The sequence below is a fragment of the Salmo salar genome, chromosome ssa15 (assembly GCF_905237065.1).
Source record: "Salmo salar chromosome ssa15, Ssal_v3.1, whole genome shotgun sequence".
NCBI lineage: Eukaryota > Metazoa > Chordata > Actinopteri > Salmoniformes > Salmonidae > Salmo > Salmo salar.
In genome coordinates, this window is record NC_059456.1 from 35602583 (window position 1) to 35890940 (window position 288358).

The 288358-nt window shown below is 43.0% G+C and overlaps 10 protein-coding genes and 2 pseudogenes across 28 annotated transcripts; 4 read left to right on the plus strand and 8 right to left on the minus strand.

Moving 5' to 3' along the window:
- Positions 1-867: 867 nt before the first annotated feature.
- Positions 868-55434, plus strand: cdk19 (cyclin dependent kinase 19). Of its 4 annotated transcripts, XR_001320907.2 has the most exons (14): positions 868-1135; positions 6699-6774; positions 25706-25816; positions 26032-26172; positions 37517-37574; positions 43256-43387; positions 44822-44965; positions 45237-45306; positions 45486-45558; positions 46032-46129; positions 48113-48200; positions 50264-50485; positions 52489-52694; positions 53253-55434. XR_001320907.2 is itself a non-coding variant. In XM_014144231.2 (13 exons), the coding sequence occupies exons 1-13, from the start codon at positions 1008-1010 to the stop codon at positions 52603-52605; spliced, it is 1458 nt and encodes a 485-aa protein (XP_013999706.1). In that variant the 5' UTR covers positions 868-1007; the 3' UTR covers positions 52606-55434. The 4 variants fall into 4 exon arrangements, 3 of the variants coding, with proteins under 3 accessions (XP_013999706.1, XP_013999708.1, XP_013999707.1); XM_014144231.2 differs by having other exon boundaries at positions 52489-55434; XM_014144233.2 differs by lacking the exon at positions 48113-48200.
- A 15397-nt stretch (positions 55435-70831) lies between these two features.
- Positions 70832-141095, plus strand: LOC106571309 (TGF-beta-activated kinase 1 and MAP3K7-binding protein 2). 8 transcript variants are annotated; one of them, XM_014144225.2, is made up of 9 exons: positions 70832-71146; positions 82144-82188; positions 125076-125274; positions 125385-127116; positions 131712-131872; positions 132769-132862; positions 133648-133743; positions 134123-134224; positions 138896-141095. In XM_014144225.2, the coding sequence occupies exons 3-9, from the start codon at positions 125173-125175 to the stop codon at positions 139033-139035; spliced, it is 2427 nt and encodes an 808-aa protein (XP_013999700.1). In that variant the 5' UTR covers positions 70832-71146; positions 82144-82188; positions 125076-125172; the 3' UTR covers positions 139036-141095. The 8 variants fall into 8 exon arrangements, with proteins under 8 accessions (XP_013999700.1, XP_013999699.1, XP_013999705.1 ...); XM_014144224.2 differs by lacking the exon at positions 82144-82188 and having other exon boundaries at positions 125079-125274; XM_045695648.1 differs by lacking the exon at positions 82144-82188 and having other exon boundaries at positions 70833-71146.
- A 182-nt stretch (positions 141096-141277) lies between these two features.
- On the minus strand, positions 141278-149331 carry LOC106571305 (endoribonuclease ZC3H12A). Of its 4 annotated transcripts, XM_014144221.2 has the most exons (6): positions 145172-145304; positions 144249-144379; positions 144001-144140; positions 143538-143772; positions 143156-143262; positions 141278-142612 (listed from the first exon to the last, which is right to left on the minus strand). In XM_014144221.2, exons 2-6 carry the CDS (start codon positions 144260-144262, stop codon positions 141603-141605), a joined length of 1506 nt encoding a protein of 501 aa, XP_013999696.1. In that variant the 5' UTR covers positions 144263-144379; positions 145172-145304; the 3' UTR covers positions 141278-141602. The 4 variants fall into 4 exon arrangements, with proteins under 4 accessions (XP_013999696.1, XP_013999695.1, XP_045551607.1 ...); XM_014144220.2 differs by lacking the exon at positions 144249-144379 and having other exon boundaries at positions 145172-149331; XM_045695651.1 differs by having other exon boundaries at positions 144001-144379; positions 145172-145297.
- Positions 149332-157152: 7821 nt separating this feature from the next.
- On the minus strand, positions 157153-161461 carry LOC106571337 (peptidyl-prolyl cis-trans isomerase-like 4; annotated as a pseudogene).
- Positions 161462-166079: 4618 nt separating this feature from the next.
- On the plus strand, positions 166080-171806 carry LOC106571306 (glycoprotein integral membrane protein 1). 2 transcript variants are annotated; one of them, XM_045695655.1, is made up of 8 exons: positions 166080-166235; positions 168712-168783; positions 168880-168979; positions 169071-169225; positions 169357-169516; positions 169649-169869; positions 169955-170118; positions 170296-171806. In XM_045695655.1, the coding sequence occupies exons 1-8, from the start codon at positions 166095-166097 to the stop codon at positions 170417-170419; spliced, it is 1137 nt and encodes a 378-aa protein (XP_045551611.1). In that variant the 5' UTR covers positions 166080-166094; the 3' UTR covers positions 170420-171806. The 2 variants fall into 2 exon arrangements, with proteins under 2 accessions (XP_045551611.1, XP_013999697.1); XM_014144222.2 differs by lacking the exon at positions 166080-166235 and adding an exon at positions 167718-168192.
- Positions 171807-171860: 54 nt separating this feature from the next.
- LOC106571307 (katanin p60 ATPase-containing subunit A1-like) lies at positions 171861-178162 on the minus strand (annotated as a pseudogene).
- A 245-nt stretch (positions 178163-178407) lies between these two features.
- LOC106571304 (serine/threonine-protein kinase LATS1) lies at positions 178408-186778 on the minus strand. Of its 3 annotated transcripts, none has more exons than XM_014144215.2 (8): positions 186577-186778; positions 185599-186066; positions 184127-184277; positions 182344-183818; positions 180949-181531; positions 180628-180813; positions 180357-180463; positions 178408-180250 (listed from the first exon to the last, which is right to left on the minus strand). In XM_014144215.2, exons 2-8 carry the CDS (start codon positions 185950-185952, stop codon positions 179717-179719), a joined length of 3390 nt encoding a protein of 1129 aa, XP_013999690.1. In that variant the 5' UTR covers positions 185953-186066; positions 186577-186778; the 3' UTR covers positions 178408-179716. The 3 variants fall into 3 exon arrangements, 2 of the variants coding, with proteins under 2 accessions (XP_013999690.1, XP_013999692.1); XM_014144217.2 differs by having other exon boundaries at positions 185599-186009; positions 186577-186769; XR_001320906.2 differs by lacking the exons at positions 178408-180250; positions 180357-180463; positions 180628-180813 and adding an exon at positions 181918-181987 and having other exon boundaries at positions 181352-181531.
- A 179-nt stretch (positions 186779-186957) lies between these two features.
- LOC106571302 (nucleoporin Nup43) lies at positions 186958-189582 on the minus strand. The gene is made up of 8 exons (XM_014144212.2): positions 189308-189582; positions 188928-189050; positions 188746-188823; positions 188452-188614; positions 188119-188254; positions 187867-188018; positions 187665-187781; positions 186958-187506 (listed from the first exon to the last, which is right to left on the minus strand). The coding sequence occupies exons 1-8, from the start codon at positions 189428-189430 to the stop codon at positions 187277-187279; spliced, it is 1122 nt and encodes a 373-aa protein (XP_013999687.1). The 5' UTR covers positions 189431-189582; the 3' UTR covers positions 186958-187276.
- Positions 189583-189636: 54 nt separating this feature from the next.
- On the plus strand, positions 189637-200943 carry LOC106571303 (protein-L-isoaspartate(D-aspartate) O-methyltransferase). Of its 2 annotated transcripts, none has more exons than XM_014144214.2 (8): positions 189637-189941; positions 193433-193537; positions 193645-193676; positions 193821-193925; positions 194082-194202; positions 195105-195190; positions 197884-198109; positions 199426-200943. In XM_014144214.2, the coding sequence occupies exons 1-7, from the start codon at positions 189779-189781 to the stop codon at positions 198061-198063; spliced, it is 792 nt and encodes a 263-aa protein (XP_013999689.1). In that variant the 5' UTR covers positions 189637-189778; the 3' UTR covers positions 198064-198109; positions 199426-200943. The 2 variants fall into 2 exon arrangements, with proteins under 2 accessions (XP_013999689.1, XP_013999688.1); XM_014144213.2 differs by having other exon boundaries at positions 197884-198053.
- A 5065-nt stretch (positions 200944-206008) lies between these two features.
- LOC100286587 (low density lipoprotein receptor-related protein 11) lies at positions 206009-211366 on the minus strand. Its single transcript, NM_001146526.1, is given in 2 exon segments — positions 206009-206120; positions 210318-211366. Coding segments are annotated over 2 exon segments (540 nt in total). The 5' UTR covers positions 210753-211366; the 3' UTR covers positions 206009-206015.
- Positions 211367-212633: 1267 nt separating this feature from the next.
- Positions 212634-271856, minus strand: LOC106571336 (mitogen-activated protein kinase kinase kinase 5). Of its 2 annotated transcripts, none has more exons than XR_006759161.1 (30): positions 270816-271856; positions 257561-257700; positions 253432-253455; positions 248237-248430; positions 247025-247193; positions 246350-246456; positions 244345-244515; positions 243585-243697; positions 242341-242500; positions 241939-242092; positions 236766-236873; positions 236495-236547; positions 235705-235800; positions 235277-235358; positions 234524-234657; positions 231598-231725; positions 231186-231322; positions 230568-230673; positions 227075-227232; positions 217723-217900; positions 217536-217556; positions 217157-217334; positions 216596-216764; positions 216149-216340; positions 215162-215267; positions 214543-214786; positions 214111-214223; positions 213743-213902; positions 213408-213484; positions 212634-213289 (listed from the first exon to the last, which is right to left on the minus strand). XR_006759161.1 is itself a non-coding variant. In XM_045695654.1 (30 exons), the coding sequence occupies exons 1-30, from the start codon at positions 271228-271230 to the stop codon at positions 213229-213231; spliced, it is 4101 nt and encodes a 1366-aa protein (XP_045551610.1). In that variant the 5' UTR covers positions 271231-271856; the 3' UTR covers positions 212634-213228. The 2 variants fall into 2 exon arrangements, 1 of the variants encoding a protein (XP_045551610.1); XM_045695654.1 differs by having other exon boundaries at positions 213790-213902.
- Positions 271857-282900: 11044 nt separating this feature from the next.
- LOC106597308 (CCN family member 2) lies at positions 282901-285782 on the minus strand. The gene is made up of 5 exons (XM_045695656.1): positions 285467-285782; positions 284993-285209; positions 284613-284867; positions 284286-284497; positions 282901-284159 (listed from the first exon to the last, which is right to left on the minus strand). The coding sequence occupies exons 1-5, from the start codon at positions 285524-285526 to the stop codon at positions 283863-283865; spliced, it is 1041 nt and encodes a 346-aa protein (XP_045551612.1). The 5' UTR covers positions 285527-285782; the 3' UTR covers positions 282901-283862.
- Between the last annotated feature and the right edge of the window lie 2576 nt (positions 285783-288358).

The following is a 288358-nucleotide window of genomic DNA, read 5'->3' on the forward strand; positions in this document are numbered from 1 at the left end:
TGTAATTTCAATACGTGCGTTACCTGGGCTATGTACAATATTTTTTTTTTTTATATTTATTTTGTATAGGTATATTACATGTTATATCCAATAGCAATGTGATTCTATTGGCATTGTTTTGACTTCTGTGTTGAAATAAGTTTCTCTGTCCTGATCTCTGTTTTTTTTAATGTATGATGTATTTCTGTTTTTCTGTTTTGTATATAATGTTTCCATGTCTAGATGTTCACCGATGTCTAGACGTTTTAGGGACTACAGCTGGAAATGAGCTATTAGCTAAATCTGGTGCGACACGTTTTCTCAGTGCTCTGGGACGTTTTTGTTGTCCATTGTCCCTGCCAAATAAACGTAATAAATACAATTAATAAAAGTATCTAGGCCTACTTCTGTTCTTCATAAACGAGTTATGGTGGATGTCATAATAGTGTAATATGATTGCATATGCATATTTTATTTTACAGATTACAAATTATATGCAGATTTGCTACATGTAGCCTACCTTTCTCGTGTAAAAGCAAAAGGCTAAAACGAATAAATGTCACAGGTGGGATTGTATGGTACAGCCTATCCCTCCAGTTGAGGCTACTTCAATATACCTATTTTCTATTCAAACACATATTGGAGACCTGCACATGTTCGGTCAAACTTCAAAAGGATTACACATTTGTTGTATACAAATCATGAAATGTTACAACTGATCCACACATTTTCTGAGCGCGTTCATGAGTACGCAAGTGCAGTAACTGCAGCGCGAAATGCGGAGTGTAGTTTCACAGACCTTTTACTTCCATGTTGATGAGGCAGGCTAAGGCTTTTGTAAACTACGGTCCCCAGAAAGCTTTGCGTGTCAATTAGAAACGTCAACGAGCCAGTGAACATTAAGCGGAGCAGACCAAAATCCCAAACAAGGAAATGGTGGGGGAATAAAACGACCATATTATTTAATTAATGCATGTTATAATTAATATTTTATTTCATTGTAAATTAAGAAATATTTATGGGTTAAAATGGATTACGACTTCAAAACAAAGCTCGCAGCCGAACGAGAGAAGGTAGAAGATCTGTTCGAATATGAAGGTTGCAAAGTGGGTCGAGGCACCTACGGGCACGTTTATAAAGCTAAGCGCAAAGACGGGTAAGATTCAGATAACGTTATTGTGTACTCAATAAACTGATTGCAGAATACCTTATCAAGACTAGGCTATATCTCCTTGCACGTTGGACAAAGCAAAGGATAGATTTTAACTACCCTGAGCGCTGCCCGTGTCTGTGTTTTTGTTTTCATGTACACACTCACTCAACGGTCCTCCCCCACAACAACACAGTGATGATGTTTATTATTTGACACACTTCATGGAAGCGCAGGCTACTTTCAACATGAGTTATTTTCCTAATATCACCAGTAGGAATGTGTAGGCGTAATGATATTCTCTGATCTTGTTCAACTTGGCTTAGTCTAAAATAATCATCCTATTATTGCCAAGCTCTCTCAAGAGCACTTGCATAGTCGAACTCGATGTAACGCTAAACTCCCTTTGGTGCTTCAATGCAAAACAAATAAGTGTGCATATATATATATATATATATATTTTAATATTATTTTATGATTAAAAAAAACAAACAATTTGGACATATTGACACTATGAAACCGGTTTCAAGTCAAACTCCTCGTTAAGGCCAAGAGAAGAGTGTGTTGAGCCTGTGGATCCAGAAAGATTCCCTTTGAAGAAGTTTCCTGTCAATGTCCTCTCCCCTGCATGACATCTTGACTGTTTCTATTCCAATGTATCTCAGAGAACTAATAGGATGTCCAGCTTGTACAAAAGGAACAGAAACCAGATTTTTTTGTCTCACCTGTCCGTATATTGATGCGGTGCTCACTGATCCATGTCTTAAGCCTTCTATGGGTTTTCCCAATGTAAGACAGACCACCAAGGACATTTCAACATGTAAATAACATTGGTGGACATGCAGGTAATCAGGCCCTTGATCTTAAATCTTTGTCCTGTGCGGGGGTGGGTAAATTAGTAGCATTTGTACGTGAAGCTGCGTTGAGCACATTGTCCACCCTCCAGAACTTTGTCTAAGAAAGTTTCCCTTTTCTCCGGTGGGTAATATTGTGAAACTATGTTATATATTTTTTACCTCCTGTTTCAGGAAGTGATGTCACTGAGTACTGCCCCTATATATAGGACCTTCCACCCCCACCTGGGATATGGATACCTGATTGTTATAAATAAATATCGCCTCGGAGCATGAGCAGCAGTTTGATTGCGCAATTTGAATGGCAATCAAACAGTTGAGGGTAATTTTTCTCTTTAGAGCCAACTGGTGATTTGTCATAGGACCTTCTGGAGTGAAAGGGCCTTCTGGTGTTCCGTTCCTTGCATTTCCTGCGCCTTCGTACAGGTAGCTTCACCTGTTATTCGAGTAATCTGACAATACAGTCGTTTTTTTCTCTCACAGTTTGCGTATTCATTCATGTCATTTGTAGGCTTCAACAATGGAGGCTACTAGGCTATTGATAGCATTGCCCACTCTATTTAGTTAGTAGTAAACATCCTGGATAGTGTCTCTCAGTGGTGTAGTGGAGGGTATACGCAGGAATATGTATTTTTTTTTTTAGCGGCCATTGCTTATACTCACTTCTTAATCTCAACAATGCTTATCAAAGTAGTGTAGTGGTGGTATACGCCATAACAATAAAAACATTTATTGAACATTTTTATTTCACCTTTATTTGACCAGGTAGGCCAGTTGAGAACAAGTTCTCATTTACAACTGCTGCCTGGCCAAGATAAAGCAAAGCAGTGCGTCAAAAACAACAACACAGTTACACATGGGATAAACAAACGTACAGTCAATAACACAAGAAAAAAAACACAATAGAAAAATCTATGTACAGTGTGTGCAAATGTAGTAAGATTAGGGAGGTAAGGCAATAAATTGGCCATAGTGGCGAAATAACTACAATTTAGCATTAATACTGGAGTGATAGATGTGCAGATGATGATGTGCAAGTAGAGATAATGGGGTGCAAAAATAAATAACAATTTGGGGAATGAGGTAGTTGGGTGGGCTATTTACAGATGGCTGTGTACAGGTGCAGTGATCGGTAAGCTGCTCTGACAGCTGATGCTTAAAGTTAGTGAGGGAGATATAAGTCTCCAGCTTCAAACCCACAACCCTGGCGTTGCAAACACCATGCTCTACCAATGCTCTACCAACTGAGCCACACGGGACCGGCAGTCAATGCAGGCTTGTTATCATAAAGGCACTGCTAAGGTTTTAATATTAGTTTCATGTGCACCACATAAGACATGAAGAATGATCCATCCTTGCTGGTCAAGAATATAAAACACTCTTCATGCAAAGTTTGGCCAAGTAGATGTAAAAAATTTGTCGTATAGAACTGTCAGTGGAACACATTGAGACAATTTAGTTTTTGTTGGTTTTTCCACAAGGTTTCCCCACTGTCTGCAATAAATAGCAGAAGTAGCACTTTGATGAGGTGTGAAGACAAGCTTTCTCTCTGTAAACAGAGAAGAGGGAGTGTCTCTATTGTCATATATGTGATTGGGAACATGAATCAGGCTTGTGGCCAGATGACTGTAGGGGCCATGCAGGCTTGTTGAGAAACCCAATATGCAGCCTTTGGACTGTGCGACAGCCCTACCCACTCTGGCTCCCTGCCAGCTCCTCCAGGAATCTCTGGACACTAATCGAATGTGAATGCCCAGAACAGCTGTAATTCACCATCCCCGTTGTGTGGTGGAGCTTATTATGAAAAAGATGTTTGGTGTAAATGGTAAAAAAAGAAGACAAATAAATGCCATTGTACCCCTCTACCCCCTCCAACTCACATTGTGTTCCTGTGTTTGTCTGTGCATTAGCACTTTTTGGACTTGGCAGTCCTCTGTGTTGTGTGTTGTTCATGATAATAAAGTGCTATGTTTATAGGGCATGAGAAATTAGAGTGGTTGTTTGTCTGTCTTTTGTGTCCATTGCTTAATTAATCAGAAGGTGGAGATTGCTACAGTAAATTCATATTCATGAGCAATCAAGGCTGTTTTATCACAGACCTAAACGTCCATTAAAACAGTGTTGAAGGAAGCTCAGTCAAAATCAGATGCGAGAGAGTAGTGCCTGAAACCTCCAGCCTGAAACCACCACTATTGAATGCCCATTACCCATTCTTAAGTAGGCCAGTTGGTGATGTCATGTTTGATGTAGGTACACACACACACACACACATACAGACACAGATTCTCATTAAACAAATCAGCTTTTTTTGTAGATATTTGGTCTTCATTCTTTTTTTTACCTTTTCACAAATCTTCTGCAAGAAGTAAGCTATACAACAGGCCATGTTTGTAATGGCTCAATAATACACTGCTCAAAAAAATAAAGGGAACACTTAAACAACATAATGTAACTCCAAGTCAATCACATTTCTGTGAAATCAAACTGTCCACTTAGGAAGCAACACTGATTGACAATACATTTCACATGCTGTTGTGCAAATGGAATAGACAACAGGTGGAAATTATAGGCAATTAGCAAGACACCCCCAATAATGGAGTGGTTCTGCAGGTGGGGCCACAGACCACTTCTCAGTTCCTATGCTTCCTGGCTGATGTTTTGGTCACTTTTGAATGCTGGCGGTGCTTTCACTCTAGTGGTAGCATGAGACGGAGTCTACAACCCACACAAGTGGCTCAGGTAGTGCAGCTCATCCAGGATGGCACATCAATGCGAGCTGTGGCAAGAAGGTTTGCTGTGTCTGTCAGCATAGTGTCCAGAGCATGGAGGCGCTACCAGGAGACAGGCCAGTACATCAGGAGACGTGGAGGAGGCCGTAGGAGGGCAACAACCCAGCAGCACGACCGCTACCTCCGCCTTTGTGCAAGGAGGAGCAGGAGAAGCACTGCCAGAGCCCTGCAAAATGACCTCCAGCAGGCCACAAATGTCCATGTGTCTGCTCAAACGGTCAGAAACAGACTCCATGAGGGTGGTATGAGGGCCCGACGTCCACAGGTGTGGGTTGTGCTTACAGCCCAACACCGTGCAGGACGTTTGGCATTTGCCAGAGAACACCAAGATTGGCAAATTAGCCACTGGCGCCCTGTGCTCTTCACAGATGAAAGCAGGTTCACACTGAGCACATGACAGACGTGACAGAGTGTGGAGACGCCGTGGAGAACGTTCTGCTGCCTGCAACATCCTCCAGCCTGACCGGTTTGGCGGTGGGTCAGTCATGGTGTGGGGTGGCATTTCTTTGGGGGGCCGCACAGCCCTCCATGTGCTCGCCAGAGGTAGCCTGACTGCCATTAGGTACCGAGATGAGATCCTCAGACCCCTTGTGAGACCATATGCTGGTGCGGTTGGCCCTGGGTTCCTCCTAATGCAAGACAATGCTAGACCTCATGTGGCTTGAGTGTGTCAGCAGTTCCTGCAAGAGGAAGGCATTGATGTTATGGACTGGCCCGCCCGTTCCCCAGACCTGAATCCAATTGAGCACATCTGGGACATCATGTCTCGCTCCATCCACCAACGCCACGTTGCACCACAGACTGTCCAGGAGTTGGCGGATGCTTTAGTCCAGGTCTGGGAGGAGATCCCTCAGCAGACCATCCGCCACCTCATCAGGAGCATGCCCAGGCATTGTAGGGAGGTCATACAGGCACGTGGAGGCCACACACACTACTGAGCCTCATTTTGACTTGTTTTAAGGACATTACATCAAAGTTGGATCAGCCTGTAGTGTGGTTTTCCACTTTAATTTTGAGTGTGACTCCAAATCCAGACATCCATGGGTTGATAAATTGGATTTCCATTGATGATTTTTGTGTAATTTTGTTGTCAGCACATTCAACTATGTAAAGAAAAAAGTATTTAATAAGATTATTTCTTTCATTCAGATCTAGGATGTGTTGTTTAAGTGTTCCCTTCATTTTTTTGAGCAGTATATTTTCTGGTGAGTCAATGTTGGGGTAAGTTCCCTTTCTAGGAGGATACTGCTTATCTCAGATAATCCATAGTTCCCTACCTCACAGTGTGCTGCTGTACGTGTGCACACCACAATACGTCTAACATTTCTTAATTGTCAGCTTCATGCCTTCAATGCCTTTTTCCACCACCAACAGATTTTTACAAGGGCACATAAGTACCCTCAGAATGTCAAGAAAAAAAGCCCTGGGATTTGTCCTGACACTGCATTTATTAAATAAAATCCTATTTAAAATCCATTCTGATTCTGCACTGTGTGTGTTATGAGAAGGAACAACGCCCAGCTCGGTGTGAAGGCTATGATGAAGCCAGAGCATGTGTTTGCATTGAGGGGGGTGGTGAAATGCAGGGTGGATAGATAATTATGCTTGCTCTGGGGAGAGGCTGCACTCAACAACAGAGCATGCCCGTGGAGAGGGAATAGCTGTCTTCTTCAGCCAGAGGATGTTGATAATGGCAGGGATTCTACTGTTCCATAAGAACAAGTCAAGCAAGAGCAGTCCATCTCCATCATTTTCATATCCCATGTTCTATCTTACTGTTGCTCATAAACACACGACCTTCAATACCTGGAACTCTATTTCACTAATCTATGTTGTTTAAGAACGTGGGTTTACGGTGTTGTTACATACTTTCCAAATAAATAAAGTGATGTGCTGATTTTTCCCCTTGTGTCTCTTTCTTTGCAGGGAAGATGAGAAGGAATATGCACTGAAACAAATTGAAGGCACTGGAATATCGATGTCTGCTTGCAGGGAAATCGCTGTAAGTTAAGATACTGGTTAAAGGCGCTGTTTTGTCCTTTATTTTGTCCTTTCTCCTATCAATGTTATTTTCCTTTCTACTGTGCTTTCTGTCTCCTACAATAAGGTCTTATGTGTAGGAGCACCATGCCATCACTTGGCTCTAGCCTCAGCTGATGCTATATAAACGAGTAGAAACCTAAGAACTGTTCTAAGAACTGTTCTACTTTGACTGTAGAGTGTAATCCTGCACCGCTGTGCTTCCAGGATTGTAATAGCCCAAGAGTTGTATCTGCATGGTGCAGTGTTCCTAATGGCTGAGGCAGAAGCAATAGAGACATCACCATGGCCATGTAAACATGATATATACCAGTACTCAAGTGCTTGGCAAGATACACACTGTAGGAGAACAATAAAGGTCTGCACATTTTATGGCTCCCACATATCTGTTGTATAGAGTTCAGGCCTTCAATATGTTAACCAATATGATCTCTCTGCAAATAGATAAACACACACAAACAAGTGTCCTTGTGAATAGGCCATCCACCCAGCTACTCTTTGCTTACACTCAGCTGTCACTTTTCATTTTTTCACATGCTCTTTAGGTTATTCCTAACCCAGTGTTAACCCTTTACACTTGTGGGAATTGGCCCATATGGATAGGGCTAAACTGAAATGTTTCTTAAATAAGAAATATGAAAAGCATATGCATAACCATGGTATCAATTTAAAGGGCACAGTTTTGAGATTATGGGAAAATTATAATACCAAAGTTGAGGACACAACAGTTCACAAGACTGAATCCAAACATTACACTGGTGATTTTATGTGCATTTTACATTCACTGTACTTTTCACCGCATTTGTTGATAACGAAATCTGAAAATACTCTGGATATATATTCAGTAACATGATAAGACTATTCCTGGAAAATGTGGAGTCGGAGCAAGATAAGACAAAAGAAGGACTTGAGTGAAGACCAACTGGTCTCCATGTGGTCACACACCTCTCCACAATGTGCACAGTTCCTAAGCAATTTTAATGCACTTTTCAATTATAAGGTGCTTTTTTTTAGCTCTCCTAGCTGTGCCATTGAGGAACTAGAGCAAGCACACTTGTAGTTATTTTGTTTGGAACAACAACGGCCCATCATAAATCACAATCTGGATCAGGTGGGCATCATTTCAAAGCTTGTTCTTTTGCCAACATGACTAGCTAAGTTATAAAATACGATCTTACAGTGGTAGACTTTCACAGGGCAATTCAGAGAAACAGATGGTAATTTTGGTGTGCATAGAAAGGAGTCATGCGTGCATTCAGGTGAGTGCATTCAGGTGATTGCATTCAGGTGCGTGTTCCACGGCAAATTTTCTTCACAATAAACAAACGGGCTCATTCTGTTCAGAACAACCCAGTATGACGCCATGTCATCTTGTAACTGTACATCAAACATAGTGATAATAAACGTTGACACTGTATATGACAATACTTTCATGATTTGGAGATGTGAAGTACACATTTGGATTCAAGGGTGTCTGGCTTGTATGACATCAAAGCATATTTATTATAATCCTCAACATCTCATCTTTCAAAATACATCGAATCCTCTTAAATTAAAGCATTTCCCTCACTCAGACAACAAAACACCTGTACAGCGCTGTGAAGTGCAGGGCTTGTGCTCTGATGTCATGTATAGCATGTTACTGTACAGTCACTACGTTCCAATTTAGGCGCTTATCAGTGGCCAAATCTGCCATTTTCAACCCGTATATAGGTACGAGTGTAAAGGGTTAAGCAATAAGCAGTCCAAGAACACATACTGCGTTGGTTTACTTTCAGCGCTAGGGTCGCCTTATCTAAAAACAGGAAGGCAGATACTCTTTAAGTGTACATGGGGATTATTGCTAACACATAATACTGTAGGAGTGTTATTAGGCTATTTATGCTGAGAGGTGAGTGTCATCTGAAGCCATATCTGTGTGTCATTCATCTAGTTCTCTGTGAGGAACAGCAGATGGTCAGAATGTGGTCCTTGTGACATGTGAGCTGACTGGGTTATTTAATGTTACTGTATGTACATCAGTTTTCCACCTACCAACTTCTCTGGGAATGTGCTATATGATCCACACATTGTCAGAATGTTGTATTGTGGTACACTAGTTAGTTGTTGTGATGACAAACCTGCTGTGTTTCTACCCACAATACAGCCAAACTTACTCAGTGGGTGATGATTGACTGACTACCCACTGTGAAAGTAGATAGAAGGTGTGCATTATTGTTTGGCTGACTAATCTTAAAGAATAAATGGTTCTTGGTAGGGCGGGACACACACACACACACACACACACACACACACACACACACATTATTCGTGTTCTATAGACTGTCAACAGAATAGTTAATTTCATCTCCATTTGGAGGTAAGGTAAATAAGGAGTCTTAATTTGTACAGAGGTGCGGGCGTGTGTTGGTTACAAACCACTGCCTCAGCTCTGGCTGCACAGTACTGCAGAAATGGACTGAATGACTGGATGAGGTCCATCTGGCCCTGTCTACAAAAAATAAATATGGGTGTTTAGTTGGTGATCTGACCCAGTATTGGTCATCTAGCTAGCGTGTCTGTTCTGTTTCCATAACACACCTATCCCTGTCTCTCTCCACGGTGGATCCAATCATCCTGGGCTATGATCATGTGTAACTGACTCGGTTACTGCTCTGCTGTTCTCTCTCTCCTGGCGCCGTCCTCTAGTTTGTGCTACAGGAGACTGAACTGTCAGAGAGCACAGAGTTCTGACCCCACAGACAATTACTCCTTTATGTGATCTCTGATTCTTATTCATTGTACTATAAACTGTTGGATTAGTCAGCCCTGTGTCACCACTAGCTGGCTTCCCCTCATGGAAAGGTGACTCATGACTTTCATAACTTGTAATGGTGTTTATGCTTTTCACACCTTGCTGTAAAATTGCCCACAGGTCAATTCATGAATTTCAATTGCTTACCTTTTATTTTTTGGCATTGCCATGGGATTGACCCAGACCCCGTGGATGCCCTCAGCCAGAGGGGAATGGAGGAAAGCAGTGGCTCTGTATCAGAAAACAAGTGTTTCCAGGTAGCTATGGCTCTGTATCAGAAAACAAGTGTTTCCAGGTTGCTGTGCAAACTCAACTCTGTCAATACATCTCTACGGAGTTGAGTTGAGACAGGTGTTGAGTTGAGACAGGCTAGAAAGGTAACTCCAAACACATTTGCACTAAGAGCGGCTGTTTAGCTGGTTAAACAAAGGTTAGCCATGTGTTGGCAAAGATGTATGTCCAAGTCAAGACATCTTATCAGCAGCTAGCGGCACTTGCCACACTGCTAGCCTATTCGCCGGTGCTTTTTCAAAGCCCATGTCAGATATTCCAGTGAGTGTAATTGGCTCCAATGAGTGTAATTTGCTCAAAATTAGGAGTTGAGAAATGAAGTTCACATAATTAGAAAGAAGATATTCTCTTCTTTTCTACTGTAGGTATGTAGTTCAAAATGTTTATTCTGTTGTTGATAGCGATATATATACTTTTTTGTTGTTGACATTTTCACCTAAACAAAAGGAATATCTATGTAAGAATACTGTTCATGGACTACAGCTCACATTCAATACTATAGTCCCTTCCAAGCTCAGGACCCTTGGACTGAACACTTTTCTCTACAACTGGATCCTGGACTTCCTGACGGGCCGCCCGCTGGCGGTGAGGGTAGGCAACAACACATCTACCACGCTAACCATCAACACAGGGGCCCCTCAGGGGTGTGTGCTTAGTCCCCTCCTGTACTCCCTGTTCACCCATGACTGCGTGGCCGTGCACGACTCCAACACCATCATCAAGTTTGCTGACGATACGACGCTGGTAGGCCGGATCACCGACGACGATGAGACAGCTTATAGGGAGGAGGTCAGAGACCTGGCAGTGTGATGCCAGGACAACAATCGCTCCCTCAATGTCAGCAAGACAAAGGAACTGATCGTGGACTACAGGAAACAGAGGAGCGAGCACGCCCCCATCCACATCGATGGGGCTGTAATGGAGTGGGTCGAGAGCTTCAAGTACATTGGTGGAATTACTAAGTAATTACATGTCTACGGAGTTGATTTGAGGAATTAACATGGGCCACACACACCCACACAGTTGTGAAGAGGGCACGACAGCAACTCTTCCCCCTTAGGAGGCTGAAAAGATTTGGCATGGACCCTCCGATCCTCAAGAAGTTCTACAGCTGCACCATTGAGAGTATCTTGACTGGCTGCATCGCTGCTTGGTACGTCAACTTCAAGGCACCTGACTGCAATGCGCTACAGAGTGTGGTGAATATGGCCCAGTACATCATTGGGGCCGAGCTCCCTGCCATCCAGGACTTATATATCAGGCAGTGTCAGAGAAAGGTCCAAATTCAAAGACTCCAGCCACCCAAGCCATAGACTGCTCTCTCTGCTACCGCACGGGAAGCAGGACCAGTGCACCAAGTCTGGAACCAACAGGACCTTGAATAGCTTCTACCCACAAGCCATAAGACTGCTAGACAAGACTGCTAGATATCAAATGGCTACCCAGACTACCTACATTGACCCTTTTGCACTAACTGTCTTGCATTGACTCTATGCACACACACTGGATTCTACCCACACACTCACACATACTTACACACACACACACACACACACACACACACACACACACACACACACACACACACACACACACACACACACACACACACACACACACACACACTACATATGACCACACACACATGCGCACACATGTATACTGAGGACACGCACACACTCTCTCACACACACTTTCACACTCACCACATACGCTGCAGCTACCGTCTATTATCTATTCTGTTGCCTAGTCACATTTCCCGTACCTACAGTGCCTTCAGAAAGTATTCACAACCCTTGACTTTTTTTTGGTGTGTATGCCAGTGACAAGAAATACATTTAATCCATTTTAAATTCAGGCTGTAACACAATAAAATATGGAAAAATTCAAGGGGTGTGAATACTTCCTCAAGGCACTGTATATGTGCACTGAACAAAAATATAAATGCAACAGGTAAAGTGTTTTTCCTATGTTTCATGAGCTGAAACAATTTTACATATGCACAAAAAGCTTATTTCTGTCAAATTTTGTGCACAAATTTGTTTACATCCCTGTTAGTGAGCATTTCTCCTTTGCCAAGATAATCCACCTGACAGGTGTGGCATATCAAGAAGCTGATTAAACAGCATGGTCATTACAAAGGTGCACCTTGTGCTGGGGACAATAAAAGGACACTCTAAAATGTGCAGTTTTGTTACACAACACAATGCCACAGATGTCTCAAGTTTTGAGGGACCATGCTGACTGCAAGAATATCCACCAGAGCGGTTGCCAGATAATTTAATGTTAATTTCTACCATAAGCCGCATACAACAACTTCTCAGTACATCCAACTGGCCTCACAACCGCAGAGCACATGTAACCTCGCCAGCCCAGGACCTCCACATACTGCTTTTTCACCTGCGCGATCACATAACCAAAGAATTTCTGCACAAACTGTCAGAAACCTTCTCAGGGAAGCTCATCTGCGTGCTCGTCATCCTCACCAGGGTCTTGACCTGACTGCAGCTCGACATCGTAACTGACTTCATTGGGCAAATGCTCACCTTTGATGGCCACAGGTGAAGCCGGATGTGAGCAGTGCAACAGGAGGCTCTCATCATCAGACCAAAACACCTTGAGGGTCGCCAGCTGAAGTTAAGAGCCACAAGAAATGGATTTTGCTCAAAGTCTCTCAAACCAGCTTCGCTTAAACAGAACAATAGACTCTTTGTGTCACCAACAACCCCCCGGTCCCCCATAAACACTAACTGTGCTAGAGTTTAATGTTTGGCATGCCACATTCACGACTGACTTGAGGGAGGTTTTGCTGCCATGTGTTATTGGTTTTGTGCATTCAAATGGCTTGAGGATCTTTTTTACTTTTTACGTGTTGGTATGTCCCTTCAGAAGTTGTGGAAAAATCATTACGTGCAAAATAGTTTAAGAACTGAATGTACTGTACCTTTTTTGAAATTGATCAATCTTTCGAGTTAATTCATTCAGGCTTTTACATAATGTGTTGGGTAATGTTTCCTCACCTGTAGTTGTTTTGGGGTAATGTGTCTGACATGAAACCAGATTACATGCATATTCATTGTATTGAATTAGGCAGGGTCCTGCAACTCATCTGGATCAAAGGACCCACATGTCACCATTGCACTGTGCACTGCCATTGAGCTGGTTGTTGAAAGAGAGCTTAAAGCAGCTGGTTGCGTAATGTATTCTAGACCAGTCAGGGAGGATTCAAGTTCAACCTCGCTCACCCCTTAAACCACTAACAAAGCAGACCATGTTTAGATAAAAGTACTCAGAAAATATACTGACCTGTGGAGGCATGTACTAAATGAAGGCCTCAGTGTTGTGAGCCTTCCTAAAGAACAAATGCTCACTTTCACTCAGGTCAGTCAGTGAGTGTATCATTTTTACATTTGAGTAATTTATCTTATCCAGAGCGGCTTACAGTAGTGAGTGCATACATTATCCGTACTGGTCCCCCGAGGGAATCGAACCCACAACCTTGGCGTTGCAAGCACCATAATCTACCAATTGAGCCATATGGGACCTTTGTCTATGTAGTTGATGGGGTTTCTCAGTGAGTTCTCAGGCCTTTTTCACTCACAACTTTTACTAGATACAGTAGTAGCATTGTATTAAACATATCTTTAGATGTGTCATTCTCTGTTCTCTCTCAAACTCAGTCAGTGTTGGAAGATTCTCAGAATCAGGAGGGAATAAGCAGGACGTCCGGAATCCTCCAACCAGGATTTCTGGAAAACCAAGGAATTTATTGAAAGTTCCCAGAATTTTGCCTAGTCAAATCAAATCAAATTGTATTCATCAAATGCTTTGTAAACAACAGGTGTGGACTAACAGTGAAATGCTTACTTACGGGCCTTTCCCAACAATGAAGAGAGAGAGAAATATTAGAAAAGTAAAACACGTAATAATAAAAGTAATAATAGAAACACAATACATAACTATAACTTGGTTATATACAAGGGGTATCAGTACCGAGTCCATGTGCAGGGGTACGAGGTAACTGAGGTAGATATGTACAGTGCCTTCAGAAAATATTCACACCCCTTGACTTTTTCCCCAAAAAAATTGTGATACAAAGTGGATACAAATGGATTTAATTGTCATTTTTTGTTAACGATTGATACAAAATACTCTAATATCAAAGTGGAAGAAAAACATTTGTAAAACATTTATGAAAAATAAAACACTAATATATCTTCATTACATAAGCATTCAACGCCCTGTGTCAATACTTGTTAGAATCATTTTTAGCAACGATTGCAGCTGTGAGCCTTAGTTCCTAAAAGCTTTCCACACCTGGATTGTGCAACATTTGTCATGATTCTTTTCAAAATTATTCAAGCTCTTTTCAGGTCTTGCCATAGATTTTCAAGTAGATTTAAGTCAAAACTGTAACTCAGCAACTCAGGAATATTCACTGTCTTCTTGGTAACAACTCCAGGGTAGGTTTGGCCTTGTGTTTTAGGTTATTGACCTGCTGAAATGTGGATTCATCTCCCAGTGTCTGGTGGAAAGCAGACTGAACCAGGTTTTCCTCTAGGATTTTGCCTGTGCTTAGCTCCAATCAGTTTTTTTTTATACTTAAAACTCCCCAGTCCTTAACGATTACAAGCATACACATAATATCATGCAACCACCACTATGCTTGAAAATATGGAGTGGGGTACTCAGTAATGTGTTGTATTGGATTTGCCCCAAACATAACACTTTGTATTCAGGACAAGAAGTTAATTACTTTGCCACATTTTATGCAGTATTACTTTAGTGCATTGTTGCAAACAGGATGCATGTTTTGGAATATTTTTATTCTGTACAGGCTTACCTTCTTTTCACTCTGTCAATTAGGTTAATATTGTGGAGTAACTACAATGTTGTTGATCCATCCTCAGTTTTCTCCTGTCACAGCCATTAAACTGTTTTAAAGTCACCATTGGCCTCATGATGAAATCCCTGAGCGGGTTCCTTCCTCTCTGGCAACTGAGTTAGGAAGGACGCCTGTATCTCTGTAGTGACTGGGTGTAGTGATACACCATCCAAAGCCTAAATAATAACTTCGCCATGCTCAAAGGGATATTCAATGTCAGCTTTTTTTTATTCTTTTTTTACCCATCTACCAATAGGTGCCCTTCTTTGCGAGGCATTGGAAAACCTCTCTGGTCTTTGTGGTTGAATATGTGTTTGAAATTCACGGCTCAACTGAGGGACCTTACAATTATCTGTATGTGTGGAGTACAGAGATGAGGTAGTCATTCAGAAATCATGTTAAACTCTATTATTGCACACAGAGTGAGTCCATGCAACTTGTTATGTGACTTGTTAAGCAAATGCTATAACAAAGGGCATGAATACTTATTGACTCAAGCCCTTTCAATTTTAACATGCGGTATTGTGTGTAGGCCAGTAACAAAACATTTCAATTTAATCCATTTTAATTTCAGGATGTAACACAACAAAATGTTGAAAAAGTATAGGGGTCTGAATACTTTCTGGAAGCACTGTACATGTAAAGTGACAGATAGTAAACCGTAGCAGCAGCATGTGTCAAAAAGGTCAAAAAGGTTAGTGCAAAAATGGTCAATGCAGATAGTTAACCAAATAGCTACCCAGACTATTTAACTTACTATTTAGCAGTCTTATGGCTTGGGGATAGAAGCTATTCAGGGTCCTGTTGGTTCCAGACTTCATGCATCGGTACTGCTTGCCATGCAGTAGCAGAGAGAACAGTCTATGACTTGGGTGGCAGGAGTCTTTGACAATTTTTAGGGCCTTCCTATTCCACCTTCTGGTATAGAGGTCCTGGGTGGCAGGGAGCTCAGCCCCAGTGATGTACTGGGCCATACCCACTACCCTCTGTAGCGCCTTGTGGTCGGATTCCAAGCAGTTGCCATACCAAGCGGTTATGCAGCCAGTCAAGATGCTCTCAATGGTACAGCTGTATAACTTTTTGAGGATCTGAGGACCCATGCCAAATCTTTTCAGCCTCCTGAGGGGGAAGAGGTGATGTCGTGTGGTTGTGTTTTGGACCATGATACATTATACAGTGAATTTGGAAAGTATTCCAACCCCTTCCCTTTTTCCACATTTTGTTACTTTACAGCCTTATTCTAAAATTTGAAACAATTATTTTTTTTCCTCATCAATCTACACACAGTACCCATAATGACAAAGCGAAAACAGTTTTTTTTTACATTTCTGCTAATTTATAAAAATGCAAAAGTTAATGAAATACCTTTATTTACATAAGTATTCAGACCCTTTGCTATGAGGCTCGAAATTGAGCTCAGGTGCATCCTGTTTCCATTGATCATCCTTTAGATGTTTCTATAACTTTATTGGAGTCCACCTGTGGTACATTCAATTGATTGGACATGATTTGGAAAGGCACAATCCTGTCTACATAAGATCCCACAGTTGACAGTGCATGGTCAGAGCAAAAACCAAGCCATGAGGTCGAAGTAATTGTCTGTAGAGCTCCGAGACGGGATTGTGTCGAGGTACAGATCTGGGGAAGGGTACAAAAAAAATTCTGCAGCATTGAAGGTCCCCAAGAACACAGTGGCCTCCATCATTCTTAAATGGAAGAAGTTTGGAACAACCAAGACTCTTCCTAGAGCTGGCCGCCCAGACCAAACTGAGCAATGGGGGAGAAGGGCCTTGGTCAGGGAGGTGACCAAGAACTTCGGTGGTCACTCTGACAGAGCTCCAGAGTTCCTCTGTGGAGATGGGAGAACCTTCCCGAAGGACAAACATCTCTGCAGCAGTCCACCAATCAGGCTTTTATGGTAGTGGCTAGACGGAAGACACTCCTCGGTAAAAGGCACATGACAGCCCGCTTGGAGTTTGCCAAAAGGCACCTTAAGACTCTCAGACCATGAGAAACAAGATTCTCTGGTCTGATGAAACCAAGATTGAACTCTTTGGCCTGAATGCCAAGCGTCACATCTGGAGGATACCTGGCACCATCCCTACGGTGGAGCATGGTGGTGGCAGCATCATGCTGTGGGGATGTTTTTCAGCGGCAGGGACTGGGAGACAGGATCGAGGGAAAGATGAACTGAGCAAAGTACAGAGAGATCATTGATGAAAACCAGGACCTCAGACTGGGGTGAAGGTTCACCTTCCAACAGGACAACAACCCTAAGCACACAGCCAAGACAACGCAGGACTGACTTTGGGACAAGTCTCTGAATGTCCTTGAGTGGCCCAGCCTGAGCCCGTACTTGAACCCGATCAAACATCTCTGGAGAGACCTTAAAATAACTGTGCAGCGAAGCTCCTCATCCAACCTGACAGAGCTTGAGAGGATCTGCAGAGAAGAATGAGAGAAACTCCCCAAATACAGGTGTGCCAAGCTTGTAGTGTTGTTATACCCAATAACACTTGAGGCTGTAATCACTGCCAAAGTGCTTTAACAAAGTGTAACTGAGTCAGGTTTGTAGGCCTCCTTACTCACACACGTTTTTTCAGTTCTGCCCACAAATTTTCTATGGGATTGAGGTCAGGGCTTTGTGATGGCCACTCCAATACCTTGTCTTTGTTGTCCTTAAGCCATTTTGCGACAATTTTGGAAGTATGCTTGGGGTCATTGTCCATTTGGAAGACCCATTTGTGACCAAGCTTTAACTTCCTGACTGATGCCTGGAGATGTTGCTTCAATATATCCACATCATTTTCCATCCTCATGATGCCATCTATTTTGTGAAGTGCACCCATCCCTCCTGCAGCAAAGCACCCCCACAACATGATGCTGCCACCCCAATGCTTCACGGTTGGGATGGTGTTTTTCGGCTTGCAAACCTCCCCCTTTTTCCTCCAAACATCACGATGGTCATTATGGCCAAACAGTTATATTATTCTTTCATCAGACCAGAGGACATTTCTCCAAAAAGTACAATCTTTGTCCCCATGTGCAGTTGCAAACCGTAGTCTGGCTTTTTTATGGTGGTTTTGGAGAAATGGCTTCTTCCTTGCTGAGCAGCCTTTCAAGTTATGTCGATATAGGACTAATTTTACTGTGGATATAGATACTTTTGTACCTGTTTCCGCCAGCATCTTCACAAGGTCCTTTGCTGCTGTTCTGGGATTGATTTGCACTGTTCGCACCAAAGTAGGTTCATCTCTAGGAGACAGAACGCGTCTCCTTCCTGAGCGGTATGACGGCTGTGTGGTCCCATGGTGTTTATACTTGCGTACTGTTGTTTGTACAAATGACTGTGGTACCTTCAGGTGTTTGGAAATGGCTCCCAAGGATGAACCAGACTTATTTATGGAGGTCTGCAATTGTTTTTCTGAGGTCTTGGCTGATTTTCTTTAGATTTTCCCATGATGTCAAGCAAAGAGGCACTGAGTTTGAAGGTAAGCCTTGAAATACATCCACAGGTACACTTCCAATTGACTCAAATGATGTCAATTAGCCTATCAGAAGCTTCTAAAGCCATGACATCATTTTCTGGAATTTTCCAAGTTGTTTAAAAGCACAGTCAACGTAGTGTATGTAATCTTCTGACCCACTGGAATTGTGATGCAGTGAATTATAAGTGAAATAATCTGTCTGTAAACAATTGTTTGAACAATTACTTGTGTCATGCACAAAGTAGATGTCCTAACCGACTTGCCAAAACTATAGTTTGTTAACAAGACATTTGTGGAGTGGTTGAAGAACGAGTATTAATGATTCCAACCTAAGTGTATGTAAACTTCCCACTTCAACTGTAGATGTATATTATCAATGTCCATGTTCAGCCAAGTTTCCGAGAGACAGGATAATACAGTTCTTCAGATCCCGTTGATAGGATAGTCTCGAACAGAGCTTGTCCAGTTTGTTCTCTAGTGTTTGTACATTCGTCAATAGAACAGAGGGTGGAGGCGGTTAATTTATTTGCCGTTTCAGTTTCATCAGGGTGCCCACAATTCAGCCTCTATATTGTCGTCTCTTTATGTTCCAAGTGTCAGGGTTTAGGGCCTGGTCCGGGTTGAGCAGTATGTCCTGCGCCACTGACTCATTGAAGTAGAGATCTTCATCAAAATTCGAGGTTAGTGATCACTGTTCTGATGTCCAGAAGCGCTTTTCGGTCATAGGAACCGATGGCGGAAACATTTTGTACAAAAAAGTTAAGATCAGCACAAATCAACACAGAATAGCAGAATTGGTTGAATTATTTATTTTTTATTTGGTGTTTGGTGATAGGCCTACTTCCCATAAGTGGGCTATTACCGCTGTGGTGTGTCCTGAGGTTTGCCGGTGCTTATTATTTTGTCTGTGACTCATGCAGAAAATCTGAGCAATGTATTGGCAATGAAACACCAAACAAGACTGTTATTGTGCAATTCTGGCATCCATTTCACCCAATCTATTTTGAGGATCTAAACTACCAGGTTTAGATTGTTGTTGTTGTTGTTGTTGTTGTTGTTGTTGGTCTAGTTTAGATTGACCATCAGGGGTTGATACTGTGTTTGATAATGCAGCGTGTTGCGTGCTCATAATTATATTTTAATGAAAACGAACACTTATACAAAAGAAACAAAACAACAGTCAACAGTTCTGTCAGGTTACATGAACGAAACAGAAAACAACTACCCACAAAACACAATAGAAAAACCCCCAACTTAAATATGATCTCCAATTAGAGACAACGCGAACCAGCTGCCTCTAATTGGAGATCATCCCAAAAACCTCCAACATAGAAATAGAATAATAGAACTAAACATAGAAACATACAATGCCCACCCATATCACACCCTGACCTAACTAAACAGAGAAAAAACAGCTCTCTTAGGTCAGAGTGTGACAAGTTTGTTATCACCAAATGGCTTTTGTTTAAATACAATCAAGGAGACCAGGGTAAATGTCCTTCAGACAAAAACAATGACAACAGTGATTTGCACAACATTTATTTTTATCCACGAAAACAAGAGGGAGGGTAAAGAAGGAATTGAGTGAGTGATTAATGAAAGATGAAGAGGTTACCCAACCATCTTCTTTATGTTGTAAAATTTAAAAAAATTACTAGGGGACAGGGAAAACGTGTGCCTCAGTACACTGAAACACCTGATACTGAATGTTCTGTGAATCCTATGGTCGTCCGATGAATTAAGTCTGGGACCTGCCTTGGCTCAGTCTACGAGTAGTTCAGCTATTCACTCTGTCAGCCAGCCAATGTCAGCTATTCTTTCCGACCATTCTGATCACTGTGTAAACATTACTATATTTTAGTTGTGTTTGCAGAGGGAGTGGGTTAGCAGGCACTCTCACTTGGTTGCCATGGATGAAATGACAGCCAGAAGCTAGGTTTCCATCCAAATTTTCATGTGAATATTCTAAAATCCGCATAAAAACAATATGCACATTTTCCCACCAGAGATGTGCTACCATCAAATTGACTTGTTGCAGATAAAGGGCTGTGCGCGATGACGTAGTGAACATAAAATACCTTTTGTGTTTAAATACCCATGTATCGAATAAAAAATACAAGTTAAATGGGTTTCCGTCACATTTTCAACTCCGCTGATGGTTTTATCACAAAAAAAAAGTGTTATATTGCGAGTGTGCACTCTCTGGTATTGGCACGGCAGAGAGCCAACAGCACTGTCTGCCGAGCCAGTTCCCAGACTTAATTCATTTGTTAATTTTTATTTGTCAAACAGCAGCCAAGCATCGATTATCATGTCACCAGAATAAGACAATCGATATTTATTGGAAAGGAGCATCAAGCTCATCTCCTTGCACTTTCACCACCCTTTGAAGTTAATTATAATTGATTTAATCTGTAACCTAATAAACTGCATGCTTTCCCGACTAGTCGTAGTGGGAGGACCACACAACATGTCATCTAGTGACTCCAAGTGATGGTTATTATATCAATATTTACGCATAAAAGCATTTAAACTGACATTTTTCACATCATTCGTTTTACCGTCACAAAAGAGCCCACCTTGTCTAGTGTATTTAGTTTTGTCCACATTTGTAAAGTTTACCGAATTTTTTTGTTTGTTTCCATCAGGCCTGTCATGACATATGCTTTAGGTTAGTGACAGTGTGTCCATGCAGGGGAAGATCCTTAGTACTGTAAATAGATAAGGAAGACAGTTGTATAATTAAGCAATAACGCCCGAGGAGGTGTGGTATATGGCCAATATACCGCGGATAAGGGCTGTATCCAGGCATTCCGCAACACCACAAACCACAAAGCCCTTATTGCTATTATAAACTGGTTACCAATGTAGTTAGATGTTTTGTCATACCCGTGGTATATGGTCTGATATACCATGTGTGTCAACCAATCAGCATTCAGGGCTCTAACCACCCAGTTTATAAATGGAATTTTGTTTCATAAGAAGTTAATAAAGGAAAAAATAGAGAAGCTATTTTAATGATGATATATAAAAGCAAAGGAGATTCAAATTGTATCGCGCTCTGCTTCAGTATATAACACACATAATCCACAACATGCATTCTTCAATGGCATTCTAATACGTGCCATTGAAGAATGCATGTGGGTATCCATGTGGGTATCCATTCTGTCAGAGAATATGCTGCTAGTAGCTACACTAATCTTCCCTGCGCCACAGACCATGGTTACTCAACGACACAGCTTCTAACAGAGTCAGCATGTTCTCTCAACACAGAATAACAAGAGCAAATGTCTGGCGGCAGCTGAGCAGAGAGAGCAGAATGCTTGCCTTGCCTTTGTTCAGTCTCAGGGAAAAGCTTGGCATGCACATTTCCACACACAGAGCCGTAGTGTTTCACTTGGACCTGTAGTGGTTCTCGGTCCAAAACACACAGCAGCAGCCCGCCTGCTCTGGATTTATCAACCCAGTGCGCTGTAGCCGCATGAAGGAAGCCAGCTCGTTAGTCAGTCCCTAGCTGCATCCCAAATGGCACCCATAGGGCTTTGGTCAAAAATGTGTGCGCTACAGGGAACGGTGTGCCATTTTGGAGACACAGCTTTCTCCAGGCCCAACTCAGGGAGACACGGTTTTCTTGTGGTTCCTCTCACTCTCTTATCCCCAGATTTGTGTCTTGTTTTGACTCGTGCTCGTTGAGTGTAATACAAAACCCACATTGATCTAAAACCCTAAATGTGTATAATGTGGTAATGACTGCCAAGGCTTAAATGCCCATAGAAATAGACTGAATTGCAAGCTATTTAAGTTTCCAAATGTTATGTGGGGTTATATATATGAGCCAGTGGTGGTTAGTGAACTGAAAGCCGAGGCCTCGTGGATCCAGGTTCATGTGGCCTCTTTAAAGGTGTATTGGCTGTCCTGACAACAGAGGCTGTGCTAACATTTGGCCCACATCCAGCCAGAGCTTTCCGTGTGAAGCTGTTGAAAAACATGACCCATTTTTCCCAGAACAGGCCACGGACAACTGCACTGTTCTTATATTCTTGCCACACATTCACAATGAGGGTTCTGTGCAATGGTAAAGGCCACATTATTTTTAATGTCTTTTCTTTTAATGTCTTTTCTTTTGACATCTCTTTGGCTGTTTCTGATTTTGACAGACAAACAGGTTTGATAAGTAGATTTGAAACAGGAAATGTGTACATTGGGATGTACAGCACTTTCACAGAATATTGATTGCACAAAACTTTTATGTTTCATGGATCTAGCAGATTGTGTGTGTAACCTTTATTTAACAAGGCAAGTCACTTAAGAACAAATTCTTTTTTACAATGAAGGTAGTCCATAAATCGTGACCTTTTGATGGTAATTGCTGCAGTCGTTAATTGACACACTGTGTGTTATGTGGAGCAGAAAACCAGAATCTACATAGATATAATCTCATCTTGATCCCATAAAGTGGCTGAGTCAGAGTTTTTATTTACTCAGTCCAGTAAAATGTCCCCTAGGGCAGCTGCCATCTTGCTTCCTGTGGACCAGAGAGAGAGAGTGGATTAAGGGCATCTGATTACGGCAGTGAGGTTTGACTGAGGTGATGCCCCCTGTAAAGGAACATAGGCACTGACAGACAGAGACTGTCCTGATGACATGCTGTCTGTTGCACTACACTGGCTTTGCTCCTCTTCTCTGCTCTCAAATTCATTTGAGAGTGGAGTGATTCTAAAAAGGTTCAGTCCCCTGTGATGGATTTACTGCAATAAGCTCATTGATTCTGTGTCAATGTGGAAGGAGTATTATACTGAAATGCTAAGCTGAAACAACAACACTGTTATTTTCAGTACTCTACTGTACAGTATAATAGATCATATATGCCATTTAGCAAACACTTTTATTCAAACTACTTACAATCATGCATGCATACATTTAACATATGGATGGTCCCAGGAATCAAACTCACTATCCTGGTGTTGCAAGCACCATGCTCTACCTACTGAGCTACATAGTCTGGCCTTCCCCCTGGATAAATACAATGTGCATCTTTGCATTTGGCATAACGAAATTACCTCTATACCTTTTGTAGAAGTCATGTGACTGCACAGGATCCCTGTTTGTTAGTTTAGCTGATTATAAAGAGTGCATACTGTTGAGCGCCGACCGTTGCGGGGTACTACGAGAAAGCAGTTATACCAGAATTGGTCTGGTGTGGGTGGCTAGTCCTTGTGGCTCTGTGAGTCCAGTCAGTGTGGCCAGCGTCACAGAGGCAGGGGTCTGCCTGTAGTATGCCTGTAAGCCCAGGGCTTATTAGCACAATGCCGTGTCATAGCCCAGGGATTAGCTTGTTATTAAACACTAACCTCAATAACCCCCTCCTCATTTCCCCCATCCAAAGCCCAAATCAAACTTACGGCATATACAATCACAGCATTATTCCCCCTGCTCTGTCTCTGCCCCTCCCCCTCCCCCTCACTTTTCAAGCTTATTACTCCAGTACTAGCCCGCCTTGCGGGTCGATCCGAGGGGGGAGACAGGCTGTGTGTGTGCATGGTTGCGTGCGTGTGATATAGTACATTGTCAATGCAGAGAGCCACTCCCCCCTGGCTGTAACCCTGTCTGTCCTTGTCGGCGGACACTCTGAAATTACAGCCAACTGTGCCCTAGCTCGAGCCAACGCCCTGGCTGCATGTTTAGTGTACGGTGTCGTCAGGATCGCAGGGAGGGACACTCACAGGGAGGGACACTCACAGGGAGGGACACTCACAGGGAGGGACACTCACAGAGCGGTATTCTTCCATGGGATTTCAGGTCAGGTGACACTATGGGTGTATAATTAATTACGGCCCGTTTCAGCTCTTTCCTAACAAAGCCACACACACACACACACACAACCCCCCTATTGAGATCGTAGTCTATCTAAAGGGCTCGATTGATTATGGATTCAGTTGTGCCTCCGCTGACAAAACAAGCTGGGAGAGGATGAACATGAAGAGAAATGGCTGATTGTGTGGGAGTATAATGTCTTTATCTTTGTGCAGTAATACAGAGTCCTTAGTGTGTAGGAATATAATGTATTGATGTTAATACAGTATAGTGAAGGGAGACTGTAGTGGTGTGTCTCTCAGCCTCAGCTGTGCAGGGGCTGTGTGTTGCCTGCCACAGTGATGTTGGAACATCTGCTTTGGGCCCATTAGTAAGACACACAAGGTTTCAGTGGAGAAACTAAAGCATTCAGCGCAGGTGGGAGCATCTCTCTTATGTAATAAATCCATGGACACACAGCTGGGCTGGCTGCATAGCCTGATGTTCCATCTGTCTGCTGGTGCAGAGGGTTGGAGTGAGATGGAGAGTTCACTACAACAACAACACGAGTTCCCACTTCATGTGATTAGAGTAGTGTGGAAATCCCTCATGAGTTGTGAGTAAACTAGTATGGGCATGGATAATCCAATATCTAGATATCCGAATGGAGGTTAATATTTGATTACTTGAGTGAGTGTTCATTTTTGGAGGTCTTTTTTAACAATGGAAAAGCTTTGTCTAAATTAAATTAAATGATCATTGTGACATTTTAACCTATATATCATGATATTTAAAATTCTTGATTTTATTTTTTATTTTTTTATTTTATGTACCTGTAGTTCTTATAACGGTGCGTTGAGCTACTTCTGTGCATTTAGCCATCAAAGGCTGCCCTGACGTCGGTATGCTATTTCCCCCACTTAAAATGGCAGTTACTGGTGCTCACCTAATGGAGTTTCCACAATACCTGACATAGATCAGTGCAAAGCTCGCACCAGAAAATGTTTTTGTAACAGAATCAGTTCTATCATGGTGAAAAACAGACTTCTCTTTAGCTGTTGTTGCTGTTAGCCAAACTACCGGAGAAAAGTAACATGTCGGCTGTAAGGCATGTACATTTGCGTCATTCTGATTGGTCAAATGAATAGTGGTATTTTAAAACAAAAATGTAATTTAGACTATCCTGATGTTTCATGACATTATTCAAATAGTACAATTATTTCAAATGCCCATCCCTAGAGGAAACAATTCCACTCTTCCTTTTACATTTTTATTTTTAGTCATTTAGCAGACGCTCTTATCCAGAGCGACTTACAGTAGTGAATGCATACATTTCAAACATTTCATACATTTTTTTCCCTCCCCGTACTGGTTTCATTTTCCATATGCTGCCAATCTTTATCTGACATGTTGATGTGAGGATAAGACATGAGAGATGTGAGGCACATAGCCTCCAGTACAGCATGTAGAAAACCTGTTATATTTAATACAGTGTAATTTTTTCCAAGTTCGTGTCAGAATTCTGCAAATAAACTGAATGACTCTTGTCCCAGTTCAGTAATTCAGAAGGTGTTAATAAATTGCATTGAAAGAGGTGTTTTTGCTGTTAGAGATTTATGGAAGCTCTTGCTGTGTGTTACAGCTGTTACGAGAACTAAAACACCCCAACGTGATCGCCCTGCAGAAAGTGTTCCTGTCTCACAGTGACAGAAAGGTGTGGCTCCTCTTTGACTATGCTGAGCACGACCTCTGGGTAAGTGTTTCATCACAACTGCTAGTTTTTGGTTTTTGTTTGGATGTTTCATCAACCTGCTCTTTTAGTTGTTTCATCTTTGTTCTTGACGTTTTCCTGTCCGTAAAGGACCGTGTATGGTACATGATGTAATGGTATGTATGTTGTGGAAACTAGCTGTTTGATTCCCTTGCTTGATCAATTTCTCAATGCCACTTCCTCTGGTCTCCTTTCAGCACATCATCAAGTTCCACCGAGCCTCCAAGGCCAATAAGAAGCCCATGCAGCTGCCGAGAGGCATGGTCAAGTCTCTCCTGTATCAGATTCTGGACGGGATCCATTACCTCCATGCCAACTGGGTGCTTCACAGGGATCTGGTGAGTAGAGTGTACTGTAGTTCCAGTGTCCCTTTACAATGCTGCTACACATGCTCACTGACACCTCATCTACTGATCTGTCCTTTTCCTATTGGTCACTGATATGAACTGCTTTTAACCAATAGGGTGCATGCAAATAAGTTACTTGTTTGCATATCGAGATGCAGCAATGAATGGTGTTCACTGCAAAAAGGATCATTAAAGCAACCCTCTTGCCTGCTGACTGAGTCCTGTGTTGTCTGGCACAAGTGCTGTAATATCCTTGTACTGTTTATTATTATGATTCTAAGGCCCTTGGCTGTGGAGCAAAGTGTCTTGGCTTGGTGAATGTTGTCAATTCTGCCCCCCTACCCTCACCCCCACCACCACCAGCCTGTACTCTAGCACCCCTGTGAGACTTTCTCCCCCATACCTTTCCCACAGTGTTTTCCTGGAAGGTCGGGCTGTTCACCTGACTCTGCTGGGCTCATTGTAGCGGAAGGTCAGCCCTGGGCCCAGCTGGAACGAGGTCACAGGATTGTTCTCTCTCTTATCTGGCTGTAGAAACCTCCTCTCCTCAAGGCCCCTCTCAACACAAGAGCACTCTCTCTCTCTCTCTCTCTCTCTCTCTCTCTCTCTCTCTCTCTCTTATCTCTTTCTGCAGTTCCTTTCAGAAATAAGATTTTATTTTGCTTGAGAAGCTTTTTTATCTTCTCTTCTCTTCAGCTGATTATGGTGCAAAATGGACATTCCATGATAAGGGCTATATTACACTGTTATAACACTACATTACCCTTATAACAGTATATTACACTTTTATAACACTATATTACAGTGACACAACACCTATGGCTGGGAATTGCCAGAGACCTGACGATACGATATTATCACAATACGATATGTATTACGATTCTCACAATTTTATATGTGTTGCAATTCGATACTGTGATTTTATTGACATTCGATGTTCCAAACGTTCACCATATGTCTGCTACAGAGGAACGAGAGAGAGCCACGAGAACGAGTTTTGATCAGTCATGGAAATAGAAGTGCTGAAAACAAATTGGCTCCTTATTTAAAAAGAAGAAGGAGAACAAGCAATACCTGCACAAAAATACTGGAGTTTTGGTGCAGGTACAGCCAACTAGCGCAAAAATGATATTGCAATATTGTCAAAACGATACGATATATCGTAAAAAATAATATCCCAATATGTAACTGTATCAATTTTCCCCCATCACTAATAATAGTATATAACAGAGGCATAACAATTACCAACTAGCTGATAGTTTATGTCCTGCCAGCCAGTGGGAAGTCAGCTGCTCTTAGAGGACACCAGCTGTGTCATTATACTGACATTCTTCAAGCTGTAAACACAGGAGATGATTGCAATGAGTAGAAGACTGTTGTAAAGATATTTTCCTGATAACACACTCATCAAAGTGTTAAAACAGATAAAAATACACCTTATGGAACAGCGAGGACTACGAAAAGTCACACACACATAGCATACACACTATACACACACGTACGGTCCCTCTTTTGATGAGTGTGTATTATAATGCATATTACTTCCTTAATTTTTTATGGACCCCAGGAAGAGTAGCTGCTGCGATAATAAATACAAATGTCCATGGGTGGATGAATGGGTAGTAGGAAATCTATTCTATTCTAACTCATAGGTGTCCAGATGTTTGGTGTTTACTACCAGCACACTAATTGAGTCGGCACAGTTCAGAGCATAAGTCAGTCAGTTGATGTGACTTCCGTTCCGTCACTGGAGACTAAGGCAGAGTAGAATGAATCTGCAAGTCCTACAGCTCCAGCATTCTTATCAGGCCTTCATCGGGCCATCCCCTCTCATGTAATCTCTCTCAGCTCTCCCAGATGGCAGCATGGTGCGATGAGGACCAACGCTAACTCCCGTTATATAAATACACAGGGATCTATCAGTCAGGGCCTCAGCCTTACTAACTCGGCATATACCACAACAGCCAAGGTGGAGTAATGCAGGGATGAAGACATACTACTGCACTGCCATGCCATTGATGGTCCCTTGTTCACCATGTGTCCCTTGTAGGGGTTATTTTGGAGGTGAAACCCGAGTTGATTGATAACTTTGCGAGGATAGTGGATCACGTTGTCGTTGATGATGGTGGTTGCTGAGCAGTTTATGACATGGTATTACTTGTTGAGAGTGTGTCATCAATAGCGTATTTCTTTAATTCTGCTTAGAGATTCTATAGGATTAAGCAGGTCTTTAATGCCTGGTCAATAGTTAATGAATCACCCAGGATACAACAGAAGGGACAATGGTATTGTGTTTTTGATTTCATGTGTCTGACCTCAACACTAATAGGGTATGTGCGGCCGTAGCTGCCTTCCTGTTGCACAAGCAAGCCTGTATCTAAGCAGGGGTCTCTGTCAGTACTACTGTACATGGTCAGCACATAGCTAGCTACTGCTGGAATTAAAACACACTGGCACAGTAGCTAGCGTTGTTTTTCTCTCTTATCTTGACACCAATTCTTCCGGCTCTTAATAAATATTTTCTTTGCCGCAGGGTGAATTTCTCTGTTGTCGCTTTCTCCGTGTCTGATTCCAGATAAAGGTTGATGTTTTGCAGTTTTCTCAAAGCAAGCACTTCCTGCTATTGTGGAAATTCCACTCTCAAGCTGGTGGTGTTCGGAATTGGGATACGTGGGTATGTGTAGTCTGTTTTGCACAGGGAGTTTGTTGGCCATTCCATTGTGAAATTGTCCTGAATATGAAAGAGTCAACTCCCTTTGTCTACCACTTTATAGCCGTGTACCTCAGATTTAGCTAGTCAATGGAAAATGCCACGTTCCACCCCATCTGGACATTTTCCTCCCGAGTCATTTTTGGGGGAGGTGTGTTAGATTTAGGCTAAAGGGTGAGTAATGCAAACAGCATTCCTAATCTCCTCGGGGGCTAGTTACTCCAGCGACTCAGTGCTTTATCAACAGCCACAGGGGTAGGGCAATTGCATGTCTTTCATGGCTCCCTACACCACTCTGTCTATTATGCAACACTCAACCTTGTGCTGCAGCTGGGCACTGTACCGCTGTTGAGAAACCAGCCTCCCCTCACCACTGTACCCATCCTCAGTCTCCAGTGAGACAGGCAGCACCTCCCCATCCTCAGACAGGCAGCACCTCCCCATCCTCAGTCTCCAGCGAGACAGGCAGCACCTCCCCATCCTCAGTCTCCAGTGAAACAGGCAGCACCTCCCCATCTTCAGTCTCCAGCGAGATGGCAGCACTTCCCCATCCTCAGTCTCCAGCGAACCAGGCAGCACCTCCCCATCCTCAGTCTCCAGCGAGACAGGCAGCACCTCCCCATCCTCAGTCTCCAGTGAGACAGGCAGCACCTCCCCATCCTCAGTCTCCAGCGAGACAGGCAGCACCTTCCCATCCTCAGTCTCCAGCGAGACAGGCAGCACCTCCCCATCCTCAGTCTCCAGCGAGACAGGCAGCACCTTCCCATCCTCAGTCTCCAGCGAGACAGGCAGCACCTCCCCATCCTCAGTCTCCAGTGAGACAGGCAGCACCTCCCCATCCTCAGTCTCCAGCGAACCAGGCAGCACCTCCCCATCCTCAGTCTCCAGTGAGACAGGCAGCACCTTCCCATCCTCAGTCTCCATTGAGACAGGCAGCACCTCCCCATCCTCAGTCTCCAGCGAACCAGGCCACACCTCCCCATCCTCAGTCTCCAGCGAACCAGGCAGCACCTCCCCATCCTCAGTCTCCAGTGAGACAGGCAGCACCTTCCCATCCTCAGTCTCCAGTGAGACAGGCAGCACCTTCCCATCCTCAGTCTCCAGTGAGACAGGCAGCACCTTCCCATCCTCAGTCTCCAGTGAGACAGGCAGCACGTCCCCATCCTCAGTCTCCAGCGAGACAGGCAGCACCTCCCCATCCTCAGTCTCCAGTGAGACAGGCAGCACCTCCCCATCCTCAGTCTCCAGCGAGATGGCAGCACTTCCCCATCCTCAGTCTCCAGCGAACCAGGCAGCACCTCCCCATCCTCAGTCTCCAGCGAACCAGGCAGCACCTCGACCTCCTCAGTCTCCAGTGAGACAGGCAGCACCTCCCCATCCTCAGTCTCCAGCGAGACAGGCAGCACCTCCCCATCCTCAGTCTCCAGTGAGACAGGCAGCACCTTCCCATCCTCAGTCTCCATTGAGACAGGCAGCACTTCCCCATCCTCAGTCTCCAGCGAGACAGGCAGCACCTCCCCATCCTCAGTCTCCAGCGAGACAGGCAGCACCTCCCCATCCTCAGTCTCCTGCGAGACAGGCAGCACCTCCCCATCCTCAGTCTCCAGCGAGACAGGCAGCACCTCCCCATCCTCAGTCTCCAGCGAGACAGGTAGCACCTCCCCATCCTCAGTCTCCAGCGAGACAGGCAGCACCTCCCCATCCTCAGTCTCCAGCGAGACAGGCAGCACCTTCCCATCCTCAGTCTCCAGCGAGACAGGCAGCACCTTCCCATCCTCAGTCTCCAGCGAGACAGGCAGCACCTCCCCATCCTCAGTCTCCAGCGAACCAGGCAGCACCTCCCCATCCTCAGTCTCCAGCGAACCAGGCAGCACCTCCCCATCCTCAGTCTCCAGTGAGACAGGCAGCACCTCCCCGTCCTCAGTCTCCAGTGAGACAGGCAGCACCTCCCCATTCTGAGTCTCCAGCTAACCAGGCAGTCCTGCCCCATCCTCCTGCCTAAGTTATATAACCCACACCAGCCACCAGCCGCTAGCCAGCACAGTTAGATCCCAGATCGCAGGTCCCACTCCCCCACTGAAAGTCAATATGTCCAGGCTTTCAGATTTCAGCTGCAGCATATAGCTAGGTTGCACTCTCTCACCTGCCGGCCAATGGTGGGTTGTTGTCATGATTGATTACTAAGGACATGCCCTTATCTCTGACGTAATGGAATATTGTTCAAAGCTGGAGTAATCCCAGGCTACCCGCAGTCACATGCCACGTCCGCCACAAGAAAATGTCTAGGAAAATAGCATCCACACCAACTGTCCTTTGTGTGAATATGTATGTGCCCTGCCTAGGTCTATATCCTGTGTGCAGTGGGCTGTGGCAGGCCTGCACTGCTATAACATGGTTCTGACAGTAGTGGTTAACACCTGTGTGCCGAGAAAAACAGGGTCATTACTTAATCTGAAAAAAAGACGACTACAGAGAAAAGCAAGGAGAAAGCCTCTGAATTAATAATGGCACTGTTGTATGGTTCCCAGTACATGTAAAGCTAGTGTTAGCCTCTGGCCTTTCCTGGCCTGAAAATAGGGCTATTTTTGACTCAACATGGGGTATGTTTTTTTGTGAAAGAGAGGTACCTCCTTAGGGATTGCGTTTTCTGTCCATGGAGGATTTACAGCAGTGTTTCCCAAACTCGGTCCTCGGGACCCCCAATTAATCATCAAGCTTTGAATCAGCTGTGTAGTGTTAGGGCAAAAACCAAAACCTGCACCCTTGGGGTCCCGAGGACCAAGTTTGGGAAACGCAGACTTAGGGATCTGTTTACCACTCCTGACCCACTGCACAAAGTCTCCTAACTTTTCTGGGAAGCTAAGCATATGTTAGAGTCCATAAAATCCAAACTTTTGCAGAAAAATTGTATCAGACAGCAACATTACAACCTCATTAACATGCTCATTTTACTTTTTAATTGCCCGTTCATCCAGTCTCTGTTTTATGAGTGTTTTCATAGTTGTTTACCTGTATGAAAATATGATCTCTTTCAACATTGGGCCAATGAAAATGAATGTGTTTGGATTGAATCCATTAGCCCAGTTTAGAATTTCAAAGAGGAGCCGGTGCCAGTCATTTGGGCTTGAAAAGAAACCCTCCTCATGTGAGTCGTCATAGTGTTTGCCGATAGCAGTGTTTTGTTGTGTGTTTGAATAATAGAGCTCATTATAAGTGGCATCCCTATGGCAAACCCTGTTTGCTATAGGAACCTGTTTGTTGAACAGATTGAATCCTATGAGATTTAAGATTCACACAGATTCAGGGAACTAACAGACAATGGGAGGATTTGGAGTGGAGATCAAGATTATAAATTGCTTGGCTGATGAGACAGTGGATTGCGCAGTCAGATGGAACACAGTAAATAGGCATTTTAACGTCACAGATTTAGCCGGCTGGAATGCGGTTTTAACCAATCAGCATTCAGGATTAGACCCACCCGTTTTATAAGATGAAATAAATAGTGGGTTGCCTACTAGTTGAATATAGTCATTGGAAATGTTATTGTGTACTGTAAACATCTGGCACTGTGATGTCTTTAATGTGCAGCATGGATAGTGGATGGGTAGGAGATGAAGCAGAGTTAGACTATTTTTCTTTGGGCATAAATCTTTGGATAAAGTGAAAGTGAAAGTGAAAACAGTGGTGGTTATGTGCTGGACACACCATGGCAAACTGTGTTCTTTGATTGACATATAATGCAAATTTGTTTTCTGCGAGATGAGTTCTTGGAACACAGGCTGACTGGCTGGTTTCTCCATGTGTCCGGGTTTGAATTGGCTAGGTCAAATCAAATCAAATCAAATTTCTTTATATAGCCCTTCGTACATCAGCTGATATCTCAAAGTGCTGTACAGAAACCCAGCCTAAAACCCCAAACAGCAAGCAATGCATGTGAAAGAAACACGGTGGCTAGGAAAAACTCCCTAGGAAAAACTCCCTAGAAAGGCCAAAAACCTAGGAAGAAACCTAGAGAGGAACCAGGCTATGAGGGGTGGCCAGTCCTCTTCTGGCTGTGCCGGGTGGATATTATAACAGAACATGGTCAAGATGTTAAAATGTTCATAAATGACCAGCATGGTCAAATAATAATAATCATAGTAGTTGTCGAGGGTGCAACAAGCACGTCCGGTGAACAGGTCAGGGTTCCATAGCCGCAGGCAGAACAGTTGAAACTGGAGCAGCAGCACTGCCAGGTGGACTGGGGACAGCAAGGAGTCATCATGCCAGGTAGTCCTGAGGCATGGTCCTAGGGCTTAGGTCCTACGAGAGAAAGAAAGAAAGAGAGAAAGAAAGAGAGAATTAGAGAGAGCATATTTAAATTCACACAGGACACCGGATAAGACAAGAGAAATACTCCAGATGTAACAGACTGACCCTAGCCCCCCGACACCTAAACTACTGCAGCATAAATACTGGAGGCTGAGACAGGAGGGATCAGAAGACACTGTGGCCCCATCCGATGATACCCCCAGACAGGGCCAAACAGGCAGGATATAACCCCACCCACTTTGCCAAAGCACAGCCCCCACACCACTAGAGGGATGTCTCCAACCACCAACTTACTGTCCTAAGACAAGGCCGAGTATAGCCCACAAAGCTCTCCGCCACGGCACAACCCAAGGGGGGGGGGGGCGCCAACCCAAACAGGAAGACCACGTCAGTGACTCAACCCACTCAAGTGACGCACCCCTCCCATGGACGGCATGGAAGAACACCAGTAAGCCAGTGACTCAGCCCCTGTAATAGGGTTAGAGGCAGAGAATCCCAGTGGAGAGAGGGGAACCGGCAAGGTAGAGACAGCAAGGGCGGTTCGTTGCTCCAGCCTTTCCGTTCACCTTCACACTCCTGGGCCAGACTATACTTAATCATAGGACCTACTGAAGAGATAAGTCTTCAGTAAAGACTTAAAGGTTGAGACTGAGTCTGCGTCTCTCACATGGGTAGGCAGACCATTCCATAAAAATGGAGCTCTATAGGAGAAAGCCCTACCTCCAGCCGTTTGCTTAAAAATTCTAGGGACAATTAGGAGGCCTGCGTCTTGTGACCATAGCGTACATGTAGGTATGTACGGCAGGACCAAATCGGAAAGATAGGTAGGAGCAAGCCCATGTAATGCTTTGTAGGTTAGCAGTAAAACCTTGAAATCAGCCCTTGCCTTAACAGGAAGCCAGTGTAGGGAGGCTAGCACTGGAGTAATATGATCAAATTTTTTGGTTCTAGTCAGGATTCTAGCAGCCGTATTTAGCACTAACTGAAGTTTGTTTAGTGCTTTATCCGGGTAGCCGGAAAGTAGAGCATTGCAGTAGTCCAGCCTAGAAGTAACAAAAGCATGGATTAATTTTTCTGCATCATTTTTGGACAGAAAGTTTCTGATTTTTGCAATGTTACGTAGATGGAAAAAATCTGTCCTTGAAACAGTCTTGATATGTTCTTCAAAAGAGAGATCAGGGTCCAGAGTAACGCCGAGGTCCTTCACAGTTTTATTTGAGACGACTGTACAACCATCCAGATTAATTGTCAGATTCAACAGAAGATCTCTTTGTTTCTTGGGACCTAGAACAAGCATCTCTGTTTTGTCCGAGTTTAAAAGTAGAAAGTTTGCAGCCATCCACTTCTTTATGTCTGAAACACAGGCTTCTAGCAAGGGCAATTTTGGGGCTTCACCATGTTTCATTGAAATGTACAGCTGTGTGTCGTCCGCATAGCAGTGAAATTTAACATTATGTTTTCGAATGACATCCCCAAGAGGTAAAATATATAGTGAAAACAATAGTGGTCCTAAAACGGAACCTTGAGGAACACCGAAATGTACAATTGATTTGTCAGAGGACAAACCATTCACAGAGACAAACTGATATCTTTCCGACAGATAAGATCTAAACCAGGCCAGAACTTGTCCATGTTGACCAATTTGGGTTTCCAATCTCTCCAAAAGAATGTGGTGATCGATGGTATCAAAAGCAGCACTAAGATCTAGGAGTACGAGGACAGATGCAGAGCCTCGGTCTGACGTCATTAAAAGGTCATTTACCACCTTCACAAGTGCAGTGTCAGTGCTATGATGGGGTCTAAAACCAGACTGAAGCGTTTCGTATACATTGTTTGTCTTCAGGAAGGCAGTGAGTTGCTGTGCAACAGCTTTTTCTAAAATGTTTGAGAGGAATGGAAGATTCGATATAGGCCGATTAGTTTTTTATAATTTCTGGGTCAAGATTCGGCTTTTTCAAGAGAGGCTTTATTACTGCCACTTTTAGTGAGCTTGGTACACATCCGGTGGATAGAGAGCCGTTTATTATGTCCAACATAGGAGGGCCAAGCACAGGAAGCAGCTCTTTCAGTAGTTTAGTTGGAATAGGGTCCAGTATGCAGCTTGAGGGTTTGGAGGCCATGATTATTTTCATCATTGTGTCAAGAGATATAGTACTAAAACACTTTAGTATCTCCCTTGATCCTAGGTCCTGGCAGAGTTGTGCAGACTCAGGACAATGGAGCTTTGGAGGAATACGCAGATTTAAAGAGGAGTCCGTAATTTGCTTTCTAATGATCATGATCTTTTCCTCAAAGAAGTTCATACATTTATTACTGCTGAAGTGAAAGCCATCCTCCATTTGCGAATGCTGCTTTTTAGTTAGCTTTGCGACAGTATCAAAAATAAATTTTGGATTGTTCTTATTTTCCTCAATTAAGTTGGAAAAATAGGATGATCGAGCAGCAGTGAGGGCTCTTCGATACTGCACGGTACTGTCTTTCCAAGCTAGTCGGAAGACTTCCAGTTTGGTGTGGCGCCATTTCCGTTCCAATTTTCTGGAAGCTTGCTTCAGAGCTCCTCGGTTAGGTGGTTAACTGATTTTTGTCCTCTGACGTCCTTGGGTAGGCAGAGGGAGTCTGGAAGGGCATCAAGGAATCTTTGGGTTGTCTGAGAATTTATAGCACGACTTTTAATGCTCCTTGGTTGGGGTCTGAGCAGATTATTTGTTGCAATTGCAAACGCAATAAAATGGTGGTCCGATAATCCAGGATTATGAGGAAAAACATTAAGATCCACAACATTTATTCCATGGGACAAAACTAGGTCCAGAGTATGACTGTGGCAGTGAGAAGGTCCGGAGGCATGTTGGACAAAACCCACTGAGTCAATGATGACTCCGAAAGCCTTTTGGAGTGGGTCTGTGGACACTTTCCATGTGAATGTTAAAGTCACCAAAAATTTGAATATTATCTGCTATGACTACAAGATCCGATAGGAATTCAGGGAACTCAGTGAGGAACACTGCATATGGCCCAGGAGGCCTGTAAACAGTAGCTATAAAAAGTGATTGAGTAGGCTGCATAGATTTCATGACTAGAAGCTCAAAAGACGATGCCGACACATCTTTCTAGCTGATTTACACGCTGAAGCTATGTTGCGCTTGGTGACCTCTGACTGTTTCATCCTAACATCGTTGGTGCCGACGTGGATAACAATATCTCTATACTCTCTACACTCGCCAGTTTTAGCCTCAGCCAGCACCGTCTTTAGATTAGCCTTAACGTCGGTAGCCCTGCCCCCTGGTAAACAGTGTATGATCGCTGGATGATTCGTTTTAAGTCTAATACTGCGGGTAATGGAGTCGCCAATGACTAGGGTTTTCAATTTGTCAGAGCTAATGGTGGGAGCCTTCGGCGTCTCAGACCCCACAACAGGAGGAGTAGAGACCAGAGAAGTTTCGGCCTCCGACTCCGACTCGCTTAATGGGGAGGTTGGTTCTGGTGTCATGCAGGAAACCACAGAACTATACTGGGCATCATAATATAATTCCTCCCCAAAACCCTAAAACACAGACTAAGTAAGATATTATTGTGTGGTTGGAATCAGTGTCCCAAAGGAACAGGCATGATTCACAACCATGGCAGACCTTGATATCAATGATCAGTACAATCATTGACAGAGCAATCTTTCACAGAAGTTTTATAGAAGTTTGACCTCTTTTCTTTGTCTTTGGCAGTATGGAGGTCAATAGCATAATTCACTTTCCATTTGGCATGCTCTGCCTCTGTTATTTGTATGTTACACTGATATTACCAAAACTTCCCTCCAAAAAGACATTGGAAATGCATGGCATTTTTGTCTATTTAAGCAATAAGGCTTGAGGAGGTGTGGTATATGGCCAATATACCACGACTACGAGATGTTCTTATGCACGACGCAACACGGAGTGCTTGGATACAGCCCTTAGCCGTGGTATATTGGCCATATACCACAAACCCCCGAGGTGCCTTATTGCTATTATAAACTGGTTACCAACGTAATTCGAGTAGTACAAATACGTTTTGTCATACCCGTGGTATTGGCTTTCAGCTAATCAGCATTCAGGGCTTGAACCACACAATTTAGAATGTCTGAAATACCACAGCTTTCAGCCAATCAGCATCCAGGAGCAAAACTACCCAGTTTATAATATGTGATACACCTGTGAAGTGAGTGTAACCTCATTTCTATGTTGTGTTGTCTTACTTGGTATTGGAGCCTCTGAGGCTTCCCTAATGGCTGAAACGCACACAGAACAAGATGGTTAACTGTTTGTCTGTCTTTCTCTCCTCTAGAAACCAGCCAACATTCTGGTTATGGGGGAGGGCTCAGAACGAGGGCGAGTGAAAATCGGTAAGATGGGCTAAATGTACACACTGAAGTCAATACACTGTAGATGATTGATGGAGCGGGCTGCTGATTCAGTTATTTAAAGCTTAAAACTCTGTCAGTAGGTTGATTATACATCATATTATTTGTATTCACATTTGAAACTTGAATGTGAGCAAAACAGCTTAATAATGTGACCATTATTTCTATAGCAGATACAGTTAGTCGGAAGTTTAAATACACCTTAGCCAAATACATTTAAACTCAGTTTTTCACAATTCCTGACTTTAATCCGAGTAAAAATTCCCTGTCTTAGGTTAGTTAGGATCACCACTTTATTTTAAGAATGTGAAATGTCAGAATAATAGTAGAGAGAAGGATTTATTTCAGCTTTTATTTCTTTCATCACATTCCCAGTGGGTCAGAAGTTTACATACACTCAATTAGTATTTGGTAGCATTGCCTTTTAAATTGTTTTACTTGGGTCAAACGTTTCGGGTAGCCTTCCACAAGCTTCCCACAATAAGTTGGGTGAATTTTGGCACATTCCTCCTGACAGAGCTGGTGTAACTGAGTCAGGTTTGTAGGCCTCCTGGCTCGCACACACTTTTTCAGTTCTGCCCACAAATGTTCTATGGGATTGAGGTCAGGGCTTTGTGATGGCCACTCCAACACCTTGACTTTGTTGTTCTTAATGTCACGACTTTCGCCGAAGTCGGTCCCTCTCCTTGTTCGGGCGGCGTTCGGCGGTCGACGTCACTGGCCTTCTAGCCATCGCCGATCCACTTTTCATTTTCCATTTGTTTTGTCTTTGTTTTACACACCTGGTTTCAATTCCTCAATTACATGTTCATTATTTAACCCTCTGTTTTCCCCATGGTTTTTGTGTGTGTTTGTTTTATGTATTTCGGGCCTTATGTGTGGGCTTGCTATTTACTACGTGTATTTGGTAATTTTGAGTAAAGTTACTTTTATTACTCATCTCTGATGTCCTGCACCTGACTCCTCTGCACCAGCTACATCCAGACCTTTACACTTAAGCCATTTTGCCTCAACTTTGAAAGTATGCTTGGGGTCATTGTCCATTTGGAAGACCCATTTGCAACCAAGCTTTAACTTCCTGACCGATGTCTTGATATGTTGCTTCAATATATCCACATAATTTTCCTTCCTCATGATCTATTGATTTATTTTGTGAAGTGCACCAGTCCCTCCTGCAGCAAAGCACCCCCACAACATGATGCTGCCACCCCGTGCTTCACGGTTGGGATGGTATTCTTCGGCTTGCAAGCTTCCCCTTTTTTCCTCCAAACATAACGATGGTCATTATGGCCAAACAGTTCTATATTTCTTTCATCAGACCAGAGGACATTTCTACAAAAGGTACGATCTTTGTCCCCATGTGCAGTTGCAAACCGTAGTCTGGATTTTTTTATGGCGGTCTTTCCTTGCTGAGCGGCCTTTCAAGTTATGACGATATAGGACTCGTTTTACTGTGGATATAGATACTTTTGTATCTGTTTCCTCCAGCATCTTCACAAGGTCCTTTGCTGTTGTTCTGGGATTGATTTTCACTTTTCACACCAAAGTACATTCATCTCTAGGAGACAGAACGCGTCTTCTTCCTGAGCGGTATGATGGCTGCATGGTCCCATGGTGTTTATACTTGCGTACTATTGTTTGTACAGATGAATGTGGGATGAACGTGGTACCTTCAGGCGTTTGGAAATTGCTCCCAAGGATGAACCAGACTTGTGGAGGTCTACAATTTTTTTTCTGAGGTCTTGGCTGATTTTCTTTTGATTTTCCCATGATGTCAAGCAAAGAGGCACTGAGTTTGAAGGTAGGCCTTGAAATACATCCACAGGTACACCTCCAATTGACTCAAATGATGTCAATTTGCCTATCAGAAGCTTCTAAAGCCATGACATAATTTTGGGGAATTTTCCAAGCTATTTAAAGGCACAGTCACCTTAGTGTATGTAAACTTCTGACCCACTGGAATTGTGATACAGTAAATTATAAGTGAAATAATCTGTCTGTAAACAATTGTTGGAAAAAGTACTTGTGTCATGCATGAAGTAGATGTCCTAACCGACTTGCCAAAAATATAGTTTGTTAACAAGAAATGTGTGGAGTGGTTGAAAAACAAGTTTTAATGACTGCAACCTAAGTGTATGTAAACTTCTGACTTCAACTGTACATCAATGAGGTTGTTTACTTGACAATGGCTGCAGCTTTAACCTTCAACCAGCCTCTGAGAGGGTCTCTGAACACAGGGACACAGGACCAGGCAGAGAGCCTTAAAATGGCCACATCACACAGATCACACTATTGCATAACCCACTCCCCAGCATGGCACTGTTCTGGGATGATGTCACAGGTCTGCAGTGCCGGCCGGACTCTATTTATACCCTAACCCTGAGAGTCTAGCATTAGTGCTAAGTTATTGTTTTAGAGTCACTGAACCCCCATGATAACTGCTGCTCAGGGATGCCTGGGTGTCAATGGCAGTGTGGGTGTCACACTGCCATTGACACCCAGGCATCCCTGAGCAGTGTGACACCCAGGCATCAATGGCAGTGTGACACCCAGCATACCAGACCAGACCACCAAACTTCACTTCAAGTGCTGCACAGACACAGAAGACCTTCCCATAAGAATACAAACAGAAGCTCTTCCCATAAGACTACAAACAGAAGCTCTTCCCATAAGACTACAAACAGAATCACTTCCCATAAGACTACAAACAGAAGACCTTCCCATAAGACTACAAACAGAAGACCTTCCAAAAAGACTACAAACAGAGAACCTTCCCATAAGACTACAAACAGAGGACCTTCCCATAAGACTACAATCAGAAGACCTTCCCTTAACACTACAATCAGAAGACCTTCCCATAAGACTACAAACAGAAGACCTTCCCATAAGACTACAAACAGAAGACCTTCCAAAAAGACTACAGACAGAAAACCCTCCCATAAGACTACAGACAGAAAACCCTCCCATAAGACTACAGACAGAAGACCTTCCCATAAGACTACAGATAGAAGACCTTCCCATAAAACACACTGGCAGTGTGGTGCCAGGACAACAACCTCCCCCTCAATGTGAGCAAGACAAAGGAGCTGATCGTGGATTACAGGAAAAGGCGGGCCAAACTGGCCATTAACATCAACATGGCTGTAGTGGAGCGGGTCGAGAGTGTCCACATCACCAACGATCTATCATGGTCCAAACACACCAAGACAGTCATGAGGGCACGACAAAACTTTTTTCCCCCTCAGGAGACTGAAAAGATTTGGCATGGGTCCCCAGATCCTCAAAAAGTTCTACAGCTGCACCATCGAGAGCATCCTGACTGGTTGCATTACCGCCTGGTATGGCAACTGCTCGGCATCTGACCGAGGGCACTACAGAGGCTAGTGCATACGGCCCAGTACATCAATGGGGCCAAGCTTCCTGCAATTCAGGACTTATATAATAGGTGGTGTCCGAGGAATGTCCATAAAATTGTCAGAGATTCCAGTCACCCAAGTCATAGACTGTTTTCTCTGCTACCGCACGGCAAGTGGTACCGGAGCGCCAAGTCTAGGACCAAAAGGCTCCTTATTAACAGCTTCTACCCCCAAGCCATAAGACTGTTGAACAATTAATCAAATGGCCGCTGGACTATTACATTGAACCCCCTCCCCATTTGTTTAACCTGTACCCCCGGTACCCCCTATATATAGCCTCGTTATTGTTATGTTATTGTGTTACTTTTTATTATTTTTTAATTTAGTTTAATTGGTAAATATTTTCTTAACTCTTCTTGAACTGCACTGTTGGTTAAGGGCTTGTAAGTAAGCATTTCACGGTAAGGTCAACACTTGTTGTATTCGGCCCATGTGACAAATAAAGTTTGATTTGACTCCAGTGCTATGCAGACCTGGCCCATAAGATGACTTACTGACAGCATTGACATAAACACCAGCCATAAAGCATTGTATATTTTGATTTCAGAGAGAGAGAGAGAGAGGCAGGCAGGCAGGCAGGCAGTGGAATTCAAGCATGGTGGCTTTGACAAGCTATACATTAATCATGGTACAGATGTAGGATCTTAGTTTGATCAACCTGTTTCAGGAGAACATTCCATTTCAAATTGTAAAACTTGTAGTGTATTTGAGGTTAAAAAAGTCTTCGGAAGTTTGTAATTTCCACTTGAAAATTCAGACTTTTCTTTGTATTGACTTTACTTTGTTTAAAAGCTTTTTTGCGTTCCATTGGCTGTAGCCTGGAATAAAGTGGGCAGCCAGCGTCTTCTCCAGCCAGGGGATACCCATGGTGACGGGTTCTTGCCTTCCTCTCTTGCCTTCCTCTCCACTCTGGTAAAGGGCAAATATGATTTTGCCGGTTCCCTTGCCATTAGTTGTTCATCCCAGGAGCCTCCTGCATACCTATCCAGCGAGGGCATGGCAGGAGCTATAGGTTCCGCCACTTTGCATCGCTGAGCCAGAGGCCCGCCCACCATCATGTCAGTATCTCTGACTTGACCGAGCCCCCTCGATAATTCCTGGGAAGTCGGAGCGTAGGGAAGTTGGCAGAGCGGACGATTGTCCCGAAGGAGAGGTCGGAGAACTCTTCCCTCTCCTCGGTGTCACTGCTACACTTAGCCTCCCCGGGGGAGGGGAGGCCGTGAGCTTGGGTCAGTGGAGTCGGCCCTTTGAAAATCTTGTCCTCCATATCCCCAATGTCGTCAGTTTCATCATCTCCAGAAGAGCCCTGAGAGTGCGGAGATAACACCAATTGTTCCCGCCACATCTTGGAGGATAACAGGATGCAGCTGACGCATTCCGGGGGTCCTGGATGCCGTCCCTGGCGTGCTTTGGGCCCAAGCAAACGAAGCAAGTCGTGTGAGTCCAGAGCCGCCGAGAGAGAGGAACAGAAGCATTGAGCTCTTAAAAGATTTTGGGGGTGGCAGGACCGTCTTGAGGCTTATCTTGTCATGTAATTCTTCAGACCAATCTTCAGTCTCGCTGAAGGAAAAGTAATCCACATGATAATTCACATTTGCTGTTGCTGCAGGATTATTTTCCTGCTGTGACAAACTGGCTCAATTTAAGATCCTACATCTGTATGGCTTGCTCAACAGAGCCTGAGATCCTTCCTGAAACCGAACACTACCTCCCTCACTGAAATCAAATCAAAGTTTATTCATCATGTACACAGTTTACAGCAGGTACAAACGGTGCAGAGGCTTACTTGCCAGCTCCCTCAACAGTACAGTACAGTACAAATAACAATAATAATCAATATCAATAGTAGCATTGGGTTCAGGCCGCCCTGTGTTTCATTGTCATTTATTCACGTTGATACTATTATGTTTCCCCCACTATCTTATTCACGTTGATACTATGTTATGTTTCCCCCACTATCTTATATACGTTGATACTATGTTATGTTTCCCCCACTATCTTATATACGTTGATACTATGTTATGTTTCCCCCACTATCTTATATACGTTGATACTATTTATGTTTCCCCCACTATCTTATTCACGTTGATACTATGTTATGTTTCCCCCACTATCTTATATACGTTGATACTATGTTATGTTTCCCCCACTATCTTATATACGTTGATACTATGTTATGTTTCCCCCACTATCTTATATACATTGATACTCTGTTGTGTTTCCCCCACTATCTTATTCATGTTTTAGCTGACATGGGCTTCGCCAGACTCTTCAACTCTCCTCTCAAACCCCTGGCAGACCTTGACCCCGTCGTGGTGACATTCTGGTACAGGGCCCCTGAGCTTCTTCTAGGGGCCAGACATTACACCAAAGCAATCGGTGAGTCATTAGCCTTAAGGCAAGAGGTACATACATCAAAATACCTTCCATAGAAGTTATTATGTAGCCTGAATTATTTTCATACTAAAGGTACATACGTTGAAAGACATTTCAGAGAAGTTATTGTGATATTCATACCTAACACATGCTTCCTATTTTGTAACCAAAGCGTGGAGATTAGATGGAAATGAATTGAAAACCGACCAGCACAGACAGGCCAGTAGAACTTTGCTCCTTGATTGTTTACTTAAACAGTTTTTGCATTTACTCTTGTTACTCTATGCCAGCCTCAGAGCCATGTTTGGTCCTGTGTGGCTCAGTTGGTACAGCATGGCGCTTGCAACGCCGGAGTTGTGGTTTCGATTCCCACGGGGGACCAGTACGAAAAAGGACGAAAAATGTATGCACTCACTATTGTAAGTCGCTCTGGATAAGAGCGTCTGCTAAATGAATAAAATCTAAAATATACAGCTCTGGTCAGACTCAGTATATGTGGACATTCACAGATACCTCGTGGGTGTCATTGACAGCAAGGGCCTGACAAGCAGTGTGATGCGTGGTCTTTATCTGTATGAGGGGTATGTCTTGTGTATAATTAGCTAGATGACATCCCTAGCAAGGAAGCATGTTGTTTTACTGATTCATTGTATTATTTCACACACACCACACACATGCCTGCCTAACACAAACACACACACACGCACACACACACACACACACACACACACACACACACACACACACACACACACACACACACACACACACACACACACACACACACACACACACACACACACACACACACACACACACACACCTACTGTTTGTTTGCTGTTGTATTTGTACTGTTGCCAGTGTCTTCTGTCTGTGTTGTCCATTTTGTCTTAAATGGCATTTGTTCTTGACTTGCCTGGTTAAATAAAGGTTACATAAAATAAATCCCTGGAATACTTGCCTGGGAATGTCAAGTATAAATGACATGTATTACTCAATCGAGCCCTCCAGGCCAAACCCAACAAGCCCTCCAGGGTGTCATCACAGATACATACAGTGTAGCAGATCTACACACTTAAAGTCCCTAGGCATCCATTACAGCCTGTGACTGTTGAAAGGAGTTTAGAGGAGTTTAGTTTGTGTCTCATAATACACAGAGTACCCATTGTTTTCTGTGTCCTGTAGTGGAGAAACAGAGGGAAGAATAAAGACAGTCTCACTGACAGATATTTGAATCCTTCACTCTGTTTCTCCACAATGGGACATGTAATATAATGGGTACAAAAGGCTAGTTTCCAAACAGAGTGAAGGATGAAGACATTGTCACAGACAGATAGCCCTTGGTGGCTGATGTCTTTGTGTCTGTCCCTGCTAAGGTCAAAGGTATAGGCCCAGACCACTGAGTCTAATTGCTAGCTGCTTGTCTGTCCGATGCAGACATTTGGGCGATTGGCTGCATCTTTGCGGAGCTGCTGACATCGGAGCCCATCTTCCACTGTCGCCAGGAGGACATTAAGACCAGTAACCCCTTCCACCACGACCAGCTGGACAGGATATTCAGTGTCATGGGCTTCCCAGCAGGTCTGACCCACACACACACACACACGCACACGCACACGCACACACACGATAAAACCATGTGAAGAACACAGTAAAAGTCCAGTTACATTCTCACGGTCATGAAAGTCATGACGTATACTATGTCATCATCAACCTTGACCTTCTCATGTGCTTGTTGTCATAGCTACAATATGTACAGTAGATAACATTATCCTCTGGAGGTAGCATGTGCTTAGTCCAAGTATAAGAATTGGGTTAAAGTGACTGAAGTCTTTCTGTTTGAATTGGCCAGATAAAGATTGGGAAGACATCAGGAAGATGCCAGAGTACCCAACCCTTCAGAAAGACTTCAGGAGAACGACGTGAGTGGCTTGACATTCTGACCATACCTGGGCTTTCTCGGCTGTCAAATGATACCTGAACCTTTTACACACATCTTACATTATGTTTCAACCTTTCTCTCAAGGAGACAGCATGTTGAGACTATTCCCCTGCTTTAAGATGTCGGTTTTTGTCTTTGCTGTGTTTCACCCATTCTCAGGTATGCAAATAGCAGTCTAATCAAATACATGGAGAAGCATAAAGTCAAACCTGACAGCAAGGTTTTCCTGTTGGTAAGCACACCTTCTAGTAACCATTAGATGCTTGAACATAGGTGCCAGTTTATGGAGGGCATGCTAACGTATCTACTCAACCACACCGTAGGGTGATTTATACTTAAGCAATAAGTCACGAGGGGTTGTGGTATATGACAAATATACCACGGCTCAGGGTTGTTCTTATGCACGACACAACGCGAAGGTATATTGGCCATATACCACAAACCCCTGAGGAGCCTTATTGCTATTATAAACTGGTTACCAATGTAATTAGAGCAGTACAAAATGTTGTCATACCTATGGTATACGGTCTGATATACCACGGCTGTCAGCCAATCAGCATTCAGGGCTCGAACCACCCAATTTTATAATGGAGAATTTAAGATAAGGCCCAATCTAGATATTAGTGCTGTAAAACCAATACGCCTGGGCTTGCTGATCGGGTTTGCTTGGCACCACTAACCCAGTGTTCATTAACCACCTTTCAGCTCCAGAAACTCCTTACAATGGACCCCACTAAAAGGATTACGTCTGAACAGGCACTACAGGACCCATATTTCCTGGAGGATCCCTTACCAACCTCAGAGTGAGAGCTACTAAACTTCATTTTCCAAACACAGTCTAGATCGTAGTCATCCTCTCCACATATTAACACAGTTACATCTTCACCATGATACATCTGTCTGATAAACTAACAATGGAGATTGTTGATTAAGTGAACTAAAAGCAGCCCACTTCCAATTTGATTTCATAGTCATAGTCTGGTATTTGAATTTGATAGTTTCCTGTTTTTATCTTGAGTGGCCTGGTTGTGTGTGTGTGTTTTTTTTTTAACATAGATACAGTACCTTGCAAAAGTATTCATCCCCCTTGGCGTTTTTCCTATTTTGTTGCATTACAACCTGTAATATACATTCATTTGTATTTGGATTTCATGTAATGGACATACACAAAATAGTCCAATTTGGAGAAGTGAAATGAAAAAAATTACTTGTTTCAAAGAATTCTAAAAAATAAAAAATGGAAAAGTGGTGCGTGCATATGTATTCACCCCCTTTGCTATGAAGCCCCTAAATAAGATCTGGTGCAACCAATTACCTTCAGAAGTCACATAATTAGTTAGATTGCACACAGGTGTACTTTATTTAAGTGTCACATGATCTGTCACATGATCTCAGTATATATTACACCTGTTCTGAAAGGCCCAGAGTCTGCAACAACACTAAGCGAGGGGCACCACCAAGCAAGTGGCACCATGAAGACCAAGGATCTCTCCGAACAGGTCAGGGACAAAGTTGTGGAGAAGTACAGATCAGGGTTGGGTTATAAAAAAAGATCAGAAACTTTGAACATCCCACGGAGCACCATTCAATCCATTATAATAAAAAAAAAATTAAGAATATGGCACCACAACAAACCTGCCAAGAGAGGGCCGCCCACCAAAACTCACGGACCAGGCAAGGAGGGCATTCATCAGAGAGGCAACAAAGAGACCAAAGATAACCCTGAAGGAGCTGCAAAGCTCCACAGCAGAGATTGGAGTATCTGTCCATAGGACCACTTTAAGCCTTACACTCCAAGGAGCTGGGCTTTACAGAAGAGTGGCCAGAAGAAAGCCATTGCTTAAAGAATAAAATAAGCAAACACGTTCGGTGTTCGCCAAAAAGCATGTGGGAGACTCCCCAAACATATGGAAGAAGATACTCTGGTCAGATGAGACTAAAATTGATATTTTTGGCCATTAAGGAAAATGCTGTGTCTGGCGCAAACCCAATACCTCTCATCACCCCGAGAACACCATCCTCACAGTGAAGCATGGTGGTGGCAGCATCGTGCTGTGGGGATGTTTTTCATCGGCAGGGACTGGGACACTGGTCAGAATTGAAGGAATGATGGCGCTAAATACAATGATATTCTTGAGGGAAACCTGTTTCAGTCTACCAGAGATTTGAGACTGGGATGGAGGTTCACGTTCCAGCAGGACAATGACCCTAAGCATACTGCTAAAGCAACACTCGAGTGGTATAAGGGGAAACATTTAAATGTCTTGGAATGGCCTAATCAAAGCCCAGACCTCAATCCAATTGAGAATCTGTGGTATGACTTAAAGATTGCTGTACACCAGCGGAACCCATCCAACTTGAAGGAGCTGGAGCAGTTTTGCCTTGAAGAATGGGCAAAAATCCCAGTGGCTAGATATGCCAAGCTTATAGAGACCCCAAGAGACTTGCAGCTGTAATTGCTGCAAAAGGTGGCTCTACAAAGTATTGACTTAGAGGGGGTGAATAGTTATGCACGGTCAAGTTTTTTGTCTTATTTCTTGTTTGTTTCACAATAAAAAGAAATTGCATCTTCAAAGCAGTAGGCATGTTGTGTAAATAAAATTATACAAACCCTCAAAAAATCTATTTTAATTCCAGGTTGTAAGGCAACAAAATAGGAAAAATGCCCAGGGTGGTGAATACTTTCGCAAGCCACTGTATATCAAGAATAATTGGTCTTTGTACGCATAGCACCCAGCTAGTCTGTTTCTGATTATCTGTATCCCTCGTCTCATTCTCTCCTGTAGTGTATTTGCCGGATGTCAGATACCTTACCCAAAACGAGAGTTTCTAAACGAAGATGAGCCAGATGAGAAAACAGAGAAGAAAATAGAGGTGAAATGCTTTGGGCTATAGACTAAAAGTGTAATACTGGGATATGCATCAAGAACCCCCCACAATTCTGAGCCTTCTTTGTCCATATGCTTTTATTAACAACTGTCATCGTGCTGTCTGAATAGACCCAAAACACCTTACTAAATAGACCCAAAACACCTTACTAAATAGACCCAAAACACCTTAATAAAAAGACCCAAAACACCTTAGTAAAAAGACCCAAAACACCTTAATAAAAAGACCCAAAACACCTTAGTAAAAAGACCCAAATCACCTTAGTAAAAAGACCCAAAACACCTTAGTAAAAAGACCCAAAACACCTTAATAAAAAGACCCAAAACACCTTAATAAAAAGACCCAAAATACCTTAATAGAAACAGTAATGGAATGTCAGCCCAGCAGTAGGGGTTTCATAAGGTTATTGAAAGTGCAGGGTAAGGGTCCATTGAAAATGAGCAGTCTGGGGCCTAGGGTGATTTAGTGTTCTGAGCCGCTGCCTCCGGACCACATATACCACTGCAGCAGCATGGATTTGATTCCGGATCCATCTTTACTGTATACCTCTGTCCTATCCAATAAACAGAAAATATGGGAGGAGTGGGACTGCCTTAAAATAAGGGAAGAGAGAAAGACATACCATGGGATATGTAGGATTAAGGACAAGCTGCACAACAGCAGCAGCTTCAGCCAGCACCACAGGAGAAGGGTTGGTCCAATCACCTCTGGAGGTGAACGTCACTCCAGTTAGCCCGTCCCCTGATAACACATCGGCTAAACAAAGATGAGAAATCAGAAGGCAAAACTCTGAAGTATGTCAGGTGGTTGCCTTTAGTTCATGGGATACAGGTGGATGAGTGAGATATGAATCAAGAGGGAACCCCAGGCCTTCTCTCTCATACACTTTTTCTATGCGTATCTCGCTAAGCTCTCGAAAGCGTATCTCGCTAAGCTCTCGAAAGCTAAGCTCTCGAAAGCGTATCTCGCTAAGCTCTCGAAAGCGTATCTCGCTAAGCTCTCGAAAGCGTATCTCGCTAAGCTCTCGAAAGCTAAGCTCTCGAAAGCGTATCTCGCTAAGCTCTCGAAAGCGTATCTCGCTAAGCTCTCGAAAGCTAAGCTCTCGAAAGCGTATCTCGCTAAGCTCTCGAAAGCGTATCTCGCTAAGCTCTCGAACGCTAAGCTCTCGAAAGCGTATCTCGCTAAGCTCTCGAAAGCGTATCTCGCTAAGCTCTCGATTCATATCTTACTTGAGGTAAAGGTCACTGATGTGGAGCTGTTCCCCTGATAGCAGATAGGCTACAGGAGGCTTTACTTGGACCATAGTGTTACTGATAATGTACTGTTGGCTGGCTGGTATCAAACACCATGTTGTGAATATACCAGACCCTATAGAAAGCAGGTGCTTGTATGATGCCCAAGCCAAATCAGTGTGTTTGAGGTGAAGGGGAGTGTATGCATGTGCTACAGCCAGAGAAATACCAGTCCCCTTCCCACTGAGCGGTTTCTGCGAATCCCCGGCCCTGCATCACATTGGCAGCTGTTGTCAAGTAGGCAACACCTGATACAAGTGTTGCCTCAGAGCAGCTGTCAGGAAGGCTGCAGGGCCTCTGTGCCAACCAGGGCCCAGAGGGTATGAGAGGGACTCATTGTTTTAGCTGACCCAAACTTTCACGTGTCTCAGCCTCGTGGTCGTGGAGCTGTTGAGAAGTGATAAGCTGGACTGAAGGCTCGGAGCGTAATTCTTGTAAATCATTTCAGCCCACTGTTTACCAGGCCCAAACAAACACTGCAATACTGGGAACATACTTCCCAGTTCCCAAATACTGTAAACAGTGACCATGATTGATCAGTGAGCGATTTGTACATTTGGCTCTTGTTGAACAGTAATGTTGTCTTGATACCATTTATTGAGTTAGCAGACCTTATTTACTATGTGCATGTATGGAATATGTTTTGTATGGATAGGAAACTGTGAGTGTGTTGGTGCACAATGGAATATTATTGCAGTCTCCATCTGTTACTCTGTATCTGTCCAACTGAACATTAATGTGTTTGTCCTCCATCAGAACCCGGTCCAACAGCACCAGCAGACGACAGCCCAGGCCCAGCAGCAGAGTGGCACCCAGCAGGCTTCTAACCAGCAGAGCTCCACCCAGACCAACGGCAATGCAGGGGGCACTGGAGCCAACGCCGGGGGAGGCCTCCAGCACGGCCAGGATCAGGGGCCCCCCAACAAGAAATCTCGCACCGGGCCTTCAGGAGCCTCCTCAGGCACTGGGATCCACCAGGTTTGAGTTTTTACAGCCTTACATACATCCATAGTATTACTGTTCGTTTTTTAATTGAAAGGAGATGGAAGGCGATGACAGTCACCAACGGTTTATAACCTACGGCATGTTTGTTATCTAGGGTTGACTTATTCAAATTTGCTTAATCCAAATAGGCCCTTGGAGTACCCAGAACTTGTGCCATCAACAGTGTTCCTTTATTAATGATTAATTTGACTATGGAGTAAAAATTAATGCCTGTGAACTTTTCCCCAAAGAGCCCTCAAGGTTTAAAACACGTACAGACGCGTACAGCAGAGTATGTCAGGGACGTGCAAAACACGTGTTGTGCTCGGTTAGTGAACAGACACAACCCCTTCAACTCAGACCAGAGTGGAGTATTGTGCTAGCTAGTAGGATTGCAGGTCATGTTATATCAGAATGATAATGTCATTCCTCCAGTTCAGACTAGCCTGTTGATAAAGGTGACAGCAAAATAAGCTGCCCTCATTGTTGTTCCCCCTCTTGGCGCCTGCTCTATCTTTGACTGAGCCCCTATCAGGGAGGGAGGGAGGGAGGGGAGGAAGGGAGGGAGAGAGAGAGACTGTAGTTAGAGCAAGAGTGAGTTAGTAAGTGAGACTGTAGTTAGAGCAAGAGTGAGTTAGTAAGTGAGAAAGAGAGGGACTATGAGCAAGAGTGACAGAGTGGAGGTCATGGTACAGAGGAAGGTAGAGGGTATTACATATGAGAAAGGTAAGATAAAGGTGATCTCCCTGTTGTCCGGATCTCAATGGTGTTCTGTTCAGAGGTGTCTCCTCCTGGCTTGGCCCGGACCCTGTGGGGTTCTGGACTGACTGACTGACTGACGAGGTGCTAGGCTATATTTAGCAGGGGGCTGAGGCTGCATGTGGACAGCTGCTGGACTCTTCAAAGTCAAGCCTTAGCAGAACATATGTATTAATATCCCCTTGCTTTCTGGATGGGCAGACAGAGCTAGCTTGCTGTGGCGTCACATTCAACGCCCTACTTTCCCCCTCATTGATCACTTTCCCCAAGGCTATAGTATCCTAATGTGCACAACTCACTCCTCCTTTCTGCCTGTGAGTGTAGATAGATAGATAGACTGCTAGACAGGCGGCGACTGGAATTAGTTTGGCCGATGTCTCCGTACTTCAGGGGTTTCAGCCATTTTCTTCTCCTATTCCCTCAGCCCTCCATCCAAGCCCTCTTGGTCCCTGTCCAGCTGTAGCTCCTCAGGGCCTAAGAAATGTTTATCATCTAAAGACCAGGGACTTCTGCCTTTTCTTGCCTCTTTAAGAGGACATTTGGCCTTGGGCCCGGTCTGAGTTGGTTAGCGTGAGTCACGGTCAGTAATTAGTCATTGATTCAGAGCTTTCTTCATAGCTGTAGTGTAAGGTGTTTAGTTAGCCCTTCTGTTGACGTCTATTGATGTGTGGCTCAGTCCCCTTTTAACCCAGATCAGTAATTCATTCAGACCCCCAGGTCTTCGGCATCAGCCACTTTTGATTTTATTTTACTCCGTTGTGTGATATACAGTATACTTTTTAGGATATAGAATTGTAGGTCATGGTACTGTAAATAGCTTGGAATTGGGTCGGTAGTCTCTGGCTAAATATGTTGAGAAATCCATGAGAAGTAGTCCACATCTTTAGATGCCAAGTAAACAACAGTGGAAAGCTGTGGCGGTATGTTGATAAGCACTACAGATCTATGGCTGTGTGCATCATGCTTTTCTATTTGACTCGTTCTTGACCTAGAACTTATTCCGCCATTTTTACAATTGCAAACATTGCCAACAAAAGTAATTTCCCTCCAACAAGGTCTCCTAAGGTAAAGTTATGGAATAATTTATGTTGTATAGGTTTTATTTTCAAACCCCATGCAAGGTCAAAATAAACAATGGTATTTTTCCAGTGGTGTTGACCGATAAATAATGAATGACAAATGTGGTCTCTAGCTGTCAACGGTTTACTATTTCCTCTCCATTCTTCTCTCCACTTCAGCACTCCAGCTCCCGCCTTGGTTACCAAAGCAACGTCCAAGGTTCCACTCAGTCCCAGGGATACTCGTCGTCATCCCAGCAGAGCTCACAGTACTCACACCAGTCACACCGCTACTGAGGCTCTTAGAACAGGCCAGGGGCCTCTCCCAAACCAACCCTCGACCAAAAACAAACCTTAGCATAACCTCTCACCTCCCTCTGGCCAAGGTATTACTGACTCCTCCTCCTGATCAGACCTCATTATGTGTCAGATAATTCCAACAACACAACAGTCACTCATTATCCGCCTTCATGTCAGCCCTACTACACTGACTGACCCTGGCCTCACTTCCACCCAATGTCCTCACACTTACCCACCCGAGGGCACTGCAATATGAAGGCCAACTCAACATAGGAACCAAAAACAAACCCTGCCTCCTTGAGGGGTAGGACAAGATTTTTGTTTTATCATCAAGTGACAAAATCGATTGATACTAGATTATAAGAAGGAAACACGTCAGGTTCAACTGACTACACACGCCTACTACACAAAGACTGTGAACCATGACACTTACAAAAAACATGTTCTTCAAGAAGAAGAATTGCAGCTCTGTTCATATATAAATATATACTATGTAGTACATTTTTTACATTTGTTTAACAAGAGACTTGTTTTTGCTCGTTTGCTCTGTAGAGTTTGTTTACTTTGATTGTGGATGTTTTTGTAAATATTTAATGTTTCATTATTGTCCTTTACATGTTCAGTTTGTATTTCCTCTTATTCAGTCAAAGGACTGCACTGCTGAACGGATCTGCAAAGACCTGGAACAAATATGCCTCTTCAACTCCACACCCCTGGAATTAACCCAGGTAGAAAAATGGTTTCTTATAGTACTTATCCTGTGAACTAGTTGACTGGATCTGCACTGTGCGTGCGTGCGTTCGTGCGTGCGTCCGTCCGTTCGTCCGTCCCCAAACATACAGAGACTGAAGCTGGACATGGGATAAGACAGCCACTTCAGCTTCTTCTGTGACTAGGGAAGGGATGTGGAAACATTGACATCTTGTGGCTATTGACAGAACGGGACCTCTTGTTCAGTGATGGTGAACATGTATTGTGTTCAGTATATGTTACAAGGATCAAGGCAATCTTTATCAAGACCGTGCATTACGATTCTTTAAACTGCCTTTTGTGATGTTCAGAAACACAAGTCGTGTTCAACTGGCATATGTTGACGATGATGATCATCAACACTGTCTTTTTGTAGCCAAAGGAGAGAGACTCTTATTTTGTTTTCTATAGTAAGAAAACATTCACAGCAACAATACAAGGTACTAACATGTATTGAACAACTGATAGACTGCTCTCTGTGAAGCTGTTTGCTTCTGACAGTGATACTTCACAGTTCTTCAGCGTTTGATTTGTCTGTGATCTCTGGCTCATTCAAACAGGTGCATTTAGAGAGCCCCTCGTATTGAGAGATCTGCTGTTGATCATCATCTGTCTGTCTGTCCGTCTGTCTCCTCTCTCCTCACAGACCAGATTTCTTTCTCAGCACTCCCAGGTTACTGAAGTACAGTATGTCTTATGTGTGTTGAGGTGAATGCCAAAACACTAGATGAACAAGAGGGACTGCTCCCTCCTTGTTCAAGATGAGTTCCTAACAGTCGCCCAGAATGTTTTGCTTATCGGACTGGCTCTCTATTTGATGCTGATACATTGTAACTGTATTGGTTTGGGTTTGAGTTTCTCTTCTATTTTCCGTATGATCTGGCAGGCACACAGGCCCAGTGGATTAATAACAGCCTTCCCAGAACAGTGGTGTTTACTCGGGAACAAAACCAGCAACTATTGAACGTTTTTTTCTCTTTTATTCTATTGGCGCATATCTGAAGTATAGTTGAAGAGCATTGAGGATACATTAGATACTGTTTCTCAATTTATCTCTACACAAGCGAGGTATCAAAAGTATTATTCATTGTGCGGCTCCAACAAGTGATAGTGGGGCAAATAACTGTTAAACAGTTCCTATGCAAAATCACAGAGAAAGGTGCAATGCTTCAATTTTACTATGAGAGCATGAGAGTTTTCTTAAGGTTTTTAAAATGATTGGGATATCCATTTCCACATCGTAATTCTAATGTTGAACATCATAATTGAAGAAGGCATTCACTTGTTTCTTACAGCATTGTTAATTGTACTCTAAATGAAATATTGTAAAGAAATATAAACTATATGGATGGTATATGGGTCGTTCCATGAGTGCCTTTTGCGTCCCTGTGATATTTTAAGTAGAAATTGTGCACCAATTTTGAATTTTAAAAGCCTGCTATATTAAATGAAGTGCCCTTTTTAATATAGACCACATGTAGAATTCAATCCAATCTGATTATTATATGAATAAAGGCTTTCTAAAGTGCGAAAATCCTGTATTTTGACATGCCCCCCAGTTAACCCTGTGTCACTGAAAGGATGATTTCAACCCACTTAATCCAAACATTTCTCCAAGTTTCACCATTATTGTAAAGACCTAGTTATTTTGTTGCTTTGACAAAGTCATTTCTGGAGATTATTATTTATTTCATGTGATTAGTTATTAATTTACGTCTGTCCCTCATTTTAAGGTCAACCCTGTTATGTGAACTCAACTCTATTTTTAATATGGTGAAACTATTCCTTCTCAAAACAAATATTGAACATCTAATAGTCAAATCATAGTGTAAAATCAGGTGAGCTGGTTCTACTCTTTTTGGCCATTTTCTGTTGTTTTGTGGTGGAAAAATGAGCTGTTGCGCATAAAACGTCAACCTTGTTACCCGTAGATATACAGGCTAGAAATGTTTTAGCAATTTCTTATTTTTTTGTGAAGCTTGCGTTTAATTGCCACTCCACATGCACACAACATGATTCCATTCCCCCTGTCACGATAGGATTTATGGGTGATTTAAGATTAAATTGTCAACCATGTTACGGTTAACTGTGTTACTTTATTTGGCACTTATTAGGCACTTGCTATAGTAATTATTTTTGAATTTAACCTCTTGAGATGGGAAAACATATTTTTTATGAAGGTGAACATGTGCTCTCTATGACAGAATGTTAAAATTAGGTGAAATCCCCCCAGAATTTGGACCAAGTTACACTTCTCAAATGGCACCGAGTTGGTGGAACAACCCATACATTATACAATCATACAGTTGAAGTCGGAAGTTTACATACACTTAGGTTGGAGTCATTGGATGTAGTTCAAGGCCTACCTTCAAACTCAGTGCCACTTTGCTTGACATCATGGGAAAATCAAAAGAAATCTGCCAAGACCTCAGAAAAAAAATTGTAGACCTCCACAAGTCTGGTTCATCCTTGGGAGCAATTTCCAAACGCCTGAAGGTACCACGTTCATCTGTACAAACAATAGTATGCAAGTATAAACACCATGGGACCACATAGCCATCATACCGCTCAGGAAGGAGACGCGCTCTGTCTCCTAGAGATGAACGTACTTTGGTGCGAAAAGTGCAAATCAATCCCAGAACAACAGCAAAGGACCTTGTGAAGATGCTGGAGGAAACGGATACAAAAGTATCTATATCCACAGTAAAACGAGTCCTATATCGACATAACCTGAAAGGCCGCTCAGCAAGGAAGAAGCCACTGCTCCAAAACCTCCATAAAAAAATCCAGACTACGGTTTGCAACTGCACATGGGGACAAAGATCATACTTTTTGTAGAAATGTCCTCTGGTCTGATGAAACAAAAATAGAACTGTTTGGCCATAATGACCATTGTTATGTTTGGAGGAAAAAGGGGGACGCTTGCAAGCCGAAGAACACCATCCCAACCGTGAAGCATGGGGGTGGCAGCATCATGTTGTGGGGGTGCTTTGCTGCAGGAGGGACTGGTGCACTTCACAAAATAGATGACATTATGAGGAAGGAAAATTATGTGGATATATTGAAGCAACATCTCAAGACATCAGCTGTCTGATTTGGCTGATTTCTTTTGATTTTCCCATGATGTCAAGCAAAGAGGCACTGAGTTTGAATGTAGGCCTTGAAATACATCCACGGGTACACCTTCAATTGACTCAAATGATGTCAATTAGCCTATCAGAAGCTTCTAAAGCCATGACATAATTTTCGGGAATTTTCCAAGCTGTTTAAAGGCACAGTCAACTTAGTGTATGTAAACTTCTGACCCACTGGAATTGTGATACAGTGAATTATAAGTGAAATAATCTGTCTGTAAACAATTGTTGGAAAAATTACTTTTGTCATGCATAAAGGAAATGTCCTAACTGACTTGCCAAAACTATAGTTTGTTAACAAGAAATTTGTGGAGTGGTTAAAAAACGAGTTTTAATGACTCCAACCTAAGTGTATGTAAACTTCCGACTTCAACTGTATACAGTACCAGTCAAAAATTTGGACACACCTACTCATTCAAGGGTTTTCTTTATTTTTTACTATTTTCTACATTGTAGAATAATAGTGAAGACATAAACTATGAAATAGAACATATGTAATCATGTAGTAACCAAAAAAAGTGTTAAACAAATCAAAATATAATTTAGATTTTAGATTCTTCAAAGTAGCCACCCTTTGCCTTGATGACAGCTTTGCATACTCTTGGCTTTCTCTCAACCAGCTTCATAATGAATGCTTTTCCCACAGTCTTGAAGGCGTTCCAACATATGCCGAGCACTTGTTGGCATTCCAGGTGAAGCTGGTTGAGAGAATGCCAAAAGTGTGCAAAGCTGTCATCAAGCCAAAGGGTGGCTATTTTGAAGAATCTAAAATATATTTTGATTTGTTTAACACTTTTTTTGGATATTAGATTATTCCATATGTGTTATTTCATAGTTTTGATGTCTTCACTATTATTCTACAATGTAGAAAACAGTACAAATAAAGAAAAACCATTGAATGAGTAGATGTGTCCAAACTTTTGAATGGTACTATATATCTATGTCTGTATATATATATATCTATGTCTGTATATATATCTACGCATATATATATGTACACGACATGACCAAAAGTATGTGGACACATGCTTGTTGATCATCTCATTCCAAAATCATGGGTATTAATATGGAGTTGGTCCCTCCTTTGCTACTATAACAGCCTCCACTCTTCTGGGAAGGCTTTCCTCTCGATGTTGGAACATTGCTGCGGGGACCTTCTTCCATTCAGCCACAAGAGCATTAGTGAGGTTGGGCACTGATGTTGGGTGATTAGGCCTGGTTCGCAGTCGGCGTTCCAATTCATCCCTAAGGTCTTTGATGGGGCTGAGGTTGGAAGCACAGAATCGTCTAGAATGTCATTGTATGCTGTAGCGTTAAGATTTCCCTTCACTGGAACTAAGGGCCCTAGCCCAAACCATGAAAAACAGCCCCAGACCATTATTCCTCCTGCACCAAACTTTACAGTTGGCACTATGCATTGGGGCAGGTAGCGTTCTCCTGGCATCCACCAAACCTGGTTTTGTCCGTCTGACTGCCAGATGGTGAAGCGTGATTCATCACTCCAGAGAATGCGTTTCCACTGCTCCAAAGTCCAATGGCAGCGAGCTCTACACCACTCCAGCTGATGCTTGGCATTGCGCATGGTGATCGCAGGCTTGTCTGCGGCTGCTCGGCCATGATAACCCATTTCATGAAGCTCCCGATGAACAGTTCTTGTGCTGACGTTGTTTCCAGAGGCAGTTTGGAACTCGGTAGTGAGTGTTGCAACCGAGGACAGGCTATTTTTACGTTCTATGTGCTTCAGCGGTCCTGTTCTGTGAGCTTGTGTGGCCTACCACTTCAAATCAAAGTTTATTTGTCACGTGTGCCGACAGTGAAATGCTTACTTACATGCCCTAACCAACAGTGCGATTTTAAAGTAAAAAATAGTATTAGGTGAACAATAGATAAGTAAAGAAATAAAAACAACAGTGAAAAATAACAGTAGCGAGGCTATATACAGTAGCAAGGCTATATACAGGCACCGGTTAGTCAGTAATTGAGGTAGTATGTACATATAGGTATGGTTAAAGTGACTATACATATATGATAAACAGAGAGTAGCAGTAGCGTAAAAGAGGGGTTGGCGGGTGGTGGGTGGCGGGACACAATGCTAGTCGGGCTAATTGAGATAGTATGTACATGAATGTATAGTTAAAGTGACTATGCATATATGATAAACAGAATAGCAGCAGCGTAAAAGAGGGGTTGGGGGGAGCGGGACAATGCAAATAGTCTGGGTAGCCATTTGATTACTTGTTCAGGAGTGTTATGGCTTGGGGGTAAAAACTGTTGAGAAGCCTTTTGGTCCTAGACTTGGCGCTCCGGTACCGCTTGTCATGCGGTAGTAGAAAGAACATTCTATGACTGGGGTGGCTGGGGTCTTTGACAATTTTTAGGGCCTTCCTCTGACACCGCCTGGTGTATAGGTCCTGGATGGCAGGCAGCTTAGCCCGAGTGATGTACTGGGCCGTACGCACTACCCTCTGTAGTGCCTTGCGGTCGGAGGCCCGAGCAGTTGCCATACCAGGCAGTGATGCAACCAGTCAGGGTACTCTCGATGTTGCAGCTGTAGAACCTTTTGAGGATCTGAGGACCCATGCCAAGTCTTTTTAGTTTCCTGAGGGGGAATAGGTTTTGTCGTGCCCTCTTCATGACTGTCTTGGTGTGTTTGGACCATTCTAGTTTGTTGGTGATGTGGACACCAAGGAACTTGAAGCTCTCAACTTCACTGCTGAGCCGTTGTTTCTCCTAGCAGTTTCCACTTCTCAATAACTGCAGTTATAGTTGATCGGGGCAGCTCAAGCAGGGCAGAAATTTGACGAACTGACTTGTTGGTAGGAGGCATCCTATGGCGGTGCCACGTTGAAAGTCACTGAGCTCTTCAGTAAGGCCATTCTACTGCCAATGCTTGTCTATGGATATTGCATGGTTGTGTGCTTGATTTTATATACCTGTAAGCAGCGGTGTTGCTGAAATTGCCGAATCCACTAATTTAAAGGGGTGTCCACATAATTTTGTGTGTGTGTGTATATACCTGTGTGTGTGTGTAATATCTATATATATGTCTATATATATGTCTATATATATATATATATATATATATATATATATATATATATATATATATATATATATATATATATATATATATATATATATATATATATATATATATATATATATAATGTGTATATATATATATATATATATGTGTATATATATATATATATATATATATATATAATATATATATATATATATATATAATGTGTTATATATATATATATATATATATATATATATATATATATATATATATATATATATATATATATATATATATATATATATAGACATGGGTTATATATATATATATATATATATATATATATATAGACATGGGTATATATACAGTTGAAGTCGGAAGTTTACATTTAAACTCAGTTTTTCACGATTCCTGAATTTAATCCTAGTAAAAATTCCCTGTCTTAGGTCAGTTAGGATCACCACTTTATTTTAAGAATGTGAAATTTCAGAATAATAGTAGACAGAATGATTTATTTCAGCTTTTATTTCTTTCATCACATTCCCAGTGGGTCAGAAGTTTACATACACTCAATTAGTATTTGGTAGCATTGCCTTTAAATTGTTTAACTTGTGTCAAATGTTTCAGGTATCCTTCTACAAGCTTCCCACAATAATTTTGGCACATTCCTCCTGACAGAGCTGGTGTAACTGAGTCAGATTTGTAGGCCTCCTGGCTCGCACACGCTTTTTCAGTTCTGCCCACAAATTTTCTATGGGATTGAGGTCAGGGCTTTGTGATGGCCACTCCAATACCTTGACCATTTTACCACAACTTTGGAAGTATGCTTGGGGTCATTGTCCATTTGGAAGACCCATTTGCGACCAAGCTTTAACTTCCTGACTGATGTCTTGAGATGTTGCTTCAATATATCCACATAATTTTCCATCCTCATGATGCCATCTATTTTGTGAAGTGCACCAGTCCCTCCTGCAGCAAAGCACCCCCACAACATGATGCTGCCACCCCGTGCTTCACTGTTGGGATGGTGTTCTTCGGCTTGTAAGCCTCCCCCTTTTTCCTCCAAACATAACGATGGTCATTATGGCCAAACAGTTCTATTTTTGTTTCATCAGACCAGAGGACATTTCTACAACTTACTGCAACTCGCTGTTGGCGGGGCTCCCTGCCTGTGCCATCAAACCCCTACAACTCATCCAGAACGCCGCAGCCCGTCTGATGTTCAACCTTCCCAAGTTCTCTCACGTCACCCTGCTCCTCCGCACACTCCACTGGCTTCCAGTTGAAGCTCGCATCTGCTACAAGACCATGGTGCTTGCCTACGGAGCTGTGAGGGGAACGGCACCTCCGTACCTTCAGGCTCTGATCAGTCCCTACACCCAAAGAAGGGCACTGCGTTCATCCACCTCTGCCCTGCTCGCCTCCCTACCTCTGCGGAAGCACAGTTCCCGCTCAGCCCAGTCAAAACTGTTAGCTGCTCTGGCACCCCAATGGTGGAACAAGCTCCCTCACGACGCCAGGACAGCGGAATCAATCACCACCTTCCGGAGAAACCTAAAACCCCACCTCTTTAAGGAATACCTGGGATAGGATTAAGTAATCCTTCTAACCCCCCCTACCCTCCCCCCAAAAAGATATAGATGTACTATTGTAAAGTGGTTGTTCCACTGGATATCATAAGGTGAATGCACCAATTTGTAAGTCGCTCTGGATAAGAGCGTCTGCTAAATGACGTAAATGTAAATGTACAAAAGGTACGATCTTTGTCCCCATGTGCAGTTGCAAACCGTAGTCTGGATTTTTTATGGCGGTTTTGGAGCAGTGGCTTCTTCCTTGCTGAGCGACCTTTTAGGTTATGTCGATATAGGACTTGTTTTACTGTAGATATAGATACTTTTGTATCTGTTTCCTCCAGCATCTTCACGAGGTCCTTTGCTGTTGTTCTGGGATTGATTTGCACTTTTCTTACCAAAGTACATTCATCTCTAGGAGACAGAACGCGTCTCCTTCCTGAGCAGGTATGACGCCTGCGTGGTCCCATGGTGTTTATACTTGCGTACTATTGTTTGTACAGATGAACGTGGTACCTTCAGGCATTTGGAAATTTCGCCCAAGGATGAACCAGACTTGTGGAGGTCTACAATTTATTTTCTGAGGTCTTTTCACAGGTACACCTCCAATTGACTCAAATGATGTAAATTAGCCTATCAGAAGCTTCTAAAGCCATGACATCATTTTCTGGAATTTTCCAAGCTGTGTAAAGGTACAGTCAACTTAGTGTATGTAAACTTCTGACCCACTGGAATTGTGATACAGTGAATTATAAGTGAAATAATCTGTCTGTAAACAATTGTTGGAAAAATTATTTTTGTCATGCACAAAGTCGATGTCCTAATCGACTTTCCAAATCTGTAGTTTGTTAACAAGACATTTGTGGAGGGGTTGAGAAACAAGTTTTAATGACTCCACCCTAAGTGTATGTAAACTTCCGAGTTCAACTATATATATATATATATATATATATATATATATATATATACCCATGACTAGATATAGACGGGCACTTCTGTCCAACAGAGCCTGAATCACTAAGATTATCATTCTACCACAAACTTGCTTGTCAACTTGATATCGCCCAGTTTTTTAAAAGTGAATTCTTCTCAATAAACATGAAATAATCATATCTAGTTAGATACTGACTGTGTGATATCAAGTAGTGCATCGTCATGTTATCTTGTTTCTGATGTATTATGGTATTGGCACATTTGGAGGATTTAGAGCTACAATTGTCCCTTTTGCTTGTTTCCCTTTGCTGTGTCTTTTCTCAGTGTGATCAGATCTGCCTCCGCTGCTGCTTGGCTTGTTTGTGTTTTTTACATTCAGTCTATAAAGTCCAGTGCACTTTCTCTCACATCTATACCACCTCATAAGTTTTACAGGACTGAAACAATGCATGTTTTATGTGTGGACAGTGCCTTTTTTAGTCTGAGTGTTTATGTTTAAAGTTGCCATCACATGATGGGATTTTCAGGACGTGTTTATTTCTCTTTGTCCTACGCCTTCTTTTATAGTACATTTGAGTTTGTTTCTATATATTTTTGGGTTTTTATATTCATGTAGTGTCTGTTATTTACTAAATTTGTTCTTTCCAAAATTTGGCAGCAAGCAGTTAAATATCAGCTTTGAGTTCAATGTATCCGATCTCGAATTTAATGAATGCAAAAAGTACAACGTAGAATGATTTAGCATTTTCTCTTCTAATCAATATTCTCCGAACACGTTGTTGAAACTAAAACGCTGTACATACGAACAGATTAATAATTTGTCATTGAATCATATTGATAAGATAATTGTCTTTTAATGCACTGTTATTGCGGAAATATTTTGTGGTAAATGAAAAGTATATATATTTGTTCTTGTTTAGACACTAAAGATATGGCAGGTAATGAAAGTTATAAGCCAGATAAAGCTCTTTTTAGGAGTTCTTACACACAGTATAACTAATACCCATTGTTGCATGTCTTTCTGTCTTTTCCAATCTAGAACTTAAGCACTTATTGGCACCTTCTCAACAGTATGTACAGAAAGACAGACACTCCATTTGCAAAGTGCTCCTGTGATGCATCAAAATGCCTTCTGAGATGTTTGTTTAGGACTCTTGCGCATGTAGAGAGGCACTCTCTTAGCCTGGTACCAGATCTGTTTGTGCTCTTCCAACTTCATTGTTTAGCATGACAATGAGTGACAAGGAGTTGGAAAGATAGCACAAACAGACTGGAATTCAGGCTAGTGCTCACTGACCTCCAAGATGAAGGCAATTTGCCCATTTAACCTGAGCATTTATGGTATGCGTTTCCTGTTTTGAAAGAAAATATCTGTTTGGCTATACTCTCACCATGCCGTTTAAGTCTCACAGAAAGACAAAAAGCAACACAATTGTTTGTACATATTTATGTCACGGAGCACTCCTCATCTCTCAGTTTTAGTAAGACATGAAGTGTTCCACTCTGTTGTTCTGCTGTCTACACTACATCCCCCAGGCTCCGTGGCATGAAACAACAGTGCTTTGCAGGTGTGGGTGTCTGTCAACTCTAAAGCATTTTCTGTGTATTTTGTGTGCGTAGAAATGTGTGTGTGCACACAGAAGACGTTCAGAATAGACACATGGCCTAAATGTATTGTGGTTCCATAGCTTTCATAAGTAAGGTAATGGCACAGAGCAAGAAATAAAAATAACAAATTTCTTAAGCGGCTTTTAGCTACTTTGTCCTAATTTCACTGTTAAATTAGATCAAAGTTGTGTATATTTATTTTATATCCTCTATTGTAATAAAATATATTTTGCTTCAGATAGCAAGTCTCATTCCAATGTCCTGAGTTTGAGTGTGTGCAACTAGAGTATGAGAGATGTGTCAGTGTAACACTGTCTAATAACTTTGTGTCATTGGATCCTATCCACAGGGTCTGTGGCATTGTAACAGCTGTCTTCAGGAATGGACCAAAATGCAGCGGAGTTAGTATTCATCTTTCAATTTAATTAGAAAGAACACTATAACAAACAAAACAAGAAAACTGACAGCCAACAGTCCTGTCAGGTGCAAACACACTAAACAAGAAACAATTACCCACAAAACCCAAAGGAAAAACATGCTCCTTATGTGTGACTCCCAATCAGCAGCAACGAGCTTCAGCTGTGCCTGATTGGGAGCCACACACATGGCCCAAAGCAAAGAAATACCAAAACATAGAAAAATGAACATAGAACGCCCACCCAATGTAACACCCTGGCCTAACCAAAATAAAGAACAAAAAACCCCTCTCTATGGCCAGGGCGTTACAGGCATAGCAATTTAAATCTAGCGTAGCCTATTGTTTGAGCCAATTAATGTTAATTTGGATGCTTGTGTCAATTGGAATGCATGGCTCAAATGTGAAGACCCATGGTTTAGATTTCACTGGATTTTTAGTATCTTGATTTCTGGATATTGAAATACTCAACTATGGTCATGCTCACAAACATACAGTACACATCGGATGAAGAGAAAACAAATGTAAGCTGTGTTCTCTTGTTTGCCCACATGGTGTCATCAGTGGGTATATTTGTATGGTGTGATTTTCCAGCTGCAATCCAGTCCGGTGACATTGAAAACTGTCATTATGGGGTCATTTTTAATAGTCTGACTGGACGGGGTTTTGAGACACCTTATCTTAAGCCGTGTATAAACTAACTATGATCAAAGCAAATGCAATACTATGTTTTTTTTCTAAATTTCACCAGCTTCCACTTTCTGGAGTCTGCCCACAGTACCTTTTCACGCACCTGGAAAGATAAAGGGGAAGATATGGTAATTGTGGATGGTTTTAAATACATTTTGTTCATGAAACTTCCTGCAACGTTTATATAGTTCTGTGTTTAAAAATCAAGCCCTTTCACATTCACTATCAACACTGAGTTATTTATCTGCATGGGATTCCATGAGATGTGTCAAATGGGTGCCACATTCAAGATCATTTTATAGGCTGGAGGCTGCTGGAGACTCGACAGTGGGACCAGTGCAGGCAGGGCAAGCTGAGAACTGACATCAATCATGCAGTGAGGGTGAACAAGCAGAGACTGTGTCCCAGATAGCACCCTATTGCATTTATAGTACACCCGAGTGAACTCCCAGGCCCCTGACTTATTACTTGTCCTACCACTTAGAGAAATGTATGAGCTGGAGGGTTCTCCGCAGAATGTATTAACACAGATGTGATCCCATTTCCACTCTGTCTTAAGGTGCCCCACCCACACAAATGGGTTCTTCGGCTGCCTCCATAGTTCGCCTATAATGTGACCCTTTTTGGTTCCGGGTAGAACCAGTGGTGTAAAGTAATTAGGTAAAAATACTTTAAAGTACTACTTAAATAGTTTTTTGGGGGTATCTGTACTTTACTATTTATATTTTGACCATTTTTACTTCACTACATTCCTAAAGAAAATAATGTACTTTTTACTCCATAAATTTTCCCTGACACCCAAAAGTATTTGCTACATTTTGAATACTAAGCAGGACAGAAAAATTGACCAATTCAAGCATGTATCAAAAGAACATCCCTGGTCATCCCTATTACCTCTGATCTGGCGGACTCACTAAACAAACACACATGCTTAGTTTGTAAATGATGTCTGAGTTTTGGAGTTTACCCAGTATTTTTCATTTTACTCATCTTTACTAATCTTTAATCTTTACTAATCTTTAATCTTTACTTGGTTTCAGGTAGAACCTTTATGGGTTTCATGTAGAACTCTCTGTGATAGCACCTTTTTTCTAAGAATGTATTATAAGGGAGCCACATGGGCATCAGTTATGGATGAGAAGTCCCCTGCTTGAAGTGCCACTGAGCAATAATCTGAAGGGCGAGGTCACCTAGAGAGAATAAGTTTCCATCCTCCTTGTTTGGGGGAAGATCATACTAGCCCAATGGGGCTTGGCTAGGGGCCTAACCTCTGGGAACATCCCAGGGGAGAGATGATGGTTCCTGGTTGTGTGTGCCCTCTCAAGAAACAGTCTCTGGTAGTTGTGAGTGTGTTTCCTCAGTCCCCTCAGGTTGGGAGGGAGGAATGCTGGGCTGATCTACAGAAGGTCAGGCTGACTTCGTTGGGGTGCGCAGCAGATCTACGTCTGGATCTCAGCCACTCCACTCTGCTGTTTGCAGAGGCACCGCACTGCTTGGTGGGTATGTTTGACAACAGAAATGTTCTCACACCCATTTAAACTCATGCAAAGTCTTGCAATTTATTGGTTTTATTGGTTAAAGCTGGCATATGGACAAAGATTTTAGAAACCAGTTCAAAGCTGTTGAATTAAAACCCAAATTCATTATCATTAATAAACTCTAATAGATATTTGGTGATATCTTATTACGTTGTTATAACAACATCAGGCACTTACTAAGCATACTGTATTATTGCTTGGTTAGATACTGAAAACTGATATGGAGTGCAAATTCTCCCTATACCTATAAGTACTGTTCGTGCTCTGTAAAACTCTTAAGGGAGAATTCTGAGCAAGCTACAAGGGTGTCAGTTTCTCTGTGCTTAGAATGTTCCGTCCTACACCCCCTCGAGTTGATGATCACTGAAGAGGACCGGGTAACATTCCTGTCCCCACCTCCCCCTTTGCCTCCCCTTAAGACACACACACACACAACCCACAAGCCCTTCGCCCCCTAAGCACCCTCTTCCTCAAGCCTTGTTTCACACTTGCTAGTAGGAGAGCAACTATACCTGCTGCAAGGTCAGTGGACACTGGATTGCCACATTGGATGCCTAAAGTTTGCTTGGAGTGGAACAATGAGTGGCGACCCGCTGCCGCTGCAAGCTAAATCTCCACTGTTGACCCGTGACAGGCTGTACTCAGACCGTGAGAAAAGGACCTCTTTCCATGCCAGGAATGTGGGTGGCCAGCTTTGTTTCCCAAGAAGCGCGACACAGCACATAGCACCACCACATGTAGTGGTGTGTCTTTTTTGGGGGGACAGAAAGTCTTTTTTGGGGGACAGAAAGTCTTTTTTGGGGGACAGAAACAGTCTTTTTTAGGGGACAGAAAGTATTTTTTGGTACAGAAAGTCTTTTTTGGGGGACAGAAACTGTATTTTTTTTGCATGAGCTGCACTTTTCCCCTCTTGCCCCCCTATCAAGTTTTCACTGTGATAATCTGTGTGCACCAGACCAGTACAGCATGTGCATGAGAAGGGAGTGATTTGGTAACAGTGTAAAGCTCCTTATAACATTCTGTGACACATTCTTCACTGTGACGCGAGGCAGGGCGACAGCCAGGGAGGACAGCCAGGGCCACTCCCTTCCCTCTGGGTCTTTGACTGGGAGTTGCCAATGCAGTGTACAGTGTCCACCTGCATCCCACACATGGCACTTACAGAATGAGACAAAGTCACTGCTTAAACTGGTAAAGACATTTTAAAACGTTCCCACATTTTTGGAAGTATTTTTTATAATCTTTTGCTGACTCACGGACTGCTCCTCCCCTTTGACATACACATGGGGGGTGAGGACTTAGAGATGTGTGTATCAGCCATTGTTAACAGAAATGAATACTCTGTGAAAGGGCTGAGTAGGGAGGATTTTGTCTGTGCTTCGGGGCTTTCAGCTCAGTTGGCTCCACTCACTAGACCCCAGAGTCAGGAGGTCACGGTCTGTGCAGATAACAGGGGCCACAGTGTGGTGTGTGTGTGTGTGTGTGTGTGTGTGCCGTGTAAGACTGAGTGAGTGTGTGTGAGTCACTCCATTACGCAGACACACGAGATGCCATATGTTTCCACCCAGTCCACTGAAGAACAAATGCGCCGTCCTTTTTCACGAGAGGATTCAGCAAGCGTCTGTTTTCCCACTTACCCCATGTGTGGGTTAATGCAACAGAGCAATAGACTCGGTCCACATCAATTAAGTTGTAAAAAACTTAAATGGGACACCTGTTTATGATGTCCTCACAGACACATTCAACCATCTAATTTAACACTGAGGGCAGACTAACTGACACAGAACAGCACATAGAGCACCCAGAAAGTGGAAACAGTAGTTTCACCCAGGAGGACCTGTCCTGTATAGATCTGTTTACAATCTCCTGGGAGGAGAGGAGGGTGACAGTCTAGTGACACAGTCTATGATGATTTATAGATGTGACCCCCAGTCCTGTCATACAGATGTAGGATCTTAACAGGAAATGTGAATTATTATGTGGATTATAATTAATGGACATTTTTTGTAGGTGTCATGTTGGTAGAAAGGGATCGGGAGACAGGTGCAGGAATGAGTAATAGGGTTTTTTATTTACCCAAATTACAACATGCCATGTAAAGGCACGGGGACGAAGACCAAACAAACATGTATACAAAACACATAGTTGAAACCCAAACAAAAGAGACAGGAGTACCTCGAATAAATACATCGGGGCGAGATCCGTAACACGCACACAATGAAACCCGTAATCATCTGCACAATACAAGTGGCATGAAAGCCAAAACAACACAGCACAGGTACTCACACGACCAACGGACATTGTAACAATAATCGACAGCCCAATGGTGAACCAAAGGGCACATTTATACAATTACAATCAGGGAAATGGGGACCAGGTGTGCGTAATGACACAGTTCTGGAGGGATCCGGGATGACACCTGCGCTGGAGGACAAGTACAGGAACCGCAGTGCAGGTCAATCAGGACCCGATGCAGCTGCTGAAGTTGTGTCGTCGTCGGACGGGCCAGTTGCAGCTGCTGAAGTTGTGTCGTCGTCGGACGGGCCAGTTGCAGCTGCTGAAGTTGTGGCGACATCGGACGGCCAGTTGCAGCTGCTGAAGTTGCGGTGGCGCCGGACGGACCAGTCACAGCGTCGTCGGACGGGCCATTCCCGCTGTCTCCCTTAATGGTCGATTATTCTGTCACGTTGGTATGAATAATTTGGGAGACAGGCGCAGGAATGTGTAATAGGGTTTTTATTACAACCAAATTACGGCGTGCCATGTAAAGGCACAGGGACGAAGACCAAACAAACACTGTACAAAACACAGGGTTGAAACCCAAACAAAAGAACGAGGAGTACCTCGAATAAATAACACAAGCGCACAATGATTAACACACGGGACGAGACAAGTAATCATCTGCACAATCCACAATGGCACGAAAGCCAAAACACACAGCACACGTACTCACACGAACCAACGGACAATGTAACAATAATCGAAAAAACCATGGTGAACAAAGGGCACATATATACAAATACAATCAGTGGGAATAGGGGCCAGGTGTGCATAATGAAAGTTCCGGAAAGATCCGTGACAGTAGGGGTTGATGCAAATCAAGTTGGACGTTTTAAAGTGGAAATTGCAAACTTTAGAAGCCTTTTTAAACCTTGAGTACACTACAGATTTGAATTTCCTGCTGTGCAGAAAATGATCAGGAACAAAAGATCGATAAAATAAAGATCCTATATCTGTAGCTGCCCATCCATGTTCTTCTCTGAAGGAGTGAGTGGCTGTGTTCCAGAGCATGAAATCGTTGATGAGTCGTGAGTAAATTGTGACTGACTCACTGATCTACAAATAATAATGAGTAGTTATTTATTATGCAAGGTGATTTGTAGATCAGTTAGTTGGCAGTCGCTGATTGCAATGCAGTCGAAATCAAACAAGCCCAATGTGTGAATGATGCCCCCTAAACACTTGATTGCCCAAAGTGAACCCCTAATAAGCCACACAGCCCTATTGACCTCCTCCTCACCCCCACATGTCCTCATTAACCATGACAGGTACCAGGAATGTTAAATCCCCACTTCCACTTCCCAGTTCAATTAGGGGAGAGTTTGGCATGTCATTCAAGTTGTGTTAACACTGAATAGTTTTGTTCCATCTCTGAAGTGTGAATGCTCTCACTACATAAAATCATGTCATGAGGGTAAGCCTGATGAGGAATGGCGGCTGGTAGCTTAGTGATTGGGCCAGTAACCGAAAGGTTGCCTGTTTGAATGTCTGAGTATTTCCCGATGTTCACTTGAGCAAGGCACATAACCCCAATTGCCCTTGTAAGTCACTCTGGATAAGAGACTCTGCTAAATTACCAAAATACATTTTTTTATATAAATGGGGTGGGGATCAATAAGTATAGAAATACCTACAGACTTACAGTAAAGCAAGATGTTTATGTCTTCAATAACCACTGAAGTGAACCCTTCGCAGAACACAGTGCAACATTCGTTTTTTTCCTTGCTCTTTTGTAGGTCTCGGAACTCCTCTTTGGGGGGCAAAAACACACAGTGACCACCCACATGACCATTATAACCTCCCACTGGCTCCGAGCTTTAGTATAGCTGTCTGAGGGGAGGACCTGCTTACAGCTGACCACCAGCTGAAACAAGCTTTTTTTTTTAGAAGGTGTTATTCTGGACATCATTTTTTGTTTACAAAATCACTTACAATCTGTTTTGTCTGTTGGATAAATTTTTTTAGATATTATGGGTGTGTATTATTATTATGGGTGAGATATCATTGTGGGTGTGTACTTACCAATTTACAGTATTTTTACTATAGCAGCACATAACTATTGTGACCTAATTTTCTCTGTTGTTCCATGAGACTCAGTGACACAGACCTAACCCCCACCTGTATTCCTCCCACACGTCTGTTGATAGTTTCCATTCCAATAATATTACCACAAACTGTTCATTCTCTGTCTTTGCTTCTACAGAGGATTTAGCAATCATACTTCCTCTCCCCTAACATAACTTTCCCCTAAGAGGAAAAATGAAAGTCTCGCGATAGGCGCTCGTTTGTGCAGCCGCCATATTCTGTGACAAGTATTTTGATTCGTATCTGTTGGAAGTAAGAAAAGAGAAATTAAGGGGGGAGTAGAGGGGGTAAAGAAGAAGAGCTGTCAAAAGAATTCCCGTGTCTCTGAAACAGCGGGGGCTGTAGTAACCCCCCACTCGAGTCAAAACAGAGAAGGCCTGGGTACCGTAGAAACTCCGTCTACGAAGTCCACCTCGCCGCTTTTCTTTCAGCACCACGGCCCTGTGGGAGATTCGGTGGCTGAGTTTCGGGTGTTGAAGGTGGCCCGGGGAGCGGCGGCGGAGACGGTAAGCGAATGCTTCAGAATAGGCCCAGAACCAGAAGTGGTTGAAGTTGTAGTTGAGTTACTGTAAATGAAAATTCGGTCTAACAACTCCCTACTAACATGTTCGAAATGTATGTGCGAGCACATCCCTCTGGTAAGTAGAAAACGAAGAACAAACTTTCTGTTGTCGGCTTTTCAGGTGTGAAAAAGTTTTTGACTGCATCTGGCGAGCTATTTCGTTTAGCTATGTGCGATTTGTTGTGTCCAGCATGCATATGTTATTACACATTTGTAATAAAATTTAGCTGTAAACCTTGCATTTATAGCCCGCTCATTTTAAAGCTGACGTGCATGTTTTGTAGCTTAGACAGGCTACAGTATAGTCGCTACATTTTTCCATAGAGAGTTCTTGCAAAATTTCTTCGTCAGCCATGGTGTTCCGAGTGCACAACTAAATTGTAACACGGCCGTTATAATGCCAATATGATTATATCAAGTGTTGTGACTTCAAAGAAGTTAGATTTATTTTTTGGAAATAGTTTTCAAAAAGTTAGTTAGCTCGGTAACGTAGTTAAAATAGTAGCTCGCAAGTAGCGATAGTTCGTCTGGTAATTTACCCGGACGTTTGATGCTTCCTAAATTTAACAAGTTAGCTGCAGTTGTTGCCAGCATATAAATGTGTAAAACATTGCTTTACAATTATATGATGGCCTGTCTATCCTATCCGCTGCATTGATGGGCCTCCCCAAATATTGCCTAGAGACATATTAGGAGTTCCGAATGGCATAGCACAGGCCCAATTTAATAAGTAGGCTAATCGAAAGTCTCCTGTAGACTACATGTTATGAATTGTATTGCTGCACGAATTGAATTACCTTGAGGTGTCAAACGCAATAACAGTAGCCTGCCCTGTACTTTCTCCTTCCCTTCTATGTAACTTATATGAAATATGTTTGCACATTCTCTCAATTAGGCTATATGTTATTCTATATCATTTTATAATTGTTTGTTCGCTCACTTATGTGATACAGATATATTTCTTAGTTAAAGTGAATGTAATCACTTAGTTTGATCATCTGAGGAGATTTGACCCATGTATTGAAATGTCCCTTCAGGAGTATTTCAGATGAGAGGTTTGACAGCTTTCATATGGAAAGGTGCAGGGGAGCATGTGTGGGAGGTGGGTTTGACACATTAAAATAATAATATATTTACTATCTTACCTTAACAAACTATAATTATCTACAAATACATAAATGGTTCAGGCCTTGTTTGCAATGGTTTAATGTATTTGTGCACACTTTGCTCATCGTGTCTTTCAAAATAATGAATACTTTATCACGTGCCCTGGCCTTTATAGGCTACATGTCAGCCAGTAACTGTTTTAAGCACAGATTGTTGTTGCTCACTTGGAATTAAACAATATTCCCCTTGTAAGGCTCTTGTTTTTGAATATTTAGGGCAAATCAATCATTTGGAGTATGAAGCTCAGCCTTCAACCACGCTAACTTTATGGATACACAACATGGATACTATCTCCATGCATAGTAGTTGTCACTGCACACAAGGACCATCTTGTTATCTTGCCCTATTTTTGTCCATATAGGCTATTAATTCAGCTCTCTTGATTTAACTCTCTTCCAAATAATTGTGTGGTTTTCCTGATATTCCATGTATTAAAAGTAAATGCCTGAATGTTCCTTTGTGGTATTCCTTTTGCTACAAAGTTAAAATATTTAACAGTGATTTGTTAATAGCCTGGCTGTAAAGGGTCTAGTGCAGTCCATTTAAATTTCTACTAGGCTTTCTAGAATCTCTTCTCTATTGGTCTCCAATGGTTGTGTTGGTGTTGCTGATAGTGGTTTGGGTAGAGTATCATTCATTAGCAGCTTGTGCCTGTCTTGACTTGCAGTCAACATTGAACTTCCTGACCAATAAGCTGACATGGCCAACTGTTTATAGGTGCAGACCCCTAACTGAAACCATGTGTGCCTGTAGCTGGGCAAATATATGTCGCTCGCTGAGAAAGGCCTGCTGATTTGCCACTCTTTGGGGGTGATAGTTTCACGTTTTACTCTGATAAGTGCTAATCCACAGATAAATCACAAGTTCTAACAAGACGATGACTGGAGTGGATGGATGTTCTGTGTAGGTCTTCATCAGAGATAATAAAGTTGTACATTCAGTTTTTCAATTATTTTGAAAGTGCAGGGAGTGGAGCACAGTATTTCTTCAATGACTTGGTGTTTTGTGAGGGTGAATGAAGGGAGATTAGGCTGAACATTTATATACAGTGTTGAGTTAGTGAATAAGAATGAAGTTGTTTGATGTTGTTTGCAAGCTCACGGTCAAAGTGTTGTCTCCCTGCTTAGTTTCCAAATGTGCCGTTTGCAAACACACATTGGACAAGGTAGGTAGATGTTAGTCAACCAAATCTGAAAAACAAAGAAAATGCATTGGCGTGCTTTTTTATTTCATGGACTAATATTCAGTTCCTGTTGCTGTTGTATCTTTAATGGCATGGTGTTTCAAAATGTTATGGTTCATTATTGCCAAGACTGGAATCCTCTCTCCTGAAAGACTGGTTTTGAGGTTTATCATTTGCACAACAACCCCTTGCCAGCCAGAGAGGGGCTGTTTTTTTGACTAGGCAGGGGGAGGGATAATTATATGAGTATTCTAGCTTGAGTACAAGTGCTAGTTGTTTGGATCAACAGTACAGAGGACATTTAACCTAGGAAGTCATGCTGGCTTACCTTCCTATCTGTCAGTCACTGGATTTTGTTGATTTTGCCACCAGAGTGTTTTTCTGTCCTGTTCATAGTTTTATCAGTAATAGCTACCCTGTGAAGTAGTTGGAGTGTTCTGGTAAAATGTTGCATCACAATTACCCTACCAGGTGGACACTAATGTTTTATTGATTGGTTTCATATTGCTTGTTATAGTCATGTTGCCTTATCTCCACGAGAGCAGTACGTAGTAAGTACACTATAAGGATACATCACATTATGCCAAGTGCAGCAGTCTGTCTCAGGAAGAGAGAGACAGAGCCTCTGGCTTTAACCCTCCCCCACCCTGGCCTGTGTGTGGCTGCCTGGCTGTCAGGAAGAGAGACTCAGTTGAACCCCCCTCCCCCTGGTAAAGCAGCTCTCTAAACTCCTTAGCTTCAAATGGAATCCTCCCATTTCACATGGTGGACTTTCCAGTTCAGTGGTTAAATTGCATGCATCGACTGAGTATGACACTGCAAAGGTTACGTGGACTGACTCCACCACCATTAGAGCCTAGTTGCAAGAGACACTTTGCATTACTGAATCATTACACGTTGATAAGGTTATTTGACACATTGTTGGAATACCATTGTGGTAGGTTTTGCAGGGTCCGCTGCAAGTAATCGCTCAGTTCAACGGATTCCAACCACTTGAGGCGAAGTGTGGTTAGAGTTTATTTTTTACTTACAAAAAACAGTAAACACAACATTGTAACATGACATAAACCAAAACAGTAGAACCACCACACGTTTACACATTTTACTAGATAAGAGAAGGACATTGCTAAAGAGTGAATCTTTAAGAAATGGGGTTTATAACTAAGTCGTGAAATTGGGGAGTAACACAAGGTTATGACGGAACAATCCTCACAGTGACAGAATAAATAGTTCTTAACAACTGTGTCATTTAAAGCAGCTAATCTAGTTAGCTCTCTGATTTTAGCAAAATCAAAACATTCACACAGCATCATTTTTTTGCTCTCCTTCATTTGCTTGAATTGAAGAAGAAAGGTCTCAGTCATCAGTAGTAATGGGCCAGCTCCTTTTGTGTGACTGAGCACAACCATGAGGTCTCCAGGCTGTTCTACCAGAGCACACTGACAGGACCACAGTGTCTCTGTCTCTGGATGTGTCCCAAATGGCTCTGGTCAAATGTAGGGCTCTGGTCAAAAGTAGCGCACTATGTAGGGAATATGGTGTTGACAGGAGCACAGGGCCTCTGGCTCTCACTCAATTCAATTTTAATTTAAGGGGCTTTATTTGCATGGGAAACATATGTTTACAGTCCAAAAACAAGTGAGATAAATAATAAACAAAAGTGAAATAAACAATTAAAAAAACAGTAAACATTACACTAAAAAAAGTTCCAAAACATTTCAAATGTCATCTTATGTCTATATACAGTGTTGTAACTGTCTCTCTCTCTCTCTGTCTCTCTCTGTCTCTCTCTCTTTCTCTATTCTGCCAGTTCTAGGATCTGTTTGATGTGAACATCACATATTTATCTCTGACTCAGGAAATGCAATTGTTTATTACCTTTTGGTTTGTTGTCCTCTCTCCGCATTCACATTAATTATTGAATAGGACCAATTAAACGTGTTATTAAAGTGATGATTTGACTTTTAAGGACTAGTTATAGCTTGAGTTGAGACTTTAGGTATAGGCCTATGACTCAAGAATTGTTGATGTGTTTATGTGAGTGAACTTGCTCAACCTCTCTGTGGATGTCTTTGGTGCATAAAGGATGAGTTGTTTGCCTGTTACGGCACATGCTGTAGTCAGCTGTTTTGAAAGAGGTGAGAGGTATTAACTTTTTGCTCACTGACAGGGAGGAAGTAACCTTGGTTGTGGTTTATTGCTTCATGCCTAGAAATTGTATAAACTATACCATGATCAGGTGAAAACACAATTAACCATTGTACTGCCACCCCCGCAACCACTTTGCTTTTGTAAATGCTGTGAGAGATTCAGTTACACTTTGTTGGTTCTGTGTTCATGCCTCTGGGTGCTCAACATGCTGTGTGTGCAGTCAAAGGTGTTATTATAGCATAGCTGCCTTTTTAGTATCTGTTGCCTCAGGAAATGGGAGAAGTGTGCACCACATCCTATAGCGAGACTGTGCACTCTGCCCCCCTGCTTGACCTTGGATAGTATTTTCCACTACTTAAATCAGTCTGCATTCTCCTCCTTAAATCATGACAGTGTGTTTTCCCCTAAAATCAGTCCCATTACTCAAATCAATGCATCTTCTCTTTTTCAAATTAGCCTAGTTTGGCCTCAACTGAAATCAGCACACCCTCCTTCAATTTGTATTCAGTCGGCTGAGCCCCTAATGTAACATGTCGTATTCAAACCAGAACTTTCCTATAGTAGGTACTGTATCCACTTGGGAACCATATGTTTTTTTATAGATAGTCTAGTTCTGCTGAATGTCTTTGGCTGCGTTCCAAATGGCACCCTGTCCCCTATATAGTGCACTATTTTAAAAGTAGTGCACTATATAGGGAATAGGGTGTCATTTGGGAAGCACACTTTGACAAACTTGTAAATAGTTCAGTCAGTGGAACCAATGTTCCTAAAATAGCCATCCTCAGCAACACAAGCACTTAATCAGCATAGAAAACAGAAGAATAATTAGAGAGCATGCTTTTTCTGCTAATTAAGTGTTTTTCAATGTTCCTTTCCCTTGCTGCATTTACATCCCAAATGGCACCCTATTATCTACATAGTGTACCACTTTTGACCAGAGCCCTATGGGCCCTATATAGGGTATATGGTGCAATTTGGGACACAGCCCAGGAGGAACTCTGCTATGAAATAGGATAGTAGCACAACCATCAATTAAAGAAATATAGGAGAGTGCCTCAGCTGGGTTTCTTTGGATGTAGCATTTAAAGTAATTAAAAACAGAGCAGACTCGTGTGTTAAAAAGGGATGTTTGGAAAGACAGGAGTGCAAGTCTCGAGACATGTTTATTTAGCATTGTTAGAGAAATGCTCTATTGTGCACTTAAAGGGCAATTCCACCACTTTTCAACTTCATTTTCATTATCTCCAGCACATACATACACTACATGACCAAAGGTATGTGGACACCTGTGGACGTCATTTAAAAATCATGGGCATTAATATGGAGTTGGTCCCCCCTTTGCTGCATTAGCAGCCTCCACTCTTCTTGGAAGGCTTTCCTAGATGTCGGAACATTGCTACGGGGACTTGCTTCCATTCTGCCACAAGAGCATTAGTGAGGTCGGGCACTGATGTTGGGCGATTAGGCCTGGCTCGCAGTCGGCGTTCCAGTTCATCCCAAAAGTATTCGATGGGGTTGAGATCAGGACTCTGTGCAGGCCAGTCAAGTTCTTCTACACCGATCTCGACAAACCATTTCTTTATGGACCTTGCTTTGTGCACGGGGGCATTGTCATCCTGAAACAGGAAAGGGCCTTCCCCAAACTGTTGCCACAAAGCACAGAATCGTGTAGCATGTCATTCATTGTATGCTGTAGTGTTAAGATTTCCCTTCACTGGAACTAAGGGGCCTAGCCCGAACTAGGGTTGGGCGGTATACCGTTTTTTGTGATATACCGGTATTGATGCACGGATCGGTTTGGGTTTTTACTTTACACTCTATAATGGTATTTGAATGTTTGGTTTGTTAAATGTGATATGCAGAGTGTAATGTCCATTTTAATAGTTTACTTCGCTACTTGAGTCGTCTCTCTCCGCTCTTTCTATACCGCTTTCCACACAGACCTAGCCCCGCCCCCTGTCCTTTAAGGAGCGCATTTGATGTTCCTCAACCACAAGACACTTGTGTTCAGTCTGCATGGTCAATGCAGCACATGCAACAATGTTGATGACAATGATGCAGTTCTCACTTTGCTTCTTAATATAAATCTACTAGCATTATATAATTACACTATAATTACACAATTAGCTTGTGTTTCTTACTTCTGCAAACAGCTAGTTTGTCTTTTCTTAGCAAGTTGTTCCTAAATCTTGTTAGCCTCTGATTGTTAGCCGCTAATGCTAATCGCTAGCTAGCTAATACATCTACTGAGTAAGAGCAAACGTAATTAGCTATACAGCCTGATAATACCAGTGATGGTGTAGACCTAAATCAGCATGTTGTTTGTGCAACAGTGTCTTCTAAATTAAAGAGGTAAATGCAAAGTAAGAATATGTTAGCTACGTGAAGTAGCTAAGAGAAAACATTCAATGTAGCCAAAGGTGTTTCCTAGGGGACCCTATAATCTATCAACACATTAGTTCCTACCCTGTCACAATAAGTCATCCCTGGCATTTTAATTCGTTGTCATGTCAAACAACACTGTATTAAAAGTGCCCACTATTATATTATAACTATATAATTAGAACAGACATTCTATTCCCATGATTCCAAAAGTTAAGTGTTTTGCTCTAAATCGCAAGTCAAATTGCAACATTTGGTTAAAAATAAGGCCCAGATTGCTTGCCCATATCGTGCAGCCCTACGTTGCAGTGTGGAAATGATCTCAAATGCAGAAATTGATGAAAATTATGACTTATGTTGGGGTTGAAGTTGAATTGAACAGTATAAAACAATCAGAATGGAGAAAGACTCATTGAAATCACTTAGAATGTATGTGTTGCCACCCTAGGATCTCTTACTACTCAGAAATCATTTACCTCTGATAACCTGAATGACCCTAGAACGTTTTGGAAAGCTATTAACTTTATGTCTGGAAACAGTAATGTTAATGAATTACCGTCATCTGTATTGAAGGACTTTGTTGCTGTAAATGACAAAACTGAAATGCTGAATTGTTTCAATTAGCACTTTGTATCATCTGGTAAGCTGTTTGATTCAGTTTCCTCTGTCTCTGAACAACCCTGTGTGGATGAACCAGCGAGAGCTGGTCAAACTTAGCTTTTTGCCATTCTCAGTGCAGGAGGTACATAAAGCCCTGAAATCCTTAGATCAGAGAAAGCCTGCAGGTCCTGATCTTTTTGATCCCTGCTTTTAAATCTGGCTGCTGATTTCATAGCTGAACCACTTACATATCTATTCAATCTAACCCTGGAATGTAAGGAAATTCCAAAAATCTGGATATCAGCATTTCTTCCACCACTTTTAAAAGGGGGAGATCCAACTCTTTAAAAAAATTATAGGCCAATCTCAAAGCTGTCACCCCTGGTGAACATACTTGAAACCCTTGTGAGTGAACAGCTAAATGAATTTTTAAATACTATTTTATGTATCAATTGACAAAAAACAGCACTGTGTCTCACTTTTTATTGATCTCTCTAAGGCTTTTGATACAGTTGATCATGCTATACTGAGGCAGAGATTGTCGAGTGTAGGTCTTTCGGAGCATGCAGTTGCAGTATCTGTCTGATAGAACTCAGTGCACTCAATTTGATGGGCTCATGTCTGTTAAATTGTCTGTCTGTAATGGTGTGCCCCAGGGCTCTGTACTTGGTCCCCTTTTATTCACTATTTCTATAAATCATTTTGACAAAAATTTGCAAAATGCGCAACTTCACTTTTATGCTGATGATACTATTATTTATTGTTGTGCCTCGTCTCTCAAAAAAGCTTTCCAGAACTTGCAAACTGATTTTTATACTGTTCAACATACCTTGTGTCAGTTGAAGCTTATCCTCAATACTGACAAAACTAAACTAATGGTGTTTTCTAAAGGAAGAAATAGACCTCTGAACTTTTGACCTATTACTACCTGTCAGGGCAATGAGATTGAGAGTGTAACCTCAAATAAATATCTTGGAATTTTATTGACGATGGCCTCTCTTTTAAATTTCATATTCAACAATTTACAAAAAAATTGAAGCTGAAGTTGAGATTTTATTTTAGGAATAAGGCCTGTTTTTCTTTTGAAGCCAGAAGGAGGCTAGTATCAGCTACATTTATGCCTTTACTAGACTATCGGGATATTTTATATATGAATCCTTCCGCTCAGTGTTTGAGATCAATTGACACCCTTTACCATGGCGCATTGGGATTTATTTTAAACTGCAAAACCCTTACGCACCACTGCACTTTATATAGCAGGGTTGGCTGGCCTTCTCTAGTCACTCGTAGGCTCAGTCACTGGTATACTTTTATTTACAAAGCCATTTTGGGTTTACTACCATTTAATTTGGCCATTTTTATTGTTCAGAAATGTGGTGGTACTCTCTTCGTTCGCAGGACTTTATCCTGCTAACTGTTCCGATTGTCCGAACTGAATTTGGTAAAAGGGCTTTTATGTACTCTGCGCCATTGGCTTGGAACGCCTTACAAAATACTTTTAAACTGGAAGAACTTGTCCAGATTGGTGTTTTTAAATCACTGATGAAGGATTTTGAGGCTGATTCCATGACCTGTCAATGTTTTAATTTGCTGTTTTATGATTTTGTTGAATGCTATGGTTTTTACCAGATTACTTGTAGTTTTTCATGTTGTCTGTCTGTAATTGTGTAATGACTTGGTGCTGCCTATCTTGACTAGGAAGCTCTTGAAAAAGATATTTCAAATCTCAATGAGCCCTTCATGGTTAAATAAAAAGAATACAAAATAAAATAAAGCAAATTTAGAACTTTTATTTATTCAAAAACATAAAATACCATCATACCGTATTTTTTTTTTTTAAATACCGTGATATAATATTTTGCCCATATCGCCCAGCCCTAACCCGAACCATGAAAAACAGTCCCAGACCAGTATTCCTCCTGCACCAAACTTTACAGGTGGCACTATGCATTGGGACAGGTAGCATTTTCCTGGCATCCGCCAAACTCAGATTCGTCCGTCGGACTGCCAGATGGTGAAGGGTGATTGATCACTCCAGAGAACGCGTTTACGCTGCTCCAAAGTCCAATGGCGGCGTGCTTTACACCACTCCAGCCGACGCTTGGCATTGCGCATGGTGATCTTAGGCTTGTGTGTGGCTGCTCGGCCATGGAAACCCATTTCATGAAGCTCCCGACGAACAGTTATTGTGCTGATGTTGCTTCCAGAGGCAGTTTGGAACTCGGTAGTGAATGTTGCAATTGAGGACAGATAATTTTTACACGCTACGTGCTTCAGTACTCAGCGGTCCTGTTATGTGAGCTTGTGTGGCCTACCACTTCGCGGCTGAGCCGTTATTGCTCCTAGATGTTTTCACTTCACAATAACAGCACATACAGTTGACCGGGGCAGCTCTTGCAGGGCAGAAATTTGACGAACTGACTTGTTAGAAAGGTGGCATCCTATGACAGTGCCACGTTAAAAGTCATTGAGCTATTCTACTGCCAATGTTTGTCTATGGAGATTGCATGGCTGTCTGCTCTACTTTATACACCTGTCAGCAACAGGTGTGGCTGAAATAGCCGAATCCACTAATTTGAAGGGGTGTCCAGATACTTTTGTATATATAGTGTATGTGACAAGGGGATATTTCCGCTTTTTGTAGAAAGAAGTATAAAGTTAAAAAGTTCTACCCGATTACATCAACAAAAGTTAAAACATTTAAAAAACTGTGATTTTCAAGCACTGTAAGATTCGTGGTGACGTGGGGAGTAAGAAAATACCTTCCCTCTGGCTAAAAACTCATTGCAGGTTTTGAATATCACCTTTCTTTCTTTTTAACCTCAGATCATAGAAATACGCTGTTTTCACATATGTAGACACTGGTATGGTGCTGGAGTGAATAAATATGAGGTTGAAAGTGGCAGAAATGCCCTTTAAGCAATGACTTTCCAGTTTTCATTTATGAGCAAGCGGTAGGTCAATGGACTTGGAATAGTCCAGTGGGTTTTGGAGAAAAGGGGGGCTATGATATATGCAGTATCTGTAGTCATTCTGTTGTCATCTCCTTTCGGACAGTTTGAATGACAGGTTGCACACACAGGAAGACAGAGCAGCAGTGATCATAACATTGCACACCATGGGATTAAGGAGACTGCAGCCAGACACTGTGGCAGGATATGTGTGCGTGACATACAAACACTTCCTCTTGTCAGGGACAGTTGTGATAACCACCTCAACTCTCACGCTAGCCAACTGGCACCTCATCCTCCCCTTCATATTTAATTACACTGAATAAGACACTCCATTGTCAATGCAGAAGGAATGCCAAAGAAATAATAGCAGCATTGACGATGCTAACTGATAGCTTGCTTGTCCTCATAAATTGAAAGATATTTGTTTTTCATGAATTGTGGTGCCAGTTTATCATACTAGCATCAGTCAGTCTGTACAGTTAATTCCATTCCTCCTCCTTGCAGCTCAAGGACACTGCGAACCCCCTTCTCTCCCGAGTCTCCTCCCAGGTGTGTAATATTGGGGCCTGACTGCAGTCTGAGTGGGGTCTCTCATCCTGCACCAGTAAGGGGTTGTGAGGTGGTGCCTGTACTGTTGTCCCTCCCTCACTACTCTGTGACATGCTCTGTTGTGCTCTCAGGCAGCCCTGCTAAAATGAAGGCCCCACAACGCCACCCGAAGCCACACAAGACAACATGGCGGTGGTGGATTCAGTGGAATTAGGGCATTGAGCTTGTATTTATTTAGAGGAGAGGAGGCCAGGAAAGCCTTGAGGGGAATTGAGCCAAATAGTGGTGACCAAGATAGATATGCTGGTGCTGGCGGAGTTGTCTATCTATCTGATGTGACAGTGAATGGTTTAGAGGAATGTAGCTAGCACCTGATCGTGGACACTGGTGATGGTTTCCTCTGCAGGCAGCTGACTGCACAAGTTTCTGGGTGGGAGCCGCCCCCCTTCTCCATGTACACACACACAATACTTTGCTAGTAACAGATGACATTCATATTCTGACAATCTCTGAAACTCATTTAGTTAATACATTTGATGATACAGTGGTAGCAATACATCGTTATAACATCTACAGAAAATACAGAAACGCCAATGGTGGAGGTGTTGCTGTTTATATTCAGAACCACATTCCTGTAAAGCTTAGAGAGGACCTCATGTTAAATACTGTTGAAGTAATATGCTACAGGTTCATCTGCCTCACCTAAATCCCATTCTTGTGGGAAGCTGCTATAGACCACCAAGTGCTAACAGTCAGTATCTGGAAAACATGTGTGAAATGCTTGATAATGTATGTGATATCAACAGAGAAGTATATTTTCTGGGCAATTTAAATATTGACTGGCTTTCATCCAGCTGCCACTCAAGAAAAAGTTTCAAACTGTAACCAGTGCCTGCAATCTGGTTCAGGTTATCAGTCAACCTACCAGTGTAGTTACAAACAGCACAGGAATGAAACAGATGCCTCTCAAGTCCTCAACTGGCAGCTTCATTAAATAGTACCCGATAAACACCAACGTCTCAACGTCAACAGTGAAGTGGCGACTCCGGGATGCTGGCCTTCTAGGCAGAGTTGCAAAGAAAAAGCCATATCTCAGACTGGCCAAAAAAAGAAAAGATTAAGATGGGCAAAAAAACACAGACACTGGACAGAGGAACTCTGCCTAGAACGCCAGCATCCCGGAGTCACTGTTGATGTTGAGACTGGTGTTTATCGGGTACTATTTAATGAAGCTGCCAGTTGAGGACTTGTGAGGCATCTGTTTCTCGAACTAGACACTCTAATGTACTTGTCCTCTTGCTCAGTTGTGCACCGGGGCCTCCCACTCCTCTTTCTATTCTGGTTGGAGCCAGTTTGCGCTGTTCTGTGAAGGGAGTAGTACACAGACTTGTACGAGATCTTCAGTTTCTTGGCAATTTCTCACATGGAATAGCCTTCCTTTCTTAGAACAAGAATAGACTGACAAGTTTCAGAAGAAAGTACTTTGTTTCTGTCCATTTTGAGCCTGTAATCTAACCCACAAATGCTGATGCTCCAGATACTCAACTAGTCTAAAGACGGCGAGTTTTACTTTTTCTTTAATCAGGACAACAGTTTTCAGCTGTGCTAACATAATTGCAAAAGAGTTTTCTAATGATCAATTACCCTTTTAAAATGGTAAACGTGGATTAGCTAACACAATGTGCCATTGGAACACAGGAGTGATGGTTGCTGATAATGGGCCTCCATGCGCCTATGTAGATATTCCCTAAAAAATCTGCAATTTGATGTTATTTTAATGGACACATTTTTTTATTTTTCTTTCAAAAACAAGGACATTTCTAAGTGACCCCAAACTTTTGAATGGTAGTGTGTGTGTATATATATATTTTTTTAAATCCTACCCCCCGTCCCGGCTGGAGGCATTTTGCCTTTTGGTAGGCCGTCATTGTTAATAAGAATTTGTTCTTAAAACCTCTTAAGGATACCCTAGGATAGGGGGCGCCACAGCGCATTTTGAAAAAAATTAGTTCCCATTTTCAACGGCCTACTAATCAAACTCAGAAGCTAGGACATGCATATACTTATTATATATGGATAGAAAACACCCTAAAGTGTCTAAAACTGTTTGAATGGTGTCTGTGAGTATAACAGAATTCATATGGCAGTCAAAACCCCGAGACCGATTGAAACAGGAAGTGGAGTTCTGAATTGTGGACTCGACTTCATCACTTTGCCTATTAATCACACCGTGAGCAATGGTTCACTGAGCACTTCCTATTGCTTCCACTAGATGTCCCCAGTCTTTTCACAGTGGTTTGAGCCTTATACAGTCGAAACTCAGTGAATGAGACGCATTGGAAATTGGTTACAGGGGATGGGCCATCACCATTATGACGTCGGCGGCCCACTCTACCCCCACCTTTGGAAATGTTTCAAAACACTCTGCAATCGTCCCCGTTGAATCTTATTGGCTCTCTTGGTGTTACAGGCCCTGAAGATGAATGTTTTACAACGTTTGACATGTTTGAACGAACCTAGAGGAAGTAAAAAGTACATTTTCCGAAACTACTGTCCCGCGCACGTCGGATGATTTGGAGATAGCCCTAGGACACGCTACCAACAGCAGGCTAATGGAACATGAATTATGGACTTTTTCAACCGAAAATACATCTGTTGTGGACCTGGGATTCCTGGAAGTGCTTTCTGATGAAGACAACTAAATGTAGGCGATTATTGACAATATTATACAAGATCAGATGTGACTTGCGATTGTTCCAAGATGGCGCGACGCTAGTTTTCCAGGCTCATTTTCTGAGTATCGCATCTCCTTGTATCGCAAAGTGTGATTACCCAGTAAAGTTAATTTAAAATCTGGTATGACAGGTGTTCTCAAGAGATATTCATCTATAAATGTTAGATTGACAATATAAATTTAAAAAATTGTTTTCGAATAGTAATAAAAGGAAGTATGCACTGTTTCCCGGGACGCATTTGAGGGGAAAATAGTTATCAACGTCAGACGCCGATGTAAAATGCTGTTTTTATATATAAATATGACCTTTATTGAACAAAAGAATGCATGCTGTGTGTACCATGATGTCCTAGGTGTGTCATCTGATGAAGTTTGTAAAAGTTTAGTGCTGCATTTAGCTGTCTTCTGGGTTTATGTGACATTATATGCTAGCTTGAAAAATGGGTGTCTGATTATTTCTGGCTTGGTACTCTGCTGACATAATCTAATGTTTTGCTTTCGTTGTAAAGCCTTTTTGAAATCGGACAGTGTGGTTAGATTAACGAGAGTCTTGTCTTTAAATAGCTGTAAAATAGTCATATGTTTGAGAAATTGAAGTAATAGGATTTTTAAGGTTTTGAAAATCGCGCCACAGGCTTAAAGTGGCTGTTAAAGAGGTTAACTGACTTGCCTAGTTAAATAAAGGTAAAAAAATGTTTGCAAAAATAAACTCCGGTCGGGCAACATCTGAAAAATAGCGCACTTGGTAGTGTGTACCGGTGCTTGACCAGTCGGCGAAAGCCAACATCACCTACGACAGAGAACGGTTGATTGTCAAGGGCAATGAATTCCATTATATTGGCATTAACTGATGTTCTTACTCGTTCAAATGAATGCTCGACTTGTTGACTGCTTAATCCACACAGCAGACATTGTGGGCTAGTTTAGGAATGCTGTGTTGCACGTGTAGCGCAACATTTTATGCGCCGTCATTACGTCATGTACCTACGTTATATAGGTATGCACGTCAGCTTTGACATCGGTTTTGCACATCGGCGTTAAACTAGACAGCGGGCCGTGTTGGCATTTTTAGCTAATATCGGCCGATTCTGATATCTTCACCAATATATCGTGCATCCCTAGTATTTACAGATGGTATACACGTTTGTTATTAAGGCACATGAAAGTTCACATGTTCCAGAAGGCATTTCTGCCAAAAAACACATTTTAGATTTTTTGAAAAAAAGTTTACCTTCAAATGGCTCTCTTGTGAAGTAGTGACCTGCGACATACTACTAGTTTCCTGAAACAAGTCACATATGTGATAGTAGAATAGTGGCCTGAGGGAACACGCTTTAATTTTTTTATGCCCAATTTTGTGGCATCCAATTGGTAGTTACAGTCTTGTCTCATCGCAGCAACTCCCGTACAGACAATGCCCACTTAACCCGGAAGCCAGTCGCACCAATGTGTCAGAGGAAACACCGTACACCTGGCGACCGTGTCAGCGTGCACTGCGCCCTAGTGCGCGATGGGACGAGGACATCCCTGCCGGCCAAACCCTCCCCTAACCCGGATGACTCTGGGCCGATTGCGCGCCGCCCCATGGGTCTCCCGGTCGCGGCCAGCTGCGACAGAGCCTGGACTCGAACCGAGAATCTCTAGTGGCACAGTGCCTTAGACCACTGCGCCACTTGGGAGGCCTGAGGGAACACACTTGATGTGTTGTGAAAAGTGTTATGAAATGTAATGTCATGTAATGTTTTTAATTGTATATAACTGCTTTAATGTTGCTGGACACCAGGTAGAGTAGCTGCAAATGGGGATCAGCTAATGGAGATTCTTAATAAATACAAGTACAAAATACACACACTGTCACGTCCTGACCAGCAGAGGGCGTAATTGTGTTAGTCTTGGTCAGGATGTGGCAGGGGGTTTGTGTTTGTTAAATGTTGTGTGGGTGATTGGACTCCCAATTGAAGGCAGGTGTGTTGAGTTGCCTTTGATTGGGAGTCCTATATAGGAGTGTGTGTTTTTCTTTGGGGTTGTGGGTAGTTGTTTTTGCACTGCGTTTAGTTAGCCTGCAAAACTGTTGCTGTCTTGTTTATTGTTTTTTCACCGTGGATGCTTTACTCTTTTTTTGAATTAAACTATGAGTATCCACATTCCCGCTGCGCCTTGGTCCATTCTTGAAGACAACTACCCACCACAAAAGGACCAAGCAGCGGAAGAGGAGGAAGCCACAGGAGAACAGCGTGGATGGATGGACTTGGCAGGATGAGCGAAGATTCTGGGAGGACAAGTTAAGGGAACCCGAGAGGCAGCCCCAATAATTATTTTTTTGGGGGGGGGCACAAGGGCTGTTTGGCGGGGCGAGATTGGAGCCCCAGGCCAGCTCCCCGTACCCTTGTAGGGCAGACTGGACAGGTCCCGTGCTTTGGGGTTGGGGCTGTGGTGAGGCCTGGGATTTTCAGGCCGGTAGGCACAGTACCAGCGCCCCGCATGTGCCAGGGGCGAAGTAGGCATCGAGCCGGAAGGGGTGATGCCAACCCTGCGCTCAAGACCGCCAGTGCGCCTCTACGGTCCGGTGTTTCCCGCCATACGCACTAGCATGGAGGTGCGTGTCTCCAGGCTGGCATGTCCAGTACCAGTCCCACGCATCAGGCGTCTAGTGCGTCAGCCCAGCCTCGCCAGTCAAGAGTCGCCAGAGCTGCCCGCCAGTCAAGAGTCGCCGGAGCTGCCCGCCAGTCAAGAGTCGCCGGAGCTGCCCGCCAGTCAAGAGTCGCCGGAGCTGCCCGCCAGTCAAGAGTCGCCGGAGCTGCCCGCCAGTCAAGAGTCGCCGGAGCTGCCCGCCAGTCAAGAGTCGCCGGAGCTGCCCGCCAGTCAAGAGTCGCCGGAGCTGCCCGCCAGGCAAGAGTCGCCGGAGCTGCCCGAGTGGCCCGCCTGTCCTCCGGTCCAGCCCGAGTGGCCCGCCTGTCCTCCGGCCCAGCCCGAGTGGCCCGCCTGTCCTCCGGCCCAGCCCGAGTGGCCCGCCTGTCTTCCGGCCCAGCCCGAGTGGCCCGCCTGTCTTCCGGCCCAGCCCGAGTGGTCCGTCTGCCAGGGTCAGCCCGAGTGGCCCGTCTGCCCGGCGCAGCTATCGGCGCCACCGAAGTGGGCGACGCCGAAGGTGGAGCGAGGTCCACGTCCTGCACCTGAGCCACCTCCAGGATAGGTGGGTTGGGGAGGGAGGGTGTAGCACAGTGCCGTCGGCGACGGCAGCCACCCTCCCTTCCCTCCCTTATTGTTTAGGGGTTATTGGTTTTGTTGGGGTATTGGGGATTTTTGTGTTTTCTTTTTTTAGGTGCATTCCGGGGTCTGCACCTTGAGGGGGGGTACTGTCACGTCCTGACCAGCAGAGGGCGTAATTGTGTTAGTCTTGGTCAGGATGTGGCAGGGGGTTTGTGTTTGTTAAATGTTGTGTGGGTGATTGGACTCCCAATTGAAGGCAGGTGTGTTGAGTTGCCTTTGATTGGGAGTCCTATATAGGAGTGTGTGTTTTTCTTTGGGGTTGTGGGTAGTTGTTTTTGCACTGCGTTTAGTTAGCCTGCAAAACTGTTGCTGTCTTGTTTATTGTTTTTTCACCGTGGATGCTTTACTCTTTTTTTGAATTAAACTATGAGTATCCACATTCCCACTGCGCCTTGGTCCATTCTTGAAGACCGCTGTGACACACACACATCTTCTCCATGTAGGCCTGCACCACTAGCACCTACTGTTTCTCAGACGGGACATCAGCTGTGATAGACTAATATTTTTATCCGTTAAATTAGTACAGGCGGCCATTCAAAACCCCAGGAAGAATGCGAAACTGTGGAAACTAGTGAAAATGGAAAGAAAAGGCGTTGTTGCAGCAGTTATTTCCCCTTGCACTGTGATTTGACATTGAAATGAGGAGCTGCAATAATACATTACTAACTACATGTTTTTACCTTCCTGATTCACTATTGAGTTTATAAGAAACATTGTGTTAGAAACAAGTAGGGTAAGTCTACCTATTAAGCCTACCAAAATCGAAGCTTAGACATTTCTAACATATACTGCCCTAATTTATTTAAGAAAAGTCAAGATAAAATGAAATATTAATTTATGATGTGAAGTTTTATGAATTTACTTGCAATTGTTTTTTTATTAAAAAAATGTTTTTTAAACTTCACCCACGCCGGCCATGCAACAAAGACCATAACACACACAAGTGTCAAGTAATTATATGAAAGCGGATTCACATTTGCTGTACTGCTATTCTTGTTAATTAGTTTGACTTGTCTTCCTGAAGTCTATCTGAAGACTGTTTCAAATCTCCCTCTCTACTGTGTATTACAAAGGTACAGGTGGTGGACCAACAAACGGGATCACCTGGATGAATGAAGGACAACAATATGACAATGCCCCCACCCAAAGGTGCATGAGTAATCACCCAACAGTCATCTTCATGTCCCTAGCATTTTTGTCCACCACTTGTAGGTCCTTTATCCTTCAACCCTGGTCTTATTCTTCTCTCTCTGCATCAACGACTACCTGTCCATTCCAAACGTCTTGGAGAGAGTACAGAGGTTTATAATTGTTTCTAATCTTGGGAAAGGCGTATGGCTAGATGCATAATATGCATAACTGTAGTTTTTGTGTGATTTAAACAACTTAAATCTGAAGAAAAAAAAGATTTATGCATGATCATTGAATATTAGGGATATCAACACACTATCCCCATGGGTTTAAGTGCAAAATGAGCTTAATAGGAGCATACTGAACTTAATTGGAACAACAGTGATTTAAGTGAAAAAGATAGCAAAATCAATATTTGGAAACCGATGGTTTGGGGTATACATATCCACACTGTAGACTACAATATTATGCAAAGTTGGTATTGAACAATATTTATCTATTACCATTTACATTCTGCATAGAGGGAGTTTCCTTTTTTTGCTACTGTACCCCCTAAGCCCACCTGAGATACACGTACAATATACAAAAATGTAATCTATGTATAACAATGCAAGGTTAATTTAACGGTAAAATAAGACAAAATGCATTTGAAAATGTAAGCTGTAAATGCCTGAAATCTATTGTCTTGTTGTAGTTCATCAAGTTATTTTGCTCCTGTGTGACTGTGACATGCAGGCACGACTGCTATCGGGAAAAACCCAGATTTTCAATTGGCAAGAAGTAGTCATTAATTCCCATGAAATATGCTATCATGTGCATATACATGTACATTAATATCTGAATTTTACATAAAGTATGATCACTTATCTGAGACGGTACTAAAAATATCAGACAAATGTGTTTATCTGAGGGTAGCCTTAACACCAACATTTTTTTGTTGCTTTGATATTGACCACTAGTGGGAACTTACACAACGGGCAATAACTTAATAATAAAACATCTGATTCTTAGAATGAAAACTGTTATGATATAACAACCAGATGAATAGGTTGAAACATTAAACAGCTGAAAATGTTGTTTTTATTTTTTGAATTCAAAGATGGAAGTGGACTTAATAGTTATGCTTACCCTATTTTGTGCTTAGTGCTACAATACAAGAGTGACATTTCAATACAAGAGTGTTCACGTAATGAGTCAGCATATTGTGTTGACCTGCCTGTTGCTTGTTTTGAGAGGTCTAGATATCACAAGACAGTCAGTTGCCTTATCACCACTCTCTTTGCTTATCCTATGGGCAGATTACTGTCCCATGTCCATGTAGACCTCCCCAGGCTGTAGACAGAGAGACTGTTCTGTTCCAGTTGTGTTATACTCTGCTGTTTTTTTTACTGCCGTGCAGAGACGACTAGGTCTACTCTGTCCTTCATCATTGCTCTCACAGTTTGCTGATTGTCTTTCATCTATTGTCTTCTCTCTCAGGTTTTTACTCACTAATGCTGTGAAAGAGCTTTGATCTGGTGTCCTACAGCCCTATCAGCACAGTGTGGGCCTCAGGCTCTCACCCTCCATTGCCCTCTCTCTCTCTCTCTGAGTCTCTCTCTCTCTTTCTCTCTCTCCTCCCCCGGAGCGCTCTCTCTCCCGCTCTCAAAACATTTTGTCAGGGTGTGGTGGACAGTGAAGTCCACACAGTTGAAATGCTTTTGTTTGTTGTGGTTTAGTATGGCTTTGCCAAGGGCAACTGGCTGTTGTGTGGGTCTATCTCTCTCTGTAATTCCTGAAATAGTAGCGGTCTATTAAATTACATTTGGCGATGTTTTGCAACTCTTGAATCTTGAATGCAACCTCCTGAGCCCCGGGGAAGAAAACAAGCCATACTTCCCATTGAGCTTGGAGACAATATTTTTTCCAACACACAGATTTCACAACAGCACTGCAAACATACACAAAAGTTAAGTTTGTGGATTGTGGAACCTCTACCCACCCCCTTGGTTTTTGATCAGAATTACTTTTTTTCAATGCTGAGGGAAAAACGTTTCACGAAGTGCCCACAGAGTTAGTTTAGAGAGGAGCATGCTGAGTGCAGGCTTGTAAAGGTGGAAGCAGGCCACAGTGCTCTTATTACGTGAGAGTGGCCTTTTTCCAAGCTGCCCTGAGCCTCCTTTTCTTTTGGTCGTTTCCTTGTTCCTTGTCGCTGATCCATGGAAACTTCTCTTGACTTTGAAGCTGGCGACTAGAGAGGGGGGCAGCAGAGCTGGGGGAAGGGGGTACCTGACCCTACCCCCCCTCTACACCCCCTCACTACCTTTCTCCTTGTCCTCTGACCTCACAGGCCCACCCCTCAATACCCCGTCCCTGCTCCAGGTTAAAGATGTCATAACAGCGTGGCTGGGGCTCTGCTGGGTTATTCCTCAGAGGAATGTACTGCCATGGACCCTGGGTCCTGGTCCTGTGTGTAGTTTGGCTGCTGTCTGCGCTGCGGATCAGGCCTGGCCGCTGCTGGCACCCTCACAGGCACACCTGTCAGTGCCATTCTGGGCAGAGCCGGCACTGTCCCTCCCGTCCTCTGTGGGCACCAGAAGAGCCACTCAGTAGAGCCTCCAGTCCATACCCCTTCACACGCAACACAGCCAAGCCTGGTGGGTGTGGTGGGGAAAGAGGCTGACAAATTCACATTTCATGATTTTAAAAACATCCACGCGGAATCCGTGATCACTGAGGTCCCTTTGGTCAGACTTCATGGACGCAGTGTTATAGTACACCTGGGGGAGCGGAGCCACTTATGGCATAAGTTCATACTGTCAACAGAGATGACTTATTGTTATATAGTTAATCATAGATAAGCATTCCTGTCAGTCATGACTGGCCTGTTTTCAATGTATCAATAGTCATGACATTCTACAGTAGCTAGCTACTAGGTTACATCCCAACTCATTTACAGTGGTGGGGTGAATACAGTCGCTCAGTGAGAGAAGTATGGCTAGAATGTTTAGAGAGGGCTGGAATAGAGTGCCTTTCTACCAATGGCATCCTGCGGTGGACGAGTCATGTGACTTGGCTGCCATTTGTCTTTTGGTTGGCCTCAAGGTGGGGAATAATACTCCTAGCAGCTGCGGAAAGCATTTCCGGCGGAGGGTTTTCTCCTTAGCGGAGCACATGGAGGTCTGTCCAGCCTGCCGCGATACACTGTAATATAAACTGGAGAGATCCACAGGCTTCACAGAGGGCTTCTCTCTCAGTGTGAGAGGGCATATTTACACCCCAGGGTGGTAGAGGAAGGTGATAGAATGGACCAAAGCCACAGGGAGAGATGGTACACTAATAAATAACCTGCTGGCTATGTGCTGCTCTAAAGAGTGTGATGACACGCCATAAGTGTATTTACTAAGGGGCAATTCCACGGTAACGGAATTACACTTTGACTCCGTTTTTTCACTTTAAACTGTATGCCAAAGAAAAACTATTGATTTAAAATGTTAACAAACCATACAACTCTATGTGCAAGGACTACTTTCAACAATACAAATACAACAATTTAGTGGAAGAACTGTGCAAATGCATACTTTGGTAACAGAATTCTGGTAGAATCTCCCTCAGGGTTTTCCAGAAGCTCTGCAGAAAGAATTGGTTGTCAGCTATGACTTGGCACCTTGAGTTTGAAAGAATCTATTTTGGTTATTGAACTACAGTAGGTGAAGTGGATTTGTACTCGGTAACGGAATTACATCATGGGTCCCTGATCTGTAATACACAAAAATGCAGAATTATGGATGTGAATGTCATTCTGCTCATGTTTCACAAGTTTGAACATCACAGCAGAGCACAGTGCAGTACAATAAAGTAGAGTAGAGTACAGCAGAGTACAGTAGTACAGTAGAGTACAGCAGAGTACAGTAGTACAGTAGAGTACAGCTGTATAGTAGAGTACTCTACTGTATTGTACTGTGCTAGTGTACTGTGTTCTACTCAATGTACTGTATTGTATTGTACTGTGCTATCCAAACATCTATGATGAGTTCAGATTTGATCCAGTCCAGTCCGTCTGTGGACATCAAGGCCAGGGTGGACTGACCAAATTTCAAGTACTTTTCAAAGTCCATGGACGTCCGGTGTCGGTCGGTGCTCAGTGGGTGAGGATGCTGGTTACAGTAAATGGAAAGAGAGGGGGCTTTTGGGTAGGTGTCAGTAAGAGCTGGGAGAGTGAGAAGCAGGGAAAGAGAGAGAGTTTGTTTTAACACTCTTGGTTTGACCATCAGACAAAAGAAAAACAAACTGTTATGAGCTGAACATAACAGTGGAAGGGAGGACGGTAGCAGGTAGCGGCAAACTGTGGTTTGTGACTATTATGATTTCCCATTGTAGCCAATTCACTTGCAGTAATTCCGTTACAGATTTTTGGGGAATTCCCTTAGAAATTTGGAACTTACAAGTGTTTTTTTTTTACCCCTTTTTTCCTCCCCAATTTCATGGTATCCAATTGGTAGTGTCTACTGTCTTGTCTCATCACTGCAACTCCCGTACGGACTCGGGAGAGGCGAAGCGTCGAGAGCCATGTGTCCTCCGAAACACAACCCAACCTAGCCACACTGCTTCTTGACACAACACACATCCAACCCAGAAGCACCAATGTGTCAGAGGAAACACCCTACACCTAGCGCCCAGCCCGCCACAGGAGTCGCTAGTGCGCGATGAGACAAGGATATCCCTGCCGGCCAAACCCTCACGACACTGGGCCAATTGTGTGCCGCCCCATGGGCCTGCCAGTCGCGGCCAGCTGTGGCAGACCCTGGGCTTGAACCCAGAATCTCTGGTGGCGATGCAGTGCCTTAGACCACTGCGCCACCCGGGTGGTCCGGAATTATGAGTTTTTATCACTTAATAATTACATAAACATAATGTATATCAGTAAAATCACTATAACTTAATTGGTAGGTCTTGTTACTTCTGTGAACTTTCATTATTATTTCAGAGAAATGTGAAAATATCTTAAAGATATGTGAGTTTTTGGTAATGGAATTACAAGGCAAAAGTTAATGTTTCTTAAACTTACAAAGGTAAACAATTGTTGATATTAGTTGGCAGGGTTCTTTACGTCAATATTATTGTGTTTTGATGTAGGCTATTTCTGATACCTTTTCAAACTTTTTCTGGTAGATGTTTTCTAAGACCTCTTTTCTATCTGTTTATCCATAAATCAACGCCTTTACTTATGCAACATTTTTAAGATGGAAAATGGTTGAAAATGTATCTACAGTGCATCCGGAAAGTATTCAGACCCCTTCCCCTTTTCCACATTTTGTTACGTTACAGCCTTATTCTAAAATGTATTTAAATAAAAAATGTTTCTCATGCATCTACACACAATAGCCCATAATGACGAAGTGATAACAGGTTTTTAGAAATGTTTGCAAATCTATTAAAAATAAACAACAGAAATACCTTATTTACATAAGTATTTAGACCCTTTACTAGGAGACTTGAAATTGAGCTCAGGTGCATCCTGTTTCTATTGATCATCCTTAAGATGTTTCTACAACTTGATTAGAGTCCACCTGTGATAAATTCAATTGATTGGACATGATTAGGAAAAGCACAAACTTGTTTATACAAGGTCCCACAGTTGACAGTGCATGTCAGAGCAAAAACCAAGCCATGAGGTTGAAGGAATTGTCCGTAGAGCTCTGAGACAAGATTGTGTCAAGGCACAGATCTGGGGGAGGGTACCAAACAATGTCTGTAGCATTGAAGGTCCCCAAGAACACAGTGGCCTCCATCATTCTTAAATGGAAGAAGTTTGGAACCACCAAGATTCTTCCTAGAGCTGGCCGCCCGGCCAAACTGAGCAATCGGGGTAGAAGGGCCTTGGTCAGGGAGGTGACGAAGAACCCAATGGTCACTCTGACAGAGCTCCAGAGTTTCTCTTTAGAGATGGGAGAACCTTCCAGAAGGCCAACCATCTCTGCAGCACTCCACCAATCAGGCCTTTATGGTAGAGTGGCCAGATGGAAGCCACTCTTCAGTAATAGGCACATGACAGCCTGCTTGAAGTTTGCCAAAAGGTACCTAAAGGACTCTCAGACCACGAGAAAGAAGATTCTCTGGTCTGATGAAACCAAGACTGAAATCTTTGCCCTGAATGCCAAGCGTCACGTCTGGAGGAAACCTGGCACCATCCGTACAGTAAAGCATTGTGGTGGCAGCATCATGCTGTGGGGATGTTTTTCAGCGGCAGGGACTGGGAGACTAGTCAGGATCAAGGGAAAGATGAAAGAAGCAGAGTACAGAGATCCTTGATGAAAACCTGCTCCAGAGCGCTCAAGACCTCAGACTGGGGCAAAGGTTCACCTTCCAACAGGACAACGACCCTAAGCACACAGCCAAGACAACGCAGTAGTGCCTTCGGGACAAGTCTCTGAATGTCCTTGAGTGGCCCAGCCAGAGCCCGGACGTTCACACATATCTGGAGAGACCTGAAAATAGCTGTGCAGCGACGCTCCCCATCCAACAGAGCTTGAGAGGATCTGCAGAGAATAATGGGAGAAACTCCCCAAATACAGGTGTGCCAAGCTTGTAGCATCATACCCAAGAGGATGTAATCGCTGTCAAAGGTGATTCTGAGTTCTGAGTAAAGGGTCTGAATACTTATGTAAATGTAATATTTCTGTTTATTTTTTATACATTTGCAAAAATGTCTAAAAATGTCTGTTTTTGCTTTGTCATTATGGGGTATTGTGTGTAGAAAAGTCAAGGGGTCTGAATGCTTTCCGAATGCACTGTATGCTTTCATTTCCCAAAAATATAGACTCTTAGCTGTCATTTGACACCCAATTTGACATGCTCCTATGAACTTCCCATGTTAGTGCTCATGGGTCCTTTTTGATGGATATGCCCTGAGGCAGTAAAGGGTGATTTGCCTGTGCATACCTAGCATATCAGAGCTGAACATCCTGCAAGCAGCTTCATTGTTCAGTTACAATAACACTGCATGGGACAAGATGACCACAGTACCACAGTTTTCAAGCCAGTGGGACTTTCAGGTGTTTTGCAATTATCCTAACCTAACAATAGCTAACCTAAAGGTTGGTTGTGTTTAGTAGGAAATATAGGGTGAGATCTTGTCAGAGCGATGGCATGCTTTCTGTGCGTGCCTCCATTGTTGCGCCATTCAAAGAGGTGTGGTACTTCCTGTTGAAGGTGTGGCTGTGGTATGAGATTAACATGAAAGATATGTCTGGTATTTATGGATTTTTCTGCATGTTGCATTGTGATCCCAAGGACAGGGCACAGTTCGGTTTGAGATACTGCCCTGAGCCTTTTCCCAGCTCTATGGCATGTGTATAACAGTCATGAAGATGTAACTCAGTGATATTGGGCTGTCAGTTTATTATATTGCCAAGAGGGATGCGTTTCTCGTAAGCTTCCTTCCATAGTAATAGCATGCCATTTGCTGGAGTGCCTTGATGCTAAGCTAAGGCTACACCACTGAGTTCCCAAAGTTAGGGCTGACTGCGTTGTGATCCCTAATGACTCGGTCAGTGGAAGAGGAGGCTCTGTCTTAAGACCAGAAAGTAGTACCAGGGGGTCGTCTCCATGGCTCTCAAGCCAACAAATAACCTGTAATTGTGAATCATCTAGCGGAGGAATATGTTGCTAGGCACTGGGCCAGTGAAGCTGAGCAGCCTTTGAAACTCCTGTCGGAAAATCTATCAGAACCAAGAACCAACTGTTTCTGAACCTTTTTTTAGCCTCCTCCCACCTCTGTCCTCCGAACTATCACAGATCAGTTTTCACATACTTGTGCGCTTTCTTCAATTCACCACTGTCTTTCTTTGTGACATGACAGGCAGCCGCATTGTGTTCACACATTCCTTTAGTTTTTTTCGTGGGTATTCTCTCCAGAATCAAAGTTCAGTTATGCTAAAGCTTTTACACAATGGTTTTGAGTGTTACGCCAAAGGCTACTGTATAATATACTGCACTTGTGTAGTACCTTTCATACAACCGTTTCATCATTTGTTTTGCCTGTCAAATATACCACATAATAACCTTTTTGTTACATTACATTACAGTCCTGTGTACTGGGAGGCATACTGGGAGACAGTCTTCTAGCCTACCACATACAGTGCATTCGGAAAGTATTCAGACCCCTTGACTTTTTCCACATTTTGTTACGTTACAGCCTTATTCTAAAATGAATTAAATGAAAACAATCCTCATCAATCTACACACAATACTTCATAATGACGAAGCAAAAACGAGTTTTTAGAAATTTTTGCAAATTTATAAAAATAAAATAAAAATATCACATTTACATAAGTATTCAGACTCTTTACTCAGTACTTTGTTGAATCACCTTTGACAGCGATTGCATCCTCTTGGGTATGATGCTACAAGCTTGGCACACCTGTATTTGGGGAGTTTCTCCCATTATTCTCTGCAGATCCTATCAGGCTCTGTCAGGTTGGATGGGGAGCGTCGCTGCACAGCTATTTTCAGGTCTCTCCAGAGATGTTTGATTGGGTTCAAGTCCAGGCTCTGGCTGGGCCACTCAAGGACATTCAGAGACTTGTCCCGAAGCCACTCCTGCGATGTCTTGGCTGTGTGCTTAGGGTCATTGTCCTGTTGGAAGGTGAACCTTTGCCCCAGACTGAGGTCTTGAGCCCTCTGGAGCAGGTTTTCATGAAGGATCTCTCTGTACTTTGCTCCTTTCATCTCTAACCCCGATCCTGACTAGTCTCCCAGTCCCTGTCCCTGAAAAACATCCCCACAGCATGATGCTGCCACCACCATGCTTCACCGTAGGGATGGTGCCAGGCTTCTTCCAGATGTGATGCTTGGCATTCAGGCCAAAGAGTTCAATCTTGGTTTCATCAAACCAGAGAATCTTGTTTCTCATGGTCTGAGAGTCCTTTGGGTACCTTTTGGCAAACTCTAAGCAGGCTGTCATGTGGCTTTTACTGAGGAGTGGCTTCCAGGCTGGATTGGTGTAGTGCTGCTCAGATGGTTGTCTTTCTGGGAAGTTCTCCCATCTCCATAGAGGAACTCTGGAGGTCTGTCAGACCGAGGCCCACCTCCCTGACCAAGGCCCTTCTACCCCAATTGCTCAGTTTGGCCGGGCGGCCAGCTCTAGGAAGAATCATGGTGGTTCCAAACTTCTTCCTTTTAAGAATGATGGAGACCACTGTGTTCTTGGGAACCTTCAATGCTGCAGACATTTTTTGGTACCGTTCCCCAAATCTGTGCCTTAACACAATCCTGTCTCGGAGCTCTACGGACAATTCCTTCAACCTCATGACTTGGTTTTTGCTCTGACATGCACATTCAACTGTGGGACCTTGTATAGACAGGTGTGTGCCTTTCCTAATCATGTCCAATCAATTGAATTTACTACAGGTGGACTCTAATCAAGTTGTAGAAACATATCAAGGATTATCAATGGAAACAGGATGCACCTGAGCTCAATTTCAAGTCTCATAGCAAAGGGTCTGAATACTTATGTAAAAAAGGTATTTCTGTTTGTTATTTTTTTATACATTTGCAAACATTTCTATAAACCTGTTTTCACTTTGTTATTATGGGTTATTGTGTGTAGATTGATGAGGATCTTTTGTTATTTAATACATTTTGGAATAAGGCTGTAACGTAGCAAAATGTGGAAAAGGGAAGGGGTCTGAATATTTTCTGAATGCACTGTAACTCTTCTTCATTGTTTTTCAAATCGTAAGTCTACGACATGAGCAAACTGACTGTTGTGGATGCCCCGGCCTGCTGTGTAAGCTCTCCCTGAGGGTGTGGGCCAGATCACCTCTCAGTATGGATCTCTCAGGCCAGGGATGACTCCTCAGGGGTTTGAAGGATTTGGGGGAAAGACATCTGACTCCAGCTGCATCACTGGGCTCTGTGTAGAAGCCACCGGAAAACACTCCTATCGGTCTGGCCTCGTTCCTGAAGCTCTCCAAGACTCCAACTAGGCCCATCTCCTTGCTCAGGGCTCAATGTCTCAGACTGTCTGTGTTATTCAGCTCCTTTCATTCTGTCTTTGATGCACTAAAATGATTGGAGTGGGACTATGTAGGATTTTCTCATGATAAAACCTCTTTTAGTCTGAGACACTGTCCAAATATAACAGGATCCGCACAGACGTGCTGTGGTGCATATGATAAATAACAATATATGAAACAGAAAGCTCTTCGCTAAAAGAAGCAATTCAGCATTTGGTTAGGATCCTCTTGCTGACTGTGTGCTGTAATACAAAGCAACCAGGCATCAAACTGGTTGATATATAGGACTATACAGTGTAGTTTAGGGTTTGCATTTAAACTTTGAGGGTTTGTTTTGGCACTTCATGAGAAATGTAATTGGTTCAGTGAATTGAATTCCACACCAAGCTCTGCAGAAATAGTGTATCCATACTAAAAGAATGTGTCTACTTCTCAATTTAATGCAAACTATTTATTAAGCTCTGGCTCCAACCATCATCGTAGGCATACTATCCTAATAAGGTGTAAAAGTATAAGGTGTTATGTTCGGTAAGTAGCTGTTAGCTCTCTATGCCCAAATGTTTTATAGTTTTAACTCTTGAAACAGCCTGCCTAGGCTACATCACGTAGCCTATCTTTTTCAGGTCTCAGTTTGGAAACTTAGGCTATACGTTATACCTGCTTAATGAGAGTCTGTGTTGAGGCTTGTCAGCTGGCAATTAATGTTTCCACAATGTAAGAAAAACACTGTGCGCACTGTGCAGTGAGTTTTCCGTCAAGACTGTTGTTGCTAGGATCCATTTTTACATTTCCATTTCTCAGTCTTCTCACCACCTCTTTTCTTAATTCAAACTTCCTTTACTTCTTGGCAGAAACAAAACAAAAAGATTAGTGGTTTAGGATAACGTTTTTCGTGTTGCTAAAGTTTCTATTTTAAGATTAGGCTGTGGTCTTGACATATAATTCCTTTAGGAGGAGGAGGAAGAGGAGGGGGGGTCTTCAGGAATAAGGAGCATTCAGGCCACACGGCTGCAGAGGTGGAGGATGGTTGCACAATCTCTTACCAGAGCTCTGCATTCTGGTGCACACTACACCTCCCCATGTTTTTAATGCTTGATGAAAGGGAATCATTTAGCCGACGTGGGACTGGGCCTGTAAATATTGTGGAATGCTGAAATACAATGATATGCAAATCGCCATAATGATAGCTGTACAACATATATTTATTTTACAGTTTCTGTTTAAAGGCAATTATTGGTCTTGTCCTTTTATAAACTTGCTTTGTGTTTCAGTCTACAGTATATTGGACACAGGATTTCCGTTATGAAAGTGTGGCGCCGGACATTTGACCGGCAGAATTGTAATTTTCCTGACATTTTAGAAATTTACTGGACAAATATGCATTGGGTACGTATCCTGATTAGGGCATCCACCCATGGTGCTCAGAGTGACAGAAATCACATGTTGATTATGGTAATTCATCTTAACAGAACATGCAACTCGGGGATGCAACGGTGTGCGTCTTTCTTACCGAATCCCAATGCGCACTTTGAAGATGCTAGAATAGCTGTCCACATTTACTTTTCCTCAGCCAACAAGACAAGTAGCGAACAGTAAAATCACTAGCCTGTCAATCTACTATCCCCCATAGTAGAAAAATGTACATATTCTATTGGTCAGCTTGATGTTATGTGCGAGAAATACTCTATTTCAAACAGACTCAGGGACAGTTGTGGGATGATAGATCCCAAATTCATACAACCAGTACATCAAAATAACTTTAAAAAGCATTGAGGCTGATGCAACAGATCAGAACATTTAGCTTAAAATGTTGATCAACTATTATTTCTTCACATTATAGCTGTGCAGCAATGTAATTAGCGGGAAAACACTGTTGTCAAAACCGCACTGCACATTAAAGCGGGTTCATGTGACAGAGATGGAAATATCCTTTAGAAATGTTGAAATATGGGGGATCTAAAGATGCAACAACTAGCATGGGTTGCTTATATGACTAGGATTGTGCCTTTGGTTACTGGACAATGAAAGAAAGTTGTTTCGAAAACCAATAGAACATGAGAGAAATAGACTACTGGTTTCAATGGCATATGCAAGTCTTTATAAAATAATTGCCTCCATGTTTAAAGAAACAGATTTTGGCTCGGCTACTTTGAAGACATGCCTCATAATATGAAGTAAAACGTTAAGATTTCACTCAATAAGGTATATGTTTTCAAAATGCATACTACCTCCAGCTCACATTAGGTGTGTGACGCGCTGAAGCCTGCCTACCGTTGCCCAAGTACTTGAATAGCGAATGGGAAGTGTGCTTCAATTACCAGTTGAGAAATAAAAATGGTAGCTATTTTTAATCGTGACCATCAAAACTGTTTTCAACATGCGATTGCATTTAGAATTGTTGTGCAATGAATGGGCTTATAAAAGCATGTTTTACTCCAGCAGCAACAGGAGCTGTAGCAGCAGCTCTTTCTTGCCCTGGCTTTCTTTATTAGATTATGACTTCTCATTTTCTCTAATATGAAGTGATGGATATCAACTAAGCAGTCTGAAGCACTGACTCATACATTTTTATTGCGAAAGCACAAATATAAATTGAATGTCCCCTATATAATTATGTACAGTGCATTTGGAAAGTATTCAGACCCCTTGACTTTTTACACATTTTGTTACGTTACAGCCTTATTCTAAAATCGGTTAAAATGTTTTTTTCCACCTCATCAAACTACAGACATAACCCCATAATCATAAAGCAAAAACAGGTTTTTAGAAATGTTAGCAAATGTATATTAAATATACAGATGCGGGCTGTCATGTGCTTTTTACTGAGAAGTGGCTTCCATCTGGCCACTCTACCATAAAGGCCTGATGCAGAGATGGTTGTCCTTCTAGAAGGTTCTTCCATTTCCACAGAGGAACTCTGGAGCTCTGTCAGAGGGACCATTGGGTTCCTGGTCACCTCCCTGACCAAGGCCCTTCTCCCCCGATTGCTCAGTTTGGCCGTGCGGCCAGCTCTAGGAAGAGTCTTGGTGGTTCCAAACTTCATCCATTTAAGAATGATGGAGGCCATTGTGTTCTTGGGGACCTTCAATGCTGCAGAAATGTTTTGGTACCCATCCTCAGATCTGTGCCTTGACACAATCCTGCTGCGGAGGTCTACGGACATTTTTTATTTTTTATTTAATCCATTTTTATTGATGAGGAACATTTTTAGAATAAGGCTTTAACTTAACAAAATGTGGAAAAAGTAATGTGGTCTGAATACTTTCCTAATGCACAGAACAAAAATATAAATGCAACATGCAACAATTTCAACGATTTGAAAAGGAGAAATGCTCACTAACAGGGATGTAAAAAATGTGTGCCCAAAATTGGAGAGAAATAAGCTTTTTGTGCGTATGAACATTTCTGGGATCTTTTATTTCAGCTCATGAAACATGGGACTGCACAACTTTACATGTTGTGTTTATATTTTTGTTCAGTGTATATATATATTCAATTTGGCAAGGCTGGTTGTTTAGTGCTACGCTGGATGCTGTAGTTTTCACTGCGGATCAGTGCATTAAAATATTAATTCTATGTCCACATTTTGACTTTATTCCTGTGATGGCACTGTGATTAATATTATATTTTCTAGGTGTTTTTTCATTTCTTGGAATCTTTAACCTGGCAGTGTATAGCTATGGTTGTTGGCTGAAAAAGTGTCCCATGAAAATTGCTCACACCAGTCAGAGCAGTAGTGATTGTGCCTTGCCTTGATTGGTGTGCGTGTAAATCCAGTATGCACTGTGTTCTCTTTAATTCAGATGTAATGCAGAACATTCTCACCTCTTGTCACAGCCATGGTACTCATGCAGAGTCGAAACCACCCGATGATTATTTACAACCTCTCTGGCAGAGATGTTTGGAAATTACGGTGGTGGTGTTAAATGTTAATTTCATTTTTCTGTCAGTAATTCCACTAACGTAGACCAGATGCGTCCTGTTGACTGTGCATTTGTACATTCACTTGAGTTTATTTATTTACTCGGAAACACTGTACATACATTTACATATTTTACTGGGTAGATACAACAGCTCTCTTGGGTGCTCTTTCTGTAATTATCCATAGTTGATTTGTCATCTGTTTGCCTATGTTGACATGGAGTTTGAAAAAATTCATCACTTGTAGGCCAAGAAGTGTCTTGATAAAAACTAAAAGACAGGGTTTGGCTGAATGAGTTGAATCCTCTATTATTGCGATAGTGTTTGGTAGATGCCTGCTTCATTTAACGGGCCTTGTCCTGTGTTTTTTCTATTGTTATTTTCCTATTGGTTTTATCTAGGCCTACGCCTCAAGGAATGCCCAGCATGTTAATCAGTGGCTGATTGACCACAAGGCCTGTAAGAGGGTAGCGATACAAGCCTAAAGTCATGAAGTAATCAGAGCCTCATCTAGGTTGTCTCCATTTAACCTGAACCAAACTGTGACTCTTTGATTGTCAGCCTGGCTGGGTTGAGCAGTGAGATTAAAGCCACAGGCCAGGCTATAACTATTGCTATATATGTGTACGTGACCGATACACATTTATTTGATTTTATTTATTGCATAAACTGTGCCTGTAGACCGATCTAGTCACGCCCAGCTGTAGGGTGAACCCCTGACCTTCACATCTACAATCACCCAATGGGCTGAGTAAAGATCTAGTCACACCCAGCTGTAGGGTGAACCCCTGACCTTCACATCTACAATCACCCAATGGGCTGAGTAAAGATCTAGTCACGCCCAGCTGTAGGGTGAACCCCTGACCTTCACATCTACAATCACCCAATGGGCTGAGTAAAGATCTAGTCACGCCCAGCTGTAGGGTGAACCCCTGACCTTCACATCTACAATCACCCAATGGGCTGAGTAAAGAGAGGACAAAAATACATGGTTCAAACCTCTTTCCAGTTTTCCAACAACGTCTTGTCATAATAAGTCTTAACATAATTATGCTCTGATATAGTATTGTTTTCCTGACCGGGTTTATTTATCATAGGGAACAAGATTGTAGTTTATACAATGTTATAGATTACCCTGCCCAGAACCCAATTACCACTTGTATCAAGATAACTGCAGGTTTAACCCATTTATCATATTCATTGATGGAATGCAACAGCATTTCCACTTCCAAGTGGCTGCTAGGTGAACTCAGCATTTTGTTGCCCACAGAAATGTTGTGTTAAAGAGGTGGGGGAGGAGCAGAGTAAAGGGAGGGAGGGAGAAGGAGGGAGTGAACCAGTGAGTGAGCCTGTGTGGGTAGGAGAGCGAGACACACACACACACACACACACACACACACACACACACACACACACACACACTGAAAAGCAAGCTGCAGCAAGCGCCTGGAAGAGAGCTTCACCCACTTCTAAATCCCCTCTTCCCCTCCTGCTAATTCCTTATACGGTAAGGAAAGACACAACCCGCCAGGCAGCTTTTCCACCGTTATTTACCGTGTTTACAGAGGAAAACAAAAAGTGGAAATTGACAACTCCTTTGAGTACTCACTAAGACAAGAAGTGGAGTAGAGGTTTAGGTTCCTCTGTGTTTGTGAGACCTCCCAGTTTCCCACAGTGCCCTGGGAGGGGTTGGTCGACCTGGGGAGCTGGTGCCCTAGCCTGCTTCCAATCAACCACCAGCTGCAGGCTGTGGTGCTGAAGAATTGTTGATTTCCTGTCCACCCCCTACTACACACACACACACACACACACACACACAGAGGAAGCCGTCTACCCCTGTTTTCAAAAGTAGGCAACTAAAAGCTCAGCCTGTCTTCTAAATGAAGTGCCTAGCCGATCTAATCCCACAGTTCTCTGTGCAGCATGAGGCCCCAGCTTCATGGCACAGTTGAGTGCAATTTGGGTTCTGCACGTAAAGTTTGTTTCTGTTACTCACGTAAAGCACTTCAGTTACTCACATGCATGTGAAATAAGAACATGTAAATGTAGGTCTAGGCTATACGTGTTAATCCATTTGTGAAGTTATACAGTATTTTTTATATTTTTTTATCCGTAATGACAGAGAGATTTAAAATGATATGCATGTGTGCACTGTGCATGTGTACTAAAGAAAGCCTACATTTAAGGGACAATATAGATAAAAATAAATGCAGAATCATACTAGATATATTAATTTGGCAAGAGATTCTAGATAAAATTCTAAATGAGACAGTCTGGTTTAAGTTTTTATAATTGCAGTCATGTGATTGTACTTGTCTATTAAAGTCTACCTATATGTTCATTCTGTTTAACAATATGACATTAATGTAGTGGTAAACCACTTTGATTCCTAGAGGGGAGGCTATGCGATGTCTTTGCTGTATAAATACTTCTCTGTTAAGACCAGGCACCTCAATGAAGTTTCTGTCCAGGCTTAAGCTTTCAAAATCCTCAGTGGAAGGTAAAGGCTAGCGGTTCCTCACAGTGTTGTTGAATCAAAACGATATAGTGTACGCGCACAGTGCTGGAACAGTTACTGTATAACCGACGGTTATGGGTGAAGGCCGTCATGAAAATAAAATAACCTTAGTTAAAAATACATGCACAGTGCCTTCGGAAAGTATTCAGACCCTTTGACTTTTTCCACATTTTGTCAGGTTACAGCCTTATTCTAAAATTGATTAAGTCGTTTTTTTCCCCTCATCAATCTACACATAATACCCCATAATGACAAAGCAAAAACAGGTTTTAGACATTTTTGCAAACTGAAATATCACATTTACATAAGTATTCTGACCCTTTACTCAGTACTTTGTTGAAGCAACTTTTGCAGCGATTACAGCATCGAGTCTTCTTGGGTATGACGGCACAAGCTTGGCACACCTGTATTTGGGGAATTTCTCCCTTTCTTCTGTGCAGATCCTCTCAAGCTCTGTCAGGTTGGATGGGGCGCGTTTCTGCACAGCTATTTTCAGGTCTCTCCAGAGATGTTCGATCAGGTTCAAGTCCGGGCCACACAAGGACATTCAGAGACTTATCCCGAAGGCACACCTGCTTTGACTTGGCTGTATGCTTAGGGTCGTTGTCCTGTTGGAAGGTGAACCTTCGCCCCCAGTCTGAGGACCGGAGCGCTCTTGAGCAGGTTTTTATCAAGGATCTCTCTGTACTTTTCTCCATTCATCTTTGCCTCGATCCTGACTAGTCTCCAGTCCCTGCCGCTGAAAAACATCCTCACAGCATGATGCTGCCACCACCATGCTTCACCCTAGGGATGGTGCCAGGTTTCCTCCAGACGTGACGCTTGGCATTCAGACCAAAGAGTTAAATCTTGGTTTCATCAGACCAGAGAATCTTGTTTCTCATGGTCTGAGAGTCTTTAGGTGCCTTTTGGCAAACTCCAAGCGGGCAGTCATGTGTCTTTTACTGAGGAATGGCTTCCGCCTGATTGGTGGAGTGCTGCAGAGATGGTTGTCCTTTTGGAAGGTTCTCCCATCTCCACAGAGGAACTCTAGAGCTCTGTCAGAGTGACCATCAAGTTCTTGGTCACCTCCCTGACCAAGGCCCTTCTCCCCCGATTACTCAGTTTGGCCGGGCGGCCAGAATCTTGGTGGTTCCAAACTTCTTCCAATTAAGAATGATGGAGGCCACTGTGTTCTTGGGGACCTTCAATGCTGCAGACATTTTGTGGTACCCTTCCCCAGATCTGTGCCTCAACACAATGCTGTCTCTGAGCTCTACGGACAATTCCTTCGACCTCATGGCTTGGTTTTTGCTCCGACATCCACTGTCAACTGTGGGACCTTATATGAACCGGTGTGTGCCTTTCTAAGTCATGTCCAATCAATTGAAGTTATGACAGGTGGACTCCAAGCAAGTTGTAGAAACATCTCAAGGATGATCAATGGAAACAGGATGTACCTGAGCTCAATTTCGAGTCTCATAGCAAAGGGTCTGAATCCTTATGTAAAAAAAGGTATTTCTGTTTTTAAGGTTTTTTTTTAATCTAAAAACCTGTTTTCGCTTTGTCATTATGGGGTATTTCTGAGGATTTCTTCAAATGTAATCTATTTTAGAATAAGGCTGTAATGTAACACAACTTGGAGAAAGGGAAGGGGTCTAAATACTTTCCGAAGGCACTGTATATAACATTTGTTGAACGAACAGCTGACTGAATAACTACAATGCAGCAGCAGCACACATAGAAATAGAATGAATAGAACAGGCTTAGCACCTCTAACCCTGGCCATTTCACTGGTAAACTCATGAGTACATTCACAATGGCTGCATGGTACATTTGACATTTAGTCATTTAGTAGATGCTCTTATCCAGAGTGACTTAAGGTTACTGCATTCATCTTAAGATAGCTAGGTGGTACAGCCACAGATCTCAGTCATAGTAAGTACGTTTTTCCTCAATAAAGTAGTTATCAGCAAAGTCTGTGCTAGTAGGGGGGAAAAGGTAAAGTTTGAGTGTTAGTTCATGGAAAGAAAGGTTGTTTTGTGGGTGGGGGTGCGAAGGCGGGTGCTGTGGGATTATTTAAAATACTCTTTGAAAAGGTAGTGTTTCAGGTATTTTCGGAAGATGGGCAGGGACTGCTGTCCTAGCTTCAGTGGGAAGAGAAGAGCTTTGACTGGGCTGAGCTGGAGCCGCCCTCCTGTAGGGGTGGGAGGGCCAAGAGACCAGAGGTGGTATAAACTGAGTGCTTTGGTTGGGGTATAGGGTTTGAGCCTGATGGAAGGGCGGTGTAGTTTCTCTTGCTGCTCCGTAGGTTGCAGGGGTTTGATGGCACAAGTGGGGAGCCCACAGCGAGTTGCAGTAGTCCAGAGAGGAGATGACCAGTGCCTGGATTAGGACCTGTGCCGCTTCCTGTGTGAGGTAGGGTTGTAATCTACGGATGTTGTAGAGCATGGATTTGCAGGAGCGAGTCACTGCTTTGATGTTTGCAGAGAACGACAGGTCCCACCAAGGTTTTTTGCACTCTGGGAGGGGGACACCGTGGAGTTGTCAACCGTGATGGAGAGGTATTTGAGCGGACTTTCCTGGGAGGAAGAGCAACTCCATCTTGTCAAGGTTGAGCTTTAGGCGGTAGGCCGACATCCACGCTGAGATATCTGCCAGGCACGCAGAGATGCGTGTTACCACCTGGGTGTCAGAAGGGGGAAGAAGAAAAGTAGTTGAGTGTCATCCGTATAGCAATGATATGAAAGACCATGTGAGGATATGACGGATCCTAGAACTGAGCCCTGGGGGACACCAGTAGTAACGTGGTGCAGACACAGATGCTCTCCACGTCACCTGGTAGGAGCGGCCTGCCAGGTAGGATGCAATCCAAGAGTGTGCAGAGCCTGAGACGCCCAGCCCCGAGGGCGTGAAAAGGAGAATGTGATGGTTCATGGTATTGTGACGCTATGGGTACACTCGCAATGGTCGCCTTGTCCACCCATTATGCCATAATTGACTTGAATGGGGACGATCGTTATATTCATTTCATTTTTATGGCAGCTATTTCTGGGAATTTACAATAAATTCCCTGGTTTTCCCGAAATCCCGGTTGGAGGATTCACTTAATCAGGAGGGAATAAGCAGGCAATCCGTGATTTAGGGAAAACCAGGTAATTTATTGAAAGTTCCAGGAATTGTGCAACTGTAATGGCAGCACATGCGTCTATTGCTATTAAAATCGTTATTATGGTGACCGCGGTCATTTGGCTGGCAAATTACCATCATCCAACATTCCATGACCGTCACAGCCCTAGTCACGCATGCGTGTGTGTCACCCGTGTGTGTGTGTCACCCATGCGTGTGTGTGTGGGTGAATATGAGAATGTGTGTGTTAGAGAGAAGAATTAGTTCCCTCGGTAGGCCTGGCTTCAGTTTGTTTCCATCAAGGCTGTAATCTGAGGAACAGCACATTGTAGAATCAGCTGTTTCCATCATGGCTGTAATCTGAGGTAAACCACGCATTAATGCGAGCTGTTTCCACTATGGCTGTAATCTGAGGTACACCACTCTTTAAGACGAGCGGTTTCCATCATGGCTGTCTCGTGACGGGACTATTTATCGAATCAACTAACTATGTTTAATTGTTACCCGATTAAATTAATAATGTAACAATTAACTCGTTAGGATTTGGGGCCCCATGGAAGAAGTTGTTTAACAAGTTACCATCTCCCGAATTAAACTCTAGAAGATATATAAGTTATATATCAATAACAGTCACTTTTTAATCATTACCTCATATCAGTCTCATTCTGAACAACAAATACTCCTTGGATCCGCAAGAACCCCAGCTTTACTTATGATTCAGCACTACACAAGATTTGTTAAATTATTTATTTACTAGCTAACTAAATAACAACACAGAATAACATAAACACTTAACACATGAGTAAAAGTCCCTAGTGGACTAACAACAGCATGACTGCTTGGTTACCACAAGAGGGAGGGGTAGATAGGGAGAGACAATGAGAGTCAAACTTATCGTTGATGCATTTGGAAACTACCCTCAAAGTAATAATTTACTCTGCACACAAACCACTACCCATTTGGGTAAGAGATCATGAATGTATTTACGGGTCGATGTCTTTGTTTGTCGTCTCTGTTGAAACCAATCAATCCTTCGATTGGGAAGTTTTAGTGTCCTGCTTCGGTGTCAGGCTCTGATTGTCCACCAGAGGTCATAATGCCCTTCTTCCTAGTTGTCTTGGTCTTGTAGTCGAGTGTTCAAATAGAACAGATACTCTGTGATTGTCTGAGATGGAATTTTTTCCTTCCCACCTTGTGTCTTTAGTCAAAGTTCGAAGACCACTTTTACATGCCCAGCTGCAAACTGGCAATGTTAAGGTCTAGTCTTTATCTTCTTCACCTCGTGTGGAGATTCAAAGTTCTCACCATTTTCAGCCGTGTAGCTGTTTTCTGGTCTAAAGGAATTATTCAGGCTTCCGACCGCTTTACACGCCAGTAGCAGCCCAACAATGTTTTGGTCTGGTAGGTGAGGTTATCTTCTCATCTAGTGTTGAGAGTTTCCAACCATTTCAACGTGTGGACCACGGTCTCACGTCTTCTGGTATGGTATGTTAATTCTTAGCGAGTCCTTTTAAGCACTCTGGACAGAAAGGATGGTTCCATCACACTGACAAGCTCTTCTGACCTCATTCGGAGGGTGGCTATTTAATGTGCAAAGGATATGAAAAACCATAATCTTATTAGAAAACCAAAATCACATTCATATCTTAACAAAAATAGTTTCATTGTTCTTCATATTGTATTCACTATGTATTGGATGACAGCCAAAGGGGGTTTCCTTCCTAAGTTACAGTATTTGGTTCAGACAGTTTTTAATAACATCACAAAATGACAAGCAATATGGCATGATTATTCTTTAGATCCCCACTGACCATTCCTAACATTCCCATCTTATAAATATTTTTCCAGTATTCAGTTTTTGGGTGTTATAGTTTTGGCGGCAAAAGTCTTCTGGGGGACAAAGGCATTCCTTTGGTTGATACTGAAGCGCAGGAGGGAGATTCCCCTCCTCCCTAATTTATGAGTGTAAGGTGTGAAAACCGGCCCAGATTCTTCAATGTAGCCACCCTTTGCCTTGATGACAGCTTTGCACACTCTTGGCATTCTCTCAACCAGCTTCATGAGGTAGTCACCTGGAATGCATTTCAATTAACAGGTGTAACTTGAATTTCTTCCCTCTTTAATGCATTTGAGCCAATCAGTTGTGTTGTGTCAAGGTAAGGGTGGTATACAGAAAATAGTCCTATTTGTTAACCTGTTATGGCTAGAGGGCAGTATTTTCACGGCTGGATAAAAAACGTACCCGATTTAATCTGGTTACTACTCCTGCCCAGTAACTAGAATATGCATATAATTATTGGCTTTGGATAGAAAACACCCTAAAGTTTCTAAAACTGTTTGAATGGTGTCTGTGAGTAAAACAGAACTCATATGGCAGGCAAAAACCTGAGAAGATTTCATGCAGGAAGTGGCCTGTCTGACAAGGTGTCGTTCTTCTTGTCTCTGTTTATTGAAGAGTGAGGATCTTAGCTGTCCCGTGACACTTCCTACGGCTGCCATAGGCTCTCAGAAGGCGGCAAAATGCTGAATCGTGGCTTTGCAGGCTCTGGCTGAAAAAAAGTAGCGCGTTTGGGTAGTGGCTGGTTACAGTACTGTGAGACTCAGGCTCGTGCCCGCGTCGACCGAAAGCTTTGTTTTCTTTCCTCTGTTTAGCTAAATGGGCATTCCCGGTCGGAATATTATCGCTTTTTACGAGAAAAATGGCATAAAAATGGATTTTAAACAGAGGTTGACATGCTTGCAAGTACGGTAATGGAATATTTAGATTTTTTTGTCACGAATTGCGCCATGCGCACGACCCTGATTTACCATTTCGGATAGTGTCTGGGACGCTTACGAACAAAACGCCGCTATTCGGATATAACGATGGATTATTTTGGACCAAACCAACATTTGTTATTGAAGTAGCAGTCCTGGGAGTGCATTCTGACGAAGACAACAAAAGGTAATCAAACTTATAATAGTAAATCTGATATTGGTGAGTGCTAAACTTGCCGGGTGTCTAAATAGCTAGCCCGTGATGGCTGGGCTATGTACTTAGAATATTGCAAAATGTGCTTTCACCAAAAAGCTATTTTAAAATCGGACATATCGAGTGCATAGAGGAGTTCTGTATCTATAATTCTTAAAATAATTGTTATGCTTTTTGTGAACGTTTATCGTGAGTAATTTAGTAAATTGTTAGCAAATTCCCCGGAAGTTTGCGGGGGGTATGCTAGTTCTGAACGTCACATGCTAATGTAAAAAGCTGTTTTTTGATATAAATATGAACTTGATTGAACAAAACATGCATGTATTGTATAACATAATGTCCTAGGTGTGTCATCTGATGAAGATCATCAAAGGTTAGTGCTGCATTTAGCTGTCTTCTGGGTTTTTGTGACATTATATGCTAGCTTGAAAAATGGGTGTCTGATTATTTCTGGCTTGGTACTCTGCTGACATAATCTAATGTTTTGCTTTCGCTGTAAAGCCTTTTTGAAATCGGACAGTGTGGTTAGATAAAGGAGAGTCTTGTCTTTAAAATGCTGTGAAATAGTCAAATGTTTGAAAAATTGAAGTTTTTGTATTTTTGAGGAATTTGTAATTCGCGCCACGCCTATCATTGGATATTGGAGCAGGTGTTCCGCTAGCAGAACGTCTAGATGTAAGAGGTTAAAAGACCAAGTCCATATTATGGCAAGAACAATTTAAATAAGCAAAGAGAAATGACAGTCCATCATTACTTTAACCTCTCTAGGGTATGTGGGACGAAATCGAAAAGCGCGATATTCAAATACCTTAGAAATGCTATTACTTCAATTTCTCAAACATATGACTATTTTACACCATTTTAAAGACAAGACTCTCCTTAATCTAACCACACTGTCCGATTTAGAAAAGGCTTTACAACGAAAGCAAAACATTAGATTATGTCAGCAGAGTACCCAGCCAGAAATAATCAGACACCCATTTTTCAAGCTAGCATATAATGTCACATAAACCCAAACCACAGCTAAATGCAGCACTAACCTTTGATGATCTTCATCAGATGACACTCCTAGAACATTATGTTATACAATACATGCATGTTTTGTTCAATCAAGTTCATATTTATATCAAAAACCAGCTTTTTACATTAGCATGTGACGTTCAGAACTAGCATACCCACCGCAATCTTCCGGTGAATTTACTAAATTACTCACGATAAACGTTCACAAAAAACATAACAATTATTTTAAGAATTATAGATACAGAACTCCTTTATGCAATCGCTATGTCCGATTTTAAAATAGCTTTTCGGCAAAAGCACATTTTGCAATATTCTGAGTAGATAGCTCGCCATCACGGGCTAGCTATTTTGACACCCACCAAGTTTGGCACTCACCAAACTCAGATTTACTATAAGAAAAATTGGATTACCTTTGCTGTTCTTTGTCAGAATGCACTCCCAGGACTTCTACTTCAATATCAAATGTTGGTTTGGTTCAAAATAATCCATTGTTATGTTCAAATATCCTCTGTTTTGTTCGTGCGTTCAAGACACTATCCGAAGGGTAATGAAGGGTGATGCACCCGGCGCGTATCGTGACAAAAAAATTCTAAATATTCCATTACCGTACTTCGAAGCATGTCAACCGCTGTTTAAAATCAATTTTTATGCAATTTTTCTCGTAAAAAAGCGATAATATTCCGACCGGGAAACCCTGTTTTCGTTCAAAGACTGAAAATCTAAAAATGGACTCTTCACGTGCATGCGCACCCCCGTCTCATTGTTCTCAGATTGACCACTTACCAAATGCGCTACTGTTTTTCAGCCATGGCCTGCAAAGTCATCATTCAACGTTCTGCCGCCTTCTGAGATCCTATGGGAGCCGTAGGAAGTGTCACGTTACAGCAGAGATCCTCAGTTTTCAATAAAGAGAGTGTAGAAGGCCAAGAAATGGTCAGAGAGGGCACTTCCTGTACAGAATCTTCTCAGGTTTTTGCCTGCTATATGAGTTCTGTTTTACTCACAGACACCATTCAAACAGTTTTAGAAACTTTAGGGTGTTTTCTATCCAAATCAAACAATTATATGCATATTCAAATTTCTGGGCAGTAGTAATAACCAGATTAAATCGGGTACGTTTTTTATCCGGCCGTGCAAATACTGCCCCCTACCCTAGAGAGATTAAGACATGGTCAGTCAATCCAGAAAATGTCTCGAACTTTGAAAGTTCTTCAAGTGCATTCGCAAAAACCATCAAGCGCTATGATGAAACTGTCTCTCATGAGGACCACCACAGGAAAGGAAGACCCAGAGTTACCTCTGCTGCAGAGTATAAGTTCATTACAGTTACCAGCCTCAGAAATCGGCAATTTACTGCACCTCAGATATCACCTCACACAATTCAAGTAACAGACACATCTCAACATCCACTTTTCAGAGGAGACTGCGTGAATCAGGCCTTCATGGTCGAATTTCTGCAAAGAAACCACTACTAAAATACACCAATAAGAAGAAGAGACTTGCTTGGGCCAGGAAACATGAGCAAATGTACATTAGACCTGTGGAAATCTGTCTTTTGGTCTGATTAGTCCAAATTTGAGATTTTTGGTTCCATCCGCCGAGTCTTGGTGAGACGCAGGGTAGTTGAACAGATTATCTCCGCATGTGTTGTTCCCACGTGAAGCATGGAGAAGGAGGTGTGATGGTGTGGGTGTGCTTTGCTGGTGACACTGTTGATGATTTATTTAGAGTTCAAGGCACACTTAACCAGCATGGCTACCACAGCATTCTGCAGCGATATGCCATCCCATCTGGTTTGCGCTTAGTGGGACTATCATTTGTTTTTCAACAGGACAATGACCCAACACACCTCCAGGCTGTGTAAGGGCTATTTGACCAAGAAGGAGTGTGATGGAGTGCTGCATCAGATGACCTGGCCTCCAACCACCCGACCTCAACCCAATTGAGATGATTTGGGATGAATTGGACCGCAGAGTGAAGGAAAAGCAGCAAACAAGTGCTCAGCATATGTGGAACTCCTTCAAGACTGTTGGAAAAGCATTCCAGTTGACTACCTCATGAAGCTAGTTGAGAGAATACAAAGCTGTTATCAAGGCGAAGGGTGGCTACTTTGAAGAATCTCAAATCTAAAATATATTTGTATTTGTTTAACACTTTTTTGGTTACTACATGATTCCATGTGTGTTATTTCATAGTTTTGATGTCTTCACTGTTATTCTACAATGTAGAAAATAGTCAAAATAAAACCTTGAATGGGTAGGTGTGTCCAAACCTTTGACTGGTACTGTACATATTTTGAATGGGATTCCTTGTCCTCCCATGTTCAAATATAGTCCTTGGATAGTTAGAAATGTTGGGTTGTTGAATGCGGCCTTGAAGTTCTCAGGTGTAGCACTGATGCTTTTGTTTTGTTCTACTGAGAATTTGACAACAATATTTCGTTCACAATTGTGCCTGGCCCAAAATATTGAAGTGAATGTTACCTTGACCCACAGCAGATATGTGTTTGCACAGTAGCGTGTGTGTATCTGTGTGTACACACTCCAGCATAAGCACGGCCATGCTGGATGATTGGGGTGCCTGTCAGCAGGCCTCAGAGCGTCCACTGCCAATTAGACCCTTTATTTGTTTACATTTGCGAGGCATTTGCGAGGCAGTTAGACATTCCACACAGTGTGGCTGCCTGGTGCCTGATGCTGCAGAGGACTGCTCTGATTGAAGACTGTGGGATTTTTATGGTTTTCGCCGTGGTAACAGCCCTGGTATATTGATGGCATAGCCAGAAGATGAACCAGCTGGTTTAACCCAAGGGGCTGTTGGTGTTGAAAGGTGTGTTAGGCACTGGGACTGGAGGAGGAAAATGCTGCCTGGCTGCCAATGTAATTGGCCTCTATTTTCTATCAATCAGAGGAAAATCTGCTGGCCAATGGCCATATATAATGATATCTGATCCCCACAGATAGGGTTACCTTGGAACTGCAACCCTCCGGGCTCTCATTTATAGAAGCTGTGAACTTTACCTACTGCAGCTACACACTAAATTAGGAAAGTAACACGCTGCAGGTTGTGTAAGTGTAAGAAGTTGCATTCATCATATCCATATGAACATGCAGGCCTAGATTAAGTATTTACTTGTTTGTTTGGAAGTTAGTTAAAATCTCTCTACCGAAGGCTCCCGTGCGTTGATCGTTAATTCACATTACATTTTTTCTTTAATTGATGTGGACATTTTTTAAGCTGCACCCACTCCTACCGAGTGAATGAGTCCATTGACAGAGCGTGGCAGGGGAGGTTACCTCCAGAAATTAGCCTGGAGCTGCAGGTAAGAGCTCTGGGACTGGGAATAACAGCTCAGCAATAGGAGATTTGTTTTTATCTCCACTGGTTCCACAGTTCTCCTTTCAGGGCCCATGTGAGCCATGGATTACAGATTACATGTCAAAGAAACGTCCCTTTTTCAGGACCCTGTCTTTCAAAGATAATTCGTAAAAATCCAAATAACTTCCCAGATCTTCATTGTAAAGGGTTTAAAAACTGTTTCCCATGCTTGTTCAATGAACCATAAACAATTAATGAACATGCACCCGTGGAACGGTCGTTAAGACACTAACAGCTTACAGACGGTAGGCAATTAAGGTCACAGTAATGAAAACTTTGGACACTAAAGAAGCCTTTATACTGACTCTGAAAAACGCCAAAAGAAAGATGCCCAGGGTCCCTGCTCATCTGCGCCTAAGACAGCGCTACAACACCTGCACAGGATCGGTACATCCGAACATCACACCTGCGGGACAGGTACAGGATGGCAACAACAACTGCCCAAGTTACACCAGGAATGCACAATCCCTCCATCAGTTCTCAGACTGTCCGCAATAGGCCGAGAGAGGCTGGACTGAGGGCTTGTAGGCCTGTTGTAAGGCAGGACCTCACCAGACATTACCGGCAACAACGTCGCCAATGGGCACAAACCCACAGTCACTGGACCAGACAGGACTGGCAAAAAGTGCTCTTCACTGACGAGTCGCGGTTTTGTCTCACCAGGGGTGATGGTCGGATTCACCTTTATCGTCGAAGGAATGAGTGTTACACCGAGACCTGTACTCTGGAGAGGGATTAATTTGGAGGTGGAGGGTCCGTCATGGTCTGGGGCGGTGTGTCACAGCATCATCGGATTGAGCTTGTTGTCATTGCAGGCAATCTCAACGCTGTGCGTTACAGGGAAGACATCCTCCTCCCTCATGCGGTACCCTTCTTGCAGGCTCATCCTGACATGACCCTCCAGCATGACAATGCCACCAGCCATACTGCTCGTTCTGTGCGTGATTTCCTGCAAGACAGGAATGTAAGTGTTCTGCCATGGCCAGCGAAGAGCCCGGATCTCAATCCCATTGAGCACGTCTGGGACCTGTTGGATCGGAGGGTGAGGGCTAGGCCAATCCCCCCAAAAATGTCCGGGAACTTGCAGGTGCCTTGGTGGAAGAGTGGGGTAACATCTCATAGCAAGAACTGGCAAATCTGGTGCAGTCCATGAGGAGGAGATGCACTACAGTACTTTATGCAGCTGGTGGCCACACCAGATATTGTTACTTTTGATTTTGACCCTCCCTTTGTTCAGGGACACATTATTAAATTCCTGTTAGTCACATGTCTGTGGAACTTGTTCAGTTTATGTCTAAGTTGTTGAATTTTGTTATGTTCATACCAATATTTACACATGTTAAGTTTGCTGAAAATAAACGCAGTTGACAGTGAGATAATGTTTCTTTTTTTGCTAAGTTTATTTCTTGATTAGATAAGTATTCAACCCCCTGAGTCAATACATGTTTGAATCACCGTTGGCAGAGATTACAGCTGTGAGTCTTTCTATGTAAGTCTGTAAGAGCTTTGCACACCTGGATTGTACATTGTTTGCCCATTATTATAAGTTGCCCATTATTATAAGTTGGTTGTTCATCATTGCTAGACAGCCGTTTTCAAGTCTTGCCATAGATTTAAGACAATTTAAGTAAAAACTGTAACTAGGCCACTCAGGAACATTCAATGTCGTCTTAGTAAGCAACTCCATTGTATATATGACCTTGTGTTTTAGGTTATTGTCCTGCTGAAAGGTGAATTTGTCTCCCAGTGTCTGTTGGAAAGCAGACTGAACCAGGTTTTCCTCTAGGATTTTGCCTGTGCTTAGCTCTCTAACGTTTTTTTCTGCTGGGCAGGCCAACACTTGAGGGATACAAAGTGTATTGAAAGCAGGTGCTTCCTGCTTAAGCAATTAACATCACATCATGCTTAGGGTCATGTATAAAATGCTGGGCAGGCCATTATTTTGGCTACCATGGCTTTTCCCCCATAGGATGACAATGCCCACATCCACAGGGCACGAGTGGTTTGATGAGCATGAAAACGATGTAAGGCATATGCCAGGGATCATCAACTCGATTCAGCCGCAGAACAATTTTTTTCATGAGTGGATGGTCAGGAGGCCAGAACATAATTACAAATAATTTGTAGACTGCAAATTGACCGCAAGAAACCGATATAATATTTGACTAGAACGTAATCATTTCAAACCTTGTGTACTTTTTTATATGATCACATATACCGTTTTCTCTATTATGAGTTGGAATACTTTGGAACAGATTTCCAAAATTCAAATCACTTGGAGCTGGCCAATAATTTGGCCCGCGGGCCGCCAGTTGGGGAACCCTGCATATGCCATGGCCGTCTCAGTCACCAGATCTCAATCCAATTGAACACTAATGGGAGATTCTGGAGCGGCGCCTGAGACAGCGTTTTCCATTACAATCAACAATACACCAAGAATTGTGTCTCATCCCTCCAATAGAGTTCCAGACACTTGTAGAATCTATGCCAAGGAGCATTGAAGCTGTTCTGGCCCAACGCCCTATTAAGACACTTTATTTTGGTGTTTCCTTTATTTCGGCAGTTACCTGCAAATGTTTCCCTTAAATAATGTGCAGCTTTTTTTTTTACCATAATTTTATTGTAGTATCAGAACACACACCAATGTAGCACTATGCGTACATATAGAGGGTAGCTGGTTTCTGTATTACAGGTCTACCAAGTATTCATACCACAGACAGAGTTTTATGATTTTGTACATGGTCATACCTAGTTACTACCATAGGTGAGAACATAAGATACTCCATCTCTGCAGGTGATCTGTCTATCTGGTCCAAATCACTGATACAGGTTCCCCTCCACCCTCTGGTGGTATCGATAACTTGTTATTTAGTCTCCAGAGAAACCTGGATTCAAATAAAGATCCAATCTATCAAATTATTATAAGTGGATTTAGGTGTTATTGGCTGGGGTCAAAATGTCCCCCATATTGATACAGATACACTAAACAGTGATTTAGATTTATTAAGAACAAGTTGATTCACAAAGTCATGAAAAATGTGAGGATTTTTATAAACCACCTTTGGGCTATAATAAAAAATATGTCAATGAGGTCAAAATAACCCCAGTTTGGTAGTATGAGGGAATGAAAAATAATAAACTCATCAAATAAAAAAGTAAATTATATACACAACAGAAATATTTTGTGAATACATTATGGTTAATAAGTGATAAGCGGTAATGGGCATTCACTACCTTTATGAACTGTAATTCATATTATTCTGTCTTGTTACAGCATTCAACCCACTGTCATTGTCAGGAAGAAGGCATGTGATGGCTGAGAGAAGCTCTAAAATCATTTTTATGTTATTATTTCATAATGCATTTCATGTTTGAAAAGGAAAACCGTGATTAAAAAAAATAGAAAAATCAAACAAACTGAACCGACCCCAAAAAGCACTAATCACTCAGCACTAGCGTGTGCTCCTTTCTTTTGACGCACTGAAATGTATTCTTCAGTCTGGTGGTATGATTGCAAAACATTCCATTTCCTTGTATTGCAAAGGACAAAAGAAGTCATTGACTGACGGTTTGAGTGCCTGGGATGAAAGAACATTATGTACCAGCCTGTTATTATGTTGTTTGATTTAAAGTGTCTCACTCTGAAACATTATTTAAATGTTTTTCTCATGTGAGTGCACATTTTAAATAGTGTGTCACAATCAAGCTAGTTTCATTGTACCATCCAATTGAATATAATGGCAGTTTTCAGAAGGTATCCCAGCCGGTCTTGTTTGAGGCAGTCTCAGGCTGTTCCTGTTAGGACTAGAGCCCTGTTGCTGTGGTCTCCCTCTTCTGACAGTAGCCCAGTTGCCCCTCCCCCTGTTATCAACAGCTCTGGTGGGATGCTTTATCATCCAGATTTACATCTCCTCAGTTATGACATTTACACATGCTCACAGCTTAGATAAGACAGCACTGCTACTTGCTATGTCATCTCCTTGGCACAAAAGGCCTAGAAGCTGCACTGTCTTACGCCCCTTATCAGAGAAGTATAATTTGAGTTTAATATTCTTAAAGACGCTTCTGGATTTCATTTGGCCCAACGTCAAATCTGATGGATTGGATTACCATCAAGGGACCTGTAACTGAGAGAATCCAGGATGTTCCTACTTAGCACTACCCACATTGTATTGATCTCTGTAGGCTTTTCCGGGCCTACAGCGCAGGTTTAGAAGCAGAATGGAGAACGGGTGTGCTACTGTCACAATGTTTTCACTGGCATATTCTGAGCCTCCCACTAGAGGAAGTTTTGAAAGAGTGTGGTTAGAAATAGGTCAAGAGTGTGGGGGCATGTGCGAAAGACATTCACCATGCTACACCGTGCTAGTCTCGTGAAAATCTCACACAGTTTTCAGATGTGCTAACATAATTGCAAAAGGGTTTTCTAATTATCAATTAGCCTTTTAAAATGATAAACTTGGATTAGCTAACACAACATGCCATTGGAACACAGGAGTGATGGTTGCTGATAATGGGCCTCGGTACGCCTATGTAGATATTCCCCAAAAAATCTTCAGTTTCCAGCTACAATAGTCATTTACAACATTAACAATGTCTACACTGTATTTCTGATCAATTCGATGTTATTTTAATGGACCAAAAAAAAGCTTTTCTTTCAAAAACAAGGACATTTCTAAGTGACCCCAAACTTTTGAACGGTAGTGTATAATCTTTTGTTGTTGGGTTTAACTTCCTCCAAATATCAATCAACCCCTGTTCTTCAAAGGGAAATTGAACTGCTCTAGACATTTATAATATGGGACCACCTGGTTGTGAATTGTCCAAATGTGGAGATAATGTGCAATTAAAGTCATCTCCAACTACACAATGTGTATTTGAATGCTTAGCAATCACTAAGAAACATCTATTAATAAATTGTGGGGAATCATCATTTGGTGCATACAAATTAGCTAAAGTAAAATGTATGCTAAATAATAGTCATTAAATAATAACAAACCGACCCTCTGTATCAGTTACCTTATTTTTCAATGTAAAAGACAACCTCTTATTAAGCAGTATACAAACACCGTTTATTTTGAGGAGGAGTGAGAGGAGTCTGACCTACCCATTCCCGTTTAAGCTTTTTGTGCTCCTCGTCTGATAAGTGGGTCTCCTGGAGGAGGACAACGTCACAATCCATTTGTTTTAGTTTAAATATTTTTCCCGTTGAATAACGTGGTTTAAGCCCTTCATGCTATAAATCAAAACGTTAAGTGGTTTCATTGTCAGTATAAAGTGTCAATATAAATCACTACAGACCTTGATTTGAATTGACCTTTCCCTTGTACCCATAACTGCAGACAGAAATGCTCATTTGTTTTTCATGTCAATACAAAACACACACAGAAACAACAAGAACATCAACACAAAAATAAGTGTCTCCACTAGAACGAAGGGAGCGCGAACAGTGAAATTAAAAGTAGAGCACATAAAACTGCCACATTCCTGGTTGGCAGATCTTGTTGTTGTGGTGTTCTTTAAACAAGGGAGGTAACTCACAAGACCAATAGTGGGACAATTGTGCAAACTAAGTGGCATTTTGGCCAATAGTATATCTGATGTAATATTTATCACTTGATAATTTCACTTCAGCAACCTATCGTTTTAAAGAGTAGCCTGAATGCAAAAAATAAATATGAAACAAAAAAGGGGAGGAGCCCATAAACAAACCCGCATGGATGTGGCGTTCCCTGCACTCCGTTATAAACTATGAAATATAGCCTTTTAGGCAAATATTTTCAATAACCTACACTATATGTAATTGCCATAAAACAATGTTAAAAATTAATCATCTTTACTCTGTAGCCTACTAAAAGAGAAAGTGGGAATGAGGAAAGCAGGCTATTCTGTTTGTTCCAGATTAAATCATTACCTTATCATCCTGACAAACTGTAGGTCAAAGATTGATGAATTAGTCCAGCAATAAGGTCCCAATTAAGAGCATAAATCCAGGTACTTTCAAGTCCTTAATTCTTTAGGGATAGGGGGCAGCATTGGGAAGTTTGAATGAAAAGCGTGCCCAGAGTAAACTGCCTGTTACTCAGGCCATGAAGCTAGAATATGCATAGATTTGGGTCGAAAACACTCTAAAGTTTCCAAAACTGTTAAAATAATGTCTGTGAGTATAACAGAACTCATATGGCAGGCGAAAATCTGGGAAAAATCCAACCAGGAAGTGGGAATTCTGAGGTTTGTAGTTTTCAAGTGAATGCCTATCGAATCTCCAGTGTCTGTGGGGTCAGATTGCATTTCCTAAGGCTTCCACTAGATGTCAATGTCAACAGCCTTTAGAAGTTGTTTCAGGCTTCTATTGTGAAAGGGGAGCAAATAAGAGCACTCTAAGCAGATGGCCCAGGTGAAAGCTTTTAGTTTAGTCACGCTCGTGGCCGTGTTTGCGAGCTCCGTTCCCTTTCCTTTCTAATGAAAACAGTATTGTCCGGTTGAAACATTATTGAATATTTATGATAAAAACACCCTGAGGATTGATTAGAAACATCGTTTGACATGTTTCTACGAACTCAAATGGAACTTTTTTTACTTTTCGTCTGGACTTTGTGCCTGCGCTTTGTACATTTGGATTACTGGACTAAATGCGTGAACAAAAAGAAGGTATTTGGACATAAAAATGAACTTTATCGAACAAAACGAACATTTATTATCTAACATGGAGACCTGGGAGTGCCATCAGATGAAGATCATCAAAGGAAAGTGATTAATTTTAATGCTATTTATGACTTTTGTGACACCTCTCCTTGGTTGGAAAATGGCTGTATGGTTTTTGTGTCTAGGGGCTGACCTAACATAATCGCATGGTGTGCTTTCACCGTAAAGCCTTTTTGAAATCGGACACTGTGGTTGGATTAACGAGAAGTTTACCTTTAATATGGTGTATAATACTTGTATGTTTGAGGAATTTTAATTATGAGATTTCTGTTGTTTGAATTTGGCACCCTGCAATTTCACTGGCTGTAGGCCAGGTGTTCCGCTAGCGGAACCCCCTTCCCAGAAAGATTAACCAACAATGCAGTTTTAGGAAAAATAAGTGTTTAGAAAGTATTTACTAAAACAAACTGAAGTAAAAAATAATAAAAAGGGTTAATAAATAAAATAGAAAAATAACGAATAATTAAACAGCAACAATAACATAACAGTAGCGAGGATATATACAGGGGGTAATAGAGATTGCGTCATCTGTGGATCTGTTGGGGGGGTATGCAAATTGGAGTGGCTCTAGGGTTTCTGGGAAAATGGTGTTGATGTGAGCCATGACCAGCCTTTCAAAACACTTAATGGCTACAGATGTGAGTGCTACGGGTCGGTAGTCATTTAGACAGGTTACCTTGATGTTCTTGGGCACAGGGACTATGGTGGTCTGCTTGAAACATGTTGGTATTACAGACTCGGTCAGGGACAGGTTGAAAATGTCAGTGAAGATATTTGCCAGTTGGTCAGCGCATGCTCGGAGTACACGTCCTGGTAATCCGTCTGGCCCTGCGGCTTTGTGAATGTTGACCTTAAAAGTCTTACTCACATCGGTGATCACACAGTCGTCCGGAACAGCTGGTGCTCTCATGCATGCTTCAATGTTGCTTGCCTCGAAGCGAGCGGAGTAATTTAGCTCTTCTGGTAGGCTCGTGTCACTGGGCTTCCTTTTGTGGTCCGTAAAAGCCCTGCCACATCCGACGAGCGTCGGAGCAGGTGTAGTACGATTCAATCTTAGTCCTGTATTGATGCTTTGCCTGTTTGATGGTTCGTCATAGCGGAGTATCTTCTCTTTGATTCCAGCTTTCACTTGAATACTTATCCTCACTCATTGCAAATTCCAATTTAGGTCAAGTATGTTCTTTTAACTCATGAAGTTCAATTTAGGCCAAAATTGTCACAGAGCTTGATCAGCAATTCCGTGCTCTTGAAGGTCAGCATCACACTTTGTGGCCTTGCTGCTCCGTGCTCTGGCTGGTCTATCAGAAGTAAAGCAGTGTTTCTGCTTGCCTCAAAGCTCCACTGTAGTGCTGGCATTGACTTTGAGGCTTAACTGATGATTATGTGCAGATTGCTGCAATACTGAGAACTACTGTTTGGGTCTGCTCTGTCCTTAATAAGAGAATGTTTACATTAAGATCGGTTTGAAAGGCTTTGCTTCCTCAATAGTCCAAGGTGGTTTCCTACTTTTTTATTAAGAGGCTTTTGGGGAGGAGAAGGGCTGTGAAATGAATGCCTTTCATATATTACAAGGGTTTCTGAAATATTGTTTTGAAAGCTCACCACCATAATGAAATTGGCGACTTCAAAATGTCTGACGGGTGTTTATCACTAGTATGAAGTTTGAATAGGCTGCTATGTCTCTGGGCGCCGAAGACGTGGATGTCGGTTAAGGCAGCCCCCCGCACCTCTCTGATTCAGAGGGGTTGGGTTAAATGCAGAAGACACATTTCAGTTGAAGGCATTCAGTTGTACAACTGACTAGGTATCCCCCTTTCCTCTTTCCCGTATGCGCTCCCTGCTTTCCTGTCACTGCAACACGCATAGGCCTACCTTGTTATTAACATCCTTTCAAAACACAGACTGGTACAAATACAGTACACACTGTCTCTTTACTGTGTTTAGAACAAGAGAGTATGAGTATGAAACAGTGGGAAACCAGGAAATGGTGTGTGTGTGTGTGTGTGTGTGTGTGTGTGTGTGTGTGTGTGTGTGTGTGTGTGTGTGTGTGTGTGTGTGTGTGTGTGTGTGTGTGTGTGTGTGTGTGTTTGGTTACAGCTCTGGGTGCTAGCCTAAGCAACTCTGTTTGTTTTCCAGAAGATGCTCAAGCTGTGGCTGAGGTGCTGCCACCACTGAGGCATCGTCAGTGTGCTGAACGGAGCAAGCAGAGCAGTCTTGACCTGGCAATACACGAATGGCCCAGGGAAGCCACCAGATTGACATTCAGGTTTTGCACGACCTGCGCCAGAAGTTCCCTGAAGTTCCAGAGGGTGTTGTTTCCCAGTGTGTTCTGCAGGTGAGTCTGGTGTCTCCTCATTTTCAATCCATTTGTTAAAAAATATATATAAATATTGTAACACCAGTTCTCATCACAAATGACTGATTTGAGCCTTCTCTTTTCCTCAGAATAACAACAATTTGGACGCCTGTTGTGAGTACCTGTCTCAGGTAAGCCCAGGCTACTTGTACAGCAAAGGAGGCAAACTCAACTACCCTGACGACCCCAGCTTCATCAGGTTCCGGAATCCCATGACCCAGCTGAACCTGGCCCTGCAGTCTCAGTCTCAGAATGTGCATGCAACCCCGGGAAGGGACAGCCTGAGGATGAACGGCAGCAGGACACTGTCCCACAGCCTTAGCCTGAGCGACGGGCCCCTACAGACAGGACAGCCCCCGAATAGTGACTTCTTCCAGCAGGAGCCCCAGTCAGCCCCGGTGCAGGTGCCCACCAGCCTCAATGTGTTTGGTGTGATGGAGCCCACGCGCAAGACCCAGCCACCCCAGCACCTGGGACTCTACCAGCTGGGGGGGAAAGGACAATCCATGGGCCAACATGGCCAGCAGATGCCCCGCTTCAACCCCATCACTGTCACCCTGGCCCCCAACATCCAGACGGGTCGCAACACCCCCACCTCTTTGCACATACACGGTGGGCCCCATACACAGTCCGGCTTGAGCAGTCCACAGGGTAACTCTATCTACATAAGGCCTTACGTGACCCAGCCCAGCGGTACAACCCGGCAAAGCCAGCAGCAGCTTCAGCAGCAGGCAGGCAGGGCCCAGTACAGCCCCACCTCCCAACCCCAGCAGCAGATCTACCAGATCTCCCATCCCACCTCACTGCCTGGCTCCTGGACAGGCCCTTCCTCCCAGCAGCACCAGCACGGCTCCTCACATACCTCACAGCACCAGTCACAGGGCCACCAGACCTCCCATGTCTACATGCCCATCAGCTCCCCCACCAACCCACAGGCCCCCTCCTCTATCCTCCAGGCCCCCTCTGGAGGTCAGGGCTCCTCTTCTGGTGCCTCCTCCTCTGGCATGCCCTCTGGCATGTCCTCCTTCAGCCAGTACAACATCCAGAACATCTCCACCGGACCGCGCAAGAACCAGATAGAGATCAAACTTGAATCTCCTCAGAGGAGTAACTCCACCACGACCACGGCCGTGCTGCGCACCAGCAGTGGCCCCCGCTCCAACTCCTCCACCTCCTCCTCCTGCCCCTCATCCTCCTCCTCTGTTGGGGCAGGCCCTGGCCCAACCACCACCCCCCTGTCCATCGGAGGCCCAGGTCTGAGCCGCAGCCAGCCCACTGTTTACATCTCTGCCAGCCCGCCCACTGTTGCTGCTACCACCCCCTCTGACGAGGCCAACATGGCCTCATCCGGCTCTCGCTCCCAGCCCAAGTTTTACATTACTGCTAATAACGATGACGGTGGGGGCAGAAACCCTCCAACCGTCTACATCTCTGCTCAACCACCTCCGCACGGGTCCCAGGGGCCCCGCAATATGGGGGGCCAGGTGAGCATGGGCCCCGCCTACATCCACCACCACCCACCCAAGTCCCGCGCATCTATGGGTGGGGCAGGCACGGCCACCTCGCCCCGAGTGGTGGTCACCCAGCCCAACACCAAGTACACTTTCAAAATCACCGTGTCCCCCAACAAGCCCCCAGCGGTGTCCCCCGGCGTCGTGTCCCCCACCTTTGAGGCTACCAACCTCCTCAGCCTCCCCTCGGACCACCATTTTGTGGAGCCAGACCCACATCATCTCTCAGACCCGCTGTCTGTACACAGGGAGAGGCCCAGTGAGCCACGCAGACTCAGCATGGGCTCAGATGACGCAGCATACACACAAGGTGAGGCCAGATTAGGGTACTAAACTTTTTCATCTGTTAGTTGCTTTGCATTGTCGACGGTCACAGCCTATGGAATTATATAAACACACCAGGATATAGTTCGTTGTGCAATTCTTAGGCTGAACAACAGTATCCCTCAGTCACATGAAGATCAAGTTGTGCAACAAAAGTCAAGTGGCCAAAGAGATATAACATCCACTTACAAAGTATAATGGTTGAACGAGGCTGCAGGAACTTTTAAGAGAGTAACTTTCCCTCATAACAGTAAGGAATAGTATACACTTTTGTCCACCAGTAGTAAATGCTTTTTCCATTGCATTCTGCCAAGAAAGTCATTTGACTATTGCTTATCGTTTATGCCTTGTTTTAACTTGGATTTCCATATGATGACACTAATGCATTTTTAAAGCCAAATTGTGTAGACGCTGGTCTCATTAAATAGCTATCTGTCTTAAAACCCTGCTTCATCTAAGCCTGATTTGAGGGAGTAGGTAGATACATTCTTAAAGGTGACTCGCATGGAGAGGGGTGTGATTGCAGCATGAGTCGGCTGCAATAATGCTGGATTTACGCTGACAGCCCTTTGACTGCGGCAGTGTGAGTCAAATGTGTTGGAGCGCAGTGTTTCCTTTTTTGGACTTTTGACTGTATTACGTGTGAGTCAGTGCCTGTGGCTCTTGCTAGGCGCTCGCTCATGCTGCTGTGACTACTGTGGGGCTTCTCTTCTCTCTCCACGGCCCTGAGCCTGGGTCTTCTGCCCCTTATCTTTCACTGCAGGCAGCCCTCTCCATGCATCCCTCTCTGGCTCACATGACATTCCCAGTTTGGCTTGGCCTGGTATTGTTTTTGTTGTTTACTTTGTTATTTCTGTGCCTGGGGGGGGGTAGTAGTTCTTGAGGTGAAAGGTTTATGACATGTAGGCCTAGACTGTCACTGTATGTTACAATTAGAAAAGCAGGGACAGCTCATTTCCACATAGCATATAGCATTTTATGAATGCTTAATAAGACAATATAACACTTCTTATGAAGCGCTATAAGCAATGTTTTTCCCAGGATCAATGTTGACTCCCCCAAAAGCCCTTTCTGAAGTAGGCCATGAAATGAAGAACGATTATGCAACTGTATGATTCTTACTCAGCCCAATGCACGTACAGGATATTTCCGAAAGGGGAAATGTATTTAGCTATAGTGGTAAGCCTGTACTGTAAATTTGGTTGTTAACCTGGCCCTTCAGCTCTCAGAGATTGTCTAAGCCAGGACTCTCCAGCCCTGTTCCTGTAGAGCTACCGTCCTGTAGGTTTTCACTCCAACCCTAATCTAGCACACCTAATTATATTAATTAGCTGGTTAATAAGCTGAATTAGGTTAGTTACAACTGGGGTTGGCGTGAAAACTCAACATGTACTGCACTGACATAAATGACTGATGATTGGTTGAAAGAAATTGATAATAAGAATATTGTGGGAGCTGTACTGTTAGATTTCAGTTCAGCCTTTGATACTATTGACCGTAACCTGTTGTTGAGAAAACATATGTTTTATGGCTTTTCAACCTCTGCCATATCTTGGATTTAGAGCTATCTATCTAATAGAACTCAAAGGGTTTTCTTTAATGGAAGCTTCTCTAATGTCAAACAAATAGGGTGTGGTGTACCGCAGGGTAGTTTTCTAGGCCCTCTACTTTTTTCTATTTTTACCAATGACTACGTGTCAGCAACCACAGCTAATTAAGTTACTGAAACTCTTAAGGAGTTGTAGTCCATTTTGGAATGGGTGGCCAGTAATAAACTGGTCCTGAACATCTCTAAAACTAAGAGCATTGTATTTGGTACAAATCATTCCCAAAGCTGTAGACCTCAGCTACATCTGCTAATGAATGGTGTGGCTGTTGAACAAGTTGAGGAGACTAAATTACTTGGTGTTACCTTAGATTGTAAACTGTCATGGTCAAAACATATGGATTCAATGGTTGTAAAGATGGGGAGAGGTCTTTCCGTAATAAAGAGATGTTCAGCTTGTTTACACAACACTCCACGAAGCTAGTCCTGCAGGCTCTAGTTTTGTCTTATCTTGATTATTGTCCCGCCATGTGGTCAAGTGCTGCTAAGAAAGACTTAGTTAAGCTGCAGCTAGCCCAGAACAGAGTGGCACATCTTGCTCTTCATTGTAATTAGTGGGCTAATATACAGTGCATTTGGAAAGTATTCAGACCCCTTGACTTTTTCCAAATTGTGTTATGTTACAGCCTTATTCTAAAATGTATTAAATCGTTTTTTTTTTCTCATCAAACAACACACAATACCCCATAATGACAAAGCAAAACAGTTTTTTAGACATTTTAGAAAATGTATAAAGAAATATATATCTGAAATATCACACTTACATATGTATTCAGACCCTTTACTCCATATTCTTTTGAAGCAACTTTGGCAGCGATTATAGCCTCTAGTCTTCTTGGGTATGACGCTACAAGCTTGGCACACCCGTATTTGTGGAGTTTCTCCCATTATGCTCTGCAGATCCTCTAAAGCTCTGTCAGGTTGGATTGGGTGCGTTGCTGCACAGGCATTTTCAGGTCTCTCCAGAGATGTTCGATCGGGTTCAAGTACGGGTCTGGCTGGGCCACTCAAAGACATTCAGAGACTTGTACCTAAGCTACTCTTGCATTGTCTTGGCTGTGTGCTTAGGGTCATTGTCCTGTTGGAAGGTGAACCTTCACCCCAGTTTGAGGTCCTGAGCACTCTGGAACAGTTTTTTATCAAGGATCTCTTTGTACTTTGCGCCGTTCATCTTTCCCTCGATCTTGACTAGTCTCCCAGTCCCTGCTGCTGACAAACATCCCCACAGCATGATGCTGCCACCACCATGCTTCACCGTAGGGATGGTGACAGGTTTCCTCCAGATGTGACACTTGGCATTCAGGCCAAAGAGTTCAATATTGGTTTCATCAGACCAGAGAATCTTGTTTCTCATGGTCTGAGAGTCTTGAGGTGCCTTTTGGAAAACTCCAAGCAGGCTGTCATGTTCCTTTTACTGAGGAGTGGCTTCCGTCTGGCCACTCTAACATAAAGGCCTGATTGGTGGAGTGCGGTAGAGATTGTTGTCCTTCTGGAAGGTTCTCCCATCTCCACAGAGAAACTCTAGAGCTCTAATAGAGTGACCATCAGGTTCTTGGTCACCTCCCTGACCGAGGCCCTTCTCCCCCAATTGCTCAGTTTGGCCTCTAGGAAGAGTCTTCCATTTAAGAATGATGGAGGCCACTGTGTTCTTGGGGACCTTCAATGCTGCAGAAATATTTGGTACCCTTCCCCAGATCTGTGCCTCGACAATCCTGTCTTGGAGCTCTACGGATAATCCTTCGACCTCATGGCTTGGTTTTTGCTCTGACATGCACTGTCAACTGTGGGACCTAATACAGACAGGTGTGTGCCTTTCCACATCATGTCCAATCAATTGAAGTTACGACAGGTGGACTCCAATGAAGTTGTAGAAACATCTCAAGGATGATCAATGGAAACAGGATGCACCTGAGCTCAATTTCAAGTCTCATAGCAAAGGGTCTGAATATTTTAGAATAAGGCTGTAACGTAACAAAATGTGGAAAATGTCAAGGGGTCTGAATACTTTCCGAAGTCACGGTAAATACTATGCATGCCAGTCTTTCTTGGCTAAGAGTTAAGGACATTCTGACTGCATCACTTCTTTTCATAAGAAACATTAATGTGTTGAAAATTCTAAGTTGTTTGCATAGTCAACTTACACACAGTCCACACACTTATCCCACCAGACATGCCACCCGGGTCTTTTCATAGTCTCAAAAATCCAGAAAAAAATCTAGAAAGTGTACACTATTATATAGAGCCATTATTGCATGGAACGCCCTTCCATCTCAGATTGCTGAAATAAACAGCAAACCTGGTTAAAAAAAGACAGATAAAACAACACCTCGCGGCACAACGCCATCTTTTGTGTGTATGTTTTGATATGTAGGCTGTTTGTGTCTTTTTTAAATGTATGTAGTTCTGTCCTTGAGCTGTTCTTGTCTAGTACTCTTCTGTATTATGTCATGTTTAATGTTCTGTGTGGAGCCCAGGAAGAGTAGCTGTGGCTTTCACAACTTAATAAAATACCAAAAACCTACAGGAGGGTAGCTCTCCAGGAACAGGGTTGGAGTGAAAACCTACAGGAGGGTAGCTCTCCAAGGAACAGGGTTGGAGTGAAAACCTACAGGAGGGTAGCTCTCCAAGGAACAGGGTTGGAGTGAAAACCTACAGGAGGGTAGCTCTCCAGGAACAGGGTTGGAGTGAAAACCTACAGGAGGGTAGCTCTCCAAGGAACAGGGTTGGAGTGAAAACCTACAGGAGGGTAGCTCTCCAAGGAACAGGGTTGGGGTGAAAACCTACAGGAGGGTAGCTCTCCAGGAACAGGGTTATAGTGAAAACCTACAGGAGGGTAGCTCTCCAGGAACAGGGTTGGAGTGAAAACCTACAGGAGGGTAGCTCTCCAAGGAACAGGGTTGGAGAGCACTGGTCTAAGCCATCAGTCTGTCCCCATGTCAGTTTTTTTGTGTTAATGTGTACTATGTATCTTCCAGCACTGTTGGTTCACCAGAAGGCCCGTATGGACCGGCTGTGGCATGAGCTGGAGCTGAAGAAGAAGAAGCTGGAGAAGCTAAAAGAGGAAGTCAACGAGATGGAGAACGATCTGACCAGGAGACGACTAGAACGATCCAACTCCCAGTCCCAAATCCCCTCGGTAAGTCCCCACAGACACTACTCTCCCAGCTACTGTCACATGAGGTTGGTGGCACTTTAATTGGTGAGGACGGGCTCGTGGTAATGACTGGAGCGGAATCATCTGAGTGGTATCAAACACATGGGTATTTGTTGCCATTCCATTTGCTCAGTTCCGTCCATTATTATGAGCCGTCCTCCCCTCAGCAGCCTCCTGTGCTGTATTAATGCGTTTAGTTTGGTCATTTTTGTTTACTACAGATTTAACAGCATATTATCTTCATAGATATCCGACTTGATAAGAAATGACTTCAAATGGGTACGTCATGTTTGACATATTGCTCAGTCTTAGTAGAGATCCATGGCAATTTGACTTCACAACTCACTCCTAAGTCACATAGTGTATTTACTGTATGTTTCTAAGGAATCCATGATTCTTTGGGGCAAAAACGCACACACACTTCCATGTTTTCACCCAACGTCATGTTAACATTAAGAGTGCAGCTGTGAGTTTGTTGAAATATATCAGAACGCAAAATCAAGTGGTGCTTTGAGTTTTCGGTTCTTGCCAGCTATCAGTGTGTGTTTGTCAGGAGAGGAAAAAGGGGACATGGAAGGTCAAGTTAAAAGCCTGGAGTTCAGCTCAGTAGCTCTTGTGTTGTGTATTCTGTGTATTCACTAGGCCAGAGAGATCTGGAGAGAACTCTCCTTCTGCGGTGTTAGCCCACTTGGCTCCCTGCACCTCCATTGACGTATTATAGGCTAGACTTGTGTTGTGTGTCAGTACTGTACAGCTTGTGCCTAGGCTATCACTCTCTCTACTCCTCCACTGTGTCTCTACAGCAGACAGTGCTGCCTGTCTGCCTGCCTGTCTGTAAATGGCGGTTTATATGAACCTGATTCATTCTCTCTTATCAGATTGAGGAAATGCAGCAGTTGCGATGCAAAAACAGGGTACTGCAGATCGACATTGACTGCTTAACTAAAGAAATCGATCTCCTTCAAACAAAAGGTAGGAGGCTCACTTGGTTTTGTGGGTGTGCTTGTCAGTGTTGTGATGAATGTAACACCAGCTCTCTGTGTGTGGTGTGCATACATGTGCTGGTACGTCCAGTGTGTTTATGGTGTACTGTGGTGTTTTAACATGCCGTCTTTTGCAATGCAAGGAAGGTTCAGGTTCAGCCTGGTACTCATTTCATGTTTAGTAGTGTTTGTGTATTCTGTAATGGGGAACGTACTGCGAAGCAGAGCGAGGCAGAGAGGGGGAAATGGCCTGTGGAGTGTACAGTGCAGCTGTAGTAGAAGTAGTAGGACTGCATCTGCCAGGCCTAGTCTGGTCACATCCCCTCGGCACATGCAGTCAAGGTGCTGCCATTGTAATGTTAACTACCAGTTGTTTCCTGAATTGCATCCTGTTGCTAGTTGGTAACAAGGCATTTATAGGCCCCCTGGCAGCTCTCCACGGCTGACAGGATTAATACACCAGCTAGCACAGTCACACAGGTGACACACGGAGAAACAAAAGTGGCTCAGAAATGAATATTGCCCCTTACTGAAGCCAACAGACAAATATGTTAGGAGTAAAGTGTTATGGGTTTGTTTTCTGAGTTTATTTGTTTTTGTGATATAGGCCTATAACTTAAGGTGTTTTACTGCAGTGTTTTCCTTGGGTCGTATGTGTGACTGGTGTATCTATGTTCATATGCTATACTGATGCTCACTATTTCAATTTAGCTTAGGATGACTTTGGTTCAGTCTCTGTCCTGTATTGCAATCCCTTGTTTCGGTTTGTTGCAGGACCACACTTTAATCCCAGTGCCATTCATAACTTCTATGACAACATTGGATTCCTAGGTCCTGTCCCACCCAAACCCAAAGGTACTTTATCTGTTGGTAAGTTTAGAAAAGGTTGCATGGTCGCCTCTGGACAACCAGACCCTCTTCTGCTTCCACTACCATCTGTCATTTTTTGGTGTTAAACTTTGTCATAAATTAATATCTATTAGTACTTGGGCTTTAGATCGGTACTTGTGATGGTTTCTAACAGATATTTATTTATTTATTTCTATCCTGGTCAAGTCTGCATTGATTAGATGATTCTCATTACATCATGTATTCTTTCATCCTAACTGTTTTCATGTAATTATCTGTTAGTGTTTTCATTCATACATGCTGTATTTTTCACCTCTGCATCTGTCATCTTTGTTTCCCTGCCATTCCTCTCCTCCATCTCTTCCTTCCTTCCCTTCATCCTGTGCTTGGGACCTGTCAGAGCCAGAGGGCCTGGGGAAAGACAGGAGAACATTTAATGTCACCTCCACCCTAACCATGGAACCCTCCTCTGCCCCTCCTCCCCCTGCTGCTCTCCCTCTGGGTTGGTACCTGTAGCTCTGTCTGTCTTTCCGTCTGTCTGCCTGTCTGTCTGTCTGCCTGTCCCTCTGTTTGTCTGCCTGTCCCTCTGTCTGTCTGTCTGTCTGTCTGTCTGTCTGCCTGCCTGCCTGTCACTCTGTCTGTCTGCCTGTCACTCTGTCTGTCTGCCTATCCCTCTGTCTGTCTGCCTGTCCCTCGGTCTGTCTGCCTGTCTGTCTCTCTGTCCCTCTGTCTGTCTGCCTGTCCCTCTGTCTGTCTGCCTGACCCTCTGTCTGTCTGCCTGTCCCTCTGTCTGCCTGTCCTTCTGTCTGCCTGTCCCTCTGTCTGTCTGTCTGTCTGTCTGTCTGTCTGTCTGTCTGTCTGTCTGTCTGTCTGTCTGTCTGTCTGTCTGTCTGTCCCTCTGCCTGTCCCTATGTCTGTCCGCCTGTCCCTTTGCCTGTCCCTCTGTCTGTCTGAATGTCCCTCTGCCTGTCCCCCTGTCTATCCCTCTGTCTGTCCCTCTGTCTATCCCTCTGTCTGTCTGTCTATCCCTCTGTCTGTCTGTCTGCCTGTCTACCTGTCCCTCTGCCTGTCCCTCTGCCTGTCCCTCTGTCTATCCCTCTGTCTGTCCCTCTGTCTATCCCTCTGGGTTGGTACCTGTATCTCTGTCTGTTTTTCTGTCTGTTTGTCTCTCTGTCTGTTTTTCTGTCTGTCTTATCTGCCTGTCCCTCTGTCTTTCCTTCTTTCCCTCTGGGTTGGTAGATGTCTGTCTGTCTGTCTCTTTGTATGTCTGTCTAGCTGTCTGTCTTTCTGCCAATCATCTGTCTTTCTGCCTGTGCCTCTGTATGTCTGTCCCTCTGTCTGTCTGTCCCTCTGGGTTGGTACCTGTAGCTCTGTCTATCCGTCTGTATATCCATCTGTATATCCATCTGTCTGTCCCAGTGGTCCAACCTCTCCCTTTCCTCCTTCATACTGGGTAGGCCCTGTGTTCTTCCCATCCACAAAGGTGGTGATCCCTGACATCTTAATAATTATCACCCAATCTCAAAACTTGAGATTGTTCAGCGAAAATATTAGAACTCTTGGTAAATTCTCATCTGTGGTCCTTTTTAGACAAATGTATTCTGAATGCTCACCAGTCAGGCTTTAGGCCAGGACACTGCACCATCTCGGCTGCTTCTCTAGTCATAAATGACATACAATGCCTTCAGAAAGTATTCATACCCCTTCACTTATTCCACATTTTGTTGTGTTACAGCCTGAATTCAAAATGTATCATTTTTCTGACCCATCCACAATACTCTATGATGACAAAGTTAAACATGTTTTAAGAATATTTTTCACATTTATTGAAAATGAGATACAGAAATATCTCATTTACGTAAATATTCACACCCCTGAGTCAATACATGTTAGAATAACCTTTGGCAGTGATAACAGCTGTGAGTCTTTCTGGGTAAGTCTCTAAGAGCTTTGCACACCTGGATTGTACAATATTTGCACATTATTATTTTTACAATTCTTCAAGCTCTGTCAAGTTGGTTGTTGATCATTGCTAGACAGACATTTTCAAGTCTTGCCAGCGATTTTCAAGCTGATTTAAGTCAAAACTTTAACTAGGCCACTCAGGAACATTCAATGTTGTCTTGGTAAGCAACTCCAGTGTATATATGACCGTGTGTTTTAGGTTATTGTCCTGCTGAAAGGTGATTTTGTCTCCCAGTGTCTGTTGGAAAGTAGACACCCAGGTTTCCTCTAGGATTTTGCCTGTGCTTAGCTCTATTCCGTTTCTTTTTATCAACAAAAAAACTCTCAAGTCCTTGCCGTTGACAAGCATACCCATAACATGACGCAACACCACACTGTTTGAAAATATGAAGAGTGATACTCAGTGATGTTGTGTTGGATTTGTCCCAAACAAAACGCTTTGTATTCAGGACATAAAGTTAATTTCTTTGCCACATTTTTTGCAGTTTTACTTTAGTGCCTTATTGCAAACAGGATGCATGTTTATAGAATATTTGTTATTCTATACAGGCTTCCTTCTTTTCACTCTGTCATGTAGGTTAGTATTGTGGAGTAACTACAATGTTGTTGATCCATCCTCAGTTTTCTCCCATCACAGCCATTAAACTTTGTAACTGTTTTAAAGTTACCATTGGCCTCATGAGGAAATCCCTGAGTGGTTGTAGTAACTGGGTGTATTGATACACCGCCCAAAATGGAATTAATAACTTCACCATACTCAAAGGGATATTCAATATCTGCTTTTTTTTATTACCACCCATCTACCAATAGGTACCCTTTTTTGCGAGGCATTCGAAAACCTCCCTGGTCTTTGTGGTTGAATCTGTGTTTGAGACTCAATGCTTGACTGAGGAACCTTATAGATAATTGTATGTGTAGGGTACAGAGATGAGGCAGTTATTCAAAAATCATGTTAAACACTACTGTTGCACACAGAGTGAGTCCATGCAACTTATGTGACTTGTTAAGCAAATTTTTACTCCTGAACTTATTTAGGATTCTCATAACATTTTCATTTTTAATTAGTTTGTAAACATTTCTAAAAACATAATTCCACATTGATTTTATGGAGCATTGGGTGACACAAAATCAACATTTAATTAATTTTAAATTCAGGCTGTAACACAAAAAAATGTGGAAAAAGTCAAGAGGTGTGAATACTTTCTGAAGGCGCTGCAGTTAACGCACTAGACAGGAAACAGCACGGCGCTGCGCTTTATATTGATCTGTCGAAAGCGTTCAATATGGTTAATCATGCACTCCTGCTACGGAGGCGATCTGAAATTGGTCTTGACCAAGCAGCTGGTTAAACAACTACCTGCACAACAGAAGTCTATGTATATCTGCTGATGGAGTTCAGTTTAATTAACATAACCAAAGGAGTGCCACAAGGCTCAATACTAGGCCCTTTACTGTTCACTATTTACATTAATACTGTTGGTTTGTCCCTGAATAATAATAACTGGGGCCTACATCTATGTAGATGACACAGTAATACACAGTAATATTCCTGTGCCCCCTCAGTGCAGCAGGCCATTCACAACCTTCAGCTTGGCTTTGATTCAATTCAAGAATCGCTCACCTATCTTCAATTAGTGATAAATGTTGATTAAAAAGTTTGTTGTTCTCCAGGTAAAATTGACCCTAAAGACCTGCGTATCTGCACCTTGAAGGGAGCTCAAATTGAGCAAGTCCCTCATAATAAGTATTTAGCGGTGGATGCTGGTGGGAGGAGCTATAGCAAGATGGGCTCATTGTAATGGTTGGAATGGAATGAATGGAACGGTGTAAAACATGTGGTTTCCGTATGTTTGATGTGTTTGATACCGTTCCATTGATTCTATTCCAACCATTACAATGAGCCTGTCCTATAGTTCCTCCCACCAGCCTCCGCTGGTATTTAGGTATTTGGGTTAATGATAAGCTGTCCTTTAAAACACACATTTAAAAACTGACAAAGAAGTTGAGAATTAAGATCGGTTTCCTTCATAGAAATAAATCCTGCCTTACGTTTGAAAACGAGAGGAAGATTGTTCAAGCATCCCTCCCAGTACTGACTATGATGATATAATCTACATGCACCCAGCAGCCTCTGTTTTAAAACCTTTAGATTCAGTCTATCACTGGAGGCAATTTTCGGAACACATCATTTCCTTTTATATAGTTCTGTTGGCTGTGAGTCTCTGACTACCAGAAGGGCCCAACATTGGCTGCTATTTGTATATAAAGCAGTTCTCCAGACACTCCCATACTACCTCACCTCACTTCTAAATTGGAAATCCAGCCAACATCAGACTCGGTCTCAAGACTGGCTGGTTCTAGAAGTTTTGCAGATCTCCATAGAGTCCGGGAAGATTGCTTTTAGTAATTGTGCCCCTATAGCATGGAATGACCGGCAGGCCACTTTGATGCTTGACTCGCTGGTCTCGAATGGTCAGTTCGGGACTTTGATAAGGAATGTGCTGAAGGAGAACTGCACTTGTTTTGACTGATGTGTCATTTTATCTGCTGCTTTTGAATTTGAATGTGTAATTGTACGTTTTTAGTGTTGTATTGAGATGGATCATGTTGGTTTATTGTTCCCAGGGCACCCTTGTAAATGAGACCCTGGTCACAATGGGTTTCCCCTGGTTAAATAAAGGTAAAATACAAAATGTTAATCAAAGCCACCCTGCACACCATTTCCTAACAATCTTACAACAGATGACCTTCAGATAAAATGTTGCCATTTCACACAAAGAAAGCACCATTGACATTTGTTGATGAGAGGTTTGCATGTTGTTGCTATTTTAACATTTGATAGGATTCTCCTAAGCACTCTGATACTTCCTTAGCATTAAGCGTTTTCTTGTGCAATACACATCCTGGAGAGTGAAAGAACCAGAGTGATTCACCAACTACCAACAACTGCCAATTCAACCCATCAGTGGTGCAAGTACAAAATTCCAGTTTTATTGCAGAAACCAAAACAGCGCTGTATATGGTGATAGCTAGATACACCCCTAATATTCAAGGGTATCATTTGAAGGAACAACCCTTGACAGTCTGACCCCATTTTGATTGATGTTCTACAGCTGACTGTGTGTCTGTGTGTTTATCTCTGGAGTCTGTTGGGTGACTAACTCCTCTCCGTCTACCGCTCTCTCTTTCCTTCCCTCCCTCCATCCAGAGTCGAGCAGTAAGAGCGTTAAGACTGTAGCAGACCAGGAGGAAGACGAGGGGACGCAGTGGAGCTGCACGGCCTGCACCTTCCTCAACCACCCCGCCCTCAACCGCTGTGAACAGTGCGAGTTCCCCCGGCACTTCTGAGCCACAAAGACGCCAACAATACCAACAGCCCGCTTCACTTTTCAATGCGAATCAAAGAAACTACATTAGAAAAGACTGGGTTTTTTTTCTTTCTTTTTCTAGTGGTAAGAAAATGAATGGACAGGGGTTTGTAGTTTTTTCCATTTTGGGACTGTTTCTTTCCCCCCTCCTCCAAGGTTTGTAGAATGCTATCCACTGAAGGCTTGACTGGATAGTGTTTACAGGTTGTGTTACTTTACTAAGCCAGCAGAGTTGGATGATACCTCACCTTGGAGTCTCTGCATGCGTGGGGTCACCCCCCTCTCCCCCCTCCTGCTCAACGCTCGGCAGGCGACTTTACCCCTGGGGATGCCTCGCTGCTTCCATATACAGTATTAACAAGTTGTCCTGCAGTGTGTTGGCACACACAAACACGTAAGCCAACATGGGTGCCAACGTGCATTTGCTGATTTTTTTCTTCTTCTGTGATGGCCTAATCAGGAATGGGAACTTTGGTCAGCCGTCACCTCGCACCTGAAGGGAAAACTAACAGACTACTTGTTGACTATTTGTTTGGTTGCTGTTTCTAGAGGATGACAGGGGGAAACTTACTGCCACCAAAACTTTTCTCTCGTCCTCTGTAATGTCCCTTATCAATCTGCGTCTCTTCAATCTAGAGTAAAAAGAACAGAAACTCAATTGCATGCTTTATGTGTACAGTACATGGAGGGAGGAAATACCCTTATGCTTTTTACTGTACATCATTTTTGAATGTGCCTTAAAAGCCTTCTTTCTCACTATGAATCACTTGTATTTCCTGTAAGTATAGCTTTATAGACTTTATTTACTTTGTTTTGTCTTGTTTTGTTTCCATTTTCTTTCAAACCAATAAGCACGGTGTCCTTTTAAGCTTTTTACTCGATTTCTGTGAGAATTGAAGCATTGTGGAAAAAAGAGGAGCAGTTGAATGAAAACTATGCAGTCATGAAGCTTCTTCCGCTCAGTCTGTCGTTCATCGCTTGTGTATATGCTGAATTTCCTGTGTACGATCTGCAGATGCAGCAAAGTCGAAAGAAAGATGGAGTTTTTTTTAGGATGCAAGAGCTCTTGGACAGGTGAAAAAAGCTCATAAGCAGAATTACAAACTGCCATCTTATCTGACAACTGGAATGTAGGTTTAATATTTGGGGACTTTTACACCTCAGTGCCAAGAGACGCATGAATTTTACAGTTCATCCTAAAACTTGCATCAGAATAGAAGCTTTCGAGTCGGATGAAAGAAAGACGGACTTTGGTAATTGTATTAAGGTGTTAAGGCCCATGTACAGCTTGGTGGAAGGTGACTGTTTCCTGAGGGCTTTCAGAATCAAAATATTTTGCTATGCAGTATAAATTGGGTAAGTGTTCCAAGTGAATATGTTTTAAAGTATTCCTCTTTCAAATCAGCAGATATTTATATAGGTATGTGCTTTACCGTATCTCCCCCTGGCCAGAAGTTTAGAATATCTCCTCTAATAAAAGACAATAAGGACAGTGCCATTGTTATATTTCCAATAAAGTGAGACAAAATAGTGTCTGTCCTCATTGTATAATCATGTTTTAATTGGTTTAACTTGTCCTGTGAAGCTTTTTTTTTTATGAGGATAGTTTAAAAGTTTACCATTGTAATGATTTTACCTTAATTGTGGAATAGGTTATTATTGTTGGTTTTTCACGTTGTGAAATGCTGCCACACATTACTGCCTTAGAATGGCATTTGTATTGACAATCTATGCAGTCACAAATTAAGATGTCTTTTTTTTTTTACCAAAACTTAGTATTGTCAAAAACTGATTAGGTAGAAGCCAAATTCTTAGTTGTCTCTTAAGCACTTATAAAAAAAAAAATCTGTAAAAACCCCTAAGAAACAAATTGTTCAGCTTTATCTGCAGCTCGGTGTGAAGTCGGTTAATAAATGTTTTATTCATAAAAAAAACAAATTTGGATAACTAAAGTGTTTTTTGATTTTAGCTGGGAAAACTGTCTTTGTAACAGATAAGTTATTTGTAAAAATAAAAATAAATATATTCTGAAATTCTGGATTTCTTACTAGATATTCCACATTTTGATTCCATTCCATTGGTTGTTGGCTTGCAGTGATGTGATGACGATTGTCACATCTCCTCACTCCAGTAGATGGCAGTAGAGACCTAAAATAGTTGCTATGATAAAGTTCAGGAAGCTTGGCAGTGTAATGTGGTAAATGAGACAGATCATCAGACAATTTTCAAGGACTTATGTTTAATATGGACAACAAACAAATGACAAGGACAGTATTATTCTGCATACCGTACAGGTTAACACCCATTTTGTCAAATAGCTTCCCTCAGTTTGAGGCTACATGTTAAAACAACACATGCTGCTTTGATAATCTTTAAGTCAATGCTAGATTCAAAATGAACTAGCATCATTCAGAAGATGGTAGTGCATTGCACTTGACTTATACATACATAGGAAATTCAGCACAGACTGCTACATTTTCAAGCTTGTCTCTAGTCTGCTGAGGAAGAACTACTGTGTTTAATGCTTACAGAGAAAGGTCTTGCATGTTAGAAGGGAACGTGGCTGGTTCTGAACCTCTGGATCAGAGGAACCAGCTCTGACTTGTTGAGGGTGTGTGGGTATAGACTCATCACATAGTCTACCATGCTGGGGGGGAAGAGGGTGCTGAGCTGGTTCTTCACACTCCTCCTCTGCTCACTATCTGGAGCTTTACCTTCATTGGACCTAGTCATCTCCATTCTCTCACCAGAGAGGCCCTGTCCCAGGCTGTGTTCTGGGAGGCTGTGACTCTGCCTTTGTGGGGGAGGACTCTGAAAGTACTGCTCTGTGAAATGGATGGGGTTACTGTGAACGACATAGGAGCTCTTTCTTAGCTGTGGCTGGAGATGCTGGTGGCCGTACATGCACTGGCTGCACTCACAGCTCTGTGAGTGGTCACAGCCACACTGTAGCAGTCTTTGGGGGGCATAGTGGACTCCCGAGGAAGGCCCACCCAGGCTGAGCCTCTGTGTGTTGCTGCCGTGACTGTGGCTGCTGTAAGTGCTGGAGGGGTAGACGTCCCCACTGCCCTGGCTGCAGCCGGCCACCCCGCTGCTGTATGTGTAAGACACCCCGGGCCCTTTGGTGCTGTTTGTCTGGTCCTGGACATATAGCCTGGACAGGGAGGCCTCCATAGAGCCAAAGGCCTCGTCAGTGTCTGGGCTGGGGCAGAAGTGGTGGCTGGACTTGTGGTGTAGAGCTGGGCTACCTGTTTCTCTCTGGCTGGTGAACTGATCACTTGGCGAAGCTCTGTGGGAATGGGAATGTTCATTTTTTCTAAGGTGAGGTGGTGTGGAAGGATATCTGTGTAGATGATTAGTAGTGTGGTCTGGCTCATAAAGGGATGTGTAGATATGGGCCTCCTGGCCGAGGCCTGAGGGGATAAATGACCACTCCCTGTCTGTCTGAGCGGCAGGTTTGCTCTTGGCTCTAAGCTCATCTGCTACAGACAGCTGCGATTGGTTGGAGCGCTCTGGGTGGTAGAACTTGCACTTCACTCCATAAGTACACTTCTTCCCTGGAAAGAAACATATAAGGAATATTTATGGGCTTTCAAAAACATGGCTCACATATGTAACTCTGTAACTCTTTAAAGAGACTGTCAACTAGGATGTGTGTCTGTCTCAGTGCACTCACTGTAAAGACCTCTTCCCCCCTTCTTTAGTACTGTAAACACACTTAGCAAAGCAAACAAAATATGTCTAGTCTCCAGCCTGTTTTTGTTCCACTAGGTACACGGCAGAGTGCTCTGAGGGTCTGTTGTACTCTGACAGGAATAATCCCAGGCCTGCCGTTAGCTCTATTATCCTGGGTGTTGATAATACGGTATTTTGTTTGTGAGTGGCGCTGTGCTGTAGCCTTGGAGTGGTGCTGCTCTCTCATTGCCAACAGCCGACTGACACGCAGCCAAATGAAATCACAACTGATCCAACTACTAGTCACAAACTACAAATCAAATCCTGCTCAGCTGGCTCACATTGGATGAGTTACAGTCAAAACCCCCAGGTGAATGAGGTAGGAAACTGAAAATAAAAGTGTGTATTGTAAAATATCTACCAACCATACGGGCAACGCTCCTTCTTGTTTTCTGGGGTCCACTGCTTTATTCTCAGAAAGTTGTCAATTGTCGGGCCATTCCTTCCCAGAGGATCATCAGGAGGCATGAACCTTGAATATAAAGTCATTTGAATATGATGTAAACATGAACCTTGAATATAAATTCATATGAGTATGATTTAAACATGATGCCCAAAACTCCTGAAGTCATGTCTTCATTACAGATGTATTACAAGTATACAAGCAGGAGGGATTTTGTAGGTGGTGGAACAGTTGATATACCGTCTCTCATATGCCAACCCCAAATGAAAATGGTTTATATCCTCCTTATAGGCCCTTCATCAGGTTCCCTCTTAGATGCTGTAAGTCTTAGTGTTGGGACTTACTTGTCATTGGCGAAGCTGTACATCAACAGCCTTTCCTCTATAAACGTCTTCCACTCTGGCTTCTCTATCTGCAGATCTCTGTAGTTGTCATTGGACACAACGATGCCATCGGACTCGTAGGCCAGTTTGATGATGTAGCGGTCGTCGTAACACACCACTCTCTTCCCGTTGACGCAGCGTGACGGGGTGTACACCAGGATCTTTCTCTTCTCCAGCTCATGGAGGATTGGCTGATCTGCAGGGTCACGTGACGAGAGGTTAGAGTTCCATAGACTTGATTGATTGTATCATATCAATCATTAAAAAGACAAGAAAGAAGTGCACAGCCTACAGGGTGTAAACAACAATTCTCAGTTATAAAAGGCCATCAATACTGTATGGTGTAGGAGCTGAGTGTGTTGGTGACCTGTGGCTCCACAGTGCCATCTAGCCCTGGTCAGATAGTATAACAGGTGTGTCCTACCTGTCATGGGGGCCTCAGGACGGGGTTGCTCCTTTCTCCACAGAGGCACGAACACTGTGATGTCACGGATACCTCTCTCCAAAAACCACCTGACTGCCAGCAACAGCCCCCGGCACGAAAAGACTTGCTTGTTGCCATGGCTGCAAAGACAGGAGCCACAGTAGAACATTAGCTTCCCTTTTTCAGTTCTAAAACGACTGCCACGTCTCTTCTTCCTTTTCAGGAAGCCAGCTAGCTGTGTGACTCACCTACTCCAATTCATGTGAACTCTTTTGCATAGCCCCAGCAAAGAGACTGTTGTGTGTCCTTTAATCCCAGAAAACAGGTCTAAAGTGAAAACGATCTCCCCAAATGACCAAAAACTGGAATAACAGAAAGTCTTGGAGAAGATACAAAGTTACAAAAGTGTAACATTATGTCAGATGTGAGCTGCAGCATCCTAATAGTGGTGCGATGTCTCCAGCAATACTTTAGACAGGCCTAAGACCTATGGTGCTATAAGGCCTCCCAGTCCCTGACTGACAGCAGATCACAGGGAGTGGATCATTTGCCTATACAGACAGCTCTATATATAGTGTGGGGTTTCCCTGCACTCAACCATCAGGAAGTGGTAGGCAACTTTGCATAACAGGCCACCAAAGATAAGACATTGTTGCCTTATAAAGCCACTGGGGCAGGGCACCGAACCCAACAACAATAGCACAGGTTATAGAAAATACACAATGATTAGTAGAAAGATGTACTTTGCTTAGAAAGTTTAGGGAGTGTTCTGGGACAGAGACCTTTAGGAACAAGGAAACTCAGGACTTGAGTAATCAAAAGGCTGCTTTGTAAGCAAACTGTAAATGAGATTTAAGCCAAAGTTAATTTGAGCAAGAGGAGTGAGTTTGCCTGAGAAGTAGAATCCTTTAAAGGTCACCCCCCCCCCCCCCCCAGCTTTAGTTTGAGAGTGTCATCACCTGTTGATGTATTTGTAGCATGTGTTTTTCACTATTGTTATAACATATCTGACAATACAGGTGCTATGGGTGACAAGATAAATCGCTATGTGGTGTTATGTTTTCATTAGTACATACATTAGCTTAATTAGTGCCAGCATTTCAATTTATACTCTGTCTTTATCTATTTAATGCTAAAATTCCTATAGTCCAAAATGAAGTAGTACTCTCACCTCATGGCCACATTGCTTCCATCAATTACCACCGGTCTGAATACCAAAGTGGGATCCCTGTCTGTAGCTGAGCTGGGCCGTAGTGACTGGCTGGGCTGGGGAGAGCTGCAGCCTCGAGGGACCAGCTGTGGGCTGGAATGGGCTGAGCGGCTGGCTGGTATGGATGGGGTGGGGGTGGTTGTTGTAGTGGTGATTTGGCAGGTCTTGATCAGCTCCTCCAGTATTTCGTTGGTCTGGGCGTCATGACGCAGGCTCTCTAGCACTCGTACAATGTCACTATGGGAGTAGCCCAGCTTGAGGAAGCGCTCCACTTTTCCATGCTGCTGGTCCATGCCGCTGGTCCTCAGCTCAGTGTGGCACACTCTGCCTCAGGTCCGTCAATGTCTAGTAGTAGTGTCCTTCCAGGCTTCTGTCAGGACTCTGTCTGTTGGGGAATCCTCCTCGTCTCCCTTTTCTATCACTTTATCACAGTTTCCACAACAACAGCATCAGTTTTGGAAGATGTGACAGGTGCAGGAAGGCCGGGGGGGGGGTGAGGTGAGGCAACCTCTGACTCTGTAAACACATGAAGAAGCATGGTGGAGGTCACGGGGCTTTCAGACACTTTCAATGTGGTTAGGTGCACACTGCGCAGGGATAGAATCGGCTGCTCGCGCCGCCACAGTCTCATGACTGCACGCAGACGCTCACGTCATACTGGTCTAGAAAGCCCCTATAGGCTCAGGTGAACTTAAATAAAGTGTTTGATACAGCTGGCGTCCGTTGTCATAACAAATATAGACCACTGGAATTCATGAGGATATTCCTTACTTTGAACCAAAACAGAAATGTTTTATGATATTTGTTTTGCAAATACTTTACACCAGTCCAGTCAGACACATCCTCCATTTAGTGGTCTGGAAAAACCCAATAATTATTTTACAAAGTGATTACTAATGACTGAGTATAAAAGGTAGAAAAGTGACATGCTGTGCATACCTTCACCACACCCTTTACCTTCTATTCTGGGTAGGCCTATGGAATGTTGACTTTATATCTAAGAATAGCAATATATTTAGAAAGTGTTATTTTTCACCAATCATGGACTATCATGGTGACAGTGAACAAGCACACATTGAAACTCCTCATCTCTACTTTAACATGCAGTGTTACATGCGCGCCACACACACACACACACACACACACACACACACACACACACACACACGTGTATGCCCCATCATATGTTCCTTAAGACCACCCTTTCATCCTGAATGCATTCAAATTGGAAAGGCACTTGTGTTTTCAAGATCAAATCTAATTTTATTTGTCACACGCGCCGAATACAACAGGTGACAACCTTAGACAGAGTAGACCCAATCAAACCCAAGTTTGATAAGAGACGTGTTTAATGTTTATTGATGCATCATAAAAGCCTCTTGGAATAAGGAAGAAAATGTCAGGCTAAGACAAACATTGCTCAGTTTACAAGTAAACTCTAATGGAGAAGCATACCATGCCAGTTAATGCACAACTATATAGGGGTGATAATTCCAAGATAAATATGGGTTACGATACCCCACACCCCCACTCATTTGCACGTGACAAAAGTGAGATTAGGGTTGTTGATCTTATACCTCTGAATAGTTTGAACAATCTACTTCTAACCACATCCTCTCTCACCGCTGCATCTCAAACCAGAACACTCTTTCTGCACCACTTCTACAAGACTAGACACAGTCCTGAATGCCAAGTATGAGGCTTCCCACGCCTGTCTTACAATGATCACACACTTCATGTCTCACTGAACACTTGCTGCTAACTGTGTGGTAGTTGAAATGAACACTTGCAAAACTCTCAAGCACACAACATGAAGACAATCCCAGTGAACTATCAAAGAAACCAAAACTACCTAAATAAGTGATATCAGCTCTAAGAAGTTACAAACATTTACATACAGTAAACCCTTGTAGCGGAACAAGATTTGGATATTAGGTGGATTGTGTGCTAATTCTGCTCTCACTCTCTCTCTCTCTCTCTCTCTCTCTCTCACTCTCTCTCTCTACTTACAGTTCCAGTGAGTGGCAGTTAGAAGGAGCATCAATCAGCCTGCTTGTCTGGTGGAGAACCTGTTGATGTGTGTGAGAGAGCGTCAATCTCATGGAGAGACAGAACCTGTGTGTACTCTTATTAGTCATATGAGGAAGTCTCCAGAGACTTTGCTCAGACCAATGCCAGCAAGGAAGCAAAAGACAAATGCAATAATTTCACTTCCTCATCTGAGCCCAATACAGAGTATGGGTCAGAATGCAGCTTGTTATAGGTAAGCCCTTAGAGTTCTTCCCTTCTTTCTCTGATCTTCCTGGTGTGGCATTACAAAACAGTGGGAACTGCCTGAGACTTGATACTGTACCTACCCAGTTACCCGGCACTGCTTTGTACTGTTACATATTGTTCAGTAGTAGGTGAAGTTCTATTATGTATTAGATTGATATCATAAAAGCAGAAGTTTAGTAACCCCAACATACACCACAGGTGGCACCTTAATTGGGGAGGACGGGCTCGTGGTAATGGCTGGAGCAGAATAGGTGGAATGATATCAAATTCCATTTACTCTGTTCCAGCCATTATTATGAGCAGTCCTCCCCTCAGCAGCCTCCACTGACATACACACACATCATTTTGACATCTGAAACAAGAAGAATAGCTTTCAGGAACAGTGAAATATAAATCAATTTGCATAACATGTCATGGTGGTATGTCTGTCAAAATAAAGTCTTTAGTTGAAAATCTAGAGCTTGTCTTTCTTGTGATACAGCACACACAGAGGCGAGTACTATTACGTATTTCCCTCTGGAATGCTAGACACCATTTCCTCCTGCAATGAACTCACCTGCTCTCTGAGTCGTGGCTGCAGCTCAACTGACAGATGAGATTGACAACAGCCAGACCCATAAACCCTCCCCATGAGAGTCAAGATGCTCTTAAATGAAATGTTTTGGCCATACAGGTTTAGAATCAAGGACATTATACTTATTCAGTACACATAAATATGCAAAAACACCCAGGCTACATATTTGCATGAAATTTAAAACGTATGACAAATATTGAATACATGTATTTGGACAATATAGTATCATGTTACAAAGGAGTTGGGTGAACAACAGATGGTCACCCAAGCTACAGTTAAAATATTTTGCATGCATACATACATACATACAACACAGCATAATGCTCAATGTAGAGTAAACCTTATCCGGCTGATTAAAATTGCGTTGTGACACTATACAATAGGTTAGTTACCTCTCAATGTAGATGCTTGAGGTACTTAATGACAAAACAAGACATTTGATGATTGATATATTTACAGAATATTTTCATGAATATGTTTAAAAAAAGAAAATCATTTCTGGTTGGGGTGGGGCATCCTCGTAGGCCATGCATGACAGTGGTTTCCTCAGGAACAGTTTCCACATACAGCAGTTAAACTGGTAGAGATTCCTAAGAAAGTGTCTTACACATCCTTATCTACCTGCATGTACTGAGAATAACTGGATAAGTTGTGTCTGTAATGTATTTCTCGTTATGTGTCGGACCTCAGTTATACTATCTGTTGCCATCGGCTTTGGCTAATGGGGATCCTAATAAATCTAATCTAAATCAAATAAGTGGAGGGTTCATTTTACAGAGCAAGTAGATTTGATTTATTTTGATGGATATGCTATAAAGTGAATGAATGACTGCTTTTTAGTGCAGTTTCAAGTGTTTGGTCTTTACAAAGATAAAGGTTTAGTACATTATCTAAACATAGGTTTCTGCCTCACAGGTTGATTACTGGTCTATTCTCTTGGTGTACTTTCAATCAGGTACTGTAAATACACAGTGAGTGAGTAAGATCCACACCATTGGAGAAAGAAAGAAAAACACATTTGTGCTTTCAGTTCCTTTAAAGCTATGGTTTTTCTTCCACACGTTGGTGAAATGGAGAAGGAACACAGCAGGTAATCATGACGTGTGACACCAGACAACAGGTTTCAACATGATCATCACATGACTCATTTGGGCGGCCTGAGCACGTTGAGCTGTAGGCGTGTGCAAGAGAAATTGAACCTTTATTTAACCAGGGAAGTCAGTTAAGAACAAATTGTTATTTACAATGACGACCTACAAAAAAAGGCAAAAGGCCTCCTGCAGGGACAGGGGTTGGGATAAAAAAATAAAAATAAATAAAAAAAATATATAGGACAAAACCCACATCACGACAAGAGAGAAACCACAACACTACATAAAGAGAGACCTAAGACAACAACATAGCATGGCAGCAACACATGACAACACAGCATGGTAGCAACACCACATGACAACAACATGGTAGAAACACAACATGGTAGCAGCACAAAACATGGTAGCAGCACAAAACATGGTACAAACATTATTGGGCACAGACAACACCACAAAGGCAAGTATAGAGTGCAGTGATGTGTCCTATAAGGAGAATTGGTGACAAATCTGATGGCCGAATGGTAAAGAACATCTAGCCGCTCGAGAGCACCCTTACCTGCCAATCTATAAATTACGTCTCTGTAATCTAGTATGGGTAGGATGGTCATGTGAATCAGGGTTAGTTTGGCAGCTGGGGTGAAAGAGGAGCAATTACGATAGAGGAAAGCAAGTCTAGATTTAACTTTAGCCTGCAGCTTTGATATGTGCTGAGAGAAGGACAGTGTACCATCTAGCCATACTCCCAAGTACTTGTATGAGGTGACTACCTCAAGCTCTAAACCCTCAGTGGTAGTAATCACACCGGTGGGGAGAGGGGCATTGTTCTTACCAAACCACATTACCTTTGTTTTGGAGGTGTTCGGAGTACTGTTAAGGGCAGAGAAAGCTTGTTGGACACTAAGAAAGCTTTGTTGTAGAGCATTTAACCCAAATCTTGGGAGGGGCCAGCTGAGTATAAGACTATCAACACTTTTGATAAACAGGGCAAAATAGAAATTGGCCTATAAGAGTTAGGATCAGCTTGATCTCCCCCTTTAAATAAAGGACGCACTGTGGTTGTGACTATCCTCAAGACATGAGGCAATCAAATATCACTTGACAGTTGTGGAGGCAAAGCAAATGAGAGCTCTCTATTCCTCCTACTCACCCACTGGCTCTACTTCTCAGGAGGACCCGCCCTCGCCACTTTCACTGAGCTGTTTGATATTTATCTGATAACAGGGGAAATAAGTGAGAGGGTGGAACCTTTAAAAAGAACCTAATACGTTTCCTGGAACTGACAAACACTTTATATCACAGTAGATAAACACTAGAAAAAACATCAGACGCCAAATCACCAAATTCATGCACAGCCATGCACATAAGAAACAATAGATATCAGGCCATTTATTCTACAACGAATTGTCTTGTATAACAAAGTAGAAAGGAACAACGTGAAAGTGGGTGAAGTTTTTCTAACATTTGAGCAGATTTGTATTGTTGACCGAATAAGTTATTGTCTAGCCTTATCTTTAACTAATTTTCAAAAGGCTTAACTGCACAAATACATTCCTAGCTCTTACAACTGACCCACTCACTGCATGGGCACACACTGGTTGAATTAACGTTCCTTCAAAGTATTGTGATGTGGAATCAACGTTGAAAATGCAATGTATCAACCAGTACTGTTTTCATTTACATTTACATTTAAGTCATTTAGCAGACGCTCTTATCCAGAGCGACTTACAAAATGGTGCATTCACCTTATGATATCCAGTGGAACAACCACTTTACAATAGTGCATCTAAATCTTTTAAGGGGGGGGGTTAGAAGGATTACTTTATCCTATCCTAGGTATTCCTTAAAGAGGTGGGGTTTCAGGTGTCTCCGGAAGGTGGTGATTGACTCCGCTGTCCTGGCGTCGTGAGGGAGCTTGTTCCACCATTGGGGTGCCAGAGCAGCGAACAGTTTTGACTGGGCTGAGCGGGAACTGTGCTTCCTCAGAGGTAGGGGGGCCAGCAGGCCAGTGGTGGATGAACGCAGTGCCCTTGTTTGGGTGTAGGGCCTGATCAGAGCCTGAAGGTATGGAGGTGCCGTTCCCTTCACAGCTCCGTAGGCAATCACCATGGTCTTGTAGCGGATGCGAGCTTCAACTGGAAGCCAGTGGAGAGAGCGGAGGAGCGGGGTGACGTGAGAGAACTTGGGAAGGTTGAACACCAGACGGGCTGCGGCGTTCTGGATGAGTTGTAGGGGTTTAATGGCACAGGCAGGGGAGCCCAGCCAACAGCGAGTTGCAGTAATCCAGACGGGAGATGACAAGTGCCTGGATTAGGACCTGCGCCGCTTCCTGTGTGAGGCAGGGTCGTACTCTGCGAATGTTGTAGAGCATGAACCTACAGGATCGGGTCACCGCCTTGATGTTAGTGGAGAACGACAGGGTGTTGTCCAGGATCACGCCAAGGTTCTTAGCACTCTGGGAGGAGGACACAAGGGAGTTGTCAACCGTGATGGCGAGATCATGGAACGGGCAGTCCTTCCCCGGGAGGAAGAGCAGCTCCGTCTTGCCGAGGTTCAGCTTGAGCTGGTGATCCGTCATCCACACTGATATGTCTGACAGACATGTAGAGATGCGATTCGCCGCCTGGTTATCAGAAGGGGGAAAGGAGAAGATTAATTGTGTGTCGTCTGCATAGAAATGATAGGAGAGACCATGTGAGGATATGACAGAGCCAAGTGACTTGGTGTATAGCGAGAATAGGAGAGGGCCTAGAACAGAGCCCTGGGTGACACCAGTGGTGAGAGCGCATGGTGCGGAGACAGATTCTCGCCACGCCACCTGGTAGGATCGACCTGTCAGGTAGGACGCAATCCAAGCGTGGGCCGCGCCGGAGATGCCCAACTCGGAGAGGGTGGAGAGGAGGATCTGATGGTTCACAGTATCAAAGGCAGCAGATAGGTCTAGAAGGATGAGAGCAGAGGAGAGAGAGTTAGCTTTAGCAGTGCGGAGAGCCTCCGTGACACAGAGAAGAGCAGTCTCAGTTGAATGCCCAGTCTTGAAACCTGACTGATTAGGATCAAGAAGGTCATTCTGAGAGAGATAGCAGGAGAGCTGGCCAAGGACGGCACGTTCAAGAGTTTTGGAGAGAAAAGAAAGAAGGGATACTGGTCTGTAGTTGTTGACATCGGAGGGATCGAGTGTAGGTTTTTTTCAGAAGGGGGTGCAACTCTCGCTCTCTTGAAGACGGAAGGGACGTAGCCAGCGGTCAAGGATGAGTTGATGAGCGAGGTGAGGAAGGGGAGAAGGTCTCCGGAAATGGTCTGGAGAAGAGAGGAGGGGATAGGGTCAAGTGGGCAGGTTGTTGGGCGGCCGGCCGTCACAAGACGCGAGATTTCATCTGGAGAGAGAGGGGAGAAAGAGGTCAAAGCACAGGGTAGGGCAGTGTGAGCAGGACCAGCGGTGTCGTTTGACTTAGCAACGAGGATCGGATATCGTCAACCTTCTTTTCAAAATGGTTGACGAAGTCATCCGCAGAGAGGGAGGAGGGGGGGGAGGGGGAGGAGGATTCAGGAGGGAGGAGAAGGTAGCAAAGAGCTTCCTAGGGTTAGAGGCAGATGCTTGGAATTTAGAGTGGTAGAAAGTGGCTTTAGCAGCAGAGACAGAAGAGGAGAATGTAGAGAGGAGTGAGTGAAAGGATGCCAGGTCCGCAGGGAGGCGAGTTTTCCTCCATTTCCGCTCGGCTGCCCGGAGCCTTGTTCTGTGAGCTCGTAGTGAGTCGTCGAGCCACGGAGCAGGAGGGGAGGACCGAGCCGGCCTGGAGGATAGGGGACAGAGAAAATCAAAGGATGCAGAAAGGGAGGAGAGGAGGGTTGAGGAGGCAGAATCAGGAGATAGGTTGGAGAAGGTTTGAGCAGAGGGAAGAGATGATAGGATGGAAGAGGAGAGAGTAGCGGGAGAGAGAGAGCGAAGGTTGGGACGGCGCAATACCATCCGAGTAGGGGCAGAGTGAGAAGTGTTGGATGAGAGCAAGAGGGAAAAGGATACAAGGTAGTGGTCGGAGATTTGGAGGGGAGTTGCAATGAGATTAGTGGAAGAACAGCATCTAGTAAAGATGAGGTCAAGCGTATTGCCTGCCTTGTGAGTAGGGGGGGAAGGTGAGAGGGTGAGGTCAAAAGAGGAGAGGAGTGGAAAGAAGGAGGCAGAGAGGAATGAGTCAAAGGTAGACGTGGGGAGGTTAAAGTCACCCAGAACTGTGAGAGGTGAGCCATCCTCAGGAAAGGAACTTATCAAGGCGTAAAGCTCATTGATGAACTCTCCAAGGGAACCTGGAGGGCGATAAATGATAAGGATGTTAAGCTTGAAAGGGCTGGTAACTGTGACAGCATGGAATTCAAATGAGGAGATAGACAGATGGGTCAGGGGAGAAAGAGAGAATGTCCACTTGGGAGAGATGAGGATTCCAGTGCCACCACCCCGCTGGCTCGATGCTCTAGGGGTATGCGAGAACACGTGGGCAGACGAAGAGAGAGCAGTAGGAGTAGCAGTGTTATCTGTGGTAATCCATGTTTCCGTCAGCGCCAGGAAGTCTAGGGACTGGAGGGTAGCATAGGCTGAGATGAACTCAGCCTTGTTGGCTGCAGACCGGCAGTTCCAGAGGCTGCCGGAGACCTGGAACTCCACGTGGGTCGTGCGCGCTGGGACCACCAGGTTAGAGTGGCAGCGGCCACGCGGTGTGAAGCGTTTGTATGGCCTGTGCAGAGAGGAGAGAACAGGGATAGACAGACACATAGTTGACAAGCTACAGAAGTGTTGTTTCTTGTATTATTGTCTCCTGTGTCTTTAGAGAACTGTTTCACTTTGATATCCTTTTTCTTCTGTCCTGATTTTCTCTTTCTTTTCTTCTGTTAACTAGATATTCTTTGTTGTTCTTCGTTAGCTAGCTAGCTTCTTCCAAAAGAGTCCCTAGCAACTGCTTAGCAACTGGTAAACAATTCAGCTTGCTAAGATAACTACAATTTTATGAAAAATAGTTATCTTCTTTGTTTGTTGCTTGTTTTTTCTCCTATTCAGTCTTGCAGTTTTCTTTTGCTTTTTTCCGATGTACTTCAATCTAAAAACCATGTAAATTTCAATATTTGTAGGAGCTCATTTTTCAGCTGCTGCTGCTCAAATTGGAGTTCCGGAACGAACAGTGCATTCGGAAAGTATTCAGACCCCTTGACTTTTTCCAGATTGTTACGTTACAGCCTTATTCTAAAATTGATAAAAACATGTTTTTTTTCTCATCAATCTACAAGCAATACCGCATACTGACAAAGTAAACAGGTTTTTTGAAGTTTTTCAAATGTATTAAAAATAAAAACAGAAATACCTTACACATATATAAGTATTCAGACCCTTTGCATCCTGTTTCCATTGATCATCCTTGAGATGTTTCTACAACTTGATTAGAGTCCACCTGTTGTAACTTCAATTGATTGGACATTATTTGGAAAGGCACACACCTGTCTATATTAGGTCCCACAGTTGACAGTGCATGTCAAAGCAAAAACCAAGCCATGAGGTCGAAGGAATTGTCCGTAGAGCTCCGAGACAGGGTTGTCGAGGCACAGATCTGGGGAAGGGTACCAAAACATTTCTGCAGCATTGGAGGTCCCCAAGAACACAGTGGCATCCATCATTCTTAAATGGAAGAAGTTTGGAACCACCAAGACTCTTCCTAGAGATAGCCACCTGGTCAAACTGAGCAATCGGGGGAGAATCTCTGGTCTGATGAAACCAAGATTGAACTATTTCGCATGACTGCCAAGCGTCACGTCTCGAGGAAACATGGCACCATCCCTACGGTGAAGCATGGTGGTGGCAGCATCATGCGGTGGTGATGTTTTTCACCGGCAGGGACTGGTAGACTAGTCAGGATCGAGGGAAAGATGAATGGAGCAAAGTACAAAGAGATTCTTGATAAAAACCTGTTCCAGAGCGCTCAGGACCTCAGACTGGGGCAAAGGTTCACCTTCCAACAGGACAACGACCCTAAGCACACAGCCAAGACAATGCAGGGGTGGCTTCGGGACAAGTCTCTGAATGTCCTTGAGTGGCCCAGCCAGAGCCTGGACTTGAACCTGATCGATCATCTCTGGAGAGACCTGAAAATAGCTGTGTTGCGATGCTCTCCATCCAACCTGACAGAGCTTGAGAAGGGGAGAAACTCCCCAAATTCAGGTGTGCGTAGCTTGTAGCATCATACCCAAGAAGACTCGAGGCTGTAATCGCTGCCAAATGTGCTTCAACAAAGTACTGAGTAAAGGTTCTGAATACTTATGTAAATGGAATTTCAGTGTTTATTTTAAATAGGCAAACATTTAAAAAATCTGTCATTATGGGGTACTGTGTGTAGATTGATGACGGGGGGAAGTATTTAATCCCGTTTTTAAATAAAGCTGTAATATAACAATCTGGAAAAAGTCAAGGGGTCTAAATACTTTCAGAATGCACTGTATATTAGGGACATGTGGTAGCTAACTAGCTTGTTAAGTGTTTACAAACAAATTAGTAAATGTGCTCAAAAGCTAAACAGCTACCTAGCTAGTTGATTGCTGAGGCTAGACAAAAAGGACTAGTTTTGAAAGTTGGCTCATCTTATCTTTTTGAACATTCAAAGCAACTGGGGAACATCCATGGCAGGCATTGTTGTCACCTTAGTTTACTACTTAACTTCTGAGTGATAGGAATCATGAGCACCACCACCAATCAGCCTAAACCACTGTGCACACACCCGTCATTACTATGACAACTAGCGTAGCCATGTTAGCAAATGACTGCTGTCTGAACAAACACAAATCTGAGTTGATCACTTGTAACAAAACTGTATTGAGCATTACGGTCTGCAGTGTGAACAAGGCTTTAGCACATAGATGTAGGCATCTGGATGGTAGACTTGTTCTCACTGAAGTGCATTACCCCTCATGTACCAGTAGGAGGCAATGTTCTGGCAGGAACTGTTGGACTGTAGCTTCACATTTTATTTCAATATATCTCTTTATTTAGGTTGTTGGCATGACATTAAAATAATGACGTTGATTCAAACATACCATTTTACTATTAAAATATGTCCAAATAAAATATGCCTAATCAAATATGAAATTCAACAATTTCAACCACCCAATATAGTATGAAAAATATTCATGTTTCTACGTGGAACGCAATTTCAATGTATACATAGTTCTGTTGATTATGTTGGAATTAGATTGACTGACTTAAATACATTGATGTAACAACCTGTTAGTCAAGCTAAGTTTTACCCTAATTTCAGTGTTTACAACGCTGGTTGAAATGAGATTGAAAACAGTAGTTTGATTACTTTTTTTTAAAATCCTATTTATTTTCCACATATGCTTCCACGTCACAATACGTTGACAAATTACGTTGAAACAACGTTGATTCAACCAGCGTGTGCCCAGTGGGGAGACATTTGTACACCCGGCTGTCTCTAGAGCAAAATGGATGACTATGACTGTCAAAGAACTGTACACTTCCCTTGGTCCCAAGTCCTTCCTAATTCTGGTCAATGATGGGAATCAGCTTCTGACCGTGGGATCCTACAACTGTCTGCTCATGATTTACATTTCTACAGGGCCATTATATTCACTCCTTTTGTCAAGTGCAATTTGCTCTCACTCAGGTACTGTGGGCAGTTGGGGAAGTCTGACAGTGGTTAGATATGGGGGTGGAAAACAAAACTTGCATACCTCTGTCTATCTGCAGTCTTTTTACAACTTGAACCACGCAAAAACCTCACCGGCTTCCCTCCAACAACAGTCTGGTTCCACCACCACCCCACCCCCACACTCAATACAAGTTAAAAACAACCCATTTTGGGAAGCTTCAAAATGGCATCTCATTCGGAGAAACAACCAAATGTGAAATGATTCCAAATGTCAACAGACCAAATATGGTGAATGTTGACTTGGGTCTCTCGTGCTTTAATTCAGGGAACTCAGAGGGGGCTAGAAGTGGTGGCCCACAGCATTGGACAAGGAGAGGCCCTGTGGAAAACTCAACGACTGTTCGCTAGCTGCACACACTAACCCTCACTGTGCTATTCTTCTATGACTGCCAAGGCTGAAAACATTATTCTGAACACTGTCAGGACTGTATCGAATTACATATAGCCTAGCTCTCTTTTGGTTTTCCCCTCACATCCCAATATACTTCAGCACAGGATTCAGGTTGGGCTAACTGATACCCTCTCTGACAGTACTGCCAATATACACAGACCCAAAACATTTAAAACTGTCGCCAAAAGAGGATCCCTCATTTATAAATGTAGCCCACACAACTTTCAGCTAGCATAGCTTCCTCCCACTTGTTTTCTCAGCGAGGTGGAAGGTGAGATATCATGCTATTTCAGTGATATCACACTGGCCGACCTCGTGGAGAGGGTTACACAGGGAATTCCCTCTGCAGTGCACTCACTCAGACAGACAACTCATGTTTTCCATGCCCACTTAATTTATTTACTCTACAAAATCTGTAAGAAACTACAGTAAAAGGTCAAAGAGAAACATGGAAAAAAAACGATTCACCCGCCCTTTGATGAACAGAGAAAGAGAGGTGGGGTAGGTCAAACCAAAAAACAAATATACTTATACAACCTTACTAACTGCCGAGGTTTTAGTCATGATGAGTCCCTGGTTCTGCTCTCCCAGACATGGGTGGTGGTGGTAGGGTAGTATGGGCCACAGAGGCAGGTATTTGGGAGGACCAATTCCACTTCAATTCAGTCAATTCTTGAAAAGAACTGACATTTATTTTTATAGAGGATTTTCCAATTCCATAATTGATGGAAGTTGAAATGGAACGGACCTCAATCCCATTCCTCTCCCTCTGTCATCATCGGTGTCTGCTCCTCTCCTTGTCTTTAGACTTCTTGGGTGAGTGACTACGGCTACTCTCCCTGTGGCCCTTGTCAAGGCCCTCCGGGCGGTGCTTTTCATGGGACTTACTGTGCTTATGGTGGCCGTCGCCGTCGTCTCTTTCCCTGGAGTGAGAATGCTGCCGGTCTGTCTTTTCCTCCCGCGGGGTTCCTCCCTGTCCCACTGTAGGTATAACATGGGAGAGAAAGAGGTTTGAGAAAGGTTAGAGAAAAATCTTTGGAGTTGCAGTAACACAGCCAAGTCAAACTCTGCGGAATGACTGTATAGCTGGAGTGACAACTGTTGAAATAATAGGCCAAACCCAAATCACATGAGCCATGCTTACTCATATATTCTTACTCTAATGCTCTGACTGAACATTATTGTGAAACAAAGGACATTTTTCACAAACAATGAGTTGGGGAGACATTTTCAGTCAACCTTGGATTTCTTGGACTTCCCGGTGTCCTCATTGTCTGAGTGATTGTGCTTCTTGTCTTTGTGTTTCTTCTCAGCATGTCCTCTAAAAGCAGGTCGTACTTGGAGCTTTTGGGAACATTAAGTAAAACGTGAGGAAGTAAAGCGAGTAATTCTTTAAAAGGTTTGCCAAGACAACATTTCAAAGAGAAACTCTTTCTTCCAGAGAAATGTAACTTCCTCCAACAGAAACGTCTTCACAATAGTCGACCTCTCTAACCTGATTACTATGTGAAATGGTGCACAGTGGAGTTATTTTACACAGTTCTAACCCCCATCTTTCACTTCATATGAATAGCAAATATAAAAACATTTAGGGATACTCTGGCTTGGGTTTGACTTTATCCTTAAGAGCTCATTTGTATCCCATGTCTTTTTCATAGGCCTTGAAGTCATCTTTCGTATACTTCTCACCTAGAAAACCCCAAAAAGACCTTGTTAAGTTCTCTACTTAGAAGAGAAGGTAAATGGCACATCCTTTAGCTAAAGTGCCTGATTAAGGCTTAAAGTCTCTGAAAGTATTTATCATGGAATTACTGAAAAACCCAAAATATTAAAAAGAAGTTAATGAGTTATGTTTTAATAAGTGATTACCTTTGCCTTTCCATTTCATCTTTGAGACAGACTGGCTGAAGTCCACATGTATGCGTCGGTCATCTATGAGCACGTTGTCCATCTTGAAGAAAGCCTTTTCACAGGGGTCAACTGAGCCCTTATGTGTATAGTCAATAAGGAAACAACCTATCAATTCAGTAAACAAAACCCTTTCAAGTGAATTAATGTGTACTCTCTCAATTTTGACTAACTGGTGCCCTCTATTTGTATTCTGCATAACTGCACTTAAACGATTCCAAAATTAATCTATTTTTAGCTTAGTCTTGATTTGGACTTGTGAATCTGAGTGGATCATTGTTCAACGTTTAAAGAGGGCTAAAATTACTTTATGCTAACTCATGGTACATATAGAAATCAAGTGAAAACCAAACAAATACACATATTTTCAAACTCAATGAAAGCATAGCACAGAGACTCTCCTGACTTCAAGTCTCTGATGATCTCACAGCTGTACCGAAATAAGAACATGTTAATATAGGATAATACACCAATATTCTACCAAGTCTCTGTTCAATTTTAATATTGAAAATGGTTAGGACTAGGTCTATTTCTAATTAAATATGTATCGTAGTGTCATGGAAGCCAGTATGTTGAAATAGACAGGGTGAAGGGGTCTATCTTACCATTTTATAAGTCCGAAGCGAGAGAAGATGATTTCCAGGTCCTCATCTGTGGTCACAGGGTTCAGCTTCCACACAAACAGAACATTCTCCGGAGGCTTCACTTCCGCATCAGGAAGATCACCCACCTACACAAGCACATATGCACATACACACGGCAACATCTCAAACCACAAAACTCTTATAAAACCACCATATAATCTTTACAACACTAACATGTTTACCAGCTAATTAACTACTGTTGGGTTCTTCAACAGCAATCAGTACACAAAATGGTAATGTGGAGTGTTAAAAAAAATATCCTCTGCCATCACGCCTGAAAGTATATGCATCCTCTACAAGGCTAGGTGGACAGATCCACAAGACCCCCATCTCACCATCTCCAGAAGGATGGCCTGGCCGCCTCCTCCTTCAGCAGCTCATCAGCCTCCTTCCCATCTGTGTCGTCGATCACTTCCTCTGCTCCAATACCACTCTGCACACCAAAGAGGGTTTGACTTTGCAAATCAACAAAAGGTGTACAGTACATAACATCAAAAAATCTAAAGTAACATCACAGTTACTTTTGTTCAGGTACTGAGAAAATCATTCACCTTTCCTTTGATGAACAGAGAAACTATAAATTAAACCTTATGGCTTTTTATGAAAGTAACATTGTTTTCAAATTGTTCAAATTTCATCCACTTTTGCTCTGAAATGGGAGATATGCATTGCTTTGACTTCAAATGGTACCGAAAGTACCCAGTCACTCACATCCAGCTGTTCCTTGGTAGGCTCGGGGGAGCGGTCCGGCACAGGCAGGTCAGCAGGGTCATCGAAAGGGTCTTCCAGGATCACAGTGTGGTTTATCCTGCAATGACACAAAACAAGTATCACACTTCTCTTCTCCTCACTTTATACTGGGATGTCTGAGTAGGTCATTGCATCTACACCTCTGTATGGGAGCTATTCATGAGGGAATTTGAAAGTGTATTCAATTCTATTCTAATTTACCCCTAACATTGCTGCATTTAAATATGGTTCAAGGAAATGAAATCTGCTGACCTGATATCCTGAAAAGGGATGAAGTCCTTATCAATGAAGGTGTCATTGATCTTATCCAAGACACCAAAACCCTCTGACACCTCACCGAACACAGTGCGGCCCCCATCCAGGTAGTCCAGGTTCTCACCAGTGGTGATCAGGAACTGGGGGGGTAAAGAGATTGTTACAGCACAAGTATGCTGACCTGAACATTTCTGAGATTTCAGATGCTTGCTATCTATCCTGCTCGAATCAGTAGGCTAACTTTGTTGTTTTCAAACTGCAGTTAAATGTAACTTTTATTTAACTAGGCAAGTCAGTTAAGAACAAATGATTATTTACAATGACGGCCAAACCCAGACTACGCTGGGCCAATTGTGCGCTGCCCTATGGGACTCCCAATCACGGCAGGTTGTGATACAGCCTGGATTCGAACCATGGACACCATCCCCTTCTTTCTGTGTTTGATCCATGGGTTTTTCTTTGCATCAAAGAAGCGGGCTTGGTCTCCATAGAGTTTACTGAGGGTATAGAAAAGACATCATTACATTTACATTTTAGTCATTTAGCAGACGCTCTTATCCAGAGCGAATTACAGGAGCAATTCGGGTTAAGTGTAGCCTCTTTCAGAATCCAAGAGTGAAATACTTACACACTCGTCTCTAACACGTAGTCTCAGCATTGCCGAACAGTCCCATTACAAGTCAGAATGTGGTTCTAACTTTTTCCGCAGATTTTTTCCCCTATATCGGAAGTAATCTGATATAAAGATCCACAGGGAAATGTTATCAACCCGACCTTCAGTACACTTGTCTGTATATCGGTTTGTATCCGGTTTTATTTTCAATACTGTTGCAATTCGCACATGACAAACCGAACCACAGACCGAACAGCAAACACTCCAGCTGAATATGAGGAAACATGCTTCGGTCAACTGCGTTCGGTTACATTCGGCTATTGTCTACATATTGTGCAATGAGTCTAGAGATTGAAAACACAAGGGACATACCAGCGGCGCTGCAAAAAAGTTGAGTAAACAACACTCGCCTGTAAATACCCTATATCCTGCTCTTACAGCCAAAATCATCAACAGCATGTAAAACTGGTAAAAGTAAGTGTAAATATCATTGTATTCAACGTTCTGGCTTGTAGAGACTATTGCGTACTTTTAAGGGCTACCTCGGTCAGACTGAAAATCACTGGAGTAACCATGGTAAGAGTCTGACGTTTAGGCAAGGTTAAGTGCTTTGCTCAGGGCTGTTAGGGTTGAACTGGCTATTTGTTTGCATGACTTATATAATATACTGGGGAAACTATGCTACAATATTAAGTATATAAACTACGGATAAATCAACTGTTGAAGACAAGAAGAACTACAACCGGCAACAGGAAGTGCGTCACGAGGCTGGGACCAGCCTGCACGCCGACGATAGGAGGAGCAAGTTTAAACCACGCTCCTCTGACAGGCCAGCATTGGGCGGGAACTATCTCTGTCAGAGTATAAAAGAGAGAACAATAGAATGTGACGCCCTCTTTCCTGTCTGCCCTGCAAGGTGTCACAGAGAGACCTTATACGAACGACATATTTACCATACACGTGTTTGCATTAATTCAAGTAAAGCTAAATCAGAAGATACTATGTGCTGACTATTTTGTTCTGATACCAGAAACGAATTGATGCAACTTTAACAAGGCACATCGACACATTTTTCACCTATCAACATTCCTGTAATAAATAAAAAACAGCTGTGCTGATTTTAGACATTGATGCTGATGAAAAGGACTGACCCATAGACAGATTCTCCACCACAGCCAGTCCCAGTTGGATCTCCAGTCTGCACAATAAAGTCTCTCTGGACATTGTGGATGAGGCAGTAGTTGTAGAATTTGATTTTGCATAACTTAAAAAAGGAGATTATCAGCATTATGAGAGCAACACATCACAAGACATTAGGAATTCCCTTGCTAAGAATTTAACTCCAGCAAGGAATTCCATAGCGGTTGATCATGACTCTCAGGTCCATTACAATCACACATAAGAATCATTGGAGAAAAAAGGTGTCTTCTGTATGGGGGAGTTTTGTTAAGAGCCCTGAACATTAACATGCATCACTTGCGATAAGGTTTTGGACACACAACTTTATAGGGTTAGGGTTCCCACACTGCCATATTTCCATGTTACATTGCTTGTTTACGGAAGACAGACGGAAGACAGAGTGGACTACCTGTAGTAATTAGCTATCTGCATCTCTGAACACCTGTGCGTAAACAGAAGATGGACGCCACAAACGTGTTGTCACTGAAAAAATACTGTCAGCTGCAACTGTTAAAACCAATCAAAACAGTGTACAGCAGTGGAGGCTCTTTAGAGGAGGATGGGGAGGATCATCCTCAGTGAATTTCATAAAAATAGTGAAACATTTAAAGTTATCGTTCTCACATTTACACTTAGCAGACACTCATATCCAGAGCAACTTACAGTAGTGAGTGCATACATTTTCTGTACTGGTTGGGAATCGAACCCACAACCTTGGGATTGCAAGCACCGTGCTCTACCAACTGAGCTACACAGGACATTTAGATAAAACTACACAAAATATATTCACATCACCAAATAATTTATTAAAACACACTGTTTTGCAATAAAGGTCTACAGTAGCCTCAACGGCACTCTGTAGGGTAGCACCAAGGTGTAGCCGGAGGACAGCTAGCTTCTGTCCTCCTCTGGGTACATTGACTTCAATACAAAACCTAGGAGGAGGCTCATGGTTCTCATCCCATTTTAGTCATTTAGCAGACGCTCTTATCCAGAGCGACTTACAGTAGTGAATGCATACATTTCATACATTTTTTTCTCCGTACTTGTCCCCCGTGGGAATCGAACCCACAACCCTGGCGTTGCAAGCACCATGCTCTACCAACTGAGCCACCACGGGATCCCCTTCCATAGACTTACACAGTAATTATGACAACTTCCGGAGGACATCCTCCAACCAATCAGAGCTCTTACAGCATGAACTGACATGTTGTCCACCCAATCAAAAGATCAGAGAATGAATCTAGTACTGAAAGAATAAGCTACTGCTAACTAGCACTGCAATGCATAACGTGGTGAGTAATGTTAGTTGACTCAGTGAGTCAACTAACATTACTCACCAAGTTGAACAGTTTTGAACTAATTAATTAATAAAAAATGGAGTAGGGAGAGAGAGAGCTAACTATATATATTTTTATAATTTCTTTTACTTTCACTTAAATTACTTAGCAAATGCAGCTAGCTAGTTTAGCCTACTCAAACAGAGTTAGCTAGCTGGCTATCCAACACTGGAACGCTTACCGAGGTAAATATAGTTTCAGGTTGGATATTCACTGGATATTCGCCTGTAGTTTTCCTTACTTCCACCAACAGCAGTTAGGGACCGTCAACATATTGACAAATCACATTTTTCAAATTTCAATAGCTCTTTAACCATTACTCCTAAAACATTCAGAACTGGTTGTAGCTAACCCGATGGCATAGACATACATTGCACACACTTTCTTTTTGTCGATTTACATCTCACACTATTTTAAAATATTTATTTACATTTTTGAATTTCATATGACCTACTGACTTCAAACATGTTTCAGAATGTACACTCAGTGGGCCTACACATTGCACACCCTTTAGTTTGTCCATTTTCATCTCACTTTTTTTTTTACATTAAATTTGTGAACTTTCAAATTGCAATAGCTCCTTGGTCATGTGACCTACTGACTTCTAACAAGGTTCAGAATGTCCACTGACTACCCTTATATAGTAGTCACTATAGTTATTCCACTGTACTGGATCTAATACATATTAGCATTTTACATACATTCATAAGTGTAATAACTTTTTATGACATACTGTGAAAAACTCTCTCGGCTGCTGGCTCTGTCACTTTCAGACATGCGCAGAGCAGACTGAAAGGGGAAGGGGAGATCTTGACTTGAACCACAGGGGTTCTCTGTAAAGAGAGAGTAATCCAAAAGGCACAGACACACCCCTTGACTTTCAATTGGCACCCTTGACCTGTATGTATTCTCTCCTGATTGGTCTCCGTGGTGTTTAGTCAATGGGAACTCCGTTGCCGGCCCCATCATAAAGTTTTTACACAGTCTGGCAGTCCGACTAAAGTGCCAGAGGTATGAGGAGAGACTTCCTCCTTTGTATTTATGGTAACAAATATTTCCTAACACTTTGGATCCTATTCTTGACACAACGCATCAATGCAAAAAAAATAAAAAAAGACTAATTACTGTCCATGAGCAACCTCAACCTTGTGGGTCTGTGGGTGTTTGGCCAATAAAGTGCCAACTCAATTTTACCACTGACTAGTCTCTCATGCCCCTATGAACGGGGACACAAGGCAATAGTTTTTTATTCTAAACCAGCCCTTTTTTACTGGAGTACACTAACCCCTAACTGGGGCTCTTTTCTTGACACATAGTAGCAGTTTACCAAATAAGAAGTCAAGAAGATCAAAAAGTAGATTGTTGTAAGGGTGTATTACATCCTGTGCTGGCCCCATTGTCATATCCATTCTGGATTCTGAGTGGTAAAATCATAACTGAAAAATGCCTCTATGTATGTGTTTACTGTATGTGGGAATGTTTTATGTCCGTCCTACATGTAGTGTTGGTACATAGAATATTCCTCAACTGCATATATCATAAATTGCTATTGCAAATAGAAGTATTATGTTCAACAACTGACATTTTCAGATATTATTTTGACAAACACACTAACACACTTTAGTGCTTACAATTCATTCTCGATTGTCATAGACTTAGACTGGGCACTGTCATCTGTGATCTTTGTGATATGACTTTCTTTAAGCACGTACTGATGAAACTGTCACTTAATATTTTTTTACTAAAGCCTACAAACGCTCTACATTTATTCACTCTGTGATAGGGTTGGATCCTATATGCTACTTCTATTATTATCCTGTAAATGGTTCAGTGCCTATAATTTAGGCTGTGTGTAGAATGGGGTATAAAGGAAATTACCTCTACTAGATTATAGAGATAAGGAAATCAGCATACAGTTTTGGCCTGTGTATTTATTTGCCTATAACTAATCAGAATTCCATTATGTTTACATAAAAAATAGAATACTTCAAAATGAGAAGATCCTGCCATGGAAAAGACAACTGAGGAGCTATTGAAATTCGAATGTAAACAAGTTCGTACTTTGTTTACGCTCCCTAACTAATTCAACTAGGAATACAAAATGCTGCTCACATTTCCACATGTTTATTAGATTTGGAAAGCGAATTAATGTCCAAATCATGAAAATAAGACCTGTGCAATGTTGTGCGCAATTTGTCCAGCATCATGACACTATTTGGAGTCTGTGGCTCAAGTGGTTTGAAAGTGCGAATATCCAACTTCAAACAGTTTTTACCTCAGTGGAACTCTTCCAAGTCAAGGTAAGCTTTTGGTTTTACAAATGTATTGCCACCGGTCTAACTGCTAAACTGTTTACTGACTATACTGCATGATTGTAGAGGGTTTACTAACGCGTTAGTTATTAGCCATGTTGACTATGAAGCTACTTTAGCTAATATGGTGACAACGATGTAGCGGTTATGATATGGAAAAGTTTTCGCTAGGTCACAGGCAGCTGATGTGTTGTGCATTGAAGTCCACAAGCAAAGGGAAAATGTGAGAGGAGAGCACATAGATGCGAGAACGAATACAACAAGCTGTTTGTATTGTTAAGGCTGCATGTGTTCGAATCTGATATAGGAACAAAGAGTCAATTATATTTTATATTAATGTCAATATTTATTCAGCAGTTAACAAATGGCAAATGCAATTTCCGTATATACGGGTTCACTGTAACACCTCGCAGGGCAAACAGAGAACTGAAAATGACATAAGTTCTTCATTAAATACTCTGACAGAGATAGTTCCAGCTCACTGCTGGCCTGTCAGGGAGGATGAGCGTGGTTTAAACTTACTCATCCTATCGTTGGCGTGCAGGCTGGTCCCAGCCTCTAGACGCATCTTTGTTGCCAAGCATAGTTGTCTTCTAGCTTATCTTCATGTGTGTACCCGAGAGTCAGACACCCAAGGACAGTGCCTGTTTTTATGCTACAGTTAGGACAGTTTTCTACCAGCCCCTCCCGTACACCTGTCCTTGAGCGGCCCCACAACCAGGCATTGTGTGTGTGTGTCACGAATCTACTCAGCCTACACTCCTACTAGCCAGCAACCCTCCAGTTAGTCATGTCTATTATATGTTGCTCAATCTATGTTAATACAATATAAACATCTTAGTGCATTACAGTCCGTTCATACTTAGGCCTACATCTACTGTAAATGGTAATGCATCATATCTAATAAGTGAAATAAAACCCAACAATACTTATTAGCTTAAAGGTATAGGTTAAACTTTAACACCCCATTATGCAGGGCCAAATCTCACAGTATGTGGCTATGAAAGTGAACGGTTTGCGCGCTATCAGGGCTGTATTCATTCCGCCGATTCTGTTGAAAAACGTTTCGTAAACGGAACGAAATGGGGATAAACATGTGAATTTGTCCAATAGAAACTCTCGTTTGCAACTGTTGGACTAATGACAACTACACCAGAGCCTAGACCTACTAGATGCAGGCAAGAGTATGCACCACTGTCTGTCACCTCAAATATTTCTCTCGACCCGTGTGCACCTACGTTGTAAACTTCTAGAACCGTACCGCAATTGAGAATTGATTCACGTTTAGATTGAGAATTTGTCTGTTTTGATTTCCAGACCAATTCGCGTTAAACAGAACATGTAAGGTCCTTTGACTTTAAGGATTAACGTGAGACTCCTTTAGACCATTAATATTGGGCTAGGAATTCTCTCCCGGCCTTAGTTTCAATGATCCACCACATCAACACAGAGTAACCTGTCATATTAAGCGTATCCATGGCAATCCTATGTTTCTGAAATGTTAGCGAGTTATCTGAAATATAATACTAACAAGTTACCTAACATTTAGCTTTACTAGCTAGCTAGCAATAAGCTATAGATTGGCAATGGTTAGCAATCTTGTTAGCAGTAGAATACAAATTGAGATTTTAATTTGAGCAAATGTCATTATCACATGTAGGCTGTGTGTAACCAGACATTAACGTTGGTGCATGTTTTCTTACTTTTAGGCCGTTCTTCTGTAAATAAATCAATAACTATATCACCAAATGTTGTTCAAGAAGAACCGCCATGCTTGCGCACGCGCTTTTGATTGATTTCGGAGTCACTTGGGCCGGGGGTGTTGTTTCCTCCACGACCATACGACAGCTAGAAGATGGCGATGAAACGAACATCAGTTTATACACTATGTGTACTGTTTATGTCATTCATTTTCGCTGAGTCTTCACCTCGACAATTGAACACGGTAGGAGACGACTCCACCACTAGATAGCTACATGAATTGGGGGGCAGGTAGCCTAGTGATTAGAGCGTTGTGCCAGTAAGTTAACCGAAAGGTTGCTCGATCGAATCCCGGAGCTGACGATGTAAAAATATGCCGTTCTCCCCCTGAACAAGGCAGTTAACCCACTGTTCCCCGGTAGGCCGTCATTGTAAATAAGAATTTGTTCTTAACTTGTCTAGTTAAATAAAGGTTAAAATAAAAGTAACGTTAATCTTGGTAGCTAGCTAGCTAGCTAATGTTATTTGGCTAATGGATGCTAACGTTACCTTTTGTTGCTATCTGACTCATTGCAGCTAGCTAATGTTTATGTTGTTTGCCAGGTAGCATGAGCGTAATACTAGCAAGCTAGAATGCCCTCAAGTATGTCACTCTCGAATGTTCTGATGTTTTGGTGAATACCTTGCTGCCTACCACATTAGCTAACTTATATCATGATCATAATAATTAATGGCCGCTTTCCTATTCTTGATTCTCACACAGGAAAGTATTCTGATCAATGTGACAGCAGGGACATTGAATGATACACAGGTGCAGGAGTCCAACAACTTGCAGGTACGCTATACTATGATGTAGTGGTCCATGATTAAGCCTGTCAGAATGGTATTGAATAATAACATAACGTATAGCTCAACACATGTTCATTTTCAGATCAACCTGAATATTTCAGTGGATGAAGAGCAGGTGCTCATCAATGACATCCCTGTGGAGTTGTCAGGGGTGACCAGGTTGAACTGCCAAGCCTTGCTGTGTGAGTAGTGAAAATGTTTCTGGTGCTTATAACTTAGCTACAGCACAGCATTCTGCACCTGATTTAAAACAGCCTTTCACTTGGTTTACAGTGGATACCACCAATGGCACAAGTGAATTTGAATCTGGTGACTATGTCTCCACTGTCACCCGGGTGATGGTGAGCCAGAATCGCTTGTGGAGTGATTCAGAAGAGGTGGTGGCTCTCCAAGTGTTCAGCGAGGTCATCGAGATGGAGGGGAAAAAGGTCAAGTTAGTTGATTGAGAAAAGGACAATAGGATATTTATGTAACAGCTAAATGAGCATATTTGCACCATGGTGGTACAATGATGGAAAATCTGTGATCTTATGTCTTTGTATCCTTTTCTATCATTTAGGTCCAGCAGCCAGAAATGTGTGAAGTGAAGATACTGATGAGCCCCAATTTCCAGACGCTTGCTCAGTATACCAACACCTATCCCATTGGACACAGTGAGATTTTCAGGATCCCAAGGGAAAATGATGTGGTCATCACAGATCCAACAAATCCTAAAAAAGGTATGCAAGAACAGCTGTTTTCGTTCACTTTTCATACTCTCACATGAAAGGACAAGATAACTGAATTATATTGCTAAAGCAATGTTCCTAAATCAATTTGTGAATGATAATGATCCACTTCCTTCTGCTCAGCTGAAGACCAAGTGATGTCCCAGACCACCAGTCATTACCCTCTGAAGCATGCGGACACCACCCAGGAGGAGACTGCTGCCCCAGGCAAGCTCCCTGAGACTCCCCTTCGCATGGACCCAGACCTGCTGTATGATAACAATGATGAGGGTGATGACTTGGGAGTGCTGTCGGATCAGATGCAGACAGAGGCACCACTCAAAGAATCTATTTCTTCTTACAGTGTAAGTAAATTGGACATTGGATCCAAATTGAATATTGCAAAATCCCTTTACTAGAATGTGCTCTGGACTTAAAATCTGTTTGCAGGCCATGTGTCGATGGGTGGAGGAGGTGAGGGACCGCCTGCGACGCTTCTGGTCTGAGTCCTTGCCCCTGTTCTTCTTGGTCATGTGGGTGGTAGTGATTGGTGTGGTTGGGTCAGCGGTCATTGTCAAGATCCTGGACATGTTCTTCCCAACATGCGAACACAAGTACGTTTTCACACAGGTCCGGTTGAACCTGCTTACATGATTGTTGTAGAATTAAATTGAACATTGCCAGGTCAGTGTGCAGGATTTTACCTTAGTGCCAAGACCAGTTAATTAGGCACATCTGTTCTCTCATATTTTCTTAAGTGTGATGCTCATGATAATGTACTTTTCCTCTAGGGGAATTTCCCATTTAAATCCTGTGACTCTGATGCCGGAAGATGAGAAACACACCCTGCTGGAGAACATTGAAATAGAGGTAGAGGAGGTGAAAAGGCCTTCAATGAAAACTGAAGATGGATGAAGTGGAGTCTGATTGCATCTGTTGAAAACACAAGGCATTATGTGGTTAGAGAAACCATAATCTCTTTGTAGCACTTATTTCACATGCATTGCAAACACAACATGTTTAACTTTATTTCTCAAACATTATATCCTCCTCTCAAAGACGGAATCTGAAATGTTACTACTTTAAGCAGAGCTGCATACTGCATTATTTTTCATATTCTGATTGTGTTACCTCACAGTGCCTCTGTAACCATTCTACTTTGCATTATGAAATACTGACTTCCTATTGGCTTATTTTTGATTGCTCATTTCATAATATTTTATCATTCTGACTGGAGGATTGAACTGAGGATTTGGTGTTTGTTTGCATGCAACTTTAAGTCATAGGACAAATAGCTTTTATTTACTGTATTTGAACCATTGCATAATATTGTCAGAGCCTCACCAATACATTTGTTGTAAAATGTAAACAACAAAACATATTTTCACGTTGGTATTACATTTTGACTGAACTTGACTGGCCTGCGCTGAGGTTCATTAAAGGACAGGTGGTCCTAGTCTTGCACCCATCATTATGAGTGCAGTGTCGAACAGAGAATGAGCAAATATGAGATCTCATTCCAACCATTTCAATTGATAGAGACGGCAGTTTGTTCTTATAGCTGAATGATCTCTGGAACATAATCACTTGGATCTCTCACGGAACATAATCACTTGGATCTCTCACAGAACATTGCAGATAGACCTGGAAAGTATAGAACATACATTAACTGCTTAACAGAGTCATTTCCTGTCTATACAGTCCATTTCTGTTCACTCTGAATATACTCCTGCTGCTTTATGCCTTGAAATGTATGAATATGGTTACTGGATGTTCTTTGCAATGTGAGTGAATGACAATGGATGTTCTCTACAATGTGAATTACTCGCAAGGGCCGTGCACAGTCAACATAGACATCTGAAGCTACACTGATAGGACCTTATCCACTTTAGTCTCAGAATATACTCAAACCTACTCCTCTCCCAATAGCTTATTGGCTGGTTTGCCTCAAAGCAGGCTAGGCATGACCAAAATATAATTGTATCAATGTGATTCTCAAGATTAGGCTCCTGGTTGACATATGGGGCCCTTGCACATTGACTTAGTAGCCATAGTATGGAATGCAGTTGGCTGTCAATGAAACAACTTCATAATAGGAAACTGCATGCTGATTTGAACTTGAGTGGGTGAATTAGAACTTAGTTATTTTACCTTTTGCTTCTATGGTGCCTCAATTCAATTTCAATCTTGTGTTTTACTAAAGCATGGGAGCATGGCATGTGTGCATCATGTATTTTCATTCAAATCAAACTGTACATTGGATTCCCAAATCCTGCTCAATAAAAATGTTTCTGTAAATGTTCTTGTGACATTCACTCAGTCTACACAAAGCACATGGAAGCCTTGTCAATGCAAGTCATATTGTACTTTTAACTTTATTAACAAAATTGTTAGTGTTTATGATTGTATATACATTCAAATTTGAACCAGGTAGTCCCCTAAATACACATTAAGAAAATAAAATTAAGTGCATATAATAAACGGTTTCAGGTAGTGTAACTTTGATTAACAGATATCCCAATAGCACATCACCAGATAAAACCCAAAGACACTGGATACTTTGGTAGCAAAAGGTGTTCAAGGCAAATAGTAAGGATTATAGGATTAGCTCTGTGGACCCATAATAAAACCTATTGAACACAAATCTGGGAATCTTTCCTTCCAATTGTGTTATGCCCATGAGACTGACTAATTGTATATTTCATATTGTAAACCATGTAGTTTGGGTCCTGGATGCTAATTGGCTGATACAGCATTTCAACCATGTGTATACCAGACTATACCACTGGTATGACAAATATAAATGTTTACCGTTCTATTTATGTTGATAACTTGTTTATAATCAATACAAGGCACCTTGGTGTGGTATATGGACTGTATCCAGGAGGATATTTAGCAAGAGAAGCAGTTGGTTACCCTACTTTAAGGCATGTCGCATCACCTAGCCTAAAATATAAATAATTTACAAAGAAAAGGAAGACATGAGTTAAAGTATTGTTCCCAGAATATATACTGAGCCTCCCACTAATTCCTCTGCAGATTTGAGGTGCTGCAGGCTTCCTGATTAACTTTCAGCAGGAGCCAAACTCTTCAATCCACTTCTCATACTCCTCCAGGTCGGAAGCTGATACAGACTTAGACACTTTCTTCAGAGAAGACTCAAAGTCCTCCATGGTGGTGGGCATGTGCATCTCGTCCCGGGAGATGTTATGGATCTCCTCTGGCGTCAGCCCCTCGATCCTTCGCCGCATGGCCATCAGAGAGGCATCCCTACAGACGTCATGGAGAGAGGGTTCACTCAAGGCAATGGAACACAAATAACATTACTTTCCACAATTAGGTTAAGAATGATTCCATTATTTCCTTATTTGAGAGGCATCTCATTTTCAAATCAGTGATAGTCTTCGCTGAGGTATTGGAACTAACATACTTGACCAATCTAGTGTTTATTTGTGACTGGTTTCTATTTGTTAAAGAAAAAACTAACCTAAACCTGAAAAAGTAAAGGCCTTACCTGCACACGTTGGTGATGTCTGCTCCTGAGTAGCCCTCCATCTGCTCTGCTATCTTGGCCATGTCCACATCATTGGCCAGCTCCTTTAGGTTTATCTTCAGCAGCTCCACTCTGCCCTTGGCTGCAGAGAAAACAAGCAAACATCACGTACGCCATTGTGAATGAATATATACAGTGCATTCGGTAAGTATTCAGACCCCTTCCCTTTTTCCACATTGTTACGTTACAGCCGTATTCTAAAATGGATTAAATAAAAAATGTTCCTTATCAATGTAAAACAATACCCTATAATGAAAAATCGAAAACAGGTTTAGAAATGTTTACAAATTTAGAGAACAAATGTACTTATTTACATAAGTATTCAGACTCAAAATTGAGCTCAGGTGCATCCTGTTTCCATTGTTCATCCTTTACTCGGTACTTTGTTGAAGCACCTTTGGCAGTGATTACAGCCTCAAGTCTTCTTGGATATGACGCTACAAGCTTGGCACACCTGTATTTGGAGAGTTTCTCCCATTCTTCTCTGCTGATCCTCTCAAGCTCTGTCAGGTTGGATGGGGAGCGTCGCTGCACAGCTATTTTCAGGTCTCTCCGGAGATCTTTGATAGGGTTCAAGTCCGGGTTCTGGCTGGGCCACTCAAGGACATTCAGCGACTTGTCCCGAAGCCACTCCTGCGTTGTCTTGGCTGTGTGCTTACGGTTGTTGTCTTGTTGGAAGGTGAACCTTCGCCCCAGTCTGAGGTCCTGAGCAGGTTTTCATCAAGGATCTCTTTGTACTTTGCGTCGATCCTGACTAGTCTCCCAGTCCCTGCCACTGAAAGACATCCCCACAGCATGATGCTGCCACCATCATGCTTCACCATAGGATGGTGCCAGGCTTCCTCCAGATGTGACGCTTGTCCTTCAGGCCAAGAGTTCAATATTGGTTTCATCAGACTAGAGAATCTTGTTTCTCATGGTCTGAGTCCTTTAGGTGCCTTTTGGCAAATTCCAAGCGGGCTGTCATGTGCCTTTTACTTAGGAGTGGCTTCCGTCTGGCCACTCTACCATAAAAGCCTGATTGGTGGAGTGCTGCAGACATGGTTGTCCTTCTGGAAGGTTCTCCCATCTCCACAGAGTAACTCTGAAGCTCTGTCAGAGTGACCATTGGGTTTTTGGCAACCTCCCTGACCAAGGCACTTCTCCCCCGATTGCTCAGTTTGGCTGGGCGGCCAGCTCTAGGAAGAGTCTTGGTGGTTCCAAACTTCTTCCATTTAAGAATGATGGAGGCCACTGTGTTCTTTTAGGACCTTCAATGCAAAAAAAATTGGTACTCTTCCCCAGATCTGTGCCTCGAAACACTCCTGTCTCGGCGCACTACGGACAATTTGTTGGCTCTAACATGCACTGTCAACTGTGGGACCTTATATAGACAGGTGTGTGCATTTCCAAATCATGTTCAATCAATACAATTTACCACAGGTAGACTCAAATCAAGTTGTAGAAACATCTCAAGGATGATCAATGGAAACAAGATGCACCTGAGCTCAATTTCGAGTCTCATAGCAAAGGGTTTGAATACTTATGTAAATAAAGTATTTCTGTTTTTAAAATGTGCAAAAAATTCTGAAACGTGTTTTCACTTTGTCATTATAGGGTATTGTGTGTACATTGCGGAGTTTTTTATTTTATTTAATCAATTTTAGAATAAGGCTGTAATGTAACAAAATGTGGAAAAGGTCAAGGGGTCTGAACACTTTCCGAAAGAACTGTGTGTGTATATGTATATGAGTTCACTTTTAGATTTTAGATGTTTAACTGTATGTTTCAGGAAAGCAGTGTCAAGTGTAAATTATCATAGTCCACAGACTCTGACACGTGATAGTCCGATGTCCCATTGTGACATAGCTACGTGGCTCTGAGACCACCATCCAAATGGGAATGCACAGCCCGAACGTGCACCTCCCCACGATTCCCAACTAATGCGGTTTCGGTAAGCGTCCTCCATTCATTTTAATGTGTTGACAGTTGGATAAATTGCTTGAAAATTCAAAAAGTATGAAAGCCAACAGACAAATATTCTAGAATACTGCTGTCCATATGCCTACATGTTTTTTGGACTATGATAGACGATTTACAGTGAGTAGTGTTTGTGGACCTGAAGGCAGAGGGATGTAGATTATTTTCTCCAGACGTCGCCTCAGAGCCTCATCGATGTCCCAGGGGGTCCCAGGGGAAGTTAGTGGCTGCCAGCACCATCACCATCTTAGAGGGATCCTCATTCTCTGATGCTCCTCCCACACCTAAACAACAGGATAATATCCTAGGAACGATAGCATCAAAAACTATAGCAAAATTCGATCACTGCTATGCATTTAGGGTACAATAATTTATTGGGCAAGAAACATTTTTATATAGACATGAATTGTGCATGTAATTAATTTGGCCTTCTATAAGCAGAGTAGCTGCTGTGTGTGTACCATCCATCTGGACCAGCAGCTCTGCCTTCACCCGTCGGCTAGCCTCATGTTCCTCTGACGTTCCTCTGCGGCTGCACATGGAGTCAACCTCATCGATGAATATGGTGGTGGGAGCATAGAACCGGGCCTGTCCAGATGAGAAAAGAAACACTGACTAGAGCCACAACACCTCAAAAACACCACCCTTTCACATCATGTAATATGATACCACCAGTTTTCTTCTAGGAAAAAAATATTCCGCCTGGGCAGGGAAGCTGACGAGGATCTTACCATTTCAAATAGAAGGCGGACCAGTTTTTCAGACTCGGAAGTGAGAGTAGAAGATGAAACATTGAAGAATGTGGTTCTGCACTCTGTCGCAACGACTTTGGCCAGAAGTGTCTTTCCTGTGCCTGGAGGACCCACCATCAGCACACCCTAGGAAAATATTGCACATGAATACACCACATATTAGCAAGGCATCGTATCAACTCTTCCAATCAAAATAACGTATTAATCAAGTGGGCCTTGGGCTTCCATGTATACCTTCCATGGTCTTCGTATGCCTTTGAAAAACTCTGGCATCTACATGGGTAGCACAACAGCTTCTTTTAAAAGCTTTTTTGCTTCTTCCAAATCGGCAATATCATCCCTACAGGCATTAAACAAGCAAGTGTTTCCTGTTAGACAATCCTTACAAAGAGAAACATTTTGTATGTTTTTAGAATTATCCTGTTCAGGATGTTAATAATCTTAATGTTAATATGTTAATAATCTTAACACTACAGCATACAATGACATTCTAGACAATTCTGTCCTCCCAATTTTGTGACAACAGTTTGGGGAAGGCCTTTTCCTGTTTCAGCATGACAATCCCCCTGTGCACAAAGAGAGGACCATACAGAAATGGATTGCCGAGATCGGTGTGGAAGAACTTGACTGGTCTGAACAGAGCCCTGACCTCAACCCCATTGGACACCTTTGGGATGAATTGGAACGCCGACTGCGAGCCAGGCCTAATCGCCCAACATCAGTGCCCGACCTCACTAATGCTCTTGTAGCAATGTTCCAACATCAGGTGGAAAGCCTTCCCAGAAGAGTGGAGGCTGTTATAGCAGCAAAGGGGTGGACCAAATCCATATTAATGCCCATGATTTTGGAATGAGATGTTCGACAAGCAGGTGTCCACATACACTACATGATCAAAAGTATGTACATGATGTATGGAAAAGGTGTGCACAGCAGTAGTTATATAGGATGAGCCTCAACTAGAATCCAGTATATACATATGAAGTAGGTAAAACAGTATGTAAACATTATTGAAGTGACTATGTACATAGGGCAGTAGTCTCTATGGTGCAGATTTAAGTATTAAGTGGGTGGCACTCCAAATAATACATTCATGTTCAGCTATTTTGTAGGCCAAAACTAAAAGGTCACATTTAGACCTCAAGTAGGTCTATACCTTTGTGAGCGCTGCAAGAAAGAAACCAGGCTACTTATTATCAGATACTCTGAGCAATAATCCCACTCATTATTTATTTTATTCAAACAAACAGTTTACTAACCAAACTACACACCCAATCAGATACTAATGTAAAGACCTGAAAACAACTTAAATATATTTTCCCAGTAAAGTGCAATATCCACTTATGAATGGGCCTGTAAATCTATACAATAGAATAGGAATGTGTGAGAAAGGAGTCCATACAGTACCTGCATTCTACTTGTACAGGCCATATGTCACTAACGCTGTCTTTATTACATGGTGGTTTGGATGGGGTGGTCTCCAGTTTAACATTTTCTAGAGTTGTCATTATTTCTTCAACCTGTTTGTTTTCTTCGTTTATCTCTTCCATACCTGTAAGAGATGTCAAGAGCAAGGGTCGAAGTGACATTTGCAGACATTTTCTGACCAAAACTCGGTTTAAATTAAACTTTGTTTTCAAAGTGAAACGTCTTATATTTTACCTTTTGCCATCTTTGTTGGAAGCTACTATCCCGTAATGTAAAAAGGTGTTTCTTAATTTGTTCAAGTACTCCCTGATAGCAAACAATAGCAGAACTGTAGTTCCCAAGTAAGGCGTACTCTCGAGCAAGTTTCACGTTTTCACTGATCTCATGCAGACTCATTCTAGGGGATGAAGAACATTAGTTGTTTGTACAGTTCTCTCCAGAAGTGATGACAACAGAGATTATGTAAAACAAAACATCAAGGGCAAGAGTCGACAAGACGGACATAAGGATGTGCCAGTTCTATCTGAATGTTAGCTTACTTAACATAGTTAGCCAGCTAGCCAAGTTAACTCAGCTAGCCAACACGTTTCAGATGAACGAGCAAACAGCACCACCATTTACAAAAACAATACCAGTAATACAACGGGCAAAAGTATTTGTCACAACGTTACTGGCACATAAAAATACAACTTCAAACTAGCTCCCAAACGTCTTTAGCATGCTAGTTAGCTCTAGTGCTAACGTTAACTAGCTAGACCCACCTGTTGCATTGTTGATGGGAAAGAGAAATACGACATAAAAAGTGTAGAACCGCACCCACGGACTGAAACACAAATGGATCCCCAAGGGTTTGAAAATGGCTAAAATCTATAGAATACTGGTAGCTACATAAATAGCGTTTATTTTCGTCTGACAAGAGAGCTTCAACAACCACAACAAAGCCGCCTCTGTTTGAAGCTGTCAAAGCGTCATATCCTGAACTGAATTCAGAACCATAGCGGCAGCAGTACTACTACTGTTGTCACTCTTTCATGTACCAAAAGTGCAAATAATATGGTTGTAAACTGTATTCCATGGGCTTTGACCCTCTTCACCAGACTCCACGTTTGGGTGAAGATACTGGCATTGTTGATTTGTATAGTTAGTAGAGCCAGCCTGTATATTGGATAGTTCCAGGGGTGTCAGGTGTGAAAGGTACAATAAAATGGCATTCGTGCAAGTGCTTTACATTGTTTATTAAATCACTCCCGTTCCCTGCACCCAACCTCCCTAAAATACATTTACACTCAAATCGAATTATGTAATCAAAACCAGTGCAGCAATGTCAGTGTTCCTATTCCATAATTACATTCATAGCTTTCCAAAACACATAAAAGGCAAAATGATGGGATGGAGTGGAGACCCATCCATCCACCATGAGCTACTAAAGAGTGCCCGTTCATAATCCAGTTTCCATTACAACAGTGTCAGTCCTTCATTAACAGGTCAGCTGTGTCAGTGAGCTCATACACAGCGTAGCCTAGTGCTTTGGTTGAGAGACTGAATGAAAGAAGTGATGAAAGCAGATGAAGTGGAAGTGAATGAAAGAGAATAACATTTACTGTACATAGCATAAGAGAGCCTGTCGGCCCCAACTGTTTTTTTTGTTGTATTATTACAATAGGTACCTTTCAGATTTTCCTTGGTGCTGAAAGGCCACATTAAACAAAATAAACACTGTGGAATGACCATTACCAAAAATTACTGAGGAAAGAGATTTTAGAGGGGAATAAAGAAGAGGGCCTGCCCTAATGAATATCAACTAACCAACAGAATAGAGAAAATATTTACAACAATTTATAAATACATTTTATGTATAAATTCAAAAAATACACACAATCCTAGTTCAATCAACTCAGGCTAGTCTAGTTTGAAATGGCAGTCCCATATACAGTATTTGGTGAAAGAGCAGAAGATCAAAGGCACAGGAATGAATAATTCAAGAGTTACTTATCCCTGCAAATCCTACCAGTTATATCACTAATACAGTATATCCCCATTGCAAGACCTTAAAATATAAATTAGGAACATTTCCAATAAAAACATGTTACAACAAAAAAAATCTCATTCATATATCAACTAGCATCACCAGTTTATAATATATTGAATAAATTAAGGCTGAAAACAGGGTTTGTAATTCTTCGAAGAAAACCCTGATATTTTCTTTCAATTAATTTAAGTCTGTTCAGAGTCAACACATATTAACCTTACCATGTACAACCCCATGAATACACTTGTAGTGTGAAAAGACTAAACCCTCTTGTAGACTGTAGTGTAGAGGGACTATACTGTAGTGTAGTTATATGTACCGTGTATCTGCTTGAATGGTACAATTATATCTGATCGTAATTGTTCCGCCCCACAGAATATGCCACTGAAAACCCACACACACACCCTGACCCGCTCTCTGACAAACCAGAAACCTGTTTCCCAGACCTATTATGTGCAAACAGTCCAGCAGAACAAACATGTTCTTAAACGATACTACACATAGACCAAATCACGGCCCTGTGCCCTGTTGCTCTCTTCCTGGTCTCCCTCCTCCTGTGTCAGTGCCTCAGAGTCTGCCTCATCCCCATCAAAACCCTCCTCATACTCTATGCCAATGGGCTTGGGACAGCTGTAGGGGTGGCCGTTGTCGTCGAAGAAGCGTCGGAAAGTGAACTCGTAGAAGGCGTGCTCGGGGTGCTTGCCGTTCCTGAACCACCCATTGAGGGTGTCGTTGTGGTTGCCCTCACCTTCATTGTTGCTGCTCCACAGCTTGTCTGGATCCACCGGGTCAAAGTTGGAGGTGTCTGTGCAGTGAGCGATGGTGGGGATGTAGGGGGCCGGCTGCATTTGCCGCAGGTCGTTGGAGAAGTCGATGGTCTTGAAGAAGGGCTGCACTTTGATCTCGTCAGCACCGTTCTTGCCGAGGCGGTCCTCGGGGCCACGGCATAGTTTAATGATAAGGTCTGATGCCTCTGGGCTCAGCTTTGCTTGAGGGGGGATGTGCAGGGTGGTCTGCCAGTTTATCACCTGGGTAGAATAACAAACCAGAGCTTTAAACATAGAGCGGAGGACAACAGCACTTAACAAACCAGGCCAACATGAGATATGCTCCGTTTTTAACTGGGTTAGATACCTTGAGCTGGGTTTCCAGGGGTGTAGTTGCTAAGAAAGGAGGTTGCCCAACCACCATTTCATACAGAATGACACCAACACTCCACCAATCACACAGTTGGGTGTATCCTTGAAAAGTGAGGTAACACAGTCACATGTTAGACACAATAACATGATGCACAAGAGACAAATAATAACCTTTCAAAATTCCACTCCTGCACTGGTCATTCAAACATCACCGATAATATTTTCAACTTCAGAGCGGATTCAAATTTTCCTTTTCACAGGCTTACCCGTCCTTAGCAGCACCTCTGGAGCGATGTAGTTAGGTGTCCCCACCAGGGAGTGAGCCAGGCAGCGTTGGTGTTGCCTCGCCTTCCTCCTCTCCAGGGGCTTGAGCCGGTCTGCACAGCGACAGTTAGATGGGTCCTGCTCCCATTCCTTACTGAAGTCCATGCTGTCCTGCCGAACATGGTCTCCTGCAGAGAGACGACACAAAGATTTGCATGGCTTTATTGACAATGAAAAGGGGGAGAACAGTGTTACCCTAAAGACCAAAACATCCTCTTGGATTGAAGCAGCAACAAGCATCATAAAACATGGATCATACTAACCACTCTGGTAGTACTTCGAGTCATGTGTCCAGCGGAAGCCGGTGCAGAGGCCAAAGTCGGTGAGCTTGATGTGTCCGTCCCGGTCTATGAGGATGTTGTCTGGCTTGATGTCGCGGTGGATGAAGCCCATCCTGTGCACACTCTCCACGGCGCAGGTGAGCTCAGCGATGTAGAACTGAGCCAACTCCTCTTTGAAGAGGCCCAGGCGGATCAGCAGACTCATCATGTCTCCCCCAGGAATGTAGTCCATCACAAAGTACAGGTTGTCCTTGTCCTGGAAGGAGTAGTAGAGCCGCACCACCCACTCATTATCAGCCTCAGCCAGGATGTCTCTCTCTGCTTTGACGTGGGCCACCTGGTTCCTGAGGAGAACGTCCTTCTTGCGCAGCGTCTTCATGGCGTACAGGGCTCCAGTGTCCTCCTTCCGGGCTAGACACACCTCTCCAAAGGCGCCGATGCCCAGGGTCTTGATCCTCTTGAACATGGACTTGTCCATCTTGGCCCGCTTCAGTCGGATGTAGTTGGACTCTTTCTGAGACAGCATCATGCGCATCTGTTCCTGGGCATCCCCTGATAACTTGACCTAAATTGCAAAATATGACAATTTACATTCAGGCCCTTAAGAGAACCACAGAACATGAATTAGACACAAAATAAGACAACCACAGATGTATTAGCAAAGCAATGGATTCAACCTGGCAGAATGCTGGCCCAGGTCAAGGAACACAAAATAGTAAGCATTAAAACACATTAGAAAGGTAAGAGATAAAAAACAACCAAAGAGATACAGCAGAAGTTCTCAATAAGGCTGGTTGTCTTGGCAAGCATAATTTAAGCTGGACGGAGCACTAAACATGGAAAGTGGATGGGAAGGCATGCATCTCCCTAAGGAGTTGGTGTGATGCGGTCAGTCAACAGAGGGCTTCATGCCGTTCAATTAAAGTGGCCCATCTTTCAACAGCTGCTTACTTGGTCACTGATCTGTGTGGACTATTCAGGTCACAGCATTGATAGGAGATACCTTTACCTTCTACATCAGCTGTTAGTGACAGCAGGGAGAGAAAAGGAGAGAAAGAGAGACAGCTAAGCAGAAGGGAAGAATATAACATTCAAAAGAATGAAAATATAAAATGGGAAATAAATAGTAAAGAGTCAGGAAGATTGAAAGCCAGGACTGCATGACAACATATTTGAAGAGGGTGCCAGAATCTTAAGGTTGACTGTCATTGGACATGCCAAATTACAGTGAAAATGTAGGCATTTCAGCTAATAAATAAATACCCTGTATTCCTCCGAATTGAATAGACCAAATGTATTTAGATTATACCATTATACCATAGATTAGACCAAATTTAACTCACAGGGACATTATAAGCAGTGACTGTGTACTCTCACCCTCTGCATCTCACTCTCCAGCTGTTTCTTCCTATGAATCCTCATCTGGTGGTTCTTCAGGATGTTCTCAACGTGCTGCTCCATGAAGAACTTGAAGGCCTGGGGAGAGTAGAGAGGCACTCTGGGGTCTCCTCGCCGTTCCTCGTCTTTCTTGTTCCGGCGCATAGGCACTGGAGATGTGGTGATCTGTTTATTCTCCTTCTCTGTTCCCACAGCAGCAAAGTCTGGGCCTTCTGGCCTGTCACTAGCGGTGCTGCTACAATCCTCCTCCTCTGCATCCTCCTCTCTCCCAGAACTGGGCTTGGGCCCTGGGTCATAGGCAGGGCAGAGTGCAACAGGCTGCTGGAGGAGGTGTTTGGGGTATGGGGGTGGAGGACCCTGGTAACTGGGCACCTCTGCTACTGGCATGGGTACCTGGGGCATGGGTGCTGGTGGTAGCGGCTCCTGGTAGGTAGTGGGAGGTGCAGGGGGCTGGTGCATCCAGGGTGGGTGTGCAGGGGCCACGGCAGTGTGTAGCTCAGGCTTCTGCACGCGCATGCTCTTTACAGGCTGCAGGATGGGGGCCTGGGTGATGGCCGTCACTGTGGTGGCAGAGGGCTGGGAGCTGGCCGGGTGGCCCTGCCTGTTGCTCATCTGGTGGCTGTTGAAGGAGCTGGATCGGACAGGGATGCTGTGCTGCTGCCATGAGGGGGACACGTCCTGGTTACCACTACCTGGGGAGGACTGAGGCTGGCCAGGGGTGGCTTGGGACCAGGACTGAGGCACGCCCATGTTGTACATGTCAAGGTTGTGACTGTTCCGGTTAGGCACCATCATGGACTGGGGGAGGTTACCACCGTTGATGTAGGATGGGGAGGAGGCAGGACCTCCGGCCTGCATCTGTTGAGCGGTTGGGCTTTGTCTGTTGCTCTGATTAACTGGGTAAGGGGGAGGGGGTTGTCTGCTGCCACCACTCTGGTGTCCCATGTAGTCTGGCTGAGGGGAGCCGTTCTGAGACCAGCTGGAGGGGAAGCTGAACTTGTTACCCCCAGAACTCTGCATGATGATGGGCTGACGGCCCATGGGCACTGGGCTGATGCCCCTCTGGTTCTGGGGGGCTGAGTAGCCTTCAGGCCAGGCCCCTTGGGGAACAGGAGAGATGCGGGGCATGAGGTAATCCATGTTGCCAGAGAAGCGCTTAGTGGAGAGGTTACTGTCCCAGGAAGGTGGGGGCGGGGTTGCACCTCTGTTTGGGGGAGGGGTGACACTGCGCACCTGAGGGGGTAGGGGAGGGTTGACCCGTTGGTTGTTGCCAGGGTGACCCTGTGGGAAGGCTGGGGGTGGGCCTCGTCCTGCCAGGTCACCCTGGGGTCCAGGGCTGTCTGAATGGTAAATCATCCCCTCCACCATCATGGGGCCATGTCTCTGAACCAGAGACTCCTTGGAACCCTTCCAGCTCTGCCTTCTTAGCACAGGCTGCTGAATGTGAGATGAGCCTGCAATGATGGAAAGAAAAACTACAGTTCATGGCAGCATATAAAAATGAATAATTATGTTTGCGATAGACATTACTGAAATATGAAAGAAAGCAAACCAGTGCCTTGTACAACATTCTCATTTGAAACACACTCCCTTCCCCCAAACCAGAGTTGTTCAACAGAATCTTGTTCCCTCATTGACAATTGATTGTATCTCCAGAGACAAATAGTATAGCCAAGTCCTAGATCCTGGAACAATGGTAGCCAGGTTTCCGTGAACAACCCTGGGTAAAGGAGTGGTTTGGTCCCAGAGGACAGACACCTACCGGGGGCTTTCATGCCTGCATTGACGGGGCGGGCGGCGGCAGCCACCATCTGCTCCCTCACAGGATCCTGGTAGCTCATCTTACTAATGTACTCTATGGCTGCCTCCACACTGCGACTGTTGGTCTGCTTCAGAGCACGGATCACCATTTCCTGCACACAATACATTTACTAGCTATTAATACCTGAAATAAAAGGTTTCTCGAGGCGCTATTAGACAAACATATCAAGTTTACAGGAACTACTTATCCACAACTCTCAAATACAATGGAATGAATATATATATATATTTTTTGTATTTATTTAAGAACCAGACATATCAGCAGCTTTTTGACATACTTGGTTTCATTGATCTCTGCCGCAGGGCTGAGTATCAAATGTATTTGTCACATGCGCCGAATACAACAGGTTTCACCTTACAGTGAAATTCCTACTTACAACAATGATTTAAGAAAGAAAAAAAAAACATGTTAAGTAAAAAATAGAAAATAAAAGTAACAAATAATTAAACAGCAGCAGTAAAACAACAAGCGAGGCTATATACAGGGGATACTGGTACAGAGTCAATGTGCGGGGGCACCGGTTAGTCGAGGTAAAGTGACTAAAGGTCACAGACAATCATGACACCCTGAGCATGCAGCTAAAGCTGGTCATTCCACATTGCATAGCTTTCATATTTCACATCAGTCTCCTGTCATCCACCAACAAAGGGAAAACATTCTGCAATAACTCATTTTGTGCAATAGCTTGAATATTTCAGAGTTGTTCATGGTATAAAGTGTTTCCCCTAAGATGTTTTTTTTTGTAGCGGTGGCAAAGTTAGCATAGTGTGTGTGTGTGTGTGTGTGTGTGTGTGGAGGTAGAAATGGACAATGGTGTGAACCCCGAGCAAACATTTATGAGTTCCTTCTTTTGCTCAACAAAATGTTGCTGTTTTAAAGCTAATTTCATGAAATTCTACATATTTTGTCATGGCTTATGCTGTGTTCTTATGCTATCTGAGTAACTGAAACATAAAATCAATGGGGGCCCCATGCCAAGACATTTTTGGAATTTTACATTCTCCCTGACTGTCTGGTTTTTATTTTGGTGAATGTTGTTAGTTCTCAAAGATTATCTTTATTTTTTATATATATATATACATATAGCTCCATTATCTTTTCTGCATACTTTATATCTCGTTTTAGTCTTTAAGTTTACACTGAAAGCGTTGCACCATCCCGAATAAAAAAACATACAAAAATATTCCAAAATATAATCATTTGTTAGAATGGTGGTGACGATTTTATAACTTTATAACTGGTATAATTATAACTGGTATAATTCAGATTATTCGACAACGTTGCTTGACTGATTTTAAACATCTTAATTATTTTTGTTATATTCATTCAAATGAAAATAACTTAATTTACTACACAGTACTAATGCGCTACCTAGGTTAAGTAGTTTCCACTTTTACATTCTTCCTCCTTACCTCCTCAAAACCAGCAGAGAGCAGCACCAGCAGCATCTGTTTGTTAACCTCTGCAGTCCTTCCAGAAGAGCTGGGCTCATTGGCAAAAGGCATCAGGGACTTGCGAATCTCCTGCAAGGCCTTGTGGTAGGGGTTTTTGGGGTTGATGCAGCGCCCTTGCTGCCTGGGATCTTCAGGCATCACCTTTCCAGCGCCCCCCATGTCCACCTTAGGGAGGTCAGAAGGCCGGGAAAGGTTACGGAGACTCTCCCGAATTTCCTGCAGCATCTGGTGGCTGTTGCCACTGTAGTTGCTGGCGGGGAAAGTCTTGGGTCGCATCTGTCGATATCCTTCGGGTTTCTCCCCTCTCTTCATGTAAGAACATGTAGGTTGGCAGCCAACGGAGAGAACAAGAGAGGACTGCGAGGTTATCTGGGGCCAAGAGATGGTTCAAGACGAATTACTTTACATCTGCATCCTGCTGAGTACCTGGGGATGACAAAACATAAACATGGTGCAGCTAGCTAATAGTAATGAATGCAACCTCTCAGCAGATACTGAAGGAACTAACGTTTGTTAGCAAACGTAACCATGAAAACGAATGGTGTTGGTGGCTTACTTAGCTAGCTTACAATAGTTAACTAACGTTAGCAACCAAAGATGGTTAACCCTGTACCTATAAACGTTACTGACTGTAGAATGTTATGTAAGTAGATTCGTTTTCCAGCAACCTAACTTACAAAGCAAAAAGTTAGCTTAGAATACAATTCAATGTTTTATCTAGTTTACGCTAAAAAGTAACTAGCACCTGACTCAATTTCAGTTAAATAACTAGCTAGCTAGCCAGCCAGCTAACGTTAGCTAAACCAGACAGCAAAGCCCGACCACAGGTATAACAAGGCCCGGCTACTGCGGGTTGTCTTCGGCCGTCGGCGTCGCAAAACAACCACTAGCCATCCAAGTTAGCTATAACTAGCAGGTTGTTGTCAATGAACTTACCGGCAGCAGTGTTATTCTCCTAATCAAATCTCCAGATTTCAAATCAACTAGAAAGTGCGATCAACTATGAGTACATCTACTGTTTTAGACGTTTGAAAGTAATTCACTTTAATACTACTCCGTGTTAGTCCCAACTGTGGCTCGAATATTCCTGTGATGTCTGACAGAGACAAGTTTCCCGGATGTGCTGGTTCACTGGGTTGTTTCCCCCCCATCATCCCTTGTGATAGCGCCCCCCTCCAAGTACAACATATAAACAAAATGGATTCTATAAATAATCTCTCATAAGATTTAAAATGTGGTCCATATAATGGTTCTTTGTCAAACTGTATATCTTGTCTGTTATGAAAAGTGACACATAATTGGATAAGTGAGAACACATTTTTATGCAGACATTTTATTTCAAAACACAGGAGTTAAATGACATGAACACAACCAATATGACTTCCCCACAAATCAAGCACTCTGACTGGTGTTGAGCACAATTTCCTGTACAAGAGTAATATTTCAGTGGTAATAAAAGACCTGTATGCTTACAATTTGTTCAACCTCCTTCAGGACTATCAAAAACAATCACCCGATTGAGGTTATCTAATCCTCAGAAGCGAGACCTTTTACTGAAAACAGATTTTAACAATCAGTTAAAAGGTAAATAAAGTCCATCCAGCATGTCTATTAATGTTAATAGCAAAACAGTTTTCTAAATTGGGACCCGTTTGTTGACATAAATAGCCTCTCCGTCTGTTCCACACACCAAGCATTGTCCCAGCACATCCAGACTGTTCACAGACAGGGTCTGGCTCGGCAGCATGTGAGTGGTCTCAAGGCGTCCCTTACTTGAGTCTCCAGTGAGCCAGGAACTGATGAGGGACTGGTTCCCACCTGCTGGGGCTGTTGCGCTGCGCGAAACTATGCTTGTGTTCCGTCCACCTGGTGAACAAAAAGTACAATTCGGATTATGAATGATTGGTGTTACAGTAATGTTATCCTGCCAAATAAACAGGTTGATATATCAAATACTTCCATTTAGCAATAAACACAACCATCCTGCTCTGTGAGCCTTTAAAAATATATTTCTGATGACTTGCCTTGTAAGAAGGATGGTGTGTCTGAATTTGAGGAAGTCTCCCAATGCAACAGTGATCCATCCTCTGAGCATGAGAACAGGTGGTCTGGGTTTGATGGATGAAAATGGACCTCCCACACTGTGAGCACAAAAAAACTGTTAACCTGTGAACCAAAGATAGACTTGCTGTTTTAGTAAATAAACTACTTCCATAAATATCTTACTTTCAGCAGAGTGTGCCTCCATAAGTGAAAAGGGCATGTTGCCTTGTCTCACATCCCAGATACAGAGCATGCCATCCTGCCCCCCTGTGGCCACAATGTGTTGTTGGTTGGGGTGCCTGTCCACACAATGCAGTGGGACTCTGTCCCCAGTTCTTGCAGGCAAAACAAAATACATAAAGGACATTACACAACAAACTTGTAGGACCAGAAAAACTGATTTACATTAGCTCTTCAAATATTTAAACAGCTTACAGTGAAAGAATCTGCGATGGTTCATTGCCCTGCTGCCTGAAATCCCATATTTTGAGCTGGCCAATTGAATTGACAGTAAGGATCTCCGTAGTCCTTAGGAAAGTCACATCATGGATTGTGCTACTATCAGCATTTTCTGACAATTAAGAAAAAATAGTATGTCAGTATCATCTTGGTTAAAGGGTGGGATTTTATTTCAAGTTCCAGATGACTTTTGGAAATTAGCATGTAGGCCATTGCAAGTTCAAAATGCAACCTTGATGAAAACAATGTCCACTGCCAGGGGAGAATACAATTATCTATGAGGTATTGTTACTAAAGTATTGTTTCGACCTATGGTGCGCAGCACTCCTTCCTGGTCCGCTCTGAAGAGGATGATCCTTCCATCTTCCCCGACCGTGACAATCTCAGGGCTGTTACACACAATTCCAGTACATGGAGCGTTGTCGCAGGGATAATGATGTGCTCTTTCCCACAATTGAGAAACAGACAATGTCTGTTGAGAAGGGAATACAGGTGCTATTGAACACAAGGTCCTCCACAAGCTACCTTGACATTTGTAATTGTCTATCCATGATTGTTGGTGTATCTTCATTATGACGATGTCTCGTGAAATAACATCCATACCTGGCTGTTGTGGTGATGCCGAAAGATGATCACTGCTCCAGTCGATGATGCTGTTACTATTCTGTCTTCATCCAGAAACTAAAAGTGTAAGATTGACATTCAATTATGGCATTATATTTTGAAAATAAGGACCAAGTACAACAATATCAGTCTAATATCCTAGACCTAGTTGATAAACTTACTTGAAGGTCCAGAACATCCCCATTATGTTTGTGTTCACATACTAATTGGGGGTCTCCCTCAAATTCATCGTCCAAACCGGAGATCCCATTCTCTCCGATGGACCAAATGGAAATTTTGTTGTTCTTAAAAAGAGATGTATGCAATCAGACAAAAATACATGTTCAACAGCTGATTGATGGTAGCTAAGTATACTAGTTAGCTATGCATAAATTGCCCTAACGTTAGTGGCAGCACACTGGACTTCTGTAATGTAGGTAAGTAAAGTGACATGTTTGTTATTATTGACAGAGAATAATAAAGCAAACTAACGTTGTATTGACAGTACCGACAGTAGCTAGTTAACGGTACAGTTAGCGGTTTGGCTAGCTAGCAAACCCACCTCGTTATCCCAAGACCCAGTAGCAAAGATGTCTGGTTGCTGTAAAGACGAAGATGAGACCGGTCTCCATCTCGTTTTGCTGATTTTCTGTGACACATACTTTGCATTGATACCCTCCATCATAATAATCTTAAACGTAGCTACTTGTACTTCTGTTTATTTTTTTAATTAAAACAAGTCCCCTTAACATGAATTTTCCTGAATCCCGCCAGGTCTCATATGGTGGCCCATTAGGACAAACTGAACTAAATGAAACGTTAAACGCCTTGTAAACACGTCACTAATTCATTAATGAGTTAAGTTCTCGCGCCCCTTTAGTGGGTGAACGTGGAAGATAGCTTCATGCTCGGGCAATCATATCTGAGTGGTCAAAAAAACAAATTAAATATAAAATATCGTATTATGTAAATAATATGTCAACACAATTTATTCAGTGAATAACCGTGTGGAAAAAGCTGCAAACTGCGAATTATGTCGCGTGACGTATCCCCTCCATCTTTTTTAGAGGTTGTCAGTTTCGTTGGCGCAGGCTCGGCACTGACAGAGGCGCTCTACCTGCTCCGCAGAGTGTGTGTAATAATGGCCTGGAAATCAGGAGGAGCCAGCCACGCAGAGCTTGTAAACAACCTTCGCAGTAAGTTTACTCATTATATAAAGTGGATAATTAAGCATTTTGGTTTAGAGATCTAATGGGGAAAGAAGAATTGCTGCTTTCTCCAAAGCATGGTGGCAACGGTCGGGCTAGGCTAGAAATGGGAGGCTACTAAAGTTTTTATCGCGTTAGCTAGCGGTTGGGACAGCGCACTGTTTCCATTAGTTACCACAGCCAATGTGTTCCTCTGTATTCAAGTTACAGTAATATCAGGCGGATGTTAGCAAATCTGCAACTGTTAGCACAGTTTACTAGTTAATAATTGCGTGTTAACAATAGCTAGTGGCTTCATTTAATTGAAGGCAGTCGTATTTATAGAGCCTCCGATATTTTATGTGCGTCATATTGGGCTCTGCCCCCAATGCAATAATGTACATAATTGTTTTCCCCAACCTCTTTTTGTTGGCTTGGTAGTAGCTAACGCTAGTTACCTAACTTACCAACAACGGCTGTGTTGCGGAATCAAAAAAGAAACATAGCTAATTTGCTAGCTAGCCAGTTCATGGGATATGTATGGCATATGTGGAGAAATGTGAATACCGAAACCGTTTTGTTAGTGAGCTAGCCTACTAACTACATGCATGGGAAGTTCGACTGAATAGATATGTCTATGTTTTTACAACAGCAGCGAATATGGACAGCAGTGTAGTAGTTAGCGAAGAAGCTACCCTGTGTGCGGGGCATCCATGCGTTGCATGTTGATCCGCTGTACTGACCGTAGTTTCTGTACTGTAGGATATGCCATTCCTTGGGAGAGAGGCATGATCACACCCTGTTGTTATTATAACAGACTACTACTGGTCACACACTCAGCACTCATAGGTAGTTGTGCACTATTTCATTCAATTTGTAGTCACACCTGACACACCACTGTGGTAGTTAGTCTTGCTGTGAACCAGCTAAGATTTTTTTTCTCTCGAATGTCTATGTTTTCTTGTGTGTGTGCGCCATACAATAAGGAAGTGGATTAACTGATTGAAAGTTAGCTGATTTCGATTGAAATCTAATAGATAAGATTATATTGCTCAAATTCACCCATTTACTAGGAATATCTTTTTGTTAAAAAACGAGAACGATCTCCTGAAGACTTGGTGCAGAGAGCAGCTGGTTGGCTTGCCTAATTCAGTGTCCAACATGATTTGGCAAGCAGATCTAGTTGGCTATATTTACACGGTCAGTGTCCAGCAAAGCACTGCAGCAGACACTTTGGTACTAGGGCGGGTCTGAGCGTTTTGCCAAAATCCCTTTGGGTGAACATTGTTTACATTTGTGATATTGTATAGACATAAAAGGGGACATATTTCATGTTGAGAACATAACAACATGCACAACACTGCATCCAGGGATACTAAAACATGGGGTAAAATGTGATGCTGAAGTGGTGGAATATTTTATTCCCAAAAGTTGAGTTCTGGGTAAAAGTTTTTAGCAACACCCATGCTCCCCTGTTGTCATGTGCATGCTGACCCATTTAGGCCTACTCACCAGCTGCAAACCTTAAGTTAGCCTAAGCCGGATTTAAACGGGTCAAACTCACGATGCATGCTAATTACTGACTTTAGTGTTCTTTGTATCCTCCAGGTTTTCTCTGAGTTAAACGATGATTATAACACACAGTGGGTTCAAAAAAACCAACATTAACCTACTAGCCTATTGTGTGCATATACAGTGCATTCGGAAAGTATTCAGACCCCTTCACTTTTTCCACATTTTGTTACGTTACAGCCTTATTCTAAAAAGTATTGTTTTTCCCTCTCAATCTACACACAATACCCCATAATGACAAAGCAAAAAACAGGTTTAGACATTTTTGTAAATGTATTTTAAAAAAAATGATAAAACTGATATCACATTTCAGAATTATTCCAGACCCTTTACTCAGTACTTTGTTGAAGCACCTTTGGCAGTCATTACAGCCTCGTCTTCTTGGGTATGGTGCTTCAAGCTCGGCACACCTGTATTTGGGGAGTTGCTCCCATTCTTCTCTGCAGATCCTCTCAGGCTCGGTCAGGTTGGATGGAGAGCGTCGCTGCACAGCTATTTTCATGTCTCTCCAAAGATGTTTGATCGGGTTCAAGTCCGGGCTCTGGCTGGGCCACTCAAGGACATACGGAGACTTGTCCCGAATTCACTCCTGTGCTGTCTTGGCTATGTGCTTAGGGTCGTTGTCCTGTTGGAAGGTGAGCCTTCACCCCAGTCTCAGGTCCTGAGAGCTCTGAAGCAGGTTTTCATCAAGGATTGCTCCGTTCATCTTTCCCTCGATCCTGACTAGTCTCCCACTCCCTGCCGTTGAAAAACATCTCCACAGCATGATGTTGACACCACCATGCTTCACCGTAGGGATGGTGCCAGGTTTCCTACAGATGTGACGCTTGGCATTTAGGCCAAAGACTACAATCTTGGTTTCATCAGATCAGAGAATCTTGTTTCTCATGGTCTGAGAGTCTTTTAGGCACCTTTTGGCAAACTCCAAGCAGGCTGTCATGTGCTTTTTACTGAGGAGTGGCTTCTGTCTGGCCACTCTACCATAAAGGCCTGATTGGTGGAGTGCTGCAGAGTTTCTCCCATCTCCACAGAGGAACTCTGGAGCTCTGTCAGTGACCATCGGGTTCTTGGCCACTTCCCTGACCAAGGCCCTTCTCCCCCGATTGCCTAGTTTGGCTGGGTCGGCCAGCTTTAGGAAGACTCTTGGTGGTTCCAGACTTCTTCCATTTAAGAATGATGGCCACTGTGTTCCTGGGGACCTTCAATGCTGCAGAAATGTTTTGGTACCGTTCCCAAGATCTGTGCCTTAACACAATCCTACTGACAATTCCTTTGACCTCAAGGCTTGGTTTTTGTCTGACATGCGCTGTCCACTGTGGGACCTTATATAGACAGTTGTGTGCATTTCCAAATCATGTCCAATCAATTGAATTTACCACAGGTTGACTCCAATTGTTATTGAAACATCTCAAGGATGATCAATGGAAACAGGATGCACCTGAGCTCAATTTTGAGTTTCAAGGGTCTCAATCGTTATGTAAATAAGGTATTTCAGTTTTGTTTTTTGTTTTTACACATTTGCAAACATTTCTACAAAGCAGTTTTTGCTTTGTCATTATGTTTGTAGATTGATGAGGGGGAAAATGATGTAATCCATTTTAGAATAAGGTTGTAAACATAACAAAATGTGGAAAAAGTCAAGGGGTCAGAATTTTTTACTTGTTCATCTAAAACTGTTGGGAGTGCAGGTGTAATGTATCCTTGTGACCACTGAGCAACATAGTGGTAAGGTTGGGGCCCGGGGTCTGGGGGAGTATTAATGAGAGCAGCAGCACTGGCTGTCGCGGGCACTTCCTACTGTTGGCACCAATTGTCAGTGGAGCCTCCTGTGGGGGGATTAGTCTACTCCGAAGACACTGCGGTGTTTGTGAGTCTGTGACTGTCCATTGTCCACTGTGGAGGATCACACTGTTTTCCTGTGTCCTCAGAAAATGGGATCATCAAGTCAGACAAGGTCTATGAAGTCATGTTGGCCACAGACCGAGGCCATTTCTCCAGAAGCAACCCCTACATGGACTCCCCACAGTCAATAGGTGTGTGCTTATTTCTTGTAGTACAATAAAGTAGGGTAGTGCAAATTCAATAAGCAAAGCCATTGATGAATGTTAGAAACTAACTATCCCTCACTTTGCACCCAAAGGCTATCAAGCAACCATCAGTGCGCCACACATGGTAGGCCTAGCTTTTACTTTTAATATTTGTTTAAATTGTTGCGTATCAAACATTGATCGCCTTGCTCTTCTAATTTATACCAACTGAGCAAAACCCAGAGGTTTACAAGTACAGTGCTGACAGGTATGTTGATCTCTCCCTCAGCACGCCTATGCGTTGGAGCTACTGCACGATCAGCTGTATGATGGGGCCAAAGCTCTGGATGTTGGGTCTGGCAGTGGAATCCTATCTGCATGCTTCGCACGAATGGTGAGCTACACATGATGATGGGTAAACACATAACATATTAGGTAATGTATTCTGGTGGGAGAGTTGGTAAATTGTCCATTTTCAGGTTTTGGGGATATTTTGGGTTCTGTGTAATGTTTGATGTCACAGACCTTCCTAATTTATTGTATTTAACAGGTAGGTCCCAAAGGCAAGGTGATAGGAATTGACCACATCAAGGAACTGGTAGATGATTCTATTAACAATGTAAAGAAAGATGACCCCAGCTTGATGTCATCTGGTCGAGTCAAACTAATAGGTAAGTCCCAAAAGCAACAAAGCAAGATGGGAATTTTTCTCTCCAATTTGGTGACTTGTATTGTTGAGTTATTAAAATGTATTGTACAAATGTGTCAGTTAAATATAAAATAATCACTAGTGAAAGTCTACACACCCCTTTGTATAGTCTTCACATTTTGCTGCCTTAAAATGTATTCTAAAAAGGGATTCTATTTGATATTTGTCCTTCCGATCTACACAGCCTACTCCACGTTTTTTCAAAGTGAAAAGGTTCCAAGTTAATACAAAATGAAGATGTATTGATTGCGTATGTTTCCACACCCTATAGTTAACACTTGGTGGAAGCACCATTGGCAGCCATTACAGCTGTGAATCATTTTGAATAAGATTCTACCAACCTTGCAACATATATCCATTGTTTTTGTCAAAAACATCAGTACATTTGGTTGGGAATCATTGATGGACAGCATTATTCAAACCTTCTCTGACTTAAATCTACTTTAAAATGTAGACTTCCACTAGACACTGTATAAGCTTAAAACAGGGTTGGCGATGCACTGACTGTCAAATAAGGAATGTTTCAAAGGAGTCTAATGAATATTGGTCACTCATTGGGAGAGCAACACAAAGCAGCTTAGTTGACGTGGGTCCAGCATTCTGCTGAATTATTGAAAGGAGAGTGTCTACTTTCGCGTGCCCTGCAGTCAAAGAGCGTGCCCTGCAGTCAAAGAGCGTGCCCTGCAGTCAACCAGCATTAGCCTCATAGGCCAGAGACGAGGTCGAGCCGTCATCTCACAGCTCTGCTGTGTGCCCTGGCACTCTGCTTCTCAGTGTGCAGCCTGCTTGGCGGGTATAATGCTGGCACTGCGGGGCGGCTGGCAGCATGTGAGTGACAGCTGCTGACTGTTTGTTGTGTTCCAGTGGGAGACGGGCGGATGGGCCATCCAGAGGAGGCGCCTTATGATGCCATCCACGTGGGCGCGGCAGCACCCAACGTGCCACAAGCAGTAAGTTCCCAAACCACAGAAAAACACAATTGAAGGCATCAAAGGGGTCCCGGCTAATAGGAGCCACATAACCTAAATCCACCATCATCCTTAGGAATGCTGTGTTCAGAGTAGAGATCAACAACAGCACTGATTAACTCTGTTAGATGAAACTTTGGTCGGTCTCAGGGAATGTTGGTGTGCTCTATGCTATGTTATTTTGTCAAACAGTCCCCTGGTCTATTCAATTGTAGCTACTCAGGCTAGACATTGCATGTTAAAGAGCGACTGAATGGAAAACCAACTTTTCTGTTTGAAAACGGTGGTGTCGACATGAGTCGGAAAAGATTCTAGTGTCAAAATTTACTACAATGTGTAAATACCGTAAAACTTAAATTAAATGCAGAGTCTTAAATAGCTGTCTGTTCCTTTTTAATAGCCGGGTAACGGAACACATTACAGAAAACAAATGCCTCTTTCAACTCAACGCCTGGTCTAAATCAATTGTTTACAAGATTACCATGAATTGTTTGAGGTTTAATGTTTGATTTGTTGCATTAAATAAAATATGGCTATCGGTTTTTATCGCCAGTAAGAAACTGCTTGCCATTGGCTGAGAACTGCTATCTAACTGGCACGCACAAAAACAGCCAACAACTTCGGGAGTACAGAACCTTAGAAATTGGCAGTCACCCTCTAGTGGTGAAAATAAGAACTACCGAAAATGCAATTTTATGGAGGCATACTAATCCAAAAGAAACGTGACACGTTGTGTAAATGGTAACACATTAGTGCAGGAAATTAGGAAATGGATTCAAATGCTGGAAGGAAACAATTAACTATGCAAATTAGCAAAAGCTCTGGACATTAAGGAAATAGAAACCTTTCTCTAATAAGCGCCTGTTCAGTGATTTAAGAAATTAAACACTCAGCCTATTAATTGACGTTTTATGGTAGGATCATTTTTGTCAAAGTCAGTCTCGTCTAAAACTGAGATTTGCGAGATGATTAGGGAAAAGAATTGTCGCAGATTTAAGGGTACACCAGTCGGTTAGGACATCTACTTTGTGCATGACTCAAGTCATTTTTCCAACAATTGTTTACAGACAGATTATTTAACTTATAATTCACAATTCCAGTGGGTCAGAAGTTTACATACACTAAGTTGACTGTGCCTTTTAAACAGCTTGGAAAATTCCAGAAAATGATGTCATGGCTTTAGAAGCTTCTGATAGGCTAATTGACACCATTTGAGTCATTTGGAGGTGTATCTGTGGATGAATTTCAAGGCCTACCCTCAAACTCAGTGCCTCTTTGCTTGACATCATGGGAAAAACAAAAGAAATCAGCCAAGACCTCAGAAAAAAATTGTAGACCTCCACAAGTCTGGTTCATCCTTGAGAGCAATTTCCAAACGCCTGAAGGTACCATGTTAATCTGTACAAACAATAGTACGCAAGTTTAAACACCATGGGACCACACAGCCGTCATACCGCTCAGAAAGGAGACACATTCTGTCTCCTAGAGATGAATGTACTTTGGTGCGAAAAGTGCAAATCAATCCCAGAACAACAGCAAAGGACCTTGTGATGATGCTGGAGGAAACGGGTACAAAAGTATCTATATTCACAGTAAAACGAGTCCTATGTCGACATAACCTGAAAGGCCGCTCAGCAAGAAAGAAGCCACTGCTCCAAAACCGCCATAAAAAAGCCAGACTACGGTTTGCAACTGCACATGGGGACAAAGATTGTACTTTTTGGAGAAATGTCCTCTGGTCTGATGAAACAAATAGAACTGTTTGGCAATAATGACCATCGTTATGTTTGGAGGAAAAAGGGGGAGGCTTGCAAGCCGAAGAACACCATCTCAACTGTGAAGCACGGGGGTGGCAGCATCATGTTGTGGGGGTGCTTTGCTGCAGGAGGGATTGATAAACTTCACAAAATAGATGGCATCATGAGGAGGGAAAATTATGTGGATATATTGAAGCAACATCTCAAGACATCAATCAGGAAGTTAAAGCTTGGTCACAAATGGGTCTTCCAAATGGACAATGAGCCCAAGCATACTTCCAAAGTTGTGGCAAAATAGCTTGAGGACAACAAAGTCAAGGTATTGGAGTGGCCATCACAAAGCCCTGACCTCAATCCTATAGAAAATGTGTGGGCAGAACTGAAAAGGCATGACTGAAAAAAACTGACTCGGTTACACCAGCTCTGTCAGGTGGAATGTTCCAAAATTCACCCAACTTATTGTGGAAGGCTACCCGACACGTTTGACGCAAGTTAAACAATTTAAAGGCAATGCTACCAAATACTAATTGAGTGTATGTAAACTTCTGATCCACTGGGAATGTGATGAAAGAAATAAAAGCTGAAATAAATCATTCTCTCAACTATTATTCTGACATTTCACATTCTTAAAATAAAGTGGTGATCCTAACTGACCTAAGACAGGGAATTTTTACTAGGAATTGTGAAAAACTGCATTTCAATGTATTTGGCTAAGGTGTATGTAAACTTCCGACTTCAACTGTAAATCTCGTTGTCAGTCAGGATTGAAATTGGGGCTAAATCAGTCATTTCAGCCGCCCTTTAATGTGAACAGCTTGTCTGAGAAGACTAGTCTGATGGGGTGGGAAATTTGAAATGTTTTGCCTTGGAGGGTATCTAATTCTGACCCAGTGAGCCTACTTCAATCTCCTCTCCCAGCTCCTGGACCAGCTGAAGCCAGGCGGCAGGCTGATTCTGCCTGTGGGGCCGGCTGGAGGGAACCAGATGCTGGAGCAGTACGACAAGCTGGCGGACGGCAGCACCAAGATGAAGCCCCTGATGGGGGTGATTTACGTGCCTTTAACAGACAAAGAGAAGCAGTGGTCCAGGTGGAAGTGACTTCCTACTCTCTCTCCCCCCTCTCTCCTTCACACAGTGGGCAAAGGTGAAATGGTGTGGCCTGGAGTAGATCATGGATCCCAAGGGGCTGCGTTTCCTGCTTGTCATCATTATTTGATTCTTCCATACTATGGCAACTGGCTGCACATTTTTTGTTTTGTTTTAATCCAATAAACCAGTATGCTAAAAAAAAAAAAAAGCTGTTCAGCTAAGCACATGTGGTGTGAAAGAAACCATGTGTGGATACTTTGGAATTATAACAATGGTTTCTCGGAGTTGAAATCTCATGTAAATACTATTTGATATGGTTGGTATTTGGCTGTGATACTTCTTGCTTGAGAGCATGTCAATTGTATCATCCTTGTTCTTGAGGGGAAGTGACATTTAGCCTCATTATAGCCAAGAGTGGGGTAAGTTGACTCACCCTTGTTTCTAGGAAACCATACACAAAATGTATAATTTGACCAAATATTTAGGACATAATTTCATGGAGTCTGTGAAGGAAGAAACCACATGGAAAAAGTGGTAAGCAAGTTAGGTCCAAAAAAAAGTCTAATGCCTTTGTGTTAGTGGTGTCATGATGCTTGTATCTAAACCAGCGTAGATTATTTAAAAATTGTTCTATACATCAGATTGGGTAAGCTACAATATGAGGTCCTAAACATAGCATGAAAGTGCATCCTTGTAGCTGTGTGGGCTAATATAGTCAAAATGTTTTCCTTGGGGAAAGTTGAGCAAATTGAAGTGTTTTCTTCCCAGGTGTAATGCAAGGCATTACCACTAGGATATGAGGTAGGATATAAGCCTGTGTTAAAATATGCTTAAAATTATTAAAAGGCAAAAACGCAATTGTGTTGAATTGTGTTTGGGAAATAAAGTGACAGGTTTTTAAAAGGTAGTAATATTTTATTCAGTACAGAATTAACCCCATACCCGTGGTAAGTTGTGCTAAAAGAACAAGCAATGTTTTCAGAACTGTTTTGTTTACATAAATGCTGATTATTTCCAGGGAAACCCCATCCTGAAATATATATATCTCTCTTTGTTAGAAAGAATACTATATTCCCCTTGACAGAGTGATGCTGAATGTAAAAAAAAAAAAAAAAAAATGGCTCAATTTACCCCACTCTCCCCTACTGCATTATATACTAGTACTTCATTGGTTAAATCTGAAGAGATGGAGAAATCAAATAACCATAGGGACATTTGGATTTTGCACATGGTGTGGGGCATTCTATAACAGTTTGTGCATGGGACTGTCTAACTCTAACCTACGGTTGCATGACAAGAGGAGGTTGATATGATTTGACATAGAGGAAATACACTATGTCCATCTCTTAATGTTTTGCCTCTTTCTCACAGGGATGAACTTTGAGGCGACATATTCCACATTTCAATGTGAACCTGGAGGAGACTACTTTTGGTTCCAACAACAGCCATTGGATTTCTTTGAAAACAACAAACCATGGTGATTTTGTTTTTCTCCTTTAACTCTACCTAGAGTATCATGCTGAGAAATAACCCCTGAGGTCGGAATAACGACTGCTGGAGATTGAACAGAAGAATGTGTCGGGGGTTGTTTAAAATATATATATATATTGGCCTGCATTTTTTTTGGTTGTGAATTTGCTTTTTGATTTGCTGCAAAATTGAGTTTTTGTGGTTACATCTTGATTTGCAATCAACCATTTCTACAATAATGAATTTCAGCTCCAAACAAAGCTGAGTGTAAAGAGGTTGCCAAACTGTTCTGATGAGGAAAGCCTGAGTTGAAGAGATTATTCAGCCCCTTACTCTGAAGATCTGACTGTAGATATCTGTACTGCTGCTCTGCTAACATATATCAGCGTCGTCGCCTAATAGGAAGTGAATGGGCAATGATGTATTGGGTTATTTATGAGTCACTTTTATTGTAAATAAGAATAGAAGCTGTTTCTGAACAATTCTACATTCATGTGGATGTTATGGGTGATCTTGAACAAATCGCGAATAGTGATGAGTGAGAAGGTTAGAGGTACGAAGACACCCCCCCCAATTATAACCTCTGTTATTGGTAATGGTGAAAGATTAGCATGTTTTGTTGCAGCCTTTGTAACCTTCTCACTCATTATTCATGATTCATTCATGATTTTTCTTAATCATGGCATTATCAGGGTTAATTTAGAAGGGTTCAGAAACATCTTCATTACTCACTTTGAAAGAAAATTACATTCTTCATTCAGTTTCTATTGGGCAAAACATAACCAAATCAACCTGCAAATGCATCAAACAGGTTTGTAGAGTCACAAGCTTGATGTAGTCAAGCGTTAGGAATAATACTCAACTTTTGACTACTTTAATACACTATAAGTCCATTTGTCCAAATACTTATGATTTCTTCAAATGGGGGACAAGATACATAGTGCTTTCCTTTCTAAACTAGTCAAACAAATATGAAAACACCCTAAAATAAACAGTGACATTCTATAATGTTGCCTCATGTGAAACATTTGATCTCAAATCCAAAATGCTGAAGTACAGAGCCACATTTAAAATGTTAGATTCATTGTCCAAATACATATGGGAGTGAGTGTGTATATACACATGTGAACACATGCACACATTCAGGGTTGTGCTTTCCCCCATGATTTATCGTGTGCTGCCTCTGGTGTCCATGACAAGACTGTGCAAGCTTTACTGATTACCGACACTCAACAAAGCAGAGCCATACATATATATATGTATATATGTATGTGTGTGTGTGAGTGAAACAAGGTAGCCGGTGCTTTGCCAAAATACATTTTAATGCAAAGCGATTGAATGTCTGTTTAAAAATATTGGATGAGCTATGGCTTTCACAATTTCTGGAATGGCAAAAATGAAAATAAAAAGATGCTTATGTTTTTGTGCTATGGAGTGTTTATTGCTACTAGCTGTCTATGCTGTTGAAGACGGCTTCTATACTGCCATTTCTGTGTTATAGCAGAGAGAATTTAGTCTGGGTACCAGACTTTTTAGCTGGACAGAGATGGAAGAATCCACACTGTATATTCAGATTGCATCTCCTACGAATTTAAAATACTCCTAACACTTTGGCACAGAATCACAAAAGACATATTGATCAAGAGTTAACTTTACTATCTCACACAAACTGTATGCCTACAGACTTTTGAGATACATCTCCACATCAACATGGAAACTACATAGATGATAAAGAAAAGCAACATACCATATCAGACACATCCTAGAATGCTTTATGGCTTGATATGGGCTTTCCTGGAATTACTTGGTCTTATAACAAAATAATAATTTTCAGTAATGATTGTAATTTACAATAAATGCCATATCTTGCTATCCCCATATTTCAAAGTAGTCTGATAAAATTTGTAATTCTAGGCCAAGCCTAATATATACAGCATCATGGCACAAATAGCACAACAGTGCCAATCAGTGGCAGCAGTATTACATAATGGATAAAATACTATATATCTCCACGAAAATATACATCCGTGAAGTTGACATTTCGTTGTAATATTAAAATAAAATATATTTGAGGGTGAAAGAGAAATCATGAAAGAAAAAGGAAAGCATCTCTTTCCAAACCTAAGTGCAGACAAGCATCAGTTTGTACACCAAGTGAGTGTACAAAAGTGGCAAAAACATTTATTTCCTGTTAAAAGCTGTTTGATTTAGCTCACCTGTGACCCTGGAGTGCTGAGTAGAGTTTGCACTTTTGGGACCATTCCAAAGAGTGATCTCCGCCTACCTCGCTCGTCGAGTTATCTAAATCGAGTGCATTTGAAGAAGTTGTACACAATCGTGATGTCGTGATGTAGAAAGTTTGTTCGGTAATCATGAAGACTCCACCTGGCCAACAGTTGAATGACAGTGTTGGGGTTTCTGCCTGAGGGGATTCTGTGGGGGTCCCATATAAATAGAATGAATTGAAGGGACTTGGAACCTCTCATTCTAGTTCTATGGAGCAACCATTCCTGTCTGTGCTGCTACAGGTACATGCCGTTGATGAGGTAATCAGACTCCTCAGTGGTGAGGGGGCGGGCCTTCTTCAGCTTGTGGCGGACCAACCGCAGGCGACAGCCAATCATGAGCAGCAGCAAAGCCGTGATGATCAGGCCTAGAGCCAATGGCAGGATAGCACCTGCAGGGGAGAAGAGAGAAAGGCACCTGTCATATACTATCTGTATTTCTGCATGTATAACATTATATTACAGAGTTATAAGTTGATAAGGATGAAGAACAGATCAGAAGAGAACCATGGCGCTCTCCCAGAAGCTTGGCTGGTGCACAAAACCTGCCAATTCAGACAAACAAAGGGATGTAATGGGTTTGGACTCAAGAAGATGCTGCATAAAGGTTCCTTCATTATTCAATGTTTTAATTATTTTCACTGCATCAGGGATAGCATACAGACGTTTCGGTTTTACAGCCTTCTTCAGTGTGTAGGTAAAATGTTATTTGAATTCAAAACAGCCTTTGTAAAGATCAACAGATAAGCAGCAGGTGCTGAACAGACCTGACTCAGGTCCTGGGTGTCCTCCCATTACTGAATGTGGTTTGGATATTGGGAACATGTCACTCTCTGGTAGTGGTTTGATCTCTGGCCACTTCATGGTCACTTTAGGTTCCTCCGCAGGAAATGTACTGGGTAAGACTGAAACAGGTGAGAGATTGTACTAAGCTCATTAATGATCATGTTCAGGCGTAATTATCACAAGATAATTAAATGTACCTGTCTCTGTGTGTTTGGCGGTGGGGGGAGGTGCCATGGTCGTTTGCTTGTTAGCGGGACCTGAATAATTTTGTTTCCATTATTCATTTGCATAATTGTATTCCTACATTTTATACACCTCATACAATATGTAATGATGATGCACATCAGAATCCAGATAATTCTTCAAAAATGTACTCTACTAGCAAAATCCCACCTGTTTTTTTTATACATTCATTGATGCAGTCTGCCACCTGCAGGAAGTTGTTATGGTTGCCCTTGCAGCCTCCGTAGATGAAGTGCTTGCACTCTTCAGCCACAGGGTCATAGAACCAGCGTGGGAAGACGCCTTTACACGGCCCCACAGCAGGGGGCGCTGCACAGGGCTCTGCTGGGACAGAGAAGGGAGAGAGGGAGAGATTTGGTCTGGTGGAACATAGAGAGAGCAAGAGGGAGGGAGAGATTTGGTCAGGTGGTCTCTGAAAAGTCTGTGATAAGGTAACATGGGAAGTACCCTGCCTCGTCTGTCTCAGGCTAGCCAAACCCAGGGATCATATGGCAGAGGACAGAGGAGTGCTTTGCTCCAGCGCTCAGGGGGTACATGGGAATGAAGGACCCCTGTCAGGCTCACTCCTGTCCCAGCCCTTCATGTCTCACAGTGCCCCTGTGGCCTGCATTCTGCCTTGCTCCAACGTTTCCAGATCAGCTTTGTGTGTTTGGTGGTGGGGGGAGGCTCAATGGCTGCCTGCAGGGGAGAATCTGCCTCTCTCTGCACTTACTAACACACAAAGGCCTTCTGCTCTCCGCTAGCACAGACAAAACTCTGGCCAACCGGAATGATGTGCAGACATGCCAAATGGATTTAATTCCTTCACAGCTGTAGTTGATGTTAACCATTATAGGTTTGTGTTTAAATCTGTTTATATGGTGTTTTGATGTGCATTAAATTGCCTACTGGGTTATAGCTAGCTAGGTAGTAACTACACAATAGCTAGCTAGATAATAGCTACACAATGACAGTACCTTGACAGACAGGGCTCTCCTGTTCACTGTGACTTGGCTGTGGTAGGACTCGGGGCACTGCCTTGCTCCAGTCACCAGACTGTGGAGTCTGTGGGGCTTGTGGTGGAGTTGGTCTGGCCTCCTCCATGGTCTTCCTGGGTCCACCCTGGGCCATGGAGTGGTCCTCAGTCTCCTCTGGCTGGGCCACAGGCCTGTGTGGGCTGGGTAGACCTGCAGGGTGGATCACTGTCTTCCTGTTCCCATCAACTGTAGAGAGGACAGGGTAGGGTCATCTTGGGCTCTCAGTCACAGTACAAACATACATTCGCCTGCTCATCATTCATTTACTGCAGCCCTCCTTGCTCTGATATTCCAGACTGTACAGCATCCATACAAATCCGTCCTAGTACACTCAAGTCTCAAACTACACTCCATCTTAGTACGATCAAGTCTAAAACCACACTCCATCTTAGTCCGATCAAGTCTAAAACCACATTCCATCTTAGTACGATCAAGTCTAAAACTACACTCCATCTTAGTCCGATCAAGTCTAAAACTACACTCCATCTTAGTACGATCAAGTCTAAAACTACACTCCATCTTAGTCCGATCAAGTCTAAAACCACACTCCATCTTAGTACGATCAAGTCTAAAACCACACTCCATCTTAGTCCGATCAAGTCTAAAACCACACTCCATCTTAGTCCGATCAAGTCTAAAACTACACTCCATCTTAGTACGATCAAGTCTAAAACCACACTCCATCTTAGTCCGATCAAGTCTAAAACCACATTCCATCTTAGTCCGATCAAGTCTAAAACCACATTCCATCTTAGTCCGATCAAGTCTAAAACCACATTCCATCTTAGTCCGATCAAGTCTAAAACCACATTCCATCTTAGTACGATCAAGTTGAAAACTACAATCCAACCTAATACACGCAAGTCCACACAGGAAACCTACAGCCCTCTATTTTATTATTATTTGTATTATTATATTACAATATGATCAACGTTTCATTTTTGTAACCCTTTACACTGGTATCCATATATACGGGTTGAAAATGGCAGATTTGGGCACTAATAAGAGCTTAAACTGGAATATAGTGGCTGTACGGTAAGATGAGTTTTGACTGACAGCTGCTGTGTGGGTTTTGAGTAACAGATGTTCTGAACTTGAACACTGCTCACGACAAGTTATCCCCATCCCTCCTGTAAATTAAGATGACTATTTATTTTGAAAGATGAGATGTTGAGGATTATAATAAATATGCTTTGATGTCATTCAAGCCAGAAACCCTTGAATCCAAATGTGTACTTCACATCTCCAAATCATAAAAGTCATGTCATATACAGTGTCAACGTTTATTATCACTATGTTTGATGTACAGTTACAAGATGACATGGCGTCATACTGGGTTGTTCTGAACAGAATGAGCCTGTTTGTTTATTGTGAAGAAAATTTGCCACAGCGCACACGCCTGAATACACTCATGAGTCCTTTCTATGCGCACCAAAATGGTGATCTGTTTCTCTGAATTGCCCTGTGAAAGCCTAACACAGTAATATTGTATTGTATAACTTAGCTAGTCATGTTGACAATAGAACAAGATTTAAATCATGCCCACCTGATCCAGATTGCAATTTATAATGGAACGTTTTTGGGGATTGCGTAAACAATCATGTGATGGCGGGGGATGCAGGGTTGTGTTCCAAACAAAATAACTACAAGTGTGCTTGCTCTAGTTCCTCAACGGCACAGCTAGGAGAGCTAAAAAAAAAACGACCTTATAGTTGAAAACTCTTCTTAGAGTCATAAAGTGCATTGAAATGACTTAGGAACTGTGCACACTGTGGAGAGGCCACGTGGAGACACCAGTTAGTCCTCTCACTCAAACCCTTTTCATTTTTTGGTCTTATGTTGCACCTACCCCACATTTTTCTGGAATATTCAGGAATAGTCCAGAAGATTTCATTATCAACAAATGCAGGAAAAAAGTACAGTAAATGTAAAATGCACACTTGTGTCATGTGAACTGTTGTGTCCTCACCTTTGGTGTAATAATTTTCCCATTATCTCCAAACGATTCCCTTTCAATTGCTACCATGGTTATGCATTTCATATTTATTCTCTAAGAAACATTTCAATTTAGCCCTATCCATATAGGCCAATTCCCAGGGTTAACCTTTATTTTTTACAGCGAAGTCAACCATTTCCTGGAGCTCCTGCCTCTCTGTGGCTATCAGTGTGAGGAAGACAGACTGAGTGACTCACAGCTCTGGCAGAAATCCTCGTCCGAGCGGTCTGGACAATTCTGCTTCCCGTCATGGTATGACAGTCCCCAGGTATACTTGAAAGCCTTCCTATGGTTGCTTTGTTAAAGTGCTGTTCTGTGTATTCAATAGGTCACCCATCTTATGTTTGTTGGAATTCGGGATATGACAGAAAAAATGTGATAATAATAGTACATTGTATCCATTACGTTACTGTAATATCTGTCTTAGAGGATATTCATGGCTTATAGGTTTAGACACATCTTATATAGGCCTTGTGACAGTGATCTATAGCTCCAGACATTTTTGAAGTTTTAAAGCTCATTTCCTGCAATTCTACACATTTTGTCATGTCTTGTGTGTGTTCATGTGATATTTCAGTGACTCAAACATTACAACAAAATGGGCTAAAAAACCTAGCTGAAAAACGTTAGCTGACATGGGTTAGTTGATTTTGGACATTTCTGACAAGTTCTAAATAGCTCTCTAAGGTATACAATGACTAACATGACAAGAGGAACTGATGATGCACTACCCAATTTAGAAACTGCACCTTGTGCATTCTACTATTACAACTTTCAAGAGTAAGTTGAACGCCAGACTGAGTTCCTTATCTCATCCATATGTGCATATCTCATCCATGGCCCCTCAATGCAGTGAATAGATTACAATTATTCCCTGCCTGGTCATATGAATGGCCATATCAGGCAGCCAGACATTTTACTAGAGGAGCAGGCTCACTTTCATTATACAATGGATTCAATCCATGGAGGCAAGGATTTAATTGCAGTGCAAAGTTAATTGTCTGTAATGCATTCGTACTCATTGCAGGCAACAGGTTCACAGAAAAGCACAAATCAATTTTACCACAACAACAAAATATTGCTGTTGATGTTAGCCAAAAATGAGGCGAGATCCACTAATGAATGATAGATGAACATGAGAAGGCATATCTGTCTGGTAATAACTTTCACTGAGAGAGGAGATGGAAGTGTTTGTCACCTTCAGCTTGGTTTTCTGGAGCCAGCACTGTCACAGTGACATTGTCTGAGCTCTTCTGTCCCGCGGTGTCTGTGACAGTCATCTGGAAGGTAAAGGAACCCTCCTGTAGACCACTGATTTTCAGTAACCCTGGCTGGGTCACCTACAGAGGTAAAGGGATAACATTTCAGACAGAAAGCAAAGACACAGTCTACTGGAAACATTGGGCTGGTTTCATGGACGCCATGACATAATGACACAAAGCATTTATCGGAGCCAAGTTTGTTAAGAGAGTCATGTTCATTACGAGTTTTCCACAATAACTAAAAACTCACATCACTTCTCAGCCCACAATAGGGCTCTTGTCCCTGGGTCAGGTTGGGATATAATAACCTTTTATCTGCATATATGCAGCAGAGTATTATGGATCTCTGGCTGCACCATGCAAACATCCATGTTGACTAACTACTAACTACAAATGACTAACTACTAACTACACATGACTAACTACTAACTACACATGACTAACTAAACACATCAGGTTAGTCGCTAACTGTGTGTGTTCTACATTATACCTGTTTTATAGCCTAGCCTACACCGGTTTTCTATTGCAAACACAGCATCCTTACTCCATACCTAAAGTGTATGGCTCACTTTTTAACAGAGAGACAGCCATGATTCTCAGACCTACCATACCAGAGCCACCTACAGTGCAACATTATGATGTTCAAGATTACAACTCTGAGGAGAACGTTTTTCTTCTAAACTATGTTTACCCATCTTTAAAGATGAATATGAAGATCACTTTATTGGTCAATTGTACACAAGGTCCAACCGAAATGTGACTTCTGCTTTATCCCAAGCCCTCAGAAGTACACATACTTCTTCTTTGTCTTCTTTGGTATCATGGCTTTGGCACATTCGTTTGTGCATGTCGCCATCTAGTGTGTGGTCGATCCCGTTCCATTTTGTGATACAAAAATAAAAAGGAAGGGGAAAAATTGCACCAACAAACCCTACACCTATATATCACTATTTAGTAAAAAAACTAAAACAAAAAAACTATTCCACTACTTTCGTTCAACACACCTTGTAACTTCTGCAGTAAAAACTTGTACACCCAAGTCTTTGCAGCTGCCACCACATCATCTATTCTCTGTGATTTAAGTTCCATTTCTGCAGTACAGTTGATAACCATGGCAATGAATGCTAAGAAGCCATACCACTCTGTATTGGCCTAGGCCTACTACTCACCCTTGACCCATCATCCTCTACTCTCTTCACTGCCTCAGTATACGACACCTTCTGTTCTATTCTGACACTGGCAACCTCAACTTGTCTCTCTCGCATCAGGCAGTTCTGATCCCCAGCAACATTGGCACACACTGTTTTTTCCACCGATACTACATATTCCTTTGTCCCATTGCACACTTCTCACATCTCAGAATCTCCCTCCTACACACTGCTGCAACATGACCATAAGCTTGGCATCTGAAATACATTAGTGGGTTTGGCATAAATTCTATCAATGGAAAGCTGACATATACTAACATGACTTTCTCAGGTAAAGGCTCTGCTTCAAAACTCAAAAGGACAGACAGTGTCTTCTCAGTTTTACCACGCTCGCCACCGGGTCTGCGCCGCACCAAACGGCGGGCATCACAGACACAGGGAATATTCCATTTCAGTAACTCCACCTCAACACTTAACGCCACCCCAGTAATCACTCCGTTCAAAAGCGCCCTGCTCCGGAGAGCAAAGCAAGTCACCGGTCTTGTCACGAGGCGTGTGACACGAAGCGGCCGCTCCCTCTGGGCGGAAGAAACCCAGAAAATCATCACAAGTCTACTTCAAGCTCCCTTCACCGATTAACAGTAGCCAATTTATTTTCTACCCAGCCTGAGACTACATATGGGTCACTCCAAAAGGCAGGGATCAACTTACCCCCAAAATCTCGCTCCTACTGGGCCAGAATCATCCTTTGCATGACCATCGAGACGAGTCCCGGACTCGGAGGTCTTCATCACACCTGCCACCGCAGATATTCATCTTCATCTCGTCAAGTTCAATTACTGAGCCATCAGACACAGCAGAGTACGGTCTGTAGTTCTTCCTCAACACACATCTTCCCTCCACTCAGCTCTTCTCCTTCTTCCTCGCTATCCATAACCACGTCTATCCGTTCACCTCGCTCATGCCGCACCTTCATCCGCTGTATTGTTTGCAGAACATGCACTGATGGCATTGCGACAAAACCTAACTTCTGTTTGTTAGCCCAATTTACTAGTCTGGCTATCTCTGGCATCTCCATGCTCACAAAACGTGCCACAGTCGTCAGCCAGGTCTCCTCCTCATCATCCATCTTCAGACAGGACACACGTACATACCGGCATACCGGTTGGAGTGGAGGTTGCTACACTGGGCACCCGTGGAGCTGTTGTTGTGGGGGGTTAAATGCCTTGCTCAAGGGCACACCGGCAGGCAATGGCATCGAGGATTTGATACTAGCAACCCTCCAGTTGCCAGCTCACTTGCCACCAATTTTTTCGTTCAGACCCGGGGTAACGCTCCGGCTGCTGGATAGCCTCTTTAAATTGCTAGGCTACCTGCCCCACATTTTCTACCAATGCCTCCTCCTTCATTGTTTTCAGTGCACTCTTCAGTGTTAGTGTTTACCTTCATGTTGATGGCCGGGTCACCCTTCACCAGGGCCCATTCATAGAGGGTGACCCCATGGTCGTCCACACTGTCCCGGCCGTCCAGTACCGCACAGTTAGTTGGCAGCTGGATAACTACATCCTGGCCGGCATCACTGCGGGGCGGCTCGTCCATGTCTGGAAACAACCCAGTCAGAACTAACCTTGTCAAACACACCTGGACTCACATTTAGATTAAATCTCATTTTAGAAGCAGGGGGCAATAGCAAATTATTAACCCAAGCCAAACACCAGTCTGATAATTGCTAGTGGTTGTGAGAACAGAATTACCAGCAACCAGTTATGTATTATGAATGTTTTGTCATAAGCAATACACTTGCATGTATATTGTATCTTATTGAAAACCTGTGATTTATATTCAATATAATTAACAGCAGACAGAACCTCACCTGGCATTTGAGTGTCATCATCAACTGTAGGGTTTTCCTCAGGCCTCCTAATCAAATTGACCAATTTGTTCACATCTCCATTGCCACTGCTGGAGACGAGGTGTCCTGTTGTATTGTGAGCCCGACTGTAGGTGCTAAACCCTGCCTGTGCTGCGAATGAACAAACGTTTTTATTTCTATAGGTGCAGCTGAACAAATAGCAGCTGAGGCTGTCGTCCGACTGTCTCCGGTCCTCCTGGACAACCGCCACCGTGCAGTGAGGGTCTGCGCAGCAGGCATGGAGACAGTCTTTCCAACTGTACACCCGGTCAGGCGCCGAGAGGAAGGTGGCTCCCTGCTCAATGGAGGCAGTCGCTCGTATGATGTGCTCCTCTACGGCGTTGAAATCAGCCAGACAGACGTCAACCACCTCTTCCTCCTCCCTGGTATATGTCTGGTCCTGTTGCAGCTGCTTGCGGAATTCCTCTAAGAGCTCCTCCACCCCAGATATTTTAGATTTCAAGTCTAATGTTTGAGAGGACCGGGTTTGAATGCTAGTCACCATACATAACAGCAGCATACACGTAATGAGTCGATGATGCTGAGCCAAAGCCATTATGTTTACGCAGTTAAATGGCATCCCTCTCAGCTATTTTCCCGATGGATGAGGAGAGGCCCTTATTTCAAAACAAGAAACATATAACGCAAAAGAAAAAGCATCATATTGTTTCATATCCAATAATCTCGAGTCCCAGATGAGCACCTTTGCTTCTTTAAAAAAAAAATGCAGTGCTAAAGGCTTTTTGTCGGTATCATGATAGCACTGCGCTGGGAGCGGCACAACATCTGTAGCGCAGGACATCCACAGCGATTGGAGGACTAAAGAAAGAATTGACGTCACGGTGTTCAGTCTCTGCACACCTGTCAGTTTTGGTTTTATGCAACTTCCTATGATTGAGATATGTCTGCAAGAGTAATACAAATTATATTTACTCAATATTATTTGGCTATTAGACCTGTGAATATTTTGAAATCATAGCACATTATTGGTATTCAGTTCATTATTTCAGCTGACACTTTATTTCACATTTACATTAAGAGAAATTTTTGTGTTACATAACAATATGTTATTGCACAAATAATGTAATAAATCTATCATGAATATGAAACAAAACGGAAACCTTTGAACAAAACGTTATTTCTGACAGAAATATTTGAAATAAAAAAGGAACAGGTTGGTGGTATAACAATATGAAAATGGGTTTTCAGTTATGATTTTCATTCAAACATATACATTTGATTTAAAGCATTTGCATTTTTAAAGATAATATATAGGCTACAAATGAAAGCAGGCTAAATAAAACTCCATACATTTTACAGAGTAAAATATTAATTGGGTCCTCCTACATCATAATTTTGTTCCATTGCCAGTATCAATAAAATCTAGAGAATATGGCTGTGAGCAGCAATGGATAGGGTTCACAGGATGACAAAAAGGACAAGATCGGTTGGGTAACAAAGCAAGCACTCTGTCATGTAGGAACGATCTATCCTTTATGTGCAACCATGAGTCTAAATACAACATCTGGAGTTAATCTGACATATGGTTCATGAGGGGAAGGTGAATTTGAGCATTAGCATTACATATGCAAAGAATGAGTTGTTAATGGTTTCCTTGTTTTTTGAAATATCAATACCAAATTCAGTGTGGCTCATGTTAGGGATGTCCATGATAGTGATGACAAGTTTCAAGTTGATAGGCCACTGTGGAGTGGATTTACAGTTGTTTAAATGGACACGTAAAATCGGATTTCCTGATTTATCAATAACTCAGCTATCTTTTTACCAATCCCTGATGTCACGGATGATGTTTCACATTCAGTCAGTTTTGGTTTTATGCATCTCCCTATGATAGAGATATATCTGCAGGATTAAGAAGAACTGAATATGTATTTAATATTAGGCTACTAGAACCATGACACATTATTTGTGTTCCTAAGCATTATTTCAGTTTACCCTTTATTTCACAGTTAAGTTTTTAAGACACATTTTTGTTTACACAATAATATGTTTTTGCACAAATAATGTCATCAATCTATCATGAATATGAAACAAAACGGACACATTTCAACAAAAATTCATTTTATAAGTTTCAAAGATGGAGGAAAATCTAACCTGACACACCTTATGGGTCCTTGAAGCAAATTTGTTCAGCATGAGGAAAGACGCCTACTTACAAAGTTTAAAGTCTCTAGGTCAAACGGGGAGGAGGATATGAGGGTTTAAGTGAGAAGGCTTATAACAGCGCCAGCTTTGCTGTGAACCCCCCAACACAAATTTGCGTTACATATTTGATAGGACATCTAGCCATTTCTAAATTGTGTCACTGAAAATAGTAATTTACTGTCAATAAAATGTGCTATATATTTACATAATTTACCCCAAAAAATAACACAAAATATACCTAACATATGTAAATGACGTTAAAAAAAATTACTTGAACAAATGAAGTCAAGAGTCATGATGTTTCAAAGCCTTCAATGCCAGTTAAACAAACAAGTACAAAAGGGCAGGCATGCAGTGATGGCAATGAGAGCAGGGCATATCCATAAAACACAGTTAAATAAAATAGTGATAAGAAGCCACTAGCAATAGCAATGTTGTTTATCAAGATAATGTACAGCAGCTCAAACACATCAGTTAACGTTGTATTTTGTCTCTCAGGCTTGTTTTAGAAAATGGTCAATCTCATGATAGTAAACACATGATAGTAAGGAGAAAATTCTACAACCTAATAACATTTAAAGGTTAAATTCTCAGATATGTTTCACTGTTTGCCCTGTAAATCTTGGCGCCGGTGTCATAACTGTTGAACATTATAAAACCAGTGGCACTTAACCCCATTTCAAAATAGTAATTTCCAAAAAACAACTCATGTGTCAATTCATGATAAACTACACTGGAACTGTCCCCCATCAGGACTGAGTCTTGGTCTGATAATTACTGAGATTTAAGTGCAGTGGTGAGTGTTGAGGAGAATACCGAGTTGTTGTTGTTGTTGTGCTTGTGCTAAAGGTCCTGTACTGTAGAGGTAGCTAACTCCACACGAGGGCTCCTCACACTGGTTTCTGTCTGTAGTCTGTAATGGCCTTCCATAGCTTACACAGCATCCCACCTCTGAGGAGGAAAACAAGAGAAAGATGAAGACGGACTTGAGATATTACAGTGTTTCAATCAGGTATTTGACATGGCTGGGTATTTGACAGTGTAGGAGAGAATACTGTATGTTGTGTACCTTAATCCCAAACTCTTCAGGTCGTCTCTCATCACATACTGGAGAAGGTCATCCAAAGTGTAATCCTCGGTCAAAATCTACAAAATGGAAGATGGATCATGGGTAAAATCATTGGTGCCTGAAAGAGATTAAGCTAGGCCAATAGATGGTGCTCAACTGTGTATCTGTTATAAAGGTTTTACACATACAGTATGCATGAAGCGTACTAACAATCAATGAATAGCCTCCAGGTACACCCAGGCCATTAGTTTTAACAGCTTTACAACACTGCAAACTGTTTACTGCAGTATAGGGGGATAGGATTACATGGACGTGAGTTTGTTTACATAATGTACCCATTTAAAACAGACGTGGCCGGGGGCTGGGCTTCCTCAGGACCTACCCTGTCCATGGAGTCATCGTCAGCCCCATGGAGTCTCAGCCACTTGATCAGCTCTGGGTCCCCATGGCTCACAGTGGACCGGCTCTTCTGGCTCACAGATGATGTAGGCATATCTGTCACACACATAAGTACAACTATTAACATCTACCATATATTCACCATATAACCAATCATAGTAGACATATCAAATCATATGCATTGTCTGTTTCCTGATGTTTGTGTTGTACAAATATTTCCATTAGGCATTTAAAAAGCAGTCTTTTTAATGCTCTTGTGCGCTCAGATAAAGGTGTGTACTAGTGTATGTTGGGACGTGCTCACCGATGGGTTCTGAGCGGATCCTCAGAAGTTTGATCTCCTGTTCCCTCTCATCCAGGACATGCTGGAGGACAGCCTGGTACTCTCTCTCCCTCGCCAGCAGCTGCTCCATCAGCCTGGGGCGACACAGCAGGGAGAAATGAGGGGAGGGGGAGACACAGGGTCATTCAATGAGGAAACACAATACTACTAAACACGGCTACTGCAGGCGCCATGATGAAAATAAACATATTTGTGTTTAGGCCCCTGTGTTGGGGCCCTTCTACATAACATAATTTACATTGGTGAGGAAACAATGTGAAGCTACAGGCAATATCTACTACTAATTGGTCACAGATGTGGAGTTAGTAGCAAAGGTTGTTCATGACTTGTTGGAATAAATCTGGTTTTGTGTCTGACAGTCATTATCATTGTTACGACAGCAAGATGTCCCACCTGTTGGTTTTCAGCTTCATCCTGCCTAGTTCCATGGTGACGGAGCACTGGGTATTATGGGATCTGTGTGAGACGGTGGAACTGAGCGTGCTCACACCGGAGGTGGCGACCGTGTTGTCATGGGCAGCGTTAGGAGGGGCTCTGCACTGATGGACGGAGTTATCCTCAGGCTCCACGTCATCGTCAACGTTATCCTGGTCGGCCGGGTCATCCTCCGAGGCCAGGCTGAAGTGGGGCCTTAGCTCTGGGCAAGGACACGTGATACATCATTACACCTTTACAGCAATATCATGACAAATAGTTCATATCCAACAGCTAAACTGCACCTTGAAAGAGGTAACATGAAACATTAAGACAGCAACATCACAAGCCTCAATAAAGATCACTCTATGACTACAATAATCTTTAAATGCAATTGTTATAATGACTGGTAGACACATATTCTTGTTAAATGCCCCATATACATAGTATCTAGTGCATTTCTGTATCCAAGGTTACACATTGATGTTATGATTAGATTGGGGCTCTGTTCAAAGTCATACTCTGGCAACCAGTGTCCTGGGCCGTAGGGGGCATAAAATGTCCTTTAAAACTCTGCGGCTGGAGGCACAGCTATTACCTGGCACCAGGATGGTGATGGCAGTCTGCACCGCTTTACGGATGATATTGTCCAGGGCGAACATCCAGTGGGGCTTGATGTTGTGGTTTCGTAGAACTTTGTTTACCTGGCGACGCATTGGTCAATCAGACAGACAGACAGACAGACAGACAGACAGACAGACAGACAGACAGACAGACAGACAGACAGACAGACAGACAGACAGACAGACAGACAGACAGACAGACTCCATTAATAAACAGCTACACATGTACTACGGACATGTATGCATCCACATCTACCAGTATCCACACATTTGTGGAAAGGAAAACAGGCTTGACTCCAGCGGGTGTCTGTTTACATTGCGTGTGGTGGTTGCAGATATCTGAGATATCCCCCTATATAATGAGTCTATGGAAACAGCATTTCCCAGAAAAAAAGAGACAGCCATTTATAAAAAGCCATGCATTCTGGAAAATCCAAGTGTGAAAAACAAGTTTGTATCGTGAATTGATAATCTTTCGCAGACAATGTACCCTATAGACCAGAGCTGGTTTCATATGTATCCGCTAGGGGGAATCAGAGCTCAGTATTGACTGAGGCAGAAACAACCTCTGCCTCCCACAGGCAGCTACAGGCTAGTGTCATTTCATTTGCATAATTGTATTTGTGAGGCAGGGGACAGAATCAGCCTCTTTAAATTATGTGCTTTAAGCTGACACATTTCCCTTCTATTACCCTTTCTTAAAGGTCAGTAGTGTTTCACAGTCAATTGTCTGAGCTGTTTGTTTAAACAATGGCAGCATGGTGACATAATTCAGCTGTGAACAGTTTACGGAAACCCCCTTGAATCATACTTCAATGTCTCCAGAGCCTTTGGTCTATACAAGGACAATTTCAATTCCAACCCATTCACAGTGGACAAATAGACAATGGGATATCTTAATTATCATAGGCCATGTAATGCTTATAGAGAGACCTACTAATAGGTGAAGAAAGGGCACTTACTGCGTCCTGGAACCCAAATAGCACCACTTGGAGTTGGCTAATGGCTGTGCTGTCAAAGTCTAGCTCTAGTTTGAGCTGGGAGAGGGTGTTGGCTATGATCTTCCTGTCTGCCATGCGCACAAAGTCCCCCAGACTGACCACCAGGGTGGAGATATGCTGATGTCTCAACTTAGTGTCCGATGTCTCAGAACCCTGCACAGACAGGGTAGAGGAGGATGGAGAGAGGGGTGATGAGAGGAGGGTGAAGGTGAAGAAAGGAGTACATATGATAAGGGGTTTGTTTTACCCTGAGAAAGCCCCTCATCTAGCCTGGTCCCAGATCTGTTTGTGCTGTCTTGCCAACTACTATGGTCATTGTCATGCCGCGTGACATACCAGGGGGAAAAAACAGAACTGGGCCCAGGCTACCCCTCACCCTGTCCACTACTAGACTAGATGCTTACTGACCTGTTTGAGAGCCTCCACGAGGTTGGACACCACCTTGTCTCTGTCCTCAGTGAGGATGCGGTGCAGAGTGGCCCTCCTCTCGCTGTCCTTCCTCAGCATGAAGAAGCCAGAGTCCTTCTCATCAGGAGACGGAGGAGCACTGTGGTCCTCAAAGTTCTCCACTGGGATACTGGTGGGGAACACAGGTTAGATTAAAGAGACCTCAGGTTTAAAAAAATATATATTTATATAGGAGAACAACAAAGTTCCAAATATTACATGACATTCTTTGGCATCGTGGTATAAATGGGATAAATGACTCCTCTCTGTACATTATCTGGAACTAATGTACTCCATAGATGTACAAGGTTCCTACATTGTCCATTATTTCCAGATAATGTACAAAGAGTCAGCGTTTATCTCTTTCCTCCAGATTTAGCTTTTTTGGCATTGCTTTTTGTCAGTTGAATTGAGATGGCAGAGGTGCAGTGTTAGTGTGTTTTTCTGATCTCAAACACAAAATGCTGGAGTGAAAATGTTAGCTTCACAAATACATATGGTGCTGACTGTATGTTGTGTTACCTGAGGAACAGGGAGCGGGTTGCTTTGACATCCCGATCACTGTAACACTTAGTGCTGGGCTTGAAGCTGAAGGGGTTGGTGTTGAGGTCGTTCTCAGGGGAGACGGAGCCGTACTCGCTGCTGCTGCTGGTGTCTTCCACCACCACAGGCACTGGCAGAGAGATGCTGCGCAGGTACTCTTGAGGGCACAGTGACACCACTGTTACACAAAGAAAACCAGAGCTTTCTGGTTCTTTTACATTACAGTACTACTTCTGTGAATGAATCATCTCAGAGTAGGGTAGTCAACATGACAATTGGTTTAGCCTAATGTCATTAGGCTCAGACTCAGTGAACTCTAAAGAGGAAGCAGCACAGAAAGGCGCTCAAATTAACTCACCTGAACCTCCTGGTGTCAGAGCTGAGGAGAAAAACAGATTTTTTTATTCCATGATATGAATTGTGCAGAAACAACAAAAAAGTATCTAAAATATAAAGTATCTAATAGCAATTGTCTTTCTACTCAGATAGATCTATATTCTACTAACTACTTCACTGATTAACCGGTGAAGCATTGTCCTAGCTACCTGTAAAGCTGCTCTTGCCCCTCTTCTTGCGGCTGGTGACGGTGAGGAACTCATCAGTGAGCAGGTGCAGGGCGGTGGCCCTCTGGTCGGGGTCGGGTTCAAAGCAGCGTAGGATAAAGGCCTTGGCCTCCATTGACATGGAATCTGGGATCTCAGGATGGATCTTGAACATGCCAACCTGTAGCCAAGATAAAACAGCACAGTAATGTTATAGCTAAGGGCCTAACCTGCAGCTGCAGCCAAGATGAAACCCAGCCATGTTAGATCTAAGGGCCTAACCTGCAGCTGCAGCCAAGATGAAACCCAGAAACCCAGGATTGTTGCCAAATGCATTCTCGTCTGTACAACAGTATTGTACAACAAGCCATTGCATAATAAAAGCATTGACCAGTGATGAATCTGCATTTTAAGTCACACAGGATGAGACAGACAGAATAGCTGATGAAAGTCTTCTAAAAGATGGCTACATGTGTTGCATTAGAGATCTATACAACCTGCTACAAAACAGTGGTTTAAAAGCACTGCAAAATCCACAGCAATTTACTACTGTAATTCATGAACATTTCTGTCATTCTGTCCTGCATTCAACATGATCTCCATCACACTCCGCAGACCACCCAGTTGAATCACTAGCTCTAGTGTTTAATGGACTACATATGTCCAGTCTATGTAATATTGCTGATGAGGGAAACACTTGAAATTTCCACTTCCTATTTCTACAAGTGGAAAAAGCTTGAGGAGGGCTCATCAGCGGAACAGAGACTTAAAACAACACAAAGGATAGACTGTATTACACAGTCTATCTCCAGGTACTAGGTCTAATCTCACAGTTGGATAAGTATGTAATCCAATCACACTTGTGTTTTTAGCTAATAACCACAAAAAGTTGAGCTTTTTTCCCTTACAAACACAGTGCTGACAGCATGCTATGTTTGAGATAGTACTGTCCTGGTGATTCAACCATGGAGGAATGTGCCTGGAGGCGTGTAAGGACAGCCATCTGTCATGATCACTGCTGTGCATATTCCCCCCTAAGCCGACATTGCGACGGCTCTCAATGAACTACACTGGACTTTGTGGAAACTGGAAACTGCATATCCTGAGGCCGCATTTATTGTAGCTGGGGACTTTAATAAAGGAAATCTGAGGAAAACGCTACTGAAATTTGATCAACACTTCTGTGCTACTTGGGCATCAAACACTCTGGATCATTGCTACTCTCCCTTCCGGGATGGCTAAAAGGCCCTCCCTCCCTTAAACAGGAAGTACCCGTGGTAAGGACTGTTCAATGTTGGTCTGACCAATCGGAATCTATGCTTCAAGATTGTTTTGATCCTACGGAATGGGAAATGTTCCGGGTCCCCTCTGATAATAGTATTGACGTATACACTGACTAGGTGACTGAGTTCATCAGGAAGTACATAAAGGATGTTGTTCCTACTGTGACGATTAGAACTTATCCAAACCAAAAACCGTGGATAGATGGCAGCATGAAATTGGGAACCACTGTATTTAACCACGGCAAGGTGACTGGGAACATGGACGAGTACAAATAGACCAGCTCTGACCTCCGTAAGGCAATCAATGAGGCAAAATGACAGTACATGGAGTCGCAATTCAATGGCTCAGACACAAGATGTATGTGGCAGGGACTCCAGACAATCAAGGATTATAAAGGGAAAGCCAGCCAAGTCGCGAACACCTTCTTCGCTCGCTTCGAGGAAAACACTGAGCTAGAGACACGGGCCACTGCCGTTCACGAGGACTGTGAGCTCTTGTTCTCTGTGGCCGATGTGAGTAAGACATTTAAGTGTGTTTACCCTTGCAAGGCTGGCGGCCCAGATGGCATTCCAAGCTGTGTCCTCAGAGCTGGTGCAGACCAGCTGGCTGGAATGTCTAAGGACATATTCAATCTCTCCCTATCCCAGTCTGTTGTCCCCACTTGCATCAATATGTCCACCATTGTTCCTGTACCCAAGAAAGTGAAGGTAACTGAACTAAATGACTATCGCCCGTATCACTCATTCTGTCATAATGAAGTGTTTTGAGAGGGTAGTTAAGGATCATGTCACATCCAATTTATCCAACACCCTAGGCACACTACACTTTGCATACCGCCCCAACAGATCCAAGGACGACGCAATCACCATCACACTGCCCTATCCCACCTGGACAAGAGGAATACCTATGTAAGAATGCTGTTAATCGACTACAGCTCAGCCTTCAACACCATAGTGCTATCCAAGCTAATCATTAAGCTTGGGGCCCTGGGTCTAAACCCCGTCCTGTGCAACTGGGTACTGGACTTCCTGACGGGCCAACCACAGGTGGTGAAGGTAGGCAACAACACCTCCGTCACTCTGATCCTCAACATGGGGGTGCGTGCTCAGCCCCCTCCTGTACTCCCTATTCACCCAGAACTGCGTGGCCATGCATTCTCAAACTCAATCATCAAGATGGCTGATGACACAACAGTGGTAGGCCTGATTACCAACAACGACAAGACAGCCTACAGGGAGGAGGTAAGAGCCCTGGTGGAGTGGTGCCAGGAAAATAACCTCTCCCTCAACATCAACAAAATGAAGGAGCTGATCGTGGACTTCAGGAGACAGCAGAGAGAGCACACCCCCATCCACAGGGCCGCCAACTTCCTCAGCATGCACATCACTAACGACCTGAAATGGTCCCTTCACAGACAGTGTGGTGAAGAAAGCGCAACAGCGCCTCTTCAATCGAAGGAGGCTGAAGAAATTTGGCTTGGTCCCTAAGACACTCACAAACTTCTACAGATGCACCTTTGAGAGCATTGTGTCGGGCTGTATCACCGCCTGGTACGGAAATTGCACCATCCACATCCGCAGGGCTCTCCAGAGGGTGATGCAGACAGCCTAACGCTCACCGGGGGCACACTGCCTGCCCTCCATGACATCTACAGCAACTGGTGTCACAGGAAGGCCAAGAAGATCATCAATGACCTCAGTCACCCGAGCCACGGCCCGTTCACCCCGCAACCATCTAGAAGGCGGAGACAGGACAGGTGCATCAAAACTGAGACGGAGAGACTGAAAAACATTGTTCATCTCCAGGCCATCAGACTGTACCCTGCCCTGAACCTTAGTCACTGTTACTAGCCAGCTACCACCTGGTACTTTACCCTGCATCTTAGAGACTGCTGCCCTATGTACACCACCATTCAAAAGTTTGGGGTCACTTAGAAATGCCCTTGTTTTTGAAAGAAAAGCACAATGAATCATGCTACACCATCTGCAGTCCCGATGGGTGAATCTGGATTTGGCGGATGCCAGGAGATTGCTACCTGCTCCAATGCATAGTGCCAACTGTAAAGTTTGGTGGAGGAGGAATAATGGTCTGGGGCTATTTTTCATGGTTTGGGCTAGGCCCCTTAGTTCCAGTGAAGGGAAATGTTAACCCTACAGCATACAATGACATTCTAGATGATTCTGTGCTCCCAACTTTCCTGTTTCAGCATGACAACGCCCCCATGCACAAAGCGAGGTCCATACATTAATGGTTTGTCGAGATCAGTGTGGAAGAAACCCCATCAAACACCTTTAGGATGAATTGAAACACTGAGGCGAACCAGGCCTAATTGCCCAACATCAGTGCCCGACCTCACTAATGCTCTTGTGGCTGAATGGAAGCAAGTCCCCACAGCAATGTTCCAAATTGTAGTGGAAAGCCTTCCCAGAAAAGTGGAGGCTGTTATAGCAGCAAAGGGGGGCCCAACTTCATATTAATGCCCATGATGTTGGAATGAGATGTCCAATGAGCAGGTGTCCACATACTTTTGTTGATGTAGTGTTTTTTATACACAGTACACACATACATATACTGCTCAAAAAAATAAAGGGAACACTTAAACAACACATCCTAGATCTGAATGAAATAAATCATCTTATTAAATACTTTTTTCTTTACATAGTTGAATGTGCTGACAACAAAATCACACAAAAATAATCAATGGAAATCCAATTTATCAACCCATGGAGGTCTGGATTTGGAGTCACACTCAAAATTAAAGTGGAAAACCACACTACAGCCTGATCCAACTTTGATGTAATGCCCCTAAAACAAGTCAAAATGAGGCTCAGTAGTGTGTGTGGCCTCCACGTGCCTGTATGACCTCCCTACAACGCCTGGGCATGCTCCTGATGAGGTGGCGGATGGTCTCCTGAGGGATCTCCTCCCAGACCTGGACTAAAGCATCCGCCAACTCCTGGACAGTCTGTGGTGCAACGTGGCGTTGGTGGATGGAGCGAGACATGATGTCCCAGATGTGCTCAATTGGATTCAGGTCTGGGGAATGGGCGGGCCAGTCCATAGCATCAATGCCTTCCTCTTGCAGGAACTGCTGACACACTCCAGCCACATGAGGTCTAGCATTGTCTTGCATTAGGAGGAACCCAGGGCCAACCGCACCAGCATATGGTCTCACAAGGGGTCTGAGGATCTCATCTCGGTACCTAATGGCAGTCAGGCTACCTCTGGCGAGCACATGGTGGGCTGTGCGCCCCCCCAAAGAAATGCCACCCCACACCATGACTGACCCACCGCCAAACCGGTCATGCTGGAGGATGTTGCAGGCAGCAGAACGTTCTCCATGGCGTCTCCAGACTCTGTCACGTCTGTCACGTGCTCAGTGTGAACCTGCTTTCATCTGTGAAGAGCACAGGGTGCCAGTGGCGAATTTGCCAATCTTGGTGTTCTTCTCTGGCAAATGCCAAACGTCCTGCACGGTGTTGGGCTGTAAGCACAACCCCCACCTGTGGACGTCGGGCCCTCATACCACCCTCATGGAGTCTGTTTCTGACCGTTTGAGCAGACACATGCACATTTGTAGCCTGCTGGAGGTAATTTTCCAGGGCTCTTACAGTGCTTCTCCTGCTCCTCCTTGCACAAAGGCGGAGGTAGCGGTCCTGCTGCTGGGTTGTTGCCCTCCTACGGCCTCCTCCACGTCTCCTGATGTACTGGCCTGTCTCCTGGTAGCGCCTCCATGCTCTGGACACTACGCTGACAAACACAGCAAACCTTCTTGTCACAGCTCACATTGATGTGCCATCCTGGATGAGCTGCACTACCTGAGCCACTTGTGTGGGTTGTAGACTCCGTCTCATGCTACCACTAGAGTGAAAGCACCGCCAGCATTCAAAAGTGACCAAAACATCAGCCAGGAAGCATAGAAACTGAGAAGTGGTCTGTGGTCCCCACCTGCAGAACCACTCCTTTATTGGGGGTGTCTTGCTAATTGCCTATAATTTCCACCTGTTGTCTATTCCATTTGCACAACAGCATGTGAAATTTATTGTCAATCAGTGTTGCTTCCTAAGTGGACAGTTTGATTTCACAGAAGTGTGATTGACTTGGAGTTACATTGTGTTGTTTAAGTGTTCCCTTTATTTTTTTGAGCAGTGTATATATATATCACACACACACACACACACACACACACACACACACACACACACAGTGTATATACAGTTGAAGTCGGAAGTTTACATACACCTTAGCCAAATACAATTCAACTCAGTTTTTTTTTTACAATTCCTGACATTTAATCCTAGTAAAAATTCCCTGTCTTAAGTCAGTTAGGATCACCACTTTATTTATGAATGTGAAATGTAAGAATAATAGTTGAGAGAATGATTTATTTCTGCTTTTATTTCTTTCATCACATTCCCAGTGGGTCAGAAGTTTACATACACTCAATTAGTATTTGGTAGCATTGCCTTTAAATTGTTTAACTTGCGTCAAACATTTCGGGTAGCCTTCCACAAGCTTCCCACAATAAGTTGGGTGAATTTTGGCCCATTCCTCCTGACAGAGCTGGTGTAACTGAGTCAGGTTTGTAGGCCTCCTTGCTCGCACATGCTTTTTCAGTTCTGCCCACACATTTTCTATAGGATTGAGGTCAGGGCTTTGTGATGGCTACTCCAATACCTTGACTTTGTTGTCCTTAAGCCATTTTGCCACAACTTTGGAAGTATGCTTGGGGTCATTGTCCATTTGGAAGACCCATTTGCGACCAAGCTTTAACTTCCTGACTGATGTCTTGAGATGTTGCTTCAATATATCCACATAATTTTCCTTCCTCACGATGCCATCTATTTTGTGAAGTGCACCAGTCCCTCCTGCAGCAAAGCACCCCCACAACATGATGCTGCCACCCCCGTTCTTCACGGTTGGGATGGTGTTCTTCAGCTTGCAAACCTCCCCCTTTTCCTCCAAACATAACGATGGTCATTATGGCCAAACAGTTCCATTTTTGTTTCATCAGACCAGAGGACATTTTTCCAAAAAGTACGATCTTTGTCCCCATGGGCAGTTGCAAACCGTAGTCTGGCTTTTTTATGGCGGTTTTGGAGAAGTGGCTTCTTCCCTGCTGAGCGGCGTTTCAGGTTATGTCGATATAGGACTCGTTTTACTGTGGATATAGATACTTTTGTACCCGTTTCCTCCAGCATCTTCACAAGGTCCTTTGCTGTTGTTCTGGGATTGATTTGCACTTTCGCACCAAAGTACGTTCATCTTTAGGAGACAGAACGCGTCTCCTTCCTGAGCGGTATGGCGGATGCGTGGTCCCATGGTGTTTATACTTGCATACTATTGTTTGTACAGATGAACGTGGTACCTTCAGGCGTTTGGAAATTGCTCCCAAGGATGGACCAGACTTGTGGAGGTTTACAATTTATTTTCTGAGGATTTCTTTTGATTTTCCCATGACGTCAAGCAAAGAGGCACTGAGTTTGAAGGTAGGCCTTGAAGTACATCCACAGGTACACCTCCAATTGACTCAAATTATGTCAATTAGCCTATCAGAAGCTTCTAAAGCCATGACATCATTTTCTGGAATTTTCCAAGCTGTTTCAAGGCACAGTCAACTTAGTGTATGTAAACTTCTGACCCACTGGAATTGTGATACAGTGAATTATAAGTGAAATAATCTGTCTGTAAACAATTGTTGGAAAAATTTATTGTGTCATGCACAAAGTAGATGTCCTAACCAACTTGCCAAAACTATAGTTTGTTAACAAGAAATTTATGGAGTGGTTGAAAAACAAGTTTTAATGACTCCAAGTGTATGTAAACTTCAGACTTCAACTGTATATTTGTATTTATTTTACCTTTATTTAACTAGGCAAGTCAGTTAAGAACAAATTCTTATTTTCAATGACAGCCTAGGAACAGTGGGTTAACTGCCTTGTTCAGGGGCAGAATGACAGATTTGTACCTTGTCAGCTCGGGGATTCGAACTTGCAACCTTTCGGTTGTGTGTATATATACACACACATATATACACACTGTATATTTATATTCCGGACTCTGATATTGCTCGTTCTGATATTTTTTATTTCTTCATTAATATTTTGGGGATTTGTGTGTATTGTTTTGTATTGCTAGGTATTACTGCACTGTTAGAGCTAAAAACATAAGCATTTCGCTGCACCTGCGATAACATCTGCAAATATGTGGACGCGACCAATACAATGTGATTTTATTTGATCTATTTCTGTATCTGACATCACTACGGAGAGAAATAAGTCAGCAGAACCATACATCACAATGAACAACAGAATGAGGGTGAACTCATCATTCAAAGCCATCATTTTGATAGAGATACTACTACTGTCACGGTCGTCGTTGTAATCATACTCAGACCAATGCGCAGCGTACGTAGAGTTCCACATCTTTATTAAATGAAACTCACAAAAACAGTAAAGAGCAACGAACACGTGAAGCTATGGAGTGCTCACAGGCAACTCCACATAAACAAGATCCCACAAAAACCAGTGGGGAAATGGCTGCCTAAATATGATCCCCAATTAGAGACAACGATAAGCAGCTGCCTCCGATTGGGAACCATACCAGGCCAACATAGAACTAGACAACATAGATAGGAACACCCCCCTAGTCACACCCCAACCTAACCAAAATAGAGAATAAAAAAGGCTCTCTATGGTCAGGGCGTGACAGTACCCCCCCCAAAGGTGCGGACTCTGGCCGCAAAACCTGAAATCAACTGGGGAGGGTAGGGGAGGTAACTAGTGTCGGTGCAAGATCCGGTGCGGGTCTTTGCCCCCGTCCAGACCACGGGTCCGGCCATGGAGCTGGGTAGAACGCCGTGCCCGGACTGGGCATCGGCGCAGAGAAGGGCCCTGGCCATGGAGCTGAGTTGGCCGCCGTGCCTGGACTGGGCATCGGCGCAGAGGAAGGCTCCAGCCTTGGAGCTGGACTGGACGCCGTGCCCGGACTGGGCCCCGATGCAGAGAAAGGCTCCGGCCTTGGAGCGGAACTGGACGCCATGCCTGGACTGAGCACCGGCGCAGAGGAAGGCTCCGGCCATGGAGCTGAGTTGGCCGCCGTGCCTGGATTGGGCACCAGCGCAGAGGAAGGCTCCGGCCTTGGAGCGGGACTGGACGCCGTGCCTGGACTGGGCACCGGGGCAGAGGAAGGCTCCGGACTGGGGACCGTCGCCGGAGGCTCCGGACTGGGGACCGTCGCCGGAGGCTCCGGACTGGGGACCGTCGCCGAAAGCTCCGGACTGGGGACCGTCGCCGAAAGCTCTGGACTGGGGAGGCGCACTGGAGGCCTGATGCGTGGGGCCAGTACAGGTTGCACCGGACTGGTGACACGCTCTTCAGGGCGAGTGTGAGGAGCAGGCACAGGACGTACCGGGCTGTGGAGGCGTACTGGAGGTCTGGTGCGTAGAGCCAGCACAACTTGTCCCGGACAGATGACACACTCCGCACGGCGAGTGCGGGGAGCTGGCACAGGACGTACTGGGCTGTGAAGGCGCACTGGAGACCTGGTGCGTAGAACCAGCACAAATTGTACCGGAACGATGACACACTTCGCACGGTGAGTGCGGGGAGCTAGCATGGACGTACTGGGCTGTGGAGGCGTACATCAGGGCGAGTGCGGGGAGCAGGCACAGGACGTACCGGACTGGGGACACTTACTTCAGGGCGAGTACGAGGAGGAGACACAGGACGTACCGGACGCAATGGAGTGCTAACATGGAAACTCCACATAAACAAGATCCCACAAAAACCAGTGGGGAAATGGCTGCCTAAATATAATCCCCAATCAGAGACAACGATAAACAGCTGCCTCTGATTGGGAACCATATCAGGCCAACATAGAACTAGACAACCTAGATAGGAACACCCCCCCTAGTCACACCCCGACCTAACCAAAATAGAGAATAAAAAAGGCTCTCTATGGTCAGGGCGTGACAACTACATTTTAAGCCAGCCAGACAAAAACACCATTCACCAATGGAAAGTGAACTAAGGTCCATGAACTGAATTTTAGTTGACCTCTGAACTCTGACCTTGAACATGGCGGCCTGTGGTTCGCCCAGCTCGTAGAAGGGTGGTTTCCCAGTGGCCATCTCAATGATGGTGCAGCCAAGAGACCAGATGTCCGCAGGCTTGCCGTAGCCTCGAGGGCCTTTATCTATGATCTCAGGGGCCATGTACTGTAGTGTCCCTGCAAAACAACAACACACCAAACAGACAGGAAATTATATAAATAATATCATAGCTACTAGTTACAAGTTGCATTTTAAAATGTGCATATCAGTGCTGATACAAGCAAATCAGGTTTTCAAGTTTTAATGCAATAATCAATGACAATGCAATAATTAAAAAAACACACAAGAGATAAGAAAAAATAGGAACACAATAAGTAAGAAAGTAAGCATAATATATATAGGGTCAGTTCCAATACCATATTTACAATGTGCAGGGATACTGGAGGGATGGAGGTAAAAATGTATAAGTGTAAGGTGACTTTAGGGAGGTTGAACTCTAGGTAGGGCTGCTAAATTCCTGCAAATTCAATAAATTCCCTGGTTTTGCAGAAATCCTGGTTTATTAAAAGTTCCTGGATTTTGCAACCCTAGCTCTAGGGCTAAGTTTAATTCTGTGCAAGTGAAATTCTGCTAAATGCTAGCCTGTTTCAGTAGTATAGCCTAATCAACAAAGAAGAACTACATATTGTAACCCTGGATGAAGTGAGTCTATTTAGGTCTAATTATAGCCTACTGTAAGTGGAGCTTCAATAAAGCTTTTAAAAAGGTAAGCTAAGTGCTATGGTGAAACTGGGAGAGACAAATTGACGGACAACTTAAACAGGAGAAACTGACTGTACTGGATGGTTTTAAGATGCGAAGGTGCATCTCTATGCACCAATCAGATGGTCTTAACAAATGGGTCAAGCTGTGCGGCAGCGTAGCCTAGTGGTTACAGCGTTGGACTAGTAACCGAAAGATTGCAAGATTGAATCACTGAGCTGACAAGGTACAAATCTGTCATTCTGCCCCTGGACAAGGCAGTTAACCCACTGTTCCTAGGCCGTCATTGAAAATAAGAATTTGTTCTTTAACTGACTTGCCTAGCTAAATAAAGGTAAAATAAATTTAAAATTAAAAAATTGGCTGCCACAATGTCAACGCTGGCATAACCCTGGCACCCTGACCTGACCACTCTGAATATCAACAGCAGGCTATTCTGAAATATGTAATTTACAGGATGATGAGCTAAAACAAGATAAATGAGGGTGAACTCATCATTCAAAGCCATCATTTTGATAGAGATACTACTACTGTCACGGTCGTCATTGAAATCATACTCAGACCAAGGCGCAGCGTACGTAGAGTTCCACATCTTTATTAAATGAAACTCACAAAAACAATAAAGAGCAACGAACACGTGAAGCTATGGAGTGCTCACGGGCAACTCCACATAAACAAGATCCCACAAAAACCAGTGGGGAAATGGCTGCCTAAATATGACCCCAAATTAGAGACAACGATAAACAGCTGCATCCGATTGGGAACCATACCAGGCCAACATAGAACTAGACAACATAGATAGGAACACCCCCCCAGTCACACCCCGACCTAACCAAAATAGAGAATAAAAAAGCCTCTCTATGGTCAGGGCGTGACAGTACAAACTCTTAAATAATTATGAATAGATCCACCATTGAGCACAAAAACAACACTTGTTACAGAATATTTTACATAAAAATAACATCTGTCAGACAAACCATGCCTGACAACATGATCCAATAAGACAAAGGTGCGGACTCTGGCCGCAAAACCTGAAACCAACTGGGGAGGGTAGGGGGGGTGACTAGTGTCGGTGACGGCTCCGGTGTGGGTCTTTGCCCCCGCCCAGACCACGGGTCCGGCCATGGAGCCGGGTAGGAGCCGTGTAGATCGCCGTGCCTGGACTGGGCATCGGCGCAGAGGAAGGCTCCGGCCTTGGAGCTGGACTGGACGCCGTGCCTGGACTGGGCCCCGACACAGAGGAAGGCTCCGGCCTTGGAGCGGGACTGGACGCCGTGCCTGGACTGCGCACCGGCACAGAGGAAGGCTCTGGAGCTGGCACAGGATGTACTGGGCTGTGGAGGCGCACTGGAGACCTGGTGCGTAGAACCGGCACAAACTGTACCGGAACGATGACACACTTCGCACGGTGAGTGCGGGGAGCTAGCACAGGACGTACTGGGCTGTGGAGGTGTACATCAGGGCAAGTGCGGGGAGCAGGCACAGGACGTACCGGACTGGGGACACGTACTTCAGGGCGAGTACGAGGAGGAGACACAGGACGTACCGGACTGGGGAGGCGCACTGGAGGCCTGATGCGTGGGACCGGCACAGACTGCACCGGACTGGTGACACGCTCCTCCAAACGCCTGCATTGCCGCATACTCCTCGCCAACTCCATTCTCCGATATCCCTCCTCGCACTGTTCCATTGACTCCCAGGGCGGGCTTTGGCACTCTCCCTGGGTCGACCGACCATCTCTCTACCTCCTCCCAGGTTGTCACTGGTTCACCCCTCGGCTCCGCCGACCACCCCGTGTGCCCCCCCCCAAAAACAAATCTGGGCTGTCTTTTGGGCTCTCTACGTGGCCGCGAACCCCGGCGTCATCGCTGTCCTCCCTTCTCTCCTTGCGTCTGCTTCCACGGCAGGGTTTCGTGTCCTGACATGATTTCCTCCCAAGTCCAGGATTGACCTGACCTGACCACTCTGAATATCAACAGCAGGCTATTCTGAGATATGTCATTTACAGGATGATGAGCTAAAACAAGATAAATCCTCAAACACACATCACAAATAGTTTCTTAGAGATTAAATCTCATCAGAACTATAATTGTAAATAGTGAGTGGGATCACTGTTTGGGTTGAGGGTTTAGCCCATTTTCAAACAACCTGTTCCATCAAGGCATTTGACAATGTAGGTAGAGGAAGCTCGGTGGTTATAAACTCAGTCAGCTATACCAGTTGTTATAAACCCAGTCAGACAGACCAGTACATACCAGTTGTTATAAACCCAGTCAGGCAGACCAGTACATACCAGTTGTTATAAACCCAGTCAGACAGACCAGTACATACCAGTTGTTATAAACCCAGTCAGGCAGACCAGTACATACCAGTTGTTATAAACCCAGTCAGGCAGACCAGTACATACCAGTTGTTATAAACCCAGTCAGGCAGACCAGTACATACCAGTTGTTATAAACCCAGTCAGGAAGACCAGTACATACCAGTTGTTATAAACCCAGTCAGGCAGACCAGTACATACCAGTTGTTATAAACCCATTCAGGCAGACCAGTACATACCAGTTGTTATAAACCCAGTCAGGCAGACCAGTACACACCAGTTGTTATAAACCCAGTCAGGCAGACCAGTACACACCAGTTGTTATAAACCCAGTCAGGCAGACCAGTACATACCAGTTGTTATAAACCCAGTCAGGCAGACCAGTACACACCAGTTGTTATAAACCCAGTCAGGCAGACCAGTACATACCAGTGAAAGTCTCAGTCCAGGGGTTGATCCCAGCCAGCCTTTTAGAGGTGCCAAAGTCAGATATCTTCAGAACTCCGCTATATGTGTTTATAAGCACATTATCACCCTGTGGATATAAAGAGAACCAAGGGGATTAGAAAAGAGCTCCATTTCAAGTAATCTCCATTCATTCGACTTAACCCAATGACTATGAATAACAGCCTGGTAATCTAAGGTATTTCCTAGAAGGCAATCAGCAACAGTTGTTACAGTGTTACAGGCTATATTCACCACTTCACGGAAATGGCTGTTATGGTCATTTTATGAGACACTATTGTTAAATGTGTCAGAATTTAGAGGCCTATCTTGTCCTGGGTATGTGAGGAAGAGTATGCTAACCTAAATTAATGTTTCTATTATGGGATGGGAGTGTGGTCAGTGTGTTTTATTATTTATGACTGAGATTGAGCTATGTCACATTAACATTCCGGTAGGATGATAAGGAGAAGTCATCATACTAGAGCCAGGCGCCACTTACAAATCAAATAATTTCTGTACCACCGACATGAATGTGGCCTCCCTACTGGCCAGGCGCATACTGCACATTGGCCAAAGGCTTTGAAATTGACCAGGCTTTACCTTGATGTCTCTGTGAGCAATCTGGTTGTCATGGAGGTATTTGAGTCCCTCCAGGATCTGTCTGGTGTAGAAGCCGATGGTGGGTTCGTTGTTCTTCAGAGGACCCCATTTAGACCTTAGCAGAGCAGACAGGCTTCCTGGAGGTAAACCACAGGACAAAGTCTAATACATATCAATACATTCTGCTTTACTATCAGCAGGACGGTAGTGTATTCAATCAGTAAGCCAGGCTACCTATTACATAAAGCAGACAAGATATGCGTTTTTTTTTTTTTTCTAGGTGTAGTGGAGGAAATCTAGTCGCTTCTTGTTGTCTTTCACTGAGTAAAGATGCAACATAGGCTTATAAGACATGGTTTGGCATTGACTACATAATGTTACCTTTCTAATGCTGCATGGATAGCCCTCTTACCTCCGGGAACCTGCTCCATGAAGATCTTGATAAAACCATTCTCGCTGATGGAGCCCAAGTACTGCACAATGTTCTTGTGCTTCAGATGTTTGTGAAGGGCAATCTCCTCATGGAGGGGCTGGGAGTACCTTGGACAGAACATCCGCTGTTACATCTCCCAGGAGAAAGGGCAAGATGTTCTCTCTCACACACACACACACACACAATGGTCATTTCAAACTAAAGAGGACAAAGACACTTTAGTGAGAAATAAATGTTCAAACTTCACACCATAAATAATAAGACTAGATACATTCTCCCTCTATTCTACTGAATCAGACACTTATTAGATTGCCTTTCCCCTCTGAGAGGATACTTCAGAGCTCCTTCTTAATGATTAATAATAATTCTTGACACATTTGAGTTAGCCCATGAGAGCCCTCTAATGACTTGTGATGTGATGAGTGGAACAATGCGTGACAGAGGAATCTTCTGGGCTGATTGGGCTCTGAAGGAGTCCCATAATAAGCCAGGAGTAGTTGGAACAATGAGTAGACCAGAGATGGTGGTGGAAGGCAGTGCAGCGCAACGCAAGGCAAGGAAGTGGAGTGGAGTGCTTTGTACACTAGTTGCTAGGCGACCATCCCCCCCCTATTCTTTTCATTGCCCAGTCACTCGATCAGGTTTATAGTATATATACAGTGCTGCTTGAAAGTATGTGAACCCTACAGGGCTGGTCATTATTTTGCTATAAAATATTAAAATAAACATATAAAATCCTTATCTAAACCCCAATTCATAATAAAGACATTCCAAGTAAATTATATATTTTCGTGGTTTATTTAACTCAGATTGGATGTGTGCAAAAATATGTGAACCCCTTCAGTCAATAGCTTGTGGCACCTCCATTAGCAGCGATAACTTGGAGTAAACGTCTCCTATAGCCAGTAATCAGTCTCTGACATCTGTTTTGAGGGATTTTTGCCCTCTCCTCCTTATAGAACTCAGCCAATTGAGTGAGGTTTGAGGGATGTCTGGCATGAACTGCCCGCTTCAGGTCCTGCGACACCATCTCGATTGGATTTAGGTCAGGACTTTAACTTGGTCGATCCAAAACAAAAATCTTCTTTCTCCTGAGTCATTCTTTGGTAGATTTGCTTGAATGCTTTGGGTCGTTGTCTTTTTGGAAGACCCATTTCCGGCCCAGCTTTGGCTCCTTGACTGATGGCCTGACGTTCTGTTCAAGAATCTCCTGGTATACCTCAGAATTCATGGTTCCCTTAATGATGTGGAGTCATCCAGGTCCAGAGGAGGAAAAGCAGCTCCAGATCTTGACATTCCCACCACCATGCTTGACTGTTGGGATAAGGTTATTTTGGTGGTAGGCAGTGTTGGATTTTCGCCAAACATAGTGGTGTTGATTGTGACCAAAAAGGTCCATTTTGGACTCATCGGTCCAGAGAATGAACTACCAGAAACCTTCAGCTTTGTCCAGGTGGTCTCTGGCAATGTTATTTTTTGACAGCAGACGCTTCTTCCTACAGTAGCAACCCTCCCATTAATGGCATTTCGATTCAGTGTTCTTATTGTTGAAGCATGAACAGTTATCTGAGATGCAGCAAGGGAGGTCTGCAAATCTCCAGATCTTATTTTTGGGTTGGCTTTTACCTAAATTATTATTGTTCTCGGGGATACCTTGGAAGAGCGACCACTTCTAGGCCGAGTTGCTGTCATGTTAAATGCTTTCCATTTGTAAATAATTTGCCTCACAGTGGACTGATGGAGCTCAAATCTTTTTTTAGATGATTTTATAGCCTTTCCAGGACTGATGTGCTCTCACTACCCTCATCTGATGTCCTCTGAGATCTCCTTTCCTCTCCACATGGTGTGCTTTACGTTCACCTGGATGGGTAACACCAAACTGACCAGGTTTCTTATCTCTATTTATCAGAGTCCCATCCAAACTTTACCCACCTGATTCCACTTACCTACTTGATTTAACCAATGGAACTTGGGGTTCACTTATTTTTGCACCTGCACAATTCCTTTTTAATGTTGTTTTCCTACTACACACATGATTTCCTCTACACCAACATATGGTATTGGTAAATATAAACCTGTTATGTCAGATCAAAAAGACTGGTTCTGATTAGATGAAGATTTCATGGTAAAAACAAAAAAAATCTGTAATTGTACAAGGGGTTCACATACTCTCAAGCAGCACTGTATAACACTGGTGTCCCAAGGAAAGGACACACCACAGGAGAGCAGGTCTAGCACAGAGCTAACACAGTGGACGGCTCAAACGACTGCTTTGGCGCCCCTTCGATCTGCCAATCAAATGACCCCTCTCAGGAAACCACTTCACTTGTTATGCTCTGAATTACCACTCACTCACTTTACATAATGACACAGGAACCTTTTGCTATACAGCCTTCCATTAGCAAAGTGCGTGATAAAAAGACAGTGAAAGTGTCATGGATGGGGGAATGGTAGAAGCTGATTGGTAGGGTCTTTTTGAAGAAAGTCTAGTTTACATGTTCTCTTACTGTAACGCCCTGGCCATAGAGAGGGGTTTTTTGTTCTTTATTTTGGTTAGGCCAGGGTGTTACATTGGGTGGGCGTTCTATGTTCTTTTTTTAGGTTTTTGTATTTCTGTGTTTTGGGCCGTGTGTGGCTCCCAATCAGGCACAGCTGAAGTTCGTTGTTGTTGATTGGGAGTCACACATAAGGAGCATGTTTTTCCTTTGGGTTTTGTGGGTAATTGTATTTTGTTAGTGTGTTTTCCTAACAGAACTGTTTGCTGTTGTCTTTTGTTTATTTTTGTAGTGTTCTCTTTTTCATTAAAATACTAATGATGAACATATCCTCCGCTGCGTATTGGTCCACCTTTTCCGACGATGACTTCTCTGTTTCATCTGACGACGAAGACAGCCATTACACTTACCTGCTGTCTCTCTCCGGTATCTCCTTGATGGCCAGCCGCACCTGGTTGCTAAGGTCCCGGCCGGCGTACACCACTCCAAACGTCCCTTTTCCCAGAACCACCCTCTCTCCGTGCTCATTATACTCATAGTCGTACTGAAGAGTCAAGCACAGAAGGACATTATGTTAAAGATGACATTTTGTTGCATGTTAACTTCAAGGACCATTACAATCTAGAGTTATAACAGGGATATATAGGTACATCTAAGAACAGGTGAGCTATAAAGTGACAGTTGTGGCTGGGTACTAACTGATAGAAACAAAGGGAAATGTGAGCTTTGCAAGGTGTGGTCCAGATCAAACAGTGTTCAAAAAACTATTGGGGCATCTGATCTGGGCCATGCTAGTGTTTGACAGGAAGAGGCTGTGTCATTGTTTTGGGTAATTATTCACAGGTAATTGTTTTGTCGCACCACTGGGAGAACAGATGAATAGAGGGGCAGTTGCTTTTTCTACAGTACACTCTGTTGGTTTCCATTGCATGAACAGCGTGACCCACTTTTACACTGTAGGAAGTTGTCTCTAACCATTTCAACACTTTACATGGCCTGTATCTGGTTGTATATAGATTTTGAAAAACAGTCAGAGAGACTGTTTCTGCTGAATACATCCTAGATCTTGTATACATATACTGTACATCAGGTAATCCTGTTGGAAACAACATAGAAACAAAAGAATGTGGCTAGAAAAGGAGTATCCCTCTCTCCTCCTTCACCTCTAGGGCGTCAATGTCACACTCCCCCTCTTCCGGGGCTTTCCATGCTTCCTCTGCGATGCTGTTGACCAGATCACAGAACCTGCAACACACAGAGCAGTCACATCAGTACCGTTCCACATTTGAGATGAAATACTCAATTTACACCCACACTAACACCAGATAACCTTCAGCGCACTTAAAAATATGTCACAAGAGCAGTTGTGAAATAACACAGAGCCCAGACAAGCACCCTTTCACACACTCACAAACCCCCATCACACCGGCACTGACTCACTGAATCACACTGTGGAGCTATTGAGACTGGCTAGCTGTGCTTTGGTTCTTCTCTGTGAGAGTCACAAGTTTCTACAGTACAGACACTCCCTTGAAGAACAGCTCATATGCTTGTGAGATGGCGCGATCACGGCACAGAGGGACAGACAGACCTTTTGCAGTGCATCTCCGTGCAGAAGTAGATCTGAAAGTCCTCTGAGTTGTGCAGCACATACAGGAAGGCACTGCGCTCGTCAAACTTGGAAATACTGAGGAAGATGAGTTGACAGTTAGAGAAGAGACGATAAAACACTGGCATAGACTAGATGTCTGAGTGTAGCCCGACATTTCTGAGAAATCATTCCAGTAGTATCTAAGTGCAGAAGCTTTTTCTTTTCACCAGAGCTGCAAGTCTCTTACAACCTAACAATGTTCTTCATTCAATCACATACAACAAGTTACAGTAACTCTTAAATAATGAATATAACTCTAAACATTCATTCCCACACACACATACACACTGTTGAGTCTCCACCAGTGTTCAGCTGAGCGAACAGGGATTTTAAGCCAGTTATCTAAGGCCAGGGCTGAGCGGAGTGGACCAGAGCAGAGAATGAGTGGTTGAATTCAGCCCACCATGGCACACTGCTGCAGCCAAGGGAACTGCCATTGTCTCCTAGTACACTGGAGGGCGAGTGGGCACAAAAAAATATACGCTCCCTAGCAACATCTCACAGAGGCCCTCTGAAGTGGGAGATCAGTTGGAGGGGGAAGGAGGGAGAGGCATTGAGGGACCATCTCTGACTAATATTGCCTTGGGAACCAGGTGGCAACATTATAATCTGTTATGTTGTTGGCAGAAGTTACAGAGGAGAGTAGAGTAGAGAGGAGAGTAGAGAGCAGTCTTTATTGCCCATACATTACAATGAGTGTGTAGAACAGGACAGCTGTGAGATCACCAACCTGACACCCCGTACTGACATGGCCCTGAAGTTCCACTCATGGACCCCCCTGTGCTGTTAGAACGATCAGAAAAACATGAACGTCAGTACCTCTGGTGACTGATTAAAATGTGTAAGGGCAGAGAGAGACAGAGACAGAGACAGACAGACATATAGACAGACAGGCAGGGCTGTACTGCAGGGCTGTACTCCAGGGCTGTACTTCTTTTCTGAGACACAAAGCAAAGACACAAGGCAGTTGTCACACACTCGTCCTGTGGTCAGTAACTTACCTTGTCATCAGGGGAAACATGCCAGATGGAGACAGTGTTCTCCTCCACATCGTTGTTTATGGACAAGTACGAAGGCAGATAGATTTTAGTGGGCTCCAATATCAACACCTGGAAAAAAGGACAACCAATAGGACATCAAGACATTTCACAATAAAGCAGAGAAAGTAAACAGTGTAGGAAAACTGCCCCAGCTGGTACCACTGTTATGGTTGATGTAGAGTACCAGTCAGAATTTTGGACACAACTACTCATTCAAGGGTTTCTCTTTATTTTTACTATTTTCTACATTGTAGAATAATAGTGAAGACATCAAAACTATGAAATAACACATGTGGAATCATGCAGTAACCAAAAAAGTGTTAAACAAATCAAAATATATTTTATATTTGAGATTCTTCAAAGTAGCCACCCTTTGCCTTGATGACAGCTTTGCACACTCTTGGCATTCTCTCAACCAGCTTCATGAGGAATGCTTTTCCAACAGTCTTGAAGGAGTTCCCACATATGCTGAGCACTTGTTGGCTGCTTTTCCTTCACTATACCTTTGTCTGTACATTATACCTTGAAGCTATTTTATCGCCCCCAGAAACCTGCTCCTTTTACTCTCTGTTCCGGACGTCCTAGACGACCAATTCTCATAGCTTTTAGCCGTACCCTTACCCTACTCCTTCTCTGTTCCTCTGGCGATGTAGAGGTAAATCCAGGCCCTGCAGTGCCTAGCTCCACTCCTATTCCCCAGGCGCTCTCTTTTGATGACTTCTGTAACCGTAATAGCCTTGGTTTCATGCATGTTAACATTAGAAGCCTCCTCCCTAAGTTTGTTTTATTCACTGCTTTAACACACTCTGCCAACCCGGATGTCCTAGCTGTGTCTGAATCCTGGCTTAGGAAGACCACCAAAAACTCTGAAATCTCCACCCCTAACTACAACATTTTCAGACAAGATAGAACGGCCAAAGGGGGCGGTGTTGCAATCTACTGCAGAGATAGCCTGCAGCGTTCTGTCCTACTATCCAGGTCTGTACCCAATCCATTTGAACTTCTACTTTTAAAAATCCACCTCTCTAAAAACAAGTCTCTCACCGTTGGCGCCTGCTATAGACCACCCTCTGCCCCCAGCTGTGCTCTGGACACCATATGTGAACTGATTGCCCCCATCTATCTTCAGAGCTCGTGCTGCACGGTGATCTAATCTGGGACATGCTTAACACCTCAGCCACCCTACAATCTAAGCTTGATGCCCTCAATCTCACACAAATTATCAATGAACCTACCAGGTACCACCCCAAAGCCGTAAACATACCTCTGCTGTTTTCAACCAAGATCTCAGTGATCACTGCCTCATTGCCTGCATCCGTAATGGGTCAGCGGTCAAACGACCTCCACTCATCACTGTCAAATGCTTCCTGAAACACTTCAGCGAGCAATCCTTCCTAATTAACCTGACCCGGGTATCCTGGAAGGATATTGACCTCATCCCTTCAGTAGAGGATGCCTGGTTATTTTTTTTAAATTCCTTCCTCACCATCTTAAATAAGCATGCCCCATTCAAGAAATGTAGAACCAGGAACAGATATAGCCCTTGGTTCTCTCCAGACCTGACTGCCCTTAACCAACACAAAAACATCCTGTGGTGTTCTGCATTAGCATCGAACAGCCCCCGTGATATGCAACTTTTCAGTGAAGTTAGAAACCAATATACACAGGCAGTTAGAAAAGCAAAGGCTAGCTTTTTCAAGCAGAAATGTACTTCCTGCAACACAAACTCAAAAAAGTTCCGGGACATTGTTAAGTCCTTGGAGAATAAGAGCACCTCCTCCCAGCTGCCCACTGCACTGAGGATAGGAAACTATGTCACCACCGATAAATCCACTATAATTGAGAATTTCAATAAGCATTTTTCTACGGCTGGCCATGCTTTCCACCTGGCTACCCCTACCCCGGTCAACAGCACTGCACCCCCACAGCAACTCGCCCAAGCCTTCCCCATTTCTCCTTCTCCCAAATCCAGTCAGCTGATGTCCTGAAAGAGCTGCAAAATCTGGACCCCTACAAATCAGCCAGGCTAGACAATCTGGACCCTTTCTTTAAAAAATTATCTGCCGAAATTGTTGCAACCCCTATTACTAGCCTGTTCAACCTCTCTTTCGTGTCGTCTGAGATTCCCAAAGATTGGAAAGCAGCTGTGGTCATCCCCCTCTTCAAAGGGGGGGACACTCTTGACCCAAACTGCAACAGACCTATATCTATCCTACCCTGCCTTTCTTAAGTTTTCGAAAGCCAAGTCAACAAACAGATTACCGACCATTTCGAATCCCACCGCACCATCTCCGCTATGCAATCTGGTTTCAGAGCTGGTCATGGGTGCACCTCAGCCATGCTCAAGGTCCTAAACGATATCTTAACCGCCATCGATAAGGAACAATACTGTGCAGCCGTATTCATTGACCTGGCCAAGGCTTTCGACTCTGTCAATCACCACATCCTCATCGGCAGACTCAATAGCCTTGGTTTCTCAAATGATTGCCTCGCCTGGTTCACCAACTACTTCTCTGATAGAGTTCAGTGTGTCAAATCGGAGGGCCTGTTGTCCGGGCCTCTGGCAGTCTCTATGGGGGTGCCACAGGGTTCAATTCTTGGGCCGACTCTTTTCTCTGTATACATCAATGATGTCGCGCTTGCTGCGGGTGAGTCTCTGATCCACCTCTACGCAGACGACACCATTCTGTATACTTCTGGCCCTTCTTTGGACACTGTGTTAACTACCCTCCAGACGAGCCTCAATGCCATACAACTCTCCTTCCGTGGCCTCCAACTGCTCTTAAATACAAGTAAAACTAAATGCATGCTCTTCAACCGATCGCTGCCTGCACCTGCCCGCCCATCCAGCATCACTACTCTGGACGGTTCTGACTTAGAATATGTGGACAACTACAAATACCTAGGTGTCTGGTTACACTGTAAACTCTCCTTCCAGACTCACATCAAACATCTCCAATCCAAAGTTAAATCTAGAATTGGCTTCCTATTTCGCAACAAAGCATCTTTCACTCATGCTGCCAAACATACCCTTGTAAAACTGACCATCCTACCGATCCTCGACTTCGGCGACGTCATTTACAAAATAGCCTCCAATACCCTACTCAATAAATTGGATGCAGTCTATCACAGTATCACAGTCACTCGTTGGCTGGCCCTCACTTCATACTCCTCGCTAAACCCACTGGCTCCAGGTCATCTACAAGACCCTGCTAGGTAAAGTTCCCCCTTATCTCAACTCGCTGGTCACCATAGCAGCACTCATCTGTAGCACGCGCTCCAGCAGGTATATCTCCCTGGTCACCCCCAAAGCCAATTCGTCCTTCAGCCGCCTCTCCTTCCAGTTCTCTGCTGTCAATGACTGGAACAAACTACAAAAATCTCTAAAACTGGAAACACTTATCTCCCTCACTAGCTTTAAGCACCACCTGTCAGTGCAGCTCACAGATTACTGCACCTGTACATAGCCCATCTATAATTTAGCCCAAACAACTACCCCTTCCCCTACTGTATTTATTTATTTTGCACCTTTCCACCCCATTATTTCTATTTCTACTTTGCACTTTCTTCCACTGCAAATCTACCATTACAGTGTTTACGTGCTATATTGTATTTACTTCGCCACCATGGCCTTTTTTGCCTTTACCTCCCTTATCTCACCTCATTTGCTCACTTTGTATATAGACTAATTTTTCTACTATATTATTGACCGTAGGTTTGTTTTACTCCATGTGTAACTCTGTGTTGTTGTATGTGTCAAACTGCTTTGCTTTATCTTGGCCAGGTCGCAATTGTAAATGAGAACTTGTTCTCAGCTTGCCTACCTGTTTAAATAAAGGTGAATTAAAATAAAAAATAAATAAAATGTGGTCCAACTCATCCCAAACCATCTCAATTGGGTTGAGGTCGGGTGATTGTGGAGGCCAGGTCATCTGATGCAGCACTCCATCACTCTTCTTGGTCAAATAGCCCTTACACAGCCTGGAGGTGTGTTTGGGTCATTGTCCTGTTGAAAAACAAATGATAGTCCCACTAAGCACAAACCAGATGGGATGGCATATTGCTGCAGAATGCAGTGGTAGCCATGCTGGTTAAGTGTGCCTTGAATTCTAAATAAATCACTAACAATGTCACCAGCAAAGCACCCATACACCATCACACCTCCTCCTCCATGCTTCACGGTGGGAACCACACATGCAGAGATCATCCACTCACCTACTCTGCGTCTCACAAAGATACGGCGGGTGGAACCAAAAATCTCTAAAACTGGAGTCATCAGACCAAAGGACAGATTTCCACCAGTCTAATGTCCATTGCTCGTGTTTCTTGGCCCAAGCATTTCTCTTCTTCTTATTGGTGTCCTTTAGTAGTGGTTTCTTTGCAGAAATTTGAACATGAAGGCTTAATTCACACAGTCTCCTCTGAACAGTTGATGTTGAGATGTGTCTGTTACTTGAACTCTGTGAAGCATTTTTTTGGGCTGCAATTGGAGGTGCAGTTGACTCTAATGAACTTATCCTCTGCAGCAGAGGTAACTCTGGGTCTTCCTTTCCTGTGGCGGTCCTCATGAGCTTCATGGTTTTTGCGACTGCACTTGAAGAAACTTTCAAAGTTCTTGACATTTTCCGGACTGACGGACCTTTATGTCTTAAAGTAATGATGGACTGTTTCTCTTTGCTCATTTGAGCTCTTCTTGACATAATATGGACTTGGTCTTTTACCAAATAGGGCTATCTTCTGTATATCACCCCTACCTTCTCACAACACAACTGACTGGCTCAAACGCATTAAGAAGGAAAGAAATTCCACAAATGAACTTTTAACAATGCACACCTGTTCATTGAAATGCATTCCAGGTCACTACCTCATGAAGCTGGTTGAGAGAATGCCAAGAGTGTGCAAAGCTGTCATCAAGGCAAAGGGTGGCTACTTTGAAGAATCTCAAATATAAAATATATTTTCATTTGTTTAACAATTCTTTGGTTACTTCATGATGTCTTCACTATTAATCTACAAAATAAAGAAAAACCCTGGAATTACTATTTACTGGGACTGCATATGTCTAACTGTCAAGAACAAGTCTAAACAGTGAAGAATCCCAGGAAGGAAGGCAAAGAGAGCATAGGACACATACCGGGAAGCGGACAGACGAGACGTCTTTCTTTGTGGCCTCCACCAGGAAGTCCATCCAGAAGTCCACCAGTTCCTGTTTGGGCGGCGGCTGCTCCACAGAGGGCTTTTTGAAGTGCTGGTAAATCAAGATGGTCTCCACAAGAGAGCGCAGATACCTGGATTGCAGTCAACACAGACGATAGCTTAAAAGAAATGTAAAAGGCCTTTGACTGCAGGAAAAGAAAAGGCAGTTAAACAGCTAAATATGTTTGAATAGACTGTTTAAATCTTGAGCACCAAAAGAAAATAGGCCACTGACTGACTACGAAAAAAGAAAGCACATTTCAATTGTGCAAAATAGTTTGAAATAAGTTCACTATATGTTGAGCTTTAAATGTAAAAAATAAAAAACACCCTCGCTCACCAGACAGGGGCCTTCAATTTGAAGAGTTTCTCGGAGGCCTGTATGACCCTGGTGTTGTCACAGGCCAGGATGCTAGCCCCCAGGAAGAAACCCACATCCCAGTAGCTCTGCAGCTTGTCCAGGCTGCCCTTCTTCCCCAGTAGGCTGCTCAGCTTCACTCCTGGAGAGAACAACAAGGTCAGGTCAGGGACATATTATAACAGTGGAGGCTGCTGAGGTGAAAACGGCTCATAATAATGGCTGGAACGGAGCAAATGGAATGGCATCAAACACAAAGAAATCATGTATGTGATACCATTCCACATATTCTGCTCAAGCCATTACCACGAACCCATCCTCCCCAATTAAGGTGCCACCTACCTCCTGTGTATTATTATAATATAAAAGAAAGATACTCCACACTGTTGAATCCTTCCATTTTATTGTGCAACGTTTCGAGATACTATGTCCTATTTTGACCTATTTTGTTTTATTTTTATACCATGTGTTATTTAAACAATATGGCCAGAGGAGGTGTGGTATATGGCCAATATACCACGGCTAAGGGCTGTTCTTACACACAACGCAATGCAGAGTGCCTAGACACAGCCCTTAGCCGTGGTATATTTGCCATATGTCACAAACCCCTGATGTGCCTTAGAGCAGTAAAAAAAAGTTTTTGTCATACCCGTGGTATACGGTCTGATATACCACGGATGTCAGCCAATCAGCCTTCAGGGCTTGAACCACCCAGTTTATAATTCTTCACAGAGATCAGATTCTTAGTGAAGGAGAACACAATGGGAAGTACTGCACAGCAGGGGTTTGGGAATAGGCTGGGCACTGTAGAGCTTACTCTTATGTCAAGCATTTCACCTGAAATGTAGATTGGATTATTTTAGTACCCACTTAGGATAAATCTTAACATGCAATGTAGTTACTTGCCATGTTGCTACTAAATTGCAGAGTAATGGAGCATGGTTGTTATTTTTGGCCTCGCTGAGGGAAGCTGCCACTACATGTCCTGCTCAGGCAGCCCAGGACAGGGCAGAGTAGAGGAGAGCAGGGAGGGGGGCAGGGACTTGAAGGGGGCCCACGGTTGATTCCCAGGATTGTCTGTTCTGTTTCTCACATTCCTGTGCTACTTTCTGAGCCTCAGATTTCACAGTAAACACAGGGGATTGGGAGCCAAATAGCACAAAACTCAGGCAGCTCAAGGCAAAACATTAGATATCAAGGAGAATAAAGTGTTAGTCAATACTCACCGACTTTGCGTAGCTCGAAGGAGGCGTCAAACTGGTGTCCCGCTGCCAGGAGTAGAACGGCGTAGTTGATGCCAGAGTGTAGTGTTGGCTCAGACTCAAACCCCTTCTTAAACCTGAGAGGAATGACAGAGAAGCTAACTTAGAATCACCAATATTACACACTATGCTTAATTTTTAAATCAGACATCATGTTTCTACAGTAATTGCTGATGTGTCCTTAGTGAGAACTCCTTAGAGAGAACTTTTCATCTCCCTAGTTTTGTAAAAAGCATCCAAAACAATTACAGCCTTATTTTGCAGGGTGCACAGAGGAACCACTTGCACAAAGCTTGGCACTCGCAGATAAAAACCCTAATTTACTTAATGAGCAATCTGTTCCACTGAGGGAAGGAGTGTGAATAACATGAGAAGACTCTCCAAAGACATTGTCTGGGTTGGAACAGAGGACAAGGTTGCCCGATGGGGAGTTATTCTAATGAGATGCCATAAATCGTCTCGATGCGAGACATAACCATTCCAGGAAGATCGCAATTATCTTCATATTATCACTGGTGGTGGTGCCGTTTCAAATCAGCTTCTGTCAGACCTTGCAGCCTCTCTGCTCCATGTCAGATGACATAGATGTTCATTATCTGTAGTTGAGAGGTGGTCTTTGCAATCTCTGGCTAGTGAGGAGTGAGAGGGGAGTGAGAGGTAATGACTCTCATCAGCAGCCAGGCTCTCACCAGTGTGTGTGCGCGTGTGTGTGTGCAGCTCTCACCAGGCCGTGCCACTGTCCCTGCTCTCTTTGTCAGCGAAGTGGGACTCCAGGAACATGTCCTTGTAGATGCGTCCCACCAGGCAGTAGATGTCTGAGGCCACCTGGTTGTCAGCCTTCACCAGGGGCAGCATGATGTCCAGGGCCTTCTGACGGTCCCCTGGGAGGTTCCTCCTGAAAATAGCAGAGGGAAGACCCAATGGTCAGAGACAGACAAGATGTGAGTTCCAAATTGTATCCTATTTCCTTGTGCACTACTTTTATAAGGAATAGGGTGCCATCAATCGGGCAAGGATAGTGCATCAAGGTAGGACGTTCAAATTGCCATGGGGCTCCTGGTGGCGCGGTGGTCTAAGGCACTGCATTTCAGTGCTAGAGGCGTCACTACAGACCCTGGTTCGATTCCAGGCTGTATCACAACTGGCTGTGATTGGGAGACCCATAGGGCAGTGCACAATTGACCTAGCGTCGTCCGGGTTAGGGTTTGGCCGGGGTAGGCTGTCATTGTAAATAAGAATTAGTTCTTAACTGACTTGCCTAGTTAAATAAAGGTTAAATTAAAAGAATGTCCTAACTTAAAATGATGCCTTCTCCAAGGTATGCCCTACCTTCATTTGGAAGATTTTGAGTCAGCATCCAATGCAGGCCTGTCACTTATTTTAGAATATAGGCCTATTAACTTCACCTCTACCTCTGGATGTTTCCTTCGCCAGGTAGGATATCCCATGACACCTTGCGAAGCAGGTAAAACTCCCAAATTCCGGCAACAACTAATGGCGGACAGAAGTCACCTCTTCATAGAACATTTTCCAGAAGAAAGAGGAATAACTTTGTGGAATGTGAGTATTACGTTTATTTAATAACAAAATTATGTTAACATTTTCAACAAATTACTTTGATATGCATTTTCAATTCAATAATGTGGACATACAATGCTGAGTTTGCTCTTATCAGCCTGCTAGTCAAGCTAGCTAGCTAACGATTGACACGATCTAGTGAGCTAGCATTCATACAAATGTGTTTATCAGCTGTTTAGCTAGAGGAAAAGCTGAACTAAGCAATTTTAATTGTAAATTCAAACATGTGCAAATTATGAGGACTTGAACATTGAATTGGTGAACTAGCTAGCCAGCTAATTAATGACAGATGGATGTTAAATAAAGCATAGGAGCTAGCAGCTTTTTCCATGGAGCCTATCCAGAGGGAATGGGAATAGGGCACCTGTAATGGAGGCTGCAGCTCATGCTGCTCTCCGCTCCCCAGCTTTCACTTCACACTAGTGTGCAGCTGAACGGCAACTGGAGGGGGGCGAAGCTAAGCAGTGAGTCAGCCTAGCCCACTCCAGTCATCCAACAGTCAAACATGGAGGGGAAGGAGGGAGGGAGTGCAACAGGAAAGGTTTCGACATTTACATCCCTGCTGCTGTTTTCTCACCAATTACTCAACAGAAAACTCTGCTTGTCAGACATGTTTAAATGAAGAGATTTAATTATAATCATCCTTTCTTCATTGTTGCAGGATAATGGCAATATTTCGCTATGGTGCACTACACTGCTGAGTCATGGACCACCTCTAGTTGGGGGAGACAAATGGGCTGCTGTGTAAACAAACACACAGACTCATGGCAACCATCTTCATTTTCGGGCCATTCAATGTTTTCCCAATTATGCAAAGAATGTGCAACAGCTTTCTTAATACGTCTCTTTGAGCGTGTGAAATGCAGTGAAATGTTCTCGTAACTGGCCAGACACAAATGTTGCGTTGTAGCATGCAGGAATTTTCCAATGGCTCCGAAATGATGGAGCAACTTGCTTGGAAACCCAGTGTGTGTTTACAAGTGAGGCAGCATGTTAAAGATCAGGCAGTAAAATACTTCCCAAGCTGAACATGTGGGATGTTCCGACTCAGAGCACAGACACACATGTTCAGCACATGCATGTTATGCGTGTGTGTGTGTGCGTGCGTGCGTGTATAGAAAAAAACAGGTTTGACATACTGGGGGTCTTACCGATTCAGTGCAAAGGCATGGTGGAACTTGACATGGGGATTGGCCACAGGGTCGAATGTAGGAAGCTTCTCCAAGGTCTCCACCAGCTTCACTATGGATTCATAATCCTACGTTACATACAAGCATAGAAAAACAGATTGTTGGATTGAAAATCATGTACCCACTCAGCCACATCTTGGTTGCTATAGTTTACATGAAACCTAAAATATCTATGTCCTTGTTCCCTTACAAAGTCACTACTTTGGGAAGGACATTGTCGGCTTCTTCAAGTACTTCAATAAACAAATGTCCCCTCTTCCACTATTTTTTGTCCAGTATATATTTATCTAAATCATGTTGAATAATTCAGCCTCTCCTTGTATCTCTTGTTGTTGACATCATTTATTAATGTGACGGGTGGCTGCCTATGGCTGGCAGGATGGGAGGGTGTAGGGTGAATGGCATGGCAATGCCTAGAGAACAGACTGCAGAGCAGTTGCACATGAGCCACAGGAAGGTGACAAAAACTTAATCTGCAGCTTTCCCCTGAAAGCCCAAGATAAAATTATCTCAGAAGAATGACTATGTTAGAAAAGGCACTGAGGGAGGCCCTAAAACATTTATGCTGAGGCATTTCAGTCTATCTAAATGGCCCATGCCGATAGCATCTGACAAGCTGAAGAAGGAAAAATGTACCTGGATGTCCCTGTAGGACAGAAGCAGGTTGATGACGATGTCAGCTGAAAGGCACTCTACGTTGTCCAATCGTTGTTGAATTCGGCTGAGTTCTGAGGCCAGCTCCATCCCTGTGAACAATTCCCGCGCTTTCCGAATCTCGTTGAGAATGGTTTCTCTGAAGTATTGGCTGTGAAGGGGTACCGGAGAGATTCAGAGAGAGATATTATTTCACACTAGAAATCAAGTTTTCTGCAGATAAACCATTATTATGTATTGCTGTGACTTTCTGGGGAAATAAATATGAGGAATGGGGATAGATACATTATTTTCAATTATAAACGGTTGTATCTATTCCTCTGAGGCAACTTTTGATATAGGCTACAGTGTCTTTGATCTTGCCTGACACCATTATAAATAGTCTACCCTCTTAAACATATGCAATATGTCAGTTATTTACTTCCTCGCGGCAGCTGAATGTGGAGCTCATGAATGCGTTCCCTGGTAAGCCCCTTCAAAGTATTCTTCACTGTACTGTTGGAGTTGCACTTTTATCTCAGCTCTCTGAAATATGACTCCATATTCCTAGAAGAGAGGCTGTTATGCTGAATATTGGCAGAGAGAAAAGCCATAAACATTAGGACAGAACTAAGCAATGCTAACATTAAAACTGAGATTGCTATGCAAGCCAAAGTGTTGCAGAGGGACACACCAAATAAAGTAATGCATCATGTATTATCCAAAATGAGTGAATTGGATAATACAATGGACTCTGAGGAATACTCATGAACTGCAATATCTGATGAAAAGAAGAATAGACTAACAAAAAACATTGCACATTTTAAATTAAGTAAAGCTTATTGGGTAACAAGACCTTCGATGGCTCCATTAAACTACAGTATGGCTACAGTCATACCGCACTTCATCAGCTAGTCATCCATGTTGCTTAATCAACCACAGACAATTACACAAGACAACACAAAATCCAGCTGTTATACAGTACACTTTAGTTCATGTTAATACACCTCTGTTGGCAATAATAGCCCTGGAATCATCACCTTGATGTGCATGTTCACACCTTCCCTAGCGAGGTGACACCTGTTTCACTACATCAAGGTGTGAGTACAGCAAACGTGACTTAGGCCTATAGCAGCCCAGTGTCTAACCCCAACAACCTAATCAGCAGGAGCTTTAGGCCTAGCATCTCAGGCTACACATCCCTCTACTACTCACCAGGAGTTAGCCTGGGGCACCTTGAACAGCTGGATGAAGCGGTCCAGCAGGGATATGCAGATTGGTCCCAGCAGCATCTCGAAGCTGGGCTGCATCAGCTCTGTCAGGCCCTTCATCAGGCTGCTCTCGCAGCAGTACACCTTGTTGTGCGGCGTCACCATGTACGGGATGAAGCTGTAGTTGGCTGAGCATGTCTGGAGGGAAACAGAAAGCAGCAATTTCTTGGGTCGTAAACATACAGAGGTCGCCTGGTCCCAGATCTGTTTGTGCTGTATGATTATAAAACACAAACAGGTCTGGTACCGTGCTAATGTATAGGTTGTTTCTGTTAGATTATATTACATTGCATGCTGACTGCATGCGTTATATACAATGGGAGGACAGTGGTATGGGACTCCCTCGTGCTGGTAATTTTGTGACATAGTGTTGTGACATAAGGAGGAGAATCTGATCTGCAGGGACAATGGTGTGGTTGTACCCATGAACATAATTGAGTCTGTCTAAAGAGCCAGTGTTCTGGGGGATAGATCCACATCAGTAATGAGAGTGGCATAAGGATCTGTTTAACCGGGCTGCTCACACTGCCCTCAGGGCAGAACTAGCTTTAAAACTCCATTCATGTTGCTCATGGAAATCAATTCAAACCACGTCTGTCTTACTACTCTTGTCCAACTGTATTTGCAGTAAATCTATCATTGATGTAATTTTAGTCTGTCATGTTCAATATACTCAACACTCAGCACTTGAAAAGCTTGAATTGATGGATCCTAAATATACTTGAACATGTAGGCTACAGTAGGTTACGGAAAGGGATGAATCCTGAGTGCACAGTCAGTGGCTATTTTAACTTCTCTGTTTCAATTCCATCTTCAAGAACACATCCGGGCTGCTTGCAACTCACACTTGCAACAAAAGGAAGTGAACAGAGGCTCAACATCTGCCTGTAGAAATTGGAATGTTCCACAGTAAAACTGCTTCCTCCCCTGCAATCTTATTTTTATGACATCAGTCATGCCATATCTTTCCAAAATAACCTGTAACGGCTTGTCACGGTTAGATGCAGACACAGATTACAACATCCTGCCCTATATTGAGCCACACACACTGCGTGATTCATGCCCTAGCGGATTACATGATGACAACCCATCACAAATTTATAAATGTTTTAATCGCTAGGTGCCATTGAGACTGTCCTTCTCCCTGGCATCGTCAGCCAATGAGAAGCATCCAACTGCAGATTATGCTCGTTGATGCCGCCTGGTCTGCGAATCGCAAAGCACATGCGTCTCAAATTGTATTTTTGCGTCTCAGTTGGCATGTGTGCGTGCAGCCTGAACTCGCAACGTGTTCTAGGGCATCAGTGTGCTACGCGCATACCAGACGGCGCACTAGCTCTGGTCCAGGGCATTATGTTAGCGTGTTAGTATCATCATGGTCAAAGTTGGGAGAGTTAGCTAGCTAACTACAGTGCTTTCAGAAAGTATTCACACCCTTTGACTTTTTAAACATTTTGTTGTGTTATAAAGTGGGATACAAATGGATTTAATTGTCATATTTTGTTAATGATTTACACAAAATACTCTGTCATGTAAAAGTGGAAGAACAATTCTAACATTTGTAAAACAATTATGAAAAATAAAACACTAATATACAGTATCTTGATTACAAGTATTCAACACAATGTTGTTGATCCATCCTTAGTTTTCTCCTATCACAGCCATTAAACTCTGTAACTGTGTTAAAGTCACCATTGGCCTCATGGTGAAATCTCTCAACGGTTTCCTTCCTCTCCGTCAACTGAGTTAGGAAGGACGCATGTATCTTTGTAGTGACTGGGTGTATTGATACACCATCCAAAGTGTAATTAATAACTTCACCATGCTCAAAGGGATATTCAATGTCTGCTTTTTTTTACTCATCTATCAATAGGTGCCCTTCTTTGCATTGGAAAACCTCCCTGGTCTTTGTAGTTGAATCTGTGTTTGAATCTGTGTTCACTGCTCGACTAAGGGGCCTTACAGATAATTGCATGTGTGGGGTACAGAGATAAGGTAAAAGAAAACATTCAAAAATCATGTTAAACACTATTATTACACACAGAGGGAGTCCATGCAACTTATTAAGTACATTTCTACTCCTGAACTTATTTAGGCTTGCCATAACAAGTGATGAAAGGCTCGGCACACGCATACTCAGGATGACTGGCTCTCGTTTAGGCAAATGCGAAATAAGCGCACTCAGGCTATCCTGAAGGCCAAAGTTAGTTACTTTAAGGAGCAGTTCTCTCTCTGTGGGTCTAACCCCAAGAAGTTCTGGAAAATGGTTAAAGACCTGGAAAATAAACCCCCCTCCTCACAGCTGTCCATGTCCCTTTTTAGCAAAGGACATTACATTTTAGCAGACGCTCTTATCCAGAGCAACTTACAGTAGTGAATGCATACATTTAATTTCATACATTTTTTTCCCCGTACTGGTCCCGCGTGGGAATCGAACCCACAACCCTGGCATTGCAAACACCATGCTCTACCAACTGAGCCACACACCCTTAATGTTGATGATGTGGTTGTTACTGACAAGAAGTACATGGCTGAGCTCTTTAATCACCACTTCATTAAGTCAGGATTCCTATTTGACTCAGCCATGCCTCCTTGCCCTTCCAACATTTCCTCATCTCCCACACCTTCTAATGCGGCTAGCCCCGATGCTTCTCCCTCTTTTTCCCTGCCCCGCAACAAAGTTTCTCCCTGCAGGAGGTCACTGTGTTGTCATGTGTTGCTGTCTTGCTATGTTGTTGTCTTGGGTCTCTCTTTATGTAGTGTTGTGTTGTCTCACTTGACGTGATGTGTGTTTTGTCCTATATTTATATGTATATTTTTTTTAATCCAAGCCCCCGCAGGAGGCCTGTTGCCTTTTGGTAGGCCATCATTGTAAATAAGAATTTGTTCTTAACTGACTTGCTTAGTTAAATAAATACAAATAAATTAAAAAACAAAGGGGATGAATACTTATTGACTCAAGACATTTCAGCTTTTCATTTTTCATGAATTTGTTAAAAAAAAAAATCTAAAAATCTAATTCCACTTTGACATTATGGGAAATTGTGTGTAGGCCACAAATTCAGGCTGTAACACAACAAACTATCAAGGGGTATGAATACTTTCTGAAGGCACTGTATGTGTTCAGGATTCATTTAGTTTTGATAATTTTTGGATACAATCTTAATGCCAAAAATCACTACAACCAAGCAACCACTTTTGCTTGTGCTTTAGCTGTCACAACCTAGCTAGCACTACTAGCTAACTCGTGGCTATCTAGTAGCGCCAGTTAGCTACCTGCTAGCTAGTAGCGCTAGCCAGCTACCTAGTACTACTAGCAAAGATACTGATAACTAACCACTTTTGTCTGTGCTACTAGCTAGCGCTGTAAATTCACCAACTGTCCTGCTGGGGGCGGTAATGCACCATCCTCTCTGTCTCCATTCAATATCCTGTCTCATCTTGTATGTCTCACAGCATCTGTGGCATGATAAGGTATCTGCTGGATCCAGAGTTACCCTTTAAAATGAAGGCATGAAGACAATGAATAATAGGCATGGTACTGTAGAAAAATGTAATGAAGCTTATTTAATGAAGCTTAGTGTGTACTAGCTAGCTAGCTAGTGTTGTAGACCTACTAGCTAGCTAGTATGTACTAGCTAGTGTGTACTAGCTAGCTATAGTGTGTACTAGCTAGCTAGTGTGTACTAGCTAGCTGCAAAAGCAACAGTAGTTAATATAACACCCTGGACCAGAGCTAGTGCGTGACTGGTATATGCGTAGCACACTGACGCCCTGGAACAAAGCTACTGACTCACCAAGCATCTACAGGTTGTGCGTGGACATACAATCTGAGACACACAAATACCATCTAAGATGCACACATATGCGCACTGAGGTTTGCAGACCAGGCAGCGTTAGTGCACATAATCTGTAGCTGGATGCTTCTCACCTCAGCAGCAAGTCTCTGAGGGTAGGTGACACGCAGGTCCCAAAAACAACAAAAGGAGCACAGGGACAGAACACTAGGGGTATGTCCTACATCACACTATTGCCCTACATAAGTATGCGGTCAAAAGTAGTGCACTATAAAGGGAATACATAAGGTGCCAGAAGGGGACGAAGCCAGGATGTTTGCACGTTACAGTAATTAAGGAGTTATATCTCCCAGTCAGGCAGCATGGGATTAACCCATTCATTTAAAGGGGGAGGGGTAGACGGGACTGAGTAGTGTCTGTGTGTGTGTGTGTGTGTGTGTGTGTGTGTGTGTGTGTGTGTGTGTGTGTGTGTGTGTGTGAGAGAGATGAGGTCAGAGTGCCACTAATGTGTCATATCTGTCTGTGGCAGAGTGTGTTTGTTTTCTCAGAGCAAAGGAGAGGAAAGTGGTGTGTAGATACAGATGGAGAGAGATAGTCTGTCATGGAGTGCAGTAGTGCATTCTCACTCTAATGCAGTAATCAGTCCTCCTCCCAAAGCTCTGTCGCCACACAGATCAGCCATCAACCTGCTTCCTAGAGCACAACCCACCTCATTCCACTCCGTAAAGCCACTTAGGCCAGCTGCTCAGGAGGCTCCCTGTCCATGCCTTTGCTTCAACACCTTATAATTTTTCCCCCCTCATGCCACAGTGCATCAATGTCACCATATCCTATTATTCTGTATAAGAAAGCCAGCCAGACTGTGTTGTCTCCTTGTCTGCCCTAGCTATCACTGGGCAGGAGTGGCAGACACTGTGTTACAGATGGGGGAGCTTAAACCACTGCTGTGTCGCACAGCACAGAGGCAGGAAATCGAAAATGAGAGGTGAAATTGAAAGTGAACTCATTCTCTTGCTGCTTTCCACAGCACATTCCCCAGTCACCCTGATAATAAGGCTGCCTGTCAACCAAGTAAAGCTATCCTGGAATAATCTCTGAGTAAGGGAAAATGCTTTAGTTTACTGTACACAAAGCAGAATGCACAAAGCCAAACTAGAGGGATAGTGAATTGGGTAATTAAAATGGACTGATGGTGGTAGACAATGCTGTGTTGCTGAATGCTGCGTAAAAAAACAACTGTTTATTGCACTTACTTTCACACAGGAAAGGTGCAAGACATAAACGAGAAGTTTGCTTCTAACAGCTTTGAAATAGAGAGAGAGAGAGAAGTTTGTGCACTTACAGTGTTCTTCTGGCAAATAATATCCTGCAAAAGAAAAAGAGTAATGTCAATACTGTATTGTGGTGAGAAAGTGAGTTTGCAAAGCTGATGTAGAAAATCATTGAAACATTACACTGGTCACGGTTCATTGACTAGAGCCATCTTTTCATCAGAAATGGACTCCTGCTTTAAATGGACACCTGTAGTTGTAAACAGAACCAGTAGAAATGCTGACAGTCTCGCTAGCACTTATTTTTGCAGTATCATACTGTAGGCTAGTGTAAGTGCCAGCAAACAACCATGGAAATCTTTTATGTGGGAAAAGGCACTTTAATTAAAAAGAGGTTGAACCTCAGGCCCTTAAGGAGCTATTCTAAACGTTCTATAAAAGGTTAACAGCCATTGTGACTCTTAACCTCCAATAAGGGAGGTTGATAGCGATCTGGTAAAACCACTACAGAAAGTATTTTTTTACAGCAGGGAGTCGAAGTGTATGCAGGAGGAGATGGAGGGCAGTTCATCAAGATTGCAGACATAATATTTATATTAAAAAGTACACTTTGCTTATTTGATTACCTATTCTTTGAAGAGGATATTCTTTGAGGATTTTACGACAATTTCAAAATATTGTAATGCTTTTTTTTTATGGCAATGGCAATGTCAGAGCAGAGCATTGCAGGTTATAAGAGTGTGTGTGGTGTATTTTGATTTCTGCAGTGCCTCCAGAAAGAATTCATAATGCTTGACTTATTCCACATTTTGTTGTGTTACAGCTTGGATTCAAAATGGAAAATATTTGTATTTGTATCACCCATCTACACACAATACTCCATAAGTTTTTTTTAAATTTTGTACATTTTGTGAAAGTGAAATACAGAAATATCAAATTTACATAAGTATTCACACCCCTGAGTCAATACATGTTAGAATCACCTTTGGCAGCGATTACAGCTGTGAGTCTTTCTGGGTAAGTCTCTAAGAGCTTTGTACACCGGGATTATGCAATATTTCCACATTATTCTTTAGAACATTTTTCAAGATCTATCAAATTGGTTGTTGATCATTACTAGACAGCCATTTTCAAGTCTTGCCATTGATTTTCAAGCTGATTTTAGTCAAAACTTTAACTAGGCCACTCAGGAACATTCAAGGTCGTCTTGATAAGCAACTCCATTGTATATATGACCTTGTGTTTTAGGTTATTGTCCTGCTTAAAGGTGAATTTGTCTCCCAGTGTCTGTTGGAAAGCAGACTGAACCAGGTTTTCCTCTAGAATGTGCTTAGCTCTATTCTGTTTATTTTAATCCTATGCTTGAACATATGAATAGTGGTACTTGTGAATAATATGAATAATGATGTGTTGTGTTTGTTTTGCAGTTTTACTTTAGTGCCTTATTGCAAGCAGGATGCATGTTTTGGAATATGTTTTATTCTCTACAGGCTTCTTTCTTTTCACTCTGTCATTTAGGTTAGTATTGTGGAGTAACTACAATGTTGTTGATCCATCCAAATTTTTCTCCCATCACAGCCATTAAACTCTGTAACCATTTTAAAGTCACCATTGGTCTCATGGTGATTCATTAGGCCCTAATCTATGGATTTAACATGACTGTGTGACCACCATTTGCCTCATGCTGTGCGACACACCTCCTTCGCATAGAGTTGATCAGGCTGTTGGTTGTGGCCTGTGGAATGTTGTCCTACTCTTCAATTGCTGTGCGTAGTTGCTGGATATTGGCAGAATTGGTACACTCTGTCGTACCTGTTGATCCAGAGCATCCCAAACATGCTCAATGGGTGACCTGTCTTGTGAGTATGCAGGCCATGGAAGATCCTTGCGACATGCGGCCATGCATTGTACTAAAACATGAGGTGATGGCGGCGGATGAATGACACGACAATGTGCCTCAGGATCTCGTCACTGTATCTCTGTGCATTCAAATTGCCAATGATAAAATGCAATTGTGTTTGCTGTCCGTAGCTTATGCCTGCACATACCATAACCCCACCGCCACTATGGGGCACTCTGTTCACAACGTTGACATCAGCAAACCGCTTTTTGTGCGTATGCAAAATGTCTGGGATCTTTTATTTCAGGTCATGAAACAGGGGACCAACACTTTAAATGTTGTGTTCAAATTGTTGTTCAGTGTACTAGTGGAGGCTCCTCAGAGGATGAAGGGGAGGACCATCCTCCTCAGTGAATTCATAAAAATAGTGAAACATTTCAAATGTTATCATCCTTTTTAGATAAACTAAACAAAATATATTCACCTCACCAAATAATTGATTAAAACACACGGTTTTGCAATAAAGGTCTACAGTTGTCTCAACAGCACTGTAGGGTAGTACCATGGTGTAGCCGGAGGACAGCTAGCTTCTGTCCTCCTCTGGGTACATTGACTTCAATACAAAATCTAGGAGGCTCATGGTTCTCACCGCCTTCCATTGACTTACACATTAATTATGACAACTTCCGGAGGACATCCTCCAACCTATCAGAGCTCTTGCAGCATTAACTGACATGTTGTCCACCCAATCAAAGGATCAGAGAATTAATGTTTATATGTGGCGCGTGATCAGGGGTGTATTCATTCTGCCGATACTGTTGAAAAACATTTTTTTTAAACGGAAGCAACAGAACACAACGGGGATAAACATACCTGAATTTGTCCTATATAAACTCTTGTATTCAACTGTTGGACTAATGATTACACCCTAGGTAAGCTAGATGCAGGCAAGACTGTGCAAGGCGGTATTGAATGTGTCATTGTCTGTCCATCCCCTCAAATTTTCCCCTCAACCTGTGTGCACCTACGTTGTAAACTTTAATTCATAGGCTAGGTTGTAGCAAACTCATGATAGGTATAGGGAAAATTTGAGTATCATTTAGTAGCCTAAACCTATCGATGTTACATTGAATGACAGTCATCCAATTTGGTGTAATAGAAATAAGGCCATTCTCCAAAATTAATGATCGTCCTCCCTCATCTTAAACTGTACCGACCGCCACTGTACCAATAGGTGCCCTTCTTTGCAAGACATTGGAAAACCTCCCTGGTCTTTGTGGTTGAATCTGTGTTTGAAATTCACTGCTAGGGACCTTACAATTATCTGTATATGTGGGGTACAGAGATGAAGTAGTCATTCAAAAATAATGTTAAACACTATTATTGTACACAGAGTGAGTCCATGCAACTTTTTATGTGACATATTAAGCAGATCATATTTAGGCTTGCCATAATAAGTGGGTTGAATGCATATTTACTTTTCATTTTGTATTCATTTCTAAAAACATCATTCCACTTTGACATGATGGGGTATTTTGTGTAGGCCAGAGACACAAAATCTCAATTTAATCTATTTTAAATTCAGGCTGTATCACAACAAAATGTGGAAAAAGTCAAGGGGTGCGAATACTTTCTGAAGGCACTGTATGCACAGGAAACCATAGTCTCCCCTCCCCCATTCTCTAATTTGCATGCCTGTGTGTTGTTGGTGGTGGGCTTTGTTACGGGATTCCAATGCAGCTGCAGGGGCTCTTTCACTTTGCAAATCAGTTTAGGCTAATGTTTATTCAACTGTACATCACCTGAGGACTCCAGCCCAAGGGCACAGACAACACCAAAATTGATAGACATGCAAACCTCTTCTGCAAATGCAAGGAAATGAGTCAGTCTATCAATGACATTTCCCTGTCTGTGAAATGCTCTTTTACAAGACTAGAATGCTAAATGGATATAAAGGGGTAAAATATTAAACCAAATTGCGTGTGTTGATTGTTTTTCCTCTGTCAGATGCTACTTTACATTGGCCTAATGTCTCCTTTCCTTTTCATGAAACACACCATTTCCTGTCTAGGTGTAAATGCATCTCCCTTCAAACACATAACTAATGTGTTGAACTGTCACTACAACAGCAATGACAGCTATTACAGGTTCCCCATACACTCAGATTCTAAATATAGACCTTTGTCATTAACCTGATGAAGCGTATTACATTACATCCATTGTGGAAACATTAAGTTGATTAAAGTATGGACAAAGTGATGAGGCAAAAAAGGCTGACAGGCTGCAGATACGTTTATGTAAGGCATGTGTGCATGCGTGAGTGTGTGTGTGCGCGAGTGCGCGTGAACTACACAGCTTACCTGCAGGGACTGAAGCGAGTCAGAGTTGGTGTCACAGTACAGGATGATGTTGTTGGCCATGCTGAAGCTCTCCCTCACACCCAGGTGGTAGAACAGGGAGGGCTGGCGAAAAGCGTCCGTCATCTCCACCACAGCTATGTCTGTGAGGGACAGAGATAGCCCGTTAGTGGGCTTAACACTGAACAACTGGACCTAGGTCTATAGTATAACATATGTTATGCCTATAACGTATTGTAGCCTACTATATAGTTTCTTCACATTTACCAATTTGTTTAAGTGTCAAATGAAATAAGATGAGATTGATGCTTCCTGATGGGACAATAATGCCTCTACAGTTGTTTTGCAGTAGGATCTTCAATTTGCCCAAATTGTCATTTTTGGACCAGACTGTGACATCACAAAATCTTTACAAAAAAAAGGCCAAAATAACATTGTCTGGTATTAAGTCTGGGGTGTGGTTTTTACAGAAGTCCCTCTGGTACCACTGACTGATAACAGCACAATAAAACTGGGCTTAAACAGTGCTTCAGTGTTTTGTAATGACAGTGTTCTCCAGAGAGATAACATTTAACAGACCTACTCCACCTTTTCATGTGCTTCCAAGTATACCCTTCCATGTCAACATACACATTACATAGAGCTTGTGATCCCTTCCAATGGAGCGCCCTTTCACTGTAATACCTGGGTTCCAGTCCACGCTAGTCTCACTCACTGAGAACCAAACGTCCACACAAGACAGCCAATGCCAAAAGGATCATCAAAGCAAATAGGCAATCTATTTTAATGTCGTGTGTCTGCTGCTGTGTAGTGACGCAAAGAAAGATCCCAGCAGTGACAGCCTGGCTTGAAATGGGTGGGGTAGGCTATGTACAGCACTCTCCTTGGAATCTTCTGCCTTATATAAGATTAGGTTTGAGCCAAGGCAAATATTAGCTTACATTAATTATGATTTAGGAACATATAGACATGGAAAACGTGGTAGACACCAGTGGCGGTCGGTGACGTTTAAGATGAGGGAGGATGATTTTTTTTGGAGCATGGCCTTATTTCTATTACAGCATATTGAATGACTATATTCTATTCACCCAGCTCTATGTGACATCGACATGATACTCATATTTTCCCTATACCCATCATGAGGTTGCTAAAACCTATGAATAAAAGTTTACAACGGATATGCAGAGGTTGAGAGAAGTATTAGAGTAATCACGGTGACAGACAGTGACACATTCAATACCGCCTTGCACAATCTTGCCTGCATCTAGGCTACCTGGGGCGGCAGGTAGCCTAGTGGTTAGCGCGTTGGGTCTGTAACAGAAAGGTTGCTAGATCAAATCCCTGAGCTGACAAGGTAAAAATCTGTTGTTCTGCCACTGAACAAAGCAGGGCCGTCCTTGTAAGTAAGTACTTGTTCCCAACTGACTTGCCTAGTTAAATAAAGATTTTAAAAATATATATATAGGGTGTAATTATTAGTCCAACAGTTGCAGATGAGAGTTTCTATTGTACAAATTCAGGTATGTTTATCCCCGTTTGCTTCCGTTTAAGAAATGTTTTTCAACAGAATTGGCAGAATAAACACACCACACCCCTGATCACATGCAAACACAGTTCACTTACATAGCAGCCACATACAAACAGCATGATCGTTTTGCTTGTGGTAGAATTCCTTCTCGCATCTACGCTCTCTCCTCTCAACTTTTCCCTTCGCTTGTGAACTTCAGTGCACAACACCTTAGCTATCTGTGACCAGGCAAAAACAACTTTCCAAGCCAAAACCTTCATTTCATAACCGCTACACACAGCTTACATTGTTGTCATTATATTAGCTAACGTCGTTAGCTAGTCAACATAGCTACTAGAACTAACGAGTTAGTAAACCCGCTACAATCATGCAGTACAATGTACAGTCAGCAAGAAGTTTAGCAGTTACACTGACGGGCCCCGGTGGCAATAATTCCAAGTCAAGCTTACCTTGACTTGGAAGAGTTCCATTGTTGGATAGCCATGGCCAGCTAGCTAACATAGCATCCCTCTCTGTTTGAGCCAGGTGTTTGAGTAGGCTAAACTAGATAGCTGCATTCGCTAGATAAGTGAAAGTGGGAAAAAAACACTACGAAATATAGCTCTCTCTCTCTCTCTCTCTCTCTCTCTCTTGCTTCTCCTTAATTTTTTAAGAAATATATTTGTTCAACTATTGTCTTTCTCTCTCTTTGAGTCAACTACTCACCACATTTTATGCACTGCAGTTCTAGCTAGTAGCTTATGCTTTCAGTACTAGATTCATTCTCGGATCCTTTGATTGGGTGGACAACATGTCAGTTCATGCTGCAAGAGCTCCGATAGGTTGGAGGATGTCCTCCGGAAGTTGTTATAATTACTGTATAAGTCTATGGAAGTGGAGGAGAACCATGAGTAACCTAGGTTTTGTATTGAAGTCAATGTACCCAGATGAGGATGGAAACTAGCTGTCCTCCGGCTACATCATGGTGCTACCCTACAGAGTGCTGTTGAAGCTACTGTAGACCTTCATTGCAAAACAGTGTGTTTTAATCAATTATTTGGAATTATGAAAATTCACTAAGGAGGATGGTCCTCCCCTCAATGTAAATAGTCCGGGTGGCCATTTGATTAATTGTTCAGCAGTCTTATGTCTTGGGGGTAGAAGCTGTTAAGGAGCCTTTTGGACCTAGACTTGGCGCTCTGGTACAGCTTATCGTGCGGTAGCAGAGAGAACAGTCAATGACTTGGGTGACTTGAGTCTTTGACAATTTTTTGGGCCTTCCTCTAACACTGCCTAGTATATAGGTCCTGGATGGCAGGAAGCTTGGCCCCAGTGATGTACTGGGCTGTATGCAGTGCCCTTTGTGGCGCCTTACGGTCGGATGCCGAGCAGTTGCCATACCAGGCGGTGATGCAACTGGTCAGGATGCTCTCGATGGTGGAGCTGTATAAATTTGAGTATCTGGAGACCCATGCCAAATCTTTTCTCCTGAGGGGGAAAAGGTGTTGTCGTGCCCTTTTCACGACTGTCTTGGTGTGTTTGGACCATGATAGTTTGTTGGTGATGTGGACACCAAGGAACTTGAAACTCTCGACCCGCTCCACTACAGCCCCGTCGGTGATCAGGCCTACCAATGTTGTGTCGTCAGCGAACTTAATGGTGTTGGAATCGTGCTTGGCCATGCAGTTGTGGGTGAACAGGGATTACAGGAGGGGACTAAGCACGCACCCATGAGGGGCCCCAGTGTTGAGGATCAGTGTGGCAGATGTGTTGTTACCTACCCTTACCAACTGGGGGTGGCCCGTCAGGAAGCCCAGTATCCAGTTGCAGAGGGAGGTGTTTAGTCCCAGGGTCCTTAGCTTAGTGATGAGCTTTGTGGGCACTATGGTGTTGAAAGCTGAGCTGTAGTCAATAAGCATTCTCACATAGGTGTAATATATTTCTGTATTTCCGTCTTTTCTTCACGCAAATGACAGGGATTTGGGCTTGGTCTCGGGGGAAGCAGTATATCCTTCGGGCAGTGTGGAGTGCGATTGAGAATGCGCCATCTCTGGATCTGTTTGGGCAGTATGCAAATTGGAGTGGGTCTTGGGTTTCTGGGATGATGGTGTCAATGTGAGCTATGACCATCCTTTCAAAGCACTTCATGACTTCCGACGTGAGTGCTACTGTGCAGTAGTCATTTAGGCAGGTTACCTTCACTTTCTTGGGCACTGGGACTATGGTGGTCTGCTTGAAAAATGTTGGTATTACAGACTCAGACAGGGAGAGGTTGAAAATGTCAGTGAAGACACTTGCCAGTTGGTCAGCGCATGCTCGGAGTACACGTCCTGGTAATCCATCTGGCTCTGCGGCCTTGTGAATGTTGACCTGTTTAAAGGTCTTACTCAAATCATCTACAGAGAGCGTGATCCCACAGTCATCCGGAACAGCTGATGCTCTCATGCATGCTTCAGTGTTACTTGTCTCGAAGCGAGCATAGAAGTAATTTAGCTCGTCTGGTAGGCTTGTGTCACTGGGCAGCTCGCGGCTGTGGTTTTCTTTGTAGTCTGTAATAGTTTGCAAGCCCTGCCACATCTGATGAGCGTCGGAGCCGGTGTAGTACGATTCGATCTTATTCCTGTATTGACGCTTTGCCTGTTTGATGGTTTGTCGGAGGGTATAGAGGGATTTTTTATAAGCTTCCAGTTAGAGTCCCGCTCCTTGAAAGTGGCAGCTCTACCCTTTAGCTGAGTGCGGATGTTGCCTGTAATCAATGGCTTCTGGTTGGGGTATGTACGTACAGTCACTGTGGGGACGACATCATCGATGCACTTATTGATGAAGCCAGTGACTGATGTGGTGTACTCCTCAATGCCATCAGAAGAATCCCGGAACATATTCCAGTCTGTGCTAGCAAAACAGTCCTGTAGCTTGGCATCTGCTTCACCTGATTATTGACCGAGTCACTGGTGCTTCCTGCTTTAGTGTGCTCTGTTCACATGCCATTATGTTTCCCTGGCGTCAAGTAGAAGCTGACTTGAAGAGGGAACTATCACTGCACCATGATGTCATACAATCAGTCAAGAAAAAGTAAATGGGACTAATATTCAATTCACACAGCAACAAGTGTTGCTAGCTGCTTCTAGAAAGTAATTCAAGCACTCAGATGTGTAATGCTATTTTCAGATCAAGAAACCAAACCACTTAAATAGGTTTAAGTGCCCACATTAAGTTCAGTATTGTTCTGCTAAAACAACCCACTATATTGGTGTTTAAGTTGAGCGTGCTGTGCCTGCTTCTATAAATAAACTCTCATAGGAAAGCATGCAGGGTACTTTCACAATGGTTATTCAGCAGTTTGGAAACCCTGCCCAAAAATAAGAAATACTACTTTATTTTTAGAAATGAGTGCAATATGGAGGAAGGAGAGAAGCCCCCAGCCCCGACAGGAAATGTGTGTAATCTGGCAGAAAGAATCCTCGGCTTTTGATACTTTAGTTTCTGTTCACACTAGCATATTTCAGCGATTGAGTACCATGGCCCAGGGGGAAAGTGCAAGAACAGAATTTGAATTGATCCCATCCAGGTTGACACACAGGGAGCTGCCAGCTTACTATAGTGCCAGTTGCCTCAACTAGCCTCACACTTCCTGATTGGCCTCTTGTAAAAAATATATATTTAAAAAAAAACAACGAACTTGTTTTCTAACAATGAGAACTTGATTTTAACAAGAGGGATTTGTTTTCTGTCAAATGAATGGTCTTTATCCCACTTACCTTAAATTACACAAATATCATCTGGCAACAGCACCAAGAACAGATCACCTGGCAACAGCACCAAGAACAGATGACCTGGCAACAGCACCAAGAACAGAACACCTGGCAACAGCACCAAGAAGACACATTTGAGAAGTCATGCAATAACTGTGACGGTCATGGAATTTTGGGTTTCGGTTATTTGTTAGGCAAATATCCACGGTCAAAGCAATAACTGTTCAAATAGCTCAATTAAGGTCTGCAATTTTCTCCTCTCATCTCTGTCTGCTTGCAGTGTGCAGCTGTTGCACACATACACTTAGTTTACTTAACATTAAGAACACCTTTCCATGATAGACTGACCAGGTGAATCCAGGTGAAATCTATGATCCCTTATTGATGTCACTTATTAAATCCACTTCAATCCGTGTGGATGATGGTGAGGTTAAAGAAGGATTTCTAAGCCTTGCGACAATTGAAACATGAATTGTGCATGTGTGCCATTCACAGAGTGAATGGGCAAAGCAAAAGATTAAAGTGCCTTTGAACGGGGTATGGTAGTAGGTGCCAGGCGCACATGTTTTTGTCAAGAACTGCAACGCTGCTGGGTTTTTCACGCTCAACATTTTCCATGTGTATCAAGAATGGTCCACCACCAAAAGGACATCGAGTCAACTTGACACAACTGTAGGAAGCATTGGAGTCATCATGGGCCAACATCCCTGTGGAACGCTTACGACACCTTGTAGAGTCCATGCCCCGATGAATTGAGGCAGTTCTGAGGGCAAAAGGGGGGGGACTCAATATTAGGAAGGAGTTCTTAATGTTTTGTCCACTCAGTGTATTTTATGTTTGCTACCCTAGCATGGATTTCAACTTCAGTTTTCATCTTAATCCGACAGTTTGACGGATTAAGATTTACCCTACTGCTATTTGGTATATTTGATATATTTACTTAAAAATACAATAAAATGTATGTATTAGAAAGGTTGTGACTGTTCTTTTATTTTATTTACTGACTGCCTAATCATGCTAATATTAATCTGAATCAATCTCAAACACTGCCAATGTCTACAGCCAAAAACTGCTTCCCTTGACCTACTGCCAACTTATGCTGGCACACCTGACACCACATACACAAACTGCTGATAAAACCTGACTGAGTATTTTGATCAACCAACACCACTCCATTTTTACAATAAAGACTGGATTCCCTGGACAGTACTGCAGCTGGTGATACAATTTCTCCTGACCTGATGCTCTGTAGCCCACATGGACCGCCACCATACACATGAGCATGGATAAACAACTTAGTTGACAACCAATGGGAGCAGAGGACGACAGCCGCCAGCCAGCCTTCAGGTCAGACCAAAGTGCATGTGGGATCTTGTGCAGGAATCCTCTGGCTGTCAAAACAACGCTGAATGTGGTATGTGTAAGGCAATACAGTAATGTAGAGTGACTGATAACCTTTGAATCCAATACTCTATAGGTGCTTCTCAAAAATAGCATGAGCTCTTATTCAATGACACCAACTTGATTTTACATTCAATATTATGTTTAATTTAATACAAAAGCCACTTGGTATCATATGAGATTAAAGAATGTTTGGGGACTGTTGTTCCCTCCAGAAGAGATGTACTGTATCACAACAACAGTTCACTGTTTCCTTTATGAAAGCCTGCCTCCAGGGAGTATGATGCTGCAGTTCAGTACTTCCTTTTGGGATGAACTGAAATGAATAGGGGACGGGTGAGGGTGAAACAGACTTTCTTGTCTAGAGATTTACATGGTAGGATTTGGGATATAATAGATACAGACTCTCAAAATGGCAAACAGACCAACTAAACTGAATGGAACACACACTGGGCCCCTGTTGTAAGGTACAGAAACACATTTAGTCAGTCAGTCAATGGTTCAGATCAGCTCACAGTGGAGCGACTTTAGTCGGGGGATAAACAATGACTTGTATCAAGGTAATACTGTTCTCAGAATCATTTTTAACATGACTAATACCTCTTCCCGGCACAGTTACAGGTGGCAGTCAGTGCAAGAGTGTTGTCCTCTGGACACCAACATAGAGTAAAAACGCCTTAAAACCGTTACACCTTTTTAACAGTAGCCTACACCACCGGCTCACCTCATGTGGCTTGAACATGTGGTTTGACCTTTATCTATTGATGGGATTGATTTATTTAACCTTTATTTTGACAGGGAAGTCATACTGAGACCAGGGTGTATTTTACAGATGAGCCCAGAAGAAATACATTAAACACATACAGTGCATTGGGAAAGTATTCAGACCCCTTCCTTTTTCCCACATTTTGTTACGTTACAGCTTTAAACTAAAATTGATCAAATCAAGCTCAGGTGCATCTTGTTTCATTGATCATCCTTGAGATGTTTCTATAACGTTTTTCTTTTTTTTAAGGGGTGGATCAGCTTAATATTGCAGAAAGAATGCTGCTTCCATCAATGTAATGGTCTGCATCATTTCCAATCCCCCATATATTTTGGGGGGTAAATATATATATCCATATACATACACGCATGCATACATATACACATATATACATACCTATTTCGACCTACATACTTTTTTTAGAATGTACCTTTATTATTCCCAACAAACCCTACCACCCTTCCCCCAATTGGAGTAAACCAATAAACACTTAGGCTTGTATCTTATATACATTTTACAGACACAATCTATTTTACAATAGTTATATTTTGTTTGTTTTTAGTCCTTCCTCTATTTCTGATGTCCATCCAGTTTGATTTCTATTTGTAACTGTGCTATTTCACAAAAGTTCTGAACCTATATATTTTACAGACCCTGTATGTTTTACATTGGTTATCTTGTTATTAGTCCCACCCTTCGGCTCCATTCAACCCCTCCCATCTATCTCTCAACATCATCCATTTTGGATTTCTATTTGCCATATATTTTTCAACTGTGCAGTGATGCTTCACAAAAGTAGTGAAACTTTCTATTCTCATAGCTTCTACAGATTGTAAATTAAAAATACACATTTTTGCTAAAATAATTATTACATTATTGATTGATTGACTATGGCTTTTCAAATCACCCAGTATTGCTATGTGCAGCATTAGTTCTAGGCAAATGTTGCAATTCTTCAGCCATTCCTGGACCTGTGACCAAAAACGAGCTACATATATGGACAATACCAAAATAAATCAAATTAAGCTCAGGTGCATCTTGTTTCATTGATCATCCTTGAGATGTTTCTATAACTTGATTGGAGTCCACCAGTGGTAAATTAAACTGATATACACTATCGTTCAAAAGTTTGGAGTCACTTAGAAATGTCCTTGTTTTGAAAGAAAAGCACATTTTTTGTCCATTGAAATAACATACAATTGATCAGAAATACAGTGTAGACATTGTTAATGTTGTAAATGAGTATTGTAGCTGGAAACAGCAGATTTTTTATGGAATATCTACATAGCCGTACAGAGGCCCATTATCAGCAACCATCACTCCTGTGTTCCAATGGCACGTTGTGTTAGCTAATCCAAGTTTATCATTTTAAAAAGGCTAATTGATCATTAGAAAACCCTTTTGCAATTATGTTAGCACAGCTGCAGACTGTAATGCTGATTAAAGAAGCAATAAAACTGGCCTTCTTTAGACTAGTTGAGTATCTGGAGCATCAGCATTTGTTGGTTCGATTACAGGCTCCAAATGGCCAGAAACAAAGATCTTTCTTCTGAAACTCATCAGTCTATTCTTGTTCTGAGAAATGAAGGCTATTCCATGCGAGAAATTGCCAAGAAACTGAAGATCTCGTACAACGCTGTGTACTACTCCCTTCACAGAACAGCACAAACTGGCTCTAACCAGAATAGAAAGAGGAGTGGGAGGCCCCGGTGCACAAATGAGCAAGAGGACAAGTACATTAGAGTGTCTAGTTTGAGAAACAGATGCCTCACAAGTCCTCAACTGGCAGCTTCATTCAATAGTACCCGCAAAACACCAGTCTCAACGTCAACCGTGAAGAGGCGACTCTGGGATGCTGGCCTTCTAGGCAGAGTTGCAAAGAACCCATAAGGACAAAAGTGCTTGTCATTATGGGTTATTGTGTCTAGATTGATGAGGTGGTAAAACGATTTAATCAATTTTAGAATAAGGCTGTAACATAAAATGTTTTTCTGAATACTTTCTGAATGCACCGTACAATATATAAAATTACAAAACATATTAAGATAAAACAGACACATTTATCAACATAGTTAAATCAGATCATTAGTCTGAACTGACCAAGGGGGACCAGAACATCTCATTTCTGGGTTAAGTCAATAGCCACTGCTGTGTTTACTCAGTGAGGTCACAACATGTGAATATCAAACATGGATCAGAGCAGCTATTTGATATACTGTGAACATGTATTTCCACTTGCACATTCCTGATGCACTTATTTACATGTTCTGTGAATGCTCCTTTCTTATGTCATTCAAAATGTGGGAATTCATGGCAGTTCAGCTTTTCCAAAATAGGAGTGAAGTGGTCAGGCATCTAGTTCATTGTATACAAAAGCTTTTTTTCCCTCTCTCTTTCCTTGTGATTCCGTTCCTAAAATGTCCTGTTGTAGGAACACGATAAAGACGTTGGCAATCTTTAGGGAGCTTCTGTCATTTCAACAAAGCTTGTGTACATTTTGAACAGATACAAAAAGGGTTTCTGGGAACCACTTCCCACCTCCCGTGAGAAGTATACAGAAAATTACACAGAGGCCCTGTGGAAAATAGCCAAACCAAAAAAAGGTAACATATTGAGTTCTGTTTACACAACCAATAATGTTATGTTATGACAAACGATAACGGGTTAGCTGTGAAGTCAGCTAAGTCTATACAACACAGGTGTTTTATCATTTCTTCACCTAGAAAATGTCCTATTGTATTATGGAGTATACAAAACACCTGCTCTTTCCATGACAGACTGTGAAAGCTATGATCCCTTATTGATTTCACTTCAATCAGTGTAGCTGAAGGGGAGGACACAGGTCTAAGAATGATTTCTAAGCCTTGAGACATGGATTGTGCATGTGTGCCATTCAGAGGGTGAATGGGTAAGACAAAATATTTAAGTGCCTTTGATAGAAGGTGCCAGGCATACTGGTTTGTGTCAAGAACTGCAACGCTGCTAGGTTTTTCACACTCAACAGTTTCCTGTGTGTATCAAGAATGGTCCATCACTAGGGCTGTTACGGCGACCGTATTACTGCTTCACCGGCAGTCACGAGTCATGACGGCAGTCAAATTCCAGGTGAACGTCTAGTCACGGCAATTCGGTTTCTCCAAGCTATGATGCTGCTGATGGTCATTAGTAGCCTACCAAACTTGCTAACTGCCTGGCACTCAGCACTCTATTGTCCCACTAATCACTCTGACATCAATGCAAAAGTGATCAAAAATCTAATCAAACACTTCATGAGAGCCCAAGAGCTCATGTTGCGCAACATTTCAATAGGTTACGCAATTGCGTGAGAAAACAGAGTGATGGCCTCTATTAAAAAGAGGAGGATCCCATCAGCTTTCTATAGGCTAGGCCTACTATATTTATACTGAACAAAAATATAAAAGCAACATGCAACAATTTCAAAGATTTTACTGAGTTACAGTTCATATAAGGAAATCAGTCAATTGAAATAAATGTAATAGGCCCTAATTTATGGATTTCACATGACTGGGCAGGGGTGCAGCAATGGGTGAGCATTGGAGGGCATAGGCCCACCCACTTGGCAGCCAGGCCCACCCACTGGGGAGCCAGGCCCAGCCAATCAGAATGATCATTATGTTTAATCAGCTTCTTGATATGCCACACCTGTCAGGTGGATGGATTATTTTGGCAAAGGAGAAATACTCACTAACACAGATGTAAACAAATTTGTGCACAACCTTTGAGAGAAATAAGCTTTATTTGTGAGTATGGAAAATGTCTGGGATTTTTTTGGTATTTCAGCTCATGAAACATGGGACCAACACTTTACATGTTGCATTTATATTTTTGTTCAGTGTATTTCTCAACTTTCCTAATATTAAGCACATTGCTTCTCTTTACAACAGGAGTGTAGCCTATCTGGCTGGCATGAAAATGAACCACGGGAAAAGCATCCTCCATTTGCTATTGATGATGCTATTGCATAGATGACGTATTTTTTTCCCCTGCCTCGAGACAGGTGCATGATGGTCCTTTCTAAATCAAAACAAATTTCACACATATTATTTAGTATATGTAAAGACAAGATGAAATCAAAAACAGCCTGATGAGTGACAATATTAGCCTATCACTTGTGAATTATATATTATTACTTGTGAATGATGCCCAGCTTGTGTGCAGTAAGGCAAGAAACAGCTAATGACTTTTTTTTGCAACTTTTACAAATTATAGTCGCACACCTCATGTAACCTAGCCCATAGGCTTATATGTTTTCATAAGGTTTGTATCACAACTAAATGGCCAAAAAACTTCTTAAAATGAAGCCCATTAATCCACTTTACAACAGGTGTAGAGCCTAACTGACATACATTCGCAGCGCATGAGTTTCAAGTTGGTGGAAGATCATTTTCACCATAAAAATGCACCTTTTATAATAAAAGCATGACATGCATAATTGCATTTGCGGTCAATTTTGAGAATGGTGTTTTCCCACTAATGAGAGATATGGGCAATATGGCTGGGAATTGCCAGGGACCTCACTATACGATATTATCATGATACTTAGGTGCTGATACGATATATATTACGATTCTATATGTATTGCGATTCAATACTGTGATTTTATTGCGATTTGATGTTCCAAACATATTTCTCACTAGGCTGTCTGCTGCAGAGAGACAAAAGAGAGCTTCTTTAATCAGTCAGGTTAATAAAAGTGCTGAAAACATGTTGGCTCACTATTTAAAAAGAAGATGGAGATTAATTGATAGGATGAAAAATACCAGAGTTTTGACGCAGGCATAGACAACTAGCGCTAGCGAACGCTACCTACAGTTGCAAAAAATATACAGTACCAATCAAAAGTTTGGTCACGCCAAGAGTGTGTAAAGCTGTCATCAAGGCAAAGGGTGGCTACTTTGAAGAATCTCAAATATAAAATATATTTCGATTTGTTTAACACTTTGTTGGTTACTACATGATTCCATTTGTGTTATTTTCTAGTTTTGATGTCTTCACTATTATTCTACAATGTAGAAAATAGTAAAATAAAGAAAAACCCTTGAATGAGTAGGTGTGTCCAAACTTTTGACTGGTACTGTAATATATATATATTTTTTACAAATCGATACTTGAAGTCAAATATAGATATAATATCATCCCAAAATAATATTGCAATATGTAACAATCGATCCCCCGTCCCCCCCAAATCATCACTAATGGGCAAGGGAGGAAATGTACTTTAGTTTGAGTCTAAAGGTTCAGTTCACTTCTGGAGTGTAATGGAAATTTGAACCTCCACCCAAACTAAGCAAAACGATCCATGACGCTAGGGAGCCTCATTTCTAGGGGCACATAATGGTAAAGGAAAATGTGTGTGGGAAAATGATCCCCCTTCCCCACTTTGTGGAGCAAATGAGACATTCCCCCATTGAGACTCTCTAGTGCCCAATGGATTCCAGGTTGACAAATGGTTAGGCTATAGCCATTGTGAAAAGAAGTAGGCTGGGGAAAGCAGTTCATTTAATACTTCTAAACATTGACATGTAAAACCAGTCACACAATCTTATGTGCAGTTTTCTGTGTGCTCGTGGCAACCACAATAGAAGCCCCATTAGAGACAACTGGTGTGGCATGTGGATTAATGTGCATGGGCCCATTCCCACCCACTGCAACAGTAGTGAACCTGTTCTACTTTGGTGATATATTGTATGTGTTGTAGGCTGGGGTTTGATGGCTGGAGTTTGATTCAGAAGAATAGACAATGACAAAAGTAGATTTGTTTTCGTTCTGATAGTTTGAGGGCAACACATTCAATAGCCCATCACCTCGTACCTGCATTATAGAACTGGTCAAGCACACACGTCTCTCCAAAGTCGATCTTTCCAAAGTGTATGATTTCCAGTTTACTTCCCACGGAGTCGCACGCGTCTTTCAGGCAATGCAGGGCCATGTTCTCTGCGGTGTGCGGCTGAGTGAGCTCGCTGTTGACGACATATGCCACTGTGACAGCCCTGCTTTTACATTTCACCGTAGACAACAAGCCGCCACTGTCCTTCGGGCAGCTCAGAATATTAGGAATGATGCTTCCGCTGACCACCGAGTCGTGCCAGAATGTCCCAGCCGCGGGAATGAGGGCACCGCTCACGCTCTCTTCCCGGGAGCCAGCAGAGTCCCCGCAGGCACCCTCAGGGCCCGAGCCAGGACCAAAGGAGGGAACCGACAATGATATCCCTTCATCTTGACTCATTTTTTCAATGTCTGTTTTGGTTGACAATCACTCTTATATGTTCTTATGGATCCTCAGTTGCTCGACATCTCCATACATCCAAAGTCAACATTACGCACGTTTCCTCACATACATTCTATGCACAAGGCATGCAAGATATTTCAACACAGGTAAACAGTCTGGTGATATGAATCCACCTCCTGTATATTCATGTCTGGTTTCGCATGAAATTGTGCAATCTGCAATAATAAACCAAGATAGTGGGCACTACAACCATTGAAAATCAGTGTTACTGTTAAGTCACGACATATATGCTACTCATATACAGCTAACGATCCTATGGCAAGGAACAGTTACCACTGAATTGTACAAATCTTGTGCGTCTCGAAATTGACTCTTCATAGTTTCCGAAGTTAAGCACGAGCGCAGGTTGCAATGGTTACAAACCCACGGTGAGCTTGTTGGTAGATCCACCGTTCTAGAAAGCAGATCAGGGTTGTGTGCAGCACCGCAATGAATAGCCTATCATTTAGAAATCATGCACATAGAATAATTCATGCCAACAAGACAATTGTATCCAGTCCCCGAACCTGCCCTATTTCCACTATCTTCCCTGCAAAAGCTCACGCACACTGGATGGAGGTTGAGCGTTGTTTACGGGCGGTGACATGACCATATTTAGAACAGTTGCAGCGTATTCCCCCTTAAAGCCACAGTCTGCAATTTTTCCGGTAAGAATAAGATCTACAGTAATTTTAACTAATGAATCAATCTCCTCGATTTTGAGGTACATGACTTAAAAACAGGCCTACCCTGATTAGAATACTACAAGTATATTACCTTATCATCCATCAATGTTCTTGTAAACACATTGTAACTTCAAATCATATACAAAATAATACTGCTGCTATCATGGAATATCATTCCTATACATCACAGTAATCAAGTGCTACAGCATTTGATTTGCACGTGAACATTACACTTGCTCCTAGTGTTATCACTATACTAGAATTTTTACTTCGATACCGATACCAGGTTTAATATCACAATACTCGATACCGTCACAATACTCAATACCAAAATGATACCAAAACAATACCAAAACAATACCAAGATAAATAAATAAATAAGGTGTGTTAGCCAAAGTCATAGAATGGTACTTGATCCAGACATGTCTTTTGAGTTCAATATCATTACATTTAAAAATTATTGAATGAATGCATATTATTGAATGAATCAATTATACAATCACACAATCAATTTTACTTTTTTTTTTTACCAATATAACTACATACCATAATGGTAATAATTTATTTGAATGGTAAATCTCTAGTCTATTGATACATTTGTTAAATCAAGATTTAGCCTAGGCCTTTTAACAATACAGGTGAATGCATATTCAATAGTTATTGAGTTTGTTTGGGCTGATTTCATGGGGCTACAGAGGAAAAACAATATGTTTTCCTTACATTTGGAACATATTTTAATGTACTGATCAACAACATTTGCATAGAAGAAGCAATCTCTTATTTTATAAAGAGTGTGCTGTGTCTTTAAGACCCATGACATCATTCACATACGCACTCAGTTCGAGCCTTGCGCGAAGATGATCCATAGAGATAGATAGAGGACTCATCTTTATATTTGTGCCATTATAGTGTCTTTGACAGCATGGACAGCGCCATTGAGGCTACAACCCATAGGAATCCCCACACAGTTGATTACTTTCAAAGATATTTATAACTAACCCAAGATAGTTTATCTGTGTAGTTTACAGTGGGAGCAAATGAAGCATAGTGAAATTGATATAATGGCACCGGAGGGGATGGCTGCCATTTTATGGGCTCCAAACCAACTGTGCTATTTTGTTTGCTTTTCACATTGCACATTGCTTTTCACATTGCTTTTCACATTTTGTACATAATGTTGCTGCTACCGTCTCTTATGACCAAAAAGAGCTTCTGGATATCAGAACAGCGATTACCTTTTGATAAACTGAGGACCCATGCCAAATCTTTTCAGTCTCCTGAGGGGGAATAAGCGTTGTCGTGCCCTCTTCATGACTGTCTTGGTGTGTTTTGACCATGACAGTTCGTTCGTTGGTGATGTGGACACAAAGGAACTGGAAGCTCTCAACCTGCTCCACTACAGCCCCGCCGATGAGAATCTTATTTGGTCCCATGAAATTGGTCTAAAGCCTCTTAGTTTACAATTCAGTGATGGGTCCCTTTTGTAGGCCTGTGGATCAATTTCCAACTGAGTTGGGCTCTCAATTTACTGTTGAGAGTTGAATAGTAGCAGTGGGGAACCGTAACAGCCTTCAGAACAGGCCTAAGGATTTATAAAAGCATTTATTGTTTTTTCTTTAACTAGAAATGTAGTATTTTCCATAATTAAAATTATATTCTGATTTCATCTCTTCAGTTTGTGTTGGAAAGGGAAGGGTTAACACTGAAGTGAAAAAAATATCCAATCAATATTTTTCTTTGGTGGTGTCTGGGGAGAAAAATCTAGCTAGCTAAATCAGCCATTGGCTAGGCCCTCAGAAGCTAAACTGAAAGCATCTCCCATTCAACTGCATTAGGGCATAATTGTGGAGTGACTGTGAAATCAACCAACCACATTTTAACTTGCAATGGGTGGGATGGTGTTTAAAATAATGTTTTTTTTTACTTCCTAACTTCTGCCGTTTCTAAGGCCTACATGCAAAACTTGTCACTCCTGAGAGCACAGCTCTAATTCAATTACATTAGGTTACCCACAGAAGCAGGCCAACCTATGCAAAAATGCACAAATATGCACCTATTCAATAATATCAATACCTTCTGTATTTGTGCATTTTCCATAGGTTGTCCTGCTTTTTTATTTTACGTTTTTTTAACTAGGCAAGTCAGCCAAAAACAAATTCTTATTTTCAATGACAGCCTAGTGGGCTAACTGCCTTGTTCAGGGGTAGAATGACACATTTTTACCTTGTCAGCTCAGGGATTCAATCTTGCAACCTTTGAGTTACTAGTCCAATGCTGTAACCACTAGGCTACCTGCTCCCCTGCTGCCATATGCTTATGTGGGTAACTTAATGTAATTTAATCATTCAATAAGGCCATCCAATGTTATGGTTCCTAAATGCTACTGCCAAATAGTGGTTCATTTGGGACTGAAAAGGTTAGGTTTGGATACAGCTGTATGTAGGCACAAGTGGCTGTAAAATGAGACTAGGCAATAGCTGATACTGCACTTCAGATTTCAGATGTCTATATGTGTAGGCCTATACATTTTTTATTTATTATTGCATGACCTAATGTAATTTCTATCAAATCTAAGTAGACTTACTAAGTAAAACACCACAATAACTGGTAAGTAGACTTACTAAGTAAAACACCACAACAACTGGTAAGTAGGCTTACTAAGTAAAACACCACAACAACTGGTAAGTAGGCTTACTAAGTAAAACACCACAACAACTGGTAAGTAGGCTTAATAAGTAAAACACCACAATAACTGGTAAGTAGGCTTAATAAGTAAAACACCACAATAACTGGTAAGTAGGCTTAATAAGTAAAACACCACAACAACTGGTAAGTAGGCTTACTAAGTAAAACACCACAATAACTGGTAAGTAGGCTTACTAAGTAAAACACCACAACAACTGGTAAGTAGGCTTACTCAGTAAAACATCACAACAACTGGTAATGTACAGTGCTTTATTTCAACCTGTAATTCCTGCAAAATATACACATTGAGAGCAACAAATAAACAGACTTGGTTTTGTATCACTTTACTTTATTTCCCTGCACCTCAAACTTCCCCTAGACTAGTTCCTTCCTCCTCATAATACTAGACTCTCATTTGGGCAGAGGGGGACCCCTTCAGGTCAGAGTAGCCTACCTGTGTGGTTCCATATTATTTGCCTACCTTCAAGCAAAATATAATTCATAGGGGTCTATATGGGATTTTAAAATAGCTCCCTTGTGAAATTTTGCTACCTTATTTACATTTAGCTTCAAAGAGACCCTTGAGATGTTTTATTACAACTGTTACAACTGTTGGATCTAGGAACACAAGCATTTCACTACACCCAGAATAACATCTGCTAAATATGTATATGTGACCAATACAATTTGATGTGATTTGATTTGTTTACTCTAACATCATCACAACTGAGAGACAAAAACTCAAGAACTTAGCATGTCTAAGTGAATACCCCAGGTCATTGAATAGACACTGGGGGGTAGTACAGGCACATTCTAAACTCAGCATCCAGGGACAATGAAGTAAGTGTAAAATGCATGAGCGTTTAGAGAGCTGCAAGGGAGAGAATTCTGGAGGGAAAACGTTTACTACAGGTGAAGCACTTTGTTCAAATCATGAGATACTATTAAAGGGATTTGAATACTTTCGCTTACTTTTGAGTTCACATCTGGCCTAATCCATTTTTTTTATCTTCCACATGTGATACCTGATAATCTAACTAGTCTACGGCCTATGTTAACATTTACATTTTACATTTAAGTCATTTAGCAGACGCTCTTATCCAGAGCGACTTACAAATTGGTGCATTCACCTTATAATATCCAGTGGAACAACCACTTTACAATAGTGCATCTAAATCTTTTAAGGGGGGGTTAGAAGGATTACTTTATCCTATCCCAGGTATTCCTTAAAGAGGTGGGGTTTCAGGTGTCTCCGGAAGGTGGTGATTGACTCCGCTGTCCTGGCGTCGTGAGGGAGCTTGTTCCACCATTGGGGTGCCAGAGCAGCGAACAGTTTTGACTGGGCTGAGCGGGAACTGTGCTTCCTCAGAGGTAGGGAGGCGAGCAGGCCAGAGGTGGATGAACGCAGTGCCCTTGTTTGGGTGTAGGGCCTGGTCAGAGCCTGAAGGTACGGAGGTGCCGTTCCCCCCACAGCTCCGTAGGCAAGCACCATGGTCTTGTAGCGGATGCGAGCTTCGACTGGAAGCCAGTGGAGAGAGCGGAGGAGCGGGGTGACGTGAGAGAACTTGGGAAGGTTGAACACCAGACGGGCTGCGGCGTTCTGGATGAGTTGTAGGGGTCTAATGGCACAGGCAGGGAGCCCAGCCAACAACGAGTTGCAGTAATCCAGACGGGAGATGACAAGTGCCTGGATTAGGACCTGCGCCGCTTCCTGTGTGAGGCAGGGTCGTACTCTGCGAATGTTGTGAGGCATGAACCTACAGGATCGGGTCACCGCCTTGATGTTAGTGGAGAACGACAGGGTGTTGTCCAGGGTCACGCCGAGGCTCTTAGCACTCTGGGAGGAGGACACAAGGGAGTTGTCAACCTTGATGGCGAGATCATGGAATGGGCAGTCCTTCCCCGGGAGGAAGAGCAGCTCCGTCTTGCCGAGGTTCAGCTTGAGGTGGTGATCCGTCATCCACACTGATATGTCTGCCAGACATGCAGAGATGCGATTTGCCACCTGGTTGTCAGAAGGGGGAAAGGAGAAGATTAATTGTGTGTCATCTGCATAGCAATGATATGAGAGACCATGTGAGGATATGACAGAGCCAAGTGACTTGGTGTATAGTGAGAATAGGAGTGGGCCTAGAGAAGAGCAGTCTCAGTTGAATGCCCAGTCTTGAAACCTGACTGATTAGGATCAAGAAGGTCATTCTGAGAGAGATAGCAAGAGAGCTGGCCAAGGACGGCACGTTCAAGAGTTTTGGAGAGAAAAGAAAGAAGGGATACTGGTCTGTAGTTGTTGACATCGGAGGGATCGAGTGTAGGTTTTTTCAGAAGGGGTGCAACTCTCGCTCTCTTGAAGACGAAGGGACGTAGCCAGCGGTCAAGGATGAGTTGATGAGCGAGGTGAGGTAGGGGAGAAGGTCTCCGGAAATGGTCTGGAGAAGAGAGGAGGGGATAGGGTCAAGTGGGCAGGTTTTTGGGCGGCCGGCCGTCACAAGACGCGAGATTTCATCTGGAGAGAGAGGGGAGAAAGAGGTCAAAGCACAGGGTAGGGCAGTGTGAGCAGGACCAGCGGTGTCGTTTGACTTAGCAACGAGGATCGGATGTCGTCAACCTTCTTTTCAAAATGGTTGACGAAGTCATCCGCAGAGAGGGAGGAGGGGGGGGGAGGGGGAGGAGGATTCAGGAGGGAGGAGAAGGTAGCAAAGAGCTTCCTAGGGTTAGAGGCAGATGCTTGGAGTTTAGAGTGGTAGAAAGTGGCTTTAGCAGCAGAGACAGAAGAGGAAAATGTAGAGAGGAGGGAGTGAAAGGATGCCAGGTCCGCAGGGAGGCGAGTTTTCCTCCATTTCCGCTCGGCTGCCCGGAGCCCTGTTCTGTGAGCTCGCAGTGAGTCGTCGAGCCACGGAGCACGAGGGGAGGACCGAGCCGGCCTGGAGGATAGGGGACAGAGGAAATCAAAGGATGCAGAGAGGGAGGAGAGGAGGGTTGAGGAGGCAGAATCAGGAGATAGGTTTGAGCAGAGGGAAGAGATGATAGGATGGAAGAGGAGAGAGTAGCGGGAGAGAGAGAGCGAAGGTTGGGACGGCGCAATACCATCCGAGTAGGGGCAGAGTGAGAAGTGTTGGATGAGAGCGAGAGGGAAAATGATACAAGGTAGTGGTCGGAGACTTGGAGGGGATTTGCAATGAGATTAGTGGAAGAACAGCATCTAGTAAAGATGAGGTCAAGCGTATTGCCTGCCTTGTGAGTAGGGGGGGAAGGTGAGAGGGTGAGGTCGAAAGAGGAGAGGAGTGGAAAGAAGGAGGCAGAGAGGAATGAGTCAAAGGTAGACGTGGGGAGGTTAAAGTCACCCAGAACTGTGATAGGTGAGCCATCCTCAGGAAAGGAACTTATCAAGGCGTCAAGCTCATTGATGAACTCTCCAAGGGAACCTGGAGGGCGATAAATGATAAGGATGTTAAGCTTGAAAGGGCTGGTAACTGTGACAGCATGGAATTCAAATGAGGAGATAGACAGATGGGTCAGGGGAGAAAGAGAGAATGTCCACTTGGGAGAGATGAGGATTCCAGTGCCACCACCCCGCTGGCTCGATACTCTAGGGGTATGCGAGAACACGTAGTCAGACGAGGAGAGAGCAGTAGGAGTAGCAGTGTTAACAATAAAACATATCATACTATATTGTTGATATGAATGTCTCACACTTTAGTCACCACCCAACAACAACACGAGCCAGACTAAGGCTAAATTCAATCAAGATTTTTTTTTTTTAAGCAAATAAGTAGATGAAAAGAGCACTTTATGGAAAGTCTGAGGGGGATTTACACGTTTTAGACCCAATGGCTCTTTCATTTCTTCTGGAAAACAACCAAAGACCCTGCTAATCAGTGACAGGAAAAGGATTTGTGTTAATCAGCCAATTACTGTAAATATTTTTGTGGCTTATCTTTTGGTATGAGGTAAGTCCCATTTCCCGATCACCATCATAGGTGTCTGTGTTGTCTTAGATGTTTACCCAGGCCCAGTTCAGTGTGATGTGAGTTTTCCCAGTGACAGGACACTGATAGTGAGTGCAACCTATTGTGCACACCACGTCATTTCAACGTGGAAATGTGGGCCATTTTTGTTTGAGAGGTTGATCAATGAGTTTTCAACCTTTATTCACCCACTCAAAAAGACAGCCAGAAGATTGTTGAATTCCCAATGTGTTATCACTATGTTTTCAACCATCTAAAAGCACAACCAAATTCCAATGGGAAAACAATGTCAGATTTTTTGTTTAGTTGTCATCTCAATGCATTTTCAACCATTTAAAAGCACAACGAAGTTCAAACGGGAATACAATGTCAGATATTTTGTATTTATAAAACAGTTTAATATGTTATCAATGTACTTCATCAAATACCACAACCAAATGACCTGGATTATAGTTATTGTAGAGATTACATTACAAGTACATAGTGCAAGTGATCAGTACTGTTCGAGATTCTGCACAGATATATTTATATTGTGAAGATCTCCATTGACCTGCGACCTTTGCGTACTATTTTGAATATGTACACTTTCTAGGAAAACTTAGTAAGACATTTATAGTTACAGTAACCTCAAAATGTGGACACGGATGAGTTAATCATTTTAAGGTTTAATAAAAGCACTTACATTAGTTTGTAAGATAGCCTTATCTTTAGGCTATTTACTGTATTCCAAAAGTCATATCGAATTGTTGTAGGTTGACAACGCAACCAAATACCAACATCAACATTTGAACATTTGTATATTTTGTGCCACTGACTTAGTCTGACTGAATTTTTGTATTTTTTTTTTATTCAACTAGGAAAGTCAGTTAAGAATAAATTCTTATTTTACAATGACGGCCTATCCCGGCCATACCCTCCCCTAACCCGGACGACGCTGGGCCAATTGTGCGCCGCCCTATGGGACTCCTATGGGACTCCCGATCACGGCCGGTTGTGATACAGCCTGGGATTGAACCAGGGTCTGTAGTGACGCCTCTAGCACTGAGATGCTGCGCCACTCGGGAGCTAAATTCCACTTTAATTCCAGTTGGTCTACAAATTAATAAATTATATGTTTGATTCACGTCTCCATCTCAACCAAAAATCCTAGTAAAAGAATAGGACTAAATCAAATCAAATCAAACTTGAAATTCACTTTAAATAAAGTTTGATTTGATTTATCCCAATTCTTTAACTTATATTGTTGGTTGAAATGGAGACGTGAATCCAACATATTCATTATTAACATGATCAAATTTGACATCAACCAAAGCTTGAAGAGCTAGGCCTCTGTGTATTGTCTACTTTTAGTTGACTTCGCAAATGCTATATAGGCCTAAATAGCAAATTAATTCCAAATACAAAGTCTGCATTTTAGAACTTGTATGTACGCTAAGCACGAAGATTGTTGTAGGGATGCTACTAAAAATGTAGCACATTGTGAAGCTAACTTTTTGCAAATCCAATGTATTTTCCTATAGGACATAGAGTATGGTAACATTTCATCTACTCTGTTAAACCTGCCCTTTGGAATGACTTCGATAGCAACAGTGAAACTATTTAGTTATTAGGAAATCCAGTAGGAGATGCTGCCCAACCTATTGTTTTTGTTCTGATAGTGGATATAACGTTGAAGATCTGACATTGTTTCAAAGGTACAAATGTAACATATTTCATACAAGGGTTGTCCGTGTTGACAATTGGTTACCATCATTCTGTGATTGAAATTTCACAACTTTTTGCAAATCCAATGTATTTTCCTTATAGATTCCACATCACAATATGTTGACAAATTATGTTGAAACAGCACTGATTTAACCAGTTTGTTCCCAGTGGGAAGGATGCCAGTAAGGCTGCGTTTACACAGGCAGACCAATTCTGATCTTTTTCCACAAATTAATCAAATCAAATCAAATTGATTTATAAAGCCCTTTTTTACATCAACAGATGTCACAAACCCAGCCTAAAACCCCAAACAGCAAGCAATGCAGATGTAGAAGCACTGTGGCTAGGAAAAACTCCCTAGAAAGGCAGGAAGAAACCTAGAGAGGAACCAGGCTCTGAGGGGTGGCCAGTCCTCTTCTGGCTGTGTTGGGTGGAGATTATAAGAGTACCTGATCGTTCTTCAAGATCTTCAAACGTTCATACTGTAGATGACCAGCAGGGTCAAATAATTATCACAGTGATTGTAGAGGGTGCAACAGGTCAGCATCTCAGGAGTAAATGTCAGTTGGTTTTTCATAGGTTGAGACAGCAGGTGCAGTAGAGAGAGAGGGAGGGGGGGAAGAAAACAGCAGGTCTGGGACAAGGTAGCACGTCCGGTGAACAGGTCAGGGTGCCATAGCCACATGCAAAACAGCAGAAACTGTATCAGCAGCACGGCCAGGTGGACTGGGGGACTGGGGACAGCCAGGAGTCATCAGACCATGTAGTCCTGAGGCATGGTCCTAGGGTTCAGGTCCTCCTCCTCCGAGAGAGAGATTAGAGGGAGCATACTTAAGTTCCCACAGTACACCAGATAGGACAGACTTACCCTAGCGTCCCGGCACATAGAATATTGCAGCATAGACACTGGATGCCGAGACAGGGGGGGCCAGGGGACAGTGTGGCCCTGTCTGACAATACCCCAGGATAACCCCACCCACTTTGCCAAAGCACTGTCCTGACACCACCAGAGGGATGTCAACAGACCACCAACTTACTACCCTGAGACAAGGTTGAGTATAGCCCACAAAGATCTCCACCACACGAGCCTGAAGGGGCGCAAAACTGGATAGTAAGATCATGTCAGTGACTCAGCCCACTCAAGCCGAGTACAGCGAAAAAAGCCTGGCACTATGTGACGCACCCCTCCTAGGGACGGCATGGAAAAGCACCAGTAAGCCAGTGACTCAGCCCCTGTAATAGGGTCAGAGGCAAAGCATCCCAGTGGAGAGAGGGGAGCCGGCCAGCCAGAGACAGCAAGGGCAGTTCGTCACTCCAGTGCCTTGCCATTCACCTTCGCACCCCTGGGCCAGTCTACACTCAATCATAGGACCTACTGAAGAGATGAGTCTTCAACAAAGACTTAAATGTTGAGAACGAGTCTGCGTCTCTCACATGGATAGGCAGACCATTCTGTAAAAATTGAGGTCTATAGGAGAAAGCGCTGCCTCCAGCTGTTTGCTTAGAAATTCTAGGGACAATAAGGAGGCTTGCGTCTTGTCACCGTAGCGTATGTGTAGTACAGGAGGCTGCTGAGGGGAGGACGGCTCATAATAATGTCTGGAACGGAGTGAATGGCATCAATTACATGGATACCAGTCCACTTCAGCTATTACTACAAGCCCATCCTCCCCAATTAAGGTGCCACCAACCTCCTGTGACGTGTATGTAGAGCAGGACCAAATCGGAGAGATACTGTAGGTAGGTGCAAGTCCATGTAATGCTTTGTAGGTTGTAATACCTTGAAATCAGCCCTAGCCTTAACAGGAAGCCAGTGTAGAGAGGCTAGCACTGGAGTAATATGATAAATGTTTTTGGTTCTTGTCAAGGTTCTAGCAGCAGTATTAGCTCTAACTGAAGTTTATTTAGTGCTTCATCCGGGTAGAAGGAGAGTAGAGCATTGCAGTAGCCTAATCTAGAAGTGTCAAAAGCATGGATTAGCTTTTCTGCCAAATGTTTTGAGAAAAAGAAATCAAATTTTTGCAATGTTACGGAGATGTAAATAATGAGTCTTTTGACCAACCAGATCAGCTCTTTTTCCAATAATTGGGCAAAAGATCAGAATTGGTCTGCTTGAGACTGGTCCTTTCCTCAGACACTGCCAGAGTCAGTTTCCTCAGTCTGCTGTCTGGTTAGTGTGTAAACACACGGACAGGACAGACAGTCTGCCGTTCCCTCCGTGCAGAGAATAGAGAACTTTAGAAAAACGTGTCGGACGAGCTGGGAGTCTGCTGCTGGTGTTGTGGCTAAAAAGTGAGACAGACTACACTTTAGGCTTAGAGACTGGGTGGTCTGACAAAGCATGGACCTGGACCACACACAATCCAATGAGTGGAATTTCAGTGGTCTGACTGCTGTTGTTGAACTGAAAGTGTTAACACGTAACTGCTGTGTAAAAAACATATTAGTGGTTGAAGTCATATGTTAAAGTTTGGAACAACATTGGGGTATGATGAGGGGAGCAGTTCTGTAGGGTAGGCTACCTTTTTAAGCTCAGCTGGAACAACACACTGAAAGAGTGGAGCAAAGAAAGGAAGGAAGGCATCATGTTTTATATAAAAAATATAATATTTTATTCCAAACTACAAAAGTGAAAACATGTAACTTCTTTGTCACACTTCTCAATAAAATAGTACCAAAACTGTCACAGGAACAGTCAAACCCAGAAAATAAGCTATCAATAAACATATTGAAGCAAGAGAAAAAAACAAAAAACAAACGTTTTTTAACTTTAAATTAACTTCAAAGACTGTACAACAATATGTACAACATTTACAGCATCAATAATATCTAAAAAAGGAATGAAGCTACAAATCCTCCAGTCTTTTTTTGACAAAATACAGATTCCTTCCTAGCAACCTGAATCAGTCAGTCAAAGTCAAACACCTCTTTTCTCAGTGCTGTGGCAAACCCTCAAAGCATGCACACTACGCTCCTTGTCTGGGAGGACGGCTGTTTTTCAGCATGGGATAAACCATGACCTGTCATTAACACTGCAACAGTTAGGCTCTGCAAACAGTGAACTATACACAAGGGCACATTCAACTAGCACTCTGGTGCTGTAGCACTCTGGTGGGTAAAGGATTTAAGTGTCTCTACTGGGGTTAAAAGTTTTCACCCTTCGTTACTGCAAGTGCTCCGAGGTTGGAAACGGCCCAGTTAGTTGGATCCCCACCACAGTTTAGGGAGAGGGGAACATGGCATCAGCCAATTTGTGACAACAACATAGGTTGTCACATAGTAGAACTATAGTGCAGTATTTTTCTTGGGGCCGCAGATCAGCCCCCTTGTCTTTAGGGAAAGTGGCCCTAAACATCCATCAATATACTCATACATATATACATTGAATATACGCATATAGGTTTCTGTCCTTGTACAAAATACAAAATTGTAAAATTAGAAAATAACAAACCAAAAGAAAAACAAATATTGTGCTGCGAGATGAGATGGATATCTGTTGGATTCAAGTTAAGAGTCATTGGTTGTTTTTGCTCTTTAGTGATGTAATTATTTACGCCATGTCTCCCAGCATCTTCTTGTAGTACATGGACTCGAAGATGTCGTTCTCGCCGGGGCAGTTATAGTGGCACGCACAGGTCTTGATGAACATCATCTGCTTCTTCATGACCTGGCCGTCGGGGCACTTGAACTCCATGGGCAGGGTGGTGGTTCTGTGGGGGGTGCAGCAACGACCGTCGGTGCACACTCCGCAGAACTTGGGGCGGTAGGACTTGGTGGTGGTGCAGCCAGAGATCTCAAACTTCATGGGCTTGGACACTCTTGGTGTGCGGATGCATTTCTTTCCCTTCTGTCAGAGCAAAGCAAATCAAAACACAAACATTAGTGACCATTCCTTCATTCTTGATTTGAGGAAGTATTTCTATTGTAGTGAATGGGTAGGCTGGTTTGGGAAGTGGTTGAAGGATGTCTTTACCCTAATGCTTTGCTCCATGTGGGACTCGCAGGGCCTGACCATACACAGACGGGACTGTTTCTCCAGGCGGCACTCGCGGTTGTCATTGGTGACTCTGGTAGAGATGCCCAGGCCGCAGGTCTTAGAGCAGGCGCTCCACTCAGTGGTCTGGACCAGGCAGTTCTCCCTCATCATGGAGGGGTCAGGCCCGTAGGTCTCCTCCTCTCTGTAAGCTGCAGGCCGAGAAGGGGAAGTGACGTTAGAATCTTTATCCCCACACTCAAAAGCTGACCAGATTACATCACTACAATGTAACTGTATGTCCAAGTGTCTAAGACTGAGACTCACCAGCGAGAACAGAGCCCACAAAGCTGTTTGTGTGTTGGGGGGCATCGCACACCCACTCCTCACAGCACTTCCCGGGCACTTTGACGCGGCGGGGCATGGGGCAGTCAGGGCTGGGTAGGCGGATGTCCATGCTGCACAGGGGCACACAGCCCACGGCACCATCCAGGCACGTGCACTGGTATTTACAGCTGCTCTGAAAGGACTCTCCACTCCTGTACACCATCCCTCCGATCACACAGGTGGCGCCACCCTTAGCTGTGGGAGGCGGAGGATAAGAAGAGAACGTCACATCTCCAGTCACACAAACATTAGCAGAGGGAGAAAAAAATCTATGAGTCAATGTACTATAACTACAAAGAAGCCTGTTGAGAGGGACTCACCTGTACAGACTCCTATGCGGCGGTTGATGGGGGAGCCAAATTCACAGAAGAGTCCTTTGTGGGGGTCGCACACGTCCCTCTCTGTGCAGAACTCGCCCATCTGTTTGGCACACACCCTGCAGCAGCTGCAGGTATCGGGTACCAGGCTCACACCAGGAGGGCACTGGGGGGGCACATCAGGGCAACTACACTGCCCACTGCACTCCTGAGCCACAGCCTGAGGGGCAAAGAGATAGGAGCTCTGTTAGACCCTGATCCCAATGTCACAACTACTAACATTACAGTCCATCAACCCCAAGAGCTAGAGCATATAAAGCCTTATATAACTGTGTTAACAATATATATATTTACATTTCAACTGCTGTAGTAATGGACTAGATATGCTGATACCTCATTGCGGTCTGTCTGGTACATGGTGCATTGACACAGCAATACAGTTCCCATATAACTTGAGTCTCAGTAAAAGGGTCTTACCAGGTAAGAGAGAGTGAGGCAGAAGACGGAAATCAGTCTCATGTTCATTCCAGCAGACATTTTGCTTTTCTTTGTTTTTCTCTGAGTATCTTAGACAAAAATAAGTCTTCAGGTTCTGCAAAAGTCTTCCTTAGTCTCTTGCGAGTAGTCAGGGAGTTTGTCGTCGGATAGAATAGATCTTGTTAGAAATGTCTTGTTCTGGTTATTTTCTCTGTTGAGTTCTCGTAGTTCTCTTGGTCAAAGCTAGAGTTTAGCTTCAGTAGTATATCTGTTGCTGCTCTTGTTGCTCTCTCTTGGAGGAGGAGTTCTGTGTCTGAAGCTAGGAGCTCTCCCTGCATTTATACACCCAGGGCTGCCGTGACGTGCCAATGGCTGAATGGAGTCCTGGACAAACATGGACATTCTTGGCATTCTTTCCTAGTTTCCTGCCCCCGTCTCTCTAGACCCCCCCATCCAGCATTCCTCCTGTCTGAAATCAAAGTGCTGTCACATATCAAAATAAAAGTGCAGTCTTGGCACTATCCCCAAACTTTCCTTTTTATGTGTAATCGGCGGTTGTGTTCTATCCCACAGAGAGACTGTAAACCTCCCCTGTTATTGGGAATAGCTGCCTAGCTGCCTTGCTGTTCTCCTAGCTCATCACACATGGATTCTTCACTAGTGACTACAAATACTTTCAATACCTATTCTTACAGGTGTATTTTATTGTGAAACAATGGGCTGTAGTGTAGTTCATGGCTGGATTTAGTCACTGTTACAAAACGGTACCATTATAAAACCCCTGTACACCTTCAGGGGTGTTTTTTGTTTGAAAGAAAACAACAGATTTATGACGTTTTTTATTTAACCTTTATATATACACTGAGTATACCAAACATTACTAACGCCTTCTTAATATTGCGTTTCACTCCCCCCCTCCCCATTATCCCTCAGAACAGCCTCAATTGATCAGGGCATGGACTATACAAGGTGTCGAAAGCATTCCACAGGGATGCTGGCCCATGTTGACTCCAATGCTTCCCACGGTTGTGTCAAGTTGTCTGGATGTCCTTTGGGTGGTGGGCCATTCTTGATACACACAGGAAGCTGTTGTGTGTGAAAAACCCAGCAGCGTTGCAGTTCTTGACACCAACCGGTGCGCCTGGCACCTACTATAATACCCCATTCAAAGGCACTTAAATATTTTGTCTTGCCCATTCACCCTCTGAAGGGCACACGTACACAATCCATGTCTCAATTGTCTCAAGGATTAAAAACCCTTCTTTAACCTGTCTCACCCCCTTCATCTACACTGATTGAAGTGGATTTAACAAGTGACATCAATAAGGGATCATAGCTTTCACCTGGATTCACCTGGTCAGTCTATGTCATGGAAAGAACAGGTGTCCTTAATGTTTTGTTTTGTATACTCTGTGTATATTTTATTAGATTATGCAATATCCTTCACAAGTCTAATAAGTCAGGGGTATTGGCATTTAATCAACCAAGTCCTTAAATGGGGGTTTGTATAAACCGTCTAGTTTACAGACTCTTTCTCAGAAGTCCTAGTCTTTGGTTTCAATCATATACTTTTTTATAGCCATGTGCTTTCACCTCAATAAGAAAGCTTAGTCCAGGGACTATAAAACAAAGGTGTTTCACATTCCAGGTGTGGGATCCTATTTTGCTCCATCAGGCTCTAGACACTGAGCAGACTTGAGGATTGCAGGAAAGCGGCTAGACTCTGGGGTTTGTATATTTTTGATAAAAGGATCACACAAGCCCCAGACTCTCCACCTCAGTCTTATGAAAGGCAGCCCTGCTCCTCACCAGCCACCGAATCGGAAATGAAAAACTCCCAGAGAGAACTTGGAGCTGGAAGAATGCGCGGCTGCGCCAGCCGACATACTATTACTACATGCACACACCGACTGGGAGGAAGCGTGGCCTTATATGGGAATCTTCACTAGCAGCTTGTCTTTCCCTTTTTTTCCCAATGTGCTCTGAGCACACAGTACTGTAGGAGCTCCTCAGGGGCTGTACTGTCTGAAAAAGTTCTTTCTGGACAGTGTGTGGCATGGTAATGTTCCCTGTCTGTCAACACAGATTAATTCGTGGCCAAGCAGAGGCTGCCAGTTCCTTAAACCCGTCGTGTCAAAATTGTAGCAGTTTATCGCGTATTTGACTTTCTGCTCGATTTCCTGAACCAATAACAGTGTGGTGTGGCTTTCCATTGCAGTATTGGGTGTCTGGATGAACCAATAAACCACTCTGTGTGAGGTAACACTTCGCAGTGTATTAGCATCAGATTCCCTGTCTTAGGCTGTTGTCCTGGAGCTCTCCATTAGTGCTCTCTCTCTCTCTGTCCCCTCCACACCTCTCTCTCTCTCTCTCTGTCCCTTTCTCCCCCCACCTCTCTCTCTCTGTTCCCCCCCCTCTCTCCCCTTCTACCCTCAGCCAGCGCCTTTTCCCAACGACATTCCTCACTCAATGGCACATAGGTAAATACTTTCAGGTCTGTTAACCTTTAATGTAATTCTCTCTGGTTTTCCATGGTGGCTAAAAGGGGTCTGAAACTCTAGCTTAGAGTATTCCAAATTCAACATTCCACATTGGGTGCAGACAATAGCACAGCTATTTTCCCCTTTAGTGTCTGTACCCCCTTGAGGACTTAGAGATTCCACTGACCGCGAGTCCAATTTGGAATAAGTGACAGGGTGCTAATGTTGGAGTGACAGGCAGCAGTTAGCTAGGGTCTGTGTCAAGAGCTGGTGACGTAATGGAAAGGATTCCACATTCAGTGTAAATAAAGTAGCCAGCAGATATGTACTGTGGAATGTGACAGACCTGACCATGTTACTAACTGTCCCATTACCTGTATGGAGGAGGGTGTTGTGGTTAAGTTGTTCCCAT

What these genes read in the sequence shown, in the direction of transcription:
- LOC106571309 (XM_014144225.2), top strand. Translation starts at nt 125,173, where the DNA reads ATGGCCCAGGGAAGCCACCAGATTGACATTCAGGTTTTGCACGACCTG. An exon ending in CCCAGTCCCAAATCCCCTCG is followed by an intron (nt 131,873 to 132,768) that starts GTAAGTCCCCAC and finishes CTCTCTTATCAG; the next exon opens with ATTGAGGAAATGCAGCAGTT. An exon ending in CCCTGCTGCTCTCCCTCTGG is followed by an intron (nt 134,225 to 138,895) that starts GTTGGTACCTGT and finishes CCCTCCATCCAG; the next exon opens with AGTCGAGCAGTAAGAGCGTT.
- LOC106571305 (XM_014144220.2), bottom strand. Translation starts at nt 145,503, where the DNA reads ATGGACCAGCAGCATGGAAAAGTGGAGCGCTTCCTCAAGCTGGGCTAC. An exon ending in GGAAGCAATGTGGCCATGAG is followed by an intron (nt 144,141 to 145,171) that starts GTGAGAGTACTA and finishes CTGTCTTTGCAG; the next exon opens with CCATGGCAACAAGCAAGTCT. An exon ending in GAAGGAGCGTTGCCCGTATG is followed by an intron (nt 142,613 to 143,155) that starts GTTGGTAGATAT and finishes GTTTCTTTCCAG; the next exon opens with GGAAGAAGTGTACTTATGGA.
- LOC106571302 (XM_014144212.2), bottom strand. Translation starts at nt 189,430, where the DNA reads ATGATGGAGGGTATCAATGCAAAGTATGTGTCACAGAAAATCAGCAAA. An exon ending in CCATCGCAGATTCTTTCACT is followed by an intron (nt 188,019 to 188,118) that starts GTAAGCTGTTTA and finishes TTTGCCTGCAAG; the next exon opens with AACTGGGGACAGAGTCCCAC. An exon ending in CACACCATCCTTCTTACAAG is followed by an intron (nt 187,507 to 187,664) that starts GCAAGTCATCAG and finishes TTTGTTCACCAG; the next exon opens with GTGGACGGAACACAAGCATA.
- LOC106571304 (XM_014144215.2), bottom strand. Translation starts at nt 185,952, where the DNA reads ATGAAGAGAGGGGAGAAACCCGAAGGATATCGACAGATGCGACCCAAG. An exon ending in TGCAGGCATGAAAGCCCCCG is followed by an intron (nt 183,819 to 184,126) that starts GTAGGTGTCTGT and finishes CCATCATTGCAG; the next exon opens with GCTCATCTCACATTCAGCAG. An exon ending in TGGAGAGTGAGATGCAGAGG is followed by an intron (nt 181,532 to 182,343) that starts GTGAGAGTACAC and finishes TTTGCAATTTAG; the next exon opens with GTCAAGTTATCAGGGGATGC.
- LOC106571306 (XM_045695655.1), top strand. Translation starts at nt 166,095, where the DNA reads ATGAAAATAAGACCTGTGCAATGTTGTGCGCAATTTGTCCAGCATCAT. An exon ending in AGGAGTCCAACAACTTGCAG is followed by an intron (nt 168,784 to 168,879) that starts GTACGCTATACT and finishes GTTCATTTTCAG; the next exon opens with ATCAACCTGAATATTTCAGT. An exon ending in TCGAGATGGAGGGGAAAAAG is followed by an intron (nt 169,226 to 169,356) that starts GTCAAGTTAGTT and finishes TCTATCATTTAG; the next exon opens with GTCCAGCAGCCAGAAATGTG.
- LOC106571336 (XM_045695654.1), bottom strand. Translation starts at nt 271,230, where the DNA reads ATGAGTCAAGATGAAGGGATATCATTGTCGGTTCCCTCCTTTGGTCCT. An exon ending in TATTTGGGTTCCAGGACGCA is followed by an intron (nt 215,268 to 216,148) that starts GTAAGTGCCCTT and finishes ATGCGTCGCCAG; the next exon opens with GTAAACAAAGTTCTACGAAA. An exon ending in GATCCGCTCAGAACCCATCG is followed by an intron (nt 213,903 to 214,110) that starts GTGAGCACGTCC and finishes TGTGTGTGACAG; the next exon opens with ATATGCCTACATCATCTGTG.
- cdk19 (XM_014144231.2), top strand. Translation starts at nt 1,008, where the DNA reads ATGGATTACGACTTCAAAACAAAGCTCGCAGCCGAACGAGAGAAGGTA. An exon ending in AAAGACTTCAGGAGAACGAC is followed by an intron (nt 45,307 to 45,485) that starts GTGAGTGGCTTG and finishes ACCCATTCTCAG; the next exon opens with GTATGCAAATAGCAGTCTAA. An exon ending in AAACAGAGAAGAAAATAGAG is followed by an intron (nt 48,201 to 50,263) that starts GTGAAATGCTTT and finishes GTCCTCCATCAG; the next exon opens with AACCCGGTCCAACAGCACCA.
- LOC106571303 (XM_014144213.2), top strand. Translation starts at nt 189,779, where the DNA reads ATGTCGCGTGACGTATCCCCTCCATCTTTTTTAGAGGTTGTCAGTTTC. An exon ending in GCTTGTAAACAACCTTCGCA is followed by an intron (nt 189,942 to 193,432) that starts GTAAGTTTACTC and finishes CTGTGTCCTCAG; the next exon opens with AAAATGGGATCATCAAGTCA. An exon ending in CCATCAGTGCGCCACACATG is followed by an intron (nt 193,677 to 193,820) that starts GTAGGCCTAGCT and finishes TCTCTCCCTCAG; the next exon opens with CACGCCTATGCGTTGGAGCT.
- LOC106597308 (XM_045695656.1), bottom strand. Translation starts at nt 285,526, where the DNA reads ATGTCTGCTGGAATGAACATGAGACTGATTTCCGTCTTCTGCCTCACT. An exon ending in GCCTCACTCTCTCTTACCTG is followed by an intron (nt 285,210 to 285,466) that starts GTAAGACCCTTT and finishes TTTGCCCCTCAG; the next exon opens with GCTGTGGCTCAGGAGTGCAG. An exon ending in TGTGGGCTCTGTTCTCGCTG is followed by an intron (nt 284,498 to 284,612) that starts GTGAGTCTCAGT and finishes CTCGGCCTGCAG; the next exon opens with CTTACAGAGAGGAGGAGACC.